Source organism: Eschrichtius robustus, chromosome 3 (genome assembly GCF_028021215.1).
Source record: "Eschrichtius robustus isolate mEscRob2 chromosome 3, mEscRob2.pri, whole genome shotgun sequence".
NCBI lineage: Eukaryota > Metazoa > Chordata > Mammalia > Artiodactyla > Eschrichtiidae > Eschrichtius > Eschrichtius robustus.
Window position 1 is genome coordinate 156,138,630 of NC_090826.1, and position 285,861 is coordinate 156,424,490.

Here is a 285,861-nt window from a genome sequence, read left to right on the forward strand (position 1 = left end):
CTGGGGGAGTGTTGGACGGGCTGGAAGTGCTGAACCTCTGGGTTCAAGCCTGGAACTGACAGTGGCAAGGATAGGGAGGGACAGGTGGAGAGGTGGCACCTGGCCCCCTTCCTGACACAGGGAGGTAGGTATGAGGCTGGAGTTGGGGCGGGGGAGGGAGTGCCATCTGTTTAAACACTACTCCCGCCACTCGCACCGGAACACCAAGCTTCTCAGCCTATATCCTCCCTGACGGGCCCTGGGCCCACTTCTCCCCTCTCTTCCCCCAACCCCCCGCCTGCTCCTTCGGTGCCAGCTGTGACTGTTGGGAAGGCAGGAACGGGGTGGTGGTGATCAACATTGAGGTTTAAGGGCATTTGGGAGCCCTCTATTTCCCGGGGAATAGAGCCCGCAGTGAGGCCGGGAGACCCTGAGCTTGCACCGGTCTTCGGACTCTGCACTGGCCCTAGAGGCAGACTCAGGTCATCGGCAGCCTGCCTCCTCCACCTCCCCACTCCCATCCAAGGGCAGCATTCCCAGGCCCTCGGCCACCCTGCACTCTCTGGGAGCATCACAGTCTCCGAGCTGGAAGAGACGCGAGAGAGCACCCATTTTACAGATGAGGACACTGAGGCACAGAGATGGCATGGGTCTTGAAGCCAGTTAGTGGAAGAGCCCCCAGCCGGGCTCTCTCCCTCAACCTTAGATCCCCACCTTCTGCTCTTAGTTTTCTGCAAAGCAGGTAGCAGGACAGAGAAGCAGAATATGCAGCAGGGTGATCTGGCTCCCAGTAGCCTGGGAGCCCAGTGACCCAGACTCAGTCTGGTAACCAAGAAGCAGGCCCCTGAGATTCCACACTCTCCCCGCCCCAAACTGGGCAAGACAGCCTGGAGATGGGGTGTAGGTGGAAGGCTGGACCTGCTCTCCCCCCAGGATGAGAACCCCCTCTCTCAGACTGATGGAGGGGGGCTCTGACTTGCTCTCAGTGTCCCCCAGGGAGCAGGTTCTCCAGGGCTCCAGGATTTAACCAAATCTCTGCTCATCTCGGCAAGAGGGAGGCTCCTCTAGGAGCTGCGTTAACTCTTTCAGCCCAGAAAGCCTGTCCAGGCCCTCTAGCCCATCTGGTTGGGAAGCCTTACTAAGGGGGCCAAGGTTATGGCTCCATCATGCACAGTACCTAAGTGCCTTACCTGGGGCCCAGGTGAGAGGGTGTGGACGAATCAGTGAAACTCCTCCTCACTGGTAGAAAAACAAGGCTGGTTCCCAGAGACTTGATGCAGCTCCCAGAGGGGCTTATTACCCCCCACCCAGGCAGCTGTGTGCGGGGCAGGGGAAAGCGGGCCCGATTCCTAGAAGATGTCACTAGTTCCCCAAACCCAGGCACGGGCCCTGCTCTCTTCTGGCCCTGCGCTGAGAGCTATTACCGGGTGAGCAGGCGGTGGCTGCTCGCCTCCCAATTAGTCACTGCTTTCACTCCCTGAGCAACACCCTGCTGGCTGCACGGGAGGTGGGGTGAGGGTACAGGGCAGAGCCAGACTCCCAGGGGGCCAGCAGGAGGCACTCGGCCCTGGGAAGAGCTCCTTGGTAATGGCCAAGCCCCTTCCCCTGGGGCCCTGGGGAGGGTGAGAGCAATTCCAGCCTCTCCCCAGGCTGAGGCAAAAGCATCGCCGACCCAGATGTGCCTGGAGCTGGGAGGGGCGCTCCTCAGCTGAGTCCTCCCCTGTCTTTCTGCCTCCCTAGGTCCTTCTCAGCCTCCAGCCAGACTCTCCCTGGGCAGGGCTGAGGCTCCTCTCCTCCGCTCCCCACTTCTGCCTGGCAACGCTCACCATGGGGACACCTACCAGGAGGAAATCACACTTGCTAATGCTGGCCGCTGTGGCCCTTGTCTCCACTCCAGGTAAGAGGGCTTGTCTGGACTCCAAAGCCTAGCAGGCATGATCATAGCTTTACATCATTGCTATTATGTTAGTGATGACTACAGAAATAATTGACTGCACTGCTGTGGCACTTCAGTTTGAGGCCATTTCCTTATAGAATTTTCCTGCTTGTGGATTTTACTTTCCCTTTGAGATTAGGAGGAGAGGGAATGAGTCTTTGTCGTATTGTAGATGAGAAAAGCATGACCCAGAGAGGGTGAGGGACTTGCCCTGGGACACACAGCAAGACTATGGCACAACCAGATCTCCATGACATCAGCCCAGAGTTGCAGCCTCTTAAGGCTGCAAGCTTAAATTTAAAATTAGTTGCTTAGTTGTACTAGCCCCATTTCAAGGCCTCATAGCCGTATCGGATAGCACAGATTATAGAATATTTCCATCATCACAGAAAGTACTATTGGATAGTACTGCTCTAGGGTCCCCTGACCACACAACTCTGGGAGGGTTCCTCAGGGCAACAATGAAGCCTGGCAAATGGACCAAATGTGGAACGGGATCTGGGAAGAGATGAGGCAGAGCAGGGCGTGGCCCAGGAAAAAGGCAAGAGGGACCCAAGCAAAAGTTCTCATGCCAGGGGTGCTTCAAGTGGGGAGAGGGGAGGAAGGCGGCTGACAGAAGGAAAAGGAGGGCACGGAAAACCGAGCAGTGCAGGCCAAGAGGCCCGGGCTGGCTGGATTCTGGAGAGTCTGCTAGGGAGGCGGTATGGGAGCCCCAGCCTGTCTGAGCTGGGGGAACTTTCCAACAGCCTGCTGCTGCTCGGAGGGGCCTGCTGGAACCGCTGCTTGGCCTCTCTGCCCTGACCCCCAGCCCAGATCAATAGACGTTTCTTTTTTCCTTAAAGATCTCCATGGGAGAAAGAGTACCCATCCTCTGGTGTCCTTCTGGAGTTCTAGCTACCTCAGGCTCCACCTCCCCATCCCACAGCCCCTGCAAGGCTGAAACCAGCACATTTTAAATTCTTCGTCTCACCAGGGAAGGACTCCACTGGCATAGTTTCAGATGTTCTCATTATGTCCTAACCACCTCCCAACCCAGCATCCAAGTCAGTGAGGCTGCTGGGAAATAGGGGAGCTTCCCAGGCCCCCAGCTCCAGGCCTAGTTCCCAGTGCCAGGGCCCCCCAGGTCTGGAGGAGCTGCTGGGGTGGGGAGCCCAGGCTGTAAGGAGCAGGAGACACCCACACCAGAGAGAGTGGAGGAGAGGTGCCTGGGCTCCTCCGCGTTCCCCACCCTCAGGGTCAGTCAGTGCTGGGACCCCATCATCTGAGGTAAGCAGTATATGCAGCCTCTGGGGTCCGTAGACCCCGAGAGGCAGGAAGGCCAAGGGAGACGGGACCTGGTCTGCCACCTCCAGCAACTGCAGAGGCAGGAGTGGAACATCCCATGGCTGTTCCCACCCCCTAGGAAGGGGCCTCAGCTCTTGGCTGTCTTTGCTCACCTACCCTGGGGATGCAGCTTTGGATTCCTGCACCCCAGTGCAAAGAAGGGCAGCGTGGCTTCCCCTCCACGGTCTCAGCTCCCTAATCTCCTTCCTCCACGAGGCCCTGATACCTGTGTTTGGGGGAGCAGAGTTGTCAGGATAGGGAATCAGGAGAGAATCAGAGAGGATGCCAAACGAGGACAGCACAGAGTGGGTGGCTCTCCCTGGGAGTGTGTGTGTGTGTGTGTGTGAGAAAGTGCATGTGTGGGTGCATGTGTGTGTAGCTTCAGAGGGAGGTGCGGGGTGAGTGAGGGTGTGTCTGTGGATGTTTGAGAGGGTGGAAATGTGAGTGAGTTATTGCATGGAGGGCATGCTACATTTGGGGGGATGATGAATGTGTATAGAAGGCCTTACACACAGTGCCATGGCTCTCAACTCTACCTGCTCTTCAGAATGCCCATGAGGCCCTTTTAAAATCTAGATTCCTGGGCCTCACTCCTAGAGATTCTGATTCAGTACCCCCAGGATGCAACAGTATCTCTGATGGTCCTGATGGGAAACTGAAGTCAAGAATTCTGAGCCCTGTGGTTAAGGACGCTGGCTATGGGGGGAGGCTGGCCAGGGTCCACATCCCTAGATCTGCTCCTTCTCGCTGTGTGACTTGGGGCAAGTTATTTAACCTTCTAAGTCTCAGTTTGCACATTAGCCAAACGAGAAAATGGCACTGCCTACCTTGTAAAGAGGTTATGAGAAAGAAATGTGGAGCATGGTATTTGGTAAAGAGTTAGCCCTCAATAAATAGCATCTATTTTGTTATTATGAATGCCTAGATGTAGATATAAATAAGTATATGTGGACATTTGTAGCCATATGTGCATGGGAACGAATGTGTGTATAAATGTGTATATCCGACTACTGGAGTAGCTTAGAGTCATGTATGTATATATGTGTGGTGTCTGTGTGCCTGTAAGGAAGTGTGTGTACGTGAGAGGTGGAAAGCATGTGTCTGTGGATATTGGGGTGAGGGTGTGTACATGGCTGAATGCCAGGGAGAATGCTTTTTCCGGAAGCTTAAATTATCAGTGTGCCCCAGGCCCACTCAGCCACCATCCCCCCCCCACCACCACCACCATCCAGACAGAGTTACTGGAAGCTGCTATTATGCAAGGTTGTTCCCAGCAGCCTGGCTGCCTCCGCTACCCCTCCTTTCCCTCCCCTCCCGGCAGTCCCAGCTGGGTCAGGGTCCCTACCCTCCACCACCATCATTAACTTAGGATTAAGCTGGGCTCTCCAGCCGAGAAGATGCGCCGCCATCTCCGAGGCCTGGGGCGGCAATGAGGGATAGTGATGGGTGGTGGGGAGGGGGGATGGGAGATGCCATTTCAGGGAGCCATGCCTCCTTCCTCATTCTGAGAGCTGCTTAACAGCTGCCATCACTCCCAGGGGTCCAAGGCTGGGCCTCAGCTGTGGCATGGGGCCCACCCCCACCCCTGGACTAAGGCTGACAGCTGGGTGCACCAGGAGAGCAGGCACTAATTGGTTAATGGGGATCCCCCCACGACCCACCAAGGAGGGCCTGAAATCAGCTTCATGGAGGGTTAGGAGCCAATTAGGGGTGGCCTGGCTCCTGCCTGACACCACAAAGGCAAAGAATGACCGGCCGCACTAGTCAGCAAACAGAGGCAGATGTGAAACACTGCCCTGTGCCTCTCAGACCCTGCCCCGGTGAGCCTGGACGAGGGGACGTGAAGAGCAAGGCATCTGCCCGGGAGGGGGCCAGGCAGGAAAATGCCATTTGCATGTAGGATATCCATCTGCCCAGCAAATGCAGGAACCCGAGGTCTAGAACTGCGCGTGCCACAGGCTTGCCCTGTGACCGTGGGCAAGTCGCTCCCTTTTCTGGGCCTCTCTTTCTTGAAATGTCACAGTGGAATTTTATAAAATGCCCCAAAGCAACCTGTACGTCGTCCACCCACCATTGAGACTTCCTCTTCCCCTGACCCCCCACCCGGCCCCCTCACTTGGGTCCAGGGGACAGAGGCTGAGTACACACCCTGTGTCAGGCTGAGCCCTGCTACAGACCCTGGGAGGGGGGTTCATCTTCTTTCCATTTCACAGATGGAGACGCTGAGGCTTAGAAGGGTCCTGTAACAGCTAATAGAGGCCCAGAGCCAGAGCACGTTCTCTCAGGACGCCCTCCCCAGAAGGGGCACTAGGCTCCAGGGCCACACCTCCTCTCTCCCCCTTTTCAGCCAGTGGCTTCCATGCATCTCTCAAGGCCCATCTCACACCCTGCAGGTCAGCTCTTCCATGAGTCCCCTGACTGCTTCCACTCCAAGGGTCCCTGCTCTTGAACCTAAACCACTATTACGGCTCTCGCCTACTGTCAGTTTTCTGTCTTCTTCCCTGGATCGCAAGCTCCTTGAGGAAGAGGGACTGTGTCTTACTCATTTTGCTACACAGTGCCTCGCCCAGTGCTAAGTATACAGCAGGTACTCAATATCTGAGTATAGGAGGGGTGACTGACTGAACTAATTGACTAGATGGGGTCTGCCCAACCTATTGAAATTCAAATTTTAATTAATTATAATTAAATAAAATTTAAAATCTGGTTCCTCAGCTGCACTAGCCATATTTCAGGGGCACAATGGCTAGTGGCAAATGGCTACTGTACCAGACAGGGTAGAAAATGGAACCTTTCCAACACTGCCGAAAGTTCTATTGGACAGCACTGCCCTGGAGGCCAGGCTCCAGCTGGCCCCTAGGCCCTGAGACCTCTGGTGGTGTCCCCCATCTGCAGCTTGGAGCTCAGCCTGGGGATCCCCGGCCACCTTTGGGCCTGTCTTTGAAGACCAGCCCCTCGGTCTGCTATTCCCAGAGGAGTCCACAGAGGAGAAGGTGACACTGGCATGCCGTGCCCGGGCCAGCCCTCCGGCCACCTACAGGTGAGACCCCCGCAGTGGTGCTGGGAGGCCCTGGGCAGTGGGCAATTTTTCGGCACATCAGCCGCTCTCCGCCCCCACTGCAGGTGGAAGATGAATGGCACCGAGATGAAGCTGGAGCCAGGCTCCCGCCACCAGCTGGTTGGGGGCAACCTGGTCATCATGAACCCCACCAAAGCCCAGGATGCCGGCGTCTACCAGTGCCTGGCCTCCAACCCAGTGGGCACCGTTGTCAGCAGGGAGGCTGTCCTCCGCTTTGGCTGTGAGCCCCACGGGGTGCCGGGACGCTTTGGGGGTAGAGAAGAAAGGTCTGGAAAAAGTGTCCAGAAAGGGCGGGTGACTACTTCCCCATGGAGCCTGAGCTGGGGAGGGTCCCCCAGGCTTGGAGGACAACGCCTGAGCACAGGGTCTCCACCTCCAGTCCTGCAGGAATTCTCCAAGGAGGAGCGAGACCCAGTGAAAACCCACGAAGGTTGGGGTGTGATGTTGCCCTGTAACCCACCCGCCCACTACCCAGGTGAGTCCGGCCCCTGGACCATGTTAGACGGAGGGCACAGGAGGGGCTTCTGGCCACTCAGCAGAAGAGGGATGGAATAAGAGGTGGTGAGTGACCCTTGGAAGCACTGATCCCTGGGTGCCAACTCTAAATGATTCTGTGCCCCACCCCCATCAGACTGGGAGGTCCCCAAGGGCAGGGGCTGTTTCCCCAGCAGACAGCACTCCCTGAGGGCAGAGATAAAGTCGCATCTTCCCTCTAGGTCTCCCCTCAGCCCCAGTTCAGAGCACAGGGGCTCTCAGGACAGGGTCTACAGATCCCCAGCAGCACGTTGAGGTCCTACCCAGAGTTGCTCCATTAGCCCAGCACCCCCGGTTTCCTCAAACTCCCCATTCCTAGGCTTGTCCTACCGCTGGCTCCTCAACGAGTTCCCCAACTTCATCCCTACGGACGGGCGTCACTTCGTGTCCCAGACCACAGGGAACCTGTACATTGCCCGGACCAATGCCTCAGACTTGGGCAACTACTCCTGCCTGGCCACAAGCCACATGGATTTCTCCACCAAGAGCGTCTTCAGCAAGTTTGCTCAGCTCAACCTGGCTGCAGAAGGTCAGGGTCAGCGGGCAAGGCGAGGAGGAGGGAGCTGAAGGGGTCAGGGGGCGTTCCCTTTGAAGTTGTGAAGAGCAGCTCAAAGGGCACGGGGTCTGGGCCTGGACCCCAGGGTCTTCCTGCTACATGGCCTCAGACCCTTGCTGCATGCCCCCAAGGGGAAAGGGAGTCAAGAAAGTGTGGGCTCTGAGTTGTGCTGAGATCCTAAGCACAGGAGCACCTGATCTGGATCAGCTACACCTGACATGTGAACCCTCTCTCCCCAGACACCAGGCTCTTTGCCCCCAGCATCAAGGCCCGGTTCCCAGCAGAGACCTATGCACTGGTGGGGCAGCAGGTCACCCTGGAGTGCTTCGCCTTCGGGAAGTGAGTGGTAGGGGAGGGAGGGGGCAGGCCAGGGCACAGCCTCTCAGAGCCCCTCAGGGAGAGGGCAGGCAGGGCCAGCTCTCAGCCATCTTGGTGCCTTCGCAGGGTCTAGCAGAGTGCCGGACCCACAGTGGGTAGCAACCGCCACTCACTGGGCACTAACTCTCTGGGTGAGGCATCTTCCCAGCAACGTGCATGATAGGCTCAGGCAGCTTATACAACACCCCAGGCTGGGGGCAGGTAGCATGGTGTGTGGACCCCAACCCAGCCTGCCTCGTTCAAATACTAGCTCTGTCACTTACTGGCTGGGAGACCTTGGGTAAACCACTTAACCTCTCTGTGCCTCGGTTTCCCTATTTGTACATGGTGATAATAATAGTACCTACCTCATGGGGTTGTTATGAGGATTGAATGAACTAATATATGTACAGTGCTTAGAATAGCATCTGGTATTTAGTTAGTATTCTATGGATGCTAACAGTTATCTCTTAAAATAGAAAATACATAATAGAACTCTTACTCTCTCAGAAAAAGGACTCACTGGAACAGGGCTAAGCAAATAGCAGGTACTCAATAAATGTTTGTAGAATGAATGAAAGAATGTGATTTGTGCATTGGTCCCCTCCTCCCTCACATATCTCCTGTGGTTACCCAAGATGCCCCCTGCTTTGTGGAAAGTTATTGGTCTTCCAGAAAATCCATATTTAAAACACATGAAGGGTAATACATTACCCTTTAAGACTCACTGATACCTCAGTCCATTTTCGTACACAGATTACTAACAACCAAATCCCCTTTGAAAAGTAGAGGCAAGGCCCTGTTGGGGAGAGGAGGAAGGGGACCCATAAAGAACCAGGTTGCAGGCCACTGCTGAGGAGGGCAGGCTCAGAAGAGGCCAGGGCAGGGTGGGGGCAGGCAGGGAGGGCAAGTCAGCTTCAGGGAACAGACCACCTATGCTCTGAGCCTCCCTGGGAGAGGCCCCTCCTCCTCTCCTGGCCGCCCTTCCTCTGTCTCTTCCCGGCCCTCCTCCCCGTCGTCCCCACCTGCCCAGCATCTCAGGGGGGCCTGGGTTGGGGGAGGAGTTGCAGGCACAAGGGAGTCTGCCTAGCTCAGCACACCCCCTCTGGCTTTGTCTCCCCTGCCAGCCCCGTCCCCAGGATCAAGTGGCGCAAAGTGGATGGTTCCTTGTCCCCACAGTGGGCCACAGCCGAGCCCACCCTGCAGATCCCCAGCGTAGGCTTTGAGGACGAAGGCACCTACGAGTGTGAGGCGGAGAACTCCAAGGGCCGCGACACCGTCCAGGGCCGCATCATCGTGCAGGGTACAGGGCCGGACACGCTCACCCCCTGCCTTCCCCTGTCCTTGAGGAAGCCGACCCAAAAGTCAGGGAGGAGATTAGGCAGCCCCTTGCTGAAACTTTCCTGCCCACGGGTTGCACTGGGTATGGGACCAGATGAGGCTGGTGCTGTGGTCAGCTCAGAGCTTCAGTCAGGGTTGCAGAAAGCACATGGAAAGGATTAGAATGGCTTAAGTCGCTAAAACAGTTACTGACACAGGCACGAAGTGCCAGTTGTCTTGAACCTGCTTCTCCCCACCCCCCCCCCCATCCCGGAATGCGGCTGGCGCCCTCTGCTGTCTGGCACAGGAGCTGCAGCCCTGCAAATCCAGTCCAGTTAATCCGCGGAGCTCCTCCCAGCTCCTCCCCAGCCCCTCCCCAGCCTTGCTCTCCCTTGCTCCCCGCAGCTCAGCCCGAGTGGCTCAAGGTGATCTCAGACATGGAGGCTGACATCGGTTCCAACCTGCACTGGGAATGCGCAGCCGCCGGCAAGCCCCGGCCCACAGTGCGCTGGCTTCGGGATGGGGATCCTCTGGCTTCCCAGGTAGGAGACCTGGGGCTTCCTTCCACACACCCAGCACACCGTCCTCTGCTCACCTGGTTCCCTCACCCTCCAGATCTCCTCCCCTTCCGCACACTGGCAACCCTTCTGGGCCAATTAGGGTGCCACAGGGTAGTTCTAGGTGCTTCTCTCCATCCCAGAGTCACATTGCCTCAGGCTGGTCAACTGGATAGAGTCTGGAGGGTCCAGGGACCTGAGTCCAGGCCCAGCTCAGCCACAAAAGCACTATGTGGTCCTGAGTGTGTCACTCGCCCCTCTGGCTTCCGTGTGCAGACGTGCGGGGAGGCCTGGGGAATCTCTGCGTCCTGGGATTCCAGGTGGCCCTGGATAGGACTGGGCATACAGGCGCTCCCTCCAGGCAGCCCATTCTCCACTGCATCCACCCCATAAGCCCCCACCCAGTGGTCCTGATCTTCTGCACAGGCCCGGGTAGAAGTGCTGGCCGGGGACTTGCGATTCTCCAAGCTGAGCCTAGAGGACTCAGGCATGTACCAGTGTGTGGCGGAGAACAAGCACGGCACCATCTACGCCAGTGCCGAGCTGGCCGTGCAAGGTAAGGGGCCCAGGGAGAGAGGACGTCCCCGGGGACACCCAGGTGGGGGGCGTTAGGGGTTGTGAGTTGCAGCATTTCTAAACGCACACACTCACCTGGCAATTTTCCTTAGTTTTCCAACAGCTTCTGAGTAGAACTCAGGGATTTAAGGCAGGAGATGAGACACTAGATGGAGCTCCCAGAGGACAGGGTCTCTGACTTGACCCGCGTCTGACGTGGACAAAGTAAATGTCTGCCGCCATGAAAAACAGGTGGCAAAAGTCCCTGAACACCAAATCAGCTAGATTTGGGTTTCATGCAGCCCCTTTGCCTGTGTGACCTTCAGCAAGTTATTAATCTCTTTGTGTTTCAGTTTCTTGAATAATAAAATGTGGGCAATAATAGCCCAGCCCTCATAAGCTGCTGTGGGGATTAAAGGAGATGATAGAGCTAAAGCACAAAGAACCTGCCCATCACATAACAGGTGCCCAGTAAATGTCAGCTAGTCCAGTATCCTTAGATGTGTGACTTAAGCTTGTAGTCTGTTTCCTCATCTGTAAAATGGACAGAACGGTACCTACCTCATCCAATTGTAGTGAGGCTTAACTAAGACTCATTCATTCATTCAACCAATATTTCTTCAAAACCTCCTAAGAAGTGAACACGAAAGATAAGGTCTCTGCCTTCAAGTATCTTACAATCCAGTGGAAAGAGGGGGACAAATAAACACAAAATCAAACAATTAAATAAGATAATTTCAGACAGCCATAAAAAATACAGTATAAAGAAACTCCCTCAGAGTGCTGGGGGTAAGGTGGGCCAGTTAGAGGGGATGGTCAGGGAAGACCTCTCTGAAGAAGTTGCATTTGGGATGTGAACCAACCATGTGAAGATCTGGGGGCTTTCCAAGCAAAATGTATAGTAAGTGCAAAGGTCCTGAGGCAGGAAAAATCATCGCATCTTCACGGAACCAAAAAAAGAAGAAGAAACAAATGGCCCAGGTGATAGAGCACAATGAGTGAGGGAAGGAATGGAGCAGGATGTAATCAGAGAGGTAGGGACTCCTTTGTGAGCCCTTGGGAGGCGTTGGACTTTTTCTGAGTGTCTGTTTTGTGTTCTTAAAATGATATTCCTGGCAGCTGGGTGGAGAAGAGATTGTAGAAAGAAAATGCAAAATCAGGAGGGCCAACCAGCGGAGATCTGGTGGCAGTGGGGGTGATGAGAAGGGGCTGGATTCTGCTGGATTCTTCCAAAGCTATTTTGGAAGCGGTGCTGCTAGGGGTCACTTGTGGATTGGCCATAGAGGGAACATAAAATGTTTAACATGTAGCCAGGTGACATCTGACTCCAGGCCAACGAGCACTGGTTTGATTCCCTGCATGACTGTGGGGCACTCCCCCTTCCTTCCAGCACTTGCCCCCGACTTTAGGCTGAATCCTGTAAGGCGTCTGATCCCCGCAGCCCGAGGGGGAGAGATCGTTATCCCCTGTCAGCCCAGGGCAGCTCCGAAGGCCGTGGTGCTCTGGAGCAAAGGCACTGAGATTTTGGTCAACAGCAGCAGGTACAAGCCCCACCCCACCTGAGAAATTCCTGCCCACCCTCACTCTCCTTGGAGGTGAGTCCCCTTCCCATGACTATAGTGTGTCACTGGGTTGGCCAGATCTGCTCTGTCCTTGCTGCAGAGTGACTGTAACTCCGGATGGCACCTTGATCATAAGAAACATCAGTCGGTCAGATGAAGGCAAATATACCTGCTTTGCTGAGAATTTCATGGGCAAAGCCAACAGCACGGGCATCCTGTCTGTGCGAGGTAAGGACCATGGTTTGGCTGAGGTTGGTGACTCAGCCACCACGGGGTGCCATCCCTCCTCGCCATTGGGCTCTTGTGTTCCCATGTTCCTCCTAGTTTGGTTTTGAGGCTACCCCAGGATTCGATTTCTCTTGGGACTGCCCCCAAACACCGCCATCCAGGATATGCTCCTGCCTCCCTCCCACGCACTCGTGGGGCTGCTGGGATGCAGCTGTTGGCCACGCTGCCTGTTCTCTTTCCTGGGGCTCAAGACAGAGCCTCTCACCCTGCCCTGCTGCCCCTGCCTGGGCCTACTTCCTCCCCTTCCACTCAGGGGCCCTTTGTCTTGGCAGATGCAACCAAGATCACTCTAGCCCCCTCGAGTGCCGACATCAACTCGGGAGATAACCTGACCCTGCAGTGCCACGCCTCCCACGACCCCACCATGGACCTCACCTTCATCTGGACCCTGGACGACTTCCCCATCGATTTCGACAAGCCTGGGGGTCACTACCGAAGGGCCAGTGTGGTAAGGCCTGAGGCCAGAGAACCCAGGGCTCCTCCCTCCTTCTGGGCAGACAGGGGACCCACGAGAGCCATCAACACCCCCAAAGCTTCTCCCCCTTCCCCCAGGAATGCCATGACGGCAAGCTCATCCCTGGGTTCATAAACACCCTCCCTTAGACGGGCAGTTCCCCGGATTCCACCCGACGTCTATGCATTTAGAAGAGGGTTAGGGTCAAACCTGGAATTCCAGACACCGAACAAGACTCACTCCCCTACTGTTGTTATCCTGCCCCCTAGCGCAGATGATATCATTAACTTGAACCATCACTGACTGTCTTCTGTAAAAAAATGTCGTTTAATCCCCAGTGGTACCAAGTAGAGAGTAGCCGATCCCTCCCATGGAGCAGAGAGGAAGAGCGAGGTGCAAGGGGCCTGGGGAAGTAGCAGAGCAGGGCACTCTGAGCCCTGCCTCCTGTGCCCTGACTCAGGCACTAGCCCAGGGCTGCTTCCTCTGACCTGCCCCGCTTCCTGTCCCCCGTGTGCAGAAGGAGACGGTTGGGGATCTGACCATCCTGAACGCCCAGCTGCGCCACGGTGGGAAGTACACATGCATGGCCCAGACGGTGGTGGACAGTGCATCTAAGGAGGCCACAGTCCTGGTCCGAGGTGATGGGGTTTCCCACCCTGCCCCCACCGTGACACCCTCAGGGGCCGGCTGGGCTATTCTGACCTTCGCTCCCTAACTCCCACCTCTCCCTGAAAGCTGTGGGAAGGGCTCCTAACAAGTCTGTTGAGCTGAACTCATCCCGTGGTTCTTGGCAGATCCTAAATGAATAAAATATTCTTCCTCCAAAGCTAAAATTGTAAAAAATCCACTCCTAACACATCCCAAGACTGGAGAACTTGCTGAGGCCAGAAGTTTCAAAGCCTCGTGCTGGGAAATCTATACACATCTCTGTGTGAGAGCCTCTGTGACCCCTCCAGCCTTGGACACATCCTTCCTCCACAAAACACCCCATGCGCCACTCACTACTGCCCCCATTCCTTGCCCTCCCAACCCGGTGTGTGTTTCCTGCGCCCTCTGCTGCTCCCTCTTGGTACTGCACCAGCCCAAGCGAGCCTGAAGGAGGTTGGCTCAAATTTGTTTCTCTGACCTCTTGGTGCAGGTCCGCCAGGTCCCCCAGGAGGCGTGGTTGTGAGAGACATCGGTGACACCACTGTCCAGCTCAGCTGGAGCCGTGGCTTTGACAACCACAGCCCCATTGCCAAGTACACCCTGCAAGCTCGCACTCTACCTGCAGGGAAGTGGAAGCAGGTTCGGACCAGTAAGTGTGAGGCCCCACCCAGGTCAGTACTGATTAGGCCTGGCTGTAGGGAGGGCGGGGAGGGCTGGGGGTCAGAGGCCAAGGCTGAGCCTGGATCTTCGAAGAGGGACAAGTGTAGACCCCCTGCCTGCAGGGAGCTCCCAGGACATTAGGGAAGATGGTCACACAGGCGGCAGAAGAATGGGGAGAGAGTTGGAGGGGGAGGCACTCAGTCTGCACCCTTGAAGCATTGGCAGAACTATTAATGGGGCAATGAAAACATTCATGTGGGTGTGGGGTGCACACAACATCTTACAAAGGCTCCAAGGCAGGGAGGTCTACGAGTTTCCCAATCATTCCTGGAAAAGGTATTGAACTCTTAATATAGCTGGTACCACCGTGAAAGCTGGGTATAAAAAAGTGATTCATACCTAGTCCCTGCCCCTTTCCATCCAGATCAGTAAATGAAGTGCAGAACACTGACTCCCTGGTGCCTTGCAGATCCCGCCAACATCGAGGGCAACGCCGAGACCGCCCAGGTGCTGGGCCTCACGCCCTGGATGGACTATGAGTTCCGGGTCTCAGCCAGCAACATCCTGGGCACTGGGGAGCCCAGTGGGCCCTCCAGCAAAATCCGGACCAAGGAAGCAGGTCAGAGCCCTGGGTGAGAAGTAATGTCAGGGCACACACCCTAGCCCTCCTTAAAGGGAGCCCCAAGCAAGCAGCAATTACATGGAGTTCCAACCCTGCTCACCAGGCTTCGGACTCTAACAAAACAGATGGGAAAGGAACACAAGTCAGAGTGAGGCCGCAACACTGCACAACGTACTGTGCCCTGGGCCACAGCCTGTCAGGGCTGGAAGCCAGCCAGTCCAAACCCCTCATTTAAAAAATAGGCCAACCTTACAACTGCATGTGAATCTACAATTGTCGCAAAGTAAAAAGTTTAATTTTTTTAAAAATGGAAAAACCAAAGGTTGGAGGAAGGAAGGGTCACACTGGCAGAGCCTGGACTTGAACCCAGGACCATGGGGTGATGGGCAGATATCCTCCCTGGAAGTGCACGAGCTGCAGGAATCAGTTAATGAGGAAGGGGTGTGTATGTGTGTGTGTTTGTGTGTGTGTGTGTGTGTGTGTTGTGCAGGGCACTAAGTAAGCAGCCGGTGCTCTAAGTCCTTCTTTAGATGGTTTCTTTGGGAGCAGGAGGAATGGACAATCTGCCCACAACCCTCCCTGAAAGGCAGGTAGGTGTCAGAACCTGAGTGGGGAAGGAAGGGAAGAAGTGAAGGTGAAGGCCCAGAACGAGAACCCTGGGATCCTGAGACCAGCAGCATGGAATCAGGACCTGCCTCCCCTCCACACCCACCCAGGCCTGCCCCGCTGGATGTGTAATGAGGGTCTGCCTTTTTGTGTCCATAAACATGGTTTCCTATGTGCCCCATGCTGACTCTCCAGGCTCTTTCTGGAATCATTCAATATTTTTAACTGGTACCTCTCCTGAGTAAAGAATTCCAGAAGGAGCACTTTCTTTGATTGAACTTCTTGGACAGTCAAAGGGTGAGGAGTGGTCTCCTTCACTGTAGTATCCAGGAGTTGAGCACAAAGACAGCTATGGTGCAGAAGAAAGATGATGAGATTGCAAATCAGAAGAGCTGAGTTCAAATTCAAACTGTGACATTTATTAGCTGTGTGACTTTAGGCAAGTCACTTAACTGCTCTGGGCCTCAATCTTTCCACTCTGAAAAGGGTAATATTAATGCCCACCTCACAGGATCAAATGGGTAATGTGTTTAAGTGCCCTTTGCAAATGAGAAGGCCCTAAAGTATCATCAGAACCAAGTGATAAGTCTCCAATTGCTGGATCATCTACAGAAATATTTTAACCCTCAGCCAAGTTACCCCCTGCCAAGCTTCACGATCTAATTAAATACATTCTTGTTTTAATATCAGCCTTTTGAATACTAGAGACAATTAGGAAATTAAGTCTGCCATGAAAATAAAAAATAATAATAATAAAACACCCTGTAACCCAAAAGAAATGTTTTTTGGGTTAACTGCAGTTCTGAATTATTTATTCCCCTTAATTTAAAGCAAATTGGAGTTGGTCTCTGCTACTTAGTTTAAACCAACAAGAGGGATGAGGATAATCATTTATGGAGTGTATACTGTATGTATATGCTAGCCACTGTCTTGTTTAATTTTATTCTTCTTACAGCCTTTGAGAGAAACATTATTATCCTTATCTTACGGAGAGGGGAATCAGAGGCTCAGAGAGGTTAAGTAACTCACCCAGAGAAACTCAGCTAGTAAGTGGCAGAGGTGGAATCTGATCTCAGGTCTGCTTGACTGCAAAGCCCACGTCCAGAGGGACTCTTGAAGGACAAAACCAGGGCCCACTGGAATAGTTTCAGAAGGATAGGTGTTAACTCTTCTCTAAATGTTTGGTAGAACTCACCTGTGAAGCCATCTGGTCCTGGACTTTGGTTTATTGAGAGTTTTTAAATTACTGATTCAATTTCAGTACTGGTAATCAATCTGTTCATATTTTCTATTTCTCCCTGGTTCTGGTTCAGTCTTGGGAGATTGTACTTTTCTAAGAATTTGTCCGTTTCTTCTAGGTTGTCCATTTTATTGGCGTATAGCCAGGGCCCATTGGAAGGGTGTCCTTGGCCTAGGATGCTTTTCGGTCTCAGACTCAGAGCTTTTGTTCCCTCACTGCCCATTAACTGCCTGTGTCCCTTGGCCCTGACAGCCCCTTCGGTGGCACCCTCAGGTCTCAGAGGAGGTGGTGGAGCCCCTGGAGAGCTCATTGTCAACTGGACGGTAAGCTGCAAGGACAGAGGCAGGACTATGCCTCCAGTTCTCTGGGGGGACAAGTTCTACCCCACCCTCACCCCCACCCGCACCTGGTGGGACTCGTCTCAGGAGTTGAGCGGCATGCAGAGAGGACCCAGACAGAGCCACTGCACGGTCCTGACTCCAGAGCAGACAAGGTCCCTCCCCTCCCCTGGTACCCACTGCAGGATGGAACCACCACAGTCCTGGGGCCACCCCTCTCGGTGAAGGCTGGGTGGGGCTGGAGGACGGGCAGGGAAACGCAGCCGCGGCCCCTCGCCCACGCCACGCTCTTGCCCCTCAGCCCATGTCCCGGGAGTACCAGAACGGAGACGGCTTCGGCTACCTGCTGTCCTTCCGCAGGCAGGGCAGCACTAGCTGGCAGACCGCGCGGGTGCCCGGCGCCGATGCCCAGTACTTCGTCTACAGCAACGAGAGCGTCCGGCCTTACACGCCCTTTGAGGTCAAGATCCGCAGCTACAACCACTGCGGGGATGGGCCTGAGAGCCTCACCGCGATCGTGTACTCGGCTGAGGAAGGTGGGCCACCCCGGGGCCAGTGCGGCGTCCCCACCCCAGCAGCTTGTCCACGGGGTGTAGGGTGGCGGAGTGCTCCTCACACCCCTGCTGGGTTCCATAGGTGGGGTGGAGAGGACACCTGGCTTCTAAGCCACTGGCTTCCTTCCCAGCCCTCGCTACCTCATCTCCCCTCAGGCCTAGCGGAGGGAGGCTCTCTGGAAAGAGAAGTGGGCCCCGGGAGATGCTCTGCACCCTGCACCCTGGGCTCTTTAAAATCCTAAGAGAGGGCAGTCCCAGTCGGCAGCTGCTCTGCAGGGCACAGGGAGTGCCTGGGAATCCAAACCCACATTCTGTGTCGGTCCCCAGAGCCCAGGGTGGCCCCTACCAAGGTCTGGGCCAAAGGGGTCTCATCCTCAGAGATGAACGTGACCTGGGAACCGGTGCGGCAGGACATGAATGGTATCCTCCTGGGGTACGAGGTGAGCACTGACCTGGGCTGGGAGAGGAAGGGGTCGGGGGGTCAAGGCGCGGGGGCACCTCATGGCTTGCTAGTCCTCCTCCTGGACTCACTCATCCACTAACCAGGCACACAGCACGCAGTCTATGCAGCACCGTGGACGCAACCTCAGCTAAGCCCCTCTGGCTGATGCCTGTGGACAGCCTTGACGTTACTGCTTGGCTCGAGCCGGCCCTGGACGCTGTGGGAGCCCAGGGGAGGAGGAGCGGTTTCTGGAAGGGGCACGGCCTGCCCGTTTCATGCCAGAGCCCAGTTAGCCTGGCATCCTCAGGGCTGCAGAGAACAGCATGGCCTCCTCTATGTACCAGCCGCTCATCCTGTCCCTGAGGAACTCGGGGCCCGGCAGCTTCTGACCCAAGACTTGGGCCCACTGGTGACTCCACCCTGGGGTACATGTGGGGGTGGATGGAGAGTGAGAGAAAGCGAGAGGAAGGGACAGAAGGACAAGCAGGAAATGTCATTGTCTAAGGGAGAATCATCACACTAGTGATGTTGTAAATTCCATTCAGGAGAGTCAGCTCTGGGCTCTAGCACGATGGGTTAGGCGAGCCCCACTGAGGAGATAGCTGCAAACTCTGCCATTGATTTGGAAGACTATCTAGAAGGCCTTGGTGTTACAAGGTCTATGACAATGGGTTTGCATTTACTAGGCAGCCCTCGTAAGCTTGCTGGAGTGGGGGCTGGGGGACTACTTTGCAAGTACAATATGCATTTCATAGCCTTTAAACAGAGTCCCCACGGGATTCCTTGAATTAATTAAACGGGGTTGGTTTCAGCAGGCCATCGCTAGGTTGAGTCTGTGCCCACACCCCCACTCCCTCGTTCAGCCCACGTATTAAGCTCTCTCGTTGAACTGGGCACTCTGCTGGGCACCAAGAAGGGAGCAGCAACTTACATCGACTTGTCCCTGCTCTCTTGGAGCTCATGATCTAGTGTCTGGGTTCTGAGACCTGAGACTGAGTTACAAGCGCCAGCGAGGAGCAGGATGCAGGTCCAGAGCCAGGGTCAGGGTAGCCCCGAGGTCCTGGGTTTGACGGCTGACCCTAGGGTACCCCTGCCCCCTTCAGATCCGCTACTGGAAAGCCGGGGACAAAGAAGCAGCTGCTGACCGAGTGAGGACAGCAGGGCTAGACACCAGTGCCCTAGTCACCGGCCTACACTACAACACCAAGTACCACGTGACTGTGCGGGCCTACAACCGGGCCGGCACTGGGCCGGCCAGCCCTTCCGCCAATGCCACGACCGTGAAGCCCCGTGAGTCCGTCAGCCTGGATGGGGGTGGAGGGGTGTATTTTGGAGGGGGTGCCTCTAGGATCACTCTTTCCCCGAAAGACAAATGCTCCAGCCCACAAGCCCTGGGCGGGACAGAAACGAGGCAGCACGTCTAATAATAATAAGGGAATGGAATTCATGGCCTCTGAAGTGCCTCCCTTTTCTCCAACCTTTGTTGGAGTTTGTTTCTCAGGCAGTGGTGACAGAATGTTCTGGGTACAACTGCTTTGGGCAGACGTCTAGAAAAAGGCTGGCTAAAAGCAAGGGGGTGAGTGGTGGGGAAACATTAGGAGGTCTCCCCGACTCTCTCCCTCCTCTGGCAGCTCCACGGCGACCCCCTGGCAACATCTCCTGGACTTTCTCGAGCTCCAGTCTTAGTATTAAGTGGGACCCTGTGGTCCCGCTCCGAAATGAGTCTGCAGTCACAGGCTATAAGGTAAGGAAGGGATCAACCAGGCATTGAACGCTGAGGAAGAGCTCACTTGTATTTCCGGCAAACACAAGGGAGCTGCGGTTTCTAGCCAGAAGGATCTGAGTTAGGTGTAAGCAAAGAGTTTGGGATTGTGAGTGGCGCGAAATTCACGAGCAGTTCTTCAGGGAGCATGTAGTAGAGACTAGAAGAAAATGGTATGACTGCGGAAAGGCAGGGTTCATTTCACGGGGGCAGCAATGGACTGGGTGAAGTCTGGGTCCTTCTGGTCTAAGGAGTCTGCAAAACCAGTTCAGCTGCTTGCAAGCTTTTCTCGTCCCAGTGAGAAGCTTGTTCAAGAGCCTGGACCTGGTCAACAGGAAACAGGAGGGGTGAGGAGGCAGGACCTCGAGGGCCCAGAACCGTATGGGGTCCTCCCATTCCTGGGCCTAGGGAAGAGGAGAATCAGTCCTGGTGTAAGGAAACTTGCCTGGCTAACCCCCTTCCCACAGATGCTGTACCAGAACGACTTACACCCGACTCCCACGCTCCACCTCACCAGCAAGAATTGGATAGAAATTGCAGTTCCTGAAGACATTGGCCATGCCCTGGTGCAGATTCGAACCACAGGGCCAGGGGGGGACGGGGTCCCGGCAGAAGTCCACATCGTGAGGAATGGAGGTGCTGTCTCTCCCCTTATCCCCCAGGAGTATCAGGGTCCATCCAGATGCCTGATGCAGGAATCATTCCCACCCAAGCCAGACCCCAACCCAGCCAGTCCCCAAGGGGGAAAAAAGCAGGCAGGCAGGAACCAAGTGCAAAGTAGCCCTGGAACTGCCCTTGCTGCCCCCTCCTTCCCACTCCCAAATATCCCTGAGGGCCGAGAGGTGAGTGCGCTCCTTTCACGGGAACAAAAGCAGAGGTCCTACAAAACACTGCAGAAGGAGGGCTGAGAACACCTCCCCGTCCTGGTCCTGAAGCCAGCCCGCTGTGAATCTCCTTAGGAAAGGTCTGGATTCTGTCCTGAGGGTGGGACAGGGATGTGCAAGGTCCCAGGCCCAGCTCACTCAGCCCATTTCCGCCTGCTGGTTTCAGGCACCAGCATGATGGTGGAGAACTCGGCAGGCTGTCCAGTCCCACATCCTGGCACCGTCCTTTGTCACTCCGTGGCGACGCTGATCCTCATAGGCTACCTGGAGCTCTGATCTCGGCACCCCTCCCTCTCTGCCACAGCTGGACACCCACCTCCGTTGGACACAGCCAGCTGGCCCCAGTCCCTTCCCAATGCCAAGGTGGCCCAACACTGTGCCTGAGAAGGACTGGTTTTAAATACCTACTTTAAACAGTGCCCTTTTCGTAGGAGGTAGGATATTTCATATTCTGCCACAGGATAGAACCCATGCGAGGATTTTTTTTCTTTAAATCAAGAGGCGCCAGACAGTAAGTTCCATGATGATACTGAACCCTATGCCTGGGCCCTCTAGGGTGCCTGGATGGAAGGAAGACCTACAGGAAGAAGGGGGTTTAAACATGTATCTGCGCATCAGCGGAGATAGCACTCTGGGGCCGCATATGGACTCTGCTCCAGGGAGCGGAGTCCTAAGCCCGGGAACACTGGACAGGAACGGGACAAAGCTTACACAGCAGCATCTCTCAGTCTAAGGAGAGGCCCAAACCTGGGGGCCAGGGACTCTCCTACTTTCTCCTCTTACAGGACAGCACGGCTGGACCCTGACATTGTCCTGGATAACTCCCTGGAGGCCCCTGCCACCTGCCTAGATGGCTGAGAACCAGTGCTCTGGTGTCTGAGGCCGGGAGCCTGAGCCCCTGCAGCTCTGGGGGGCGACGCTCCCGACTGCTGGGTGGGAGCTAAGAAGGGTTGAGAAGCTGAGACTCCTGGTGGAAAGGGGCACCAGACTTGGCCTGAGGCACAGTCACAATCCAGGTGACGTTGCCCTCTTAGCCAATACTGCCAACCCGACCCTGTCACCCCAGAGTGACAGAAGCCACTACAGGTGGCTGGGTGACTAAAGGGCTTGTCTTGGGCAGGTCCCCCACCGCACCAAGCCCCAGCCTGCACGGTCCCTCCCGGGTTTGGGTAGGAGGCAGGAGTGCCTCCACCGTCCTCCTCCAGCAGAATGCAGCTGTAATCCTGTGTGTCTGGAGTCAGGAGTCTTCTGAGAAGGGCAAAGGATAAATGCGGCCCTACCTGCTCGCAGGAATGCCCTGGGCCACCTGGCAACCCGTCCCCCAGGCTGCCTCGGATGCTCTTTTGCACTCCCCCAGAAGACAAAGGGGTAAATAAATGGGACATCTTAGCTTGCGCTCTGGGTGTATTACCAGTCACAGCACGTCAGAGCTGGAAGAGGCTTTAGACCTCACTGGGCCCAAGCCCCCACTCTACAGGTGAGGTAACGGAGTTGGAAGGGGCAGGGCCTTCCTCAGGTCACACAGCCTGTCAGTGATGGGGCTGGGATAGCACTCTTCCCCCACCTTCCTGTCCCAGGCTCTTTGTCTATCCAGAGGAAGGGGGCAGTGCTGAATGGCTATGACCTGGTTAAGAAGGTGGTTAAGAAGGGCAGTGGGCTATGAAAATTCTGCTTCAAGAGGTGCAGGTGGGTGATGGTGGGGTGATCAGCATGGCTGGGTCCCAACCCAAGGCGTATGCAGACTACAGGAGACCCAGTCTTTCTTTGCCTTCTGAGCCTAGCTTCTGCTGGGACCTCAATATGCAGTGCTGGCTTGAAGCCCCCTGCTCCCCTTGCCCTTGCTCCAAGAAAAGAGGCCAAAGCAAGGACAGGAATTCCCCAAATCCAGGCAGCAGTGGTGGCACAACCAGGAAATTCCAAAGCCTATGTTGTGACAGGTGGCCCTTCACATATAGGAGCAGCGGGACAGGCATCTTGTAGGGCACAGGCCCCCTGAGCCTGGTTTCTGTAGTTTACAGTTAGAGCTCTATTTTGTTATGGTTTTTAAATTTTTTAAGTCCTGCTCTATTTTCCTGGGCAGGTTTATGTTGGTGTTTACCCACTACAATTTTTTAAAAATGTACGCTCACATGCCTTCTCCCTGCCACCACTGAACCTACCACCCTGCCCCTGGCCCAGGACTGCCTCCTGGGAGCCCTCCAATCAAACCCTCCTCACCTGCTCCCATCCTTCACCCCCATGCGAGGTGCTGGGGGCTCAGCTGAGTGACCATTCTTCCATTGCAGGGACCCAAACTTGGTCTAGCATCCATCCTGGTCCCCCGTGGCTGTGATTTGGCCTGTACCCAGCTCTATCAGAAAGGGGATGCTGAAAGTAGAAAACCTTCTTCCAAAGTTTAGCTGATTCTTTCCTCACTGCCTTGGCTGCGGCAGGAGCAGCAGAGGGACAGGTGTCTAGATGCTGGGCCGAGAGGGCTGGGCTGGACGGGCACAGGAACTCACCTGTGCAGCTGGCGGCTGCAGCCCCTAAACTTGCTTGAGGCAAGAGAGAACGACTAAGAGTCTTAGTTCTGTGGAGGCAGACAGACCCTCTGGGAAACCCAGGAAGGGTTTTTCTAACTAGGAGAACTCAGCCTCAGGAAAACGTAAGCCCCGTGCAGGGAGAACTTGTTTGGGGGACACAGAGCTGGACTAAAATGGATGTTCCTGCAGGCCAAGACTCAGGCAGAGTGCTGATTTAAGACTGAATAAGACAGCAAGTGGCTTGAAGACACGCAGGCATGTAAAAGGGAACAGCCTGTTGGTGAGGTGACTGCACAGGAGCTGGTGTGGAGGCAGAAGAAGAGATCAGACAGCTTCTCAGAGTCCCTTCCTGCCCAAGAGGACTGACTGTCGCCTTCGCTGCCCGCATGGGTTGAGGCTCGCTCCTGCTGTGGTAACGACTCGATCCTGGATCTCTCCCCTCTCACACGCCAAGCCCCAGACAGGCAACCAAGGGGAAACAGCCACAAACCAGTACTTCACCCTACAGCTTAGTGGCCAGCAAGTGCCTGAGGACTAGGGACAGGCAGCGCTTCAGGGCTCGGGAGAGTCTCCTTTCTGCGTACGTTGGGGCTCAGCCTATAGCGCCCTTTGCCCCGGCCCTGGCTATTCGGCCCTGGTTGCTCCAACAGCCCAGATGTATACCTCACCCTTGGGGGGAGGGCAGCTCTCTTCAGGTGGAGCCTCAGGGCCCAGTGCGATTGGGTTACCTACTTTCATCCAGGGAATCAAATGATACAGGTGATCGCAGGGAACAGGAGGGCCATGGGCGGTGGGGGGGGGGGGGGCGCTCTTTTTGATAAAATGACAGGAGAGACGTCAGAAAAAAACGTCTGCAAGGAGACCCTGGACTGAGTAATTGAGAGGCTTCTTCCTTTTGTAGGGACCTTTGAGAAATTTTGACAGCTGTTTGTCTTGGGGTCTAGGGTAGGTGAAGACTGGAGGGGACGCTGCAAGTGTCCTTCAGGGCTGGGATTCTTGGAATCAAAATGTGCTCAGCACAGGAAGAGTCTTGGAGCTCCTACCTGCTGGGGCCCCTGCAGCATGCAGGGGGGAGTGACTGCAGTCACAGTCATTTACGCGGCAAGGCTCACCCCAGGCATTCTTTTCCCAGCACACACCGCTGCCTCTTGGCAGCCGCAGGAGCCAGGCTAGTCTACTCTGGGCAAGAGCCCGAGCTGGCTCTAGAATGTTTCACTCCCTTCATCTCTTCCCCAGCTAGAGGACTGTGTGCTTCCTGATCTCAGAATACGACCGCCTACTGGGCTCCTCTGTATCGGAGGGATAGCCGTATCCTCAAACCTGGGTTTGAGGCATAGGTGTAGCTATTTCCCTGGCTCAGACCTAACCTGGGCTTCATCCTGGAGATGAGCAAGGTTGCCAGAGAGGCTCCTGGAGTGGCATGAGGGATTAGATGGGCACTTTCAAGGAACTTCAAAGAGCTCCATGGAAAGAGGTGCCTGGTAGCTGTATATATGGTCATAGGCTTTGGGAAGGCGGGACAATAAAGGGAAACTGGAGAGGAAAAAACAAATGGGTCTGATAGCTTTCCCCAGAGCCCTAGGAAGCCTCATGCCCTCAGATGGGGTGCACCCTACTTTGGCCCCCAGACTCCAACTGACCCACCCCCTCCAGGGCCTGCATAGCTTAGAAAAGCTCACAGCTGGGCAAGGGTTGGGGCTTCATTGGACCACTGACTTAACTCAGTTTTTGTTAAAATGGACCCGCTCCCACTGACCTATTGTCTGTCTCTCTTACACTTCTTATAATGGTAGTTATTTATTGACTCTGGTAGCGGGCAGTTCTTAAATAAAGATGGTTTCTCAACCTGCTGAGGCAGCTGGCACCAGCTGTGGGTGTTTTTATCCTCAGACTAAAGAGTATCTCCTTGTCCTGTTCTCTAACCCTAGGCTTTTACCCAACACCTTCAGCCTTCACACAGTCACCTCTAAGGAAGTCACAACACACGGTCCACATTGCTTTATTCAGTCCTGGGAGGGGAGAAAAATTAGGCCAAGCAACTTTAAGGCAGGCCTCAGCAGAGCAGAGCAGGCATTCTCCTAGGCTGGCTGGCTTTACCTAACAGGATGGGCAGTAAACAGTGCTCATCTGATGGTACTGCTCCGAGCTTCCCTGATTTTTAAGACATTTGAGGTACAGGTTTCTCCCACTCCTCAAAAGTAGAGTGTTCCTATGAAATCTTTCTTAAGCTGAAATGGTGTAAAGCAAAGAAGCAATTACCTTTTTTTTGAAACAGTGAAAATCCTCTTCAGACTTCTTTTCAGTTAGCGAAAACAGGTACTAATGTAGGTTTCTCGTAAAACCAAAGTGGTGGAAAGTGAACTTTCAAAAAGCGGGGGATACCTGTATTGACTCAACAGTACCAAAGGGAAGTCTTCTCCCTGCGGAGACACAGTGACCTCCTCCTGGTGAGAAGGTGCCTCTAGCCTCTGTTCACAACAGCCAAAAGAATTTGAATTTCTAGTCACATTTTCCAGCTGCAACACTACCATGCATTCAACATTTATCACAACTTCTATTACACCTGAGATGTGTGATACACTTATGCAGGTGTGTAAGTGTTCAATTCTTTTGGTGCAAAGCAGGTAGGGCTCCGTGCTGACTGAGCCTGACAGCTTTTTTCAGGGAAGAGGGAAAGAAAGCAAGGCAAGCAGAGGCCCCACTACTTGGTGCTGAGCTGTGTGCCCAGGGCCTGTTCAGCACAAGAAGCCCAGGCTGACGAGCCCCTGAGGGGGCCACATAGATAGTGGTAGTTACCACAACACAGCCTCGTCGGGAGCGCTGGCCACTCTGGAGCCCAAATCTTAGTCCAGGCAGCATCTCCTTGATCCTCCAGAATTGACCCAGAGGCAGACCACATGCACAGAATTCAAAGAACTAAACTGGGCTTTGGTCTGCACTAACACATCTGAGGGGGGTTTGTTCTCTTCCCTGTTCAATCCCCTCACATCCTCAGAGTCAAAATTCAAGAACCCAATGCACAGAGGGCTGTAAACCTAGAGCTGTACAATATTCCATCCCCTGTTCGACTACCGGCTTACAACAGTATGCTGGAGAAGTTATTTAGCTATTCTTGGGCCTCAGTCTTTCCATCTGTAAAATGGGAAACACCATACCCCTCAACCCTCCTCAGCAATGTAATATTAATGTTTTCCAGTCCTCTCTCAAAGCAGAGCAAGATCTCTCCTGACTGCTTCAGCGAAGTGTCCAAGTCTAAAGTAATGAGCTTCATTAGTGACATTTCCCAACTCATGCATGTCTGGTCATTCACAGTTTACAGAGACGTTTTACTCACAGGATCTCATTTGATCCTCACAATCATGTGTTTCAAAGATAAGGCTCAGTTAGCTTGCTCCATTACACAGTCAATAGCAGGAACACAACAGGTCTTCTGAATAACATCCTATCTGAGGTAGAAAGAATGGGTGAAAGGGTGTGTGGAAATTTTAAGACCTTTTCAAAATAAGAGCAATAGTTAAAGACTCCCTATGCATGAGTCTAAGCCGGTGGTTTTCAACCTTCACTATATACGAGAATTATCTACAAAACTTCTGAAAAACAAAGATGTTTCTGAACTCATGATTTACATATATCTAGGACACTCAAACAGCCTAGAAGCAGTGACTCCCCAGTGGCAATGAGCACATCTAGCACCCAGACCATGGTTTCTAAATACTACTCCCCACACTAAAAGGAACAAGAGCCCCTTGGAGAAACAGAGTCCCTCGGAGAATCTCCCTTGGAGATTCAGGTTTGGAGAAAGGAAAGTCCAAATGTGCATCTGAGGCATCTTGCTATAGCAAGGACATGCTCAAAGTCAAGTGGGACCACACCAAAGAGGCAAAAGAGTTGGCTTGAAGGGACTTCTGGCCAAAACTGGGAACAATTTGAACATCAAAAATATGACAACAGTAATGGATTATATATAATTCACTGAATAAAAAAGAGAATTCATTGAAACATCAAAAGAATAAAAAGAATAGCATTTCTTTACAGAAAAATGCAGGGTAATAAATACAAAAATGAATTTAAAGAATCCATCATTTTGCAATCCCCAGCACGTAATAATAAGGCAAAGACCATGAATGGATTCTAAAACGCTTGTGAACGTTTTTCAGAAACCAGATAATCACAAAGCATCACCCCACAGATTACAAAAGGAAAACATACACAGATACACCACTGGAGAGATCTGGCAGTCACCACCTTAACCAAACGATCAAGCTTATCATCAACTATGGGTCACCCTGACATTGTGCCTCCCGAGGTCATGCAATAAGTACATATCATTTTCGTTGGGCTCTTGTCAAAAATGTTTAAGATTCATTCCTCAGGAATCTAATCATGAGGAAATAATTGTGGGACACTATGCAAGACAAATGGCCTCTTCGATATGAATGTCATGAAAAAAAAAAAAAGTAGGGGATCTATTGTAAAATAAGACTTAAGAGGAATAATAATCAAATGTAACACGTGAACCTTCATTTGATCCTAGATCAAACATTAAGTTAAAAGCTCTAAGATTTTAGAAATTGGGAGAAACGAAGTATCAACTATTTGTAAGATTAGGAAATTGTTAGTGTGATGAAGTCATTGTAGTTATACAGGTGAACGTCCTTATTAGGAGATGCATACATGATTTAGGGGTAAAAGGTCACAATGTCTGTGACTAGCTTTCAAGTGCTTCACATAAAATCAATATGTATTTAGAGAGGAAGAGAACTGGAGCAAAACGTTTGCAATCGGTGAATCCAGATAAAGGGTCTGTGGATGTCATCAAACCTTTCTTTCAACTTTTCTACGGGTTGGATTTTTTTTTTTTTTAATTTAAAACAGAACAAATAACAGAGATCCATTGGTCATAATTTAAATTGAATTAGCATCCTCAAGTTAGGGCTCAGGAATCTTATTTTTCAAAAGCTCATTCGGGTGATTCAGACACACGGCCAGAGAAGATAACCACTGGTCCAAGTCTTGTTTCTGCTACTTCCTCTGTGCTGAGAAAAAAGTGAGGGGAAGAAATGCTAATTCTCTCATATAGAATTAGCTCAGCTGGTGGCCCAAGAGCAATTTCCCTGATAGTTCCACAAGCCAAGCCAATTATCTCAGACACAGTCTGAATGGCCTCTGAAGGTCTTAAGATTGGATTTCCTGTTGAGGAAGGAAGGTACTAGTCCTCCGTTAGGGGGCCTTGGCTGCTGTAAGAAACCTCCAGCAACACAAGCTTCAGGGCACTCAAAGAGCTAGAAGGACAGGAGCACGGAGCAAGCCTAGGGACTGTTCAGGGGCAATCTACCAGCTGAAGAATCCAGTGTTTCACCAGGAATTCAACTTAGCACTGAGCACAAAGGCTTCACCTGGGAGGTATAAGGGGTGCAAATAATTTATTAACATTTAGTGACTGTCTCTTACATACCTGAGTCAGAAGTCATTACTAACACCCTCGGCTCTGCCACAAATGGGCATATGCCCCCTACAAAGCGATATGTTCAATGTCTATTCTAAAAACGCTGGTGTGAGTTTAACCCAAAACCAGACTGATTATGGGATAATTTAAACAACTGCAAGAAATTTTAAACTAAAGGGCAGAAAAGGTTAGGTCTCCATACAGCACCTGGGAATGGTTTTTATTGAAGAGGAAAAAAACACTTTCACTAGAAAAGCTATTATATCCTTCTACACGATTATACTGCTCAGAAGGGAGATCAAGGTAGGCAGGCATACAAGTTGTAAAGGGTAGAAAATAAATGTAAACTTGGAAGACAGAACTCTTCCCAGGAGCAGGGAGATACCTGCAGTCAGGTTCCCTGGGTACCTAGTGGGCAGGGAAGATCTGGAAGAGATCCATCTGGGACACAGAGTTAGAGAATATTGCCCACAGCTACCACGATGTTGCCCCGCATCACAACCCCCACTCACTCCTTTGGTAGTGGAAGCCTCCCTCTTAGTTAATCCACAATCAGGCAGCCAGAACACTCCCCTGAAAAGCTAGTTTGGCTTCCTGAGCAGCCAGCCCTTCGGCAGCAAGGTTCGTAAGGTCTCAAGGCTGGCACTGCTGTGGATCACCCTCAGCCCACCGCACAGGGCGATGCTCACCAACACACCACTGGCAATTCCTATTCCCACAGCTATGGTCACCTTCTTTTTCCACGGTGGGCGCTGAGGCCTGGAATAGTTGTCCAGATTCACTTCCAGGCCCTCATCTACTAACTTCTGATCCTCAGTAAGGGACTGATGGAAATTCAGGTTCACCAAGTTAGGAGGAAGGACCCTCAGCCCAAAATAGAGCCTCTTGACAAGTCTCAAGTTTTTTAACAGCTGCACGTCACACCGGTAGGTTCCAGAGTCATACTCCTGAGCGGACTGAAACTTTATGAAGTGGGAACTGGCTCGGAAGGGTTTGAAGACTTCATCATCAGTTGAGATGATACCCCGAGCAAGTCTCCAGGTGAATCGGAAAGCTTCCTGTCCAATCTCCAGGATGTCTGAACTCAGACAGCTCAGCTTAAATTCCTGCCCTATGAGAACGGTGAAATGGAGCATTCCACAGATCCAGTTGGTCAGACATTCCAAGCGCTGAGACTTACACTTCCTTCTCACTCCATCAGGGCCCACCTCACAGACGGTCTCCTCCTTATAGCCAAGGCCACAGGTGACAGAACAGGTTGTGGCATTGACAATAACTTTCCCCACAGCTTCTTGCAGTTTCTCAGGAATGGCCAGTGTTTTAGGTAAAGTCACCACCAAAGGTAGACAGAAGGCCAACACCAGGTTCCCAAGGATGAAACTAGTGGCCAAATTCTTCATGTCTTAGTAGGCATTTCACCACCCTCAGCCAACACCTGAGGTGTTCCAGCTAAATCCTCCACAACATAATTTAATTCCTTGGACATGAGATAGCCTTCAAAGTCAAAAGATATGATGCATGCATTGTCAATAAAACAATACAACTTAATAAAAGTCCAGCCCTTATTAACAGGTGAGGCCACAAGGCAGAAAAAATGTCACAAGGTTGCTGCTTTACTATCACTGCTTGTTAACCACCACCTTACCAGTCTTCATTCTTTTCCCATCCTTTTAATGAATTTAAATCCACCTCTTGGGAAACAAAGATGAAAAGACGTCAGAAGCTGAAGTGAATTTCCAAATTACCTCAATGCATAGTAAAGCTGTACCATTCCTCACCCTTTCCCCTCCGCTCCAAACTGTAGAATCTGAATTCAAAGGTTTCAAAATACCAGCTAAATCTGCCCAAATAAGAAATCAAATACCAAGTCCAAAAAAAAAAAAGAGAGGATTAACTTGAATTAAGTTATTACTAACTTAAAATGCTCCTAAACCTTCTATAAAAAGGATTAAGAACTCTGGACTGAGAGGCAAGTGATTTACCCTTCCTGAATTTGTTTCCTCCTTTGTAAATTAAGACCTCCTTGCCTATTTCAGGAAGGTCACTTTGAGCATCAAAAGTGACAAACTGTACATGAAAACACTTTGTAAAGTGTGTAAGGAATTTTAAATAGAAATGAAAATTCATGAAGGCAAGGGCCAAAAGGCCTTTTAGAATCAATGCTTAGCAGCAAGACAGGCGATGTTAAATGCAGCTCGTCTCCCACTTCTAGGCACTCTTCCTTCCCAAGGGTACCGAAGATATATTCTGGGGGAGAGGATACATAATTCTTCCTGCCTCTCAGCCCAGTCCCCCCACCCCACAGAACGAGGAAGGAGCTCATCATTCACTTGGGTCAAAGTTGCTATGAAACAGCTATGATGTCAAAAAGATTCTCAGTCACATAACAGGATTAATAAGTAGACACTCAGATTTGGAGATGATTAAAATCAAAGACTTAAATAGACTTTATGAAACATCTTATTCTTTAGGAGACAATAAGTATTCGATGGATTTCAAGGCTATTTAATCTAGGGAGAAAAAGTGCTAATGAAGAGGAATTTATCTGTACTTACACTTTAAGAAAGATCCCTGGAAGGCAGGACCCTCTTGGCAAGTGTTTTTGTAAGCTCCAGAATGTCTCCTAGCACTGCGGCCTCTACAGAGTAGTTACACACTTACTGAGCTAAGGAATTGGAAGAGAGGTCATTCCTACATGATCTTTTTTTCACTAACTTTTTGCTTGAATTGTTTATTTATAATCTTGTCCAAAGGCAGGTATCTGGACTACCTGGCCACCCCTTAGCCCTTCCAGCTCTGTTATTTCTACACGGAGAAGATCTAACATCAACAAAGTAAGCTGCTTTGTCTGTTGTACACAGTGAAGTGGCTGGTGACTCTCAGAAGTGACCAGTGTCTACAAACACACACCTACACCTGTTCTTTAATAAACATCAGATTTTATTTACAAAGCATTAAAGCTTCAGCAAGAAGTTCCCAAGGCTAAGTCTCATCTCGTACAAAACTACAGAACATTAGAAAACAGAACACTGGCGGGTGGGCAGATGACAAAAGGGAAAAAGAGAATATGCATATATTGTACAAATCGAGAAAATCAAACTGAAATAGACAGAAGGTTTTAGGAGCTGAAAAAAAATTCCAAAAGCATAAATAATTATTAGGAGCTGCTGACAGGGCTGAAGTTGATTTTCTCAGTAGCCAGTTTAGGAGATGGACAGAGCTTGAACATCCAAATGCTCAGGCAGAGGACACCCAGCTACTCTGCATGTGGAAATAAGGCAGAAACCTCTTGCATCACACAGTTTGCATACTACTGCACTGTACAGTACAAAGAGAAACAAAATGGAAATAATGTCTGCAAAACAAAAACATGTCTAGTGACCCACCTACCAATCTCAACCACTGGTCTAATATGAAATAGGAAATGAAATTCACAAAATGAGCATCTGAGGAAAAAGCAGTGGCATCTAAAAATATAGACATTTTGCCACTGACTCAGGGAGAGCTCTTGCTTCAACTACTGAATGTTTTGGTTCTAAAGACGGAATGGAAGAGGCTCTTGCTGATGTGTTCTACTTTGATTTCTATGCTAAAATCCAAAAGGTAATCACCTCGTTTGGCTACCTATCGGAGCAACCACCAACTGACAGAGATTTCCCAATAAGCACAGTGTTTAACTCTCCTTTGAAAATACTGTGAAAATTGATGACCCAGATTAAGCACTTCCAGTCAGCTCAAAGCTCTACTCAAGAGAGGCTGGGGAGGCCCCTCCACACCTGGTTTCTTCACTCTGGATTTTCAGAGAATTTCAAACACCTAGTGTACACATCCATCCAATCTGCTACTTTTTATACAAAGAACAGCAAAAGCAAAAATTAAAATTTTTTTAAAAAAGCTAAGCAACCTTTCACAGAAAGGAAGTGACTGGAAACACGTAGGAAGGAAAAGGGGTGTGGATACAAGGAGGGGAAATGCAATGACTGATGGGAAGGACAGATGTCCACGAGCAATGATAAAAAAAAAAAAGGTTCTTTGATTTTTTTATTTGAACTGTGTTGTCGCTGCTTTGATTTTGGACGGTTTTATTTTAGTCCTTGCATAGATTCCCCCACCCCCAGTAAAAAAGAAGCCTGCTGAGAGACACCTCGGTTTGTTTCTGGCTCTGGAAGCCAGTACAGGTAAAGCAATATAAACTACTGATGATTCTTTGCTGGAGACAAATGAACTAGCTATCTTCAAAAACCATGATTAATGAGAATGAACCAATACTGGAAACATGCAATGAAAAGAATACAAAGAAAAACCTGACCCTCTTATAGCTCAACTTCTTGAGCAAAATGTTATAGTATGTTAAAAAAGAGGGGGCCTTTCTTATCTTTCTTTCCTTTTGGAAAATCTGAAATCTTTCCAGCACTTTCTTTTCTGCCCATCTTTGTAACACAATATGGAAATATAGGAGGTATCTGGTGAGTGGGTAAGTTTAAAAATGGAAGAAAGAATGTGCAACAGAAGTTTTCCTAGGATACAGGCAGCAAAATTTCAGATAAGAACAAGTCACGCAAGGACGTGCACTGTGGAGGGAAGGCAAGTAGGAGATAGGAAATGACAGGCCGAAATGATGCTGGGTACAGTAAAGACAGACGAGCAAAACAGGAATCTCTTCTCCAGCAACATAACAAGCATTAAAGTTTAAATGAGTCAAAACTCCTGTTTGATGTCTTCACAAATCCTCATTCCTGAGAGCCTATTTGGACTTATGCTTGAAAGGGAAGGGACATATATTCTTCTTCCATAATTCACTTCTTCATTCAAACATAAAATTCACTCCTTCCACCTCCTGGGTGGAAGACAGAGGCCTTTGTTTTAAATTAAAGTCAATCTCAAATGACTGACCACAGTGTCCAGAGGCCACACGATGGCAAAGTAGGGAAGAACGAAGAACTTCAAGGGCCTTCATAACAGTTCTGAGATTGCTCCCCCTGCTAAAAAGATGAGAAATAAAAAGATTTCTTTTAGCATCAACTTAGACCAGTTACTTTCAAGAACACAAATGCAGATGCTGGATGATGCATTACAAGCACACATGGGCTAAGAACTTCCCCCCTTTAAGTTAAAACCAACTCCAACTCCCAATTACTTTTTACTGAAGCAACAAATAATCCAAACCCCACCCCCTCCCTCAGTACTTTTCTCAGCACTGCCCCAAAGGGAGAAAAAAAGGCAAAATGATCAGACTTCTACACATTTTCCAAGCTTCTAACCATTCTCCAAGGTGTTAACATATAATGCTTCATATTCCAAAAGGTGCAGTAAGTAGAGGAAAGGAAATTCTAGGGTACTGCCTCTTTCAATCTTTCATATACACTAGACTACTTCGCCACTAAATGATTAACGGTGAGCAACAAACCCTTTTCCAAACATCCTTCTTCCTTAAATGATACTCTCAGCTCCTCAGAATCCCAAATATGGTGAAATGTTAACGAAAACTACTGTCGGCATTTCTATGCGCCAACAACTGATCAATAAATAAAATCCTAAATAGTAAAATCAAATGAACACTTCCCTGATTACTCCACAGAAGCTGTTCAATCTCTGAGGGACATCCTTAAATGGGTTGTTGTGAAATATTAACTAGGAAGTGTAAAAAGAGAACAAGGTGAAGAAAGTCCTCCCAGTGTCATCTGGAATGGGGAAGAACATGCCACTTGAAGGTAAAATGGTTAAAAATAATTGCCCAAGTTGTAAAAAAAAAAAAAAAAAAAAAAAAGTACCCATTTATAAACCTTGCTTTTAACCTGATTTTAAATAAGTTCAAGCACAGATGAAAACTGGCAATAAAAATAAATTCCAATTTGCCTGAGAAGAGACTGAAATTATGAGATACAAACTCTCCTGGATGCTACATGTTAAAAATCAAATTTAAACTTTATATAGTTCAGTAAGATAAAAAGTATATTTAAGCATCAGTTTTTCAGATCTTTCAACATAAAACGTAATAATTAACCTCTTCAATTGATTGTTTTTAAAAATCATGAGATAAAAGAATCTACGCCAGAGGACTCAGTAACAGGCCTTTAACACTTTAAGGCTAGTTTCTCTGTTTCCACAGGTACTCTGACCAATCTAGTTTAACAGTTTAAAAATAGACAACATTGATATTTTAAGCCTAACTCATAAGAGGAAAAAGTGGCTTGCATTAATAATGGGCACTCAAGATGACTAATGAGCTACATTATTATACTGATTATCTGAGGTCAGTTAATGTTTTTTTCTTTATTGCTCTCTTCCCTGTGAACAGACCAAAAACAAAGCTTGTTGAGGCATCAGGCAACAAACCAATACCAGAGCAAGCAAGTCTGTGAGCAAGATAAGATACACAGAAACAGCAACAAAGCAGAAGATCTCCAGGCTACTTAAAAATCTGCCCCAAGTATTATTTAGCCGCAACATGACAGAAATCTCCAGTAATATAAAATCAAGAAAAATTCAGCTCATGGTAAACAGCTGTTATTGGTACCTCTCCAAAGCAGCCAAGCCAGGGTGGCCTAAGAAAACACTGGATATTAATTTTCAAACATTACCTTAGTCAGCTAATAAGACCACACAGAATGAGAATACCCAACTAGCCATCTAAAAATGTGATTTTAGCAGGAATTCATAAATTAGTCTTTGAGAAACTGATCATTTTTCAAAAAGGTGGGGGAGGAAGCCCCTACCAATCATTTAAAACAATCAGATTCAGCAAGTGAACAGAATATGGTTCAGAGGCCCAGGGTGGGGGGCCAGTACCAGGAGGGCAGTGGTGCAGCCAAAGGCAGGGAAATCAGCGCAGGGCCTGTCGGCCCCCAGAAGTGGCACCTCTGCTCAGTTTGGCCTTTGCCACCCTCAACAGACCCAGGTGCACACCATTCCCTTCATGCCCACCATCCCACAAGGCCTTTAGACCACATATGTGACAGACCACAACTTTGTCACACTTGCACACCATTCCCTTCATGCCCACCATCCCACAAGGCCTTTAGACCACATATGTGACAGACCACAACTTTGTCACACTTGCTACCGATGGTGTTTACTGCCAAGGAGCCCTACTTCTGGGGCAACCTTTGAGCGGTCACAGGGCAACCGGGACACTGGTGGTTCTGCTCACATCTCAAGTTTCGATCCTGAGGACTGCCCTCTGGAGAGTATCTAATGAGGTAACCAGGGGGAATCTGATAGATGGTGCTATGTCGATCTGGACTTTCTGAAAAGTCCCCAGCTCAGGGTTACCCTCAAGCTTCACTGATGGGTCCTCACTCATCACAGAAAGTGTGTCTTCGTGGATGTGGGTCCACTGGTACTGTTCAATACTGATGAGCTGTGTGACAGGGAAGAATTTTCTACAGCCCCAGATTCCAGATGGCTAGATTACTTCTATTGGCGGTCTATGTGTCTTCCAACTGTCACCTGAAATGCATAATCTCCTGTTGCAACATGCAACAGACTATAGCAGCTTTGTCAGGCCTATCGGGGCTTACTGAACAGTTTCTTCAGTAACTGATAAACTGCAGATATTAACAAACAGTTGGCATTTATCTAACTTGAGCAATAGCCTACACCTACAATCTGCCTTCAAACGATTTGGCTCTAGGCATTTGCGGGGAGGGGAGGTCCACAAAGCACTGAATCTACAAATATACCCATCGGACTGAATTAATCTTTGACGACGGTTCAGCCTCAGCCACTGAGGATCAGGATTCATTTCTTAATATCTGGTGGAAAATCCACAATGACAGCATGCTGCTTTTTACTGAAACTCTCCAAGGTGTGGAAGAACACGAGACATAAGAGTTTTTATTACCTCAGAGGCCTGGGGGAGCCATGTGAAAATGAACAGCATGTGTCAGCCAGCCTCCGCCTGCTCTGGGCCCTCCAAGCGGAAAATGGTATTGGATGAAGCGCCACCTTCGCCCAAAGAAACCCACACAAAAGATATGACAGGTTGTCCTGAAACTGAGACTTCTCATGGCGCATTCTATGATACTCAGTTTCAGCACTCTCCCCCAGATTCACAGCCTTCATAAAGATCCAAACCACACTGCAGCTAGTGGCTGAAAGCCCTTCTGAGGAAGTGTTAGGACTAGACCACGATGCCTTTTTCCAGATTTCTTAATGATCCTGCTCCTCGGCACACTCGGGAGTTTGATCTGGCCATTTCCATTCAGGAAAAGGCCAAGGAACCAAGGCAAGAGAAGGAGAAAATGGGAAGAAGGAAGTATAGACTACACGGGGAAGCAGGCGACGCAGACAATCATGAGAAGCTGGTAAAATGTCTGCAGTAATCTAGAGTTGTTTTGTCTGTGTGTTATCAGAAAGCGTATCATCACCCTGGCCTTGTTATGTAAAAGTCTCCTCTAGGCCTTTCAAAGGGTGAAGCCGTTAAAATAGCTGCCTCTATTTAAGGCTGACCAACTCAAGTCCCTGATAACAATAATGCAGAAAATAAAAATCCAGTCTGAAGCACCCTGCTGTTTCAAGACGCAAGTTCTAGCCTTTAATGAGGTCGGTACCTCTTTTAACCTTGTCAGCTGAGTGAGTGGGAATAAACTTCTAATAGGCCATTGATAATGATATCCAGTCTTGCTAGAAGGAGTTCTGAAATGCTGATATGTACAAACACTATGTATTTTACACACAGATCAACATTTCAAGGCAGTATTTTGAAAACTTTAGGGAATAAAAAGGCCCATTCCTGTACGGCTAAGTAAACTTTCTAACATCTCATTTAGATGTTTTTGAAGCATAGCTAAAAAAATACCACTGCTATTATACTCTAAGCTGTAAAATATAACAGTACTTCCTGGTACCTTTGACAAAAACCCAATTTGGGAAATGCCAAAAATATTTAGTAACTTTTAGTGACCATATCAACTATAATTAAAAGTTGAAATCACTGTATTATAGAGAGAAAATTTTAGTTTTTAAAAACTTCAAATGGTTTATTTGCCATATGCTTAGTATTAAACAGCAAATGATTAATTCCAGATAGATTCTGAAGATGCTGGGAAAGTATGTCTTAGAGTATTTCAATTAATTCAATATGTTTGCCTACATTTTAAATCACCCTGAAGCATTTCAGCTCTTGGGGCCAGGGAAATCTATTTGAACTTTAAATTGTTTCTTCTATAGTGGCATCTGCTTACGCAAGAAGTGGGTTATGGAAGGATGGTTTTTATTTACATTAGTCAATTACTGACATGCAATCTTTGTTGGCAATGCCCATGTAACTCTTCCAGGCTATTTTTAAAAATATACAGACATGGCCCTAAGTGGACTGAATGTGGAGGTGGTAACTGATTATCAGTGGAGTACCATAAATATTGTTGCTGGGGAAAAAAATGCTAGTGCTCCAATGGTATGGTGTTGTACTATGAAAAGTCTAAATCTAGTGAACTTGAGGGAGAATACGCAAAATGATGAGTAATTGAGTCTGTTTCAGCTTCTCTGTAGAAGAGAATTCATCTTCACAATGATTAACTGGCTTAAGGAATTCTGTTTTGCATATCATCACATTTGGATTAACACAATTAAAATTTTAAAGTGGGGGGAAAAAAAAACCTAAATACAAACACTGATATTTTGTTAGTCCTGCCTCTGAATCTACTGACCTAGCCACAGAAAACTGAGAGTAATGTATTAACTAAAGCAGTGCCTAAATATAAAACAAAACAAAAAGTTTCCAAAACCCAGCATTTGAGCAGAAATGAACTTGAGTTTGCTTACTATTTTCCAAACAAAAGACCATTTAGCCTAGATTCACAAGTATTTGACTGGAAATTGAAACTGCTCTCCATCCTCCAATAAAAATCCCTCAATCATATGTAAAAGTGAGAAAACAGTAAGTTTCAAGAGGCTTAGGTGTTAAGAAGCTACAAAGTTTGTCTTTTTGGTAATCTCCTGTTTGAAAAAACAAAACACCTCATCTTCTTCCTTAATGTGATAGTACTACTAACAACTCCATCATTGCTTCTAGACCACGGAAAGAGAGAAAAACACCACCTCTGGGATTTCAACAATTTGGAGAGAGAGAAAAAAGATGCTACAGTTAAATAGTCAGGGGCTGTATAGAGAAGCTCATATTTCTGGTTAATCTGTCTGGATCTTTCATTTGAGACAAAAACAAAAAACCTAGGAGCAAACACAGATTAAAAAATGAATTAAACCAGGGGTTCTTACCCTTTTTCAGGTCACAGATCCCTACAGGAATCCAGTGAAATATACAGGCATCTTCCCCCCAAAAACATTCACACAATATTTTGCATAAGACCAAGGGAACGGAGATCCCCTGGTTATAGACCCAAGGTTAAGAGCCACTGAATTAAGCCAAATCTGGTTTAGCCTGCCCTCGGCAGTAGCTTAAAACTCAGAGAATATCTGCCACTGGGGAAAAGGAGGGAACGAAGGAAACAATGCCGCAGTTAAACGGAGTCAGGGGCTGTACAAAGCAAGGCCACGAAGCAAGCCAGACAGTGCTCCCAATGTGTCCTTACCTGTCAAGGGCTGGCTGAGCTCCGCCTGCACTTTACCCTTCGCTGATCCTTCCAGAGGTAAACCTCTGTCCCCTTTGTAGAGTTTCGGTTTAAATGGAGAATCTTTCTCTTTACCTTTTGATCCTTTAGGCCGGCCTGCTTGCTTCTTCTTGGATTTGCCATCCCCCTTCACACCCAGTAGTGGATGGACTTCTGTAAAAGGACAGATAGGCACAGAAAGAAATCCACACGTCACCCCAACTGACCATGTGCCATGCCACCTATCCATGAGCAAAGAATTCTGCTCTTGTGTCTCAGGCCCACTAATACAAGAAGAAAAGTTTGTTTTGTTTATTAATTATAAACTATAGAAGAGTGGCCATTAAATGAGAAACAGTTCCTTGGCCACATGGCCTGTGTGATTCATACGAAGCCACAGCAGCTCTAAATGGAAAAGGTAGCTCAAAGACACACTGATACTTTATCACACAAGCCAGAACAGGAATGCACATGTGCACACTGGCACGTGAGAGCAGAAAGGGAATGGGCTTTGGTACGCGACAGACCAGGGTAAGAATCCAGACTCAACCATGTAATTAAAAAGGCTTCTAGAGTCAGACTGTAAAAGTAGGTAGGAAGAATTAAGGTTGTCCAAGTCTGACTAGTACTTTACTACCTAATGAGAATCTTGCGGGAGAGGTAGGGTATTTAAACAAACTGAGCCAGATGTCAGAAGAGTTAAAGTATGTCATCTTAGGCAAAGTACTGAGAGCAGAATCTCCCCATTTTAAAAGAGAAGTGAAAGCAGATGAAATTATTACAAAGTTGTAAAGCACTATAAAAAAGACTCATGGGAAAATTCCTTTAAGGGAAAATCACCCAAACAGGAAATTACCAGATTGTGCTGGAGAGTGGCGTCTGTCAGGTGAGGGAGAGAAAATGTGGCTCTTACCATCATTTGGTACTCCTTGCAGTTCAATATTGGTTGTTTTGGGTTTCTTCTTAGGTGGCTGGGACCCATCTGTTGAAGACTGCCTCTTCTTCTCTGAACTAGCCCCTTCGTCCATCAAGGAGGTTTGGACTGCATCCGGTGGGGGGCCATAAGGATTTTCTTCTGGGTCTTCTACCTCAGGGGCAATGGGTAAATATAATAGAGCCTTTGAATCTTCCAGCTCTTCATCACTATTTGGAACAGGATCAGAAAAGGGATAGGAAAAAAGAGGAGAAAGTTGCTTAAACCATGAACCCTTCCTCTAGGGCAGAATCATCTAACCATAAGCAACAGGTATGGATCTAAAATTTCAAGAAAGCCAAGACAAATAAAAAGAAATCAAACAGGGGCTTCCCTGGTGGCACAGTGGTTAAGAATCCGCCTACCCATGCAGGGGACACAGGTTCGAGCCCTGGTCCGGGAAGATCCCACATGCCACAGAGCAACTAAGCCCGTGCGCCGCAACTACTGAGCCTGCGCTCTAGAGCCCGCGAGCCACAACTACTGAAGCCCGCGCGCCTAGAGCCCCTGCTCCGCAACAAGAGAAGCCACTGCAATGAGAAGCCCGCACACCGCAAGGAAGAGTAGCCCCCGCTCGCCACCACTAGAGAAAGCCCACGCACAGCAACAAAGACCCAATGCAGCCATAAATAAATAAATAAATAAATTTTTTAAAAAGGAGATCAGATTAATAAAATCAGTAGTAAAATAAATGGCATAAACAAATTATTTCACTTTCTTAAGATTTTTCTATCAAGGGAGAAGGGAAGGGATTTCTTGCGCACCAGAGGAGTTATCTCTTTGAGGTAAAAGGCAGATGGGCCTGAAGGAAGAGCCGGGGAACTGAGCAGCACAACCAGAGACTGAGGAGGAGGAGCACCCCAGGCCCAGCCTTCGGCGGCAGCTCACCTGCTACAGAAGGCAGCAATAGGGTCCACACTGGTGACATCCACTTCCTCATCCTCTGCAGCATCAGCCCCTGCAGGACAAAAACACAGCAGAGGTGTGAGAAGAAGTAGAAAACTGCTTTTTACATATAGCTTATGGTTTTCATAAACTGAAATCCAGGAGAAACAAAGGAGGAAAACCGAACAGTTCGTTTTACTTAGTCGTTCTGCAAATATCTGCTGAATTTCCACCACACGCTAGGCACCGGGAATAGAGCAATCCCCCAGAAAGTTGGGAACGGTTCTTCAGTAAAAATTTTAGAAGTCTAATTGGGGAGACAGATACACACAGATAATTTCAGTTCCATACAGTAAGTGCTACAGTAAAGGTATGTGCAATGTGCCAAGGAGACGGGAAGGAGAAACAACTTCTGCGGAAGTTTGGGAAGGCTTCGTACAACACAGTCCAATAACACTGATACAATCCAGAATATACTGCAGCCCTGACGGTCTTCCTAAGACACAGGAGGCATGTAAGTTATCTAATATCACAGAAGTGAGGACCAGCACTTTCAAGCTGGAGAGAACTAATTTCAATCCCAATTCCCTGATTCCTGACACCATCAAGTGGCCCAGCAGTCAATGACCCGTGGCATTAATTACTCAAGCTGACAGTGCCAACTGGGCACATTAAGCATTCATACACACAAACCCCTGCCAGACGCAAAGCCCTGTGTTTAGACAACGATGGGGCTATAAAGTGAAATCTTTATTCTCAACTAACTTCCTATCTAGAAGTTCAGAAGCCAAGAGGTAAAAATAACAATGATCACGATCATAATCATAGTAGAAGAGAACATTTGAATGCTCATTATGGCCTAGACACTATAGTGAGCCCTTTACGTGAATTATCTCATTTATTCCCCACAACCCGAAAAGGCAGAAACAGAAAAGGAAGTTTAGGTTTACAGAATAAGTATTCTGCCCAAGGCAGTCTGACTCCAGAGCCCACGCTCTTTACCTTCACCTTACTGACAAAGGAGTGACAATACCCAAACAGCAGCTGAGCACCCAGCGTGTGGGTGGCTTTGTTAGGTGCCCCATGCAAATCCTCATTTAATCATCTGCAATTAGTCAGGAAATACAAAGTGAAACGTTAAGAGAGCTGCTTGAGTCCTAGTAATGCCCATGTAAGCCCTGAGTCAATGCCTTACCAATAAACATTCAAAAAACACTGTCAAAACTGTGTAAGCTTAGAAAAAAAAATTAGACTAAGTGCTGAAGTGAATTTTCAACACAAATTAAGAATGAGTACTGAGTGAAACAATCATTTTTCCTTTGGGAAATACTATCTGCAATTGAGAAATATTACCTGTCTGTTCAGGTTCACTCTTGTCTTCATCTTCAATATCAAACTCTGATTCCCTTTCTTCATATTCTACATTTTCATCCAATTCTTTGAAGTCTGGCGCAAATGCACTCCAATTTTCCTATGCCACAAACAAAATATACTACTTAACTGTATGAGAAAGCAGCGGTCTGTAACCTAGACATTAATGATATAAATTAAAGGATTGAGCATGAACGAGACTCAAAATTCTGAGATCAAATTTGGCAGATGATAAAAATTAGGTATCTACAGTTTTACTACCTTAAGGCATTTCCTATCTTAAACATTCCATGTTATTAACTGTGGTTCTTTCATAAATAACTGCCTTCTTTCATCTTTTTAAGATGTAATTCTGAGGCAAAATGTTACGTTTTCTTATGAGTACACTGATTACAAATATAATTAACGGTGTTCAAAATAAAACCAAGATGTAAAACAGAAGCTAACTGAGCTGAAAATAAGAAAAGCACAAGAAAACTCTATCTCAGATGAGCAACAGAAGAACGTACCAGGAAGTACACTAGATTTTCTCCCTGAAAGCAGAGCTGGTAAACTGACTTTGGACCAAGACCTTACCATTAAAATAAAGCAAAACTAGATGCACTGAACTATTTAATTAGAAGAATCATATGGAAAAGAAAGTATAAAAGGTAATTTTGGGCTTACTAGTGGTAAAGGTCTTTGATAAAAGGAAAGGGTATCTAGCTTCAAAGCGGTTAAACCAGAAAAATACTTACTACTTGATTTTGTGCCCAGATAGATACCACTCCACTAGAAATGGATGCTATGATGGGTCGAACAGGATGCCACTAAATTTTAATGAAGCAAAGAAAAATCAGTTCTAAGAATGAATCCAAGATTTTCTGTATTACATAAGTAACAACAGCAACCTCTCATCCTACTCACAGCTACATCCAAGAGGAGTTCTCCTCTTGTCCCATGGAGAATCTTCACCAGGTTGCCAATACTCTTCTCCCAGATGTACAGGGCATGCTGCCGGGCTGACCCTGCCACTATGTATTCCCCATCCCCAGAGAAACAACATTTCTTCCATGGGGTCCTAAAGGACAAAGAAAGTACCCAAGTAGAACCGGAACCCGACCCCAGGCCATGAATTACCACATATTCTTCTAGGTCGTGATACATACCTATTCACCAAGTCCTGCAATTTCTGCATGGGTTCAGGCTCTCCATCTCTTCCACAGGTTAAGATTTCTCTACCATCATAAACTCTGATTATTCGATCTGCTGTGTTAATTAAAAAGCAACTACAGAAAGGATAAAAATATCAACACCAGAGGTCAGAATCTGTTCCTGTTAACATTTTCCATAGCTACCAGTTACTTATAATAGTACCATAAGACAACTAACAAATCAGGGAGAGACTGAGTGAAAATCTAAGTAATAGACTAGACTATTTATGTATCTACCTGTTACCTTCCAAGCCAAAATATAACGTGAAGTGAGAAAACGCTTTACTTCCCTTCCTGTGTAATCCCTGAACCCTAGATGCACAAACTAATCAGCAGTATTTGACTAAAATCCAAAACCTCTAAATTGAAACCAGTGTCCCGAATTCAGAAGCTTACAGTTAAATATATATAAATACTTCATTCCTCTGGCCTGCTTTATATACAATATATTCTTAATGAGTTAACAAACTAAATATATCATTCTGGATTGTCCAATTTTTTACTGTGATAACACTGAGTGTTGGAAACCTGTCTAAAATACAAGTTATTTTACCACCTTCTTACAGACTTCACTAACTGTCTCTTGCTTCAAGAGAATTTGAACATGAATGTCCTCTAAGTATGTATGGTGGTTCCCATACAAAATAGGATGACTGTTACTTCTCTTACTGACACCTATTTCCTTCTTGTTTCTGTTGATACATAAATCTACTTCTAGCTGGGTAATCAAACATCAGAAAAACATCTGAAATTGAAAGGGTAAATAAATAGGTTTTATGTAAGTAAAGTGCAGTTACTACGTGAATTCTGTGACATCAATTCTGATTATAATATAGCAGCTCATCTTTACCCAGTGCTCACCACATGCCAGGCATTCTGGTTCTATGCACAGACCACTCAGACATCTTTTCTGTAAAGGAACTGCCTGTTAACCTCCCAGTAAGATGTGACTGCTGGCTCAAAGCAGTAAATCTTATCAACTTAACAACCAGATAGTGACAGTTTCTATAACTATTTTTTAAGTAAACTTTTAAAAAAATTAAGGATAATATACACAAAAACTGTGAATCTCAACGTATTTTTGCATTCTACTCACTTTTAAAACTGTCTCTAAAAAGACAGGTCTCACTTACCTGCCCTTCCGGGCAAACTCTATTGACTTAATGGCTGTGGTATTGCTTGTTCCAGTTGTTACTCTGAAGGAAGCAACAAGATCCTGAGAATCTGTTTTTAGGACCAAAATCTAAAGTTTAAAAGAGAAAAATAATAAGTATTCTGATAACTTACAGTAATTAGATTTGGCTTCTGTTTCTAAAACTGGGCAAAGACTGGGTGAAAATATTAATATGAATATCTCTATTCCCATGTATTCAACTTGATCAACTGCTATTGCCTTTTACCTCTTCAATTAAAGGACAGTGTCTTAACCTATTGTTAAAAGATAATGTTTAACATTATCCAGAGTCAAAAAGTAGAAGCAACCCAAGTATCCATCAACAGATAAACAAAATGTGACACATACATACAATGGAATACTATTCAGACTTGAAAAGAAAGGAAATTCTGACACATGCTACAACATGAATGAATCTTAAGGACATTATGCTAAGAGAAGTAAGCCCGTCACAAAAAAACCAAATACTGGATGAGTCCACTTATACAGGTACTAGAATAACCAAATTCATAGAGATAGAAAGTAGAATGATGGTTTCCAAGGGCTGAAAGGGAGTAGGAAATAGCAAGTTATTATTTAGTAAGTACAAGGTGAGTGAGTGCAAGATGAAAAGAGCTCTGGAGATAAACGATGGTGATGACTGCACGACAATGTGAATGTACTTTACACCACTGAACTGTACACTTAAGAATGGTTAAGACGGTAAATTTTGTTAAGTGCATTTTACCACAATAAAAAAAAAACTGCCACTCTCTAAAGTAGCCATGAAACTGTACTAGCCCATACGTCCCAGTCAAAAAAAAAAAAAAAAAAAAATCAAAGTGCAATGGAACTCAAACTCTAATAAGCTTGAAAAGGACCCTAAAGCTCACCTAACCCAACTTACTACACAAAACTATAGATTAAGCTAGCCTAAAGTGTACAATATTTGCAGACCAAGATATCAGACATTTTATCAGCAGTATTCCACTGATGATATGATTTTTAAATTTTATAATTTAGTAATGGCCTTTCATTACTAGCATCCAGTAAAAGCCCCCCATCCTTCTCTAGGTCAAATAACCTCTGACTGCTCTAAATCCAAAGAACAGAAATTATTAAGGCATGAGAGAAAAATAGGCTATATTTGCCACAGGCAGGAGGCATGCTTAGTCAAGGGATAAAAGAAATTTCAAAGAAAGGAGAACAAGCAAACATGAAATGAGCCAATGCACAGGATGACTGATGCGTATTTCACCAGCTTCTAAGCTTCTAGGCTTACCTTGCCTTTTGCATTTCCTGTATAGATATATTCTCCTCGCCTATCAAAAGACGCAACCACGTTCAAATCGGAGTCATCGTCTACGGGCAGAACAACATGTTTGGAATCTGAAAGGGTCAACATGACAGGAGCAGATTTCATGGGACACACGAGAACCTTGTTCCTGTTTAAAAATATGAATAGTACATTGGCTGTTGCTATGATATCAGAAGGCTGACTCTCTGCTCTTTTCTGTAATTCCTATTTACTACCTCATCAACTCTCCCAGCCCAAGCATATTTAAAATAGTGAAAAAGCCTAAACTCTAAATTCCTAATAATAGGGAAATGACTGAGTAAAGTTTTGAGATCTTACCTTGACAAGATAAAATGTAATTATTAAGAATAAATATGAAGATGTAGCAAACTGGTAAAATATGTATGAAATAAAGTGAAAGGCAAAATACCAATTAAAACTATGTAAAAATACATATTTGTGTACATCTAATAGACAAATGCTTTGTGAGCTAGTAAGTGCTTTGTGAGTTATGAAGCACTATACAATAAACTTTATACTTAAAGAGAACTTGACTAAAAGAAAACCTAGAGAAATGAAAATAGTTATATCTCAGTAATAGAATGATGGGTAGCTCTTTTTCTTAAATATAGTTTTCATAATGAACTGTTTCCCGTACTAAAGAAATTCAAATTGGAGGAAAACCCCAGGTAAAGAACAGTTATTACACTTATTTCTACCTTTGCCCATTTCTGAAGTCTTAATTAACATAGGCCAGTTTTTAATTATATACTACAACAGTCTCTTTAAAATCTATTCAGTAGATCCAGATAATCTGGAAAGATTATTTTATATAGAAGAGGTTTGAAGAGATGTGGGCTTTTGCATCCTAAAACCTTAAACTGAAATTGTCATGAGCCTGGAGATAGAATTAGACCCACCCCAGGAGAGAATAGCACAGATTAAACATACTGATCTCGCGGATGATACTGGACTTTTAAGATGGGTGAAGGGAATCGAAACCTCTGGTCGCAGTCGCCTGAAAGGACATCCCACTGTGACACTATGTTATCAGTGGAAGCACTCACGAGCTTATGACCATCTCGACTCCAGCTGAGAAGGAAAAAGGGTAACTTAGCACATATTCTAAGTTAAAGTATATCATACCACCCTTACAGATAAAAATGCATGAGTCTCACTTATTGCCCTAACTGCATGGGTCACCAACGTTTCTTCTTCTTCTTTATTTTTTAAACATATACTCAAATCCACAACAAGCTTTCCTAACTAAGCAATAAAAAAGAATGTTTTCATGACATCTTCATATCTAGTAATAGAAGCTCTTAACAGTTCAAGATAACAGTACAAGTGGCTCAGTGAAAAAAGGGAGACTCAAACATTTTAGAAAAGTATAAAATCAGCTGGCCCTTAAGTGTTGATTTAACAAAAAACAGGTTTTCTTCCCCTTGGGGGGAGGGGGAGGAGTAGTTGAGCTTTCTGAAGTTGTCCCAGAAGTAGCACTATCATAGTATAAACGAACCAGTACAGATAGGTATCTGTCATTTAAAATAATTAAGAAAAGAATTAAGGAAGGAATTAATTCCTCCTGCTAAGTACAGTTAAGCATCCTGAACATTATATAGAAAACAAACACAAAAAGGTAAAGAGAAGACAGACTGTCTAGGGACTACAGGATATGAGGAACGACACAGCAGTGAGGTCCTCAGATTTTCTTTTTGCCTCATACATCCTGGACCGGGTGACGGAGATGCCAACAACCCATTAGCATCAATGGGCACACACAAAAAGTCTCCAGAAGAGCCAAAGGACTAGGAAAGGACAATCAACAGATACTAACACACAGATGACACAGGTGTTAGTATTACCCGACAAGGATTTCAATGCAGCCATCATTAAAATGCTTCAACAAACAATTACAAACATGCTTGAAACAAATGGGAAAAAAAAAGTCTCAGCAAAGAAATAGAAATATAGAGAAAAGAATCAAATGGGAATTTTAGAACTGAAAAATATAAAAACTGAAATAAAAAACTCAAAAGATGGGTTCAGCAGCCAATGGAAAAGAGGAAGACAGAATAAAAAATTCCCAATCTGAACAATAGGAGAAAAAAATGGAATGAAAAAAATGAACAGAGCCTCAGGGACCTGTGGGACTATAACAAAAGATCTAATATCTAATATCCATGGCATCAGAGTCCTGGAAGGAGAGAAGAAAGAGAGTAAGGCTTAAAAGTATTTGAAGAAATAATGGTTGAGAGAGGATATGGGAATATATGTATACATATAGCTGATTCACTTTGTTGTACAGCAGAAACTAACACAACATTGTAAAGCAATTATACTCCAATAAACATGAAAAAAAAAGGAAATAATGTTTGAAAATTTCCCAAATTTGGCAAAAGATATAAAACACACAACCTCAAGAAGCTAAGCAAACTTCAAACAGGATGAGCTCAAAGAAATCCACTCCAAGACACAAACTTCTGAAAACTAAAGACAAAGAAAAAAATCTTGAAAGCAGAAAGAGGAATGACACATTACCTACGGGGAACAACAATTCACATGACAGCAGATTTCACACCAGAAACCATGAAGGTCCAAAGAAAGTGACAGTTTTTCAAGTGCTGAAGAAAAGAACTGTCATCCCCAATTCTACATCCAGAGAGACTAACTTTCAAGAACAAAGGGGCAATCAAGGCATTTGTCACCAGCAGATCTACCCTAAAAGAACAGCTCAAGGAAGTTCTCTAAGCAGAAAGGAAACAATAAAAGAAGGAATCTTAGAACATCAGGAAGAAAGAATAATGAAAAGGGTTTTAAAAAATTAAATACCTTTTTCTAGAGTTTTGATGTTTGAAGCAAAAATTATAACTTATATAGGTATCAATATACATAAAGGAAATGTTTAAGACAATTATACTATAAACAAGGGAGGGTAAAGGGATGTAAAGGGAAGGTTTCTATACTTCACTTAAACTAGTAAAATGTCAACACCAGTAGACTGTGATAAGTTATGTATATACCATAGCAACCACTGTAAAGCTATACAAAGAAATACACTAAAAAATACTACAGGGGCTTCCCTGGTGGAGCAGTGGTTGAGAGCCCGCCTGCCAATGCAGGGGACGTGGGTTCGAGCCCTGGTCTGGGAAGATCCCACATGCCACGGAGCAGCTGGGCCCGTGCGCCACAACTACTGAACCTGTGCTCTGGAGCCCTCGAGCCACAACTACTGAGCCTGCGTGCTACAACTACTGAAGCCCGCGCGCCTAGAGCCCGTGCTCCGCAACGAAGAGTAGCCCCCGCTCGCCGCAACTCGAGAAAGCCTGCGAGCAGCAACAAAGACCCAGTGCAGCCAAAAATAAATAAATTTTTTAAAAAAAGAGTAAAAAATACCACAGATAAATCAAAATGGAATTCTAAAAATAGTTCAAGTAACCCACAGGAAGGCAAAAAAGACAACAGAGAAATGAAAAACAGAAGAGACAAACAGAAAAAGAAACCCCAAATCAGTCTTTATTCAAATTTTGCAATGAAGAGGAGTTGCTACTGAGGAACTCAGAGGATGTAACACAGTTCCATGGTTAAGAACAGAGGCTCAAGTCAGATTTATGCTCAAGCCTAGACATTACAACCTTCTAGCTGTGTGGTCTTGGGCAAGTTATACAGCCTTTCTGAGCTTCAATTTTCTCACTTATAACATGGAAATAATAATAGTATCTACCTGCAGACTCTTGAGAGACTTAATACATATAAAACTCTCAGTACAATACAGTAAGTGCTCAAAAACCATTAATTATATTAGAGACAAGATAAATGTATTCCCAGACTTGTAACTCACAGCAGAGGAAGGCAGGAGTAAACTGAGGAAGTGAATGTGGAGGGACTAATCTCAAGTCTGAATACAAAGGACTCAGGTGCCTCTCTCCCACAACCTCTAGAACGCTCCCAGTCAATTACAAGATCTTTCTGGAGAATGTGAACCTAAAAAAGAAGATGACTACAGATACTGTAACTTGAGAGTTGATAACAAAAAAGCCAATGGTCCACCCAATTTCAGTAGATGATGGGAGGGTAAAAGGGTGAGATAAAACTCACATATACTGTAATAAAAAGTCACGGATAAGTTCTTGAAATTAACAAACTAAGAAGAAGTAATATGCATAAATACTTTAGAAATATGAAGACAAATATCAAGAGAAACAAACCAAATGAATGGAAGTACACTGGGAATGGGACATTATTGGAATATTGGGAAGAAACAAGGGACAGCTTCTGCTGCTGTTCCCCTAAGCATTTTAGCACAATCTGACTACAAAATAGAATGTTAGCTATAATTCCATTTTTCCTTTAAACCCTCTGCATTTTAATAACCTTTTCTTTCATAGCAGGCTTGTATTTCTGTTATAATAGAGGGAAATCTATTTTTAGAAATTAAATTATAATCAGAGGTGACACTAAGAGGGGTTTTCCCATTAAAACTAACAATATATTCTTCAATTCCAAATTCCGTAAATTCAAAAATTAGGGATTCTCATACATCCTCACATCTGACAATACTGTTTCTTTCCAAAAAACAGACAGGCCTTTACTAAGTCTAATATCTTGGAGTCTTAAACATCATTTCGTTCTACCTATGGCCCGTATCCAGTGACTGAATATCTTCTGTAGCATCCCTATGAAGAGACAGCATGATGAAGCAGGGCCAGTCCCACTGGTAAGTTCTTTCCTGGGCAGTCCATCCCATCCATAGGCACCTTTGCTTGGGAGCTCATCTCTATTCTAAGGTAACATTTGTTTCCCTATAAATCTCGTTCACTACCTACTAGTCCTGCTTCTTCTCCTTAGGTCAATTTTTCTGTCTTGCACATGTCAGTTCTTTAATAGTTGAAGACAGCTATCATGCCTACCCAAAACTTCTCTTTGGTGAAATTTTCTTAGTCCCTAACATGTTCAAATATTACACAACAATTAAAGTAATACATAGTTATATTCTAAATGAGGCTGAATCAAAGAAAAATGCAAAATGCACGTAACTACTGATCATAACTCTCATGTATACTTATATATACCAAAAATGAGGGAACAGTTAAATAATTATGATGCATACATACTAAGCAATACTATATATATCATATGTACACACACACACATATATCAACACAGAAAAACATCCACTATATACTAAGTGGAAGAGCAAGCTAAGAAACAAAATATATAGTATGTCTCCATTTCTTAAAAAACATACACATGTATATGTGTATGTTTATTTTTATACATGCTGAGAGAGATACAGATATATCTTACAGATGAAAGATATATTCCATATACTCTAATACTACTTATCTTAAGGAGTAGACAAAAGGCTTTCGTTTTTTACTCTATATACTCATATATTGTTTGACTGTTTTAAAGTTCTTAATAATCAAGTGTTGTGATAAAAAGTTTTAAAATGTTGGGGGGAGAGCGGGAAAATCTCTCATTGTTCAAACCGTATGACCTAGCAGTAACACACTTTTGGAAGCCTACACTAATGAAAACACATAGATCAAATGCCTATTGGGCATCTTCACTAAGATATCCCCACCCATCCAACAAGTACCTGCATGCCTACTACATACCAGGTATAATGCTACAGTAAAATGGCAGACAAGGTTCATGTATCACAGCACCTACCATGTTCCAGGGAAGATACTCACAAAACAACTACTTGCAATAAAATACAACAGGAGACACACGACCGTGATCTCAAATTCAGCATTGTCACCCTCAAATCTTACATTTAACATCTTCATCCAAGCAGGAAACCTGAGGATCATCTTAACTTCTCTACTTCACTTACACCCCTTATCTAATTAATACCTAAGACCTCTTATTTCGACCATTTCTCACATCTGTACCATTCAGCTCCATGCCTACTGCACCTATCCTCATCAGCTCCAGCCTAGGCCACTGCAATCCTAGCTTCATTCACTGTCCCCTTCAATCTCTTTCCCACATGCTGTTCTAGAGATCTTTCTAAAATAAAAAGCTCATCGTGTCACTTTCCTTCCTAAAATCTTCTAATGGCTTCACAGTACCTACAGGATAAAGCTCAAATTCATAGTGTGGCACACAATGTGCTCCATGAGGACCTGTTTACCTTGGCTGTTGCCATATCACATCTCTGATACCACAATCCAGCTAATCTGAACTACCTGCAGTTCCCCATCTTACCATGCTTGTTTCAAGGTGATGTGCTTTTGCCTGTACAGCACCTTCTGCTTGGAATACAACTGGCAAACACCTACTCATCTTACAAGTTTGAGGTTAGAAATTACCTCATCTTTGAAGGCTTTTCTGACCACACTTCTTCTCCAGTACAATTGATCATTTCTTCCTTTGCACTTTTGCCTCCACTAAATCTCAAATATAGTTCTTATGTAGGACCTACAAAGCTTTAGTACACGTAGCTGTATGCACATGTACCTCCCCCTACCAATCAAGAATTTCTCCTTACTTGTTTTTGTGTCCCCAAAACCCTAACCCTAACCCTAATCGTAAATGCCTAAAGCAGTATCTGGTATATAATTCATGTTCAATGTTTGCTGAAGAAATGATTGTATGAGAGAAAAACTTTATGTGCAAAGACTGAACATTATGTAGCAGAGAAACAAAAATGGTTAAGTAAATTATGGTTTATCTATCAGAAGATATTTAGCCGTTAAAAAAAAAGTTTTTAAAGGCTACACAAGCAGGAAAATGTCTGGTCACAGTGTTAGACAGGAAAAGAGCAAAATATAAAATAAAACATAGCACACTTACAAACTATGCTTTTTATTTAATTTTTAAAATTAATTTATTTATATTTTTTATTTTGGGCCGTGTTGGGTGTTGCTGCGCGCAGGCTCTCTCTAGTTGCACAAGCGGGGGCTACTCTTCGTTGCGGTGTGCAGGCTTCTCATTGTGGTGGCTTCTCTTGTTGAGGAGCACAGGCTCTAAGTGCACGGGCTTCAGTAGTTGTGGCACGTGGGCTCAGGAGTTCTGGCTCATGGGCTCTAGAGTGCAGGCTCAGTAACTGTGGCACACGGGCTTAGCTGCTCTGTGGCATGTGGGATCTTCCCGGACCAGGGCTCGAGCCCATGTCCCCTGCATTGGCAGGTGGATTCTTAACCACTGCGCCACCAGGGAAGTCCTATGCTTTTTAAAAATGATATACAGTAACAAATCAAAATACTTACAGTAGTAATATCAGAGTGGTAAGACTATGGGAGATAGTCTTCTATCTTCTACTTTGCTGTATTTTCCATAATTTTCTGAATTATTATTATTTTATAATAAAAATACATGTATATTTTTAGTGATAGGAGTTCTAAAATTAGATTGTGATGATCGTTGTACAACTCTGAATATATAAAAAACAATGAAATGTACATTTTAATTGGGTGGATTTTACAGCATGTGAATTATATGTTTCTTAATAAAGCTGATAAAAATGTATGTATCTACTTAAATCTTTATTGCAAGAGCACAACAATAAAAAAATAAATAAAATGCAAAGGAACTGGAAAGAACCTAAGAAATCATACAGGCCAGTTCTCTCATTTTGCATATTAGAGAAACGTTTTGGCCAAAGCCGCCAGTTCATTAGTGGCCAAACCTAGACTGGGATTCAGGCCTCCTCTCATTCCAGTGCTTTATAATACCACTGCTGCTTATATTTCGACAAAAGGAAATATGTTAGTTTAATAAATCTAGATCTGATTAGGTGTTTTTGGTCCCAAGTTCATTTAAAAGAAGTGCTGCCCCAAAATAAAATTTTCTGAAACAGACAGTCCCTGAGAATAAGAATGAAATCAATGGGATTTATATAATACCCGATTTCAGCTCAATATATTTGATGGAAAGCCTTAATAACTACAATTCAGTGAAGGAACAGGCATGTCTGTGATCACTAAAACTACTGTAATTCAAGAAGATGGGCAAGGCTGGACACTTTGACTTCCAAGCTGCCCTCCTAACCAAGATTTTTTTATTCTAAATGAAAGGTCAATATCACAAATATACTACAGCTGCAATCTGTAAATGTCTCATTTCAGTACTGAACTATCCTCAGACAGAGCCTGATACAGATCCATATTACAATGAATTTCTCCCCCCAAAGGTGCTGAAAGCAGCATGGATTCAAGGTCTCCATAAGCTATGAGAAATTATGTTAGTAATGGCTGTATATTTAAAACTCTAAATATTAAAATTTATCTAATGAGGGCTTCCCTGGTGGCGCAGTGGTTAAGAATCCGCCTGCCAATGCAGGGGACACAGGTTTAAGCCCTGGTCCGGGAAGATCCCACATGCCGCGGAGCAACTAAGCCCGTCGCCACAGCTACTGAGCCTGCACGCCTAGAGCCCGTGCTCCACAACGAGAGAAGTCACTGCGATGAGAAGCCCACATACCGCAATGAAGAGTAGCCCCCGCTCGTCACAACTAGAGAAAGCCCACGTGCAGCAATGAAGACCCAACACAACCATAAATAAATTAATAAATTAAAAAAATTTAAAAAAAGAAAAGTATCTAATGAGACTGGAAACTACACAGTCACCGTTCATCCCCCCAATTTAATTCATATTTAATACATTAACTTTAAAATTCCTTACCATAAGGAACAGACTGGATGAATGTGCGCACTAATTATTTTAGCAATGCCTCTTGTCAAGAAATCCCAGATGACAATTCGGCCATCATTACAGCCAACTGCAAGCAGTGTGCCCCACCTGTTAAAGGTGCAAGTCAGGGCCATGCTGATACAATCCAAAGTTCCATCAGCTTCCTAAAGATTAAAATGAACATAAGAATATAGACAATAACACCCAGGTATCCAAATTATTTCTTAAAGTTTCTCTAACATCTATGATAATTCTCTTGAATTTAAATTATGATGTATACCAAAATAATCTCTATGTGTGTTCTCATATCTATTAAACTAGCCAAAATGGAGAAATACTTATAAAAGCTAACAGAGAATTTTTAGAAACAGATGTGACCAATCCCTTACGTTACTACTATAACTTCGTACAAATTCTCCGGAAGGCAATTAGGCAAAATAAAACAGGATTCACTAAAAGAGTCATCTTATTGATCAAGTAATCATAGTTCTTGAAATTTATTCCAAGAAAAATAAAACAAAACCCCTGTGTAACATGAGGAAAGTCAAATAAGTTTATATTAATATCAAGCCATTTAAAATAATCATGACTACACTAAACACACTCGAAGTATTACAAAATATTTTTTACATGTAAAGCACACTTATAGCATACGTATTATTACTATGCAAAAACACTTATCAAAACTATAAAAGCACACAGAAAAAAAATTTACATGAAGGTGATAGTACTGTTTGTGAAAAATGCTTCAATCAAAAGTATTTTTTTAATTTAAAGGGAAATGAACTGTAAGATTTACAACATTATGTTGAAATTTCCAGCCAACATTGCCTATCTACTTCCACCCCTGCTCAAAATTAAACATTTAGTTCCCTTTTATAGCAAAGGATCATCGTATTTAATGCTTCTATTGTCAAGAAAAAAAATAAAAAAGATGAAAACGTAGTTTCCACTCAAACATAAAAGCTAGGGAGTTACCATTTTCTAAAATCACAATACAATACTCTTACCTCTGGATAATTCTGCCCAAAGGACTCTGCAACAAAGCAAAGAAAGAGAGTTGATGGAACATGTGCAACATACCAGGAATCCTACAGCTCACAACTACGGCTCACAAACAGTGTACAGTAGTGGCTTGCAAAGTGTGGATGAAGAACTGGCACCCTTTCAGGGACTCCATGAGGTCACACCTATTTTCATTATCACACCAAGATGGTATGTGCCTTTTTACTCTCATTATTCCACAAGTTTACAGATGAGTTCTCCTGAGGCTATACGAGCTGTGATACTGAAACAGTATGAACGCAGAATCCAGCCAACTTCTATTGATATTTAGGCAAACATTAAAGAGATTTGTAAAAATGCAAAACAATGCCACTCTTCTCACTATATAAGTTTTGTTTTAGAAAAGTTATTTTTCATAAAAATGTTATTAATGTAAACATGTAACGGGGTGTTTTTACGGTTATTTTTATGTAACAAACTTTAAAAACTCAAATCAGTCAACTTATCTTAAATCCCAACTACTCTCTTAAAACCTTTATTAAGAACAGCCAACCAACAGGGTTCCCTTCCTAATAATAGCACTTAGGCTGTAACATAATCTGGTAGTTGGTTAAACACACAATTCTCTGTATTAATTTCTTAAGCAAATAACATTTTGGTACAGACATCCCTGAATACTTTTCCTATATTAAATTTGGTATTTGTACATTAGTGATAAACATTTTGAGCTATAGCATGATACTGCCTGCTTGTCAGAAGTTTAATGTTTAGAAGTTTAATGCAGTAGCAACATCTTTATCAGTATTTACTTATGTTATTATCTAAACATTTTATTAGCATGATATTTAAACTATACTCTGAGAACTACAGATCCAAGGAAGCTGTTTTACATTTAGGACATCCAAATAAGATTTCATCTAAAAAATAAGTTCACTATTTTTAGTTTTTTACCATATGATCCAGCAATTCCACTCCTGAGTATATATTCGAAGAAAATGAAAATACTAACTCAAAAAGATACATGCACCTTAATGTTCATAGCAGCATTATTTACAAGAGCCAAGATATGGAAGCAACCTAAGTGTCTATCAACAGATGAACGGGTAAGGAAGATGCAGAGTATGTGTATATATATGAATATTTATATAGCTATGAATATTTATATAGATAATAAAATATTTCTCAGCCATAAAAAAGAATAAAATTTTGCCATTTGCAACAACATGGATCAATCTGGAGGGTATTATACTTAGTGAAATAAGTCAGAGAAAGACAAATATTATATGTCACCACTTACATGTGGAATCTAAAAAATAAAACAAATGAAAGAATATAACAAAACTGAAATAGGTTCACAGATATAGAGAACAAAATCATGGTTACCAGTGGAGAAAGGGGAGGGGGAGGGGCAATATAGGGATAGAGTATTAAGAGGTACAAACTACTATGTATAAAATAAGCTATAAGGATATACTGTACAGCATGGGGAATATAGCCAATACTTTATACTAACTTTAAATGGAGTATAATCTATAAAAATATTGAATCACTATGTCATACACCTGAAACTAACATAATATTGTAAATCAACTGTACTTCAATTTTTTTAAAAAAGACACTTGATTTAAAAAAAAAGTCTGAAAACCAGTTTTATTACATTTTGTGTTTTATAAAAATTAATAGAAATCAAAACAGTGAAAACATTAAAACTAATCAGAAGAAATACAGGCCCTAAAGTTAAGAAAACTAAAAGAAAGATGAAAATAAAGGTGAATAATTGCCCCCCGCAAAAGGCAATTATTTTGGTTTCTCTAATGTGCACCAGACTTCAGTGTCTGATTGCATTCAAATACTAAAGACAAGAATGAAATGAAAAGCTGAAACCAGATTAAGATAGGTTATTCTGAAAGAACCTTTTTAAAATTACTAAAGTAATACATGTAGGTAATACAGATATGTGTAATTAAAAAATGATAGTTTCCTCCCTGCAACCCACTCACTAAGGTAAAAGCTTCCATATATTTCTATATGCTTACACAAACATTAACATATTTAAGGTTTGTTTTTTAAATAAAATACTACACATATTATATGTATTATATGTAATATATGTATTATAATATGTATTAACAAAATATCTTATATATATTTCCAAAGCAATAATATAGATCTATATTCACATGATTGAGAGAAAAAAGGAGTATTCATTAAAAAATTTAAAAAAAACCACAACCTAAAAATATGAAGTACTCAGGAAGGAGCGGAGTATGACTTGCTGTGTTCAGAGATGGGAAAGCCATATTTAAAATTCTGAGAGGAATTCCCTGGCAGTCCAGTGGTTAGGACTCCGAGCTTCCACTGAAGAGGGCACAGGTTCAATCCCTGTTCAGGGAACTGAGATCCGGCATGCTGCGCAGTGTGGCCAAAAAAGCAACAACAACAAAAAGATTCTGAGAGAATCCAGAATCCTGGGACCATTTTAATGTATGATTACCCTTCAACACAGATTACCCCTGATTTTCTATTTTTCCTTTATGTTTTAGGTGTTGTTGGTTTTTTTCCCTTTTTGAGAGTCATCCTAGTTAACAGGATTATAATAAGGAGTTTAAAGGAACACAAAGAAAAAGTGTGTATAAAAAAGACTAAGCTCGTCTGAGCCACTTTGGTTGAAGAGCCTGAGCAAGAATGCTGTCAAGGAGGGTTATGGTAGCACAAGGCCACCTCCCCTAGATGCTCAAGGCCACTTTTATATTCTCTATCCTCCCACCATCTAACCACCCATCATCTAACATTTAACATTTTGTTACAATTAGATTCTTAGGCTTGTTTCTAAAGACCACGAAAGGGGGAAAAAAGATGCCCAAATGTAGCTGCCGAAGAGAAATAAACCCTGGTCAGATTTAACTTCATAATACACTTGATAATTCAAAAAACATGAATGACACATTTCCAAAACTGATTACAGAAGAAAATTCCTTGACTGGGTCAATGAGAAAAGAACACATTGAAAGGTTGTTAAAGACCTACCATTAAAATTTTTTTTAAATGTTTAATTATAAAAAAAAGGACAGCAGGCCCATATGGTTTTATGAGCAATTTCTCCTGAATCTCAAGGTACAGATAATTACTATGTTATTCAAGCTATTTCTGAGCAGAAAAAAATATGTATTAGTGTTTTATAAAGCCAACATAGCTGACACCAAAACCTGATAAGATGATACAAAAAGAAAACAAGAGCCTCTTTCACTTAAGAAAATAAATAGTGGGACTTCCCTAGTGGCACAGTGGTTAAGAATCTGCCTGCCAATGCAGGGGACACGGGTTCGATCCCTGGTGCAGGAAGATCCCACATGCCGTGGAGCAACTATGCCTGTGTGCCACAACTACTGAGCCTGCGCTCTAGAGCCCACGAGCCACAACTACTGAGCCCGTGTGGCACAACTACTGAAGCCTGCACGCCTGGAGCCCGTTCTCTGCAACAAGAGAAGCCACAGCAATGAGAAGCCCGCGCACCGCAACAAAGAGTAGTCCCCGCTCTCCGCAACTAGAGAAAGCCCCCGCGCAGCAACAAAGACCCAATGCAACCAAAAATAAATTAATTAATTAAATTCATTCTTTAAAAAAAAAAACAAACAAAACAAGAACATAAATAGTACAGGGTATTTCACCTCTAGATTCTGCAGAAATGAAAAGTAATTTCTAGCAGTGTATATAAGTATAACCAAATTCTAAACACAAAAAATCTGGAGTTTATTATTCTACCATTAAGAAAGCATAATGGAATAGCAAGGGGAAAAAAAAAACAGGCCTACTCCAAACTCGTTCCAAAGGAACAAACAATAGCACAATGCACTCTAATGTATTCAATATATCCTTGGACAAGAATGTTTAAGAGCCATACAATCCTACGAGTAGATGCTGAAAAAAAAAATTTGCTAAAACGCAATAGCTCATTCTAATAACAGCCACATCTAACAGAAGACTACAATAAATGATAAAAACTATTAACCAAAAACACAACATTATCATTCTAAAAGGTGAAATGTTAAAACCATTTCAATTAGTATCAGCAACTAGAAAGGGATATATCACCATTATTAGTTAATATTCCTCTTGGAGATTCCAGCCAATGGAATAAGAAAATGAAACAATTGGTTTAAACATTGACTATAAGACATAAAACTATTTCTTTTGCTGATAACATTGAATACCTAGAAAACACAGAAATTCTAATTTTAAAAACCACCCAAATTAATAAGAAAATAAGGCAAGGTGGTTTGATACAAGAAAAACATTCAAACATTAACAGCTTTTCTTTAGGTTAGCAATTAATACCCAGAAATGAAAATGAAGGGGAAAATTCCATTCACAATGGCTACAGACATAAATATTTAAGGAAAAAATGTAGTAAGAAAGACATGCCATGTATGAAGAAGAAAACTATAAAATCTTAGTTAAGGCTGTAAAATATGAATAAGTGAAAAGACAATCTACATTCTGGGGTGGGAAAGCTTAATGGCTTTCTCCAAAAACTAAGAAATTTTAAGCAATTCCAGACAGATTAAAGACAAACGTTTAAAAAAAAAATCTAAATGTACTGTAAGGTTTCTGATATATGATAAAGATGACATTTAAATTTAGTGGGAATTTACTTAATATACAGGGATGGACAACTGACTATCCATCTGAAAGAAAAAATAGTTACAATTCCTCTCTCATATCACATATAAAAATAAACTTCAGAATGGAGGAGGCAAGGGAAAAAAAGAACACTTTTTTTAAAAAAGCATTTATAGGGAATTCCCTGGCAGTCCAGTGGTTAAGACTCCGTGTTTCCAGGCAGAGGGCACAGGTTCAATCCCTGATCAGAGAACTAAGATCCCGCACGCTGCACGGCACAGCCAAAAAAAAAAAAAAAAAAAAAAAAAAGCATTTATAGTTAAGTTAAAATGTGATATCATGAGTGTGTATCTACATGAACGCATTAAAAATCATTAGTTCTATTATCTCCTAATGTGTAGGAATAGTGTCTCATAGCATTAAGTGAAGAAAGCAAGTTGCAAAAAATGTGTATAAAAAGTTCTATTTCTGTAAAAAAGCAAAAACAAAGCCCTTACAAATTGTATTTAATTATACTCATATGAGCAAGGAAAAGGTATAAAAGGATAAATTCCAGACAGCTACCATTTGGAAAGGAGGAAAAAGGTAATTTTTTCTGTATGCATATTTGTATTGTTTCCATTGTTGTGATAAATATGTACTGTATATGTTAATTTGAAAAGCATGAATTTAAAGAACTTTAGTGAGTTTTCTAGACTTAAACTCATGCTGGCTTGTCATTTCTTTGAAGTGCTCAAGCCTGCATTTATCATTAGCAGCTACCGCTTACTGAATGCTTATGTGTCAGACTCCGTACTAAGGTCTTCTACATACTGTCTCTTTGATCCTCTCAATTCACTATTGAGTACTATCATACACCATTTCACAGATAAAGAAAGTTAGGATTAAAGGTTATCCCCAAACTGACAGTTAAAAACTGGCAAACCTGGAACCTGACCAAGAAACCCTACTCTTAACTATAACTGCACTAAAAAGCCTCTATAATCTTGCCCAAATTTGACCTCAAGGTTACTAGTCTATGATTTGCAAAACACATCTGCCCTTTATTGAAAATAGTCAAAATTCTGCCCATCTTCTCTCTTTCAGCATGTCTTCTTTTCTCTCCCCAAATCTCAAAGATCACCGACATTATTTCACATGCAAGTTCCTTCAAGGCCAAGGAATATAATTCGACCAAGAGAAGTGAGCTAAGTGACCCACCTAAAATCCCTACCTATTGAGGACTCTTCTTGGCAATAACCAATGATCACTTTATTTGTTCAAAAACAAACAAACAAACAAAAATCCTTTTCCCCAGAGAAGGCAAAAGAAAAATAAGTTAAGCATTCCTCATGGAAGCAACCTAAATGCCCACTGACAGACAAACGGATAAAGAAGATGTGGTACATATATACAATGGAATATTACTCAGCCATAAAAAGGAATGAAATTGGGTCATTTGTAGAGACGTGAATGGACCTAGAGACTGTCATACAGAGTGAAGTAAGTCAGAAAGAGAAAAACAAATATTGTATATTAACGCATATATGTGGAACCTAGAAAAATGGTACAGATGAACCAGTTTGCAGGGCAGAAATAGAGACACAGATGTAGAGAACAGACGTATGGATACCAAGGGGGGAAAGTGGCGGGGGGGGGGGCGGGGGGGGGTGGTGTGATGAATTGGGAGATTGGGATTGACATGTATACACTAATATGTATAAAATGGACAACTATGGGATTGACATGTATACACTAATATGTATAAAATGGACAACTAATAAGAACCTGCTGTATAAAAAAATAAATAAAATAAAATTTTTAAAAAAAGAAGTTAAGCATTCCACTTCCCTTTTGCCTATAAACTATAAAAGCCCAGAGTAGGCACATGAAAGACATTTGTTGAGTGTTGAATGAATAATTTTGGTATTACACCATCCAGCCCAAACAAGCAGGAAACTTCTTTGCTCTTAGCGCTCCACATAATGTTAAAAACCCTTTCTAGTTGCCTCGTTTTTACAATCTTGGCCTTCAGTCACATTAGCTTTCCTGACACTATACTTAAAAGCTAGTGCCACCCTCATGTATTCACCTTCGGCAACGTGCCCTTCTTTTGTACATGCCTTTTTGGAATCTGAGTTTAGACTGCTTCCAGTGCAAGCACACCAGTTCCCTCAGGTGCCTCCTCCTTTTTTCCCAGTTAGGACTCTTTCTCCAAACTGCCTTTTAGCTTTCTAGGTCTTGGAATAATACCTATTCTCTAAATTGCTGAACATCCACCTCCTTAAAAACTTGGTTATCATGAACTCTAAAATTTCGTGGTCCTTTTCTCCCAGTGGAAGTATTTTCGACTTGCCAACCAATTCCTGCCTACCGTAATAGTTAGGTCCAGAGTAGCAGTTTCCATTCCACTTCCTCAATCTAACAGGTGATGACACAATCAGCAGCATTTCTTTTTAGAGAAACGCAACTTGCAGGTGGCTAAATAACTGATCTTACCACACCCCAATCTGATGCCATCGCTACCATAATTACTATATTTCCTTGGCTCCAGTCTGGCCTCCCTCATCAATCCTTAACAAAGCTGCTACAGCCAACTTTCTAAGCCCCAAATCTCATCATGTCACTTACCTGCTCAAAAATCTCCCTTGTTAAACAATATGCTGAACTCCTAAGTATAATTTTAAAAAGCAATAATCTGGCCCCAACCAGTATTTTCCATTTTATCTTTGACTAACTCCTCATTAGCACCTGGGACAGAACCTTGCATAATCCACCCTAAGCACCAGCTGTAAACTGCTAACCATTTCCAGAATATATATCACATGTTCATGCCTCAGAATGTTTACCCCTACTGTTCTCTGCACTGGTAATTACCTTCTCCATTTGTCCCTCTGGAAAAATCCTCCTCCATGTTTACTGTCTGCGTTAAATGGCACTTCCTCTATAAAGTCATCCCCAAATTCTACCGCCAACCCCAACAATGCAGAATTAATTGCTCTTTCAGCTGGATTCCCATAATATAGTGGATAATATAGTGGATTCCCACTATTTATTGTGGTTCCGTATCCTAGTTATTTGTTTATGCCCCTATCCTCCTAGTTTTATGTATTTATCCAGGGCAAAAGCTGTATCTCATTTCAGTGTTTATCAAACATTAGGAGCCAATCCACCACAAATGGATAAATCATTCAGTGAGCCATACCATACAAGTTTTTTAATAGATCAGAACAGAAGATATCAGAGGACACTGAGCATAACAACAATTAGTATCATTTTCAGAAACAGTTATGTGTGTGTATATATAACGGATTGTGATAGAAAATACATTTCTTACTATGAGCTGTAGTAAAAGTAAGTTTGAAAAACTCTTATTTAACTTTTACCTCCAGTGCCTACTGCCTAATACACAGCAAGGGCTCAGAAAGTGGTTGCAGAGGTAAAAGTATTTGAGTGTCCACATTAAGAACACATTATCATTCCTTTCCTTTATCTGGCCAGATATGGTTTAGTATGCTCCCACAATCACATCACTTCTGTTCCTTTCTCCTTTATATCTGCAATAATTAACTTTCTCGCTGTAAAACTCAAGTCATTCCCATAGAGATTTATATCTTTTGAATCCAGCCAGCCTTCTTTTAAATTGTCTAACCTTCCAATGCTAAATATTCCTTCCTAAGTTTTACCCACATGAATCTTCTGTATCATACAAGAAAAATCTTTCCCATCTGCTCTCTCTTTCAAGGTATGAGCCTATCTATCACCTTTTCTCCATAGTTAAGTTTTTAAAAATAAGGATCAACCCTTTGCCTCCAGTCCATCTCACACATCTTCCTAAAATCACTGTAACCCAGCTTCTGTTCAAGTTGCTAAGGAGCCCCAAGTTGCCCAAGAACTAAGTTGCCCACGAACTGAGTAGAGTAGCCCTTTCTCAGCTCTTAGCCTCAACTGCTCTACAACTGCTTCTATGGAAGACACCACACCAACCTGCATTCTCTTCTACATCTACATGAATAAACATATGAAAAGCACTTGAAAATAGGCCTAGCTCATAGTAAGTACTATGTAACTGTTAGTTGATACATTATCATTTATTCCTCCTCTTATTCCCTAAATATAGATGATTGTCCAAGATTCTGTCCTCAGCAGTTTTCTTTTCTTCCCCTCCCACTTTCTCCCTGGGTCTTATCGTCTCCTCACAAGGTTTTGACTAGCCCACCTGTAGGAGGGCTAGTCAAAACCTTGTGAGATGATAAATAAATCCTCCTCTCTCACAAATCCAAACCCATCTCCTGAACCACAGGCCCACACTCAACATACCCAATGCTAACTGTCTTTTCCAAATGTCCTTAAGTGTTTATGAATAGCACCACCATAGTTCCCATTTTTCACTTCACTCTCTTCCTCACCACCAGCACCACCACCAGCACCACTACCACCATGATATGTAGTCAATTTTCAAATTGTCAACTCTACCTTCTCAATGTCTTTTCTTTCCATTTTCTAGTTCAGACCTTCTTTATCCCTCATCTACTCTAGCCCTCCAAATTGGCAGACTCAACTACACACTGTTGTCAGATAAATCTTTTTTAAAAAAATCACAGCTCTGATTGAATTACTTACCAGGTCAAAACCCTTCAACGGATCTGCCCTACTTTCCTTAAAAAGCACAGCTTTTCAGCTGGGTATTCAAAAGCCTCCAAGGAGTAGATGGTACCAACCCCATCTCTTGGCCTTCTCCTTATTCACAGTACCCACAACCTCGCCAAGCTGGAAAATATCTTTAGGACTCATCTCATTGATGTCTTAGCTCAAACGTATTCTTAATAAACACTCCTCCCAATATCTTCATACTTCAGTCTGTCAATATTTTACCAAGCTTAAATATCCACTCAAAACTCCAAATCCTCCACAGGTTTGGTTTTTTTGTTTGTTTTTGTTCTTTCTTGATTACCTTTCTTCCCCTGCCCCAAAGATATTCACTCCCTCTTCCAAATGTCCTTAGCCCTTAGTAAAGACTCTTTAAGGCTGGCCATATATACACTAATATGTATAAAACAGATAACTAATAAGAACCTACTATATAAAAAGTAAATTTTTTAAAAAAGGGTGACCTACGTTCTGCAATATAGTATGGCTATTTACATAAACACCTTATTCTCCACACTTAACAAAAAGCTCCTTAAAAGCAAAGACCATTTCTTAAATAGCTTTACAGTCTTTAGGACTGCCACTATTATCTTCTGAATTTAACTTTTTTAAAGAGAAACACAACCACTGAAAATAGCAAGTCGCTTAGTTCTTGAAAACCTCAGACATCCTTAGGCTACGATGCTAAACATTCCCTAATGAAAACCCAGAAGAACCCACAGTTTATAAACAACTTGGGTAAAGGGTAAGGAGGAAATGAATCAGAGAGGGTGACAAAAGGAAACTGCCTTGTAGTTCACCCCTCAGTGTTTTACACACCGTCCCTGATAAAGACCTTAAATAGAAAGTCAAGGTAACTGGATTCCAGTGCCAACTATATGCCAACTATACCATTTACTTGCTTAGTGCCTTCAAGTCAGTACCCTCTGAGGCCTTTTTAATTTATTCAATGAGGGACTTGTACTAGAAGATAAACACGTTCCCCTCCTTAGGCACCCCATGTTTCTTCAAAACCCCATGTTTCACCCAAAACCCTGACAAGTGTTCAGAGCTTTACCTCAAGCCTCACTTCCTCAGATTCCTTCCCCAGTAACTCTGGTCCTGCCTGCTCTGGGCTACTTCAGCACCTGTAATCCTTGTAACCGAAACTAAGTCACAAACTATCTGTCCCTAACGCTTCACAAGTGAACTGCAAAGTGGCCTCGGGAAAAGCAATGCATTCCGCTCAGGCAGCAGCTAGCCTTCCTCTCCCTGTTGCTGCTCCATATCAAGGCGCCCAAAGATGCATCTGGAACTGTGTCCCTAATGTTGCAGCCTGAGTCCCCTCCGCCTGGGTTCCCTCCTTTCCAGGACCAAAAGGTTCTCTAAGAAGGAGCCACAGTCCTCCTCACCCAGTAACTCGAGGTTCATCCCTGAGGGCTCTGGCCGTCCGGTCTCAGCTCCAGCAACGACACCTTCTCTCCCGCCCGCTTCCAAAACCTGCGTCTGACTGGGGGGCGCCGCGAAGAGCCTGGCGCAAGCTCCGGAGACTTTCTGGTTTAGAAGACCCCACGGCTTCCGCTTTCTTCCCTCGCCTTCCTTGTTCGTTTCAAGTGGGCTGTCCATATATATGCCTAACCAAAAAGAAGGAAAAAACTCTCTCGGAATCACTTGACTATGATATTTTTTAATGGGTAAAAATGCTATCGTCATCAGGTTTTTTTAAAAGTGCAAGAATTTGGGGCTGTTTTCTCTCGGATCATGTAAGTGAGCTAGAGAGTTTAGGCACATAGTTAGACTACTAATCCTTCCCGTGTTGTGTGTTCAGCGGCGTTGTCCCGGCGGGCTGCCTCAGATGCCGCCGGAAGGGTTCCGGCCGAGTGTCTGAAGTAGCACAGCAGGAACAGTCGGCCGCAGAGCTCGGGTGTGGAGCGCCCCTGTATTCGACAAGGCGGTACTCGCCCTGTATGTAGGCTAGTTATCGTGTATCTGTCTCAGTCTTGTGAAAATTATTTCACATTTGTAAAGGTATGCCATCGATCCCACAGAAACGTCCGATAGAATTTATCTAAGGATTTACCGTGTACCCAGCGTTGACCAGGACCCTGGAAGTGAATTGGAATGGGAGGTGACTGAGTTCCCTGGAACTCAATCAGACAGAACTGTGATGAGATACCCAAAGCAACTAGAGGCCAGTTGATGTAACTAGCGAATGGGCAAATTCTGTATAAACAGGTTTTGACTATGAATGCTGTGGGCTATGACAAAAAGGAAAGATGGGCGTAGGTTGGCTGCAAAAAAAATAGGACTGGCGCTAGATCCTCTTATGTAGATTACGTGGCCTCTTATGTAGCCAGTAATCCCAGCTCTTCTCTTAGTACTAACTTCACCCCTTGGGCAGTAGTTTATCCTCTGTGTCTCAGTTTTCTTATATGTAAAATGGGGGTAGTGCTTACAGGGTTATTGTGAAGGTTAAATGAGTGAACACATATGAAATGCTTAGAACAGCAAGTGCCCAGTAAATGTTAGCTGTTACTACTTTCCCCTAAATTATCTCACTTCTAGACTTCCCTGGTGGTACAGTGGTTAAGAATCCGCCTGCCAATGCAGGGTACACGGGTTCAAGCCCGGGTCCGGGAAGATCCCACGTGCCGCAGAGCAACTAAGCCCGTGTGCCACAACTACTGAGCCTGCGTGCCACAACTACTGAAGCCCACGCACCTAGAGCCCATGCTCCGCAACAAGAGAAGCCACCGCAATGAGAAGCCCGCGCACCGCGAGGAAGAGTAGCCCCCGCTCGCTGCAACTAGAGAAAGCCCATGCGCAGCAACACAGACCCAATGCAGCCAAAGATAAATAAATAAATTTATTAAAAAAAGAAAAAAATTATCTCACTTCCTTGAGAACAACTGGCCCCATTTGACCAAGTGCAGTCATTGAGGCTCAGAGAAATTAGACATGTTAAAGAGAAAACCACAGGCCCAAAATGGCGTCACTTGTGCTAAAGCCCGTGATACCAGATCTAGATCTAATACCTGATCTAAATGCAGTTTCAACCTTCACCAGAAATGTAATCTTTATTTGCTAGTCTGGAATTTTCAGCACCAACGAGGTAATATGTCTCCTGGGCCCTCTCCACCTCTGCTTACCACCCAACACCCCCCAGAAGGGGCAATCTGCATGATAAAACCCTTGCCATTCCCTTCCTCCCAGAAAGAAGGTCTGTTGACCTAAAAATAATCCTTTCTTTTCTTTTGCTAATAGCTCCCTTACCCTACCCTTCTTCCTATAAAAAGCTTCCATTTTGTACATCCCTCAGAGTGCCCTTCTGTTTACAAGATGGAATGCTGCCCATCTAGTTTAATAATGCCAATTAGATCTTCAAACTTACTCGGTTGAATTTTGGTTTTTAACAGGCAGTTTGCATTCCTTCACATATCCAAAACATGGCCAAAATGCATCTAAAATATTGTACTACCAACGATGGTATGTAGGAGTATTTCTGCACACCTTTGTAATCATTCGTTATTATCAGTTCTCTCAAACACTGCCAACTGGGTGGGTGAAAAAATGTCATTGTTACATTTATTTCCTAATAAGGATGATCAGCTTTTCACATGTATAAGTGTGTATTTTTCTCTTCTGTGAGGTGACCGGTTCATATCCTCTATTTTTTGGATGGCGTATTCATCTTGTTTGATTTTTAAGCAAGGAATAATATGATCAGATTGATGCTTAAAGAAAGAAAACAAGGACAGTGTGGAGCAGGGCTTGATTAGAGGGGTGGAAAGCAGTTAGGAGATTACTATAGTAATCTTGTAGAGATGAGGAAGACCTAGGCAATGCATTCAAGAGAGAGATACCAGACAGAACTGACTGAATGGGAAAGACCTTTTGCATGTGGAAAGTATTAGAAGGTCAGGAGGCTGGTGTGACTCCCATGTTTCTAGTTTGGTGGTTCCATTTGCCAAAGTAGAGAATGCAGGAAAAGGAATAGCTTTGGCAATGTAGATGAAGAGTACCGCACTGGGACAAGTTGGGTTTAAGGAGCCTGTGAGAAATTCAAGTGATCCTACAAGCATGGAGTTCAAAGAAGAAGTCTAGTCTAAAGATCTACTGTATTTCATCAATTCTAATATGTACACTTTTCCACATTTAAAAATCTATGAAATAAGGATATATCTTACACTTGATTATATCTCATATTTAGCAGTGGGTTTGTTTCTTAGTGCTAAGAATCACTAAGATAAGATAATCATGTGTCTTATAACTTGTGGCATCTTTGATTTGATGATAAACAGTGTTATTGGTCGACTTTTGCTTTACAAAGTCTTTTTTTTTTTTTTTTTTTTTTTGGCTGCACCATGCGACATGCAGGATCCTAGCTCCCCATTCAGGGATCGAACCCATGCACCCTGCAGTGGAAGTGCGAAGTCCCAACCACTGGACCACCAGGGAATTCCCTACAAAGTCTTATTAATACTACCAACTACAAAGGAAGGTACCCATATTTGTGTGTTGAAGGGGAGAAAGGGAAATTTAATATTCTTCCTTCTCGCCCTGAAGCAACTTGTACCTGTCATTCAGATTCTATGTGAGAAAGAACTTTTTTTAGCTAGGCTGAACTTCTGTTTCATTAAAGACTTTTACAGATCCTCCTGAAATTAGGCCAGCAGGTATTTACCTCTTCTCCAGGTAAAAATCAGGAATTCTCTAGTGGAGCACCTCCCAATCAGCTAGGATACACTCCTGCAGCTGGCTCAAATCACAGGCAGTATGGTGAGGGCCAGGAGATTATTGTAGCATTTCAAAGATATAACCAGTGGTTCTCAACTTTAGCCACACGTTGGACTTTCTGGGGCGCTTCAAAATAATATAGGTGCCTGGGTCCCACACCCAGAGATCCTGCATTAATTGCAGAATCTACCTAGAGCATTCCTAGGCATGGTAATTTAAAAGCTCCTAGGTGATTCTAATGTTCAGACAAGGTTGAAAACCACTACTGTAGTACAAGGCTGGGGGTGCCACCCAAATTATTGGCTGAGACAGGGGGTGAAGGCTTTCTCAGAAAGTGTACACTTGACCACAGTCTGTGCTTATTGCCAGAGATTACAGACTTCAAAGGTAGAGCTAAGAAAGAAAACATTATATGGGCAGTAACATCAGCATAGCTCTTGGTTCCCTGGAGAAAAGAAGAATTGGAGGCGAAGAAAGATCTGTGCTATTCACTTGAATGTACACCTCCAACAATGGAAAAATACACATACACAGGTTATTCATTGCAGTACTGTTTGTAATTGCAAAATATTGGAAACAACCTAAGTGTTCATACATTTATGGTATATAATACAATGGCATACTCAGCAGCTATTTTAAAAAACAAGGAAGAACTCTGTGAATTGATATAAAGTGGTTGCCAAGACATACTGCTAAAAGAAAAATGCAAAGCACAAAAGATTTATCTAAGAAAGAAAGGAATATAAGAAAACATACTGCATTTGCCCATATGTGCAAAAGAAATACAGAAAAGATAAATCAGAAACTAAGGAGACTGGTTACCTATAGGAAGCAGGTGTGAAAAGAATGGAAAAAAGGGGGGGTAAACGAGAATGGGGTAACAGGGATGAGGAGGTAGTGATACTGTATATATTTTTTAACATCTTTATTGGAGTATAATTGCTTTACAATGTTGTGTTAGTTTCAGCTGTATAACAAAGTGAATCAGCTATATGCATACGTATATCCCCATATCCCCTTCTTGCGTCCCCCTCCCACCCTCCTTATCCCACCCCTCTAGGTGCTCACAAAGCACAAAGCTGATTACCCTATGCTACACAGCTGCTTCCCACTAGCTATCTATTTTACATTTGGTAGTGTATTTATGTCCATGCCACTCTCTCACTTTGTCCCAGTTTACCCTTCCCCCACCATGTGTCCACAAGTCCATTCTATATGTCTGTGTCTTTATTCATGTCCTGCCCCTAGGTTCATCAGAACCTTTTTTTTTTTTAGATTCCATAAATATGTTTAGCATACGGTATTTTTCTCTGTCTGACTTACTTCACTCTGTGTGACAGACTGTAGGTCCGTCCACCTCACTACAAATAACTCAGTTTCATTTCTTTTTATGGCTGAATAATATTCCATTGTATAAATGTGCCACATCTTCTTTATCCATTCATCTGTCGATGGACACTTAGGTTGCTTCCAGGTCCTGGCTACTGTAAATAGTGCTGCATTGAACACTGGGGTGCATGACTCTTTTTGAATTATGGTTTTCTCAGGGTATATGCCCAGTAGTGGGATTGCTGGGTCATATGGTAGTTCTATTTGTAGTTTTTTAAGGAACCTCCATACTGTTCTCCATAGTGGCTGTATCAGTTTACATTCCCACCAACAGTGCAAGAGGGTTCCCTTTTCTCCACACCCTCTCTAGCATTTATTGTTTGTAGATTTTTTGATGATGGCCATTCTGACTGGTGTGAGGTGATACCTCATTGTAGTTTTGATTTGCATTTCTGTAATGATTAGTGATGTTGAGCATCTTGTCATGCGTTTGTTGGCAATCTGTATATCTTCTTTGGAGAAATGTCTATTTAGGTCTTCTGCCCATTTTGGGATTGGGTTTTTTGTTTTTTTGATATTGAGCTGCATGAGCTGCTTGTATATTTTGGAGATTAATCCTGTGTCAGTTGCCTCGTTTGCAAATATTTTCTCCCATTCTGAGGGTTCTCTTTTTGTCTTTTTTATGGTTTCCTTTGCTGTGCAAAGGCTTTTAAGTTTCATTAGGTCCCATTTGTTCATTTTTGGTTTTATGTCCATTTCTCTAGGAGGTGGGTCAAAAAAGGATCTTGCTGTGATGTATGTCATAGAGTGTTCTGCCTACGTTTTCCTCTAAGAGTTTTATAGTGTCTGGCCTTACATTTAGGTCTTTAATTCATGTTGAGTTTATTTTTGTGTATGGTGTTAGGAAGTGTTCTAATTTCATTCTTTTACATGTAACTGTCCAGTTTTCCCAGCACCACTTATTGAAGAGGCTGTCTTTTCTCCACTGTGTATTCTTGCCTCCTTTATCAAAGATAAGGTGACCATTTGTGCGTGGATTTATCTCTGGGCTTTCTATCCTGTTCCATTGATCTATATTTCTGTTTTTGTGCCAGTACCATACTGTCTTGATTACTGTAGCTTTGTAGTATAGTCTGAAGTCAGGGAGCCTGATTCTTCCAGCTCCATTTTTCTTTCTCAATATTGCTTTGGCTATTCGGGTTCTTTTGTGTTTCCATACAAATTTTGACATTTTTTGTTCTAGTTCTGTGAAAAATGCCATTGGTAGTTTGGTAGGGTTTGCATTGAATCTGTAGATTGCTTTGGGTAGTATTTCAGAATCATCATTTTCACAATGTTGATTCTTCCAATCCAAGAATATGGTATATCTCTCCATCTGTTGGCATCATCTTTAATTTCTTTCATCAGTGTCTTACAGTTTTCTGCATACAGGTCTTTTGTCTCCTTAGGTAGGTTTATTCCTAGGTATTTTATTATTTTTGTTGCAGTGGTAAATGGGAGTGTTTCCTTAATTTCTCTTTCAGATTTTTCATCATTAGTGTATAGGAATGTAAGAGATTTCTGTGCATTAATTTTCTATCCTGCTACTCTACCAAATTTATTGATTAGCTCTAGTAGTTTTCTGGTAGCATCTTTAGGATTCTCTATGTATAGTATCATGTTATCTGAAAACAGTGGCAGTTTTACTTCTTCTTTTCTGATTTGGATTCCTTTTATTTCTTTTTCTTCTCTGATTGTTGTGGCTAAAACTTCCAAAACTATGTTGAATAATAGTGGTGAGTGTGGACATCCTTGTCTTGTTCCTGATCCTAGAGGAAATGCTTTCGGTTTTTCACCATTGAGAATGATGTTTGCTGTAGGTTTGTCATGTATGGCCTTTATTATGTTGAGGTAGGTTCCCTCTATGCCTGCTTTCTGGAGAGTTTTTATCATAAATGGGTGTTGAATTTTGTCAAAAGCTTTTTCTGCATATACTGAGATGATCATATGGTTTTTCTCCTTCAATTTGTTAATGTGGTGTATCACATTGATTGATTTGCATATATTGAAAAATCCTTGCATTCCTGGGATAAACCCCACTTGATCATGGTGTATGATCCTTTTAATGTGCTGTTGGATTCTGTTTGCTCGTATTTTGTTGAGGATTTTTGCATCTATGTTCTTCAGAGATATTGGCCTGTAGTTTTCTTTTTCGGTGACATCTTTGTCTTGTTTTGGTATCAGGGTGATGGTGGCCTCGTAGAATGAGTTTGGGAGTGTTCCTTCCTCTGCTATATTTTGGAAGAGTTTGAAAAGGATAGGTGTTAGCTCTTCTCTAAATGTTTGATAGAATTCGCCTGTGAAGACATCTGGTCCTGGACCTTTGCTTGTTGGAAGATTTTTAATCACAGTCTCAATTTCAGTGCTTGTGATTGGTCTGTTTATATTTTCTATTTCTTCCTGGTTCACTCTCAGAAGGTTGTGCTTTTCTAAGAATTTGTCCATTTCTTCCAGGTTGTCCATTTTATTGGCATATAGTTGCTTGTAGTAATCTCTCATGATCCTTTGTATTTCTGCAGTGTCAGTTGTTACTTCTCTTTTTTCATTTCTAATTCTGTTCATTTGAGTCTTCTCCCTTTTTTTCTTGGTGCATCTGGCTAATGGTTTATCAATTTTAATTATCTTCTCAAAGAACCAGCTTTTAGTTTTATTGATTTTTGCTATTGTTTCCTTCATTTCTTTTTCATTTATTTCTGATCTGATCTTTATGATTTCTTTCCTTCTGCTAACTTTGGGTTTTTTTGGTTCTTCTTTCTCTAATTGCTTTAGGTGTAAGGTTAGGTTGTTTATTTGAGATTTTTCTTGTTTCTTGAAGTAGGATTGTATTGCTATAAACTTCCCTCTTAGACCTGCTTTTGCTGCATCCGATAGGTTTTGGGTCGTTGTGTTTTCATTGTCATTTGTTTCTAGGTATTTTTTCATTTCCTCTTTGATTTCTTCAGTGATCTATAGGTTATTTAGTAGTGTATTGTTTAGCCTCCATGTGTTTGTATTTTTTACTGTAATTGATATCTAGTCTCATAGTGTTGTGGTCGGAAAAGATAAGTGATATGATTTCGATTTTCTTAAATTTACCAAGGCTTGATTTGTGACCCAAGATATGGTCTATCCTGGAGAATGTTCCATGAGCACTTGAGAAGAAAGTGTATTCTGTTGTTTTTGGATGGAATGTCCTATAAATATCAATTCAGTCCATCTTGTTTAATGTGTCATTTAAAGCTTGTGTTTTATTTTCATTTTGGATGATCTGTCCATTGGTGAAAGTGGAGTGTTAAAGTCCCCTACTATTATTGTGTTACTGTCAATTTCCCCTTTTATGGCTGTTAGCATTTGCCTTATGTGTTGAGGTGCTCCTATGTTGGGTGCATAAATATTTACAATTGTTATATCTTCTTCTTGGATTGATCCCTTGATCGTTATGTAGTGTCCTTCTTTGTCTCTTGTAATAGTCTTTATTTTAAAGTCTATTTTGTCTGATATGAGAATTGCTACTCCAGCTTTCTTTTGATTTCCATTTGCATGGAATATCTTTTTCCATCCCCTCACTTTCAGTCTGTATGTGTCCCTAGGTCTGAAGTGGGTCTCTTGTAGACAGCATATGTACGGGTCTTGTTTTTGTATCCATTCAACCTGTCTATGTCTTTTGGTTGGAGCATTTAATCCATTTACATTTAAGGTAATTATCAATATGTATGTTCCTATTACCATTTTCTTAATTGTTTTCAGTTTGTTTTTGTAGGTCTTTTCCTTCTCTCGTGTTTCCTGCCCAGAGAAGTTCCTTTAGCATTTGTTGTAAAGCTGGTTTGGTGGTGCTGAATTCTCTTAATTTTTGCTTATCTGTAAAGGTTTTAATTTCTCCATCAAATCTGAATGAGATCCTTGCTGGGTAGAGTAATCTTGGTTGTAGTTTTTTCCCTTTCATCACTTTAAATATGTCCTGCCACTCCCTTCTGGCTTGCAGAGTTTCTGCTGAAAAATCAGCTGTTAACCTTATGGGGATTCCCTTGTATGTTATTTGTTGCTTTTCCCTTGCTGCCTTTAATTTTTTTTTTTTTGTATTTAATTTTTGATAGTTTGATTAATATGTGTCTCGGCATGTTTCTCTTTGGGTTTATCCTGTATGGTACTCTCTGTGCTTCCTGGACTTGATTGACTATTTCCTTTTCCATGTTAGGGAAGTTTTTGACTATAATGTCTTCAAATATTTTCTCAGACCCTTTCTTTTTCTCTTCTTCTTCTGGACCGCTATAATTCGAATGTTGGGGCGTTTAATGTTGTCCCAGAGATCTCTGAGACTGTCCTCAATTCTTTTCATTCCTTTTTTGTTATTCTGCTCCCTGGCAGTTATTTCCACCATTTTATCTTCCAGGTCACTTATCCATTCTTCTGCCTCAGTTATTCTGCTATTGATTCTTTCTAGAGTATTTTTAATTTCAGTAATTGTGTTATTCATCATTGTTTGTTTGCTCTTTAGTTCTTCTAGATCCTTGTTAAATGTTTCTTGTATTTTCTCCATTCTGTTTCCAAGATCTTGGATCATCTTTACTATGATTACTCTGAATTCTTTTTCAGGTAGGTTGCCTATTTCCTCTTCATTTATTTAGTCTTGTAGGTTTTTACCTTGCTCCTTCATCTGTAACATATTTTTTTGTCGTTTCTTTTTTTTTTTTTTGATGGGTGGTGCTGTATTCCTATCTTACTGGTTGTTTGGCCTGTGGCGTCCAGCACTGGAGTTTGCAGGCAGTTGGATAGAGCTAGGTCCTGGTGCTGAGATGAGGACCTCTGGGAGGACTCGGAGCTCCCACCACAGGAGCTCGGGGCTGACCTTCCAGCCTGGGAACCAAGATCCCGCAAGCTTTGTAGCGCAGTAAAAAAAAAAGAAAAAAAAAAAAGAAAGAAAGAAAGAAAGAAAAAAAGCAGCCGTACAATATCAAAGAATAAAAAACAAAATTAGATTAGAAAGATAAAAAGTATATATTAGGAAAAATAAAACTATAATTGAAACAACTGGAACAAGGTAAAATAAAACCACAACAGAAAAAAGAAAAAAAGGGGGGTGGTGGAACAAGCCAAAAGGAGAGAACAGTAACAAAGTATAAAGAATAAAATAAAATTAGAAAAATATTTATTAGGAAAAATAAAAATATAAAAGAATCAACAACAATGAATCAACAAGGTAAAACAGAACCCCAATCTAAAAGAGGAAAAAAGGAAAAAAAAAGAAAAGCCTTGGCTATGGGGGCGGAGTTTAGGCGGGCGTGGAATTTAGGCAGGGGTGGGGTTTATGGTGGGGCAGGACCTAGGTGTGTGGGGGGTGACGTTTGAGCATGGGGCGGGGCCTAGGCCGGGCGACGTTCAAGCGTGGGGCGGTGCTTCTGCTTAGGACCTGTGGCGGGAGGGGAGAGGCAGCATGTCAAAAGGAGGGCGTCTGGAGTGAGGAGTTCTGGAGTTTGGAGGTAGGGCCTTGAGTGAGGGTGTGTTGGTGGGGTTTAGGCCCAGCACGTTGGGGTCTCCAAGTGTAGAGGTCTGGATGCGGGGTAGGGGCAGGGCTTGGGTTCTGAGCAGCAAGAGGGAGGCTCTGAGGGCAGGGGAATAGGCCTGGGAGCCCAACAGGCTCCCCAGTGCCTAAGTGGACAGGGAAAGTGCTGGCCGCGTTCCCTTCCATTCCTTCGTGCCTCTCCCCCACCATCTCCCCGAGGGCCTCCCCCCGTCGCCGCTGGACCCCTAACCATGGGGGCGGGTCCCACTTGGTGTCAGAACACCTCCCCATCCCCCAGCCACCCCTCAGGGGTGCTGGTCCTGGAGGTCCGGCCTTTACTTTTGCTCCCCCTTCCCCCCCTCCCACTCCCTCAAGACCCATGCATCTGGAGGGGGCCTTGGTGGGCAGAGGATCAGGCCTGGGATCTCAGCAGAGGTTCCTGGGGGCCCAAGTGGGCAGGGGAAACCTGACCATGCTCCCTGTTGATCCTCTGCCCTCCCAGTTGTTCCCCAGTTTTCCCCTTCGGGCGTGGGATCCCTTCCCCTCCCCCAGCTGCCCCTCAGGGGCGCCAGTCCCGTCCTGCCTCCACTTCTCCTCCCCCTTCACTCCCCTCACGCCCCACGTCCTACCTGGTGGCTGGGGGTTCCTCCTGTCCCCTTAGGTGTCCGTGGTCCCCCACTGGTGCCTGGTAGGTGCCCTAGTTGTGAAGAGACGCGAATTCTGCGTCCTCCTAGTACGCCATCTTGTGTATATTTTTGTATTGCTTTGACCCTTAGAACCATAGTGGTGTATCACATACCCCAAAAATAAACAAACAACTAAAACCAACTAGGATGTGGAGAGAACCCAAATGGAATAAAAATACTAACAAATGAACCTACTGTAAAGCAATAACATAACTACACTTAAAAGGATGGGAGGAAAAGAACTAAGATGAATTCTGGGAAACAGCATCTTGATGGGATACTATAAGCCTAAAGACAAAAAGAACTATAGAAAATATCACCATTAGGTAAACACTAGTAATTGTTGCAGACAAGTTCCTTTAATGAGTGCTAAAATTAGTGGGCAGAAGTTTGAGAAGAAACAGAGTTTGCGTAGTCTCAAAATATCTCCCACAAGATATTTATTAACTATAAAGGAAAAGATAGTAATTTTACAGTGAGAAACCCAGTATAAACCACCTTAAGTGATAAATGTCAATATCACCAGTAATAAGATACATAACATCATGAACCTGTGATATAATTCACTGAGGACACACATCATACCTGTAATATTCAGTCTAGCTATTCTAAAACATCAGACAAACTCAAATTGAGGGACATTTGACAGAATAACTGACCAGTACTCTTCAAAAAAGTCAGTCATGAAAGACAAGGAAAGACTAAGGAGCTTTTACAGACTGCACAAGACTAAGGAGAAATAACTAAATGCAATGTGGGATCCTGGAGAGGATCCTCGAAAAAGAAAAAGCCATTAGTAGAAAAACTGGTAAAATTCAAAACAGGCCTTTAGTTAGTAGTATTGCACCAATGTTAATTTTTTGGGTTCTGATAATTGTACTGTAGTTATGTAAGATGGTAACATTAGGGGAAGATGGAGGAGAGATATATGGAAACTCTTAAGCCTATCTTTGCAACTTTTCTGTAAGTCTAAAATTAATTCAAGATAAAAAGTTAAAAAGAAAAAGAACAGGGACTTCCCTGGCCGTCCAGTGGTTAAGACTCGCCCTTCCACTGCAGGGGGCACGGGTTTGATCCCTGGTCGGGGAACTAAGATCCCGCATGCTGGGCAGCACAGCCAAAGAAAGAAAAAGGACATTATCTTCTCCTTCAACTCTTCTCATGAAGGTGGTTAACCCGAATCAAATTTTGCACAACCTTCCAGAAGATCATTGCCTAACAATAAAAGGAAAGGACGAAAGACTTTTAAAAATACAACTAACTTACATTCAAGCAATTCCACATAAAGTTACTGGATCTGAAGAGGCGATAAGGAACTAGAAAGATGGTGGAAAACATAAGTCAATCTAAAGTTACGATTTCCAAAAAACAGGAAACACTGGTTCTAGTTCCAACATATGGAGTCTAGAAACTCCTTTTGGAGGCTCTTCCTCTAGGACCAGAGCGTGGAGCGGCTTCAGGGCATGAGACTTGTGCAGTCACATAGGACCCCACACTTAGAAGGGCCCCACACTTGGTTTAATGTCCTGCTGTTGCCATCTTGAAAGTCTTAATCTTTGAACAAGGGAGCCCTGCATTTTCATTTTGCACAGGGCCCCACAAATTACACAGCTAGCCTAGTTTGCCTCTACTCATCAACCACAAGTTTGCAGAAAGAGAACCCCATGCACGTGGTGCACCCTGTCTCCCCGCCACAGTCGATTGCTCTATGGGTAAGACCCTGATCCAAACTGAACCCAGTTAGACTCCTTTCCTAAGAATTTGAAGTAGGAACTAATTGGCCTCCATAGTCTGATACATCTATTTTTTTTTTTAATTTTTTTTTTTAAGATTTATTTATTGATTGCTATGTTGGGTCTTCGTTTCTGCGCGAGGGCTTTCTCTAGTTGCGGCAAGCGGGGGCCACTCTTCATCGCGGTGCGCGGGCCTCTCACTGTCGTGGCCTTTCTTGTTGCGGAGCACAGGCTCCAGACGCGCAGGCTCAGTAGTTGTGGCACACGGGCTTTGTTGCTCCGCGGCATGTGGGATCTTCCCAGACCAGGGCTCGAACCCGTGTCCCCTGCATTGGCAGGCAGATTCTCAACCACTGCGCCACCAGGGAAACCCCCTGATACATCTATTGACGAGAATAGATTTGTATTACAGGGCCGTTGGCTCCTAAACCATGGTAGTTGGCTGCAGATTGAATAATAAAGAAGAGGTTCAGAAACAAGTCAAAGATAATGCTCTCTGCATCCAACTTGTTTCCAGAACATGTTGCATTAAATTCCTCTCATTCTGTTAAATAGCCTTGGACCTTTATAAAAGACAACCTTTTTTTTTTTTGGCCACGTGGCATGTGGGATCTTAGTTCCCTGACCAGGGATCAAACCCGCGTCCCCTGCATTGGAAGCACAGAGTCTTAACCACTGGGCCACCAGGAAAGTCCCAAAGACAACCCTTTTGCTTGTGCTATCCCAAAACATTTCTGTTGATTACAAGGGTCCTAACTAATTCCACTCCTTAACAACAGAGAATGTTCAAACCCCATTTGTGTTGGAAGGGGTTAGGGAAGGAAGTATCATTTCAAACTGAAAAGACTTACAAAACGATTTCTAAAACCAAACCCAGCCATTCAAAATCACTTTGATAAAGAAAAGCCACAGTTGCTCCTCTTCAAAAACAGGAAAACATTGCATAAAGGAAAAAGCAACAAAGAAAAACCATATGAAAAGAACAGGTTGGTTTCTTCTCAATTCTCTGACTTTCCAATTCTAATTATTTTGATCATCTTTTGTGGACTGGATGCTAATATTCTTGATGAAGTTCAAATTAAAGCCCTTTAGGAACATTAGACAAAAACCTGATGGGATTTTCAATGCAGTTTTTTCCCTTACCCAGTTTTTTCTGTTTACCCTCTCTACCCCCTAGTCCAACAGGGCCTTTTTTTTTTTTTTTTAAGGAAAGTTAGATAACTTGTTAGAGAAGTCAGAGTTCAAGCTATGGGTGCTTCCAAAAAGAGAACAACTGTTCTGTTTGGCAATAAATCTTTATAGGAGGAAGAAGAAAAGTTTATTCCCCAATATCTCCACCCTCAGTGCTCTGTAAATGGAATCTGAAGTCCACCTCATGCCAGGCCAGAACCCAGTTTCTTTTTAAGTCAGAAGTGAATATCTTTATTAATTTTTAATACACTTTTTAAAAAGTGTATTAAAATTTTTTTAGGTGTTTTTAGGTTCACAGCAATATTGAACAAAAGGTACAGGAATTTCCCACACATCCCCCTGCCCCCACACAGGCATAGCCTCCTCCATTATCAACATCCCCACCAGAGCGGTACTTTTGTTACAATTGGTAAACATACAATGACACATCATTATCACTCAAAGTCCATAGTTTACCTTAGGGTTCACTCCTGTGTTGTATAGTCTATGGATTTTGACAAATATATAATGTCATGTATCCATCATTATAGTATCAGAATAGCTTCATTGCTTTAAAAATCCTCTGTGCTCCATTCATCCTGCCCTTCCCCCAACCCCTGGCAAACACTGATCTTTGCACTGTCTCCACTGTTTTGCCTTTTCCAGAATGTCATAAAGTTGGAATCATAACAGTGAGAAGTCTCTTCACGTTGGCTTCTTTTACCTAGTAATATGTGTTTAGGTTCCCTCCGTGTCTTTTCATGGCTTGATAGCTCATTTCATTTTAGCGCTAAATAGTATTCCATTGTTTGGATGTACCAGACAATGTTTATTTATCCACTCACCTACTAAAGGATGTCTTGGTTGCTTCCAAGTTTTGGCAATTGTCAATGAATCTTCTATAAACATCTGTGTGGAGGTTTTTGTGTGAACATAAGTTCTCAGTTCCTTTGGATAAATATCGAGGAGCATGATTACTGGTCTGTACCCTAAGAATATGTTTAGTTTTGTAAGAAACCACCAAACTGTCTTGCAAAGTGACTGGGACTGCACTGGGACTTCCCTGGTTGTCCAGTGGGTAAGACCTCACGCTCCCAATGTAGGGGGCCTGGGTTCAATCCCTGGTCGGGGAACTAGATTCCACACGCATGCTGCAGCTAAGAAGCCCACATGCCGCAACCAAAGATCCCACATGCCGCAACGAAGATCTGGCACAGCCTAAATAAATAAATAATAAATATTTTTAAAAAAACAAAAAACAAATGACTGTACCATTTTGCATTCCCACCAGCAATGGATAAGAGTTCCTGTTGCTTCATATCCTCATCAGCATTTGGTGTTGTCAATTTTCTGGTGTGTAGTGGTATCTCTTATTGTTTTAATTTGCACTTCCCTGATGACATATGATGTGGTGCATCTTTTCATATGCTTATCTGCCATCTGTATATCTTCTTTGGTGAGGTGTCTGTTCAGATCTTTTGCCCATTTTAAAAAATATTTATTTTTTATTTATTATTTTATTTTATTATTTATTTTGGCTGCACCGTGTCTTAGTTGCGGCACGCGGGATCTTCTTTTAGTTGCGGCACGCAGGCTTCTTAGTTGCGGCACGCGGGATCTTTTTTTAGTTGCGGCACGTGGGCTTCTTAGTAGTGGCATGAGTGTGGGATCTAGTTCCCTGACGAGGGATCGAACGTGGGCCCCTGCATTGGGAGCAGAGTCTTACCCACTGGACCACCAGGGAAATCCCTTCCCCATTTTTTAATCAGGTTGAGTTTTAAGAGTTCTTTTCTCTTTTTCATGGATCATGGCTTTGGTGTTGTATCTAAAAGTCATCACCATACCCAAGGTCATCTAAATTTTCTCCTAGGAAAATGTTATATTCCAGGAATTTTATAATTTTGCATTTTACATTTAGTTTCTGTGATCCATTTTGAGTTAACTTTTGTGCAGGTATAAGGTCTGAGTCTAAATTCATTTTTTTGCATGTGGATGTCCAGCTGTTCCAGTACCATTTGTTGAAAAGACTATCTTTTCTCCATTGTATTGCCTTTGCTCCTTTTCGGAGATCAGTTGACGATATTCATGTGGGTCTATTTATCTATTCTTTCACTAATATTACACTGTCCTGATTAGTGTACGTTTATAGTAAGTCTTGAAGTCAGGTAGTGTCAATCCTCTGACTTGGTTCTTTTCCTTCAGTATTGTGTTGGCTGTTCTGGGTCTTTTGCCTCTCCATATAAACTTTAGAATCAATTTGTCCATATCCACAAAATAACTTGCAGTTGATTGAATCCACAGATACAGAACCCGTGGATACAGAGGGTCAATTATGGGACTTGTGCAACCGAGGGTTTTTGTGCCCGTGGCAAGTCCTAGGACCAATACCCCATGGATACTGAAGGATGACTGCACATTAATTGATTTTCAAATGTTGAACCAGCCTTGAATATGTGGGATAAATCCCACTAAATCATGGTATAATTCTATAATTAATTAATTAATTAATTCTTTACAGACATTGTTGGTGCTAATATTTTGTTGACAATTTTTGCATCTATGTTCATGAGAAATATTGATCCGTTGTCTTCTTTTCTTGTAATGTCTTTGCCTGGTTTTGGTATTAGGGAAATGCCCTGGTAGAATAAGTTGGGAAGCAGTCCCTCTGCTTCTGTCTCCTGGAAAAGATTGTAGAAAAATGATATAATTTCTTCCTTAAATGTTTAGCAGAATTCACCAGTGAACCAGTATGAGCATGGTGCTTGCTATTTTGAAAGGTTATTAATTATTGATTCAATTTCTTTAATAGACACAGACCGATTCAGATTATCTGTTTCTTCTTGTGTGAGTTTTGGCAAAGTGTGTATTTCAAGGAATTGGTCCATTTCATCAAGGTTATCAGATTTGTGGGCATAGAGTTGTTCATAATATTCCTTTATTATCCTTTTAATGTCTATGTGATCTGTAGTCATGTCCCCTCTTTCATTTCTGCTATTAGTAATTTGTGTCTTCTCCCTTCTTTTCTTAGTTAGCCTAGCTAGAAGCTTATCAATTTTACTGATTTTTTCAAAGAACCAGCTTTTGGTTTTGTTGATTTCCTGTTTTCAATGTAATTTATTTCTGATTCTATATTTTTATTATTTCTTTCCTTATGCTTACTCTGGATTTAATTTCCTCTTCTTTTTCTAGCTTCTTAAGGTGGCTTAGATGACTGGTTTTAGATCCTTTTTCTTTTCTGATATATACATTCAATGCTATGAATTTTCCTCTAAGCACTGCTGTACTAGTCAGGGTTCTCCAGAAAAACAGAACATATATTTTTAGAGAGATTTATTATAGGAATTGGCTCACGTGATTATGGAGACCAAGAAGTCCCACAGTCTTCCATCTGCAAGCTAGAGAACCAGGAAAGCTGGTGGTATAATTCAGCCAGAGTCCAAAGGCCTGAGGACCAGGTAGGGGCCATGGCATAAGCCCTGGTCTGAGCCTGAAGGCCTAAGAACCAGGAGTTCCAATGTCTGAGGGCAGGAGAAGATGGATATCCCAGCTTAAACAGAGAATGAATTCACTCTTCTTCTGCCTTTTTGTTCTATTCAGGCCCTCAGTAGATTGGATGATACTCACCCACTTTGGGCAGGTCCATCTGCTTTACTCAGTTCACCAATTCAAATGCTAATCTATTCCAGAAACACCCTCACAGACACAGCCAGAAATAGTGTTTCACCAGCTCTCTGGGCATCCCTTAACCCAGTCAAGTTGACATATTATAAAATTAACCATGACAGTTGCTTTGCTGTATCCCACAAATTTTGATAAATCATATTTTTTCAGTTCAAAATATTTTAAAATTTCCCTTGAGGTTTCTTCTTTGACCCATGTGTTATTTAGAAGTGTGTTGTTTAATCTCTAAGTATTTGAGGATTTTCCTGCTACCTTTCTGTTATTGATTCCTAGTTTAAGTCTATCATGGTCTAAGAGCAAGCATATGATTTCTATTCTTTTCAATATGTTAAGGTGTGTTTTATGGCACAGAAAGTGGTCTATCTTGGCGAATGTTCCCTGTGAGCTTGAGAAGAATATGTATTCTGCTGTTGTTGGATGAAGTAGTCTACAGATGTCAATTATATCTAGTTGATTGATATGCTGTTGAGTTCAACTGTGTTCTTACTGATTTTCTGCCTGTTGGATCCGTCCATTTCTGATAGAGGGGTGTTGAAGTCTCCAACTATAATAGCAGATTCATCTATTTCTCCTTGCAGTTCTACCTGGTTTTGCCTTGTGTATTTTTACACTCTGTTGTTGGGCAGATACACATTAAAGATTATTATGTCTTCTTGGAGAATTGACCCTATTGTCATTATGGAATGCCCCTCTTTATATTTGATAACTTCCTTTGCTCTGAAATCTGCTCATCTGAAATTAAGATAGCTACTCTTGCTTTCTTTGATTAGTATTAGCATGGTATATCTTTGTCTATCCACTTACTTTAAACTATATGTGTCTTTGTACTTAAAGTGGGTTTCTTGTAGACAACATATAGTTGGGTTTTTTTTTTTTTTGATCCATTTTGACAATATCTGTCTTTTAATTGGTATATTTAGATCATTGATATTTAAGTGATTATGGGTATAGTTGGATTAGTATCTACCTAATTTGTTACAGTTTTCTATTGGTTGCCCTGTTCTTTGTTCCTATTTTTGTCTTCCACTCTTTTTCTGCCTTTTGTGGTTTTAAATGAACATTTTATATTATTCCATTTTCTTTCCTACACATGATCTTAGCCAAAAGGCCAAGAAGCGATTCCATTTTCTTTCCTTTTTTATCATATCAGTTATATTTCTTTAAAAAAAAGTTCTTTTAGTGGGTTTCCTAGAGTTTGCAATATATGTTTATAAATAATCTAAGTCTACCTTCAAGTAACACTATACAGTTGACCTTTGAACAACATGGGTTTGGACTACACGGGTCCATTTATATGTGGATTTTTTTCAATAAATACATACTACAGTACTACATGATCCACAGTAGTTGAATCCATGGATGCAGATCTGCATACATACGGAGGGCGGACTGTAAAGTTATATGCAGATTTTCAACTGCATGGAGGATCAGCACCCCTAACCCTTGGGTCAGCTGTACTGCTTCATGGGTAATACAAGTACCTTATAATAGCAAAATAATCCTTATTCCTTCCTCTCATTCCTTATATCATTGCTGTCATTTATTTCAATTATACGTAAACATATAAATTATATATACATATATTTATACATACATAAGAATATATAGTTGAATAAATGATTGCTATTATTATTTTGAAGAAACTGTTATTGTGAGATCAATTAAAAATGAGATAAATAAAACTTTTTATTTAACTTCACTATTCCTTCTCTGGTGCTCTTTTTTTTTTTCATACTATAAGTCTGAATGTCTGACCTATATCATTTTCCTTCTCTCTGAAGAACTTCTTTTTTAACATTTCTTGAAAGGCAGGTCTACTGGCAACAAATTCCCTCAATTTTTGTCTGATGAAGACATGATATACTGGGTAAAAGGAACTATGGTAAATAGGCCTTTAGTAGTGTGATGATGTGGTGTGGGGAGAGGAACTGTTCTGTAGTCCCGTGATTAGGTGTCAGTCTTTTAATGAGCCTGTGCCGCTGGACTGTGAAATTCGCATGTGCTTCTCAGTCCTCCCCTAGCCACCCCTTAGGTGGCACAGGATGGCTAGAGTGGGCTGGAGTTGGGTATTTCCCTTCCCCCAGGTTGGTTGGGCTCTAAAAAACAAACCCCAATAGTTTAAACTCTGGTAAAATAACTTCTCTTTAGGGCAAGCCTTGTTAAGAAGAACAGAATGTTCTGGCATAGCTCAAAATGGTTCCTTTTCCCCCACCCCTGCTGGAAGCAAGAGGGGATTTTTCTTCAATATTTACTGTGAGAGATGGCCAAGCTACTGGAGGTAAAACTCATAAAAGCGTGGGGGTCCCCTATGACTGGGTCCCCCTGGAGTTTCTAGCTCTCAGACTTGTCCACACTGAGCCTCCAGCAATTCGTCAGTTACAGTTCAGGTTTTCATACCCTGGCACTGGCTCCTGCAGGTTTCTGCTCTGTATTGGCCTATCTCTCTCTCCAATTTTAGGGGCAGTGGTTTGCTCTGTGACCTCACTTCTCTGATGGATCTGTTTATTTTTCAGTCTGTTCAGTGTTTTACTTGTTGTTAGGATGGAGTGGCAATTTCCAAGCTTCTTACAAACCAGAAGTCTTACAAACCAGACTGGAAACCGGAAGTCTTGAGTTCTTTGTCAAACTTGTTCCTTTCCCATCTCCCTCATCTCAGTAAATGGCACCATCAGGGACTCAGCTGCCCAAGCCAAAACCTAGGAATCATTCTCAATGCTCCCTTCCTCAGCACACCCATATCCAAATTACAAGCAAATTGTATTAACTCAGTCTCCAAAATCTAACCTGAATCCATCTATTCTGCTCCATCTCTGCTGTATCACTACAATTCTTCAGTACATCTCTCTGCTTCTTCTATGGCTCCTCTATGACCTATTGTCTACCCAGCAGGCAGTGACCTTTTCATAACATAAGTTAAATATATTATTCCTCTGCTCCAGTGTTTTCTCACTGCACTAATAATAAAATCTAAAATCCTTACCCTGGCCTTCACAGCCCATAAGCTGATCCTAACTTCTTTTCCTACCTCACCCTCAAACTCTCTCCCTTGCTTTCTGGGCTTCAGCCACCTTTACTCTCTTGTTTCATAAACATGCCAAGTTTGTTCCCATTTAGAGCTTTTGCTGCTCCTACTGCCTAGAACATCCAATCTCCCTTGCCCTCTCTGTAGCCCTCCAACTTTGTATAGTTCATTAAATTTTGTTATTCATTTTTCTGCTCAAATGTCACAGAGTTATTCCTCACAGAGTTATTTCCTTACCACCTAATTTAAAATGACACCTTTCATTTTATTGTCTTCCATCTTGTTTTCCATGCACTTACCTCTTTCTGGTATTAACTTATTCTCCTGTGTTTTTGTATGTTATTTTATATCAACTGCCATTGGAGAATAAGTTCTAAGACGGACTTTCTTTTTTAAAATATTTATTTATTTATTTACTTGGCTGTGCCAGGTCTTAGTTGCGGCACACAGGATCTTCGTTGCCGCTTGCGGAATCTTCATTGCGGCATGCCGAATCTTTTAGTTGCGGCATGCGGGATCTTTAGCTGTGGCATGTGGGATCTTTAGTTGTGGCATGTGGGGTCTTTAGTTGTGAGCTGCGAACTCTTAGTTGTGACATGTGGGATCTAGTTCCCTGACCAGGGATTGAACCCAGGCCCCCTGCACTGGGAGCGTGGAGTCTTAGCCACCAGACCACCAGGGAAGTCCCCAAGAGCAGGGGTCCCCAAACCCTGGGCCATGGACCAGGACTGGTCGGTGGCCTGTTAGGAACTGGGCCGCAAAGCAGGAGGTCAGTGGCAGGCAAGCGAGCAAAGCTTCACCTGCCACTCCCTATCGCTCGCCATCGCTCGCATTACCGCCTGAAACATCCCCCAGCCCCGTCCATGGAAAAATTGTCTTCCACGAAACCCGTCCCTGGTGCCAAAAAGTTTGGGGACTGCTGCCCAAGAGGGACTTTCTTGTTCTCCATTGTATCCCCAGCATCAAGAACAGGGCCTGGAATGTAGTAGTAACTCACTAATATGGGAGAAAAGAAGAAGGAAGGAAGGTAGGAAGGAAAGAAGGGAGGGATGGTTCAGGGGGATGGGGGTGGGATGGAGAGAGGGAAAGAGAGGGAAAGGGAGGGGGAAGGGAGGAGAGGTCACATTAAGACTTCAACTGTGAAGATGCTATAGAAACCTGGAAATCTGTTAATAAGATGATGTTAAGAAAACAAAAGCCACAAGACATAAATAAAATAAATGGAAAAGAATCCAAATTACAGATGAGCCCAATGTGGGCACAAATACTGAAAGGTACCACAGATACACTTTTGAACAAAGCTTCTAGCCTTCAGTGTCCCAGCCAATGTCCAGCTCAGTATCCAGCCTTGAGATGCCTCTTCACCTTCTCACCATTGTCTTTGAGCTGCTGTAGCTGCTTTAGCCTGCAGGCCTTTTCCAGCTGTTTCTACAGCTACAGCTCCCCTTCGGTTACCTCGAAGTGAGAAGATTTGCTCCAGGATCTCCACTCAGGATTGATGGGGCAACAGGATGTCTGTTTACACACCTCCCCCTCCATTCTGCCCTCGGCTCCCTCCTCCCTTCTCTTCTGCTGCCCTCAATGGCTTCCTCCAGCCCTGCTCACCTTTTTCAGATGTTCGTGTTCTCTGTGAAGCAGACATCAGATGGGGGGGAAGGGGAGAGCGGAGGAGGAGGCTCCTTTTCTCCCTCACGGGGACTTCTCTTTAGCCCGAAGAACTCACTGATAGCCCCAGCCTGCAGAATGAGGGACAGAGGCTTCCGCAGGAAGCCTGCCATCCCTCAACAGATATAGTCCTCAAATCTACCTGAATGGGGCCTGACAAAGATTCTTTGCTTGACCAAACATTAGTCAGGCCCCTGAACCTTCTCCTAGGGCCATCTGTGCACGTCCTTGTAAAATCTAGTTTTAGCAAGAACCCTGCTAAGTTAGTTTAACTAGAATCCCCGACCTCGATATCTGATCACCCTCGATATCTGATCAGTTTCCTCATCCTCCCCCATCCCCCAGGTGATGTCTGATCACCCTGGCCTTGTCTTCAGCAGGAATCCTGTTAGGTCAGCTTAGCCAGAATTCCTATTACCCCCTTGTTTCCTGTTAGTAATTTTCCATCCACTGACCCCCACTTAGCTCCTTGGCTGTAAATTCCCACTTGCCCATGCTGTATTTGGAGTTGAGCCTAATCTCTCTCCCCTGCTGTAAGAATCCCACTGCAGTGGTCCCTATGCCTATCACGATGGTCCAGGATAAAGTCTTGAACAAATGTCATTGAATAGTTTTTTCTTTAATAGGCCCACCATCATCACAGTGGCTTCTGCTCCTTGGAGCCAATCCCGCCTTGACTGTAGTCATCGAAATGCGCAGATTTTCAATCTATACCACCCTTCCTTCTCCTCCTTGTCATTTTTCTTCTCCTTCTACTTTGGCTTCTTAAGGATCAATTGAAGCAGAAGGAGTGAGAGAAGAGAACAGAGGGAAAAGAGTGAAGAAAGAAAAGATGAGGAGGGTAAAAAAGGTGAGCAGGGCCGGCAACAGGCTCACTTGATCTCTCTCCTGCTTTATCTTTCTCTCTCTATATATAAATATATTACACACACACACACACACACACACACACAAACAACTCTTCACATATTATATCACCAGTCCTCACAACCTCACAATAACTCTGCAAAACATAGCCACTGACATCACTATTTTCACATGAGGTGCTGAGGTTTTAAGAAGAAAAATGACCTGCGCCTGACACGTAGCCTGGCTAAGGGGCAGAGTCTGAATTTGAATTCAGCTGTGTCTGACCCCAAGGCGATGCTCTTCCTATAAATTAGAGACTAATAAGGCCTGCAGTTTACTCCACTGTGCCCCAAGCACTGTGGCGAACACTAGACCTCTTTCAGCTGAATCAGCACTTCACCCCAAGGAGATGGGTGTATTCTCCCAATTCTAGAATGTGGGTGGGCAGCCGGGGGCTCCTCACCAGGAACTGCACATTTCCTGAACACTAAGATACTTAAGGACAAGCTGGGGCACGTGGGCCACTAGGCCTGAGTGCAGCCCTCTTGCTCGAGCTCCTTGTTGTGTGTGGCCAGGGAGGGATAAGACACAGGGATGAGCATCTCTCAGAAAGCCTCCACCTTACTGTCCCACTGAGCCTGCTGAGAATGAGCGGCTTGAGCGCCCTGCTAGACACCACACCTTCCCTGCCCATCTGCCTACTCCTGCCCATGCTCTGTCACCCATGCTCTCGTCCTCCCACCGTGTTGGCAGTCTTCCCTTTCTGCCTACCAGGTTCACAGTCTAGGGAAGGGAAAGAGGTAATGACCACTCAGACTCACCACTTAATCACAGCAGGACACCAGTCACTCTCCCTCCCTCCACCTTGTCCTTGAGCATGAGGATCAGGGGCTCTTGTTTTCAAAGGACACAATGGTAGGTCCCACGGCCAGGCCCTGCAAGTCTGGACATAGTACAGGTTCAAGAGGGAGAGAAGGAAAGGCAGTCACGGGCTTGACCTGTAGGTTCACATCTACCCCGATCTCTTTCCCCTCCAGGGTTCCAGCATCAGGGAAAGCATCCACCTAACCTCTGCCACATTTTTCCTCTATCCAAATGCTGACATGAAAACCTTTGTCCCTCTCGTCCAGTGGCTTGGCCCATGGAACAGGCCTATGACTTACAGATTCTTCTGCATTACTCAGAAACATCTGTTAGGACCACACACACCAGAGACAGCACACAGAGCTCTCCTCAACACAAGCTCTCCTGAATACAAGCTCAAGAATTCCAGGACCTGCAGCCAACAGCTGACAATTGAAAGCCACGAATGGCACAAATCTTCCACCTCCTTGGGCCAGCCTGACCTTCTGAGATTGTCTCCAACCTCACTCAGCTCGCCAGGCCCACCAAAGACAGATACCTTCTCTAGCTGCCCAAAGCCCTCATTCTCTGCCAGGCCCTTCTCTTCCTGCTGCAGTTGGCTCTTCTGGATCCAGCTTGCAGTGTTGTCCAGCCAAAGGTCCTCCTCCCCTGTGTCTGGGGAGGGAAAATGTACCCCTCAGGGAAACCCTGGCCCAGCTGGTGCCCCATCCCCCAACCCTCACTTTGTGAGCACTTGGTAACATCCTCAGGCTGCCTCTCCCCTTACCTGCCCTGGCCGGCATCCCTCACCTTAGCTTCTGGTTCAGCAAGCTGTTCTTCTTGAGCTATTCTCACATCCTAGCATCCCAGGCCCATGGGATTGATGACATCAGCTGCCACAGACTCCTTTCTAGTGCCTGACATTGGATGGGGGTTCCATACATGAGGCTATGCCAGACCCCATGGCTGGAAGAGATGAAGGAGCCCATCTGCCAGCCTCCTTTCAGCTCAGAGGGCCAAAGGGAATAATTAAAAAAGCAAAACTGGCCTGGGGATCAGGGACATGGGTGTTAGTCTTGTCCTGGCCTCTAACTAGCTGTGTGGCCACCTTTCCTCTCTGGATCACAGTGTCCTCTGCTGAAAGAGAGGGGCTTAAACAGGGTGCTTTAAAAAGTCTTTCCAACTCCAAGTCTGTCTCTCTAAAAGCCTGAGCTGCTGCCCAGGGATCACCTCTCTTAGGAAAGAAAAGAGGAAACAGCAGAGATCTTTTTCCCAGCTTCTCATTCCACTTTCTAGGTCTTCATGGTGCTAAATGATGAAGCATGTCCAGAATTGGTTCTGGCACCAGAAGCTGAAGGAGAAAAAAGTGTAACTCTCTGCTGAAGAATGCAGGCTCCAAGGTCTGCCAGCTCCGGCTCCAGCCTTGGGGCCAAGGACATGGGCTGTGCCCTCTCCTGAGTACTGTGTGACATTTAAAGTGGCAGAGACCATGGACTTCTTCCCTGCAGTCTCAAGGTAGGACAGTTTTGTAGTATTCTTTTATTTATTTATTTATTTATTTATTTATTTATTTATTTATTTATGGCTGTATTGGGTCTTCGTTTCTGTGCGAGGGCTTTCTCTAGTTGCGGCAAGTGGGGGCCACTCTTCATCGCGGTGCGCGGGCCTCTCATTATCGCGGCCTCTCTTGTTGCGGAGCACAGGATCCAGATGCGCAGGCTCAGTAATTGTGGCTCACGGGCCTAGTTGCTCCGCGGCATGTGGGATCTTCCCAGACCAGGGCTCGAACCCATGTCCCCTGCATTAGCAGGCAGGTTCTCAACCACTGCACCACCAGGGAAGCCCTGTAGTATTCTTAAAGGTCCACAGCTCCCCATGGAACGGCTCGGGCCTCCTTTGCAGCTTCATTGCACTTCAGATTTCTCCTCTGCTTGTTCTCGCTTCCTTTGCGTCTCTAAGGTGTTGATCCTAAGTGGTCTAGAGATCTCCCCAATAACTTCCTGCATATAAATATCGATCTCAGAGTCTGTTTCTCAGGGAACTAGACCTATAGGACCATAACTCATGGCCTACAGGGTCCTTCATGATCTGGTCCCTGCCAGTCTTTCTAGTCTTATTTCTCTCCAGTGGCCCCTTGCACTCTACTCTGCAGCATCACTCAACTTGAGCATCACTCAAACACCAAGTTCTCTCTTGCTCTGTGCAAATTTGTGTGTGATGGTTTCATATAATTCATTCAACAAATATTCATTATGCTACTGTATCAATCATGATGCTATCAGAAAAGAGATGGCATACTCAAAAGGAGGAACTGAAGGAAGTTTAATGAAGGGACTATTTAAAAGATGTAAGCAGGGTTATGGGAAATCAGCAAAGCATCCTAAGACTAATAGCAGTGGGAAGCTCCTAGGCTTGATGGGGTAAAGGGAAGAGTGGTTAGTGGAAGCTACACTGCCAGAGCTGTAGCTACAGGCAAGACCCATCCGACAGGAGCTGTGACCTTCAGGAAGCAGGCAGCCATTGCCAATCCAGCCCAGCTGGAAGCGAGCTCGGGTGAAAAATACCCCAATCTCTCTCTCCCGCCACCCTCCAAACTCCCACTGGTATAGCTGAACCCAGCTGGAAACCCCAGAAGAAATGATGTGGTCCACAGAGCTGGGTGGAGAGGTAAAAGAGTAGATTTGGAGGGGCAAGGAGAAATCATTCAGCATAATCCCTGTTGTGTGCCAGACGCTGAACAACACAGAATAGCAGTGCCCTCGTCTTGTTTACAGTCTCAAAGGGGAAAATGGACTTCCATCAATGAATCATTAAAAAGTAATGAAAATACTGATTATTTTCATGTTCACATAAAACTCTTATTTAAAGTTCACCATGAGGCCCCGCCCCGCCTGCCGCCAAGTTCCGCGGAGTTGGCCGGACCCGTGCTCCTCGGTCCCCGCGCCGCGCGCTCCCTTCCGCGTTCCGCCGTCTACCCAACCTGCGCCCCGGCCCAGCCGCTGGGGCCCCGTGCCATGGCCCGAGCGTCCGGGGTGCGGCGCTGACGGCGGCCGGCGGAGCGCGCCATGCCCAGCAGGACCGGCCGCAAGATGGACGGGGGCGGAGGCCATGGCCGCCTGAAGGCGCACTACAGCGGGGACATTCTGATCACCGGCCTGGACTCCGCCACCACCTTTGACAAGCTCTGTGAGGAGGTGCGGGAGATGTGCCACCTCCACCAGGACCACCCGCTCACCCTCAAGTGGGTGGACAGTGAAGGTGACCCCTGCACTGTGTCCTCCCAGATGGAGCTGGAGGAGCCCTTCCGCCTGTCCTGTCAGCGCAAGGACGAAGGGCTCATCCTTCACGTTTTCCCCAGCATCCCCGAGGAGCCAGGCATGCCCTGTCCGGGAGAAGACAGTGAGTACCGCCTCTCCCATGACGTGTGTCACGGTGATGGGTTGACGTGTCTGCTCTGCAAGGCGGGGAAGGCTGGAGCTTGGTGGCCCGAGGCTTAGGTGCTCCTCGCGAAGAGTCTGAAAGCAGAGTGGGCAGCTGGTGTGGCCTCGTGTGGGGTTTTCACTGGTGTCCTCGCCCTTGGCTAGGGGTGTATCCACCATCAGACAGGGCACCGGCTTGGTCAGTGGTGCCATGAGGTAAAGCCCAGGAGAAGCCCTGATGTCCCCCGGCGGGAAGGGCCCTGGCTGGGATGGCTGGACACTGCTCCCGTGTGTCTGTCCCCGCTGCGGCCACCCCCAGACCTGGTCATCGGCCCCTCCCAGTCCATACTGAGCCCCCCAGGGAGGCATCCATTCCTCCTCCACGGCAGGTCTGTTGGTTGAAGATAGAGTCCCAGGGGCTGTGGGTCAGAGGAGAGCTTCTGACCGGGGGCCTCCGGGGCGTGGGCCCCCAACCCTGAAGAGTGTGCCCTGCCTAGTCTTTCAGGGCAGGGCCCCCACTGGATGGGGCATAGAGAAACTTTACACCAATCACCAGACCCTCCTTGGGACCTGGCCTGGTGCTGAGGGGCTCTGGACCACGGTGGCCTCTTGTTCAGTTAGGGGGACTTGGCTCAGCCTCCTGCCAGCAGGGGTCCCAGGGTGGGCTCCGGATCAGGTCCCTGGGCCCGGCCTCTGGGTGCCAGCAGCATCCTGTGTGGGGTGGGAGCAGATTTGAGCAGAGGCCAGACTCAGTCTGTGGTCTGTCAGACCCAGTGAAGCTGCTCAGTGGGCACTTGGGTGCGTGAGTCTTGCATTTCGGGGAGCAGTTGGGGCTGAAGAGAGATTTGGGAGCCCTTGTGGCCAGTGATGAGGGCCAGGCCCTGGGGTCTCCCAAAGAGAACAGGGGACCCTGGAGGAGCAGTCAGCAAGGCCATGGAGACATCCCGATCGTGGATTCCTGGCGGGAGTGGAGCAGGCAGTCTGAAGAGGCCAGAGCAGCCCAGGGGCCGGCGGGAGGTGCTGCCCCAGCAGGTGGATGTGGGGGCGGACGTGAGGGGCAGGTTTGGGAAGACTGGGGGGAGACTGAGGAGTCCCAGTGCGTCCTGGCTGGGAGGCAGATGTCCGATGGTGGTAGATAAAGCTAGAGGTGGGGGGCGAACCTGGAGCTTCTGAGGCCTGGAAGCCGCCCTGAGAAGGTGGGTGGGGGGAGTCAGTCCCACGGGTAAGACTTTCTGGCCGCCGCCCGCCCCGTCCAGGACAGCAGGCTCCTGTGCGCATGTGCGGTTTCGCTGTGAGCGGCCTTTGGACCTGCCAGGATGTGGGTCAAGGCAGGACATTGAGGGGTTGGGGAGTGCGGCCAGCTGGGAGCAGACCCCATGAGCAGAAGCCCACCCGCAGGAGCCCCAGGTGGCCAGAGAGGAGCTCGTCGGTGGGGGGCTCGGAGGCGGGTGGGCCTCCCAGGGGTCCTCATCCCCGCGGGGTGCCCCTCCCCGTGACCCCCCGCCCCGGGGTACCCACGTCTCACGGAAGGGGCACACTTTTGATAGTTCACGTTGTCTTTTCAGACACATAAAAGGATAAAATAAGGTAGACCTTCCTGCTGGAAGGAGGGTCCCCTCCACTGTGCTCTGTACCAGGCGTCCCCCAGCTCGTTCCTGTGCTCCCTTGATGGCTCTCAACCACAGTGACAGGCTGTCTCTCTGCCCAGAGCCGTCGCCAGCAGCCCGTGCTGGCCCGCGGCGCGGGGGTCGCCCAAGCATCTCTGCATCTCGGTCTCCGGCTGCCCGACCATCAGCTCAGGCCAGGGCCCTGGCAGTGCCGCCCCGAGGGGCTTGGGCCTGCCCGTTCTGTCCCCGACTCGGTGCCCTCCTGGCTTCATCCCCGCGTGGACGCCGCCCTGTCTGGGGCCTCACGTAGGGGATGGTGATGGGGGTCGGCACAGCCGATGTGGTGCCCTCCTGGGGTCGTGGGGGTCACGGGGTCTCTGCCGGAGGGTGACGTGGGGTGACGCGTGGGCAGGGGCTGCATCACCGCGGCGGAATGCGGAGAATGTGGGGCCATCCCCACTCGCAAGCAGGTCCTTGAGATGCTCACCAGGGGCGGCTCCGAGCTCCGGGCCACTCGCTTTTGTTGGAACATTCAGCAGCCTCTCGGCGGCCGGTGGGGGTTGGGGTGGACGGAGGGTGGGGGTGGCATCCCCTCCCGGGCTCTGCTCGTCTGGCTCAATCGTGACGATGACCTTGGCCAGTTAGGACGGCCCTGCGCTGGTCCCCCCATGGCCCGGGTGCAGGCGTGATCCTGGCACCTGCGTGGGCGTTGGTGTTCACTGCCAAGGCCGGGCGAGTGAGAAGGGTCAGGCTGGTGGGACAAATGGCACCCTTGACCCGGGTCAGGACCGCATGCAGATGCTGGCGGGTCTGACGGGCGGTAGCCAGACAGGGACACACGGCAGAGATGCAGCCTCGAGGTCATGCCTGGGCATGTCCGGCCGGGCCTGTGTTCGTGGCAGCAAAGCCCCTTCCAGCACCTTCTGTGCAGGTTGTCAGCCTGAATTTAATCGGTTCTATAGGGTTTTTTTTAAATGGTGTAAAGTACACCTAACATAAAATGTGCTATTTTAACCACTTTAAACTGAACAATTCAGTGGCATTTAGTAGGTTCACCACCTCTGCCGTTTCTGAAACACTTTCAGGAAGAAAACCTCGTGCCCACGAGCCGTCACAGCTCCTCCGCTCAGCGCCCGACAGCCACCAAACTGCGCCATCTCTGAGGAGTTACCTGGTGTAGACATTTCATGTAAATGGAATATATGATGTGTGGTCTTCTGTAACTGGCTTCTTAGTGTGATGTTTTTGAACTTCATGCATGTTGTAATGTGTATCAGAACTTCAATCCTTTTTTTTTACCAATTTTTTTATCACAGTGAAATACACATAAAATAAATTTATCATCTTAACCATTAAAAAAAAAAATTCACCATGAGCTAGTTCATAAAGCAAGTTCCCACAAATTTTTAAAAGCTGGCATCATACAGACCATGCTGTCTGCCCACAAAAACATAAAGGAATTTATCCTCACACTTAGAAATTTTAAAACATGCCTATGTAAAACTCAGGGTAAAGAAGAAATCACAATGGCAATGAGAAAACACTTAAAACTGAATAATAACAAAAAATGTTACATATTAAAATTTATGGGATGCAGCAGTAGTTGTATTTAAAGGGAAATTCTGAACGTAAATGTTTACATTAGAAAGATTGAAAGATTAGAAAGATTGAAAGGTTGAAAGATTGTAAAATGTTTACATTAGAAAGATTGAAAATCCATAAGCTAAGCATCCAACTCAAGAAATGGGGGGAGGGGCTTCCCTGGTGGCGCAGTGCTTAAAAATCCGCCTGCCAATGCAGGAGACACGGTTTGAGCCCTGGTCCGGGAAGATCCCACGTGCCGCGGAGCAACTAAGCCCGTGTGCCACAACTACTGAGCCTGAGCCCACGTGCCACAACTACTGAGGCCCGCACGCCTAGAGCCCGTGCTCCACAACAAGAGAAGCCACCACAATGAGAAGCCTGCGCACCACGACCCAAGGGAGCCAAAAATAAATAAATAAATAAATTTATTAAAAAAAAAAAAAAGAAGGTGCTGGGAAAATGGACAATGGAATAATCCTAAAAAGGAGAACAAAGAAGATAACTAAGACAAGAGCATAAATTAATGAAATAGAAAACAAGAGATACAATGGGAAAACAACCAAACCAAAAGTTGGTTCTCTGAGAAAAAGCAAATGGCTCAACTCCAGTACATGTGCACATTGGAATAATACACTGCAGTGAAGTGTATTGTACTACAGTGACAACAAATTAGCTTGGATAAAAATCAGAGACATGTGAGTGAAAATAAAGTTACAGAAGGTTAAATACAGGTGATGGCATTTTTGTAAAGCTCAAGAACATGCAAAACCAAATTATGTATTGTTTAGGGTACATGTGTATTTGGGGAAAAAAATTTTTTTTTAAGCAAGAGAATGATAAGCACAATAGTAACCTTGAGGTGGGGGAGAGAGGCAGGGGACTGGCATGTGGGAAGAGCACAGAGGGCCTTTGTGATTAATCTCATTGGGAAGCCATGCCAGGAAAACAAGGGAGGCGGAAGAAAGGAAACAAAAGCTAAGGGGGTCTTCTTACAATGAAAAAAAGTCCAGAGATTTAAAAATGAGGGCTTCCCTGGTGACGCAGTGGTTAAGAATCCGCCTGCCAATGCAAGGGACACGGGTTCGAGCCCTGGCTTGGGAAGATCCCACATGCCGCGGAGCAACTAAGCCTGTGCGCGACAACTACTGAGCCTGCGCTCTATAGCCCGTGAGCCACAACTACTGAGCCCACGTGCCACAACTACTGAAGCCTGCGCGCCTAGAGCCCGTGCTCCGCAACAAGAGAAGCCACGACAGTGAGAAGCCTGTGCACCGCAACAAGCAGTAGCCCCGGCTCACTGCAACTAGAGAAAGCCCGCACACAGCAACGAAGACCCAACACAGCCAAAAATAAATAAATAAATAAAAATTTTTTTAAAAAAAAATAAATAAATAAAATCCCACGTGCTGCAACTAAGAGTTTGAATGCCGCAACTAAAGTTCCTGCACGCGGCAACGAAGATCCCGCGTGCTGCAACTAAGACCCGACACAGCCAAGTTAATTAATTAATTAATTATTTTAAAAAAAGAAGAAAAAGAAAGGTCATTCTATACCATTCCAAAGAAAAGTCTGCATGCAGGAGTTTTGGAGCGAATATGAAGCAAACTTTAGTGTGATTTCAAGCAACAATGGGGTATAAGGAAAAGAATATTTTGTAGTATTAGGAATCATCTACAGGGGGCGCCAGAGGAAAGAGAAGGAATCAGAGCTCTGTCCTTGGCAGAGCAGTGAAAAATGTTTACAGGGACCTAATCATGTGAGAGGCGAGGGTATTAACAACTAATAGTATGGTGGTTTAAAAAGTTCAGGCGCTGGAGCCAGACACCCTGTCTAACTCCTAGTTTGGCCACTTCCAGCAGTAAAATGGTGGGCAGGATTCTTCATTTCTCTATTGGTTTTAAAATGGAGGTAGCAATGGTACTTATTCTATAAGCTTACTGGAAATATTAAACGAGTTTTAATACATATAAAATGCTTAAAACAATGCCTGGTAAGTAAGTAAGCACTATGGCTGTTTTTAAAATTATCATCTTGCAAATTAGGGGTTCAAGATATACTTTTTTTAAGTTGTTAAAAAGAAATAGAAATGTAAATTCAAAGGTAACCAAGAGAAGAAGCAAAACTAACATAGGGAAGAGGAAGGTTTAGTTTAAGAAAGCGATAGCCTCATGGTTTATGGTAAGGGGGCAGCAGAGATCTATACTGTATCGTAGGCTGAAATGTGCTAAGAGAGTGGATCTTAAGTGTTCTCGCCACACACACACACACACACACAAACAGTAACTGGTAACTCTGAGGTGATGGATGTGTGTATTACTTGACTGTGATAATCACTTTGTAATGTATACATATATTAAATCATCATGTGCACCTTAAGTCATGTGAAACCTAAATAAATACAATTTTTATTTGTCAATCATACCTTAAAAAAAAAATAAAAATAAATAAATAAATAAATAAATAAATAAATAAAATAAAATAAAAATAAAAATGAACTTACCAGAGACCCAGTTGTTTTCCCTCCATGCACAGGCTCCAATCTATAAATCTTCTTCCACGACCTTGCCTCCCAGTAGTGCCAGAAGAGTGGATATGGATGTCGAGCAGCCCAAGAGGTGAACTATAGTGGACATCTGTCAACCTGGAGCCTGTCCTGAATCTAGGTCCCTTTTCTAACTGTTCTTTGATTACCTTTCAGGAATTACTTCTCCATTGAATGCGGTTTTAGTGAGCAGGCAAATCCAGGCGCTTGCCTCCCACCATGGAATCTGGAGGGGAGAGAGCCTTCCAGTTCAGAACCAGTACAGGTAGGAGATAGGCCTGGGGCCTGTGCTGGGCCAGTTGAGAAAATCCTCCCTGGCTGTGGACGCATCAGGAGTGAAGATGGTTCTTCACAGCCACGATGAAGAGTTGCTCTGGTTCCAACACACTGATTCAATCTATGAGCCTGAACTTTTAGTTTCCTGTTGATTTTGTGAGCCCCTAAAGTCTTTCCAATACATATTTCCCTTCTCCTAAATTAGCCATTTCATTCATTTTCTTAAATTACAAAAAAAAATGATGTTCATAGCAGATAAACAATACAATAACAGAAATTCAATACACTAAAAGTTGGAAGTAACCGCTGTTATCATTTTGATATATATCCTTACAAACTTTTTTCTATGCATATATAGAGAGAGATGGACTAGATCTCCAGATAATTTGGGGTTATGGAAGAATGGAAGGGATTTTTACCAAAAAAGGGGTCATACTAAATATATTCTTATATAAATTATTTTTTTACCTGATGATATAGTATAAACATCTTTCCTTGTCAGTACAGAGAAATCTACACCATTCCTTTCAGTGGCTGTATAGCATTCCATGGTATGAGCACCAGAATTTAATCTTCCCGTGTTGTCAGACATTAACACTGCCTCCAACATTTTAGTATTACAAATAATGATGCAATAAACACCCTTGTACTTACATAGCTTTGCACACATGTGCAAATATTTCTGTAGGTAGGGACTCCCTGGAAGTCATTTCTGGGGCAAAGGATATATACATTAACATTTTTTGTAATATTTACTGCCAAATTGCCCTTTTGCGGCTGTATCCACTTCCCGACAACATAGGTATGCTCATCCTCCACACTTATGAATAGGTTTTTAATATTTATTTTTAGTAATTTGATAGATGAAATATCTTCTTGGTTTTCCCCGATTGTTAGTGTGGATGAACATCTTTTTTCAAATATTTATTAACCAATTTACCTTTAGATTTTTTTTGATTCATTTCTTCATATTATTAGGAGTATGAACTTTTTATCAGTTATATATTGCAATTCTTCTCTCTAAACTAGTGATTAGTCTTAAATTTGGTTTTGGTGTCTTTGGCTCTTATATATGTTCTTTATATAATTTCTATCACTTTTTTTCCTTATGGCTTCTGGGTTCCTGATCATATTCAAGAAAGTTCTTCCCGACCCCCCCAACTATAAGTGAACACAGTTACATACATTTTCTCCTAGAGGCAGCACAGTGCAGTGGTCCTCTGTAGAAGCAGAGGTTCTGGTGCCGGACTCCTTACTTTCACATCCCAGTTTTGGCACGTATCAGTTGCATGACCCTTAATCGCTCTGTGCCTTAATTTTCTCATCAGTAAAATGGGGTTGTGGTGAGGATTAAGTTAGTGAGTATAGGTAAAGCATTTAGAATAGTGCCGAGCACATGGTAAATAATATGTGTGCTCTTATCTAGTTCCTTTACAGCCTTTTTTTCACATTTAGATCTTTGGTATACATTTTTTTGCATGATGATTTGAGTCTATTTTTTTCTCAGATGGATAGCCAGTTTTGTTAAATAGTCTATTTTCCCACTGATTTGAAATGCTACCTTTATTTATTTATTTTTAACATCTTTATTGGAGTATAATTGCTTTACAGTGGGGTGTGTTAGTTTCTGCTTTATAACAAAGTGAATCAATTATACATATACCTATGTTCCCATATCTCTTCCCTCTTGCGTCTCCCTCCCTCCCACCCTCCCTATCCCACCCCTCTAGGTGGTCACAAACCACCGAGCTGATCTCCCTGTGCTATGCGGCTGCTTCCCACTAGCTATCTATTTTACATTTGGTAGTGTATATATGTCCATGCCACTCTCTCACTTTGTCACAGCTTACCCTTCCCCCTCCCCATATCCTCAAGTCCATTCTCTAGTAGGTCTGTGTCTTTATTCCTGTCTCACCCCTAGTTTCTTCATGACCTTTTTTTTTTTTCTTAGATTCCATATATATATGTTAGCATACGGTATTTGTTTTTCTCTTTCTGACTTACTTCACTCTGTATGACAGACTCTAGGTCCATCCACCTCACTACAAATAACTCAATTTCGTTTCTTTTTATGGCTGAGTAATATTCCATTGTATATATGTGCCACATCTTCTTTATCCATTCATCTGTTGATGGATACTTAGGTTGCTTCCATGTCCTGGCTATTGTAAATAGAGCTGCAATGAACATTTTGGTACATGACTCTTTTTGAATTATGGTTTTCTCAGGGTATATGCCCAGTAGTGGGATTGCTGGGTCATATGGTAGTTCTATTTGTAGTTTTTTAAGGAACCTCCATACTGTTCCTCATAGTGGCTGTATCAATTTACATTCCCACCAACAGTGCAAGAGTGTTGCCTTTTCTCCACACCCTCTCCAGCATTTATTGTTTGTAGATTTTTTGATGATGACCATTCTGACCGGTGTGAGATGATATCTCATTGTAGTTTTGATTTGCATTTCTCTAATGATTAATGATGTTGAGCATTCTTTCATGTGTCTGTAGGCCATCTGTATATCTTCTTTGTAGAAATGTCTATTTAGGTCTTCTGCCCATTTTTGGATTGGGTTGTTTTTTTGTTACTGAGCTGCATGAGCTGCTTGTATGGTCACCTTATCTTTGACAAAGGAGGCAAGAATATACAGTGGAGAAAAGACAGCCTCTTCAATAAGTGGTGCCGGGAAAACTGGACAGGTACATGTAAAAGTATGAAATTAGAACACTCCCTAACACCATACATAAAAATAAACTCAAAATGGATTAAAGACCTAAATGTAAGGCCAGACAATATCAAACTCTTAGAGGAAAACATAGGCAGAACACTCTATGACATAAATCACAGCAAGATCCTTTTTGACCCACCTCCTAGAGAAATGGAAATAAAAACAAAAATAAACAAATGGGACCTAATGAAACTTAAAAGCTTTTGCACAGCACAGGAAACCATAAACAAGACCAAAAGACAACCCTCAGAATGGGAGAAAATATTTGCAAATGAAGCAACTGACAAAGGATTAATCTCCAAAATTTACAAGCAGCTCATGCAGCTCAATAACGAAATGCTACCTTTAGAATATGCTAAGGAACAGGCCATCCCTAGAAGTGCCCTAAGAGGTCTCAGCCAGTACATGGCCACCTGTGATAACTACACTTGAAAGGAGGCTATTCAATTAGCACCTTGTGGACTCCTTGGGGACCTGTTAAAGACAGAAATTCGGAAGTTGAATTTAATTATGTTCAGAAACTAGGCCTCTCCCCTCTGAGCCCCACCCAAACAGGGGTTTGGAAGGCTAGGAAGGCCACCCCAGTCGCTCTGCTTAAAGAGCAAGGCTGCTGAGGACTGTGTTCTCGAAGAAGCATACCCAGGCTAAAAATGTGTACACCACAGACTGTTTTCTCCAAGATAATCATGATGAGGAAGAGAACTCAGTCATTCTGAACTTTATAGTAGGAGAATATACGGTATATGCATAAAGATGGGATATAGTTAGCTGTGAAGGATGGCTGGAGTTAGCGGAGAGTTTCACAAGTGTAACAGGCTTATCTACATTAGATGACTATTGTGTAGGGGAGGCTGAGAACCAGAGATTCAACTCTAGCTTTTCCTTTAAGACTTAATCACAAACACATCAACTGTTTAAGGTGTGCTGCCATCTCCTGGCCAAACTTGTGTTGCAGTCAGATCACAAGCCATTACAGCAAAAAGTGAAGCAGCCGTGAGTATGATGTGGTAATCCAAAACAAAACAAAGAGCGCACACCCCCTGGGAGAAGGCATGCTGCGTGCTGACTGACAGTCCCTGGTGGCTACAGATGGCGCTGCTCTGCTGGTAGAGGCCTATGATGGTGTCCATCAGGCACTGCCGAGCAAGCAAATCTGAAGAGCAGGCTGAGCCTAAGAAGAAAATTCAAATATTCCACATGCAGATAGGCCCATATATGGATTCCATGCCCAGATTCTCTCACAGTGTAATGAAGAGTAGATAGGCTTGTGCAGAAGTTCAGAATGTTGCAAGTTCATGCTGAAAAGAGGCTGGCGGAAAGGGTGTGAACCCAGGAGAGGCTCTGAAAAATAAATTGCTATCACTCCACTTTGCTCCCTTCTTCTTCGCTCTCCTACCTCCCATTCCCGGGCCCTACCCTCTGGTAGTGGTCATGTCAAGTGCCCAGAGACCGAGAGCAATCCATGGGGGAGAGTAACATGTTCCATCAATCTCCAAGGCAAACTGAAAGACCTCTAGGGTCCCAGTGGAAATGGAATGGAATAGAGAGCATTCTGCAGACACAGTGAGGTTAAGGGAAAACAAAAGCCAAACAGATATAAACCTAAAACGTTAATATGATCTTTATTATACAGCACATCTGGTGTTTGTGCACCCCAGAAGTATACACAATACTCTATAAAACCAAACCCAGCCATTCAAAATTACACTAAATGAAGACTTAACCCATAGCTGCATCTCTTAAAAATATACACAATTAACACTGTCCTGCTGTAACAATATCATGGAAAGAGACAGGTAGTACAAGGAGGGAGAGAGTGTAAGAACTGAAGTTTGTGCCAAAGTAATTTTCTCTTGTTATTGCACTTTTATTCTACACACTTAGTATATTACACTTTTATTTAACACTGTAATAATAAACATTAGTCCTTTGAAACAAACAAAAACATTCCATAAAGACAAAAGACAACAAGCTGTCCAGACCAATTTCCTTTTCAACCATCTGAGTAAGGTGTCCCCCCACTGTCAGATGTTCACACAGTCTCTTCAGTCAGCTCTGTGGACTGGATGTTAACAAAGCAGATAAAGTTAAAAATAAAACACTTTTCAGAACAGTAGTGTACTTAAAACCCCCAAGGGAGTTTGCCATACAGGTTTCTCAAGTTGACTCCCTCCTAACCCACTTAAACATCACACTAGCCCTGACCCACCCCACCCCCATATTTAGAAGGATAAACCCTCTTTTTTTTTCTTTTAAAGAAAAAGTGGGTTATTTTAGCCAGCAAATCCAAAAATCAAGCTTTGAAAACTCAAAGAAAGCAACTACTCTTTCGGCAACGGACTCTTCGAGGGCCATTTATTCCACTCTGATGCAGTATGAACTTAGGAGGTTCCCTGATTAGTCAGATGGAATACCACGCATGCCTTCTCTCCAAAGCAAGGCCAGAGGGAGTCTATTCCCCAAAGTGCTATTATAATCACCAATCCCTTTTGGCTTCTCAGTGCTAAATAATAAGCCAAAAAATAAAGTGTCATTCAGTGCAGTTATCACTTTGCAGCCCTGCTACCCCAAACCACTTTGCTGATCAGGAAAAAACTTTGTCAACACCTCTTTGGCAGCTCAAGTGAAAATGCAAAAAAATGCATTGGGGAGCTGACAGGTACTAGTTGAGAGTTCTACCAGTCCCCTGTTTCTATCCGTGGTAGTAATATATCCCTCCCTTCACTCTTTCCTTGAATTTTAGTGTTAAAAATTAGGAGAAGCTGCTGCCTAGGCTCTGTCCCCTTGAAACTGATGGAGTCACAAATGACTTCTTTGGTCTGGGAAGAACCAGCACAGTCCTCCTTCCCAGAGAAGTGAAAGGCTTTCACTCAATCAATGAGCCACTCTCTGCAGAGGATCCAGGGAACTAGGGCATGCCTGTGGAAACCTCACCCCGACGTGCATTCCTCAACGCCCCCAGACTGACCTTGCCACTGGCTCCCTAGGCACTAAGGCAGCTACTCTGGAGCCCCAGGCTCCACTGCGTCTTCTGATTGCTCTGCAGGAAGGTCCGTCACTCAATTCTGAAGCAACAGAAGCGACCAGACCTCAAGCACATTAAAAATGGCCAGGTAATCATTTTCAGGCTGGGGTAAATTGCCCTAATTAAGTTGGTAAGAAGGATGGAACACAGTAAGGGTAACTCTTTCATCCCATCCTTCTTCCTCCCCCTGCCACAATCTCACCTCACCACGTGGGAGCACAGACAACCAAAGCTAGGAGGTAAAATCTTCAGGACTTTGGCCTTGTTGAGCCCTCTACAGCCCAAGTGCTGCCAGGCCTCTTTGAATATCTAGTGTCTTCCCAAGTAATATACAATACAGTACATTTCATGGCATTGCATCACTTAAATAATGGATGCCAAGGAACAAAGAACCCCAAATTAGCAGACACTGTTATTCAACAAAAGCAAAGTATACACGCCTGTTATACATATGTATTCCTGTACTCAGCCTGCTGAGTGTTTAAATAACACTTCCAAATATCTACATGTGGACTCTGGCTGGCCTGCGCCTTTTCTCAGAAAAATGAACTGCAACCACTCATCTCCTTACTAAGCATCAGCCCCACCCCTGCTTCTCCCTGCTCAGGCAAAAAATGTGGGCAATCTGCTGGTGTCTGAGAGCAGACTAAGCCACGGGGGATAAACTGAAAAGGGACTCTGGGTGGAGAAAAACCTAACCTCCCAGGTGTAAATGGAGCTATGAACTAAGACTTCCAAAGAATGTTAGGAATGTGAGCTCCACAATGGGAGCACAGAGTCCTAATTACGGCTGGAGTTAAAAGACAGTCTGGAAAAGGGAACTATGTAAGACTTTTCTTGAAATTTCATACAGAAGAGATTTATACTGACTTTTTGGCTAAAGAAATAGCTTGGGCATCAGTGAACTGGATATGCTCACAGCCATCCAACTCTTCCCTATCCAGGAGTCATCTCTGCCTGGGAAGGTCTCAAGTTGCCCAGCAAGCATCAGTCCCCTTGGGAGCTCTCTGTAATGAATGTCAAATTCTTCCCATAGCCAAAAGGTGAGGGGAAGGAAAGAAATAAAGAGTGAAAGAGAAAGGTCTCTGCTTTCAAGTAGAATCATCGAGTCCTCTGTTTGGCCTCTCAGAATGTGACTTGCATAGCCGGTCCATGATGCCCTGGAGCATGGGCTGGACAATGCCCAAGAGAGGTCTCTGAGAGGGGTCACCATCCCAGCAGGCTTCCATCAATTGCCAGCACTCCTCATCAAACACAGGAAGGCGTTCTGGACGGGCCCCTAGAGAAAGGAGCATGGAAATAAGACCAGAGGCAGCGAGAAGGGAACCAACACAATGAAGAGGCATGATCAGCTCACAGGCTGATTACCCAGTTGGGGCTCAGGATGCTAAACAATGCAGTGAGCTTTGGCTTCAACTGCAAATATCTAGGTTAGAACCTAATAGTAACTGTGATGAAAAACTGGAATACACTGGCATAGGATGTTGAAGAATTAGAAATTTTAAAGATAAAAACCTTTCTGAGAGTTCAGAACCACGCTGCCTGGAAGCAAAGGTTTGACTTAAATGTCTTTTCTGGATTCCATGATGGTTTAAATGTGTATGAGGTCCTGCTGTGGAGTGGCCAGAGAGGAGGACGGGAGGCTGCTGCGGCAGTGCCTGGTCTCAGTCTGCTCTCTCCTGGGGAGTCAGGGCAAAGGCTCGTGGCTCTTACCTCTCCGCACATTGTTCCAGAGATGGTCTTTGCTGGCACACCTCTCAAATGCCTCAGGGAGCTTGACAGAGCCTGAGCAGATATACCAGAAAAGAATGCCAAAAGCGTAGACATCCACAGAATTATCATACTTCCCTACAGCAAGAAAGGGTGACAAGTAGTGAGCCAGGGAGGGAATCAGCAGCATCACCGCTAACTTGCATCTGCAGAGGTCTTCACACATTTTTTCCTAAAGCCTTTCATACCCATTATCTCTTATAACAACCCTGTTAGGCAGGACACATTTATAATGCCCATTTTATAATACGAAAAACTATGGCACTGGGAGGGCTAAAGATGAAAAGAGCCAAGACTAGAACTTGACAAAGGGGAAGGAAAACAGGCCTTTTATTTTATTTTATTTATTTTATATTTCACTGATATTCATTATATTTTGTATTTGATTATTGTTTGTGTGAAGTATTTTATTTTTTATATCAATTTATTTATTTATTTATTCATTCATTCATTCATTCATTCATTTTTGGCTGTGTTGGGTCCTGGTTGCTGCGCACGGGCCCTCTCCAGTTGCAGCAAGCAGGGGCCACTCTTCGCTGCGGTGCACGGGCTTCTCATTGCGGTGGTTCCTCCTACTGCGGAGCACCAGCTCCAGGCATGCGGGCTTCAGTAGTTGCAGCACTCGGGCTCAGTAGTTGTGGCTCACGGGCTCTAGAGCGCAGGCTCAGTAGTTGTGGCTCACGGGCTTAGCTGCTCTGCGGCATGTGGGATCTTCCTGGACCAGGGATTGAACCCGTGTCCCCTGCACTGGCAGGCGGATTCTTAACCACTGAGCCACCAGGGAAGTCCAGGCCTTTATTTTAATGGGACAGTCAAAAAGATTAATCCTGAAAGGTCATGTTAGGGAAATAAGGTTGGGAAATACAGGTGGGTAGATAGGTTGGAACCATAACATAAAGATTTTTAAAGTCGGACAGAAGAGTCTGGATTTGGTGGGCAGCAGGAGTCATTTATGCTTTAGAGCAGGAGGTCACATGAAGAAAATATTTTAGAAAGATTATTTTTACAGCAGTAGGATGAACTGCAGTAGAAATAATCAAATGAATTTAAATATGAAGTAGCCAAGATAAAATAATAAAAGTGGGAATAGAAATTTTTTTAAAAGTCAGGGAAAGAAAAATGATGACTGTCTACTTCTTTTCAATGTGCGTAGGACTACAGCTATCCAAGTAACTCCTAATCCTTATATGTATCACTCAATGAAGGGTTGGCGGAAGACTTGTGGCTAATGAGAGAAATCCAAATATTATAAATTGCTAATTTTCAGTCTTACCAATACTAACGAGTGACCTGCCGTTCCCTTTCCACCTTCCCTGGCAATGACGCAACCTTCCTCATCCGTTCAGGCTCAAAACCTGAGTCATCTTATAGTCATTCTTTTCTGTTCATCACCCATATCAAGTTAATTACAAAATCTTGCCCATCCTTCCTCTGAATTGATCTCAAATCTGTAACATTTTTTGTTTCAGCACTACTACCAACTTAATCCTAGGTCTGGTCTCCACCACTGGTCTCCCTACTTGGCTCTTGCCACTCAATCTGCCTTACCTACTGCTACTAAACATTTCCATGAACATCTCTTTTCATCCCTCACCTGTTCAAAAGCCCAGTAGCTCCTTACTTCTTCCACATCAAGCCTTCACTCCACTGCATGAATTTCAAGCTCAAATATATCTTATCTCCAACTTGTTTGCTATTACTTCCCGAACTGATTTCTTTCCTGTCATGCTTATTTCTAATCGGCAATTTTGCTCCGATTTCCTCTCCCCCAGCCTCCAGAATTTTCTCTCCTAACTAACATGGTTGGACTCTAGAGACAGAAGGACCTAAATTCCAATCCCAGCCTCATTACTTCTAGCTCAGTGTTTTGGGGTGGGTTTCTTCATCAATCTGGCCTCAACTTTATCCATGACATGGACATAAAAATGCATCAATATCACCACAGAATTGTCATGAGGATTAAATGGAACAAAATATATGACATAACATACCCACAGTGCCTAGCTCAAAGAATATATTAATAAATATAGAGTTCCCTTCCCACCTACCAAATTTTCCAGATCTCATTCAGTTTCTATCCAGAATTTCACCTCTACCACAAAACCATCTAACATTTCTTCTCTGAACACCAACATTACATTATGTAGCACTTAATCACATGTTATCTTATACTGCTTCTTAATTATTTTACCTCTCAATATATCTCCGTCAACTGTAAGTTCTTTAATGATAGAGGACAACTCTTATTATATAGGAGTTATTCAATCAATACTTTAGGATTAAATAATTGGTTGACTATGGCAATGATGGCACTAATAGCCCAGAGAGACATCCAGTAGAATAGTTGGTGACTCCCATTTACACTTTTCTTTCTTGCCCCTTTACCTCTTCACTTGTCCCCCTACTTGTCTTAGGTTTCCCCTGTTCTGGTTTCTCCCCTGCCTATGCCAGAACTGCCAGTAGTACTTGTGGATACTACTTAGCCCAAAGGGTAGCACTCGGTTAAAACACGGAGCCCTGCCCAAACCCACTCCCTGCCCTCCAGCTTACCTGTGAAAAGTTCAGGGGCCATATGAATTGGTGTCCCCACAATGCTGCCTGACATCATGGCCTCTGGCTTGCAGAATCCTAAGTCAGTGATCTTGGCACGGTTCTGCTTGTCCAACTGCCAACAAAGCAGGGTGAGAGTCATCCTATGCCTGGTCCTGCACATAGCGCTCAGCTGCATACCCAAGCTCAAAAGTAGGCATCTTCCTCACAGCAGTACTTAATCAACTCTGCCTCTATTCTCCCTGTCGCCAGATTCACTCCCATTACTGTCTCCTCCCCATACTGTAAACAACCTGATGGCAAGGACTGTCTTTTTCATCTTTGTATCCCCAGCACTTAGCATAGTGCCTAGCACATATCAGGAGCTTAGCAAATCTTGGAAGAATGAATAAATGAAGGACACTGAGGAAAGTATTATTAGTTCCTGATTATTCTCCTCTGACCTCCAGAACCCAGGGCAGAAAGTTGCTAAATAAGAAGGTTGAGGTCCTCTGGTCAGCTGAGGAGGGTTTTTTTAATTCCCTCTAGTTTCCTTTCCTGAGGTCCAAGACAATAAATCTGTCTCAGATGAATGGATAAAGATGATGTATATATACACAATGGAATACTACTCAGCCGTAAAAAAAAGAAGGAAATAGTACAGTAACATGGATGGAACTAGAGATTATCAAAAGAAGTGAAGTGAGTCAGACAGAAAAAGACAAATATCATATGGTATCATTTCTATGTGGAATCTAAAATATGATACAAATGAACTTATTTACAAAACAGAAGCAGACTCACAGATATAGAAAACAAACTTATGGTTACCAAAGGGGAAAGGGGGTAGGGGAGGGATAAATTAGGAGTTTGGGATTAGCATATACCAACTTCTATATATAAAACAGATAAGCAACAAGATCCTATTGTAGAGCACAGGGAACTACATTCAATATCTCGTAATAACATAAAATGGAAAAGAATACGAAAAGGAATATATATGTAGAACTGAATCATTTTGCTGTACACCAGAAACTAACACATTATAAATCAACTATACTTCAATAAAAATAAAAATTAAAAAAAAAATCTGTCTCATTTGGCTATTGACAAGCCTCTTAGGTTTCAGCCTATAATTTTAGGAAGATATTTCCCTCCCCCCAAAACTGCTATCATCCTTATATATCATTTTTTTAAAATAAATTTATTTATTTATTTATTTTTATTTTTTGGCTGTGTTGGGTCTTCATTGCTGCACGTGGGATTTCTCTAGTTGTGGCGAGCGGGGGCTACTCTTCGTTGTGGTGCGTGGGCTTCTCATTGTGGTGGCTTCTCTTGTTTCGGAGCACGGGCTCTAGGCACGCGGACTTCAGTAGTTGTGGCACGTGGGTCTCAGTAGCTGTGGCTCACGGGCTTAGTTGCTCCACGGCATGTGGGATCTTCCCAGACCAGGGCTCGAACCTGTGTCCCCTGCATTGGCAGGCGGATTCTCAACCACTGTGCCACCAGGGAAGCCCTCTTTATATATCATTTAAGTGTTGCCAGAGACACTTCAATGATAATCCAATATATTTTCAAAAGGAGTATGTCAAAAGATTCTTTATAATTAGATAACAGGACTGGCAGGTTCATGACTATCTTACCTTTTAAGGTGTGTTTACCCATCTCAGTCCTCATCCAGCATCTCAAACCCTAAGCAATAACAAGACCTGGAATCCTCAAAAATATCAATGTCACAAAAGCAAAAAAAGGCAGGACTATTCTAGATTAAGAGGCTAAAGAAACATGACAAAAGGCACTGTATGATCCTTGGATTGGATCCTGGGCCAAACAAACAAATAGACCATATTTGGGATAGTTGAACATATTTGGGACAACTGGAAAATGTTAATATAGACTGCGTATTAACTAATAATATTGTATCAATTTAAACTTCTTGGGTGTGAATAATGGCATTTTAATTAAGTGGAAGAATGTCCTTTTCCTTAGAAGATACAAGCTGAAGTATGTAGGAGTAAAGTTTTATCTGCAAGTTACTCTCATATAGTTCAGTAAAAAATGTGTGTGTGTGTGTGTATGTGTGTGTGTGAAGAAAGAGAGAGACAGAAACAAAGAGAGACTACACTAGGAAAGAGAATATGAATCTGGGTGAATAGTATGTGAATCTTCATTGTACCACTCTTTTAACTTTTCTGTAAGTTTAAATTTTCTCACCAGTGTTGGGAGAAAAAATCTTAAGCAATATAAGCTAGGCCTATGATGCAACTCCTCCCTAAGCTTCAAGTCCAAGAAACCATCCATCCACTCTGCTGTTAACTGGTCACAGTCTTTTCCTGTGACCAAATTTACATTTATGTGTACCTCCCTCCAAAGGTCACTTACACATAGAGACAGGGAGTTATCTTGGGGAAACAGCTCTTACTTACCAGCACATTTTTCAGTTTGATATCACGGTGGACAAGTCCCTGGCTGTGCAGGAAGCGGACTCCTTCCACCACATCTAGTGCTATCTGCAAACGGGTCTCCAGGGTCAGCCCAGCCTTGGGGAGACAAAAGGGTTTACTTGTCACTAAGAAGACAACTCCTCAATCCAACTTGCTTATACCAACTAAGAGTTCCTTCTGTGAGATACTGAAAGACTGACCACACTAGGGTACACAAGGACAGAAAAGTGGATGAGAATAAGGGAAGAAGAAGGTAGGAGAGGGAAATAAAGGAAAAGCAAGGAAGGGCAAGCTATAAAGGCCAGATCAAATCCCTTGGAGGCAGCACTTAGGCCAGGTGGATGATCCCCAAATGTGACTAGGAGAGCCACAACCAAACGCCTGAAGGCATGAGTGCATCTCTAATCCTGAACAAACTCTAGAACTGCCTTAGAGGCTCAAAGTGAGTATTTCTAGGACTCTCAGGCAGATTTACTTCCATTGCTTTGTAGGACTGGTTAGCCTTTGGTTTTATGGATTCAAATACCAAAGTCACTCATCTTACTTCTACCAAGCCTCCAATTTAGGGTCTCTTGAATTCTGGAGAATGTTATATCACTCATCCAAAAGCCCATATATGGTTCTCTAACCCACTTATGGAAAAGCATCACATGGTGCTGAGCTTAACTCCCCTGAAATGAAGAAGGAAAGCCACTTGCAGGGTCATTTTATTCACCGTATTGATTTCTCATGGCTCCTGCAAGCATTTCTAAGGATTCTTCTGTCTTATTCCATATAAACTGGTACAAGAGGCACCTGTGAGAAGGGACCTACCAGATACTCTGGGGTTAGCTTTTCCAGCTCCAATGTAGAGGACAAACAAAAGAAACCTCTCTATTTCCCTGCTGGTGGCTGTTTTAGATGAGGGGAACTCAACATCCAACTGAGGGTATTTCACCTTCATTCAAAATCTTTCGCTTCTCACTGTCTACGACGGAATTTGAATGCTATGGAACTCTTTACATTTTTGGTCTTCTATAACTTGTTCCCAACATTTCTTTGTATATTATCTCCCCTCTATTCCCCAAATGAACCAGCTGCTCCAAGACAGTCAGTGTCCTTCAAATGTTCTGGGCACTATGCTATTCCTTCCCCCTGCTATGAGCTCTTCTTTCCATCTGCCCAAATCTTACCCATCAGGGTTCACTTATCCAACTCAAATGCCACCTGTTCATGAAATATTCACTGACTACAATTATTTTATTTTATTTTTAAAAATATTTTTAAAATTTATTTTTGGCTGTGTTGGGTCTTCATTGCTACGTGCGGGCTTTCTCTAGTTGTGGTGAGCAGGGGCTACTCTTTGTTGCGGTGCGCGGGTTTCTCATTGCAGTGGCTTCTCTTGTTGCAGAGCACGGGCTCTAGGCGTGCGGGCTTCAGTAGTTGCAGTACACGGGCTCAGCAGTTGTGGCGTGGGGGCTTAGTTGCTCCGCGGCATGTGGGATCTTCCCAGACCAGGGCTCGAACCTGTGTCCCCTGCACTGGCAGGCGGATTCTTAACCACTGCGCCACCAGGGAAGTCCCTACAATTCTTTTAAAAGCCCCTGGCCAATTATACTTTTTGATATCCCCTTATGTTGCTTAATACAGGGCCTTGTACAAAGTAGTCACTAATAAATATTTGTTGACAACAAAAACTAGCTTAATTCACTGAGAACAAAAATGAGAAAGAATAGCAGAGTTATAGGAAGCTTTTCTGCTCTTCTGTGTAGTCTAGATCTTTACCACTACCACGAGAGGTAAAAGTGGTGAACTGCAGTATTCTGGATATAAACTGGGCAAAAAAACATGTTCTGAGACATTTTTAAGGTTTTTTGGAAATGAAGGTAATAAAGCTTGATTACTCCAACATTGTCTTATGAGAGCTAGGGGCTCTGAATAAAGAAGAAAGGAGGAAAGGCCAGAAAGGAACCTGTGGGTCTGGCTGCCAGCTGGACCTCACTCCCTCCTTGCCCTGCCTCACCTTCAGCCCACTGTAGAGGTCCCGGTGCAGCCGCTCCATAATGAGCAGCACAGCGATGCTGGAGCCACCACCATAGTTGTAGTCGATGACGGAACCGTGCAGATCCACCAATCGCTCATGCTTCGGCAGAGACCTGGTGAGGAGCGGAAAGGTCTGGGCTAGAGCTAACCTTGCATAGCATGTCACCACAGTGGAAGAAATAACCCTGAGACCATGCATAGTCCAGGCCCAGAGGTAATAGCCCTCAGTACAGAGAGAGGGCAAAGGGAATGGCCTCTCTAACGAGGACAGAGAATTATGGAATCTAAAAACTGACAGGCCTTAAGGACTAAGGAAGAAAGTCAAATGGAAGGATGGGTCTGAGAAATTTGGATGGTGGGGAAAGGGCAGGTAAAAGCAGGAAAGGCCTTGAAGAGAGCACATTTCTGGGCCAGACACTGACATACTGGTCTACAACATTCTGAGACATAGGAATGGAGAGACAAGGCATACTATAGCTCTTGGTACAAAATTTATACCAGGCTTCTAGCTTCTTCTCTGGATCGTTCCCCACAAAGATGAATGAGACCAGAACCTACCTCATGTAGTGGAACTCCAAAGCTAGGTCATTCCAGTGCTTCTCATCTGGAGGGACAACCGACTTGAGGGCACAAGGGAAGTGCCCCCCCCAATTGTCACACAGGTACACCACACCATACTGGCCCCGGCCCAGTTCCTGTCCCAGTTTAGGTTTACCTATAAGGTACAGAGACAGAGATAAGGCAGGAAGGATGGGAACTTGCTGGGCAACCTCCCTAAGATTCTTAGACGTGGACCTGCCTAGAAGCAGGAAGTCACAATTATGCCAGGGGAAGAAATCTGGATGTTTTCTAAACCAGTAGTAACCTAACTGGTTTAATTTAAATAAACTTTGGTTGTATTATTTGAACTATATAAATAGCAGGACCAAACAGACTTCATCAGAAGTTCAAAAATACATCAATGGGTGTTTAGGCAGCTTCGCAAGGAAGCAGCTTTAGACACTGGGATTCTCCAGGGTTGAACGTGAGGATGTCAGGTATCCAGAACCTTCCTCCTCCAATTTACTAGGGAAAAAAAATAAGGACTCACGATGCAGCAAGACGTCCTGTAAAGAACGGCTTTCCAGCGAAAGGCGGGCCAGGCGGGGAGCATGATCTTTCCGAACCTTCAGCCATAGATCTTCAGTTTTCTCCAACCGGCCTGAGTGGCCAGCTTCCAGCTGGGAAGGAAAAAGAAGAAAGAAATATGACTTATCAGGTCCCCAGCTTTGGCTTCCTCACCTATTATATAGGGATAATAATATCTACCTCATGAGGATACCTGTGGGAATTAAATAAGATATATGTAACATAGCTCAGAGATTGGCAGATAGTGAGCATTCATTAAGTAATAATTTTTCTTCCTGGATGCATAATCACATCTCCCTACCCTCCCCTCCACACACATGTACACATGCACACGCGCACACCCCAAAGGGATAAGCAGATGTCACATAACTGCAAACTACTACGGAAGTTGGAATGTCAGCCCTTTCTGTCACTCATTCTTAAAATACTATATAAACTCATATAAAATTCCTACCCCTCGATTTTCATTCCTCACTCAGTGAAGTGGGGAGAAATTGAGTTCCCTCCATTCTCTCTAGAGTTAGAAAAATATCCACATGAAAAATTTACTGATGAAACACCCTGTAACTTGGTATTATCCTTTAACAGAATAGAAAGGAAATATACTGATGATTTTTTTAAAATTATGTAGACAGCAGTAGACAAAACATTCCAAAGTGGATGAGGTTCCTCTCCGATTGATCCAGCTGTATGTCCTTTCCTATATACCCACCTGCCGCAATGAGGCTGCAAAGGCCTCATGAGAACTGTTGAGCCGAGTCCGGAATTGGCTGCAAATGCTCTTGGCCAACTTGGAGGCACTGAGGCTCTCGATGGCTTCCTGGGCCACCTTTCTCTTCCACTCTAGTGTGATGGCAGGTGGGCTCACCCATGTGATGCGCTGGATGATCTGTCAGGATGAGGACAGTGAGAACACTGAGGGATGGGAGACAGGAACCACCAGGAAGAACCAACACCCCTCCCTCTCTGGGTTACCCACTCGTTAGGCCAGGATCTTAAGATAAGAGCTGTATGAAGTCCAACACTCTCCAATTCCATCTACCTCAAAATCAGGGCTCAGCCCAACGGAAAGCATCAAAGAACACTAGGCCTAGTCTGCATGCTCACAAATCAATACATTACATTCAGTACTGGGGGTGCCTGATAAATCCCTTTCTAAATACAGCAAATAACTCTACGTAAGAGTCAGATGGAACATCAGAAAGGAAACCACACTCATGGCCTCTGGCAACAAAGCCTGGTTCTGAGAAAACACTTAGGTTGGGAAAAAGAAATATGAAGAAGGTAGTGAAGTAGGGTTTTATGGCTCCATAAAATATCATTTAGACACATCACTTTTAATAGTTAAAGGGGGCACTGTTAATAATTATTTCAGAACAGGCATAAACCAGGATTCTCCCAGGCAGGCAAACCAGGACAAAGGGCCACCTGCCCTGACAGACATCAGTTTGTTTAGGACAGACATCCTAGACATCAGTTTCTGTTGGAACGACCAAGATTCACCTAAGCCAACTAGGGGCTGAAAAACACTTCTCTAAACAACCTCTACCTGTTTGATTTGCTCCCACAGCATCCTTGTAACTGAGGACCCTGAGTGAAATGTGACTTCAACATGATAGGCAGCATTTAAGATCTGAAAGACAGTACACAAACGAAAGTCAATATTCCCTGAGTAGAGTGGCTAATTAAAAATGCAATAAATGATATTTATTTCAAGAACATGGTCCAGTTCCAAGGTTCCCAAATCTATCCCTCAGTATATGTGCAGAGTCAATGCAGGCTGATCATCTATTTGGTGACTATTTGGGCTCCTTTACTTCATCTTCATCTTCTTGCTCATTGACTTAACTGCAATTTGACAATTCACAAGCACCTCCCACAGGCAGTGGTCATGAGATAGGAAAACAAAATAAAATTCAAACTGGACTGGCAAAAAGTTGAAAGGGAAATTCTTTTTTTTTTTTTTTTTTAAATTAATTAATTAATTTATTTTTGGCTGTGTTGGGTCTTCGTTTCTGTGCGAGGGCTTTCTCTAGTTGCAGCAAGCGGGGGCCACTCTTCATCGCGGTGCGCGGGCCTCTCACTATCGCGGCATCTCTTGTTGCGGAGCACAGGCTCCAGACGCGCAGGCTCAGTAATTGTGGCTCACGGGCCCAGCTGCTCCGTGGCATGTAGGATCTTCCCAGACCAGGGCTCGAACCCGTGTGCCCTGCATTGCCAGGCGGATTCTCAACCACTGCGCCACCAGGGAAGCCCGAAAGGGAAATTCTTGACTAACTTGAAGCTGTGTTCGTGGGTGGATTCTGTTTCATGTGTTATCTGTGACACACTCTTTACTACCCTTTGAGTACCTGTTTGAGATAATTACTGGTGATGTGAACCGAGACATCCTGAGACTTCTCCAGGCTCTGCAGACACCGTTCTAGGGTTCCGACGAAGCTCTCACGTAGGTAATCCACAGAGCTGATCAGCTTGTTAGCCACTGCTTGATTAAGCCGGGAGATGATGAGTTCCTGGATCTGTCGGATGCAGCATTTGATCTCTCTGGTGCCCACTGGTTCTCCATTCTCAGGGACAATGACATCTATGGAGGCAGAGCAAAAAGCTAGTTGGCTGTGAGGGGAAGGGGCAGGCACACTGAATAAAGGCAGCTCCCAAGTCAGACCCAAGGAGCTACCATGAACAACAGCTACTAAAATGCATATGGTTGACAAACTGACTCTCAGGATGACCACGGGCCATGCAATCCTCAACTACTTAAGGCATCTAAGAATCGTGAGAAGGAGCAACTGTGTACAGAATGAACCTATTGATTTTGTCAGCTCTTATATCACATTTATAGAAGAGGAGGAACAACATTTATTGACTGCAGACTATTTGAAATGCACAGTAAGTATTTTTCATATGTAATCTAATTTAATCCCAACAACAACACTGTCAGGGGTATACTACTGGTTATATTTTATATGTCAGGAAAAAGCCTCAAAGAGAGAATAAAGTGGGCACTGGGAGGGGATGGTACAGTTAGGAAGTAATATAGCTAGCATTTGAACCCAAAGCTCATGGATTCCAAAACCTCTGATCTTTGTAATAACTCACACTTCCTAGCATATTAATGAGAAAAATCCAAGAGTCAAGAATTCAATTTTAATCAACTACTAGAGAAATAAAAAGTAAAACTGGAACGTTGTCCCCACTATGCTACTAGCTCTCAGGATTAGAAAAGTCTGTTTTGCAAACCAGAGGATAGAAGAACTTAAGAGAAGACAAATCACCTATAAAAATTCCACTCCTAAAAAGGCCCTCTCTAATGTTAGAAACTTATATTGGTACCACCTCTTTGGAAGAAATCTGGCAATATCTATCAAAAATTTAAGCTAACCAGCCAATTAACAAAAGAAATCTATACACCCTTTGACCCAACTATTGTTTCTGCTTCTAGGAATTACTTTTCTAGACATATACCCTTACAAGTCTCAAATATATGCATGCACAATGATGATCAATGCAGTATACTCTAAGAAAGAAAGAAAAAGAAAGAGAAAGAAAGAAAGAAAGAAAAAGAAAGAGAAAGAAGGAAGGAAGGAAGGAAAGAAGGAAAGAAAGGAGGGAGGGAGGGAGGAAAAGAAGGGAGGAAGGAAAGGAAGAAAGGAAGGAAGAAAGGGGCTTCCCTGGTGGTGCAGTGGATAAGAATCCGCCTGCCAATACAGGGAACCCAGGTTCGAGCCCTGCTCCGGGACCATCCCACATGGCTGTGAAGCAGCTGGGCCTGTGAGCCACAACTACTGAGCCTGCGCTGTGGAGCCCACGAGCCACAACTACTGAGCCCGCGTGCTACAACTGCTGAGGTCTGTGCGCCTGGAGCCCGTGCTCCGCAACAGGAGAGACCACTGCAATGAGAGGCCCGTGCACCACAACGAAGAGTGGCCCCCCTCGCCGCAACTAGAGAGAGCCCGCACGCAGCAACAAAGACCCAATGCAGCCAAAAATAAATAAATAAAATAAATAAATTTATTTAAAAAAAAAAAGAAACCAAGAAACAGCCTATATATCCAGCAGTAGAGGAACGGTTAAATAAATTAAGGTATATCCTTTAGAAGAAGATAAATTTCTCTGCACATCTATGGAGAGATCTCTAAGATATGGGATAAGTGAAAAAGCAAGGGCAGAAGAACATATAGAGGAAAACTAGATGACTAGGAGACAGTATCTTTTTATCTTTGAGTAAAGTACCATGTTTCTAGGTATTATCTTCTCAAAACATAAATAATTTATAAAGTATGTATGTCATGATACCTAGTGTGCATGCATTACCTTTATTTTAAAAGAAACAAAAATCAGTAATAAAAATCTGGCTCCATAGGATATGTGGCAGCTCTCTTCTAAATCTACTTGTCATTGCCTCAAGGATACCCAGAATGTATTAGAACAAGGTAAGAAGCAGCACGTAAGTCCTGTCTAAGATGTAGCCAACTAGGTAAGTAGAACCACAAGTCCACGATGTAGTTAACAGAGCCAGACATTTGATCTACTTGTTCCCAGTTACTCCACATCTGAGCTAACCACTGTGTCCCAGGTACCAAACATGGTATACCTGGTACATGATAGACAATCAAATGTTTCATTGACTGCTCCACCTACCTGCCCTGACAACCCTTTATCATGTCTACTCTGATGCTGGCATTGATGCTCCAGGGTCTTTTACTCAGGCACTGAATTAAATTAAACATTCAGAAGATTTCCTAGGATTTCCACTGCAAGTGAGCACTTCTCAGCAACTCCTCCCTACAATGGGAATTCGCCAAAGAGGTATCTTTGTTCATCTTTAGAAAGACCGATAAGAAATCAGGCATCCTATGCTTGCTAAAGTATATTTCCTTTGTATCTATAAGTGTGACAAACATATACCATCACTCACACACTCATTCATTTTCCAAAGATGTACTATACACAGACTCTGTTATTTGCTGCAAGGGATATAGTGATGAATAAAGACCCAGATCCTGTTCTTCATTTCTAGGATTTTAGAAAATAGAGGAACATAAATATAATAATAAGATAAAAAAGTGAAATACACCAGAAATTTCAGTTCCAGATGAAATTCTATGGGAGTCCAGATGAACTGCGATCATTATTAGCTAAGAAAATTAAAGACAACTTCATGAAAAATGTTGTTTGGAAGAGGCCTTGAAGGGTACGTAGGATTTGAAAATTCACAAACAAAAGACATTCAGGTTTAGGGCAGGGCATAAGCAAAAAAAAAAAAAAAAAGTAAAGGAAGCATGCAGAGGACAGGAAGCAGTTGAGACCAACCAAAAAAGAAATTACAGGAAGGTGCATAGTGGGAAACAAGACTGAGAAAGTTGGAAATGGCTAGGCTTTGGAAGATCTTGAATACTCGGCTAAGGAGTCTTAACTCAGTCTGTAGAAATAGAGCCAGTAAAGATGAACTGGAGAAAGGAGAGAAAGATGTCAGTGAGATCAGTCAGGTAACAATAGTTCAGTTAGACTAAAGAGGAAGGAATAGAGAAGCAAAGGTATATATGAAATAGGGAAGAAGACTCAGCAGGACTTGGCGACTGACTGGTTACGGGAACGGGAGAAAGAAAACAGTTAAAGACCATGCTGAGGTTTTTGTTTGTTTGTTTAAGACTTTTTTTTACTTTTAAAAATTTTTTTATTTTTATTTTTTTTATTTGGCCGAGCCACGCGGCACATGGGATCTTAGCTCCCTGACCAGGGATCAAACCCATGCCCCGTGCATTGGAAGCGTGGAGTCTTAACCACTGGACCACCAGGGAAGTCCCCATGCTGAGGTTTTGAAGCTGGTTCCCAGGAAGATGGTAGCATCGGTAACTGGGAACAGATTAGGAAGCAGTAAAGCATGGAAATTAAGAGTATGGGCTCAGGAATCAGACTGTCTAGATTCAAATTCTGCCTCTACTATTTAGTAGCTGTGTGACCTTGAGCAAACTACTTAACCTGTCTAAGCCTGAGTTTCCTCATCTAGAAAATGGTAATAAGCAGAATCCACCTAGGGAGGTTGTTTTAGAAAAAAACAAAAACAAAAAACTGATGCTAGGTCCCATGTCAGAAATGCTGATTAGTAGGTCTGGAGTGGTCTTTAATGGTCTCAAGCATCTACATTTTCAAAAAGCCTCCCAGGTTATTTGGATGCATAGCCATGACTGAGAACCTAAAGGGTAACTTGCAAACCACATACTTTAATTAATAGGTAGTAGAGCTAATGTTCATGCAGAAGTCAGTATACAAAGTCCGTAGCATCTAAACCTCAGACACCAAAAGACCAGGCTAAGCATTTGGCCCAGTTTTGTTAACAGTCATTCATGAAGAATGGGAACGTCAGAAAAGCTAAAACCGCTACTTTGGGAAATCCTTCTGAGTTAGGTCTCAGGAGCAGCCTGAAAAGAAAATGAGACCATGACACACAAAAAAGAACCGACGAAGAAGCATGGACCATGCCAAAGGAGCCAGGGTTAAAGCATGACTTAGTGACATTCTTCAAGCAGCTCCTCTCCAGTTTTATCAAGGTCAAGGGGATACAGATATAAACTGGAGACTAAAGAGCACTACTGGGATGAATTTACCAAAAGCTGGACTAACAGTCCTAGGAAGGAATGATGGTGGAATCTTCCAGGAAGGTCTCTCAGAACAAGAGAGGCCACCTTGGCTAAATGATTTAAGGTGGGCTCCTGCTAATGACAGTGGGGGTAGGTGAGATGATCCTGAGGTTCCTTTGGGCTTCAGAATTAATGTACTCAACTTCCAGCTGGAAAAGAGTTAGAGGATGCTGTAGTCCCCGCACCCCATCAAGTTCTCTAGGACCTACCTTTAAACTCCATGTCGGCAGCATCATCCAGAAGTTCCTCCTTCATGGTGTTAAGCGTCTCAACGATCATGTCCTTCATTTCCTCCTGCTTTCGGTTGGCAATATTCATCAGTGATTCGTACAACTCATTCTCCTTTTTTCGTGTATATTCTAGACGTTTGGGAGTAATCTGCAGGTCCCGCTGCATGTCAAAGGCCTGGTTAATAAAGATGTCGAGGCAGCGGCAGTGCACCAGGTTCAGGGCCTTGGCTGCGTCCACCAGGTGAGTCTGTAGCACCTGGTGAGAAAATGTGTTCAAGTGTCTCAGCTTCTCACTTTGCTCCACCAACATGCTCTGAGCTTTGGTGTCCTGGCTGGGGGTCCCACAGTTACAGTGACTGCTGCTCAGATAGCCCAGGTCAGTTAGCTGGCGATGGAGTGGTGATCTTTCATTCTCCATTCTTCTGGTGGAGGAGCTGATTATCTCCGAGCCCAGCTTCGGCACTTTGAAAAAGAATACGGGAAAGGAGAAATACTTTCGGATTTCCTGAAGCTCTTGCTCATCCCTTTCAGAGAGTTCATCTTTGTGGAGTGCATAGGTTATCACAGGCAAGAAATCATTCACCAAGTCACCCAGAACATCCACTGTGGGCCGGAGGCCTTGGCACGGTGCTACCACAATGTCCACTTCCTAGAAGGGGAAGGGGGTCATATCAGCACTTCAGGGTCAGAACCAATCCTTGCCTCCCCAAAGTCCCACACTGAGACCAAAATCCAGATCTATGATGGGGCAACTGAACTTCGGTATGCCCCAATCATTTGTCCACCTCCTTCCTTGGTTACCAAGACTCCCTGGTGCAGCCTACGCAGGCAGGCACTCGTCTAGAGAGAGTGAAAAAACAAATAAGTAGAAAGGATGGCAGTCCTTTTAGCCATTTTAGATAAAAAAGAATATTTAGTCCCTTTTGTTGCTTTGGAAACTCCCATTAATTCCCTCTGATGAAGAAATAAGACAAATAGTAGATGAAGAAAGAACTCTTAACAGACTGGGAGTGAATCTGCCTAGAACATTCCTCCCCCTCTTTCTAACCTGACTAACTCATCCCTATCTTTCTAACCTGGCTAATTCCCAAGGTCCTTTAAATCTCAATGTATACATCGTGTCATTCCCCTCGGGAGTCTTTCCTATTACACAATCCCGAGCACTTCTCTACTTCTCCTTTTCTTAATGTTCAACACATTTATAATTTATTTATTTAAAACCTAATTTTTTCCCATTAGCCTATAAACTCTTTGAGGACAGGGACCATGTCTATCTTGTTCACTACTATAACTCCAGTGCCTAGTACAGAGTAAGTCCTTAACCTTGTTGAATCAATCAATCAAGCAGCAAACTAAAGGCTATATCTGCCAAACATTACCGTCCTATTCTAGGAGTTGGCAGGCATCCCAAAGTCTTAGCCACCTAAGTCTTAGTAATACCTTTATGCTCATGCTCACTTGCTCTGGCAGACACTAAGGTTTGCCTATCCAATATTTAACCTCTGCATTATTCGGAAGGCAATGTCTTTTATAGACAGGGGTGGCCAATAACAGGTGGGGCAACAGGAAAGCTCTTTAATGGGTTGATTCTATTAGTAAGTACACCCTTTGGACTTGCCCTTCTTGCTTGGAGCACAGATGTGACAGACAGAGCAGCAGTGATCATCTTGCAGTCCTTGGGCAAACGTGAGAGTAGAAGCCAGCCCTGAGGATGATGAAGCAAAAAGAAATAGGGGGACTTCTCTGTGGCACAGTGGTTGGGAATCCACCTGCCAATGCAGGGGACATGGGTTCAAGCCCTGGTCCAGGAAGATCCCACATGCCGCAGAGCAACTAAGCCCATGCACCACAACTACTGAGCCTGCGTGCCACAGCTACTGATGTCTGCGCGCCTAGAGCCTGTGCTCCGCAACAAGAAAGGCCACTGCAATGAGAGGTCCATGCACCACAACGAGGAGTGGCCCCCGCTAGCCACAACTGGGGAAAGCCTGCGCGCAGCAACTAGGACCCAATGCAGCCAAAAATAAATAAATAAATAAATAAATTAATTAATTTTTTTAAAAAAGAAAGAAATAGGGAGCTTGGATCTCTGATGACTACAGAGCTGCCACACCAGCCCTCAACTGCCTAGCTTTAGACTTCATTTATATGAGGGAGAAAAAGTAACCTCTGTCTTGCTTAAGCAAGCCCCTATTTTTCTGATTGTTACATACGATGGAAACCAATCATAACTGATAAACCCAACGCCTAAAGTGAGTTTCAAGAATGATCTTTGGTTTAGAAACAACTTTCCACAGGTCCTTTCCCTAGCTAGTAGTTTCTTTTTATTGTTCTACTTCTTTCCTAAGGATCTTGAAGCACTTAAGAGCATGTATTTCCATCCATGCACAGGTTCCTCCAAATCTCTGAAATTGCCTACTTTGCCTGGCACTCCAGACCTAAGTGCTGACCTGGAGACTTGTGCCTATATCACCATTGCAGGCACACCAACTCCAAAGTCTGCAGACTCAAAATCAATCCTTTGCAGAATTCTAGTACATTTTAAAGAGTTATGAAAGAACTCAACACAAATCTGCTCAAGTCTGTGTTCTTAACAGTTATCAGATGTTGCAAATTTACTTTATTTGAAATCTAAGATCTGCAATTTGTTTATTTTCTTTCAGACTAATACTCTGTTTTTATTCCTTTTTTGAGCAAGAGGTATTATTGATGAAAGATTTTTAAAAATCAAAACCTGGGATCTTTTCCTTTTTGATCTCCTCCAGATAAGGAAGAAAGGGCTGGGAAATGCCAGCCTATTGTTTCTTGTAGTGTGTGGTTTGTGTGTGGGGTGTGTGTGTGTGTGTGTGTGTGTGTGTGTGTGTGTTGAAGGACAGAGAAAGAGAGAGAGAGAGAGACAGCGCTCTCCTATTTCCAGCAAAGTACAAAGGTCTCACCTTCTTCCTCAACAAAGAACTCATAAATTTTATTCTCAGGTAGGTCACAGAACTTTCATTTGGCTGGCCACTTTGAACTCCCTAAAGCTAAAAGTGCTTTTACCATCTCAGCATTTGTAATTTGAGCAAACACTGTATAAATCCACGTGCTTTCTACCCAAGCCTAGGCCAAGAAGAAATTTGCTGTTTCATGTGTGCCTCGAATTGCATGGAATGTTTTCTGATTGGAAGACTAATGTGACACTCACCCTGCTATTCAAAACAAGCCCCTTCACTACACTGAGTCACACTGCTGGAGTATCAGTCACTTCATGAGGCACATTCAAAAAGTGGGTAAGTAAGAACTTTTAGGGTTTAGAGTACAACATGCAATTGCCTAAATGCCAACACTTTAATTACATATAATAATTAGATAGGCTAGAAGAGAATCCCAAGAACTGAAAATTTATAACAAGACAATTATAGATGACAGTGGTTTTTAAAAATATTTTAAAAATTGCTTCTGTCTTAAGTATATATCTTTTTAAAGGTATAAATCAATCAAACTTATTATAGAAATATTAAGGGAAGAAAGCCTAAATATTCAAAACCAAAGTTAAGTGTTGTTTAGAAAGTTTTCAGGAAGAATTTTGTTTGCTTGTTTATTTGATGGATTTTCTTAAAATTCTAAAATAAACTTACAGGTTTTCCTCAAAGGACCATTTTGTGTGTGTAACACAACCATCAGCCAAAGCTGCCAAGTCCATTTGTAGAACCAATATCCTTTGTAAGGGACAGTTGACTTAATTTGCTCATAGTTGCAAATTCATTTTTAAAAAAATGGATTCAGTGGATAAAGAAGATATGGTATATATATATATATATATATATATATATATATATATATATATATATATATATATATATATATATATATATATATATATATATATATATATATATATATATATATATACACACACACAGTGGAATACTACTCAGCCATAAAAAGAATGAAATTTGGCCATTTGCAGTAACATGGATGGACTTGGAGAGCATTATGCTAAGTGAAATTAGTCAGATAGAGAAAGACAAATACTGTATGATATCACTTACATGTGCAATCTAAAAAATAAAACAAACTAGTGACTATAACAAAAAAGAAACAGACTCACAGATACAGAGAACAAACTAGTGGTTACCAGTGGGGAGAGGGAAGGAGCAAGGGGCAAGATAGGGGTTATGAGGTACAAACTACTATGTATAAAATAAATAAGCTACATGGATATATTGTACAATACAGGGAATATAGCCCATATTTTATAATAACTATAAAGGAATATAACCTTTAAAACTTATGAATCACTATGTTTTACACCTGTAACATATTATATATCAACTATACTTCAATTTTTAAAAATTCCCCAAAAATGAATTCTGATGGTAGGTACTGCCTGGTACATTGGCACCTAGAAAGAAGTTGTCTACTCCTAAATACATCTTGTACTAAACAAAAATGGATAGAAAACAAGTACCATGCTCTCTCTTCTCCGTTCCCCAGTTAATTAACTTGTGCAGTCGGTCTCACTGTTCTGACTATCAAGACTGTTGGAAGACAGGCAAAAAGAGCTGCTGGCTGAGACCCTGGCAGCAGTACAAATTAGACTGGAATGTGATATGTGATTCTGCAATACTCACGGCAAAGGGATGACTCATGCCTGACGGTTATAAACAAAAAGGGAAGCCAGCACTGTCTCCTGGAGACAGGGAGTGAAAAAAAATTCACAGAGAGGATGAGCCCTGTTCTGGGCCCTATTATGGCCACCTGAGAGGGAAGACTGACCTCAGACTGTTTCATGGAAGGCTGTATTCCTTCCTGGCACTTAGAACAGTGTCTGGCACTTAATGAGCATCCAATAAATAAATGTGCAATTGGACTTCCCTGGTAGTCCAGTGGTTAAGACTCTGTGCTTCCACTGCAGGGGGTGCGGGTTCGATCCCTGGTCGGGGAACTAAGATCCCACCTGCTGCTTGACGTGACCAAAAAAACAGTAATAGTAAATAAATAAATAAATGTGCAACTACTGGATGAATAAATGATGCCTTTACTACTTGCTCAAAACCACTTTCAATCATCATATATAAAATTTTCTATTTTTAACCCATATCCCACACATTTATCTGGAACTGCTATTTGCATCTACTCCAAGAATGAAGCAGTGAGTAAGCATTTTGCTCCTAACTCAATCAAGGAAGAAGAATCCCAGGGAATCATGAGAGTATGCCATAATTCCCATTTTGAGTCACAGCAAATTCCTAAAGAGATTTCTCTTTTAGAATACATCTGCACAAATCTGTCGAATCTACATAAGTTGATATATTACCATCAATTTTTCTGGCAAGACTAAGAGAATGTAATAGAAAGGAGATTGCTACTCTGCAAACACCAGAATTTACCTCTCTGGTTTTGTTTTTTATGTAAAAGTTTTTTATGTAAAATGACACTACCTTAAGTGCCAAGAAGAAATGGCTCAATCACTGAAGCCTGACCACTTCCTAAGAATATTGGCTCTTACTGGTGAGGACTCCTTACTCTATGGCTCATGGCACATTACCGAAACTCGATGATAGGTAAGGATGATTATCTTAACTGATGGTTCAAACAGAAGATGATCACATACTCAGGTAGGTCATAAATATCTTTGCTTTCTCTATAGCTCTGAAGCCTCATTACATCACACAGAAGAGAAGTACCTAACTATATAAGAGTCCTGCCCTTGCCCAGCAACTGACACAGACTCGACTCCAATCCCTGTCTCTGTATGCTACCTATCGTCACTATCAATTCTCCTCCCATGCCCACTCTCACAGGGCAATGGGAGGTTTTTCCCATCTGTTTTTACACAGGATTGATTTTTCCTCATTTTTATACAGTTCTCTGAACTATCACTCTTAAATGTCAATTACATATTAAGGCAAATACCTCCCTCTTCTTGTTACATTGTAGAAAATCCCTTTACTTTTGGTCCAAACACTCTCCACTGGGGAGCTGCGACTGACTGAGATGCTTTCTAGAATACAACAGGCCACAAGCAACTGTGTCAACCCAGAGCTTTACCCCAGCAGTCAGCATAGAACAAATATAAGCTCATCTCCCTACCTAGTAAAAAGTAGGGAGTGGTAACTCAGAGGCCATAACAAGACTTGGGAAAAACCATAATCCCAACCAAAGCCCTGAACTAGCCACAGAAAGCATGAGACCATCATGCTAAAAGTGGAAATATGTTTACAATCCCAAACAGCCCAAAGTGAAGGCTTTAGCTCTGTGTCTCAACTCATAAGCATGAAGCCCTTAAGGATCAGAACTATCTGATTTCATACTGTGATGAATGAGATAACAGACAAGTTGACAAGAATGTACTGAATAGCGTCTGTGCAGTCTATTGGGTTGGCCAAAAAGTTCGTTCGGTGAGGGAATACATTGTTTAATAAAATTCTTGGTGAAAATGAAAAACGTGTCTTTTATTTTTACTTAAAACCAAATGAACTTTTTTGACAACTCAATACCTTGTGGATATTCAAACATCCAGGTACCCACATATACAGATAAAAGTAGGAAAGTGAAGCTTTATTCTCTTATCACTTACTAGACCCATCAAGAGAGACAATAGTAGAATGCAGAAGAAGGAAGAAGGGGAAACTTTACCTTTTAACTTTAACTTTTGTATTTTTTACCTTTTTTATAACATCTCTCCTTTCATTTTATTACAAAAGCACTTCATAATAATTATGAAGAACTTTGCTTCTAACTAGAGCAGAATAACTCTAAGTAAGCTGGAACCAGAAGGACTTAAGTTTGACAAAAGGAAGGAGTTCCACCATGGATGGCTGTCAGAGAAGGGACAGGTGACTGAGAGAATAGGAAATCCTCTTCTCAAGGACACTGATTAATCATTCAAAGGGAGCCTTACTAAGTGCCTGACACTGTTCTAGATGCTTTACATCTAGTCTCTTATTTAAGCCTCACACCAGTCCTAAAAGATACAGATTACTACTTCTATTTTACAAATGCGGGACACCCCAGCACCATAGTCACACAGTTAAGTAACCAAGCCAGGATGTAAGTCCAGGCCCACCTAACTACAAAGACTGTGTTTAAACAGTAACTGAAGGTCCACTGTGTCAGGAACTGTCTGGGCTGGTGTTAGGAAAGTTCTGAAAGAAGAATAAAGGATGGACAAGATGATTTCAGGGACCCTAACAGTCCTACTGTCTATGTTAAAAAGTATACACTGGCTATAAGTAAAAGCCCTGCTCTGCTATGAAACAATGCTGCAAAAGAAGTCAAAAAGAAAATATTTTTAATTGCCCAAATAACAGAACTTCTGCCTGCTGACAGTACTTTCAACCTCTGCATCTCTGAATCAGGGAGGATTCCCTACGGCCACCATCCATTACCCAAAGGGAAACACAAACAGATCTTTGAGATAGTGAAAACAGAAAGAGACGCCATTTGGTGCAGGAAAGAGGTAGATAGGATCCTTAAAAAGGGAGAAAACAGAAGAGGAAGATTAAGACCATAATCTCTTGCCAGATTTTCCCCCAAAAAGCTAATCTTAGAAGGCCAAAAATGAATCAGTGGTGGTGAATTGAGAAAATATAGCCTCAGCTTTAAGCTGTTCTTTTTAAGAGGGATCAAGGCTACTATAGTGAGCATAGGGATTTTTAAAAGAATCTTGCCTCTAAACCACATATATCCTTAACAGGTACAATAAACCTATTAAGAGTATTACCAGGTTTCTTGGCAAAGAGCAATGTATTGGTTATATTTCACTATGTATGTTAGTGTGTGTTAGGGGAAAGGCAAGAGCGATGTTAAATTCAAAGAACATAGAATTACTGCCTGGAAGGAACTTATAATTTAGCATTTTCCTGAACTTCCCATATCCTTTTTTAACACATCACTTTAGTTCCCCTTTCTTTTTGCCCCATAAAATCAGGGTTTCTTTAATTATATTTCTAGAATAGCATTATTTCTCTTATACATATTACCCCAACTTTGTTTCTTTTCCCTTAGAAACGGCCATCTTTGACCTAATTCTATATACTCTCTCCTTACAAAAGTATCTGCTTACCTTGAAGATAGTCACCCAAGCTTCTTTCCAACTTTTTACCAGTCAACTATTATCTTTCAATCTAGATACATTCAAGAGAAGACATGGCATCTAACTAAAAGTAAGCAACACATAAATTTAGTTTCATAAGGCGCCAAAACAAATACCAAAAACAAGACAAAAATTGAGAAGCTAGTTTTCTAGCAACAAACAATGTTTAGTAAATTTGGGGGTTAAAATTTTGCATAAATTTGTGATTTTTAGTAAGATACTTTGATTTGGGGTTGTGAAAGTATTAACTGCTGATAAATTAAAACTAACAGTGTCTGTATGGATCAATGGAACAGAATAGAGAGCCCAGAAATAAACCCATACACCTACGGTCAATTAATCTCCGACAAAGGAGGCAAGAGTATACAATGGAGAAAAGACAGTCTCTTCAGCAAGCAGTGTTGGGAAAGCTGGTAGGTCAGTCTCCCAAGGCAATAGAAATAAAAGCAAAAATAAACAAATGGGACCTAATCAAACTTATAAGATTTTGCACAGCAAAGGAAAGCATAAACAAAATGAAAAGACAACCCTACAGACTGAGAGAAAATATTTGCAAATGATGTGACTGACAAGGGCTTAATTTCCAAAATATATAAACAGCTTGTATAACTCATAACAAAAAAACAAACAACCCAGTCAAAAAATGGGCAGAAAATCTAAATAGATATTTTTCCAAAGAAGACATACAGATGGCCAATAGGCACATGAAAAGATGCTCAACATCACTAATTATTAGAGAAATGCAAATCAAAACTATAAGGAGGCGACAGAGGAATAGATAAAGAAGATATGGTACATATATACAATGGAATATTACTCGGCCACAAAAAAAACCAAAATAATGCCATTTGCAGCAACATGGATGGTCCTAGAGATTGTCATACTGAGTGAAGTAAGTCAGACAGAGAAAGACAAATATCATATGATATCACTTATATGTGGAATCTAAAAAAATGATACAATTGAACTTATTTACAAAACAGAAATAGAGTCACAGATATAGAAAACAAACTTATAGTTACCAGAGGGGGAAGAAGGGGGGAGAGATAAATTGGGAGACTGGGATTGACATATACACACTACTATATATAAAATAGATAACTAATAAGGACCTACTGTATAGCACAGGGAACTCTACTCATTACTCTGTAATGACCTATATGGGAAAAGAATCTAAAAAAGAGTGGAGATATATATGTATAACTGATTCACTTTGCTGTACACCTGAAACTAACACAACATTGTAAATCAACTATACTCCAATAAAAATTTTAAAAAATAAATGAATAAAATAGATCACAACAGCAAAACAAAACTGTAATGAGGTACCACCTCATACCAGTCAGAATGGCCATCATTAAAAAGTCTACAAATAACAAATGCTGGAGAGAGTGTGGAAAAAAGAGAACCCTCCTACACTGTTGGTGGGAATGTAAATTAGTACAGCCACTATGGAGAACAGTATGGAGGTTCCTTAAAAAACTAAAAAGAGAGTTGCCATATGATCCAGCAATCCCACTCCTGGGCATATATCCAAAGAAAACTATAATTTGAAAAGATACATGCACCCCAATGTTCATAGCAGCACTATCTACAATAGCCAAGACATGGAAGCAACCTAAGTGTCCATCGACAGATGAATAGATAAAGAAGATGTGGTACATATACACAATGGACTACTACTCAGCCATAAAAAAGAACTAAATAATGCCATTTGCAGCAACATAGATGGACCTAGAGATTATCATACTAAGTGAAGTAAGTCAGAAAGATAAATACCACATGATATCACTTACATGTGGAATCTAAAATATGACACAGATGAACTTATTTATGAAACATAAACAGACTCACAGACAAAGAAAACAAATTTCTGGTCACCAAGGGGGAAAGAGGGTGGGGGAGGGATAAATTAGGAGTTTGGGATTAGCAGATACAAACAACTATATATAACACAGATAAATAACAAGCTCCTACTGTATAGCACAGAGAACTATATTCAATATCCTGTAGTAAACCATAATGGAAAAGAATTTGAAAAAATATACATATATGACTGAATCACTTTGCTGTACAACACTGTAAGTCAACTAAAAAATTATAAATCAAATTTAAAACTTTTAATTTTTAAAAATTAAAAAATAAAAATATCAATGTCTGTATGAAATTACAAACAGATTATTTCCATTGATGGCTACTGATTGAGGGTTATAAAGAGAAAATTTTACTACTCCAAATGGTTAAGAGCTCAAGGTAGTAAAAAAAAAAAAAAGTTTATTTGCAAGTTCATTAGACCTTTCCTGGAAACATTAGTCTACTTTAGTTCCCTGAACTATACCCTACCAGACATCACCATGAGCCAGTAACCATGACAGTGTGTGGCAGCCTGGCTGCCAGGTGACATGTACGTTTGTCCAATGGGCCAGAAAACACCTGGTAGGGATAAACAGGCTATTGATTAGAGCAGAAAACTGAGAGCTATGAAACTGCCACAGAAAATGAAATGCCACTGCTAGGCTGCAGGAATCCCATCTTAGGCTGAAGAAGTTTAGTCATCTCTGCTTCTTTTATTCCTTTTCTTACAGGTGTTCATAGGGAAAAACATATACACACTCACACATCAGACTGAGGCAACTCTAAGGCAGACAGCTGTGTTCCACTAGACTTGTAAAAGGAACAAAAAAGAAAAGGAGGTGATGTATGTACCAGAAAGGGGGTGAAGGTTAGGAAGGGGAAGTATGTAAATGAAGACAGAACTAGTCCACACGCAGCAACAAAGACACGATGCCGCCAAAAATAAATTAAAAAAAAAAAAAGACAGAACTAGTGAATATGGTGAATGGTAAAATGTGTTGCCAGCTGGAAAATGACTATGTTTTAACACTAAATGAGGTTTCAGAAACTAACAGCTTGATAGTATTCCTCTATTATTGAATTATGAACTGAGAATCTCAGGGGACCCAGAGCTAAAAAGCTGGGAATACTGTGGTATTCCATGAGGGTACCATGTGAGTTGGCCTATTCCAGAACAAATTGAAAATGGCTAATTTATGAGGCCTTTAAAGTAACGTATTAGAAGAATGACCATTGTATAAGAGGGTAAGGGGAAATTCTGTTTTAATAATTTGACAGTTAAAAATGAACATCTCACTTCCCCTATTTCAATCTTGGTTTCCTTTAGCTAAATGTTTCCTTTCTTTACCACTCCCTTTACAAACCAAATGGAAGGGCTGTTTAGAGCTAACTCCCCGGTCCTAAATATAACTGGAGCTAAACAAAAAAAGATCTTTCTCACTGGCACAGAGAATCTTCAAGGTAGTTAGGAAATGCTCCCAGCAGTAAGCTGAGCATCCCTGAAACACTAAATGGAGACAGGAGCCTGACTATAGTGACAGAGCAGGGCCTGAGCGCCCCAAAGGCTGCTAAGGCCCCTCTGAGGCTCAGCATCAAGGGATTCTAAAGTTAGAAATGCTGTTTCCACATCACAACCACTGGAGTATAAAGCAGATCCGGAGAAACACTGGCTAAGGAAGCCTCACAAACCACATGAGACAGAACATGAGAGGCTGGAGAATTCCACAAGAAAAGAGAAGAATATTTCTCAAGAAAGAGAATATATATTTCAACTGTGCAGAGAGAAAGTTGATTAGGTATCTCAACTTTCCTCCCAGCCAAGTAGCCTCCTTAACTGTTAACTCAGTCTGAATGCTTACTACATACACCTGGAGCAGAGCTGGGAACTCTCACCAGTAAGATACGTGCTCAGGTATGCACTTGGGAAATGACTCTCACTTTCTTTTCTGTGACTTTATTTTATCGCCTCAATTCATGGGACAAAAGTAAATGAGCATTAAAAATTAAAACCAATAAAATGAAGGGACACAGAAAAATCAATCAAATAATGTGCCTGTCCTGCAGATGGCTTTGTTCACATTCCAAGACTGTTTATAAAAGGCAAGAACAGGAAAAATCACCACCCAACTAATAGCAGTCATTTCAGCTACTTAACAGTGTTTTTTAAGTTGCAGGTCACAACACATTAAGTCAGATAATCAATTTAGTGGGTTGCTACCATCATTTTTTAAAAAAAGGAAGTCAAATAGAAGAGAGAAGAAAATATCAGTGTGTTTTGCAAGAAGTAAAAGTATTGTCTCATGAAACTTTATTTCAAATGTATGCATGTATATATGTACTGGGTCCTGATAATAAAATGTTATTTCTTAGAGTGAATTAAAATCTAAAAAAGTTTGAAAACCACCAAGCTATTGGAAACTGAAGGAACTAGACCAGAACAGAATACTATAGAGATTGTGTATGGATCAAATACTTATGAATTGTGAAGAAGTTTGTGGGTCAACTGAGCAGGCTCAGTCAATAAACAAAGATCACTGTCAGAGCTACTGTCAGAGTTATCCAAGAACTCTAACATCGTCCTGGAGCTAAGCAGTGCACGCTCCCAGTCTGAACACAGAGGAAAGCCACCACTGAAACTGAGCTGAGAGGAAATGCTGGCTGGTATACGTAGCCCCCTCTAGCATTTATCGAGATAAAAGAAATCTGGACTCTGGAAGGAAATGAGATGACAGTTTCTACTTCTAGAGGATCACAGGCCGAGGCCACAACCAAAGCACTCACTCACTGACTGAGAGATCAAGCCTTCTAGAACAGGGGTAGGTGAAGAGAAGAAGAAACCATTCTCCGAGTCCTGCCAAACTAGCCCTTCCTTCCTGGCACAGCTAACCATGGTGATGGACTCTCTGTTTTGAGCATGTCTGCATTCTTTTATTCCTACCAGCTCCTGACCCCCGACATAGTCACGTCCTCTGCTCATCCCCATTTGGCCTAATCAAACAGCCCAGTCCTAGCTATACAGTAGCAAGGGAAGCCCTGCACAAGAGACAAGTCCTTCCTAAATGGAGATCTGAATACCAGATAGACAATATGATCTTTTAGGAGATGCCGCAAGACCTGTGTTCTGTTTGGGAGTTGGAAGAATATCTTTGAGAAAAGCAAAGGCATTCTTCAGATGACAGGATCTCCATATCTCCTTACATTGAGCCAGACCTGTCCTCAAGTTCTGAAGTCCCTTAGAAAGTAGGAGACATGATCTGTCCCACTTAGCAAATAATGGCAGGTCTAAGGAAAACTTCAAAAGTCCTTCACTTGTTCTCAACTCAAATAAGAACATTAATCATCTTACTTGCACCTTTTAGAAAGGGATGGCCAGAGACAATTCTAGCAACACCTTCCTGCTAAGAAATGAAAAAAGGATTTCTAACCCTGATCCTAATTCTGTCAAAGCACATTGAGATGCAAGTACCACAGTCCTTCAGTTTTAGGCAGGGATTCAGCAAATTGCCCAGGGCCTTGCAGCATGGTAGTAGGGGCAGGGATGGGCACTGCTACAGCCTTGTCTGGTTTTCAGCTTCCTAGACCATGTTCCTTTGACTCTATCAGCTGATGCTCAGAGCCCAGAGTACATATTGCCAAATTACGTTCTGAGAAAGCTCAAATACAGGGAAAGCTGGTACATATCTGGGCAACTATATACGTATGAGTTTGGTACCTGCAAGAGAGCATGGTGCATCGTCACCTCCAGTTCGGCTAAGACATGGGCAGCATCCTCACTGTCCTCTTGGACCTCCAGGTCCTCCTCAGGGATGGTCTCCCAGTTGCCCTGGTGAGCAACCAGCGTGTGCACTAGTTCATACTGGCCAGGGAGTGCCAGGCTGACCCGAGTCTGAGTCCCATAGGTGAAGCGGAGGCGCCGAAGCTTACAGTTCTCCTCACTGCCCAGCTTGGTGGTGGGAAGCACCTGCAGCCCCAAGAGCAGGTTCAACAGCTGGCACTTGACATTACAGTCCTGGCCGAGGATCAAGATGCAGGGGAGGCAGTCCACAATCTGCTGGAGGTACTTCTCTTCCTTAGGTGGGAAGGAAATGCAGCTCAGCTGGCCTGGTTGGGGAAGGGGAGGGTGGAGAAGGAGAAAGGAGTACAGAGAGAAGAGTGAGGAGGGGTAGGGAAAGACTGCCAGGGAGATCCCATTAGGATGTCAGGCTCCTAGAAAAGAAATTTCTAGGAAGCTCTTGGCTGAAGGAGATACCAGGAAAACATCCCAGTCAGAAAAGGTTCCTCAAATATCAAACAGGATTCCCGTCTCTGGCTCATTCCCAGAACAGTTGTTTCTATCCAGAAAGGTGGCAGTGACCTGATCTACCCTCCCCTCTCGTTTTTCAACCAGTGGAGGGACAGCCTAAGGAGTTTACAAGGACTCAGGTACAAGATCATTAAATTGACAAAGCCAGAAAAGACCACACTAACTGGGATGTGAATCCAAGACCCGAATATATCAAAATGAAAACCTTCCTTGTGACACAAGACCTAATACTTGAACATATAAAGGCCCTTTAAAATGACTCTACCACATGCAGTTTTAGCTTATTTTCCTCATTTATAACATATTTTATAACTAAATGTATGAGCCAGTCTTTCAATACGCATGTATTGAAATAAAATGTTATTCAAGTGTGCATAAGCTCTAGAATCTTTTCTGGTTCATTTCACTGATGGCTGGTGACAGCATCCCAGCTGCCAAGTCATCTGTTTTCTTAAAACACTGGGTGCTCACTTAAGATCAATATCTCCTAATCAAATCACATTCTTTCAGTTTATGGAGGACAAGACCCTGAATAAGACAAAGGGAAAGAACTACCTGTTAGGATAAAATCCAGGCAAATCGAGGAAGAGGTGTGATCCATCTCAGAAATATCCTTTCAGGACACCACACTCATCTAAACAGATCAAATAATACTCAAGAGAAAACAAGGGACTTCCCTGGTGGCACAGTGATTAAGAATCTGCCTGCCAATGCAGGTGACATGAGTTCGAGCCCTGGTCCAGGAAGATCCCACATCCCTCGGAGCAACTAACCCTGTGTGCCACAACTACTGAGCCTGTGCTCTAGAGCCCGTGAGCCACAACTACTGAGCCTGCGTGCCACAACTACTGAAGCCTGCGTGCGTAGAGCCCGTGCTCCGCAACAAGAGAAGCCACCACAATGAGAAGCCCGTGCACCGCAATGAAGAGTAGCCCCCGCTCACTGCAACTAGAGAAAGCCCGCGTGCAGCAACGAAGACCCAATGCAGCCAAAAATAAATAAATAAAAATAAAAAATAAATTAAAATTTTTTTTAAAAAGAGAGAAAACAAAAGTCTTCCTAAAGTATGAGAACATCTATTTGGGAAAAAGAACCAGAAATTAGTTGACTAGAATGCTCATATTCTGAACTCGATCACTCCCCAGCTTGTTCAGTGGCAGTGCCTGCCCAAGTCTAAGATTCAGGCAACTTTGTGTTTGTCCAGAAAGGCACAGACACACGGTTCTTAGGCTGTTAGAAGTCCAATCTCGGAGCCAAATACATACATCTTAATTGAAATTTAGGGTGGCACCAAGTGAAACAGTATTTGCTTTAGTCACTTAACCATGAGCTGTTCATTTTGTTTATGTAATTGAAGCAAGAGAGGCCTGATTCATTTAGGAGGTTGTCCTACTTCAGACTCTACCTATCCTGCTTCAAACTCAGTATTTCAAATCCTCAAATCTTTTTCTCTCCCACAAATGGCACCACCAAAAGATTTAAGGAAGTTGGCTTTCACCCAGCCCCCTTTATGAATTTCATTAAGCCCTTCCTTTCATGTCGGCCTATAAGTACATCACCTGGCCAGCACATGTAAACCAGTGATATGAGACACTGAAACAGGAAATCTATTCTCTTGGGACAGAGATGAGAAAGCAAAGTGTTAACTGAGTGCCCAATTGTGTGCAAGGTATTTACTAAGCGCGAGAGTAAAACACCAGACAACTGGTCTAATTTTTGACCCACTGATACAATCTAAAAGCAAGGGGACACAGCCAATTGCTGTGCGACCACTTAGCAAGTAGTGAGTCCTGAGTCCCTTCATATCTTATTGACAACTAAACAACACTTACCACAGTTGTCAGGGAGGAAAAACAATTTTCCTCTACCCTTTTAGTTTCCTCTGGCTGGGTCTAAGAATTAAATTGACATGAGACAGATTACCAGGAGAAAATGAAATTTAATTAGGTACACATGGGGAATCTGAACATGAGATCCAAAGACGGGTTAAATGAGATACATATGTCATCCTGGACTAAGGAGAGGGGGTAGGGGGCTGGGTCTTCAAAGGGAAACAAGGCAATTCACAGTAAGAATGAAGAGTGAATGTTTGGTAAACAAATGTTTGCTGGGCCATCCAGAAACAATGGGACATAGAGAGGACTTTGACCAAACAGGCCTTGCTAGGTTCCTCCCCTGACTACTACACCTGGTTCATATTACACTGTAGCTAACCCTGGTGATAGCTCTCTTTCTGGGATAGGCCCTCTATCTAAATTCTTTTAGGCAGTTAAGGCAGAGGAGATAAGAGCTCTTCCTGAGCCTTTTGTTTCTTTAAAACAACCAAGCCTAAAGTAATCTTCATACCACAGAGACACATTTTGGGATGGTAAATTTTGCTCCCCTATACAGACTATTCTAGTTGTATGTTTATAATTACCAAAAGCAGGAAGAACCATATTTCCCTCTGTATCCTCAACACCCAACACGATGACTAAAAAATAGTTAATGCTTTGTTATACACTTGCTTTGTTATACACTTTGTTATACGCTTGCTTGCTCTGTGTAAGAATCCATTTACCATGGAGAATTGTCTACAGAAAGCCATAAGTGGTTCTACTAAGTACTGAGAAAAGTCCGGTAGCATGATGAACAGTCTGGTACCATGAATAGTATAGGAGCAACTGTCATTCCTAAAAACCTCCTTCATCTCAACATGGAGAGTAGAGGTGGACAACAGAATAGTACCTCCCCATTCACCTGCAGACCACAGTCTCAGCCTGAGCAGTGAGAAGTCCAGTTAGATTCGCTCTTATCTACCCTTCCTGTTCTTTCTCTTTTCCCAGTCTTCCTCAGATCTCAGACAGGTGTCCAAACTCCTATAACAAAAGTTATAAAAATAAGCCATAATAAAAATAAGCTTAAATGAGTTTTGTGACTGCTGCTGCTTGGAGAGCAGGTAACAGAGAACAAAAACCAAGTAACCATTTTTCAGAACCAGAGGGAGAGATCTCAACACCTCTGAGACCTCAGGGTCAACTATAGGAAAGCCAGTAAACCATGCTGCACTGGCCAAAACCACAGCGGACATACCCCATTACTCATCTGGTCCAAATTATCACACCCCCATCTCTGTAGTGACAAAAATAGTCACTATAAATAAACCCGCTAGAGTCAAACAACCATAGGCCAGTGCAATGGGAGAGTGGGCTGACAGCGAAACCAGTTCTAATTTTCGTTTCCACGCACTCTGCTAGGGTTCTGCGTGCAACCCACTGGACTGAGAAAAGGTCTTCAAAATGGATATCGCCATCTGTTTTTCAAAACGTCATTATCCAAGGCCTTTGCTTCTCCCACTAATCTTGAGCTTTTTCATTGCTCTTCAACGTGTCTACAAGATTTGAACAAGAGCATGGAGAGAAATGAAGCTGAAACGAGATCGTTTCACTCCTTGCTCCTCTCGGCAAATGCGTCGGTGAGGGAGTGGGCAGAGCACCAGCCGAGGGCACACGCTCCCATCCCGGGCTTCACCACTGACTGGCAACCTACTTGTTTCTCTCAGCCTTGGATTTCTCATCTGTGCACTAAGGGACTTGGATTAGATCATCTTTAACATCCCTTCCAGTTCTGAAATTCCAGGATTCCATCAGGTTTTAACTGTTGAAAGAAAAATAACTGAGGGGGATGGGCAGTTGGTCTGATAGTTTTTATTTTAAACTGTACCTGAATTTAATTACTCGAGCTCCCCCTGGACTACTATAACGCCAGATCAAAAGCTGACTGAACTAGCCAGGGGCTCTGAGGACCTACCAGGCAGTTTCAACAGTTTTCTAAAGAAGAGATTAAAAACTGTAGACTGACGGTAGGAGGGAGGAAGAAAATCTATTTCAGAGCTAGAGCAGCTGCCTCACTGACAGTTAAAGGACTTCGAGTTAATCAGGTTTTCTTTTGTAATTAATATAACAGCATCTGCATATGGGGCTGCCGGAAGGTAACAGCACGGCCTCTCAGCTGGAGCACATTAACCCTGCCAACTCTGGCTGCAGGAAAATTCAAATCAAATTGTCTTAAATGCAAGGCAAGACTTTTTTTTTCTTGATGATTCTTAAAAACAGATTATCTTGATTTGCGTTACTTCTAAACAAACGTTTCAAACTACAAGGAGAAGAGCAGCTAAAGTAGCAACGCATTTTGTTTCTCTGTTTTTAGATAATGAAGGGGAACGAAATATATCATCCCAAAATATGCGTCTTTGACATATTATTTTGAGCAGGTTATTTTTAAGAAACAGCAGACACAGGTGAAGCTCTGGAAACTGAGAAGTTACCCTTTCGTACAAGACATATTTAAAAGGGAAATCTCCATTTGTAAGGGTGTCTTCCTCCAGTACCAGGAAGAGGAGGGCTCAAAATCTCTAGAAACTCTTATCAATGCAGAAGGCAACCACTTAAAACTGCATAACAACCTTACCCTTGTTTACTGCGCTTTTCCTGATAACCACCCATAAATGACTCCCCCCACCTCACCCCACCCGAGTGTTTTATCTTTAGCTGGAAATCGTATTTAAGGTAGTGGCTTGGGCCATTTTGGAGTCACGCAGTTTTTCCAGGGTATCTCCCATGTGTACAGGAGGTACACATGTTATTAAATTTCTGGTTGTTTTTCTCCCATTAATCTTTTTATAACAGGAGTGTCTCAGCCAAGAACCTAGAAGGGTAGAGGGAAATTATTTTTCCTTCCCTACAATAATATTTACTGAGCCCTTTCTAAGTACATCACTTTATTTGCCCCATTTCATTTAATGCTCACAATTCTACCAGACATAAACTATTATTATCCCCATTTGTAGATGAGGAAGCAGTAGCTTAAAAGGCAAAACAGAACAAAAAAGAAGCCATGTTTCTCCATGTCTCTAAGCAGATAAAAAGTGGAACACAGGGCAGAGCAGGAACTGTTCTTAGGTCTCAGGGGGCCAGGTGAATACTTAATGGTAAACAATGTCCCTGAAGGGTGGCAGAATATGCCATCCCCCAAAATGTCACTTTGGCATAAGGATTATTTTGAGCTAAAGGCACTCGACAAACAGCAGGTATAAGAAGGGCGCTCTGACCTCCGCTTTATCTTCCTGAAAGCAAGAGATAAAACCCCATTGGGAAGATGTCCTCCCTATAACAGAAGGAAAGCAACATTCTTATCACCAGAGACTGGGAGTCGAGATCAAGAAAAATCTGTACAAATAAGCCTTGTTAAACTAACCAGTACCTTCCTAGTTACTTTCCCACCGTTAACTGCCCTAGCCCAAGGCCCTTTGTCTTGTCAGGCTTTCATAACTTACTTCTTTGTCCAGTTCAACTCTGTTTCTTTGGGTCTTCATTCTTTTGTGAGGACCCCCATGTACATGTAAAATTTAACAAAGTGCTTATGCTTTTCTCCTGTTTATCTGTCTTATGTCAGTTTAATTCTTAGGCCCAGCTGGAAATAATAAGAAGACAGAGGAGAAATTCGTCCTCCTCTATCCGCCCTACCACACTTTCTCCCAATGTAGGGCCAAACACAACTCAGTAGTTGTAGAACCCCAATTTAAAGCAGACTGACAGAGTCCTTACGGAAACCGCCCAAGACGATGAGGCCTGGGAGAAAAAGACAGCATTAACACTAGCTGGTGAACACTTTTAAAAAATGTTATTCTGGGCTTCCCTGGTGGCTCAGTGGTTGAGAATCTGCCTGCCAATGCAGGGGACACGGGTTCGAGCCCTGGTCTGGGAAAATCCCACATGCCGCGGAGCAACTAAGCCCGTGCGCCACAACTACTGAGCCTGCGCGTCTGGAGCCTGTGCTCCGCAACAAGAGAGGCCGCGATAGTGAGAGGCCCACGCACCGCGATGAAGAGTGGCGCCCGCTTGCCGCAACTAGAGAAAGCCCTCGCACAGAAACGAAGACCCAACACAGCCAAAAATAAATAAATAAATAAATTAATTAAAAAAAAAAAAATGTTATTCTTATTCTACCTAAGAGCTCTAGAGTCCATTTTCTAAAAGAAACAGTAGGTACTTTTCAGAGAAACCTTTAATGTTCCTCTCATCAGTTAGTGTGTATTACCCTTTGGGTTGAGGTTAAGATTATTCTAAAAAGGGAGAATTGGTGGGAAGTAATGTTAATGACTTTTTTAAATTAATTAATTATTTTAATTCTTGAATTTTATTTTTTTATACAGCAGATTCTTATTAGTCACCAATTTTATACACATCAGTGTATACATGTCAATCCCAATTTCCCAATTCATCCCACCACCACCACCACCCCCGCCGCTTTCCACCCTTGGTGTCCATACGTTTGTTCTCTACATCTGTGTCTCAATTTCTGCCCTGCAAACCGGTTCATCTGTACGATATTCCTAGGTTCCACATATATGCATTAATATACGATATTTGTTTTTCTCTTTCTGACTTACTTCACTCTGTATGACAGTCTCTAGATCCATCCACGTCTCTACAAATGACCCAATTTCGTTCCTTTTTATGGCTGAGTAATATTCCATTGTATATATGTACCACAACTTCTTTATCCATTCGTCTCTCGATGGGCATTTAGGTTGCTTCCATGACCTGGCTATTGTAAATAGTGCTGCAATGAACATTGGGGTGCATGTGTCTTTTTGAATTATGGTTTTCTCTGAGTATATGCCCAGTAGCGGGATTGCTGGATCATATGGTAATTCTATTTTTAGTTTTTTAAGGAACCTCCATACTGTTCTCCATAGTGGCTGTATCAATTTACATTACCACCAACAATGCAGGAGGGTTTGCTTTTCTCCACACCCTCTCCAGCATTTGTTGTTTGTAGATTTTCTGATGATGCCCATTCTAACTGGTGTGAGGTGATAACTCATTGTAGTTTTGATTTGCATTTCTCTAATAATTAGTGATATTGAGCAGCTTTTCATGTGCTTCTTGGCCATCTGTATGTCTTCTTTGGAGAAATGTCTATTTAGGTCTTCTGCCCATTTTTGGATTGGGTTGTTTGTTTTTTTAATATTGAGCTGCAAGAGCTGTTTATATACCTTAGGGATTAATCCTTTGTCCGTTGATTCGTTTGCAAATGTTTTCTCCCATTCTGAAGGCTGTCTTTTCATCTTGTTTATGGTTTCCTTTGCTGTGCAAAATCTTTGAAGTTTCATTAGGTCCCATTTGTTTATTTTTGTTTTTATTTCCATTATTCTAGGAGGTGGATCAAAAAAGATCTTGCATGATTTATGTCAAAGAGTGTTCTTCCTATGTTTTCCTCTAAGAGTTTTATAGTGTCCGGTCTTACATTTAGGTCTCTAATCGATTTTGGTTTATTTTTGTGTATGGTGTTAGGGAGTGTTCTAATTTCATTCTTTTACATGTAGCTGTCCAGTTTTCACAGCACCACTTATTGAAAAGACTGTCACCATGTTCTTGGATTGGAAGAATCAACATTGTGAAAATGACTCTACTACCCAAAGCAATCTACAGATTCAATGCAATCCCTATCAAACTACCACTGGCATTTTTCACAGAACTAGAACAAAAAATTTCACAATTTGTATGGAAACACAAAAGACCCCGAATAGCCAAAGCAATCTTGAGAACGAAAAATGGAGCTGGAGGAATCAGGCTCTCTGACTTCAGACTATATTACAAAGCTACAGTAATCAAGACAGTTTGGTACTGGCACAAAAACAGAAATATAGATCAATGGAACAGGATAGAAAGCCCAGAGATAAACCCACGCACGTATGGTCACCTTATCTTTGATAAAGGAGGCAAGCATATACAGTGGAGAAAAGACAGCCTCTTCAATAAGTGGTGCTGGGAAAATTGGATAGGTACATGTAGAAGTATGAAATTAGAACACTCCCTGACACCATACACAAAAATAAACTCAAAATGGATTAAAGACCTAAGTGTAAAGCCAGACACTATCAAACTCTTAGAGGAAAACATAGGCAGAACACTCTATGACATAAATCACAGCAAGATCCTTTTTGACCCAGCTCCTAGAGAAATGGAAATAAAAACACAAATAAACAAATGGGACCTAATGAAACTTAAAAGCTTTTGCACAGCAAAGGAAACCATAAACAAGACCAAAAGACAACCCTCAGAATGGGAGAAAATATTTTCAAATGAAGCAACTGACAAAGGATTAATCTCCAAGATTTACAAGCAGCTCATGCAGCTCAATAACAAAAAAACGAACAACCCAATCCAAAAATGGGCAGAAGACCTAAATAGACATTTCTCCAAAGAAGACATACAGATGGCCAACAGACACACGAAAGAATGCTCAACATCATTAATCATTAGAGAAATGCAAATCAAAACTACAATGAGGTATCATCTCACACCGGTCAGAATGGCCATCATCAAAAAATCTACAAACAATAAATGCTGGAGAGGGTGGGGAGAAAAGGGAACACTCTTGCACTGTTGGTGGGAATGTAAATTGATACAGCCACTATGGAGAATAGTATGGAGGTTCCTTAAAAAACTAAAAACAGAACTACCATAGGACCCAGCAATCCCACTACTGGGCATATACCCTGAGAAAAACCATAATTCAAAAAGAGTCATGTACCAAAATGTTCATTGCAGCTCTATTTACAATAGCCAGGACATGGAAGCAACCTAAGTGTCCATCATCGGATGAATGGATAAAGAAGATGTGGCACATATATACAATGGAATATTACTCAGCCATAAAAAGAAATGAAATGGAGGTATTTGTAATGAGGTGGATGGAGTTAGAGTCTGTCATACAGAGTGAAGTAAGTCAGAAAGAGAAAAACAAATACAGTATGCTAACACATATATATGGAATCTAAGGGAAAAAAAAAAAAAAGGTCATGAAGAACCTAGTGGCAAGATGGGAATAAAGACACAGACCTACTAAAGAATGGACTTGAGGATATGGGGAGGGGGAGGGGTGAGACGTGACAGGGTGAGAGAGTGTCATGGACATATATACACTACCAATGTAAAATAGATAGCTAGTGGGAACCAGCCGCATAGCACAGGGAGATCAGCTCGGTGCTTTGTGACAGCCTGGGGGGGTGGGATGGGGAGGATGGGAGGGAGGGAGATGCGGGAGGGAGGAGATATGGGAACGTGTGTATATGCGTAGCTGATTCACTTTGTTATAAAGCAGAAACTAACACACCACTGTGAAGCAATTATACTTCAATAAAGATGTTTAAAAAAAAAGAAAAAAAGAAAAGACTGTCTTTTCTCCATTGTATATCCTTGCCTCCTTTGTCATAGATTAGTTGACCATAGGTGCATGGGTTTATCTCTGGGTTTTCTGTCTTGTTCCATTGATCTATATTTCTGTTTTTGTGCCAGTACCATATTGTCTTGATTACTGTAGCTTTGTAGTATAGTCTGAAGTCAGGGAGTCTGATTCCTCCAGCTCCGCTTTTTTCCCTCAAGACTGCTTTGTCTATTCGGGGTCTTTTGTGTCTCCATACAAATTTTAAGATTTTTTTGTTGTAGTTCTGTAAAAAAAATGCCATTGGTAATTTGATAGGGTTTGCATTGAATCTGTAGATTGCTTTGGGTAGTATAGTCATTTTCACAATGTTGATTCTTCCAATCCAAGAATATGGTAGATCTCTCCATCTGTTGGTATCATCTTTAATTTCTTTCATCAGTGTCTTATAGTTTTCTGCATACAGGTCTTCTGTCTCCCTAGGTAGGTTTATTCCTAGGTATTTTATTCTTTTTGTTGCAATGGTAAATGGAAGTGTTTCCTTAATTTCTGTTTCAGATTTTTCATCATTAGTGTATAGGAATGTAAGCGATTTCTGTGCATAAATTTTGTATCCTGCAACTTTACCAAATTCATTGATTAGCTCTAGTAGTTTTCTGGTGGCATCTTTAGGATTCTCTATGTATAGTATCATGTCATCTGCAAACAGTGACAGTTTTACTTCTTCTTTTCCAATTTGTATTCCTTTTATTTCTTTTTCTTCTCTGATTGCCATGGCTAGGACTTCCAAAACTATGTTGAATAATAATGGTGAGAGTGGACATCCTTGTCTCATTCCTGATCTTAGAGGAAATGCTTTCAGTTTTTCACCATTGAGAATGATGTTTCCTGTGGGTTTGTTGTATATGGCCTTTATTATGTTGAGGTAGGTTCCCTCTATGCCCACTTTCTGGAGAGTTTTTATCATAAATGGGTGTTGAATTTTGTCAAAAGCTTTCTCTGCATCTATTGAGATGATCATATTGGCTTTTATTCTTCAATTTGCTAATATGCTGTATCACACTGATTGATTTGCATATATTGAAGAATGCTTGCATCCCTGGGATAAATCTCACTTGATCATGGTATATGATCCTTTTAATGTGTTGTTGGATTCTGTTTGCTAGTATTTTGTTGAGGATTTTTGCATCTATATTCATCAGTGATATTGGTGTGTAATTTTCTTTTCTTGTAGTATCTTTGTCTGGGTTTTGGTATCAGGTTGATGGTGGCCTCACAGTATGAGATTGGGAGGGTTCCTTCCTCTGCAATTTTTTGGAAGAGTTTGAGAGGGATGGGTGTTAGCTCTTCTCTAAATGTTTGATAGAATTCACCTGTGAAGGCACCTGGTCCTGGACTTTTGTTTGTTGGAAGATTCTTAATCACAGTTTCAATTTCATTACTTGTGACTGGTCTGTTCATATTTTCTATTTCTCCTGGTTCAGTCTTGGAAGCTTATACCTTTCTAAGAATTTGTCCATTTCTTCCAGGTTGTCCATTTTATTGGCATAGAGTTGCCTGTAGTAGTCTCTTAGGATGCTTTGTATTTCTGTGGTGTCTGCTGTAATTTCTCCTTTTTCATTTCTAATTTTATTGATTTGAGTCCTCTCCCTCTTTTTCTTGATGAGTCTGGCTAATGGTTTATCAATTTTGTTTATCTTCTCAAAGAACCACCTTTTAGTTTTATTGATTTTTGTTATTGTTTTCTTTGTTTCTATTTCATTTATTTCTGCTCTGATCTTTATGATTTCTTTCCTTCTGCTAACTTTGGGTTTTGCTTGTTCTTCTTTCTCTAGTTCCTTTAGGTGTAACGTTAGATTGTTTATTTGAGATTTTTCTTGTTTCTTGAGGTAGGCTTGTATAGCTATAAACTTCCCTCTTAGAACTGCTTTTGCTGCATCCCATAGGTTTTGGATCGTCGTGTTTTCATTGTCATTTGTCTCTAGGTATTTTTTGATTGCCTCTTTGATTTCTTCAGTGATCTCTTGGTTATTTAGTAACATATTGTTTAGCCTCCATGTGTTTGTGTTTTCTACATATTTTTCCCTGTAATTCATTTCTAATCTCATAATGTTGTGGTCAGAAAACATGCTTGATTTCAATTTTCTTAAATTTTGAGGCTTGATTTGTGACCCAAGATGTGATATATCCTGGAGAGTGTTCCATGCGCACTTGAGAAGAAAGTGTAATCTGCTGTTTTTGGATGGAATGTCCTATAAATACCAATTAAATCTATCTGGTCTATTGTGTCATTTAAAGCTTGTGTTTCCTTATTAATTTTCTGTTTGGATTATCTGTCCATTGGTGTGAGGTGTTAAAGTCCCACACTATTATTGTGTTACTGTCGATTTCCACTTTTATAGCTGTTAGCGGTTGCCTTATGTATTGAGGTGTTCCTATGTTGCGTGCATATATAATTGTTATATCTTCTTCTTGGATTGATCCTTTGATCATTATGTAGTGTCCTTCCTTGTCTCTTTTAACATTCTTTATTTTAAAGTCTATTTTATCTGATATGAGTATTGCTACTCCAGCTTTCTTTTGATTTCCATTTGCATGGAATATCTTTTTCCATCCCCTCACTTTCAGTCTGTATGTGTCCCTAGGTCTGAAGTGGGTCTCTTGTAGACAGCATATATATGGGTCTTGTTTTTGTATCCATTCAAAGCCTGTGTCTTTTGGTTGGAGCATTTAATCCATTCACGTTTAAGGTAATTATCGATATGTATGTTCCTATGACCATTTTCTGAATTGTTTTGGGATTGTTTTTGTAGGTCCTTTTCTTCTCTTGTGTTTCCCACTTAGAGAAGTTCCCTTAGCATTTGCTGTAGAGCTGGTTTGGTGGTGCTGAATTCTCTTAGCTTTTGCTTGTCTGTAAAGCTTTTGATTTCTCTATCGAAGCTGAATGAGATCCTTGCCCGGGAGAGTAATCTTAGTTGTAGGCTTTTCCCTTTCATCACTTTAAGTATATCATGCCACTCCCTTCTGGCTTGTAGAGTTTCTGCTGAGAAATCAGCTGTTAACCTTATGGGAGTTCCCTTGTATGTTATTTGTCTTTTTTCCCTTGCTGCTTTCGATAATTTTTCTCTGTCTTTAATTTTTGCCAGTTTGATCACTATGTGTCTCAGTGTGTTTCTCCTTGGGTTTATCCTCTATGGGACTCTCTGTGTTTCCTGGACTTGGGTGGCTATTTCCTTCCCCATGTTAGGGAAGTTTTCGACTATAATCTCTTCAAATATTTTCTTGGGTCCTTTCTCTCTCTCTTCTCCTTCTGGGACCCCTATAATGCGAATGTTGTTGTGTTTAATGTTGTCCCAGAGGTCTCTTAGGCTGTCTTCATTTCTTTCCATTCTTTTTTCTTTATTCTGTTCTGCAGCAGTGAATTCCACCATTCTGTCTTCCAGGTCACTTATCCATTCTTCTGCCTCAGTTATTCTGCTATTGATTCCTTCTAGTGTACTTTTCATTTCAGTTATTGTATTGGTCATCTCTGTTTGTTCTTTAATTCTTCTAGGTCTTTGTTAAACATTTCTTGCATCTTCTCGATCTTTGCCTCCATTCTTTTTCCGAGGTCCTGAATCATCTTCACTATCATTATTCTGAATTGTTTTTTTGAAAGGCTGCCTATCTCCACTTCATTTAGTTGTTTTTCTGGGGTTTTACCTTGTTCCTTCATCTGGTACATAGCCCTCTGCCTTTTCATCTTGTCTTTCTTTCTGTGAATGGGGTTTCTGTTCCACAGGCTGCAGGATTGTAGTTCTTCTTGCTTCTGCTGTCTGCCCTCTGGTGGATGAGGCTATCCAAGAGGCTTGTGCAAGTTTCCTGATGGGAGGGACTGGTGGTGGGTAGAGCTGGCTATTGCTCTGGTGGGCAGAGCTCAGTAAAACTTTAATCCACTTGACTGCTGATGGGTGGGGCTGGGTTCCCTCCCTGTTGGTTGTTTGGCCTGAGGCAACCCAACACTGGAGCCTACCCGGGCTCTTTGGTGGGGCTAATGGCAGACTCTGGGAGGGCTCACGCCAAGGAGTACTTCCCAGAACTTCTGCTGCCAGTGTCCATGTCCTCACGGTGAGACAGAGCCACACCCTGCCTCTGCAGGAGACCCTCCAACACTAGCAGGTAGGTCTGGTTCAGTCTCCCCTGGGGTCACTGCTCCTTCCCCTGGGTCCCGATGCGCACACTACTTTGTGTGTGCCCTCCAAGAGTGGAGTCTCTGTTTCACCTAGTCCTGTCGAAGTCCTGCAATCAAATCCCACTAGGCTTCAAAGTCTGATTCTCTAGGAATTCCTCCTCCCATTGCTGGACCCCCAGGTTCGGAAGCCTGACGTGGGGCTCAGAACCTTCACTCCCGTGGGTGGACTTCTGTGGTATAAGTGTTCTCCAGTTTGTGAGTCACCCACCCAGCAGTTATGGGATTTGATTTTATTGTGATTGTGCCCCTCCTACCGTCTCATTGTGGCTTCTCCTTTGTCTTTGGATGTGGGGTATCTTTTTTGGTGAGTTCCAGTGTCTTCCTGTCGATGATTGTTCAGCAGTTAGTTGTGATTCTGGTGATCTCGCAAGAGGGAGTGAGAGCACGTCCTTCTACTCCGTCGTCTTGAACCAATCTCTCATTAATGAACTTTTGATGTCTCTAGTGACCCATTAGGTTAGATACGTTGTTTAAATTGTTTTTGGAGTAATGGATTTATATCATCACACTCTCCTTCTTGCCTGTTTTCCATCCCAGTCAATAATATGAGTGAAGGCCAGGGTAAGGTATAGTCCATGGCCAAGGAGGGAAGGCACTATATGGAATAAGTGAAGTGGAACTCTATCTTTGCCTTATCCTATTCTTGAAACTCATAAGGTTGATGGGGCTTCAGAGTCAATTCAGGTCTCAACAGAGTTACTACTGCAATACTTGTTCCTGATACCCAAGGATTTCCCTCCTTTGGTAAAATTTTTTACCTCACCTTTAGCACTGAACTTGAAGTCCTCTCTGAAAGTGACTGAAATACAAAGGATTTTATAAGTCACTGAAGTAATCAGTGACACAAATATGCATTTCCACAAATAAGTAGTAATGTTTTATTTCTTATTAACTACATGTGCCAAGAGTAAAGGACAAATCCTAAATTGAGAAATGAACATTATACAGTCTTTCTACTACAATCAATTCTACTACAAGCTTCACAGTATTGAGCTACAAAAACCCCAGGAGCTGAGAGAGAAACAATTCTGCCAAAAAGCATTTATTTATCATTCCCAAACAAGCTCTCTGACCTTCAGCTAAATTTAAAGGATTCTGAATTTTAGAGGAGGCATCCCCATTTAAGGAAAACATATGCTTAGGGAGTCTGGGTTTCAGAATCTTCAGGACCAAATAATACAAGGTATTTTGGTTGAAGGGGATGGTTTTTGGAGATTAGAGATGGAAATGTACTCAAGCAGCTAAACCTCTTGTTGGAAGCTGAAAGTCAATCTGGCAGAAATGTCACTAAAGTTATCCTACCTGGTGGTCATGTTAAGATCTTGAACAGCTTTTGAAAAGCAGACTGTACTGGTACCTGGGAAGAGGGACATAACCTCCCCCCAACCCTTTCCCTGCCCATCCCCCGCCAAGGCTTATATCTCCTGGGAGCCATGTGACATGAAGAGACCATACTCAGCAGCCTGCTGACAAGTTCCCTTCTGGGAGAAACTGCTCCTGAGGCTGGTCGAGCTGCAGGGGGAATAGAAAGGCAGCTGGCAGCTGAAGCTGTAATTTATGGGATGCAGAGATGGAAGCAGTTTTTCGAGGAAGCCGACCCCATGCTTCACTCAGGGCTTAGTTCCTGTCATTTGGAAGGCAGCTTCTTTCAGCTAGTTACCATTAAGAATGACCCAATGGGGCTTCCCTGGTGGCGCAGTGGTTGAGAATCTGCCTGCCAATGAAGGGGACACGGGTTCGAGCCCTGGTCTGGGAAGATCCCACATGCCGCAGAGCAACTAGGCCCGTGAGCCACAATTGCTGAGCCTGCGCGTCTGGAGCCTGTGCTCCGCAACAGAGGCCGCAATAGTGAGAGGCCCGCGCACCGCGATGAGGAGCGGCTCCCACTTGCCGCAACAAGAGAAGGCCCTCGCACAGAAACGAGGACCCAACGCAGCCATAAATAAATAAATAAATAAAAATTAAAAGAAAAAAAAGAAAAATATCCCCCAGGAATCTGAAAACAAAGACTAGATTCCAGAATAATTACTGTGAATGTACAGGGAGCATATCTCTTTAAAAAAAAAAAAAAAAAAAAAAAGAATGACCCAATGGTGGGAATGTGTTAAAAAGACACAGGAACCACCTCAAAGGGGGGCTAACTCACCGGACTGGGGACAATTTAAGCAAAAAAAATTTTTTTAATGATAATAAGAAATTATAATCCATTGAAAAAATTCAGAAGTCCCACACTGATATAAATAAATAATAAACAAACAATGGAAAAGGAATGCTCTAACTTTGCAAATACCAACTAAGAAATATAGAAGAAATAGTGGATAGAAAAACCACCACTGAGGCAGGTGGGCATTGTCAATGGACGCTAGGTCTAGTGGAGGGAGGCATTTTCAGGAACAAGATCATCAGTGAAATCTTAGAATACCTTCCCACAAAAGACTAATCAATTGCAAAAGGAAAAACTGTGACTTTAAGGTAGAGAAATCTAACGGACACCAACATGACCAGAGATCAAGCTTAACATCTCCAAGGGTGGGTGGGCCGACAACATGTACCTCTGATGTGACTGCACATCACGTCATTTCTGTGCCTAGTCCTGCTGAGAGCTCATGACCTGAGTCTAGTCATGAGGAAGCAGCTAGATCCAGGCTGAGGGTCATCCCATAGAATGTAAAGCCTGCTCTTTAAACTTGCCAAAGATATAAATGTCAGGGAAAGGCCGAGAGACTGTCCACATTCAGGGAGTCTGAAGACACATGATGACTAAATGCAACATGTGCTCCTGGACAGGATCCTGGATCAAAAGAAAAAGACATTACTGGGACAGTTGGCAAAACTTAAATGGGGTCCGTAGACTGGATGGTAATACTGACTCAATGTTGATTTCCTGATTTGGGAAGTTGCATGCTGATAGCATGTCCTTGTTTGGGAGAAATGCACACTGGAAGTGTTCAGAAGAGATAAGACAACCTATCTAGAGCTCACTTTCACAAGGCTCTGAAAAATATATACATATAATAGAAAGAGAGAGATTAGGTGATGGGGCAAATGCAATAAAATCTTAATAAATGGAGAACCTGCATGGAGTGGGTATGAGAACTCTCTGTACTGTTCTGGTGACATTTACATAAATTTGAAATTATTTCAAAATAATTTTTAAAATATTGGCCAAAAAGGTAACTAGCAAAATGTATCCAGGTCTGGATCTCAGAGAAAAGAGATTAAGAGATAGAATTCTACTCATCAAAAAAACCCAGCAGGTAAAAAACACATCATATACAGTAATAATACAATTTAAACAATAAGTTTCTTCACTGTCCCCACTTCTGCCCTGCACATTACCTTCTTTCTCCTCAATCTTCCTGTGATCGTTTTCTGATGCCAGTTCTGAGTCTGGGGAGTCCAAGGCACTCATCTAAACAAGCAGTTCAGGATCAGATTTAGAACCCAAGTCCTCAAGACTAAGCAGTATAGACAAACACCCACTCCAGGACAGGACACTTTGATGAAAGTTACCTATAACTATCCAGTTCATTGAACAAGAAGCCACCAGAAGAAGCTTGACCTTGTACTGCCTGCAGCAGCCTCCTGATGACTCAGCAGTAGGGAACACACCTCCACCTCTTCTGCAGCTCAGGCCTCTTTATCACATGCCAACTAACTACTTTTATCCTCGACTAACCAACCACATTTCCAAGTTGCAACAGCAGAACTTCTCCACTTCTCTCCATGGAATATAAGCCAGCAGAGCAGGCCAATTGTTCAATCAGGAGAAACTGAGATAGGTTTCGCCAGGGGGCTTCTTATATGCCAAAAGAATAAAAATGACTTTTCTCCTACTAGCTGTTTTCCCCCAAGTTCTTCGTTCCTTCTTGCTCCTACATATCTCCATAATATTAAAAGTTAAGGCTACAGTATATTGCACAGAATATTCCTAAAAAGTAAGCTCCATATTGGTTCAGTCACTGTCCCTCTAATTTGAATAAAAACAGAGCTTTTATTCAAATTAGTCTTGTTATCCAGTTGCTTTTATGATACGGCCTTACTTAGTCTTTAGTCTGGAAAGTTTGGCTTAACCAAAAAAATCCTGGGAAATGTAATTCTCTCCCATTATATAAACTAGAAAGGGTAAAATCTGTCTGGCATAAATAACACACTGAAGTCTTAATCTGATGAAGCTAAAATTAGACCTTTTTTTATATCTGAGTAAAATAAAAGTGATAAAAGCATTTTTTTTAAAAGAAGTATGAGGGTTTTTTTTTTTTTAAAATAATCAAAGGCTTTTATGAATACATAAGCTATTACTATTCTTTGGGATAGTTTTGATGTCTTATTAAACAAGTGAAAAGCAAAACAATCCTCAAGTTCTACTTCCCATCTTCCTGCCCAGAGAACACCACCCCAGGGAACGGAAGCACATTATAAAGCCCAACTCCAAAGACTTGCAGTCAAAAGGTTCCCGCAGCCACATGGCACCCCACAGGCTGGGGATACGTCCAAGCCACTCACATTGCACGCTGCCTACTAAATACGACAGAAGAAGGCACCGCGTGTGATGGGCAATTCAACCAGGGGCCCACAGGGGATTCTGATGAGTCCCCATGCTCTGACCAACTTTCCTTCAGAGAGTTTTAGTTTGGACTTTGGAGGAATACTATCTATAAGGAGACCTTCTCAGAGAGGCTGATTTATAGCTTTAAGCAAGGGGGCACATAACCACTGCTACATCTGTTCTCCTCTGTTAAAGTGTCAAGTTCCAGGATCCCCAAGATTACCAGACTCCCCGTTTGGCAAAGAATGGAATCAATTTTCAAGCATGGGGTGGCCTATACTTAGACTGAAAATCCTACAGGGGACTCCAGTCAGACCTCTGAGAGTCACGAAAGAAAAGCTGCATCTTTCACAGGGACTCTACGCTCTTGTTATGAATGACACCATTCAGATTCCCTGGACCACGTAGGAAGCAAAACCCACTATCCCTAGAGGTGAACTATTTTCCTACAAAAAGTAAAGAGCAAATTCACCTTAGGTCTTAAAACTGTTAGGGAACAAACCACATCCACCCACACTCCTCGTACGCTTCACATTGGCATCCCTGTGAGTAACCTCTGATGAAGATAAAAGATACTCTTAACAACAATCTTCATGAATGCATTCTGCTTTTGAATCATGCAAACAAGACAATTATCGTCATTCCATCCCAGAGATAGACTGGGGCTAGTTTTCCTTTACTGTCAGAAAGTTAGTAAAGCATCTCAACTCCTGTTTTTATCAATGCCATTTAATCTTAGAATTTCTCATATGCCTTATCCTCCTGTCCTCAAAGACTAATGGTTAAGCAGGAAACCAATGTGTAGGAAATCCTCTAGAGGGAACGTGATGAAACACTAATCCTTCTTTCTTTCATAACATCAGCTTAGAATTAAAAATATCAATTAGTTGGACAATGTTTCACCATTGTGTGTCCTGTACCCAGTACAAAGTTAGGCATTAATAAAGATTTGTTGAGTGAATGAATATTTACTTCCCATATCGTGGTGAAGCTCCGGTATTGCATGCAACTCATTCTTTGGGATGTGAAAATCATTCTTTGGGATACTGGCAGCTCCAGCCTAATTAGTCATCTATCAAATGCTTATCATTGTTCTGTTTTAGGGGCGCAGACAGGAAAATGTGGGCAAAGATACAAAATCCCATATCTTTCATGGGGGAAAAATTGCCCTTCTGAAGTGGAAAAAAACATCATTCCAATATCTACCAGATATGTAAACGATCTAACAGATACTTACTTGACTGTTATGTACAAAGCACTATGGTAGGCATTGCAGGGGATACAAAGATGAGTAAAACAGTCTTTACCCTTAGGAGTTCACGATCTAGTAAGCGAGATAAGACAAATATATCCATAGCTATCACATGAATAAATAAATAAAAACATGATCTGTATGTCCAGAGCCTATAGGAATTGAGCAATAGGTTTAAGGTGAAATTCATATTTCCCTTTACTTCAGTAACATATTTTTTGAGGTTTTATTTTCAAAAGATTGCTTTTGAGAAGGACATTTATTGCAGGAAGATTCTTTGTTGACTTAACATAGTGAGACAGAGAAGCATGGAGAAATAAATGCTGATGCTTGGAAAGTGGACAGAGCAAAACAAAATCTAAAGACCAGATGGATTTTTATTTAAATCCATGCTTTCTTTAAATGCTACTTGCAAGGCTGAAGAACTAACCGTATTGAAATCAGTAATGCCTTTTAAGACTAAACTAAACATATTGCAAATGATAATAATCTTAAAGGTAATAATGTCTTTTCTTTCAAGAGCAGGAAGAATTATCCAAGCCTTTTTAGTAGTGCGCTGCCCCATGCCATGGGAAACAGATTATCCTAGCAAAGGAAGATTAGGAAGGGGAAAGGAAAGGGACTGGAAATTGAAATAAAAGGCTTGAGTAGGTAGTGTCACATTATACTCACTCAATCAGATAAAATCTCCCACTGAAGTAGATTATGGTCCCATGTCAAGCTATGGAGCCTGGGTTATGACTCACTTGTAACGTAATCTCTCCACTGCCAGGGTGCATTTTCTATTCCCATGGCCAGATCAGGAAAGAACAAGGGAGGAGTCACAGAAGCAGAATGGGACTGGGAGCTTAGAGACCTGGGCCTAAATCTGGCTTCAGCTCAAAACTGTTCTGTCCCTCATTCCATTCGTCACTCCTCTTATTCTTCCCCCGACCCCCCTGTTCCAGCCTCCTAATCTAATGTTCACCAAGTACATACACACATACACACACACACTCAAATGTCACATATGTTTAGTACTAACTATATGCCTGTGCTAAGTGCTTTAATGTATATTATCTCTAAATATCACAACAACTTTGTGAGGTAGACATTATCACTCCCATTCTATTTATTTATTTAGATATAATTCACATATCAGAAAACTCACACTTTTAAACCACACAATGTAGTGGTTTCTAGCATATTCACAAAGTTGTACAACCATGACCACTATCTAATTCTAGAACATTTTTATTCCCCAGGAAGAAATCCCATACCCATTAGCAGTTATTCCTCATTTTCCTCTCCCCCCATCCCCCCGCAATCACTAATCTACTTTCTGTCTGTATGAATTTGCCTGTTCTGGACATTTCAAATAGATGGACTCATACAATATGTGGCATTCTATATCACTCCCATTTTACATATGAAGAAACCAAGACTCCAATAGGTTAAGTAACTTGCCCCAAGTCCCACGGTTAATAAAAGGCTGAACTAGAAGAGGAACTCAGGTCTGATTCAAGTGCTTGTGCTTGCTTTTGACTACTTTTTATTTTCCACTTGTTACACCAAAAAACAATGGTGGTTAAAACTTTTGACTACTATATGCTGCTTCCATACAGGAAGAAAATTGAGAGAAAGTGAAAGTTTTAGATATAATTGGGGAAATGGGGTTTTGTTCATCTAAGGTAATAAAAGTAATAAATAAGAATCACAATTATAGCACCATCTCTGCTAAGCTTCTGTTGAAATGCTGAGGCAGCTCTTCTAAACAGACCATGGCAAATTACTAGAAAGCACACCCATCCCAGTCTCTGGCTGTTTTACCCCACAACCAACTTCCCTCCACCCCTCAGCCCTAGTTGAAGATGGCAACTATAAGAAACCAGGCTGTAAAGAATATCCTCTTTCCCAACTTTCCATCCCTTGCCCAGATGTCACTCTGCCACTTAAAGTGTATTATCCATACAAATTTCTGTCTAACAAGTCCAAGAAAAATGTGCACTAGGGCTTTTCTGAAATAAATAAGTACATTAGTGTTTTTCTTCTCCCTTTTAATTCTGGCAACCAAAAGAGGGTGAAGGATGTTGGAGAAACGAAGTTGTTACCAAACCAATGGCAAAGAGCTATAAAAACCTAAGAACTGTAACTCACACAAAACGCCTATAATCTACCTTTAGCTTTTTGCAGTTTTTCTACTTTATATGTTGCATATGCATATGGCTGAGATTAGATTATCCCTTTCTAGAGGGCCAGGTTCAGATCTTCCTAGTCCTTTTCCTCCCTCATCCAACATAAACAAACAGGTGCACTGTAATGATAATTATAATTTTTTTTCTTTCTTAGGAGAAAAGTATAGAAGGGGAAGACTGATCTCCACTAACCCAAGGCCAAGACCAATGTTTTTATTTGACTCTTTAACCCTATTACCAGGTGCTCAAATGTTTATTGACTAGTAATAGCTAATACTTACACAGCACCTTACCAGGCACTGTTCTAAACACATATATTAACTCCCAACAACCCTAGAGGCAACTACTATTATTATAATCCTCATTTCCAGATGAGAAAACTGTGGCACAGCGCCATTGTGATCTGCCCATGGTCACTCAGTTAGTAAGGAGCGGAACCAGGAAGAAAGGAATGTAGCACAGATTAAAGCATTCCAACTAAATACATTTGAGTCATTCCAATTTCTTAAAATTGAGAGGTTTATGATACACTGCAACAGCTTGGAACTCTGATAGATCATAAAACAAGAAAAATACTTCTCCCTCTGCTACTTTGTAATACTCCACTCTGCCTGTCTTCAGAAGTGCTCAAAGCCTTTATCTCATTACTTCTGAACCCTCTGACAGAGGAAAATCAACAGATAGAGGGGCTGTCATTCCCTATAGTTAAGTGAAAAGAAGGCCAATGCTTTGGGAAGAAAAGGAGGACCTGAATCAAGGCAATTTCACTTATAATTCAGTTTTCCCTGTACAGGTCGAGCTACTCTCATTTTAGATTCCACCCACTTTTTAACTTCTAAAACATCATGTACCTTATATACTCACTACACTGCCCTCAGTGAATTCAAAACTGTGAAAATTAAGAAGGAAGCATTATTTGGGGGGGTCCTTCCCATCTCTTTTGTGGTTAAAAGTGAAATAATAAAAATTTACAGTTAATCCATGATCTTCAATTGCTCAAATACCATACTACATCCAACCTAGAAGATACTTCCATTCTGAAACGATGATTAAAACCTTCAAAAGAGGGCTTCCCTGGTGGTGCAGTGGTTGAGAATCTGCCTGCCAATGCAGGGGACACAGGTTCGAGCCCTGGACTGGGAACATCCCACATGCCGCGGAGCAACTAGGCCCGTGAGCCACAGCTACTGAGCCTGCGCGTCTGGAGCCTGTGCCTCGCAACAAGAGAGGCCGCGATAGTGAGAGGCCCGCGCACCACGATGAAGAGCGGCCCCCGCACCACGATGAAGAGCGGCCCCCGCTTGCCGCAACTAGAGAAAGCCCTCGCACAGAAACGAAGACCAAACACAGCCATAAATAAATAAATAAATAAATAAATAAATAAATAAAAAACCTTCAAAAGAGGTTTTAAGAATTGAGGTTAAGAATTGAGTGTTCCTTCGCTTAACATTTCAAGTTCCTATTAATCAGAAACCAACATTCACAGAAGAAAGTTGAGACAGTCTCTGAATGAACTTCACCTTGTAAAGATAGTCTGTAAAGGGAGAGAACAAGAGCTAGTTGTCTTTTAAGGAATGGTTTCTACTTTCTAACACAATCACCCAAACAGCTGGGAAAATGGCATCCCCAAAATATACATAGTAAGTGCCACCTCACTAATTTCTCCTGATGTTCCTTTTCACCTCCAAAAATAAAACTCTCCACACTAAAGGAATGGAAGCATTTTATGGAACAAAATCAAATGGCTCCCAGTCCTGTCATCTGTACCCTCCCCTGGTTTTTATTTCAGATGGACAGACTCCAGAGGGTGAAGAGAGTTAAATACGAAAAGATTAGTTCATGATGCAGTCAACTAGAAAAGCCAATGAGGCAAAATACAAAGGTGCATTTGTATTTCTTAAGTTGGCTTTTAAAGAATAAAAAGAAGAGCCAGCCAAGGTGCCTTGAAAACCTCCATCTCTCTGAGGTGAATCTACTCTCTGATTTTTTATCAGTAGTAATTCTAAAATAGTTGTTATAAAATTACAGCAATAGAGGGTTTTTTAAGATAAGCTATAAGAAAAACTTGTGAGCAGGGAAAGCCGCTGGAAAGCATTGCTGAGGGAGAGGGTGAAAGTACACATTCTGGGGCTCATCCCTGAAAACATCTGCCCTTCTCACCAATTGTTTTTGATAGCCTCACAGAAATTAGTCCCCTTTATGGGTCCATTTTAAGCATAACAAATCTCTGGGCAGAAGATGGCAAAACCACAACTTCAGAAAAGCTAGTCATCCCCCCTCATCCCACTTATTCCATGAGGTAAAATAAAAGCTTTTTTATTTACATCCAGGCCAACTAAGTGGAATATCATCAATCAGAATCTTATTTTTATCACCATTTCTGGAGTCTCAGACAAATTTAGGATATTAAACATGCAACTTTGGAAATATAGGGCCCAACACACAAACTCTGAAGAGTTTAAGAATTCACTGCATTCTACGCCTCATGTTCAAATTTGCTGTCAGCATCTAAATTAGTGTTTCTGAAAGTGTGCTTGCTGGCCCACTTGCATCAGAATCCCTAGCCATGGCTTGCGTTTAGATTCTTAGGACCCACCCACTAGACATAATCAATCTGTAGGATAGAGCCTGAGATATTTTCAACATTAATCTTAATACACACTTTAGTTAGAGAATCACTCAATGAAACCCACTGACTGCTATACTGTCCCAAGGTATCTCTGTCTGCATGGGATGCCAGTCCCTTCTTCCATCCAACCTGTTATTTCCTAATTAGACCAAGTAGTTATCAAACCCTCCAGTTCCCCATCAACAGCAGTTTAAGAGGAAGTAAGAAATTAGGAAAGGTCAAAGACGCTGCACGATTTTAAATGCTTTAGGGCCTCTAACACATCCCAGAGGGAATCAAGTTTCAGGACCAAAAAACGATCCTTTCCCTGTCTAACTTCTTCACCCTAAACGCAATCCGCATCTCTGGCAATTCCCTGGCACCCATGAGACATCCTTTCCTTTAGCGACCCCAGCCCCATTCTCCAGTACATTCCTTTCACAGAGTTGCCACATGATTGATGTAAGCGTATTTCACATACATAATCAAACACACAGACGCGCGCGCGCGCACACACACACACACACACACACACACAACGGACACACACAAAATCCACTACAGTCCCCTGGCCTCCTAGGGCTCCCTGCCTACCGCCCGTCCTCCATCCCTCCATTCCACCATCCCTAACTGGGACTCTGACCACAACTGCTCATCCCCGAACTCAGAGCAACTTTCCTCACTCCGAGGCTTAACCTCCTCCCTGTCAAACTGGGGCCCTCCGCGCTCCCGCCCGTGCACAGCCCGGCCCCCTGGATCCTGCTCCTGGAACTCCTGCCTTCGGGCGCCCCTTGCCCCCTGGTCCCCGCGGCCGAGTCCCTGGAGCCCCTCCCCTCCCCCACCCCGAGAGATGCCGTCCCACGGCATCTCGGATCCCGCCAGCTCAGGCCCGGTAGCCCCGCCACGCGGCCCTTCTTCCACTTTCCGCCTCTTCCCGGGGTTTTGCAGGGGCAGGGGTGCGGCCCACCCTCAGTTTGCCTCTCCAGCCCTGTCTTCCTCACGGCTACCCTTCTTACCCGCCTGCAGCCCGATCTCGGCGACATCGCCGGCAGGGCCGCGCTCGGCCCCGCCGCCTTCCGTGGGGGAGGAGGGACAGCTGTGATTGTGGGAGCCTTTGATGTCGCGGAAGAACTTCTGCGTTTCGCGCAGGTTCTGCCTCAGCCGTCCCAGGTAGCGGCGGTAGCGGCCAAAGCCCCGGCACAGCTCGCGGATCATTCCGCCGCCTCCCGGGCCAGGACCCGAGACCGACTCGCTCCCCCACGGCACCCCGTCGCCCTCCATCGCCTCAGCCTGCTCTGCCTTCGCGGCTTGGTGCCCGGCCCTCTGGTCCGGCTCCCCTCCTCCCGCCCCCCAGTGCTTAGGGCAGGAGGAATCCGCCTCCTGACGCCCCCGCCTGCAGTCGGCCGGGTTCCCAACCTCCGTCACCGCCGTTGAAAACAAACCAAACCGCAGTGCGCCGCGCACGGAACCTTTATCTCCACTATCCAGAGGAGTGAGGGAACGATCACCGGAGCACCCCGTCACTGCGGGGTCTCCTGGGACTTGTAGTCTGGGCCGGGGCCGAGCTCCAAAACCTGGAGACTGTGGATGCGACCGACCGCCCTTTGGTATACATCTCCCCCGTTCTCACACAGAGCTCACACGCTCTTCCCGATTTAAAAACATGTTCCTACTCCCTACAGAAGTGTCCCTGAGGAGAGAGAGCACCTGCAGAACCCGGACTCCGGCAGAAGTAGGGGTGCCTTACTGAAATCAGAGCGAAAGATTTTAATAGCAAAGAAAAGTAAGGAAACAAGACTGAGGCTAGTACTGTCTCCATGGCTACCCTAAATGGCTCTCACTTTCCAATACAGTACATACTGGGGAAGCAGCTGAAAATACCTCGGAAATAGGGAAACCCCTCATGTTTGCATTGCATCCTCCTTTTCAGACTTTCCTTCTCCAGGTGTGGAAGGGGGGTTGTAGAAGGGTCGTTAAAGAGCTGTAAGCCGAAGTTTAGTTGGTTTCTTGAAGTAGAGAGACCAAGCTGGGTAAGGGGAAGTTGAGGTTAGTAGCCTTCCAAACCAGTTCTGATTATCTTAATTTGGCTTCTGCTAATATGGAAGACTTCTAGTGACATGTACTGTGACGGAGCCCGGGACACAATTAGGAAGAAAACAAAACTTGACAACCACTTCTTTTTCATTTCCTGCTTTCTTTCTCCTCTTCTCCAGGCACAGAGCCCTCCTGTCTTTCTTGCTATGGAAAGACCCCATCTTCTACCCAGGCCAGATGTCTTTTCCCACAGGCTGGATAGTGTAGTTCCCCAACTGAATTTAAGAGGAGACCTGAGTTGGAGTCTGAACTTCCCCAATGCCTTGCCTTGAGACCTGTGAAGTAAGGGTTTGGGCTAGTTGATCTTTATGCCCTCTAAAATTTTGTGAGTTTTGCTTCAAAAATGTTTGCTTTGGTCTTCCAACCTCTCATTCCTGGAGTGCAAGTGCTCTTAGCTAATTGATGTTGTGACAATTGGGTTAATTCCGTGCAAAATGGGAAGGTTTTACCTATCCAGGGGCTTTTAGTATTGTATAAAAAGGGGTCACTGGCTTACATGAATCTCTACTTGGTAAATGCGTGTGAAGTCTGCCCCTAAGGAGGAACTTCAAATTCCTTCTCATGTTCTCCTTCCCTTTTACTTGCTCACGTATTCTCCATTTGTCATTCTTTATCTTTGAAGACCCCTTCAAAGACCATTGCAACCCCTAAAAGGCTCAGTGAAACAAATGAAAATACAAAATGAAAAGTTTAATGCAAGATGGTTTATACTACTTTTTAGAAGTGCTGTAACAAAGCAATGTGTGATGATTTGCCACACACAGTAATTTCTAGCAAAGGAGATCAGATGAGAGAGTAGTTGAGCTGGAGTTGTCCAAAAAAGGAATTGAGAATTAACATCTTGAAGAAGGGGTGAAACATGGCTAGGTGGAAGTAATCAGGGAGAGCATTCTGTAAGGTAAAGTTCATGGAGCTCACCCTTTTAAAAACTATTCATTTGTTCTTTATTTCTAAAGTAAGTACAGTAAGTCCCCTACATACCAACGAGTTCCGTTCCAAGAGCACGTTCGTTAAGTCCAATTTGTTCGCAAGTCCAACAAAGTTAGCCTAGGTACCCAACTAACACAATTGGCTATATAGTACTGTACTGTAATAGGTTTATAGTACTTTTCACACAAATAATACATACAAAACAAACAAAAAATAAAACATTTTTAATCGTACAGTACAGTACCTTGAAAAGTACACTAGTACAGTTCAACATCTGGCATACAGGGGCTGGCATCGAGTGAACAGGCAAGAAGAATTATTGACTGGAGGAGGGAGAGGAGGTGGGAGGTGGAAGATGGTAGAGCTGAAAGATCATCAGCAATAGGAGACGGAGGGCAAGCTGCAATTTCACTCACGCCTGACATTGATGGAATGTCACATTCGCATCTTTGAAAGTTCGCAACTTGAAGGTTCGTATGTAGGGGACTTACTGTAATATAGGACTATGGTATAAAATTCAAATGGTGCAAAAGGTATGCAAAGGAAAACGAAGTCTTCCTATTACTCCCTGTCTCCCAGTCACTTAGTTCCCCTCCCAGGAGGTACCTACTGTTGCAGATATAGATATATATAAATATATTTTTTAAAACACAAATCTAGCATACTATACTTACTCCATTCTGCCCTTACAGACTCTTCCACAGCAGAACATAAAGATCTGCCTCATCCTTTTTGACTGTATATTATACTACCATATGAATTGGGATGTTTCAATTCACAGGTCCTCTGTTGATGGACCATTAGGTTTTGTGCAGTCTTCTGGTATTATGAACAATGCTGCAGTAACTAACCTTTTACATACATAATTTTTAATATGTGTATGTCTCATCTACATTTTTGATCTGCTGGGGAAAGTGATCAATTTTTTCCTGCTATTTAAAACTTTAAAGGGTGTGAATGACAGTGAACTCTTCCTAAATTACAATCACCTACAAGTAAAAATACATATTTTATTGCAATATCTAACTCTAAGGACAAATGTGGGAGAATAAGGGTTTGAATGATAACGAGAGAGGATTTAAGTTAGTATAGGAAAGTGTTTCCTGCAGGTGATGAGTGTTAAACACTTAAACGCACAGAACTACTTTTGTTCCCTCCTAGGACACCAGTAAAATGACTGTAATGGCATTTTTTTAAAAGCATAAGCCCCCAGTAATGAGAGGAGCCAGTAGCAAAAACAAAGTAGAAGCTGGAAAGCAAATGGACAAGCGTTAACTAAGTTACTAGCCTGGAAAAACCTGAATCCAAAACCCAAAGTGGGAAAAGCTGAGACCCAACCTGATGTACACTGCAGAATCCCTCAAGTCTCAGGAATTGGTAACAGTAGTTTCCCCCCTAGCTACTGTTTATAGGACAACAGGGCTGCCATGTACAGCTTGTATCATGGGCAGGCATTAAAACAAGGATTTTGAAAGCTGTTTAAGAGCAGTTAGATCTCCAAGTCACCTTCCCCTTCTTCAACTGTCCCCCTGACCCCACTCCTCCAAAAGAAGACTGAAGTATTTTTTCTCCAGAGAGGGCTGAATCAGAGGTCCCTGTATAAAATGGGAGATTAAATGAACTAATGGATACTGAATGTGAAGATTCCCAACCCTCCTCCTCCATTCAATTCCTAGATCTCTAGCTACAAGATGTTTACCCTCCAGAGAGGAAACTTGCAGTGTCTTCTTTAAGGAATCTGACCAGCCCAAGAGGAAAGGCCCAAAGACACTGACATCAGAACCAAGATTTTGGGTTTTATTAAGGTATAATTAGCATACATTACATTAGTTTCAGGTATACAACATAATGATTTGATATTTGTACATATTGCAAAATGATCACGACAGTAAGTCTAATTAACATACATCACCATCCATAGTTAAAAAAATTTATTTCTTGTGATGAGAACTTTTAAGATTTACTCTCTTGGCAACTTTCAAATGTGCAGTACAGTATTATTAACTCTAGTAGCCATGCTGTACATTACATCCCAGGACTTATTTATTTTATAACTGGAAGTTTGTACATTTTGACTCCATCCGTTTTTCCCCTGACCCTCATCTTCACCCTCACCCCAGCTTCTGGCAACCGCCAATCCAGAAGAGAAATTTTTGTCTGGCTTGTTCATTGCTGTGTCTTCAGCACCTAAAAGAGTGCCTGTCATTTAGTAAGTGTTCATTAGATATTTGTTGGATGTTCACTGTAGATATTTTTGAATATTTAGAAAAACACAAAGGAGAACATGGTTTAAAAACCACTCGTGGGGCTTCCCTGGTGGCGCAATGGTTGAGAGTCCGCCTGCCAATGCAGGGGACACGGGTTCGAGCCCTGGTCTGGGAAGATCCCACATGCCGCGGAGCAAGGAGGCACGTGAGCCACAACTACTGAGCCTGTGCGTCTGGAGCCCCTGCTCCTCAACAAGAGAGGCCGCAACGGTGAGAGGCCCGCCCACCGCGATGAAGAGTGGTCCCCGCTTGCCGCAACTAGAGAAAGCCCTCGCACGGAAACGAAGACCCAACACAGCCAAAAATAAATAAATAAATTAATTAATTAATTAAAGAAAAAAAACCACTCGTATTTCTATTCGGAAAAAAACAGTAGGTTATATTTGTATCTATTAATGTTGATCCTCTTTGAAGGAAGAGGAATAGGTGAGAAATACGTTACTCTTTCTAACTTTACTTTTCTATGGCAAGTTCCTCTAGGTTAGATGATTTCTAGAGAGATTCTGAAGACTTGATCCTCATGTTCATATAGGTGAGAATCAGGTGCTTTTTGTGGAACACCAAAAGACATTAACATTGAATTCTGTAATGTGAGTTAGGAACAAGTTTATTATGAGAAAATATGACTATTCTCTGTTATGCACCATAAAATCACAATCACAAGTCCAAGAATTAAAAAACCCACAAATTAAAGAGAAAAATACAACAAACAATTAAACAACATTTCTGAGCTTTCCATAGGTATTTCTTTACTACTGTTCAATTGTCATCGTCTAAACTTACTAACAGGCAAGTGATATCAACTCCAAAGAGGAGAGGAAATTATGGAAGATGAGAAAATATAATCCATTAACTTAATTTTATTTACGAATTGGAAAAGATCACCATTATCGAGTTGAGCAGCAGAACATACCTCTTTCCAGCTCAAAACTGATTTCCAAGGGAACTTGTTTGAGAAGCCCTATTCTAGACAATCTCGCTCCCTTCTCTGCTTATTCTGTATATTGCTGGTGTGTTGCAGAGCAGTGCCTCTCAAACTTTAATGTGCACAAGACTCATGTGGGCATCTTGTTAAAATACACATCTGATTCAGTAGGTGTGGGGTAGGGCTTGGGATTCCACATTTATGACAAGCTCTCAGGTGATGCCAATGCTGCTGGTCTGTGGACCACACTTTGGGTAGAAAAGGTGTACAGAGACAGAACAGGAATCAGCAAAGCCTGAGGATTAAGGAAATAGGATTGGAGTCAAAGAGACCTGCGTTCAAATCCTAGTTCTACCCCTTCCCATTTGTATGCCCTTGGAGACATTACTTATTATCTATAAGTCTTAGTTCCTCATCTGTAAGATGGGAATAATAGTACCTTCTTCATAGGGTTATTGTGAGCATTTAAAAAAACAATGCCGGGACTTCCCTGGTGGGCCAGTGGGTAAGACTCCACGCTTCCAATACAGGGGGCCTGGGTTCGATCCCTGGTCGGGGAACTAGATCCTGCACGCATGCCGCAACTAAGAGTCCAGACCCGGCGCAGCCTTAAATAAATAAATAAATAAATATTTAAAAAAATCAACGCCAATCATAAATCTCAAAGTATTTAGAAATAAAAAGTCTTTTTAAGAAGCAGTATCTGCCACATGATGTGTTTAATAAATGACAACTGCTTTTATCAATTGTGGTATCATTTTTACAAACCCGAGTTCCAGTCCTGACTTGCTACTGGGCAAGTCATTGGCCCCTCGGAGTCTTGGTTTTCTCATCCATCAAATGGGATAATAATTATGACCACCTCATAAGGTTATCATGAGAATTGAAACAGGGAAAAAAGTATTAAAAATGCTTAGTACAGAGGCTTGCACATAGAAAGCATTCAATAAATGATAACTGAGATGCTGATGATTGCTACAAGCTTAGGTTCTTATCCTGGCTCTGTGACTTGCTAAAAGGGAGAATTCTGTGACTGTGTTTAATCTCACTGTGTTTTGGGGAGGATGGAATGAGCCATAGGAAGAGAAAGTGCTTTGGAAATGAAATCCTGTAAAAACTTAGGAAAAAGCACGGGAGTCAGAATCTGACCAAGTTCTGGTCTGAGCTGTGATGCTACTTACTTTGTGATCCTGGGCAAATCACTTAACTTTTTGGAGCCTCAGTTACTTCATCTGTATAGTGAAGCTAATGTCTACCTCACAGGGTTGGGGAGACTAAATGACATAATGTGTAAAGCAGTTAGTAACTTTCCTGGCACATAAGAGTGCTTAATAAATGTTTTCTTTCCTTCCTGTAGTAAATATATTCAGGATTATGTATTTTTCCAAGGAAATTATGTATTTCCAAGAATGTTTTGGTTTTGTTTATGAGATTCTCTACATGTAGGTTTATTAACTTGAAGATTAAAGGTCTATAAAACAGAATTGCTAAATGTATTCTATTTAATTATACATCAAGTATCATTCCAATGCTGAATATTTCATCAGTGGCATCCCTGGCTGTTAGGATGCAGAGCATGGGAAGGAAAAACAATCAAAAGAAATTTAGTATAACCCCAAATAGAGGTAATCTTTGTTTTACTGCCAAGAGAAAGAACAAGTAGAAGAAGAAAGTAGAAGAACAAAGTTTCCAGAAATTTTTTAGAGTAACTGACCCAAAGCTTTCCAGAAGAAGTGCTGAACATTGCTTTGCTTTCATTTCTCATCAGTAAGATTGGAAGACTGGTAATGCTTTTCCAAGTCTAAATGTTTCTGATCCTTTTTCCACTATGTTGCCTGGCATTTTGGTGGAACTCGTTTTTGGTTAATTTCTTTACCTGCCCAGCATAAGACCTTGTAACACATGTTTTTATCTTTCTGGGCTGATCCTGGAAGGAGAAAGATGGATAGCTGAAAACCTATCAACACCCTTTTCTTTGTCTATGTTATCTTTTTATTTTTATTTTTTAAAATTTATTTTTTAAAGGATTTTTTAAAAATTATTTATTTATTTATTTATTTTGGGCTGCTTTGGGTCTTTGTCACTCTGCGCGGGCTTTCTCTAGTGGCGGCGAGCGGGGCTACTCTTCGCTGTGGTGTGCGGGCTTCTCAATGCGGTGGCTTCTCTTGTTGCAGAGCACAGGCTCTAAGTGCGTGGCCTTCAGTAGTTGTGGCACACAGGCTCAGTAGTTGTGGCTTGCGGGCTCTAGAGTGCAGGCTCAGTAGTGGTGGCGCACGGGCTTAGTTGCTCTGCTGCATGTGGGATCTTCCCGGACCAGGGATGGAACCCGTGGCCCCTGAATTGGCAGGCAGATTCTTAAACCACTGCGCCACCAGGGAAGTCCCTGTCTACATTATCTTGGTAGAGGTTTTCTGGAAAATTCTGAAACCTGAGTTCCAAAACATTTTCCAACTGGCTTAGTATGTATCTATCCACATGTGCCAAACACAATACCTGACACAAAGAGTATGCTCAATATATTTTAGCCAAAAGAAAATATTTCATATCATCCTCCTGTCTATCCCCTTTCTCAGGAATCAAGCTCTGCAAGGTGGAGGTTTAATGCAGGTGAGGGTTAGGATTCTGAAGCAAAGGTGGATGGAAGGCATTCTGGTCATGAGAACATTCCCCATCCCCAAACTGTAGAGGAGAGAGGGAGCGCTACCCAACAAGCTTCACATAAATCTCTAAGTGCGAAAAGGGAACCCTCTTGCACTGTTGGTGGGAATGTTAATTGATACAGCCACTATGGAGAACAGTATGGAGGTTCCTTAAAAAACTAAAAATAGAACTACCATACGACCCAGCAATCCCACTACTGGGCATATACCCTGAGAAAACCATAATTCAAAAAGAGTCATGTACCAAAATGTTCATTGCAGCTCTATTTACAATAGCCAGGACATGGAAGCAACCTAAGTGTCCATCAACAGATGAATGGATAAAGAAGATGTGGCACATATACACAATGGAATATTACTCAGCCATAAAAAGGAACGAAACTGAGTTATTTGTAGTGAGGTGGATGGACCTAGAGACTGTCATACAGAGTGAAGTAAGTCAGAAAGAGAAAAACAAATACCGTATGCTGAAACATATATATGGAATCTAAAAAAAAAAAAAAAAGGTCATGAAGAACCTAGGGGCAAGACGGGAATAAAGATGCAGACCTACTAGAGAATGGACACTTGAGGATACGGGAGGGGGAAGGGTAAGCTGGGACAAAGTGAGAGAGTGGCATGGACATATATATTACTACCAAACGTAAAATAGATAGCTAGTGGGAAGCAGCCGCATAGCACAGGGAGATCAGCTTGGTGCTTTGTGACCACCTAGAGGGGTGGGATAGGGAGGGTTGGGAAGGAGGGAGATGCAAGAGGGACGAGATACGGGGACATATGTATATGTATAACTGATTCACTTTGTTATAAAGCAGAAACTAACACACCATTGTAAAGCAATTATACTCCAAAAAAGAGGTTAAAAAAAAAAAAAATCTCTAAGTGCCTGAAAAGCAGGCCCTGAACCTAGCTGAGTGACCTTCCTGTGTGTCAGTGTTTAGGGTTCCTGTCATTTTTCTGGAGCTGATTTCAGAAGCACTGATCTAGAACTTTCTCAAAATAGGGCTTAGTGATCCATAAGCAGGTTTCCAGATGACATGCACACACATTTCCTGCACAGGGAGTATGACCTTTTTTTAAGGGTGAGGAGGAATAAAGGAAAAAAAAAATAGTATTAAATTAAAAATATCGTAAAAATAATTCATTTCAAATAAAATTTTCAATAGTCCCGTATGTTGGCTTAAAACTTATGATTATTTCTTAGCACTCCCCTCCCATCTTTATCCAGGCTTTATCCAAAATTTTATCATTTCGTTTATATCATCTTTAATTCTTACAACAACACTGGAAAGATATATATTTCTATCCCTATTTTATAGATGAGGAAATTGAGACTCAGGTTAAGTGACTTGTCTAAGTTCATCCAGCTAATAACACAGGTTCATCCAACCCCAAAGCCCTCATTCTAGCTCAACACAATTTTGCCTTCTAATGCTTTCCTTTCATATTATTTAAAGAAGGCTTTTCGTGTCTCTAAATACTCTCCATGTTTCTCTCTTTTAACAGCAGCTTGATATTCCATTACACTGCTATGCCACTGTTAAGTCATTCACTCCCTATTCTTGGGCATTTAGGTCGCTTCAGGTTTTTCACTGTTATAAACATTTTTTGGTGTGTTGTTGCCTGTTTTCTTCTTTTGAATTATTTCCCAGGATAATTCCCAGGAGGGTTTTACTGGGTGAAAGGGTACAGACATTTATATGGCTCTAGCTATATATTACTGAATTGTGCTATGTCATTGTATCTTGAAAGAGAGTATTGTCTTCTTTCACCAGCACCCTGTGAGAGGTTTAAGGCACGTCTGGAAGATTCACCAATGAAAACAGCCCTTTGTCCCTCTATCTGCTTGGATATACCCCAAGGCCATATGAGACTCCCTGAAAATGATTTATAACACAAGCATGCATGCTCCAGAATAAGATCTCACATGGGATACTGTGATTCCCCCTTCCCAGGAAAGGTTTCCTTGATTAAGTTGTCTTTTTCTCTTTGCAGTCACAAGATCAGCAGAAGGTTTTTCAAGCAACTGACATTTCCCTCTTGATTCAGACAGACTGTAGCTCTCCATTCCTGTGTCGGGAAGAGGTGTGGTAGCTATTAAAAACGAAGCATAGACTTCAACTTATGGTTTGCTATTCCGAACTAGGTGCAAAGGGTCAGGATAAATAACAACAAGGAAAGGAAGCCCCAATAGTCAGAGCTGCAAAAGGTTTTAGGAACTGTCAGGAGGAAGTAAAATTGAGGAAAAGTCATACTAGAATAACAAGCTTTGTTCCAACTGGTGGAAGGTAATTTTGAGATATATATTAATATCTCTGAATCTTAGTTATCTTACATGGCAAGAGTACCATTGGAGGGTACTGAAAGGATTAGACTGAAATTATATGACATATAATAGGCACTCAATCCCAAAGTAACAGTGCAGTAGGCATTGTGGGAAAAGTATAGACATTGAAGTCAAACAAAACTGGTTTGGCTAGCTCTTTCTAGCCAGGTGACATGGGGCAAATTTTTAATCCTCTTTGAGCCTCAGTTTCCTTTACTGTAAAATGGAGATTATGATACTTATCTACAAAGTTTGTTTTACAGACTAAGTGGGAGTGTGTGCCAAACATATAGTAAGTGCTTGATAAAAAAGGAGCTATTACTAATTCACAAATCTATCAATAAATGTGATCAACCAAGTGTTCCCCTACATCTGTGGTTCTCAAACTTAGTGAGCATAAGAACCACCTAGGGGACTTCCCTGGTGGCACAGTGGTTAAGAATCCACCTGCCAATGCGGGGGACATGGGTTTGATCCCTGGTCTGGGAAGATCCCACATGCTGCGGAGCAACTGGGCCCGTGTGCCACAACTACTGAGCCTGCGCTCTAGAGCCCACAAGCCACAACTACTGAACCCACGTGCCACAACTACTGAAGCCCGCACACCTAGAGCCTGTGCTCCACAACAAGAGAAGCCACCGCAATGAGAAGCCCGTGCAGCAGCAAAGACCTGATGCAGCCAAAAATTAAAAAAAAAAAAAAAAAAAAAAAAAAAAAAGTAACCACCTAGGATACTTATTTCAAGTGCAGATTTTCAAGCTCCACCCCTGGAAATTCTGTTTCCATTAGTTTGGGGTGGGGCCCAGGAATCCGCATGTGTAACTAAATTCCAAGGTGATTTGTGTTGCTGATAGTCCATGAACCATACTTTGAGAAACACTGCTCTATGGTCTCAGGGAATAAAAAGAAAAAAGAAGTTTTTCCCATCACTAATGTGCCATAAAAATTCTATAACATGCAGATGTAAAATTAAAGAGATTCAAATATTGAGTGATTCTATATTCAAGATGATTTATATAGTTCTTTCCTACTTAAAGGCTTCAGAATCATTCTAAAGTGACATTTTATCCTTTTAACACTCGTGATATGGATGAATGTGCATGACACTCTTCCTTGGAGTCATCTTAATCCCTCATAGAGATCTCTCTCTCTCTGGACTGTGGTACTTATCTCCCCCTTGGAGTATTGACAGTCATTACCACTTCAATCTTATGCTGTTGTTTTACATTTCATTTGTGTCTCATTTCCCCAACTGCACTTTAAGTCCAAAGGCAGGGACCAATGTCTTTTTTTGTTCTCTATCTTCCACAAGCATCTTGTAAAGCCTTTGTAAATGATATTTATTTCATAAATATATTTGAATGAATGGAGATACATCTAACTGTAGTCTAATACTCATTGATAAATTCTTTACCACAAGAGTGGCTCAAAATTACAGTTGTGAAAGGACTATTAGGCTTTTAGTTTTAGAGTCAGACAGAGCAGAGTGTAGCTCTCAGGCCTATGAAAGTGCTATAATCTCTCTGAGCCTGTTTTCTCATTTGTAGAGTGAATAACTCTTACCTTGCAGATCTGACATGGGGATTAAGAGAGAGTTCACAAGGTTCCTAGCAAAATGCCTAACACCTATGGTTCTCTTTAAACACCTATAGTTCTCTGTGCTTACTCTTATTATTATATTTAAAAGTACCACATAGAATAATAGATGGAACTGCCATAGATATTTATCTTCAGATGAAAAATAATAAACAACTGATTCTCTCTGAGCAAAGCTGATATTTTCTCTTCTTTTTTTCTGACTTTTTAAGGTCTAGCATTTTCAGCTTTAAGTAAGACTGTCCAGAGGTTTGTATGGATTCCCTATGGAGATGGGAAAGGACACAAAGCAGCCATTTTACCAGTCCCAGGCTCTCACAGAGAGCAGTACAATCAGGGTTTAAGTTTATGCTTCACAAACCTCCTCTGTTCATGGCCATGATGCTTGTGACTTTTCTCCCATTACTAAGAAGCAACAAGCACCCAGAATGAAGAATATGCATCCTACCTGAAATGAGAAGCAGGAACTTCCCCTTTTTTGTATTACAGATGGGAGATTCACTGCTCCAAGGAAAGAGTCAAACTTTGGATCTCCCATGCAAGTCTTAGGAAAGCTGCTAGAAAAATGTTTACAAAATTGGCAATCTGGGTTTGTTTACGCCTTTATAGCATTGCTAGTTAGGTAACAGAGAGCCTACGCTATGGAGGAAATAATATATATTATTTCTCAATAAAAATAGTAACTACCGTTTTATACCTGAAGGCAAAAAATTGAAACAAATAGCTAAGAATAAAGTGGATAGTGGTTAAATAAACCATGATACATTCACTTGATAGCATGGTAAACAATCATTTACAATGTTTACCAAAACATATGGAAATATGTCTAAGTAACAGCATATGGAATAACATGGAAAAATAGAATAACATATTGGAAAATGCTTCTGAGTACATTTTAAGTAAAAAACAGGGAAAATTTAGTTTAGACTCAAGAGCTTTCTCCAACTCACGAGTGATGCAGAGCCTTCCCAGTCCTGCCTGCCTCTTACAATAGCCAATAAAAAGCCTGTGCTTAGGTGGTGGGATTGTGACATCAGCAACAATCCAGCCAATCTCCCTGACGATTATTTGCGTAGTTTACACCTCCTAATGCAACGGAACCCAGTTTCTTTTAGGGAGAGCATTGAGTGGAAGTGGAAATCTCCAAAAGAAAGGGAAGAAAATTACATTAACAGAGGAATACTTGTAATGATATTGGTATCAAAATACAGGGATCAAAATTATTATATCTGGTTTCTCAAGAGAGTACTTTTACCTTCTAAGCAAAGCACTCTAGTTAGTATGTTAAATCTTAAAATAGCTCTCTGACAACCCATTTGATGTTTAAATTTTTTTTAAAGAATTCCTGCAGAATAGGATAATTAATTATCCTTGGATAATCTACAAGCCTCTTGCTATTGGAAAAAGAGAAGCCTTTTATTTCTTAGAGTTAATTGCTCTTACAAAAAGAAAAAAAAAATCTACTTTATGCTTACCTGTTGATCTTGGCACCTTATCTTCTACAATTAAAGCTGCATCAGTTTTTCAAGGTAAATGCAGTGGCTGTCGACAAGGATAACAGGATTCCATAACCCTAATCTTTATCCTCCTTGATTATACACTTACTGGTTTAGCAAATTTGATATTAACAGGATTGCCCCCTTCCATTAGCCTAACTGGGATTTCCTTTCACAAAAAGCATTAAACTTAGTGGGATAATCCTGCCTTTCTCATGTGGCAGACAGTGGGCTTGGACAAGTTTGTTCATTATTTTTGTTTCATTCAGGTTTACTGAGCACATACCATGTGTCAAATATTTTCACATGCATTGTCTAATTTAATCCTTAAAATAACCATGTGAGGATAGATATTATTAGCCCCTGTTTACAGATGAGAAACCCAAGGATGAGAGAGGTTAAGTGATTTGGTTGCCCAAGAACACACAGGGGGTAACAGAACCAGAATTCTTACATGTATTTTCTAACACCAAGACCAGTGTCCTTCCCACTACACCATGTTACTTATTTATTTATAATTAACCAGTGGTACCAAAGCAAAATGGAAAATGCTACTCCTACATACTGAATATAATCTCTTGTATCGTAAACCTGTAAATTTTTGTCTTATCTTGAACGTCAAAATATAGTATGTGCCTATATTTTCCCAAGAAACCTAGAATGATAGAATGATTTAATCCTTTAAACAAAATTTCAGTCAAAGTATTTTCAAGTTCTCTTTATTTTAGGTACTCAAGAATCGAAAATTTGTCATCAGTTTCAAACTGGTGGTTGCAGGTCACACAGCTCTCTACACAACTTCTCACCCAAACTTCTTTGGCAGTAGCATATTTGTTCCATAATATGACACTCAGTGAAAGTCAGAAATGGGTGAGACACATTTGAACTCCCACGGATAGAACCACTGGAGTGGAATGTTCAACTTTCTGAAGCTGGATGACATCTCTGTTTAAAGCCATGGCCCTCACTCTGTGCCAGGCAATGTCTAAGTGCTTTACATATATTACCCAACACCCTATAAGGTTGGTATCCCCACTTCTGAAAGAGGAAACCGGGGCTTAAAGAGGTTAGACAACTTGCCTCCAATCACATGGTCAGTGGAGAGCAGAGCCAGGATTTGTCCCCAAGCAGTCTGGCCACAGAGTCTGAGCTCTTAACCTCTGCACAACGCTGCTTCTCCAAAATGGAATGTAAAGTATTGGCTGATTTCATGAAACCCACCACTTTTTTGTTGACCTGCTAAATATGGCCACAAACAGGAAATCTGTCCATCATGCTATGGGTACATGAAAATATTATAAACATCAAACTGAAGGTCAACTTCAACCTAGTATGGAAATGAGACATAATTCAAAATGATTATGGTCTCTGCTCCCTTAAAGCTTCACACCGACTGCCTTCACTTTTCTTCAGCCTAGAGTCAGGTCACGAACATGTGTCCACATGTGCTCACTATTTGCCACCCAGGGTCTGTAGGGCCCCTACACTTCACTGGGGCGAGTCAGGCAGGGGGCAGTAGACTCTGTCTGACATCTTGCACTGAGGTCATCTGCCCCCACTGGTTCTGTCTACTCCTGCCACCGACTTCAAAGGCACATTCTTCCTTTCCCTCACCATTGAAAATGCTAAAGGCTTGTGGCCTTGTGTTTCCACATTGTGCCTGATACTGTCTAGTGGAGGTGGGGGTGGTTCTACATTTCCAGCCCATCCTAAATTCCTGTTTTCTAGAAATGGAGCTGCCTTGTTTAGAAAGTAGCTGCTAGACTGAAGTAAATTCTTAACAACTTAGGCTCTTCTAGGACACACATTAAAATGAGTGGTTGGAATGGGAAAAAGACAGAACAGAGTCAGGAGACTCGCAGACTAGTAGGACTGAAGTGAGGCCAGAATGGTATGATGGGTGTGAAAGAGACTGGGAAACTGTGAAACACTTTAGAGATCACTGTGACTCACTGACTGAGTGGCCCCTTCACTACAGTCTAGGCCAGTGCTTCTCAAATGTTAGCTTGCATCAGAATTACCTGGAGGACTTGTTAAAACTGATTTTGGGGCCCACTATTTTTGATTCAGTAGGTCTGGATGGTGTCCAATAATTTGCATTTCTATCAAGTTTTCCAGGTGATGCTGCTGCTGCTGGTCCCAGGACCCTACGTTGAGAACTGTCCGTCTAGGCTGCTGGGTGGACAAAAACCATGGTATCCACAGTAAGCACAGGGTAGGCCCTCATATGGGGTTGTTATTATTACTAGGCTGCGTATTTTGGTAACCCCAGTATTTGCTCTCTTGTGCCTCCAGATTAGTCAGCACACTTTGGCTGAGATTTATGGGAAAAAGAGATTGCATTCCTTTCCTCTCTTCCATGTCTCAACCTCCTGCCATAAATACCCCTTCTTATTTCAAAGCTGCTTCACAGTTTGCAAAAAACTGTCACATACATTATTGTGTTCAAAAATGAAATACTTTCTCATTTCTGAGCATAAAGCTGAGACTCATGAGATAGTTTACTTAAAGTGGGGGGAAGGGAAGGGGCGATGGGGCAGAACACCCGCTTTCTTCTCCTTGCATTTGCAGCTCTGAATGTAGGCACTGGTAGGTGTTTCAGGTCAAGTGTCAGAGGGGATCCGCGTCTTCCTCATTGAAGAGGTGTTATAATGTGCAAAGTTAGAGCAAAAAAGCAGCGATGATAAGCATCCCTATTCGTCTCCTCCCCGCCAAATAAAATGAGTGGGTGGGGGGAACCCCGACAGAGTCTTTCCTGGAAGACTCACGCATCTGAGTGAGTTTTAGCAGATTCTCACGCATCTGCTAAAACCGCGTTCCATTGGCCAGCCGCCCCCAGTCTCTACTCCGCAGCCCGCTCCCTGCAACGCTAAAACGCAGTAGCCTCACCCTCCAGACCTCTCCTGGGGGATCGCACGATGCAACCAACCCTAAAAACGTGGCCGCGCGACGCCCCCTCAGCCCTCCGGGCTTCCCATTGGCCCGTTGCCGTTGTCACTCCCTCCTTGCCTCGCCTTCCCCCTCCCGGGCCGAGGCACTGGGCGGGGTAGGTTGCGCGCTCGCCGCTGGCTCTGGCGGCGGTCGAGGCTTTGCAGCAGGCGGCGCGGAGGGCGGGGAGCGGGTCTCGCGCGCGCGCGCGCGCGCGCGGGGGAGGGGCGGGGCGCGGCGAGCTGCGGGCTCCGTGGCCGTCCAGTGTGGGGCGGGGGCCCGCGGCAGGGCTGGGGGCCGCAGTCGGCGCCGAGGGCTGCCGACGAGGACCTGCCCGGCCGGCCGCGCCATGCCTGCCGCGCCCAGCAGCCCGGCCCGCCGGGGGGGATGCGCTGTGCCGCCCAGCTCCGCTCCGCCCGGCCCTTGCCCTGAAGCAGAAAGTTTGGGGGCTGGGGGCTATCTCCTCCCTTTCCAATGACTGCCCAAGGACTCCTGCTGCCCAGCCTCGATTGTGACCTGTCTCCGCTCCCCAGGTCGTAATGAACTATTGCAAGCTGTAACCAAGGCTCCCCTTCCTCTCCCCTCTCTCACCCTCCTTTAAAAAGGTTTATTTTTTTAATTCAAGAAATTGTGATCCGCCGACTCCCCTCCTCGTTAATAATTTAGACCCCAAGCCTCGTTTCTGAGTGTAAGAGGGGGTGCGGTCTCCCCCAAGAAGGCGCGCTGGAAGGACAGATTCCCCTTGCCGACCCACATACACCATGAAGAGGTGCAAATCGGACGAGCTGCAGCAACAACAGGGTGAGGAGGATGGAGCTGGGCTGGAAGATGCAGCTTGCCACCTGCCGGGCGCGGACCTCCGGCCTGGGGAGGCCACGGGTGCTAACTCTGCTGGCGGGCCAACTTCGGATGCGGGCGCTGCCGCGGCGCCCAACCCGGGTCCCCGAAGCAAGCCTCCCGATTTAAAGGTGAGCGCAGACCCTCCCCTTACGAGTCCAACCGGCGACTTAGCTTTCCCCGCCCCACGCAGAAGTGCTTTAACAGAATAAAAGTGATGGGGAAGCCAGACAAAGGTCAGAGAGAATGAGCAGATGTTGGGCCAGACCCTGTGCTGGACGTCAGGTACCATTTGTGCCTCTGTCTTTCAGCTCGTTTCGGGCCTCTGTGTTTGTTCCTCATTATTCAGCAGACGTTCTAGTGACTTACGCATCCGAGATTGTTTGAATAATGTGTGTGAAGTGCTATTCGCAGACAAAGGGCTGGAGAAATCCAAGATGCTAACTAAAAAGTTGACATCACTTTCCCTCCTGTAAAATGGCAGGGGAAGAAAATTACAGCGTGGGAGCCCAAGCAAAAGACCGTTAGTTTCTTTGCTGAATTAGTTTCCTCCTTTTGGGACCTTCCTGGAGTGAAGCTCAGTTTGTCCATCTGTGAAAGGGGAGTGTGGGTTTCTTGCCGTTAGGTGGAGCCAGAGGTTAAGCTAGTGCTTGGAGATCCCTGCCCGCTTGCTAAACCAACCCCAGGGTGGAGAACTGACAGGTGGCCGCTTAGTGCTTAGGCTGGTTTGGGGCCTCGGTTCAAGTTGCACACACGCAGAGCCGGCATTTAGAACCAGGATCCGAAAGAGGCGATTGCATGCAGCTGGGAGTCCTTTATTTTCCAGCCTGAGGTCGCTGAGACAATTATTGAGCTGTATTGGATGTCTCTATATTAATTAAAACAGCAGCTGTGATAAATAATGCACCTTTGCTGGAGCTGCCACAGGGACTGCAGGCTCAGGCTTCTCAAGCCAGCTCACCACAGGGCTGAGAGAGATGTCAGCCCAAGGAAGGAACTTTGGTGCATCGGAGATTGATGCCTGGGGGACATTTTCTCCAGAGGGGGTGCAAGGTCTTAGCTAGGGGAGCAAAAGGACTCCCTTATGTTAAATAAAGCCTGTATCCTATGGCAGCAGCCACTAAGGAGCTCACCAGAATAAACCAATGACATTCCTCGTTCGACCTGAGCGGCACAGAGTCAGGAAGTTAGAGCGCAGGTGAGTGTGCTCTTACCTGTGTGTTACCTGTCTGTGTTTCTTGGGGAGGGCTGAGAAGGTGACTGCTACCTCCATGTGTGTACTTTAAAAATTTGTGGTAGTTATTCGAATGTGACCTCTGGTTTTGCTGCTGTCCTTTTCAGAGTTTTGGGGCTAGCCTTATGTCTAAGATGAGCTCCACTGGGTAGGCTGTGCGCATTAAGTCCTTGGTACCTGGCACACCTGCCACTTCTGAGCCCACCCTGTGTGGTCAGGAGGTGTGGTTCCTATTTTAAATGAGATGGTGAAGGAAAAGAGCTGCTCTTAAGGCTGATGTGGGGAGGGGGCCAGCCTTCTGCTGCAGACTTCATCTTCATTCTGGGCCGATCCAGATGGGTCTGGCCAGCAAACCCTGATTCCTTGACCAGGTGGGATTCTCACGCTGAGTCCATGAGCAGCAGCCTTGGAAACTCCCGGACTCTTCAGCTCAGGCAGCAGTGGAAACGACCAGCTCCATTCATTCCCCCAGCTGCCTTCATGAGGGAAGGTGGACTGGTTGTGGTGTGGGGCTGCAGTGTCTTTGTAGATAAAGCTGCTTAAAGAAGCTCGTTCATGTCCACCCTCTTATACTCCCTCTCTCTCTCTCTTTTTTTTTTTTTTTTTTTTTGTGACACTCATTCTGGTTGGGGCAGACATAGCAACAACTCTACACTTGATGTTAAATGCTGACTTTCCCCGAACCAAAATTGAGATCGGGTGTGAGAAAAGACGTTGTCCTTCCAAGTTATCCTCCACCCCCACCAGAAAGCATATCACCGAGGTAACCACCGCCATGTGGACCCAGGCTGGCAGCCCAGAGAAAACCTAGCTGCTGCCTGCTCAGGGGGAGCACGGGGAGACAATCAGGGCCTTTTCCTGTTTATCTCTGTCTGCTTTATCACGTGTTTACAGCGTAGGGACTTCAGAACCAGGCATGAACTTGGGGGCTATCGCAATTTGATTTGCTCTGTGATCTCAGGCACATCACTCAACTTTTCTGAGCCTTTTTCTGGGGGAAAGGGACCAGGAATATTGAAGTGTGTCCAAACTTGTTTACCAGTGCTGGCACAGTTTTCCAATGATGGAAAAATTCCATCTTTGGCTCTAGCACTGGGTAGAAGCTAACTTGTTTTAGATTTGATGGTGGTACCAGAACGGGGTAAGTTTGATTTTTAACACCCCCCTGCCTCATACCTGTGTTTGGCCTGGAGCAAGCCGCAGTTCTGGCTTGCTGTTGTTTTCATTTTAAACTTTGGAGATAGGAACTTTTGGTCCTTTAGTCCCACTTCTGTTTTCTTGTGACAGCTCCAGGCATTGTGATGGATTAGGTGCAATGGAGGAAATCATCTTGAGAAAGGGGGAAAAAAAAAAAAGGCTTTGTGTGAAGCACCTCCGTGGAAGTTTTGCGGAGGGAGAGGAGAGAATTTTGGTCTGAATGTGCCCTAGCTAGTGGCAGCCAGAGCTTTCAGGGACTCCCGTGGTCTCCCTCCATGGTCCTTCAGTGTTGTGGAGAACTGCACTGTAAATTTCTCCTATGGTGGCCCGGGATCCGTGATTATGGGGTGGGGAGGACCAGTGAAAAGAAGGAAAAATAATTAAGCAGCAGTCTTAAAGGAGCAATCATAAAACTGTAACTGAAAAATAGCCTGAAAATGGACATTGCCCCACAGGCAGCTTATGCAGGTACTTTGGGGGCCTTCTCAGCTACTCCACACATTTGATGTGACCTTCAGGGGCGATCTCAGCAGACGCTCCTGCAACAGGAGCCCAACAATTCAGAGTCACATCCCCTGCCCCCTATGGCTTGGATTCCTGTTGAACCACTTGAGTTCATGTCTTGGTTCATTTGTGATCATTATCCAGTCCTTTGCTGCTGCCAGGTTCCTTGCTAGTTGGGAGGAGATGCTAGATTGCTGGTCACAGAGAGTGTCGGCTGACCAAAAGTACATCAAGATTTTCCGGCAAGTAAATGCAGTGCCAGTGAGAGTGGGAGTGGGAGGAGCTCAGGGGAAAACTGCAGAAAGGGATGGAGCACACATTCCTGTTAAAAATACAGCATGTGGTAGATGTTGCTGAGGCCTGGGATGAGTGGCTAAGCACGAGAGTCAGCTGGCTCTGTCCTGATGCCTTTTAGAAGCCTGAGGGCAGGGGAGGAAATCGCAGACCTCTCCACCTCTCCCCAGCCTTTCCTGAAAGGAAGGCTCTGGGTTTGCTGGCTGGAGGCCTTCCCCTAGACTTCCCCTGAGGTTCTCTATCCCCTCACAAAAGCCCCTGCAAATAATTTCTCCAGGGATTTCTGAACAGGACTAATATTTTTTCCTGGAAGAAGAAGGGGGTACTCTGAATTGCACCATTCCAGTCCTGGTTCGAAGTGCTTTTTTTTTAAAATTTTATGTATTTATTTATTTTTGGCTGCACCGGGTCTTTGTTGCTGCGCGTGGGCTTTCTCTATTTGCGTTGAGCGGGGGCTACTCTTCATTGCGGTGTGTAGGCTTCTCATTGTGGTGGCCTCTCTTGTTGCAGAGCATGGGCTCTAGTCACGTGGGCTTCAGTAGTTGTGGCACACAGGCTCAGTAGTTGTGGCTCTGGGGCTCTAGAACGCAGGCTCAGTAGTTGTGGCGCACGGGCTTAGTTGCTCTGCGGCATGTGGGATCTTCCCGGACCAGGGTTCGAACCTCTGTTACCTGCATTGGCAGGCGGATTCTTAACCACTGCGCCACCAGGGAAGCCCCTCGAAGTGCTTTTGACTCAGGACTCATTTGGGTTCTTTCATCCACACCATTCACTGGTCTTCCTGTCTGCTCAGAGTGAAGAGCGATTAGAAACCAAAGATCTGAGGGAAAGTCACAACTGAATCCTATATGATTCTCCTTGCTGGCTCGCAGCCTGTGCTGATCACAGGTGCGTCACCTGCGCCCGATGCCCCTTGTTCGTTCAGCGGTCCAGTAGAGAGCCTGCTGGCAAAGGGTTCATGGGTTAACAGATACTGATGGCTTCAGCGGGGAAGGCGTGTTTTAAATTGTGAAACACGATGTGCATATAAAAGTGTCTGAAAACATATGTACCCCTTAAATAACAACAGCAAAACAGACACCCCGTCTACCTACCACCCAAGTTAAGAGAGAGAACATTGACATTCCCAAGAAGCCCCTGCTTATTTTTCTCTTCTTTTATTTATTTATTTTTAAGGCCCAGGGTTTTAGTAAAATTAATGGGCCTCAGTTTCTCCACTTTTTCAATGGAGAAGACAGGCGACTTCATGGGAATGCGGACGGGATGGAGGGTTGTGTGTGCTCTGGGACCCTGGGGAAGGGTTCTGATGGTAGGGCAGGGCTCTTTGTGGCCTTGCTGCGTCATGAGGCCCCCAGCTCTCCTTTAGAAGTGATGTGTTCAGGTGTGAAGACTCCCACAGTCTCAGGTGGGAGCAGGACCCCTGGGAGATGTTTCATCAGGGGAGGTAGGATTGTGGTAGACCTAAGCACAAGGAAATGGGAAATCAGTTCTTCGGCAGCAGGCACTGCCTCTGCCTCCAGGCAAACAGAGTGAAACACTTGCAAGAAAGTCATCTGTCGAAGCATGTGTAAGTTTGAGGGTGCTTCCAGCATCACTGATGGAATCAGAAACATATGGGATTCATCAGAAGAGGTGCACTTAGAGAAAGTTTTAAAGGGTGGAAACGTTAATTACCAAAGAAGAGGAGGGCACTTTCTAAGTGGGGGAAGTGAAAGGGCAAGTGCCAGGTCCCTTGTAAGGCCAGTGCCCTTTTTTGACTGGACAGCAGTTCCCCAGCCCTGTAAATAGTCAGGGACAGTGGAGGGTGGTGAAGAATGCGGAGGGTGCCTGTATTTGTCCCACCTGGACCTAATGTGAGGAGGGCAGAGGGTCCTGAGACCTGGGGTTGCCCCTCTCCTACCCCCTCTGCCATCAGGAATTTTCAGAGCAGCCCTGGATATGGGCTTGGGAGGAATTGGTGGCCAACAGGAAAGCATGTGGTGAATGAAGCTGTCTGTTCTCCTGCCACATACTGGGTTCTAGATGAATTCCCAGCTGCCCTTGTTCCAGTGGGAACTGTCGTGCAGGCTCGGCATTTACAGAATGTGCTACTTTTCGTGTATTTAATTGTCTTAACTGCCAATCCCATTAACAAGAATCTCTCCGTCAACAAGGAATTGAAACATTTGATAGGACCTGAATTTGGGGTTGAAGTTTTAAAAAAGTGTGGGTGTCAGGAGCTGGGGAAAAAATATCTCAGGTGGCTTCTCAGTGGTGGTCTTGGAGGCCAACTCTAAATTCATGCCTATTTTCATCTCTCCTCTAAGAAAGACGTCTCGCTTTGAAATGCTCATGGATGAGGAGGGTGCATTCTTAGAATGAGGCCATACTGGACAGGGTCCCCCTTTATCAGCCAAACACTTAAGCCTCTCTCCGTGTTGAAAAGTTAAAACAAAGCTGTTGAGGGATCGCAGTTATGTTTTGTGATTGGGTGAGAAAGACAGTATTTGACTTTTCAAACCAAATGGCTAAAGGCTTCCTTATTCCAGCCAAGCTGGCTGAATGATGTCCACCTGGAAAACAAAGCTGGCTGTGAGAACATTAAGTCTTGACCTGAGCCATTTGTGAGGACAGGAAACACATTTGGGCCCCTGGGTCTGTGTTCATCCTTTTCCAGGCAATTACTAAGATGATAGACTGAGACGAGGTTTTAACTGCAGCAGGAGGGATCTGGGTTAGACACAAAAAACTGTGCGAATGAGCATTTTAAATCTCTGGAAAAGATAGTTGTCTAAGGATTAAATCGCCTTTTGAAGATGGTCTTGTAGATGCGCAGAGTTTCCACTCAGAAAATAATTAAGTAGCATTGGCCATGTTTGTGTTAAGGTCTCTCCCCCTACTACTGGGGGCACAAAGATAATAGATGATACAGCTCCTGCCCTCCATTTGCTCATGGAGGATTCCATCCAGAAGCAGGTGAAAAGTTGGATAACCGTTTGACAGAGCCGTGTCACAAGGCAGAACATGATTAATTGCAAGATGAGTGGTGTAGATGACGAGCGCTCTGGAGTTCAGAGCAGGGTGGTGAGGTCACTTTAGACCGGCGTAGTCAGACAGGGCTGTATGGAGCAGGGGGCAGTGAACGGGGTGTAGGATAAGAGGCAGAGAGAGGGCACACCGTGAAGATAACTTTAATCAGAATCTTTTGGGACTTCCCTGACGGTCCAGTGGTTAAGACTTCACCTTCCAGTGCGGGGGGTGTGGGTTCAGTCCCTGGTCGGGGAGCTAAGATCCCACGTGCCTCGCGGCCAAAAAACCGAAACATAAAACGGAAGCAATACTGTAACAAATTCAATAAAGACTTTAAAAATGGTCCACATCAAAAAAAAAAAAAATCATTAAAAAAGAAAAAGAATCTTTTATGCTGATAAATGTTGAGCTGATTCTGCCTTAAGATCCGCTGCATGAGGTCACCTTGCCTGACTTGCATTGGCTCAGGCAGAATTCTCTGAGCAATAAAGGAATGAGGAATTAAACTAAAATTGAGAATGGGGAAATCACTTGCCCCTGAGTTGAGATCTGTTTGTTTAATGTCAGCTGGGATGCTGGGGAAGAAAAAAATGCTTCCAAAAATCTTTCTTCACTGTGTTTCTAAGAGAAACAGTTGCAGCCGCTCACTCTTCATCATTGTGGCCGTCAGCGCCAAACCTGGGGTGGCAGTTCCTCTCCCGCTCCAACCCCAGGCTCCCCACCCAAGGCCTCTTAAGGGCAATTGAAGACTTCTGCAATCCACTTTGTATTTCAAGAGTAGGACTCTGTGGGTTTTTTACAGCGATTAGCTCTCTAATGCTGGCCCTGTTTCCATAGAGACCCTATAAATAGAGGAACGTTGGCGACCTAGGCTTGCTAAGGCTCACGGTGACCCAATCACCCCCTGAACCCTCCCAGCTGGACCTGTGGTGGGGCAGAGGGAGTTTCAAACCCAGGCAGGAGGAGGGGATGTGTAGTCAGCTATGCAGTCAGCTGCCAGGTGGGATAATTAACTATAGGTAGTGTCACTTTTACAGATCCTTTCAGCTCTAATGGGAGTTGTTAAGAACACAGGGACCTGGAGGAATTAGAAGCTGCTTTTGGCTATTTTTAACCAGATGGTGCCAAAGTCACTGCACCCCGAAGCATTTTACTTTTGACCTCATGCAGCTGTGTTTGCAGCTTTTGGAGCAGACTTCCCCTTTGGGGGACCCACACCCAGGGAGGAAAGGAGATGAAGCCTAACTGTTCAGAGACCACAGCCTTCTCAGGAAGGATCTTTCGGAAACCATCTAGTCTACCCTTTCTTCCTGAGACGATGATGGCACTCCAAGGAGACGGCACCCTTTCTGCCCTTAAAGATAGTTCAGGGAAAGACAGCAAACTTCTTTCATTTACCTCCCCAGGTACAGGTACCTGGCCCCAGGATGCTCTCCTTTCTGCCTTGCTTCTGGCCTCTGGGCAGTTCTGGGACGGTCCTTGCTCGTTCTCATGGATCAAGAGAGCTGTTTGTGTCCCATCTCTAACTCTGAAACATCTCAGCTCTCTTTTCCTAATAAATACACGGCTTCGTTTGGCCACCAAAATGGTTTCTGGCAGCTGGGGAAAAGCAATAGTCAGTGTGGAGAAGCAAGTGACATTTAGTAGCTGGAACCTGTTAGTCAGAGCAGGTGGTGCTTTCTGCCGCGTTGGTGGCTGAGTTCCCTCAAGCTAGTCACCATGGTTTTCCTCATTTCCAAAACTTGTGGCTGGTTATGTGTATGTGCTGGTTTCTTTTTTTTTTTTTTTTTGAACACTTACCGTGTTATGTCAAAACTCCTTAACTCTCTCCTCCCTGACACCCACATGCAGAAACAGCCCAGCCCATGTGTTACCCTGCTTTCTTGCCTTGCACCTTATAAGTGAGGAAAAACCCCTGCATTTGGAGCCATCTCCCTCCCCCCATTATTCTTTGTCTTCTTTTTTGTTCTTTTCCTTCATCTCTACCATAGACTTTAGCAGACTCCTCAGCGCTGCTGGGGCAAAGGTCCTGGGGTCACCCTGGCTTTCCTTTACCTGCAGAACAGATGGGAAGGTGGGAAAGGAAGACCCACACTGGTTACAGGTCTCGCCCCAGTCCTACGGTGTGGCACGGGAAGATTCACCACTGCAGTTCAGGGGGGCGGAACCCCCCGTGGCCCAGGCATTTTTGTTTTGTTTTGATCCTGCCTGTGATACTGTTCTGGGACACACGTAAATACTGTATCTGCTTTAGTCTCGGAATCAGTGTGTGAGCCAGTGAAGGTAACTTAGACTAGAAGTTGGAGGTTCTTCTTTGTGACTGGGATGAGCCCCTTAACTGTGCTGTGCTTCAGTTTCTTCATCTGCAAAATGGAGACACTGATGCTCTGTGACATCCTGCCGCCTGGGGTTAGGCTAGCGTCAGGTTAGAGTGACAGCATACATTGGAAAGCACTTTGAAAAATGCTGTTGTATGATATTAAAAGTAATTTGACCAAGGATTTTAGGATTCAGTGCAGTATAGCAGACAGTGGTGGCTGCTGTCCCCAGTGTCTACCCCCTTCTCCTGGGGCTCAGGGAGAGGAAATGCCTTGGGACCGTGGTGCCGTCTTGAAGGGAACCCTGTATCTGAGTGGATGTGGAAGAGGGGCCTCAGTGTTGGAGAAGCTAGGTTAGGAGTGGTGGGGAGAGGAGAAAGAGGCTTGGAATAGAATGCTAGAAAGACAATTTGTAATATGTAATGTGACCATTTGGCAGAAGTTGCTGGACAAACGCCAGAGCCAGCTGGCCCCATCTACGATGCCTGGAGGATGGTCTGCTGTCAGCTTGGGCCCGACGTGGAGGGGGGGTGTCCTGGCCTGTTCCTGGTCCAGAGGCTGCAGGATCTGGCCATTGCCAAGTCTGGCGGAGTGCACTCCTCAGTCTGGCCTGCCTTGGACGTGGTGGTTTTACCCTGAGCAGACTCTGCCTCAGGCTGGCCCTGAGGAGATGGTAGCTCCCATCGGGAGACCTGGCACTGTGAAACCTAGCGTCTGCGGGGCTGCCCCAGGATTAAATTCTTGAGAAGGAGTAACGGTCACCTTAATTTCCTCACCTAAAAATGGAAATGTTGCTGCTGTTGCTTTTATTAGTTTCTGGGAAAATCAAGTGAGAGAATGCAGGAGAAAGAGCATATCGAAAACTGTAAACCGTTAGTTCACGGTGAGCTGTGATGATATAACTTATCTGGCCTGTAAAATGGGTTTTACAGGGGCCCCACCTACTTTGAGGATTGTGGGGCTACTCAAACGAGGTGAAAAATGAAAATCCTGCACTTTGACGTAATCCACAGTAGTGTGCGTTGTTACTGACATCAGATGTAAGTGCGGCTTACATCTTACAGTAGTGTCTGCACAAAGCACGCTGAGGTGTAAAGTTAACAGTGAGAGTGGGGTCAGCTAATTCAGAAGATCTGAAGCTGGTTTTCTCCTTGGTGTCTGCATGGTTCAAGTTTTCTGCTCTGTAAGTTTGTTTCTAGAAAAAAAAGAAAAGCCAGTACTTGGAATTCTTTGCAAGGTTTCCTAGATGACCGAGGCTGCCTCCTGAGGTGATGAGTTTTACAGATGAAGACGTTGAACCCCATGTGGCTGGGCTCTGAGTTTCCCTCTCAGGAGTTACAGAGTGGGCGTTCTCACCTGGTCCTCAAAGTCCCACCCCTCCTGCTGTTGGCTCTGAAGCTTTCTGCCGAGGGTTCAGCTCCACCACGTGAGCCGACCCCCTGACAGAAGCAGCTGTCTGGAGTTATCCCACACGTTGCCTCGCCCTGGCCGGGTGGTGGGGCTGCCTCTCGCTGAGCAGTGCTGCCTGGGGAGCAGGTGGAGCATCTCAGCGGCAGAGCTAAGAGGGAAGCCGGGGCCAGTGCAGCACTGGGCTCCAGAGCCCCTTTGGTTTGTTCCAGTCTGAGTGGAAAGACACTAAGACTGTATTCTAAAGAAGTGGTCACATTACTGACCGCACTACAAGGAATGCCCATTGAGGTAGTTTATTTACTTTTTTAACATTTACCAGTTTATTGTACAGGGTACAGATGAACAGCCAGATGAAGAGGCACGTACGGTGAGGTTTGGAAGGTCTTGAGTACAGGAGCTTCTGTGGCCCTGGGACTGGGATGTGCCACCCTCCTGGCATGTGGAAGTATTCACCAACTCGGAAGCTTCAGTAAAATTTATTTTATTGCTGTGTCAGGAATGAGATTGGCTATAAATAAGAGGAAATTATTCTAGAGTTGTATAGATAAAGATAGACTTGTTTATTTCATGAACCAAGAATCCCAGGGTAGGCATTCACAGCTGGGTTGGTGATTCCATAGGGCCATCAAGTTCCCAGGCCTGTTGTTGGGGGCTTTACCATCTGTGTGTAGGTCTTCATCATCATGCCAGTTACTTGCAGTTGCAAGGTGGCTGCTGCATCTCCAGGCATTACCTCCACATTCCAGATGGGAAGAAGTAAAAAGGGCTAGTACCTTTATTAGGTAAGCAAAAATTTCCCCAGAAACGCTCACCTTGCTTTTCATTGGCCCAAACTATGTCACGTGTCTACTCCTAGCTGCAAGGGGGTCTGATGAAGCAAGAATTTTTAGCATGGCACAATAAGGCCGTGCAATTTGGTAAGAAAGAAAGGAGAATAGTTATTGGGTAGGTCATTAGCAATATCTGCTACAATTGTATAACCTGATTGTATGACCCTGATTTTCCCAGGGAGTGTTGCAATGAGGCGTCTTTGGAAATGGATGCTTGGTGGGCCAAAAGAGCATCTGGAGGAAGGACCTAATTGGAAGGAGAAAGGGACTAGGGGATGGAGGGAGAATCAGTCCAGAGGGATAAACCTCATGAGCCAAGTGCTGCCCGCATGTGCCACTGAGCCCCAGACTATAGCCACAAGGATATCATGACCAGTAATCCTGAACCATGTGTGGATTTGGAATGTCCTGTGGGAAGCCATACGGGTACATTTCTTTGTGAATGAGAGGAATTGGTCTGGTTGCCACCTTTCTGCAAGGTGACCTTTAAGGCATGACAGGACATTCATGGGGATCGTCCAGATTCAGATGGCTGTAGGAGCTACACTCATATCCCAGGAATGGACCCCTCACCTCTGCCCGCAACCGACTAGGCATTCGAGAGCTTTCCACTCACCAGATTCTTCATCTTTCCTCCTTAAGAAAATCCAGCAGCTCTCAGAGGGCTCCATGTTTGGCCACGGCTTCAAGCACCTGTTCCACGGCCGCCGCCGGTCACGGGAGAGGGAGCATCAGACGTCTCAGGATTCCCAGCAGCAGCATCAGCAGGGCATGTCCGACCATGACTCCCCGGACGAGAAGGAGCGCTCCCCGGAGATGCACCGCGTCTCCTACGCCATGTCCCTGCACGACCTGCCCGCCAGGCCCACTGCCTTCAACCGCGTGCTGCAGCAGATCCGCTCCCGGCCCTCCATCAAGCGGGGTGCTAGCCTGCACAGCAGCAGTGGGAGTGGCGGCAGCGGGGGCAGTAGCCGGCGCACCAAGAGCAGCTCCCTGGAGCCTCAGCGTGGCAGCCCCCACCTGCTGCGCAAGACACCCCAGGACAGCAGCCTGGCCGCCATCCTGCACCAGCACCAGTGCCGCCCCCGGTCTTCTTCCACCACTGACACGGCCCTGCTGCTGGCTGACGGTGGCAACCTCTTGGCCGAGGAGGCGGAGGGTCTCAGCGACAAGGTGAGGCGGGGCAAGAGGAGGGCCTTCTGGGTCGGGGCTACTCAGAGGCAGGAGCCACCTGCGCAGGGGCCTGTGGCCTTGAGGACCTGAGCTGGGGCCTGGCCTGGTGGGTGTGGACACGCTGCCGCCTGCAGAGTTGTGTGTCCGATGGAAGGAGCCAGAGATAGGACAAGCCAAAAGCAAGAGATGATCCCCAAAAGGCTGATTTTTGTTTGTTTGGGGATTTGTTTTTTAAAATTATCTTTTGCTCAGGCTGATAGTAGTTTTGGTTTGTTTTCCTTAAACATGCTCTCAAGAGGCAATACATGCAGTGGTTGAGAGCACAGACTAGCATCAACCCTGGTTCTGCCACTTACTGCCTGAGTCACTTAATTTTTTTGTACTTCAGTTTTCTCAATTGAAGATGGGGATAATAATAGTAGAATTGCTCTAGGATTAAATGGGTTCATGTATGTCAAATACTTGGAATGGAGCCTGGCACAGTATGGTTTTTATTATTGTTACCAACCAAAGAAGATAGAGGAGGAGTCCATGAAGGGCTGTTGGGTAAGGAGAAAATCTAGTTTGGTACTTCCTGAATTTCTATATTCATTCTGTTATTCATATAATAAGTATTGATATTTCTTGCATACTTGTTATGTGCTATAAGAATGAATAAGCCGGAGGTACTGTCCTCACTGAATAGAGGGGAGACAGGCTGGTGAATGGACAAGATAGGGTGATGAGGCTGTGATAGAGGATATGGGAGCTTGTTGGCAAAGACCTTCTAGAGGAAGCCATTGAGCTGAATCTTGAAGAAGGAGTATAATTTAGCCAGAGAATTGGGAGGAAGGGTGGGGGGAGGAACGGTATAGTGTGTACAAAGGCAAGCGAGCTGATGCCAGGGACTGCCCGGGGTTCATTGTCGTTGGAGCGTCCAGTACTTTTGGGGGCTGACAGGTAGGCAGAGGTTAGATCACAAAAGGCCTTGCCATGTTGAGTCCAGGGTAGTGTGAAGCTATCAAAGGGTGTTAGGCAGGAAAATGGCAGGAGGAGGTCCCTTTGGGTCTTAGTGTAGACAGTAGATTAGGAAGCGGGACAGGAGTGGAGTCAAAGAAACCATTATTGGAGCTATTGCCGGAGTCTAGGCTGCAGCAGTGAGGATGGAAAGGCAGAGATAAATTCAGAAGACCTTTGGCAGTTCTCATCGATAGTATAGGCGAGAAAGTGGACATGGAAGACGAAGGAAGAGGAGTAGAGGAGGACTCTAGTTTTCTGGCTTAGCAACTTTAGGAATGGGGCATTCTTTAGTTGAGGAAACACAGGAGCATGTTTTTTTGTTTTTTTTAATATTTATTTATTTATTTATGGCTGTGTTGGGTCTTCGTTTCTGTGCTAGGGCTTTTTCTAGTTGCGGCGAGCGGGGGCCACTCTTCGTCGCGGTGCGCGGGCCCTCTCACTATCGCGGCCTCTCTTGTGGCGGAGCACAGGCTCCAGATGCGCAGGCTCAGTAGTTGTGGCTCACGGGCCTACTTGCTCCGCGGCATGTGGGATGTTCCCAGACCAGGGCTCGAACCCGTATCCCCTGCATTGGCAGGCAGATTCTCAACCACTGCGCCACCAGGGAAGCCCAAGGAGCATGTTTTGGGAGCCAAGTGATGCGTTCACTTTTGGACATGTTGAATTGCAGGTGCCTTTGGGAGCTGTCCATCTAAAGAGCACCAACTGGCAATGGGGTTCTTGGGGGAGAGGTCTGGGCTGGGGCGAGCACTCTGGGAGCCAGTACTGAGCTTGAAATCCTGGGTGCGGATGAGACGGTCGAAGGGCATGTGTCGAGGGTGCTGAGACCAAGGACAGAGACGACGTATAAGGGGCAGAGCAGCCAGGTCTGCAGGAGTGAACCTGGAGAGAAATGATGCCGAAGTATAAGGAGAAAGGAGTTTAAAGAGGGAGGAAGTAAGTATTCAACGGAGTGAAATGCAGCAGGAGTGACAGGTCAGATCTGGATTTGGAAATGTACATAGATAGTATCAAGCAGTGGGGGGTCATTGATAACCGTGGCAAGTAGCCAGTTTTAGTAGATTGAGCAGATGCTGGAAGTGGAGGGTCAGCTCTTCCGGGGAGGAGAAAGGAGGCCAATACTGGTTGAGGCAGTCTGGTTTTTGTTAGTTTTTAAAAGATGCGCAGGGAGGGCTACAGATCACTAGTAGGCCAGGAAAAGGGCTTTTGACTTTTTTCTCTAGTGAGATGAGAAGTCATTAGGTTTTGTACAGATGAGTGACACCCTTGAAGAAGACCGCTTGGGCTGCTCTGTGGAGACTAGGCTATGAGCCACAGCGTGAGCAGGGAGTCTGGCTAGGAAGCTGTTGGAAGCCTCCAGGGGTGAGCTGACAGTGGCTTGCTGCAGGGTGAGAGTGGGAGAAGTGGCTGGATTCTGGATTCGCTTCAGAGATCAAGCTACAAAGGTTCCTGATGGATTTGGGGCACGACAGAAGGGGAGCAGGCAGAGATGGCTCACAGGTTTTTGGCCTGGCAGCTGGAAAGAAGACATTGCCGTTAACTGAGTTGGGAAAGACAGCACACGGACCAGATATCTGGAGGGGCTATGGGGCAGCAATAAGAGCTAGTCTTTGGACACGTTACGTTTGAGATGGTTGTTAAACGTCCACATGGAGAGACCAAATAAGCAGTCAGATGTTGGAGTCTGGAGTCTTGGGAAGAAACCCAGGCTGGAGGCAGACACTTGGGGGTTGTCAGCATATAGAGAGTATTTAAAACGATGGCACTGGACCATCTGCAAGCTTAGTTTCAACTACAGAGAAAGTCTGTGCCAAGAGTGAGATCTGGATGTGTCGGCTGAAAGGGAAATGTGGCCTTGTGGAGGGAAGGGAGACCCAGAGGGACCCACAGGATGAACCAGCTGTTCAGCCCTTAATGAGCAAGTATTTTTTTTTTTTTTTTTTTTTGGCCACATAGCGTGGCTTGTGGGATCTTAGTTCCCCGACCAGGGATTGAATCCGGGCCACGGCAGTGGTGCCGAGGTGCCGAGCCCTAACCACTGGACCGCAGGGAATTCTCAGTGAGCAAGTATTTTGCCTGCAGCAGCTGCCAAGTCCGCCTCTCACTGCCGAGTCAGCGGATGCATTTTAAAAGTCAAATTAGTACAGTCCTGTCAAGCCAGGGTCTCTGGTCCTAGAGCTGTTTAGCGAGGAGGGAGAGTGGGAACCTTGTAGTCCTGAGGCTGTGTGAGTGGGTGCGCGGTGGGCACTTTCTCGGAGGCTGGTGAGGGTTTGTTGATGTTTGCTGATTGGGAATGCAGTGGGGAGGGGGTGGGGAGCCCATCAGCTGGGGAGCTTCTCCGCAGGCTCCTGTTTGGTCTTTACACTGTCCCCATGGTATCCAGGAGGCAGGCAGGGTTCTCTTCTTGCTGCTGGTGGAAGACAGGCCAGGAGACTCTTGGGTGAGCTCACTGGGGGAGGGGTCCCTGGGTTCAGGGTGGGAATGGGGAAAATGGTTATTCCTATGACCTAATAAGGACCTTTATATCCTTATTTAGAAATTTCATCTTTCCAAAGCTTTGTCATACATATACTCCCTGGTTACTCCTAATAACATCCCTGTGAAGTTGTCAGAGCAGGTACTGTTATTTCCATTTTACACATGAGCAGACTGAGGCCTACAGGAATCAGGAGGCTGCTTGCCTAAGGGTACCCAGCCAGTTCATGGCAGAGAGGAGACTAGACCCCATGTTTCTAGCATGTCCACAAGACCAGACTGAGATCTGAAGTCACTAAAACCACCAGGGACCATTTTATGCAATTTCCATTATGAGCGGGTTGCCTCAGCCCAAGGACGGTGGCTTTGTCTCTTGGTTGCAATTTCCCCTTCAGTTATACATCCTTTCTGATCTGGCACTGTCCCCCCAGGGATGGGCGTGGCCCTGGGGGATGCTGAGAAGAGGGGGTGCCTCTATGTCCTGAGGAAGGGGGTCTTCCAGCCATCAGTAAACCCTGCATGGTCAGCTGACTCCCCCAAACCCAGAGGCCGTTGGCTGGTGTGATAAGCTGGTGGTGGTTCCACCCTGGTCTCTGGGCATGAATAGAAGGGATTCTTCTCTCTCTAGTAAACATAGCTCCACATGCTCTCTGCAAGCTCCCTGGTGATTACTAGCATCTATTTTTAATTCATAAGCCTCCCCCACTACCCACACCCCTTGCCATTGTTTAGAACTTAGCAGCTGACTTTCAGACCAGAGCCGGCCCTATCAGGGGTTGAATTACTGAAACACCCTGGAGGCAGCTAAAGTTCCTTAGCTGTCCTGTGAGGCTCACCCTGGCCCCTCCCTAAGAAAGTAGGGGACCTGGAGCCCCAGGGAGAGCAAGGGTGCAGCAGAGGCACAGAGAAGGGTTCACAGTCCCAGGAAGCAGCTCAGTCTTAGTGATGTTGTTCGCCTGTCATTTGTTCCCTCCAGATCTACTTGGTTGTCTTCAAGGTTGTTTCTTAAATGATTCCCCTTTCAAAACAAAAACAGATTGTCATCTCAACCTCGCCATTCTGCTTTCTACTATTTGTGTGACACTGAGCAAGATAACCACTCTCTGTCTTATGTCTATAAAGTGGAAAAATTAAGCCATCATTATTGGTGCACTGGGGCATTGGCAGGTAAATAGAGAATGCAGGTGACATCTGGGTTCCCCATCTGTGTGTGGCCGTAACCTCTGGAAATCTGGGCCCTGGAGTTTTCAGCAGGAACCACTGGTTATATGTGCAGTGGCAATGGAATTGGACCTCCTGGTTCCTCAGCAGATAAGTCTCACTCCACTTCCCGGTCTCTCTTTTGCTGAGCAGCAGTCCCTAGAAAACATAGTGTACGCTCAGAAAAATCTAGCAACTCTTCTGTCCTGCCTTGATAACCTGCTCCCAGACTTTCAGAGAGTGGATTAGCCCCTGCAGGGGTCAGAGGCTTGTTTTCCCTTTCTCCCACGTTTGGCTTGGTCATTGATTGCCTCTCGGCCTTGTTCAAAAGCTCTCTTCAGCTGTCGCCGCATTCAGAAGGCTTGCGCAAGGTGCTCCAGCTGGAGAGTCTTGGGAGAGGAAGAGTGCAGGAGTGCTGAGTTCACAGCCAGCTCTACCAGCCTGGCCCCTGACCTTGCCCTGGTCATCCTTCCCCATCTGTGCAGCGTGGCTGGTCCCCAGAGGATGAGGAGCAGCATGGGTTGGGGTGGTGGGAGCCTGAGGCTCACAGAGGATGTCCAGAGCCTTAGGAGACCAGCACGGAGTGCTCAGTGGCAGGAGGACTTTACCGACAGGCCAGCCTGCTGCCCCCTGGCTTCGAGGGCAGGCAGGGCGGGAGAGAGGACCAGGTGCTGAGAGGTGAGGGGGAGAGTGTGGAGATGATGCCACGATGGACGCTTCCCCGTGGCCTCATGGAGGTGTTATCTCCAGGCCCCAGACGGGGAGACCAGGGACGTTCCGCCCATCACGTAAACCAGAGCAGACTCTGGGCAGCCTGTCCTGTACACTCCCCCGCCGGATTTATCCAACAACAAGATTTCTCCTCTGCCCTAATAAATAAGGGGCATAAATAAGCACCCCTGTTTACTCTGAGGAATGGCAAGTGAGGGGCTGCTCTTAGCCCTAGGCTTTTGCCAAGAAGACAGATCTTGGCAGGTGTCGAGGAGCCTGGTTTTTTTATGTCTGGAAGCCTACCGGTTCAGAGGTGGGTGGGGCCAGCTCTGCTGAGAGAGGTTTCCGAACAGGTTCCCTCGGCAGCTGGGGGAGGCTGGACCGTTCATCTGTGAGGCCTCCTGATGTGTCTGAGCTTGTCGCCCAGGTTCCGTGGGAGGCCGACGGGGCCCTGTCCGGCTGGCCCATTGGCCTGTCCACACAGACGCATCCACCTTTAGAGCTGCGTTACACCCTTTCCGTTCAGTCGCTCGTGTACATGCGCCGGTCTGTGCCAACCTGGACCCACATCCAGTGGCTGGGGAGGACAGCTGCCTTCTCTGTTCCCCTCTTCCACCATCTCTCATCCCCTCTTCCCTTCTCTCTTCCTCTGTGTGGAAAGGCTCCTTAGGCAGAGGGGCAGCCAGCCCAGCGGCCTCAGGAGGGCCTCCCAAGGCAGTGCCCACGCTGCCAGCCACCCGCCAGGCCACGGCAGGGCAGCTCTGTGCTTCGCCATGAACCGCTGCTCCCTGTCTCGGTGATTAAAAGCCCCTGTTGCCCAGTATATCTGAGGTACCTGGTGAGTTAAGTTCTTCCTTTAGTCCGATTTGAGTTCCTCATGTTCAGGTGAAGCCCCCTTGCTTTTTAGGGGTCCTGTCCAATCAGGAGAGGGGCCGAAAAAATGACTCTGCCCCTTACCTAAAGCTCTGACACCGGAGATCATAGGCAGCAGCAGCCTCTTGACTTTAGAGCAGGGTTTTGGACTCAGTTGCCCCAGCAGGCAGCTGGCCTCTGGAACTAGCCTCTATTCGTCTTTTCCCTACTGACATCCATGACTTTCTTTCTAGATAGAAAGTACCCAGTGCTCTCCAGATTAGCTCTGGCTTCTGGGAGTACAAAATTCCCCTAGGTACAGGGGGTGAAGTTAGATAACGTCCAAGTTACCTAGCAAGACCTGATGTCATGCCTTCTCTACCCACCTGACTCTAAGCACAGCCCCAGGGGTGGGGGGTGAGATGCTGCCAGCCCAGACACGGGTGGGAGACAGCAGTCAGGCCCCCAGCCTTACCCCCAGGAGCCTCAGCCCCCTCAGACACGCCCCAGTGGAAGGTGTGCTCAAGGTTTGGGTGATAACAGAGCTGATAACAGCAGCAAGAGCAGCTCTCTGTCAGCGGTTCCAGATGATGACGAGCCAGCGCTGGTGATGTGGGCATGGGTCCTGGCAGCTAGCACAGGTCTCCCCAGCCACCGGGCACATTCCTCTCTGGATGCACCACATCCCTGAGATGCGAAACGTGACCCTGGTCTCTTCTGGTGCCAGATGAGGCAATGGAAATACAGTATCACTTACCTGATCCCTGCTCTGCTTCTTCTTTCTTTTCATAGGCACAGTTTGGGCTTTCTCTGTGCGCCACAGGGCAGAGGACTCTGAAACAGGAGCAGTGATGTGTGCACACACCCCATTGCATTCCTTCTAGGCTCCCAGGGAACCGAGGGCTCCCCTGAACTGCAGTGGGGGCTGGAGGCAGTGAGCAAAGTTCCTGGGAACAGAAGCCTTCTCTGACTTCCCTTCTCTCTCCAGTGGCAGGCGCTGTGGTGTTGCAGGCAGCTTGTCTGACTGTTCTTTGCCTCCAGCCCTCCCGCCGCCCCAGCTCCTGCACCCACATCCTCCGCATCCTGAGTCTGATGCCCCTGATTCTTTTGTCCCTCTGACCTTCCTCCAAGTCTGGATTTGGGGAGTGTGCTCACTTCAGGTACCCCACCACCGGGACCCCAGAGCTGGGCCAGTATCCATAGCTAATGAATAATTCAGCATGATCCGCAGAAGCTAAATCAGATCCTAAGTGATACTGTGACCAGGAGGCCTCCTTTGGGTGGCCGGAAAGGCGAACCCTGCCCTGGAAAGAAAAGTACTCTGTAATATTAACTTCATTATATAAGGTTTCTTTGCTGCCTGAGAAGGCAGCTTCAGACCCAAATATTATCTGGGTGCCATGCCTGTCAACTGGCTCCTCAAGGGTTCAGGGCATTGTGGGCACCCCCAGGCCATGCCAACCATGGCCTTTGACGTGTCCCTTTGAGCCCACTGGGCAGCATGCTGCAGTTTGCAGACTGCCTTGCTTTCACATACATTTCTCGTTGAATCACGTCAGCTCATGGTAAGCTCTGAGCCCTTGAGTCAGCAGGACGCCCCAAGAGTTCTGTGTTTCAGTCCTCTGCTTTTAGAAGGGAGTCGTCCTAAATTATTCTTGGCAAATAGGGTGGGGTGGAGGGCGCTTTGCTACCTAAAAACTGCCCAAAAAGGAGACACTGCTTCCTCTCTGGGTCACTTTCTCCCAGTCCTGTTCCCAATGTCGCCTCCCCCAGGGAAATAGAGTGGCTATAGAAGGCATGGAAATCGTCCCTCTTTCCTACCCAGCTGGCACCAGTTTTGATTTTCCTAAAAGGGACCTAGGTGTGTGGTCCTCTCCACTGCCCGGCGTCTGGCTCATGACATGAACTCTGTAACAGGAGTGTCCATGTCATTAGACAGGCCGAGGACCCATGGGCGAAAGAGATGGCCTCCTCCCTCCCTGGAAGCAGCTGCAAGGTGGTGTGGTGTGTGCACGCCCCACAGCGCTCTCTACTCTGGCCTTTCCTGTCTGCTTTGCCAGCTCATGTGGCCAAGCCTCTCCACATGCTCCTAGGAAATGCGCCCACCTTAGTTGCTCTAGTTCATCCTGAAGAAGATGGCCCTTCCTCCTCTGTGTCCCCAGAGGGAAGTAGGGCTCTTTGGTGACATGAGTTTCTAAGAAAATGGACCAACTGGCTGACTCTAAGAGTGGGTGTTAGGGGAGGGACCTTTGGGTACTGACCAGTTCCCAAACCCCCATTTCCAAGAGGTGAGCATTGGAGCAGCTGCCAGCCTTTCATGGAGGAATTCTAACCGGGAGATTTTCACAGCACATTTGGAGCCTGAAATTTTTTGAAGACCTCACCTTGTATTTGAAGCTACTAAATTTAGCTGCTCTTCAGCATTAGTCTTTGCTCTTGAAGCCTATGACTTCTCAAGTTTCCCACCCTTCAGAATGTGTGTGTGGTTTGTGCTTTTTTTTTTTTTTCCCCCAGGAGAAAGAAAAATAAGAAGGAAGATTTTTTTAAAGAATGTGTGTTGGGGGGGCGGGTGTGGGGACCTGAAGAGTAATAACAATGGCAAAGGAAGAGACAAGAAAAAACTTAATATTTAAGAGTATTAAAGAAAGAAGGGGCACTGCATGAAAACGAGGGGAAGAGGAAGAAAAAACTAAAGGGGAACCCAGGGAAAGTGAGGGCTGAAACCTGCTGGGCGTGCAGAGGAGAGCCTGGCGTACAGGACCTGGGCTTCCTTCAGGGTCCAGGCTTCCTCCAGGGGTCCCCTTCCAGGATGACGGGAACCTGTCTGTCGCCCTGGACTCAGGCTAACTTGCGAGAGCGGAAAGAGTGTGGCCAGAGACACCTGCCTTGGCTCAGCTGCCTGAGCCTGCAAAGGGCCAGCAACTGCCCTGTCCCCTGCTCAGATGGAGCCTGTCTCTGCCGGGCCAAAGAGGAGGTGGCAGGGTAGCCAGGACTTGCCAGGAAGCACACTTGGTGGCAGTTACCCAGCAGCACTTCTCTTTCCACAAGGACAGTTGCTTGGTGGCTAATGTCTTTCCATAGCCTGTCGCTTTAGTGCAGCTGCAGTTCTTCCTGTGTCCGCCTGCCACTCTCAACTTTGCTCCATATGTAGCTACTTTTTGGCTTTTTCTGTCCCAGGCGGAGTCTTCCAGGCACCTCCTAGAATAACTGTGGGGTGTGTGTGTGTGTGTATACATACGCATGTGAAGGAGCCTCAGGACTAGACATTTCTTTCTTTTTTTTTTTAACATCTTTGTTGGAGTATAATTGCTCTACAATGGTGTGTTAGTTTCTGCCATATAACAAAGTGAATCAGCCACACATATACATATATCCCCATATCTCCTCCCTCTTGCGTCTCCCTCCCACCCTCCCTATCCCATCCCTCTAGGTTGTCACAAAGCACTGAGCTGATCTCCCTGTGCTATGTGGCTGCTTCCCACTAGCTATCTATTTTGCATTTGGTAGTGTATATATATGTCCATGCCACTCTCTTACCTCGTCCCAGCTTACCCTTCCCCCTCCCCGTGTCCTCAAGTCCATTCTCTACGTCTGTGTCTTTATTCCTGTCCTGCCCCTAGGTTCTTCAGAACCATTTCTTTTTTTTAGATTCCATATATATGTGTTAGCATACGGTATTTGTTTTTCTCTTTCTGACTTACTTCACTCTGTATGACAGACTCTAGGTCCATCCACCTCACTACAAATAACTCACTTGCGTTTCTTTTCATGGCTGAGTAATACTCCATTGTATATATGTGCCACATCTTCTTTATCCATTCATCTGTCGATGGACACTTAGGTTGCTTCCATGTCCTGGCTATTGTAAATAGAGCTGCAATGAACATTGGGGTGCATGTGTCTTTTTGAATTATAGTTTTCTCAGGGTGGATGGTAGTGGGATTGCTGGGTCGTTAGTCATTTATTTCAGTAAAACCTATGATGTGTCAGGCGTTTTTACTCATGTTCCCATTTGATCCTCCCCTCCCTACAGCCCTGGGAGATAAGGATCATATGTACGATTTCGCAGCTGAGCTGCAGAGAATCTCCAGGGCTCAGCTCACCCACCCTCTCCTCCAGCTCCTGATGCCACCGGTCTCATCCCTGAGGCCTTTTTCTCCAGTCTTCTGTTTTGTGGGTGCTGCCGCCTCCTCTTGCAGTTGTGAAGAGGCGTGTACAGGGCCTGTGGAGGCCGCATTGCTAGCGAGTGGTGGGGTGAGGAGTCACAGCAGGCCTCCTGACCCGAGCCCTCTGCCGTGGGCTGAAAGGTGTAACCTGCCCCCAGGGAGCGAGGTGTCTTCCTGCAGCACTCTCATCTCCTGCCAGGGCTTTCCAAGCCCCCCTCCCTTCACACACCCCTCCCAGTGCAGTGGTAGACACTGAGTCTCAGAGCCTGTGCTCACTCCACCAAGCTCCCATAGCAGGTATGGAGCTGAGACCCAGACCCTGGGCATCACCTTTTCCACCACGTCATGGCACCTTGGGCTCCTGCTTCCCACCCCCAGAGCAGGAAGCTCTACATCCTTGGCAGATTTGGGAACGTTTCAGACATGTTAAGACAAGAACATACTCTAGAGGAAAAGGGACCTCTCTCCTGCTGGTTTGCCTGGCAGACATCCCCCTGGTTCCTGTTTGTCCCTTTTCTCTTAGCAGACTAATGGTTCACCCTGAGCTCCACCCCCCTTTTTCCTGTCCTTCAGTTACTGTGCTGATGGGTGAGTTGTCCCTGGAGGGGAGCTGAACCCTCCCATTAGGGAGATGCCAGATACCACCTCAGGGTCTTCTTGGTGGTGCAATGAGGCCTCGAAGGAACCTCTTTCTGGTGCTTCTGAGCCTTCATGATCCTGGGCAGCTGGGGAGTGAGACCTTGTGAGGTGTCATGAGAGCCCCAGGACTCGGCTTACTCAGCCCCCTCCTCGCCTCTGGGCTTCTGCTGCTACTGCCTTCTCCTTTTTCTCCTCCCCCTGTTTTGCTTGTAAGAAAAGGTTACAAATGTTAGCTTGGCGGAGCCTGGAGAGGAGGGGGGCAGAGGAGGGATGTCTTGAGTGTGAGAAGACCAGGCTGCCTCCGTGGCTACCTAGGACAGACTGCAGTAGATGGACTGCTTTCCATCTCAGCTCAATGGGATAGATCAGGCAGTCATCTACAGACGTTAATACTAGGGAGGGTCAGTCTTATGCTAGACGCAGTGAAGGGCCCGGATATAGTTAAGATCTGATCCCTGCCTTCCTGGGAGCATTAAGACCTAAGACTTGTTTATGCAATAGGAACAGTGCACATGCCCAAAGCATAAAGAAAAAACTCAAGTACCATAGGTGGGAGGTCATTTACAGATGTGGGAAGCTGCCAGAAGTGTCCCTGACCCCACATGTCCCTGACTGCTTATGCTTGAGCCGGCCCCAGGACTTGGGACCTGAGCGTTGTGCCCTTGCTAGGCCCCTGTCCTCACAAACCCCAAGTCATTGCCACCACAAATGTTTGTAAGGGTTCCACGAGCCTAGGGTGTGGTGACTTCTGCTTTTGGTGTTCTGGCTGAGGGCCCTGGCATTGGGCCCTAGAGATAGCACTGGGCCCTTATCTCTGTGCACCTTCTTGAATTTGGACCGCCCCGTCAGCGTGATCCATGCCGATCCTTAATATTTAAGCCCTGAGTCTCTCACCAGGCTCAAGCGGGTGCAGAATCTGCGTCGTCTTTGGTGATTCTGCTGTGGGAAGCTGCCCTTAGAGAGACCCAGCAGACACCTGAGCTCTGCTGGCCACCCCGGCACCCTCCTCACAGCTTGCTCTCCGCAACTGTGGGCCTCTGGCCCCCTCTGCTGGCCGCTCACGGGATTTCTTGCTGGGACTGTCAAGATGAAGTCCAAGGAGGAAGAGACGGCTGTGAGTTTACCATCCATGTTTTATCTTGGGTGTTTTTGCTGGGTGTTGGCGGGGGGGGGCGAGGTGGAGGGGGGGGGGTGACGAATGGGAAGCAGAAGCTAGCGGGGAAGTAGCTTCAGCGGTGTCCAGAGCAGAAAGTCGATTTCTAGGATCTCAGAGAAGAGGAAATCCCCTGGTGAGGCTGGCTGCTGTCTGCTTCCTCCAGGCAGTTATTAGAGTAGGGAGGAAGCCTTGGGAGTGATGGTGCCTTCAGCCTATGGACAGGGCAGCAGGGAAAGAGGCAGAAGACTGCAGGCTGAGCTGGCTGTGTTAGCATCTGCCAAGGAGTCCCCTCCAGGCTCCAGCCTTTTTGGCTTTGAAGAGCTCACTTCCATCCTGGAAGCCTGGCTAGGAGGTCCACTTCTGTTCTGAGGCTGAAGAAGGGAGTTCATGGGACTGTGCCTGTTTGTGAGAGGGGCTTCTGACAGTGAGAGGCATTTGTGTACGTGCATGAGAGGAGGGGAGGGGAGAGGAGGGGAGGGGAAGGCAGGGGCGGAGCATCCATCCAGCTGTGTGAAAGAGGCAGGTGCACGTGTTGCCATGTGTTTCCCCGACCTGCCCCCCAGGCAGGAGTTGCTGTCTGTCACACCTGGATGTCCTCATGAACACTGGACTCATAGTGGCAACAGCTGGACTTGGGGATGGGCAGGGTGGAGGAGGGCACCCACTTGATGATCCTCCCTTCCTCCTCCCAGATGGGAAGGAGCAGCCATGAGCCCCAGGGAGGGGGAAATCTCCCAGCGCAATCCACCCGTAATCCCCAGGCTGGGCCTCAGACTGGAGATGGCGGCTGCAGAGCCTGGGAGCTCCGGCACACCTGCTCGCAGACCCCGGCTTTCCTTGGCAAGCCCCGTGCTGCCCAGGGACTGTGATCCCGGGGGCCTGGCACAGCCTGCAGAAAGCTGGGGCCTCAGGGCCCCTGGTACCCCATCACCAGCACGGCTTTGGGAAACGGTACCCACACAGGTGAGGCCCTGGTAGGGATGGCGGTGGGGTTGGGGGATGGAAGAAAGCCATTTCTGCAGTTCGTCAGGCGGGCTGTGCTCCCCTCCAGTCTCTTGGGTTGTGGCCCCCTCTCCTCTTCTCTCTCCATTATAGAGATGGGAGAAGGGAGGAGGGGTAAACACCAGGCCTCCAGGGTTAGGCTGACCGGTGCTGGCAGGGCCCTTGGGGTTGGGTGAGGGAGCCCTGGCACAGAAACCTACAGAAACCAGTGGCCAGATGTCACTCCGCGTGGGGCCAGAGGAGCTGACATGAAATTAAGCGGAAGAGGTGTTCCTGGTTGTGGTTGCCTCTGTCTACGGAGAAACAGTGACCGGGAGGGAGGAATGTGGAGGGCCAGTGAGCACGATCCCAGTAGGAGGGTCCGGAAGGAGCAAAGTGCTGGGTAGTTAGAGCTTTGGGAGAATTTGGAGGGTTGAGAACAAAGGAGGCGCCAAGGTGGGAGGGCAGCCCCGGGGTTCCAGCCAGGGTGTGGGTATGAGGAGGCAGAGGGGACCGCACAGCAGGACATTTGTGTGGACAAAAGGGCATTGTTCTCAGCAGGGCAGGGAATGAGGCGGCTGAGCCGAGGGTGTAGTTTTGACTAGAGCCAAGGGGTGGACCTATCAGAAAGGACTGGAATCCGAGGGCTAGATGAGAGGAGTGTGGCTCTGCCAGGAAGAGTCACCCTTAGGATCAGGGTGGGAGGAAGCACTTGCTGGCTGCAGGTGAGGCTGATTGAAGCCTCCACCCAGTGCACGGCTGCCTGGAGGTTGTAGGTGCTGCATGAAAGGATGCGAGAGTGAGTTTCCTCATCTGTATGGACTCTGCACCCTGCAGTCCCTTGTAGCAGCGTAAAATTCCTTGTAAAGCCGCTGAGGGCACTCATGCAACGAGGAAGGGGCACTGCAGGAAGAGCCAGGTCCCTCACGCACCTGCCCTTGAATCCCTCGTGTGGCGGCTGGGGTCTCACTGCAGGAGTTTTTCATCTTACTCTTCCCCAGGGAACAGACCCAGGTGTATATATATAATATATACTCCTCCACGTGTACCCCTTTATCTAAGCATTTGCCTCTCTGTCCTCTGGAGAAAAGCCACTTGGGCTCCCAGGCACCAATGGAACCACTGGATCAGCTGGTGCCTTCCCCTCCCCACCCCCCCTGCCTGTTCCTGCCCCTCCCCGCCCCTCCCCCACCTGGCTTGGGTTAGCTGTGATAATGCCTCCAGAGCCGGGGTTGAGCAGCTTCCTGCAGTATCTGGGAGAATGGGGGCAACCCCTGGCTAAGGACCAAGGGTTGGCATAATCTTCCCAGTCTGCTCTGGTTGGAACATCAGGTTGGTGTGGGAGATGTCAGGTTGCCTCCCTCCCAGCTTCATTGTAGGGTCACACTGCCTCTTTGGGCAGGGGGCGGGGTGTTAGCTGGCCATGGCTGTTCCTCTCCATCCTGGCCTGGCTTACCTCCCTTTTCCTCGGGGAACTAGTAGAAGAGGGGAATCTGTGTGTTCTCCATCCTGAGAAGGGTGCTCAAATCAGAGTCACAGGGCCAGAAGTCAGCAGATGGAAGCATCTCTGCTGAGTCACCCGGGCCTGACAGGCCTGTCACACTCACCCGCGGGGCTCTTAGTCACTGCAGCCCAGGAGCAGCACCCTGCATGGACCTCGGCCCATCTGGTCAGACCCACAGACAGCAGGGTTGACACCTGACTCCATTGCTCTCCGCCCTGGGAGGCGACACACAGGCCACCTGTCCCGGGATGACAGGGCCACCCTGCTCTCCTAAAGGGAAGCATAGGAGCCCCAAAGCTCTTTTCTTTCCTCTTTTTTTTTTCCCAAGAGTGACCTTAGTGTTGGCTTTCCAACCCCTGAGCAGGTAGCTAGGACAGGAATCATCTTCTGTGTCGGCTTGCTCTGGGGACCCTGACAGGAGCACTTTGTAAATGTAGGAAGGGGCTGCCTGTCCCTGGGGGAGGGGAGTCACAGGCTGGGAGCCATCTGCGGTCTCCTGGGAACCTGGGAGTGCAGGTGTGGAGTACGCATTCCTTGCAAGTGTGATCGTTGATATGGTCCATCTTGAAGCATGTTTATAATGTGTTTGTACTGTTGCTGGAGCAATAGACCCATGATTCACATCTCACAGCTTACATGGCTAGCGTCCTTCCCCTTTGCACTGAGTAGCTTCATGTAAGCCTGGATGCTTCTGTCCCAACAGTGTCTGCCTCAGGGGCCCAGGCTGCCGGGCCAGTGTGTGAGAGGAAGACCCACGTCCCGTGTCTGGCCGGGTTAACATGGAGATGTGAGCTCAGGCCCCGGAGGAGGTGGGAGCCCTGTAATCTGGCAGAGCGCCTAATCCGGCTTTGCTCAGCTCTGCTGGAAGCGGGCAGGGAGAAGAGTCTGAGGGGCTGTGAAGCCTCGTGGAGGGGGTGCTCCCAGGGGTGTGTCTCGCCAGAGCAGGGAGACGAATAGGGAAAGTTGTGCCCTGGACACTTCTGACAACGTCCCAGCTCTGGCTCTTCCGGAACATTCATCAGCACTTCTCGGACATCACTGTCTGTGTAGAACAGTGTCAGTGACCTCAGCCCTGGCTGGTGGGCACCCTGAGCAGGGAGTGTGACCCGGCCTCCGGGTTGCCTTGTGTGGATGAGGGTCGTGGAAGAAGCATGGGCCACTCTCCACGTTTCTCCTCTTCTTAGAACTTGCCCCCCTGTGCACAGGGATTCCTCCTGGGGTCAGGTGCCTGCGGAGTGTCCGGCCCCTCTCAGGCAGGAGAGTAGGGTAAGGAGGCCATGGTGCTGGTGGCTGGGCATGGACAGAGGGCTGGGTGGCCTGGACCGTGTGAGGCTCTGTGTCAGTTTCGAGAGAGGAACAGCAGTGCCTGTGTAGCCCACCCACTGCCGTGCTCCAGGCTGGGGGACCCTGGGTGTTTTCACCTGCTAGTGACCGGGAGTTCAGTGATCTGTATTGCTCCTCTTTTTAGTGAGTGAGTTAGAGCTGCTTCTTCCTTTTTTTTGGCTGTGCTGAGCAGCATGTGGGATCTTAGTTCCCCGATCAGGGATCGAACCTGTGCCTCACGCCTGCAGTGGATGGAAGCACAGAGTCTTAACCACTGGACCGCCAGGGAAGTCCCAGCTAGAGCTTCTGCTGTGTTAAAAATGTGCCCATAAGATGAAGGACCCAGATACCCTCCCACAGACCCACTCTGTAACAGGACATGGGCTGGCCCTGCAACCTAGGCCAGCAGATTGAGGGCCCTGGCCTTCCACACCCAGGTTGTGCAACCATCACCTCTATCTAGTTCCAGAACATTTTCATTATCCCTAAAGGAAACCTGTACCCATTAAGCGATCACTCCCCATTTCTCCCTTCCCCAGCCCCTGGCAACCACTAGTCTGCCTTCTGTCTCTATGAATTTAACTATTCTGGACATTTCATAGAAATAGAATTGTACAATATGTGGCCTTTAGTATCTGTTTTCTTTTACTTAGTGTAGTGCTCTTGAGATTCATCCACGTTGTAGCCTATAGTTGTAGCCTGTAGTACTTCATTTTATAATCAAATAAGAGTCCATTGTGTGACTCTACCAATTTTGCTTACCCATTATCCAACGATCAGTGGACATTTGAGTTGTGTCCACCCTTTGGCTATTGTAAATAGTGTTGCTGTGAACATATGTGTACAAGTACTTATTTAATACCTGCTTTCAATTCCTTGGGGCTGCACCTAGGAGTGAAATTGCTGGGTCATAAAGCAAATCCATGTTTAATTTTTTAAGGAACCTCCAAACTGTTTTCCACAGCAGCTGTGCCATCTTACATTCCCGCCAGCAAAGGTGTGAAGGGTCTGATTTCCCCACATCCTCGCCAACACTTGTTATTTTCCTTTTTCAATTATAGCCGTCCTAGTGGATGTGAAGTGTCAGTTGATTGTGATTTGTTTCTGAGCACCTGCTGTGTGCCCTGAGATTGTACTGTGATCATTGCCTTCACGGTCTCATTTTATCCTCCTGACAATCCGTTGAGGTGGGTAGAAATACCCCCTTTTTCTAGATGAGAAAGCTGAGTCCCAGAAAAGTTAATGACATATCTAAGGGCACACAGCTGGTAAGTGACAGAGCCAGGATTCTAAACCGGTGTTTGCTTCCACACTTAGTGCCCTTTCCATTGCCCTGCATGGGCCTTGTATCCTGTCCCATTGCGATTCTTCTTCTTTTATTTTTTTGTGAGCAAATCTCATTCTCCTCATGCTCTGCTTGATTCATCCCTCTTAACAGCTTCCTCATCTTTTTTCTTCTAATGCTCTAATTTTCCTTCCTTTGTTAAAGCATAATCTCTCTTTGTACCTCTGCCTGTCTGTCTGCAGCCTCCTTGGCTCTTCTTCCCTGGTCACCCTGTCTCCCTTTCGTCCTGAAAGTGCGCTGCAGCCTTGGGGGGGTGAGCTTGGGGAGGGGAGGGAGTGGAGAACTCCCTGGGGGCAGGGACAAAGAGGGATGTTCTGTGACTGGAGCCAGCCAGAGGCTCCAGGCATTGTAGACCCAGTGGAGGGGCAGGAAGGAGCTGGGGTACTGCCGCAGAAACCCCAGGCTTGAGTCTGGGCCCCAGGGCAGAGAAGAGGGGCGGGCGGTGGGGAAACGGGTGGGACCCCAGCCCACTTCAGCTCACCACCAGGCCCTGCTGATTTTCCCGGAGTGTCTGTTCTCTCATTCATGGGGATTTCACAGCCAGCTTCAACTCTGCTTTTCTATTTGTAAGCCAGACAGCCACCAAATTGAAGGGTAAAAGGCTCTAAGCTGCCAGACTGGAGCCAAGACAGGCAGGGAATTTGCTCTTTTACACTCCCTCGTAGTCCAAAGCACTTTTGCATTTCACAGCGAGTCCGTGTCTCATTAGGTCCTCCCACACTCCTCCAAGTAGGTGGGACCGACACTCTCCTCTTTATAAAGATGAGCCCACAACCTAGCTGAGCATCGGGCAGTGAGGCAGCCAGATCCCAACTCATTTTCTGGATATTCTTTCTCCCACAAAGAGAGTGGAAGAGAGGGAAAGTGTTGACTCTCTTTGGAAAGCACAGCGGCCTTATAAAGGGGTCAAGTTCTTTAATATTAAAAGCTTTGTGTTGCATAAAGAATTAAATTTTGTCTCATAGTATCAATGTTGAGCAAATTTTTTAGTATAATCTTTTAAATAAACTTCATTTCCTCTGCCACACACAAAAAACATTGTGCTGCCAGATCCAGACAGCACCGATGAGTGCCTCTGTCTGCCTGTGCCTTGCCGAGTGCTTGCTAGACATCATCTTGTGTAACCCTCACCAAAGGCCTGAGAGTAGATATGATTATCCCCATTTTACAGGGGGGAATACTGAGGGTCAGGAAAATCGAGAGATGGGGTGTTTGCCGTCACTGCAGGGAACAGCACAGGAAGAAGGGGTTTCACTGCATGATGCAGTTTGAAGTCAGATTGCTGCAACGAGTAGACCTTGGGACAGGTCATTAAGGGAGACTGTGGAATTGGCTCCTCTGATAGACAAGGTCCTGAAGGTATCAGCACCTGGCAGAGGGCAAAGGGACATGCGGGGAGACCCAAAACACATGTCAGAGGAAAGTCCTGACTTCAGGAGGTATGGGAAGGGATGGGTTTTGTACCCAGCATCCCCAGTGGAACTGGGACCTGAAAAGGCTGAAGAGGAAGCCCACAGAGGAGACACCCTCCCCTGGCTCCTGAGTTTGGCAGGGCTGTTGTTTTTAACAGTGTTTGCCAATAATTTTGCACCTCGGCAGAAATGGAGCCCAGTGACTTCTGCCTGCAATTGGCACGGGCTGCTTCCGGTGCGTGAGCTGTGAGCTGGGGCCACTTTCTTTGTGTTTAACCCCTTCCCCCATGTGTACCTCACCCTGCCCCCACCCCCGCATACACAAAAAGAGCGAATATCTGACCCGGCCAGGGGTGTGCTGTGTGTAAAAATACATGGGGTTGAGCCATTTCCTGCTGCTTCCGTTGTTGCATGGCGATAAGACACTGGGACTCGGCTGTGGACAGTGGTCCTCCAACAGGCTGAGGCGGGTCTGGCCCTGGGAGAGTGGGGCTCCAGGCCCGCCTGCTTTCATCCGACCTTGCTTCCCATCTTTCCTATCTTCTGTGACCTTTCCTTCCCCTCTCTCCCTGCCCCCTATCCTTTCTCAGTCTCTCTGCTCCTTTCTTTGTGCCACCCTGATGCACTCAGGAAGCCTGCCTGCCTGCCTGCCTGCCTGCGAGGAAAAGGCGCTGTCCTCTCCCTCCTGCACATTCACCTCCTTCCACGCTGGATGGCTGGTACCCCCAGGCCCCCAGCCTGGGCCCTGCTTCCCTCGGCCTGTGGGTTACTTCTGGGACTCGAGCCCTTGGGGACCCAGCCAGCAGGCAGGTGGGGGTGTGCTCCTCTCCCTGTCCTGGGAGACCGGGCAGGGCTGGGTGCTCCTGCCATCATGAAGCGGAAGAGGTTGCTAACGGCTCCAGGGAGCTGGAAGGTAAGGGCAGGGCTGGGAGAGGTGTCCGCTGAGGCAGGTGGCCCGCTGAGCTGCACTGGGGAAGCCCAGGTGGGGAGGGTGCAGGGGAGTGCTTCCTGTGCCTGCATGGGGCCCGAGTGTAGGCTCTGGTCAGCTCTGAGGGAGAGGCCTGCTCCAGGCAGGAGCCTTATGGAGGGCTGAGTCCAGAGGGACAGTGTGTCTCATCCCTGAGAAATAACCCCGTGACTGCAGTGAAGCCTCAGACCTGCTTGGTCCATGTGATGGGGCAAAAAGAGTTCTGGGCTGCCAGTTCTGTCTTCCTGAAGCTGTTTGTCCCTGAGCAACGTGCTTGAACTCTCTGGGCCAAAGGAGGAGCAGGTCTGCCTAGACTGCATTTTAGGCTTGTTGTGGGGATTGGGTAAATAGCAGATGTGCAAGCCCTTCCTAAATGGCAGCTGTGAGGGAATACTGTTGTCATTGCCGTTATTCTTTCGGACCCTTAAAGTTTCCTGTTCATCCTGCATCCGTTTTCCAGGCAGTGAAACCAAGTCCAGAGTTGTCCAGGGACACACAAGAGACTCCTGTGGGCCCCCTCCCTTGGTTTCCTGATTGACTTACGCTTCTTCTGCTTGCCTTCTTCCCCAGGTCGACAAGGGGGACCTCGTGGCCCTGAGCCTCCCTGGCGGCCCTGGCCATGGTGACACCGATGGCCCCATCAGCCTGGACGTGCCGGACGGGGCCCCGGACCCCCAGCGGACCAAGGCCGCCATCGACCACCTGCACCAGAAGATCCTGAAGATCACAGAGCAGATCAAGATCGAGCAGGAGGCGCGGGACGACAATGTGGCGGAGTACCTGAAGCTCGCCAACAACGCCGACAAGCAGCAGGTGTCCCGCATCAAGCAGGTGTTCGAGAAGAAGAACCAGAAGTCGGCCCAGACCATCGCCCAGCTGCACAAGAAGCTGGAGCACTACCGCCGGCGCCTGAAGGAGATCGAGCAGAATGGGCCTTCGCGGCAGCCCAAGGATGTGCTGCGGGACATGCAGCAGGGCCTGAAGGACGTGGGCGCCAACATGCGCGCCGGCATCAGCGGCTTTGGGGGTGGCGTGGTGGAGGGCGTGAAGGGCAGCCTCTCGGGCCTCTCACAGGCCACCCACACCGCCGTGGTGTCCAAGCCCCGGGAGTTCGCCAGCCTCATCCGGAACAAGTTTGGCAGCGCTGACAACATCGCCCACCTGAAGGACCCTCTGGACGACGGGCCCCCTGAGGAGGCGGCCCGGGCGCTGAGCGGCAGTGCCACGCTCGTGTCCAGCCCCAAGTACGGCAGCGACGATGAGTGCTCCAGCGCCAGCGCCAGCTCGGCCGGGGCGGGCAGCAACTCGGGGGCCGGGCCCGCTGCGGCGCTGGGGAGCCCCAAGTCAAACATGCTGTACGGAGCCCCCGGAAACCTGGATGCTGTGCTGGAAGAGCTGCGGGAGATCAAGGAGGGCCAGTCCCACCTGGAGGACTCGATGGAGGACCTGAAGGCTCAGCTGCAGAGGGACTACACCTACATGACCCAGTGCCTGCAGGAGGAGCGCTACAGGTGTGTGCCGCCCGGCCCACCCCTGGGGAGAGGGGCCGAGCACCGGCTTTCACACTTGGTGGTAGCAGCAGACGGGGGAGCATCTAGAAGGGTCCTGGGCTGCTGGAAGGGGCCAGGAAGAGGCTCCGAGGACCCTTCCACCAGCTTCCAGGGCAGCTGGAAGTTAGGATTATGGGGCCTGTGGAAGGAAGGCTCTGCCTGTCTCAGGAGCTTTGAGCATCCCTACTTGATGATTACATGGTTGTTGTACAAAAGGGGAAACCGAGGCAGGAGCCAGCTACATGGCCTCTTATCTGGAGAGACTCTGGCTAAGAGCACTGACTCTGGAGCCAGGTTACCTGGGTTCAGATCCCAGCTCTACTATTTACTCTTCACCTTGAACAAAGTTCTTAATACTCTCCGTACCCGGTGTCCTCATCTGTGAAGTGGGAATAACGTGAATCCCTGTTCATAGGGTTTGTGAGGATTGAGTCCAAACCTGTAAAGTCACTGTATGTAGGTGTCTGGCATGGTCCATGTGAACATCCAGCCGAGGGTCCTGAGTCAGCCTGTCCCCTCCTTTCCTTCTGTCTGCTCTGCTTTTGCTCTGCGCCTCTCGTGTGGCATTTGGCACTTGCTCCTCGGGATTCTTAGGGACCTTTTCTTTAGTTAGCACTTTTTCTTCTTCATATATGTGAAGAAGGTTTGGAAAATTGAGGGGGAAACCTGCCTGAAAACTAACTACCCCCCCGCCCCCACATAGTAGTCCTCTTCTGATATTTTGTGCCTTCAGAGCAGGGATTGTGTCTCTATATCCCTGTGTCCCTGGTACCCAGGAGAGCCTATTAGCCCAGGGCTTAAGGGCCGAGGTTGTTGACGTCAGTCAGTCCCTGACTCCTCCATTCATGAGCTCTGTGATCTCAGGCAAGTTCCTCAACCTCTCTATGCCTCAGTCTTCTCATCTGTAAAATGGGGATGACACTAGTACTTATCTTGAAGGTTTGTGGGGAGGATCCTATGAGATAATGTGGCTAAAGTGCCTAGCCCAGAGCCTGCATATAAGAAGTGCTGTGTACGTAGTAGCTTTCATTATTGTTGCTGTTAAAATTGGACAGGGCTGGACACCTGGGGTGGGTTGAGTCATTGTTGAGAATGAGTGAAATTGATCCTGGGGGGAGACAAGAGGCTTGGGGAGCTGGGACTGGTGTCATACCTTCTCCCTCTGCCAGGTATGAGCGGCTGGAGGAGCAGCTCAACGACCTGACCGAGCTTCACCAGAATGAGATGACCAACCTGAAGCAGGAGCTGGCCAGCATGGAGGAGAAGGTGGCCTACCAGTCCTACGAAAGGGCCCGGGACATCCAGGTACAGCAGCCTCAAGAGGAATCTGGGAGTGGGCTGGTTCCGCCCCTTCCCCTTAATCAAGACTTCCACTTCCCACCAGCCTCCCCAAATAGTCATCATTAAAGAACTCGGGCCCCTAGCTGCAGCTGATCACCCTCTACCCTGCCTGGCCTTCGGAGGGGGCACAGCATTGTCACCTCCTCTGAGGGGCAGGTAGGGTTTAGGCTGGGGGTCTGCCCGCCCTGACCTCCAATGCACCCACCCCTGTGTCCCTGCAGGAGGCTGTGGAGTCTTGCCTGACCCGGGTCACCAAGCTGGAGCTGCAGCAGCAACAGCAACAGGTGGTGCAGCTGGAGGGTGTGGAGAACGCCAACGCACGGGCGCTGCTGGGCAAGTTCATCAACGTGATCCTGGCGCTCATGGCCGTGCTGCTGGTGTTCGTGTCCACTCTCGCCAACTTCATCACACCCCTCATGAAGACCCGCCTGCGCATCACCAGCACCGCCCTCCTGGTCCTCGTCCTCTTCCTCCTCTGGAAGCACTGGGACTCCCTCACCTACCTCCTGCAGCACGTGCTACTGCCCAGCTGAGCGGCCGGCCTGTCCCGACCCCGTGCTCTCCCCAGCCCCCCGCTGGCCATGCTTCTCCGGGGGAACCCTGGGACTCCCAAGTCCTCGGACTTCTTCATGTGTCCAGTTTGGCTTCCTGCCCAAACTGTCCATTCCAGCAACTTCTGCCCCCTTCTCTGTCCTTGCTTCTTCTGTCCAGTGCCTCCTCCCTGTTGGCCTGAAGGGAGCCGTAAGTGTAGCCCTGGCTGGAGGTGGTGGGGGCGTCGGTGGCCAAATGGAGCAGAGGACACCCGGATGGACTGTTTTGATTATTTACAGTCACACAAGGGCTCCTCCCAGCTGATGCAGATGCCATGGGTGAGGAAGGCCAATGAGAAGAGGGGCAGGAGAGGGCCATGCCTTGGCTTTCCTAGGGAACAGCCCATGCTGGAGGCAGCTCCGGCTTCCTCTTTGTGGAGATGGTCAGGATGAAGGCAAGAGTTTCCACTGGCCCTGGGGAAGCTCCCCAGCTCACCCCTCCCTCCTCCAGAGCTGGGTTGAGGCTGGGTTCTGGGTTGGGCCCTTCTGGGATCTGAAGGATGCAGGCTCTGGAGGCCAGTTGGGTGTGGCTTTGGATTTGTGTGTTCCCTGTTATTCTTTCTGCCTGTCCCTGGATCTGCTCTTTTCAGGGAAAGAGGCCCCAGGGGTCCCGAGCCTCAGCCCAAACTCTTAGGGTTCTGTTTATTTATTTATTTATTTGTTCCTTTGTCCCTTATCCCCCTGAGCTCCAGGGAGAGGTTCCCCCCCCGCCCCACCTCTCTCCCCGGTCCTCTCTCTGAAGCCAGGGCTGCTGCTTGGCTGTCAGGCACTTCCATGCCATTTAGATCTGGAGACTCCTGGCTGGGGGAAGTGGGGCAGAGCCGCCCAGCCCCACTCTCCCAAGCAGAGCCTCAGCCTCTTTTTATACGTCTGTTTATTCTGTATGTGTGTATTTGTGTGGGGGAGGTTGTCTGTCGCTTTCCTTTTTTTAAGGCTCTGGAGTGTTGTGTATGGTTTCTCTTCACATCCCAGCCTCCCCAAGCGCACTTCCAAGAAAAGAGGGGATTTCTCGGAAAAGGAGAGAAATCCCCTGGAACAGGGGAGGGCAGTGCCTGCCAGCTGTTGTGGACCTTCCCGAGAAATAAATATCCTCTAAGTTTTCAAACCATCCCGTCTAGCGTTGGTTGATTAGGCTGTTTCCATGGAAACCACCGAGTCTCTCCCAACACTCAAGCATTCTGGGTAACACAGACTGGACCTCACCTGTTGGCCTGCGGCCTTCATCCTCCAGGATCTGACATTGAACAAAGCATCATCCACCCTTCCCATTTGCTTTTCACAGCCAAAGCTCTGGCCTGGGTGATACGGAGGTGAGATGATGTCCACCCCATCCAGCCCCGCTGGAGTGCTTTCTAGGAGGAGGGGAATTGGGAGAGATTTCCTTAGTTTGGAGAACATAAGCAGCTGGAGGCCTCGATGACAGCAGTCATGCCCAGGTATGGCCACAGGAGGGCAGCAGAGTCCTTATTCAGCACTTTCTTAGGGTTCAGCTCCAAAGACGAGCATCTGTTGGCGTTAGCTTGGCCTTTCAATTCTGTCCAGCCAGAGCAGAGATCACCTGCCTTGAGCATAGAGGCCAGGCCCTCAGTGTCTGCTCTGGTCCTGTATTTCCCACCCCTGACAGTTGAGGGCACCCACAGAAGGCACTGGATTCCCAGCAGGAACCCTGTGGGAGCTCAGTGGGCCCACCTGAGTCTCCCTACTGCGAGAAGGAGATGCCCCCAGTTCATGAAGGCAGGAGGGCTGTAGGGAAAGCACCTACCCCAGACCCCTGGCCCATAATTAGTGCACCTGTGGTCAATTCCCATCTCTCTGGGCCTCAGTTTCTACATCTGTAATATGGATGGATGCAGTAGCTGCTAATTTCAAAGGGCTCTGACATTCTGTGGTTCTGTAGGTCTGAGAAGTCAAGTTACAGGTGTATCCATGACCTTGGGCTTTAGGGGACTTTAGGAGTCAGGGACTGTGCCCTTAACTGGATCAGAGAAGGTGCTGTGCTGGCGCTGGCAGGAGGGCAGCATTGATGGTTCATCTTCACCCTCTATAACCGGGTAGGAGTTTCACCAGGTGACCTTACAGGGCCTTCCAACAATGTCACTCCTGGGCCCTGCACCCCCCATTTCTTTCAACCACACGCACACCTCCCTTGGGGGCCACGGGCTCTGGGCCAGGAGCCCACATTCCTGGGCCCCAGGTGGGGGGTGGCTGCTCCAGGCTGCAGACATTTCCCACATTCCTCCCCAAGGTCAGGTGCCTTCCCTGCATTGGTTCTTAAATGTCACTGCCAGCCACAGTCCACACTGAAAGGGAGGAGGGAAGAGGGAGGCTGGGGGATGACATTCTCAGCTGATCCTGAGGCTGCAAAGTAAACGAACAGCCCTAGGAGAGGGGAACATCAGCCCCGGCTACAGAGCCATCTTCTGCAAAAAAGGATGGAACAGGCAGACCCTATATTTGCCTCTTTGTGACAAGGGGCTTCTCGCTAAGCCCAGGCCCCGACTAGGAGTTGCGTTTCATTCCTCTGACAGTCACTGCCATTCCTTGTTTATGTCTGAGCCTCTCTCCACTCTGTAAAAAGGGGACAAATTGCTCCAATCTGGACCTGCCTGCCCCTCCCACCAGGGGTCACAGGGTGAGACACTGAGTCAGGGTGGCCTCTGCAGGGGACCACCCTCCTTCAGACTGCAGGACCAACGGGCAGGCTTTCTCCCAGGGGGTCCGTCCTGCAGGTCCCAGCCCCACACCTGGGGTTCAGAGGGCCCAGCCAGGCCAGCACACTCCCGCAGCCTCAGTGGCCCTGGCTGGGGGCAGCTGAGAACTCATCTCTGCTTGGTGCGGTAGTGCTCCAGCAGCACTTGGCGGGCAGCTGGCTGGCCTGGAGCCGGCGTATTTGCTGTGCCATGTTTGCTGTGCCCGTGCAGAGCTGGTGCTCCCTGCCAGCCTCGTGGAAACGGTGGCGCTGCAGCAGGTGCAGCCTGGGCCCACACCAAAGCCTTCAGATGGCACGGGGCAGAGGGCAGTGACCTGACCCCCGCACCTCCAGGTGACTCAAGGGTGATTCTGGGGAGATGGGGAGGCAAAGGAGGAAAGACCTGGGGCCACAGGGTGGGAGAGGAGGGGAGCTTTAGCCGGGACGCCTGGATGGATCCACGTGGCAGGCCCCCGTCAGTGACAGGGCCCTTAAGTGAGGTCTGGTTTCCAATGTAAGAGCCTGGGCTTTGGAGCCTGCAGCGCTGGGCTCCAGTCCCAGCGCTGCCACTCACCTCAGACAAGGTTCCAGTCTCAGATTAGCCTCCTCCTCTGCCCATAGGAAAGCAAATAGCATCTGGCTCACAGGTTTGGGGTGCAGGAGAGAGGACATTCTGCGTGTCACACCTTAGCCTGGTGCCTAGAATGTAATAAGGGACTAACCAAGGCAAGTTATGACTCCTCCTCCTTCCTGAAGCCAAGGGGATGTTCAAGTGCAGAACTGCTCAGAGACGTCTAAGGCAGACCCTACAGAAACGAGCAAGGCTGAGGGTGACTGAGGAGGTCTTGGCCTCCAACTCCTGAAGGCTCAGTAGAGGCCCTCACAGCTCCCCTTCCCTGTGAGCTGAGAGCCTGCTTATTCCAGACACCTTTCCTCTAGGACTTGCAGACAAAGCCGGTCCAGTCCCAGGGAGTCAGGCCCCAGCTTGAGACAGGACTGGATGAGGCCTGCCTGGCCCAGGCCGGCTGCCTCCACCCGGGTCCTGTGAGTATATCAGTGCTTGGGGCCCAGCCTCCTCCAGACCACGGGCCCAGGTGTGTGCTCAGGGATCAGCATCAGCAGGCCCAGGTTCGAGTGGAGGCTCAGCCACTCAGCGCTGGCTGTGAGGTTGCAGGCTTCCATCTCCTCGTCGAAATAAGGATGCCTGGGCTGCCCAAGTGGCAGGGCATTCGTGAGGCTCGGAAGAGATGTCAAATATGGGTGCCTGCACCCCAGGTTCCCAGATCTCTCTCCCTAAGGGAGACAACTGTCAGGATGCTGCGGGGCCATCTGGGGTCCCCACAGAGGGCTCTGACCTGCTCGGGGCCAGGCCTGGGGCAGGGCTTGAGAAAGTGGCTGGCAGTGGCCCCTCAGGCTGAAGGCTTGTAGCCAACCCCCCAGTGGAGCTGGAAGGAGGAGGCTCGGCCTCCACCACGCGTGCGGGGACAGAGGTGGAGAGGGAGGGAAGGCTGGGACTTGTCCCAGCACATCCAGACCTGCCAGCAGGACCTGAGTCACCCAGCTAGCTAGAAGGACAGTCTAGGTCGGTGACGGCGGCACTGCTTCCCACACTCGGGTCCTCGCAGAAGAGCCCTCCCTCCCCGGTAGCCGATCCCTGTCTTTGGTTCCTCCGCCCTCCAAAGTCTAACTGTCAAGATGAGGGGCCCAGTGGTGCTCAATAGACCACCTCGGCCATGCCCCTGCCCCCAGGCAGCCACCCACCAAGTTGGCTCTGCTTCCAAAAGCACCCGGAGGAGATTCCACAAGCTCTGGGTGCCTGGACCCTGCTGCCGGCCAACCTCCCAGCCTAAAGGTCCTTTAATTGCCTTACTCTGGTTATTCTTGTAGCGATTTCAGCTCACTGAAGAGAAGACTAAAGTAAATCCTTTAGAAAGATCTGGGTCTCCAGCTGGTTTGGGCGCTCTGATCTCTGGGCTCCTACAGGAAGGCTGAGTTCTCTCTGTACCACTCTCTTGGGTCCCTTTGTTCTTTTTCTACCTGAGCCCAGCCCCAAGCACCCAGAGTTGAGGTGGAGGTGAGGAGGAGAAGATTTTCCACGAAATTGGGCATTAAATAAACTCATGCAAGAGACAAGTCACCAGCACAGACCTGTTATATGTCTCTGGCTGGTCCCCTCCTCATCTTCTCAGCCAGGCAGGGCCAAGCCAGGCCAAGGATGGGAAGACCTGAGCGATGGCAGCGTGGATGCTGAGGAGGAAGGGGCTGACCAGGGGTCCCATTCCTTCCTCTGCATTTCCTTCTCTGCTGGTCTTGGAGCTGTCATCAGAGATGGGCAGCCTGTAGTCCAGGTAGCCTGTAACCCAAACCACTAGCTTTAGGTTCAATGAAATTCAAGAAATGCAGTTTTGAACACCTGCTCTGTGCCAGGCACTCAGACACAAAGAAAAGTAAGACATGGTCCATGCCCTCATGGAGCTCACAGCCTAGTGGGGACACACATACACACACACACACGGGGACACACACACACACACACACACACACACACACAGCCCTCTAACACAGAGGCAGGAAGAGATAAATGCTGCAGCAGGGGATGGGGTGGGAAGTCCAGGGAGGGAGAGCTCCACTCTGATAGGGACCTTTGGGGAGGTTTCTCAGAGCACTGAAGGATGGGCAAGAGGCAAGAAGGGAGAGTGTCCCAAGCAGATAGTTTTGGTCAGGTTCTGGGCTTGCAGGTGAGACAGAGGCATCGTTACATGGTTTGAAGGGATATGCGGTGTTTCAGGCATCAGTACTGCCCAGCCTACACCCCAGAGGGCAGGATACCTGGGGAAGGGGCTTCTAAGGCCACTCCAGTGAGAGGGAGAGGGAAGAGGGGAAGGGAACCCCCACTCCAGAACTTATGGGACTTGGGGGTTTCAGAGGGGTGTTGGTGCTTGAAAGAGAAAGGGAAGGTGAGGGGAGTTTGGGGAGAGAAGGGAAAGGGTGAGCATTCTCCTCAGGAAGATCTGGGACCATCCGGAAGTCTAGGGACTTGGGGGCTAACACTCAACTATGCTGTGTGATACTGAGACGGTCATGCAACCTCTCTGGGCTTTAGGGTCCCCACCTCCACACAAATGGAGAATTTAGGATGGAGAGATTGACAAAGCTAGTGAGTTTCTGGGAAATCCAGGAAGTATCTCTGTGAAGCAGACTCAAGGGCAGGCTCCCGGTGTGGTGGAGAGGAGGCTTGGTTTGGGTGAGGTCTGTGAGCAGGAATGCACGCAGACAGAGGAGTCGGGACCGGTGTTCTAACCGTGGGGAGTCCTCACTGCTGGACGCCCAGGTTGTGGGGAGGGCATCTGGAGGTGAGTCGGAGAGCAAGTTTGGCTCCAAAGGGTCTCCTGGCCTCCCTCTCACCTTTCCCTGGGAGCAGGGCAAAAGATGAGAGAATGCCAGGGTTCTCTTCTCCACTTGGCAGCTGTGAGATTAAAAGGGAGGTGACTTCTACGCACAGCCGTGGTCTGCTCAGGTATGATTTTGAGGGTGTGGGGAGACCCCTCCCCCACCCCGGCCCAAAGTCATCGCAACATCAATCCCTTTTCCTATCCAAGGCCTCACAGCTAACAATGCTTTTTGTGTACATGGATTCATTTTATCTCCACCATAACCCTAGTGGGTAGCTAGAGAGGTGACATGAGACTCCACTTACGGATAGCAAACCGAGTCTCAGAAAGATGAGGGGAACTTACTCATGGACACAGCAGGTGAATGGCTGCCCCAGGACAAACGCAGGCTTGCTGACAACGCCACCGCAGCTGTAGCTGAAGCCTGACACCCACAGGTAGGCTAAGCGTTGCTTGTTACATGTACAAACGCAGGTGCCCCTACGAGGGGTAAACCTTGAGCCATTCACACCTTAGTATGAATTCGTTTATCCCACTGAACACTTTCTTTACTCTGCCAGAGAAAGACAAGGTTAGGGTTTGAGAGGTTGAAGAAAAAACATTTTCAAGGAGGCAGAAAGGGAAAAAAAATTTTCTACAAATTCCATTGACTTTCTATTTTTTCCCAAGGCTATGTCTTTTGAGCCACAGAGCTTAATGCCAACCCCAGAGGGAAAAGCCTAGGGAGGATCCAAAGGAACAATTTATTCATCTGTTCATCAAACCTACATGAACATGTTTTATGTAAGAGATGGAGGATACTGAGGTGAACTAGACAAACTCTTTCTCTTCAAACATCTCAAAATCTATCCAGGAAGACAGAGGTAAAAAAATGACAACGGAGGGCTTCCCTGGTGGCTCAGTGGTTGAGAGTCTGCCTGCCAATGCAGGGGACACGGGTTCGAGCCCTGGTCTGGGAGGATCCCACATGCCGCGGAGCAACAAAGCCCATGCGCCACGGCTACCGAGCCTGTGCTCTAGAGCCCGCGAGACACAACTACTGAGCCCGAGTGCCACAACTGCTGAAGCCCGCGTGCCTAGAGCCCGTGCTCCGCAACAAGAGAGGCCACCGCAATGAGAAGCCCGCGCCCTGCAGCAGGGTGTGGCCCCCGCTCACCGCAACTAGAGAAAAGCCCGCGGGCAGCAACGAAGACACAATGCAGCCGAAAATAAATAAAAAAAAAAAAAAAAAAAAAAAAAAAGACAACGGAGCTTGGTAACTGCTAAAACGAAGTTATGATCTAAGAAAGAGCAGCTAGCTGCTGGAGGGGAGCTGGATTAGCAAAGTTCTCTTCCCTCGATGACACATCTTTCATCACACATTTTTCGCCCATCCCAGCACCTCATAAGCCTTCCAGCCAGACAGTCCTTTCTGTCACCTCAAGTCTCTCTTGCTCAGCAGTGCCCAGTACCCCTGGCCATGCCCAGTGATCCCAGCCTGTGACCTCAGCAGCTAGGTGAAGGGCCATGAGGCCTTTATGGAATCTCTGGCCAAGACTCCCATTATACATATGAGGAAAGTGAGGCCCAGATAGAGGTGGTGACTTGCTTGAGATTGCCACAGTGAGGCGGTGCTGAGCCTGGGCTCTCACCTGCAGCTGTGCACATCACGGCAAGCACACCTGGAGGGGTTTGGCCGAGGAACCCCTGTGCTCTGTACAGGGTCGGAGAAGGAAGGTAAGGTGGCTGAGGGGGAGGCAGTAGAGGAAGGTAGAGGAAGCTCTGAAGCCGAGGAGGAAAGAGAGGGCAGGGAAGAGGGCACTCATCAGGAAGGGCTCAGATGGTGACAGGGCAGCAAACTTTCTTCTAGAGGTCAGCATCAGGAGTTCCCTGGTGGCCTAGTGGTTAGGATTCCAGGCTTTCACTGCCGCAGCCCAGGTTCAGTCAATCCCTAGTCGGGGAACTGAGATCCCGAAAGCCGCGTGGCGCGGCCAAAATAAATAAATAAAGCCCGGCATCATCATCCACAGTCTGTCTTATTGAACCCTCAAAGGCCAGGCCTACTTAAAATTAAATGTAAGTTAATTAAAATTCAATAAAATTAAAAATTCATTTCCTCGGCTGCACTAGCTACATTTCAAGTGCTCAGGAGCTACGTGTGGCTGGTGTCTGCCGTACTGGACAGCACAGATGGAACGCATTTCCATCATGGCAGAAGTGCTGTTCCAGACACTTGACATGTATAATCTCATTTAAATAATATTTCCTGAGAATGATTAATACATGTTTGTCGTAGAAAATTTGAGGGAACTTCAGTCACAGATGATGCCCTCCACCCACTATTAGCATTTGACATACATCTTTCTAGCCCTTATTTTTCCTTTAAAAGAAAATTCAAATAATGCACAGTCGGTGTAAAAAATGCAAACAATATGGGGGCTGGAGAGTAAAAATGTTGTCCCTCCGCAGGGGAAAGCCCTGTCAGCAGCTTGGCACGTGTTCCTCCTGAGTCTGCCTTTCCCTCAGCCCCACGGTCTCAGCAACACTGAGGGGCTGCTTTAACCACAGAATCTCTATTTCACTGGCTCTGCCCTCATCCACCTTCGAGAAGACTTCCGGTCCCTCCCCTTCCACTAACCTGAAGTGCCACAGGCCCGGGACCCTCGCAGTGGCCTCTGCTTTGGACCCAGAAGCCCCTCTCTCCTCTTCCCTCACCCAGCCCTGCTCCCTGCGACACCTCATCAGGTCCTGGGGAAGGGGCGCTATATCTTGTTACCTCACCCCAGTTATTTCTCCCAGCCATCCTCGGAGGCCATGGCAGAATAGCAGAGTGGTCCAGAGCGCAGAGTCACAGGTTATGTCCCAGCTCTACCACTCATCAGGATTCCCGAGATCCTGCACGATGTATCTGAGCCTCAGTTTTCTCATCTGAAGGTTGGAGATAATATCTACCTCAAACTGTTTGCTGTGAGAGTTAAATGAGATAATAGATGTAACACATTCTGCATTTCGAGATAGTAATTATTATCATTTTGCAGATGAGAAAACTGAGGCTCAGCGAGACCTAGGTACTTCTCGAGGTCCTGCTGGCAGGAGGTGGCAGGAACCAGGGTTCTAACCTATGTCTGTCTGGCTCCAAAGCCCACGCTTCTGACCCCACAGGGCCATCCCTTTCTTAACCTTGCTCCTACCCTCCAGAACACCTTTATATGGGTCCAAAAAAGCAAAGAAGCAAGGGAGGCAGCAGGAGAACTGTCAGGTGGCTCTAAACCTCAGACTTTTCCCAAGTCAGAGGCCTGCCGGAGCCAGGAGGGCAGCAGTCCCCTGTCACGCGGTCCCCCAGCTTCCCACTGCAGACTGGGTGTCCTGCTGCTTGTGTCTGCTCTCTGCAGACCTCAGTTTCTCCATATATATAACAACCCTGACAGTCTGTCATTTTGCACTTCTGTGACCTCCAACCCCAGAAGTCATCAGGGACCCAGACTCGACTGGAGGCAGGAGGCCAGCCCTGCGCCTCAGACCAGACCAGGCCCTGGTGAGGGGCTGACCCGCAGTTACCTCACTCTCCCTAGGCTCCCCTGGGGCCCTGAGGTGGGGCGCGGTGCTCGACAGGCCTGCTGGGTGAGGGCAGGTTTGGAAGGAGATTTAGGAAGGGTGTGGCAGGGAGGGTGTGCCTGGCAGGCTCAGGTGAGGTCACTAGAGAGGGGGCACGCCTGCCAGATTCCTCGGCTGTGCCAGACAGGGCCCGGCAGCTTCCCCTGCAGACCACGTCTCTGGGCTCCTCTGTGGGAACCCCATCCTTCGTGAAGGGTGAGCGGGGTTGGACGAACTCCCCTCAACATCCATCCAAGGCCAACTCACAGGCCCTCCCCTGCTGGGTGGTGGGCCAGGAGGGCCCCAAGAGCTGTGAGGACAGGAGTGGGAAACCTGTCCTCATCGGCCCAGCTGGCCAGAGGTTTGTCTCCCCCAGCAACCCTCCCCAGAGGGAGCAGGAGCAGACAGTGGCCATGGGTGATTCACCAGTGAGCCATCTTCCCATCCCCACCCCTCTGGCCTGCCTAGGACAGCCCATCCTGTCTTTCAAGGGGGCTGGAGACCAGCCTTTCTGGCCATCAGCTTCCTCTCTCCTCACCCAGCCCTCCCCCCCGCTGTGTGCAAGACAGCAGGGTCCATGGAGGAAGGGATTCGACCACAGATGATCCAGGCAGTCAGAGAAGACTCCTTTGTGAAAGCAGGCAGAGGCCACAGGGGCCCAGATCTGGCTTGCTGTTCCCTGCCCTGCCCCTTCTCCCCTCTACAAGGCAACACCCATTCTCCCTGAGTCCCACGGGAGGAATGGTCATTGTCTCTTCTTCCTCCTCTTCTGGGATAGAGCTTAGACCCTGTAATTTATTCCCTTCCAAAAGACCAAATATGTGGGGTAGTGGGGAGTTCCAGTCCAACCACCCCATGAAGCTCGCTGTTAGAAAATATTTCCTTTTACTGAGTTACTATCTGCCTCCCTATAGAATCCACTAGACAGCACTTCAAGAATTTAATGTCCACTCGCAGTCTCCATCTACTCTGTAATTCTTTGCTCTGAGCCAAATACCCTCAGTTCTTTTAGTCATTCCTCCTAAGACTGGTTTCAAGACATTTTGACAGCTTGGCCTGTGTCCCCTGGAAATATTTCCATTTATCTGCACTCTTATAGTAACATGGTATCTAGAATGGGACTTGGCATTCCAGTCAAAATCAGGCCAACATAGAGAACAGTACAGAACAATCACCTCCTAGACTTTGGCATGATATAGATCCCGTGAGCTCTATTGTCTTGCTGGCCTGCATTGAACTTGGGCTCAGCAAACACCTCCTTGGCGATTTTGGACTCATGTGGCTGTTTAGACATGTCCTTGTTGAGTGGGTACACATAGGTCACTCAGCCTGCGTGACTGTTGCCTCCAACGATTCGGAGGCCCCTCGGCCTTCCTGGGTCGGGGTTCCCTGGCAGATGACCCCCAGGGATGAAGCCCAAGGCTCAGGCAGTGGCTCTCAACAGGTCTTCACTTGTCCACTCTCTTGAGGGTCTGATGAAAAGCTCTGCATCACCTTCCCAGAAAACGTACCTTCTCAAAAAACCTACAAATGCCACCAGGACTCCCTGCAGAACATCGGGACCCCAGGTTAGGAATCCCCATCTGGAAGATGATGCCTGAAAAGTAAACTCTGAGACAGCCTCCCTGTTCTAAGCATGAGTGCTCAGGACTCCCACAAAGTAACAGCCTTTCACACCAGTGCTGTGCTTTACAGCTCACAAAGTGTGTTCACACATATTGCCTCGGACAGACCTTAGAGTACAGATTATACTTGAACAAATAGGAGGTCAACGTCCACTGACTTGACCAAGGTCACACAGCCAATCTGGGCAGAGCCAACACTCTCCTTCTCACATGGGGCCTCAGAGGAGCCAACACAGTCTGTCCGACCGTGGGGAAGACACAACAGAGAAATGGCTGCCCTTGGCCTCAGGGGAGATTGGTCCTGACCGTTCCTGACCGTGCCCAGCGGGCTCCTGCTGCTGCTCCAGAGAGACACACCCAACCTGCCCCCGTGCTGAGCTGTGCTTCTAACAGCCTCCCTCGTGGCACAGCAGTGAGGGGCCAAGCTACCAGGCTGCAGCTTGTGAGAGAGGAGAGACAAGGGCAGAAACCAGGCCTGGAGCCTGAACCCCAGGAACCCGGGGGACAGAAAAAGAGCCCCTGGACCCTGCCTCTCCCTCGACAGCAGACACCTTACTTGGCAGGGGCATATCCGAGGATAAAATGGGGCTGGAGAGGGGGTGGCAGTCAGGATATTGGAGCACATCTGAGTGAATGAGGTTTACGTACAGGCACCAGACTTGACTGTTTGAGGTCAGTGTTTAAGTCTGCAAGGAATTCTTTCTCCTTAAAAACCCCTCTACTTGACTCAGAAAACTCCTCAGCCTGCAACACTCAGCTCACTCCCTCCATGAAGCTTTCCCCAATGTCCTGTGTAATGACGGTTGCCCCTAGCAGGCTGGAGCTCTGGACTCAACATCCCACCCTGGTCCCTGGCAATAGGGGCTCAATCTATGTTTGTTCAGTAAGCTCTAGACACCAGAAATGACTGACTGTCTTTTGTCTCTACTTGTTCTGTGACTTCGAACTGGGTCCCAAACCTCCATGGTCAACGAAAGCCAGCCCGCCTCAATACACACACTCACCCACTTTAACTGGAAGCCAATAATGGCCTTTAGAAACCCTCTCAAGAAGCATCTAACAGGTTTTCCCAGGCTGGGATGTGGCGAGGGAGAAGGATCAAGAAAGAATACTGTCATTTTTATGTCTTTCCCCAAACCGGGTTATTTTCCTTTGCTCCAAACAGTTGGCAGAGATGTGTGGGCAGAGAAAGGGTCTGGAACTTGGCGTGTTGCTCTGCAGGCATCTGGGTGGTTCTCCACCCTCAGCTGGTTTGCAGCCCGGGCTGGGGCTGGGGGTTGCTAAAGGGAGGGGCCTGGTGTGCAGTGGGTGGGTTGCTGCTCGGGCCTTTGATCATTAACTCTTATCAAAAAGGGTTCATAAATTTGTGTTGGTTTTATGCATCTTTCTCCTCCACCGGACTCTGGAGGGTGGGAACCACATTTATTCAATTCAGAATCCTCAGGGCTGGGTACAATGCCAAGTATAGAGTAATGCTAAATACATGTTGAAGGCAAAAAAATAAAATAATTTTTTAAAAAAGCACCAAAACCTCCCTCCTAGTCTCATTTCTGGGGCACCCCTGCCTCTCTTAAAGGAAAGAGCTTCTTAGAGCTTCCCTATGCTGATGGGAGGAGGGACCTGTCATTGGCCTCCATTCTAGCTGGAGGTGTGGGCCCTTCTCCCCTGGGCTGCTCCTAAGACTAGTTCTTTGTCTCTGTTGTTTCTAGCCCCAAACGTGTGTCTTAGGTTTCCTGCCACCTGGCCTGACGGCCCAACCGCCCCAGCTATATCTCTGCACAGCCCCAACCAGACATGGAGATTCACCCCTGGCTTCCTGACAGCTCTCACCCCTATGGCAACCACAACTATTTTTAGCAGAGGTCAGGGGGGCCGAATGACCTCACTGCCTCATGTTTTTGACATCCTCTGGAGACCTCAGTCCTCCCAACGTTGGGTCTCACTTTCCACTGCTTTTGCTCATCCTCCAGCTGCCTGGGTTTCTTGGAGTGAGTCTCGGGCCCAGCTCAGGGAAGACCCTTTGTCCCCGCGCCCCCTCCTGGCTGTAACCCCCAGCCCTCAGCATTTAGGGCCCGCAGACCCATTCGTTTTTCTCAAAGTTGTCAGAAATTCTCCATCCTTTCCTGGGTCAGAATCCCAACATCTGACTCAAGTTCTCAGTCTAACCTAAATCTTTCCCGCTGTCAGGGTTGCCAGATTTAGCAAATAAAAATACAGAATACCCATTTAAATTTGAATTTCACATAAACAACAAATAATTTTTTAGTTCAGCATGTTTTAGGTAATATTACACTAAAAAATTATTCGTTGTTTATGTGAAATTCAAATTTAACTGGGAATCCTGTATTTTATCTGGCAACCCTACCTGCTGTATTCCTTCTCAGTAGAGCAGCAGTTATTAAATGTTTTGGTCTCAGGATCCCTTTATACTCTAAAAACTTATTGAGGACACTCAAAGAGCATTTATATGGGTAAACTGATGTTTATCATATTAGAAATTAAAACATAAATTAAAAAATATTTATTAATTTATTTTAAAATAAGTTTAAAAAAGTGACAGTAATAACTCATTACACATTTACATACACAAAACATTTTTTACAAAAACTTGCTATATTTTCCAAAACAAAAAAAATAGTGAGAAGAGTGGCATTGTTCTACATTTTTTGCAAATGTTTTTAATGTTTGGCTTAATGAAAAAGAGACAGATTCTTTTCTTTAAAATTAAAAAATTTAATTGTGGTAACAAAATACATAACATAAAATTTACCATCCGAACTGTTTTAAGTGTGTAGTTTGATTGTATTAAGTATGTTCACATTGCTGTGCAGAGTTGGATTCTTATGTCTCCTTCAGCATCCGGTCTGTTATAATATCACACACCATGAAGCTTCTGGAAAATTCCACTGTGCACTCATGAGAGAATGAAAGTAAAAAGGCAAATGATGTTTTCATATTATGATGAAAACAGTTTTGACCTTGTTTTCCTCTGAAAGGACTTGGGGAACCCCCAGGGGTCCCTGACCACACTTTGAGAGCTGGTGCACTAGAGCAACACCAGAGACTTCAGTGGCGATCAGTAGCAGCAACCTTGCCCCTGACATTGATTTGGGGTGGGTATGACACACTGCACACATAATTTAATGTGATTCCAAGCTGGTTCTTATTTCTGAGATAGGTAGTCGGGGTGGGAGGTGGCTGAGGCCGGATCTTGCCTAGTGCCTTAGCAGGGATGAAAAAAAATGGGTCTAGAAAGACTCGGACCCAAGGGACCTAGGGGTGGCACACAAGTTATGAAGTGGACCAAGCTGAGTCAGAGAGAGAGTTACAATTCTGCCTCATCTTGAGGCTCTGAGAGGCTCTAAAGAAGGTAAACTCCTCCAAGCAGGGAGAAAATAATGGATGGGCTCCTGGGGACAGGGTCAAAGAACCAATGTCCTCGCTGCCCCAACCGGCCCCAACCATGGCTGGCAAGGAGGGAGCTGACCACCTTACTCCCCCGTCCCTCCCTGGTGTTCATCTGCTCATTCTGACCCTCTCTCTCATTTCCTGCCACGGCTAGTGGTTGTGAGGAAGGACGGCTGGGCCCTCACATTTCAACTGAATGGACTCAAGTGAGACCCTGCCTTGGGGCCTAGACACCTAGAGACTTTATTTAGTGGGGGGCTTATTCCTTTACTGACCAATCTAGTGACAAAAGAGTGGGGACCCAAAACAGCCAGTGGTCCATCCCTCGTCCACACAAGTGGTCCCATTACAACCCAGTCCAATGGAACATGAGTGTCCTACACATTTTTTGTACCAGACATACACCCTTGGCACACTCACCTCTGGGCTGTTCACAATCATCCTGTAGGTGTTATTTTATAGCTTCAACTTTATTATATACAAATTCCTTGAGGGGGGGAACCATGCCTTTATTGCTTCTGTATTTTCCACAGCACCTAGAACAAAGTAAGGTCTCAATACACATGGATGGGTTTATTAGGGGATGGCTTTTCACTGATTCAACTTTCAGAGTCCCATTTCTAAGGGGCTGGGGCCGGGAGAGCAGGTGGAGGCCCTTTGTTAAACATTTATTGAGTACCTTCTCCCACTCCTTAGTTTCTTTGGGGAGGCGTTGCTTACAAAGCACATTCATGAGTCATCCAGTTTAATCCTTGGGGCAACAGGACTGGTGTGAGTGTGCTGTGAAAGGGGCTCTCTAAGTGACTGCACTGTGTTCTGCCTAAAGGAGGAACGTGCTAAGCCAGGAGCTTGTCTCTGGGGCAACAAATACATGTGTGGGATGTCCTCCAGAGCTGTACTGGGGAAGCGCGTCCTGAACACGGCCACCTGGTGCGGCCTGGCTGAGAGGCTGGTACTCCACGAAGACCGTTCATGGTCACAGCGTTCCCTGCCCAGCTCCCGTGCTCCCCGAGTAACCTTCCCACTGAATCTCGGCTTCCCCTCGTGTGAAATGGCCAACAGACAGCGAATGTGCTCATCAGCAAACCCGAGTGTCTGGTTGGTTTCGCAGCAGTTATATTTTTCATTATAAATCAACAATTGACATTCTGGCTGGGTCTGTTCATCTCCTGGAGCTTTGTGAGTCTGCCCCCTAGTCTCCTGGGCCTGTTGCAAGCAAGGTTTCTGAGCAGCCACGTGAGGCCCAGACCCTGAATTGTGAAAGGGTCTCAAGGGAGACCTGGCCACTGTGTGAGGCTCTGAGGAGGAGACAGCCAGCTCTCCCCAGGTGCCACCTGGCCAACGGCTTTTCCGTTCACAGAGAACTGGGCACTGGGCTGGGAGGCAGAGCAAGCCAGGGGTCCCTTAGCAGAGGGGGGCTCCATGCCAGCGGCTGGCCTGCTACCAACCAGGGGCCCACCTGCTTGATGGGCACAGCCAAGGATCAGGAAGACACTGCAGGCCAGGCTGGAGGGTGATTCAGAATCCAGCCGGGGAAATTTAAAAGGTCACTGCACCCTTTCCCCGGGGTCTGGGTGAGGCATGTGGTCAGCCCTGCTGGGATAGCTGAGTGCCTGTGCTGTCCAGAGCCCAGGTCAGCGCCGCCTGGAGCTGCATTCTCCTAGGAGGGGAAAGCAGTGAGGAGTAGGGAGGCGGTGGTGCTGGCTGGGCCCTCGTTTCCACCCGGAAATGGGATTTTGGCCTCTTGGGCTGGGAAAATCCTGGCCGGCACTGTCTGTTTATCAGGGAAGCTGAGTCAGTCTCCTATCTCCTAAAAAACTGCTGTTTCTAAAATTTCATTGGTCAACACGTCTCCCAACGCCTTCCTTTTCTCTGGGGAATTCCTTTGGGGGGGGGGACAGTGGGGGAGAAATTGGCTCTTTCCTAGAGACTGAGACCTGAAATCAGAGTTTTTGCCCGTTTATGGACTTAAAGCCCCCTCCCCAACCCTAGGATGACTCATTCCCCCAACTTGACCTAAATGCCCCCAGAGGGGAAAAGGTGAAATTGAGAAGGTGGGATTAGCTGGGGGAGAGGACTGGTGGCTGGAGTGAGGAGGGAAGAGCCTGAAAAGCAATGGGGAATTCTTCTGAGAAACAATCAGCGAGGGGAGGATTTTAGAGCCAAAAGGAGGCAGAATAAGAGTGAGAGAGGGAGAAAGAGAGGTTTGTATCCCAGAGAGAAGCTGTGTGCCCAGTGGCATAAAATTCCTCTAAAGGCAGCAGCTCTGTAGAGGTAAGTTAAGGCTCTCACCTGGAGTCAGTTCTCAAACTTTGGTGTCATCAGAGCCACTCACCAGGCTTGTCAAAAATGCAGATTCCCAGGCCCCTGTGGGCTGCGCTCAAGCTCCCCAGTGATCTGAAGCAGGAAGCTCTGAAACACAGGAAGAGAACTGGGAATCCGGGAGCTGGCTTGTTCTTTGGGGCCTGGGTTGTACAAGGCAACTCCCATCCCCTCTGCCAGTGTCAGAGGCAGAGCCCTGGCCCAAGGGTGACATTTCCAATGTTCTTGTAAAATCTGTAAAAGCCTTAGAAGATGCACAGTCGTAAAGTTTCAGAGCGGGAGGGTCTTGAGAAGTCTTTTAGTACAGCCCTCTCGCACAGGAAGACTCGGTTCTACAATGGACTGTTCCCCCCCCCCCACCCTGCCCCCCAGCCTTCTTCCAAGGATGGGAGAAGCCCCGTTGTCTTCCTCAGGAGAGGAAGTTGTCTTCCAAACAGACAGAACTGCCTTCCCAACTCAGCAACACCCACCTCCCCCGCTGTCAAGCTTTCACAAACAACTGATCGGCTATACAAATAACTGCTTTCCTATTCAATAAAACCCTAGAACCTTTAGAACTCAGAGACTTCAGAGATCAACTAAGGTGATTTTCCACCCAAAGCAGAAATTCTTTCCTAGCAACAACTCCTAAATCTCTATCTCCAACTCACATCTCTTTCCCAAATTCCAGACTCCTTATACCTCTTATCGCCCCTGGAGGTCGAAGCACTCCCTGGCTTCCCCCACCCCCCTCCACCTGCAACCTTCCTTTCCCCCTCTCGAATAGTGGACACGCCATCCCTCAAGTCCTTCAGGCCACCCCCACCCCCTGGCTATTCTCAACAAGCAGCCAGAGGAATTAACAAAAAAAATCCTTAGTCAGATTACGCCATTCCTTTTGCTCTAAACTTCCCACTGGCTCCCCATTTCACTCAGAAAAAAACCATAACCTGTGTAATGGCTCACAAGGCCCTAGGTGCTCTACTCCCCGACCCCTGCTGCCTATCTTGACCCTCTCTCTGCTACTTTCTCCTTCACTCACTCTGTTCCAGCCTCAATGGCTGTTTTTGTTTTTGTTTTTTTTTAAAGTGCCACACAAAGGCAATTTTAATTTGCTAAAACAAACAAACAAAAAAAACCAAACAGAACGAACTTTTTCTTACTGCTACATCTACCATCTTAAAAAAGCGACACCCAGAATTTAAATAACCTATTTTCAGGTGTTACTTAAACAAAAGCATTTGTGTAAGTATTCTTGTAAGAAAAACCAGTGGCAAACAAACAACACCAGAGCCCAGACGCATTAATTCTGGCTACGAATTTTAAATTAGGTTTTATTTTTCTGTCCTGAAAATTCTGTCTACTAAAACTTCATAGTATAATAGAAACAGACACATAAATCCACTGAGCCTCTGCATAAACAAACATTTTCAGATTTTACTCCTGATGCATTCTTCAAATTACCCACAAAAAACTAACTGCTTATAAAGAATGTTTTAGGCTATGCTGATGATTTAAAAACAAGCACACAACCAACATAAAAACAAAGAATCTTCCTCTTTTTCAGGAGAAACGTCTTATGTGAAGTTATCCTCTCGAAACATGTTTGGTGTCAATTCTGGGTGAACCAGGATGGCCGCTTCCGTTCTCTCTCAATGATCCTCTTGCCCTGATCTTGCTTGGAGGGTGTCTCCCCCAAGTACAGCACCATGGTCTCCACGGTAGGAGCCTTGAAAGGGCCTCCCTCTTGCTTCTCTATCTGTCGTCTGATTTCCGCTGTCTCTTTACACACCTTCTCATAGCAATAGCCACAGAGGACGTGTTTCTGTTTCAGGTGACCACATTCAGGAGAAATGTCTCTATTGTTCTTAACTTTAACAAGCTTATGAGGGTTTCTTCTCCTACACCTGTTAACTTCAATGCTGCGTCTGTTTTGGGGAGCTGCCATCCAAAAGATGCTCTCCAAGAAGCTGGAAATCTCCTTACTTCCATTGGTATCATTTGCTGGTTCTGTAAGTATAGCTGGACCTTGGACCGCTAATGCTGGTCCCCATTGAAGACCGGGAAAGCCTGGCCGGCTCTGCCGAAGTTTCCGCTGCAGCTGCTCCCAACATTTCCGGAGGAGTCCCTGGGCTGCGGGCCACGGCAGAACCATCACCACCGGCATGGCAGGCGCCGCGTTGCTCGCCCGAAAACCACAATGGCTGTTTTAGAACTTGCCTGACCTGCTCCCACCTTAAGGCATTTCTATTGTCTCTTCCCTCCACCTGGAACACTGTTCCCCCAAATATCTATGTGGTTAGCACCTCCCTCCTTCAGGTCTTTGCACAAATGCCACCTTCTCGATGAGTCCTTCTCTGATCACCCCAATTTAAAACGTTATTCCCTGTCCCCTTCCCATTCTCCTCATGCTTATGACCTGTTAAGATACTATATAATTCACCTATTTATTATATCTATTGCTTTGTCTATCTTCCTCCACTAGAATGGAAACCCCATAAGGGTAGAGATTTTTGTCCGTTTTGTGTACAACTGTATCCCCCCAACCCCAGTCTCCTCTTAAAAATGCCCAGGCTCCTCAGCTAGCCCTTTGTCCTGGGTTCATCGCAGTCCAGACATGCTCTGGCTGTCAGTGAGTCTCTGGATTCTGACTTGCAGAGCTGAGCAGAAGCTCTAGTGGGATGTGGGCGCTGTGTCATGAGGGGGACTGTTGAAGTGACATTTCCCCTTCCCACCAGCCCATCAGAAGGTCCAAGGCAGCCTGACTGGATGGGGTCTGGGGAGAAGGGAAGGGCTCCTCCTGACATGCCTGCCGTGGGGGTCTCCCCGCTCTGCGCAGAGGAGCCTCGGTACTACCCAGTGAGGGGGTTTCCACTCAGGGACAGCCTGGATGGACTTGCCCCAGGAAAGGGCTGAGGGTAAGGTGAGAATTCTGACCAAGACTTTCTTGTCTTGGTTTCTGAAGGCCCTTTCCTGTCTCCCAAAGTTGCCCCCGGTGGTTGTCTGGGTTATTCACATTCCAGAAGCACTGATGTGGCACTAAATATTCCTAGGGCTCCAGCCTTCCACCCCTGGGGCCCAGAGTCATCTCTTTGAGCCTGCTTTCTGGAATGTTTTTGGTATGAAGCATCCTGGCAAGTGAGGGGAAGCTCCGTGCAAATGGAATCCCTGAGCCTGGGTCTCTAGGGGCTGGAGTAATAGACATTCTCTTCCCACCCAGAGTCTCTTTCCCCAGCGGGCTTCCGCCACATCCATGCCCTCTCCTGCCCACCCCTCCCAGCCCCTGGCTTGGAAGAGGTTAAGCAAACAGACCTCAAAGAGGACAAAGATCTCAGGACCAAGTACCTTTGCATCCCCTCCTCTTCCTAGAAATCCACCCCGCCAGCAGTGCTAGTAGGATGGGCTGCAGGGGCTTGGCGTCCCTTCTCTCCTCCCGTCCTGTCTCCCCACTCTAGCTTCTCCGTGTTCTCACTCACCCTTTATTTCCCAGCTCCCTTTTGGGGCTTTGGAGGTAAGGGGAAGGCATTTGGGGCAGAAGGAATTGCCATACTCCTTGTGCCTGGACAAGAGTGTGGCAGGTAATAGTGTCTCAATAAGTATTTGTAGTTCCATTCACTGATATTCTCCCAACTCTCCAAACCCAATCTAGTTTAAACGAGCCCCCCATCGCCCACTCCGCTAAGATTTGGCATCCCTCAGACCTGGATTTGAGTTGAGTTTTCCCACCTGCTAACTAGGCAAGTTACTTTATGTTTTTGAGTCTCAATTTCTTCCTCTGTGACCCAAGAATGATAAAAATTGTACCGAACTAACAAGGCTTTCCTGGGCATTACATAACATATCAAGTGTTTGATACGTAAGCACTTAATAAATGGTAGCCCTGTTATCTCCTAAGTTGCAATTCTTCTTTCTCATCATCCCAACTCCCCTTCAACATTCTCTGAACTAAAAATTTTTCTGTTGAATTTTACTTATTTTTATGCATGCTGGCTTGCTGTTCAGTCTGCAACCTCTCTGAGGTTAGGATCTTATGCGTTGCGCCAGAAACAGAGCAATTACCTCTGTCTTCCACGGAGCTGAGCACAAAATAGGGCTTGATTCCTGAGTCAATGAATAAATGAACACAGTTAACTCCACGTCTGAACTCTATGCTTCTTGGGTAAAGACCCCCCTCCCTTATATTTTTCCTGTGTCTACCCACAGTCTAGCCCAGAGCTCCAGCACTCAGTTGGACCTGCCTTGTTTTCAAGTGGTGGAGCCTCGGGGCTGCAAGAGCTTTGAAAAGTCTCCATGAAAAGGCTGGAGGTGGGAACCCCATCACCAGGAGACATGGAGCCTTTTCAAAATTATCAGACTGAAATACCCCATTTGTAGCCTAAACGGTTTCTTGTTTACTCTCCCATCCTGATCCCATAGTTGCCTGGCCTCCCCACTTCTTCCCCAGACTCAGCAACTTTGCCAGCTCCCCAGATGCAGGGACGGGGAGGGCAGTGCAGATGCTCCACACCGGCAGGCACCGAAGGCTGGCGGGAGGGCAGGTGTACGGAGAGCAGACTGTTTGGGGGCCTGCTAACGCCAGAGCCGGGTGAGGTATGGGGGAGGGAGCCTGCTTGAAGCTGGAGCCAGCCGGCTGCCTGCCTGCACTTTGTCCTTATCCTCCCTTTCATCCTAGCCCTCAGAGCCTGGGAGTTTCTCAATGGAGCGGGCGTCCGGGGAATGCTCTGCAGGGGGTGGAGAGGGACAGCCAACGAGGGGGGCATTCCACGCATTCTTTACTTCCTCTAAGAGTCAGGCGGTTGGGGGGCGGAGTGGGGAGCAGCTGCCTGCATTGGAGGGAAAGGGATTTCTTTGGAGGGAGAGAATAAAGGCGGTGGAGGTGCCTACAAGCAGCAGGGGACGGAGCTAGATGGGGGAGGAATGGGAGAGGAGGGGGAAGGGTGGGGGCAGGGCTGTATAATCTGCCAAACCCAGTTCCTTAGTGCTAAAGGCAGGAGGAGCAAATTGGGACCCTCAGCCCAGGGCACCCTCCCTGCTGTGTGTTTACAAGGGCAGAACCGCTGATGGAGGTATAACAGGGAGTCCTTTGGAGCTAAGAGCTCGGTTTTTGGTGTGTGTTTTGTTTTTATTAAGCAGGTTCTCTTTTTTCCACCTGTGAGAGCCCAAGGGAGTGTGTGTTAAGAGAAAACTCGAAGACCTGTGCCCCACTTCCCCAAATAGAACCACAGAAGCTATTTTCCAATCATCGTTCTGGTTTTTAATGGGGTGGCTCTTTCTAGCCACCACAGAAGGGAAGAGGGACCATCAGGTAGATAGAATCAGGGCGTGGAGTGAGGGAGCCAGAGACCCCTTCCAGATAGTGCGATGGGACATGTAGATTTATAAAAGGCCCCCGGCTTCCCCTTGATCAGTAGGGAATCATTGCAAAAATATCTCCCTGTACACAAAACTTAGATGTCATAGTGCGTTTCCCCAGAACATAGTATTCACATTATTGAAAACAGTAAGATTCACTATTTTAAAAATGCAGAGCTGAAAACATAAAAATAAATAAGAACATTCTAGGCCCTGAAAGCCCAGAGAAACAGATACATCCATTCTCAGTAGCAGGAGCAGCTTGGAGGCTAGAGAAGTTCAGAGTCTTTGAGGTCCAAGGTGGGGTCCAGGGGAATCTGGGCCCCTTGAGATGATGTCCAATAGCAGCCTGAGCCTTTTCAAGTCTTTTAGATTCATAGCAGCGACTCCAGGAAGCTTGGGCCAGGTTTGGAGGATGTGAAAGGGGAGAGAACCTTTGAGGAAACAGAGGCTGTGTTCTTTTACTGCTCAGATAAATAAGGAAGGGCACACTCTAGAAGACCATTCCCAGGGCACCCCAGGCACATTAGGGGGTGCCACACTCCAGTTTGAGTGGTCGGCGGAGATGGGAATGTGTATGTGAATAAAGAGTTTCCATCCCCACCTTGGCAGGAAGGTACCAGGCACAAAACTTACCCTTTATAGGAGCTGGGCGCTGAGAGCGCTCTTTCCAGCTCTCTGTGGCCCTACTATGTGTACAAGAAACAGGCAACCTGGACTCAGCCTTGGGCCTTCCTCTCTACTTCTCTACTCATTTCCCTTCTACTACCTTCTTGGATCCATGGGGCTGAAGACATTGAACCTTCAGTGCACTTCACTTGCCCACTTCCCACATCCAGCCCTCCCCAGGGCTCAATTGCAAACCATCTCAGCCTTCTGGGCTGGGATGCTGGTCCTGGGAGGCAGGGAAGAAGGCAGTTTCCCCTCAGGGTGCAGCCAGCTGCATCTTAGAGCTAGCCGGGATGGGGCAGTGCCCCCCACCTTCAGCTGAGCTTTGAGCAGAGCCCCAGTGCCTGCTGGTAGGCCTCTGTCACCTCCGGGCAGTCCATCAGGGAAAAACAGCTATCCCCCAGGGGGTCCTGCCGCCAGCACCTCAGGCCCCTGCTCCCAGGGCCCTCTGAGGGGGGCTCCTCAAGCCCCATGAGGTTGTCCACAGACACACAGCCCCGCAGTGGGGGCTCAGGGAACCGTTCGGGCAAGTCTAGCTGGTCAAAGGACTCAGAGGACAGGATGCTGTCCTCACTCACTGCCCCCGAGGGGCGGCTGGCCCGGGCTGGAGGGTGAGGTGAGGCCAGTTCATCCAAAGAACCGAAGGTGGTGTGGGTTGTGAGCTCCAGGGCCGCGTGGGAGAACCTGCCGTTGTGTTTGAGGATGCCCTTGCGATGGCGCAGCAGCCCTGAGGCTTGGAGGGGCGTGTGCTCCACGGCGTCCGCACTGACAAACACGTCCCCTGCATCCAAGAGCTCCCCAGACTCACTGGGTTCAGGAGAGGAGTAGTAGCCGGATTCCCGCTGGCGAGACTTCTTGAGGATGCCCTTCTTGGGGAGCAGGGGGGCAGCCTGTCCTGGGCTCACAGGGACGGGGCCAAGCTCAGGGCCCTCCCTTGCCCCTTCCGAGGAGGTTGATGCCTTCTTCTTGAGAATGCTTTTCGGCAGCTTGAGGTTGCCCTTGCCAGGGCGAGGGGAGGTGTCAGCGGCTGGGTCCCCCTGGAGAGTCTGGGCCATGTCATTCTCTTTGCGGGACTTCTTGAGCGAATGCTGGCGCTCCAGGCCAGGGGCGAGACTCCCGCCTCCAGGCGCATGCTGCTTGAAGAAGCTGCAGACCTTGGCCCCGTTCTCCAGGAGGGGGCGGGAGGACCGCCGGAGCCAGTCAGCCACGGAGGCCCGGCCAGAGTCGCTGCCGGTGTGCCTTCCCTCGTGCAGACCTTCCTGCTCCCCGACACGGGTGGCATAGCCCCAGTTGACCCACCAGTGACTGGCCACATCCTCCAGGGTGGCCCGGCGGGTAGGGTTCACCATTAATAGCCACCGGATCAGGCCACTGGCATCTAAAAGAAGAAGAAGGGTTTCAGATCCATAGCCATGAGCATGGGCACCCACAGTCCCCCTCACTGGCTTACCCCCATTTGTGCTAAGACACTGCTCACTCCTGTGTCAGATATGCCACTCCCACCTATGGCTCCATACACGCCGCAGCCCGGGCCGGCTCCCCAGTCTCCAGTTTTCCTGGATTGACTGTCAATTTCCTCTTCCATCCCACCACCCCTCAGGACCACAGCCATGTTTATGTGTTAGTGTGTATCCCCCTTTGCTCCACTGACATGCAACCCTCTGAGAGTAGGGACTGCTCAAGAGTAAACCAAGGTCCTCACACCTTTCTTCTCGCCTTATACAGCGTACGTGAAAGGACAAAAAGATTTCTAAGGACAAGGACAAAAGCAGTAGGAAATGAGACAATTGTAGCAAAGAGGATCTAAGTTAGACCTTAGGAAGCACTTTCCAAATATGATAAAGCTTGCCCATAAAGGAAGGAAGGAGCTGTCCCTTCCTTCCTCGGAGGTCACAGACATAGGAGGCAAAGAGATGACAGCAGGAGTTGAGGTGGAAGGTACACTCCATCTACAGTGGGCTGCCCTCTTCACTTTACTGTCACTGTTTAATTCGTGCCTCAGGAATTAGCAAAGGACACCCAGCACCTAGATGAGAACACCTACACCTCTCACTCACCAGAGGGTTTAGGCGGCTGCCGGTAGGCCCCACTGCTGATCTGTTTCACCAGCGTCTTATGGTCCTGCCCATCAAAGGGCATGGAGCCATGCACCAGGATGTACAGGAGAACACCCAGGGACCAGCTGTCCACCTGAGGGAGAGAGAGGATCAGCCAGGACTTCCTCATGCCACAGGCTAGAGGGCTTCCAGCCTCACCTTCAATACCGTGGGGAAAAGGGAGCCCATGCTGGAGAACTCAGAGCCCAGTGTATCTGAGGACCACCTCCTTCTAGTACCAGGGGCAGAGAGGGTGACACTGCAGAAGGCACTGAGGTTCATGGGGAGAGCTGTTGTCATTTGCCTCCCCCTGGGAGAAGCAGCCACAAACACAAGATCAGTGACGAGGTCATCCCTTCTGGGCCAGGAGTGGTGGCTATGACAGATGCCATCCCTCCAGGGAGGCTGGCTGGGGCTGGGAAAGGTAATGGGAATGTGGAAGGTGAGGGGCCCAGAACCAGACTGGGGGTCAGAAGACTTAAGCTCTTGTTCCAGTTTTGCCACTCCCACTAGAGACCCGGCCACACACTACTTTGGTGGGGAAGTGAGTTCTGTGATCTGAGAAAGGGAATAACTAGAAAACTAGCGCATCCCTCTCTCAGGATCTAAGCTGAGGCAGGCTGGCAGAGGAGTCCAGACACTCACCTCTGGGCCCGTGTAGGGCTTCCCATTGACGATTTCGGGCGAGGCATAGAGGGGGCTCCCACAGAATGTCTGCAGGAACTTGCCTTGGTGGTAGAGGTTGGAGAGGCCAAAGTCAGCGATCTGCAGAATTGGGTCAAACACAGGCAGGGGTCACACCAAGGCCTGTGTTGTTCTATAGCTCCTGGTCTGCCCCCCGCCAGACCCCGGGGAAACCCAGGCCCTAGCAGGAGGAAAGGGTGCCCATGACCCCTACCCCATACCAGGCACCACCAACACAGCTCAGGCCCTGGAAGAAAGAGCCCTTTGGAAGTTGTGTCAATGAGGAGAGCCTGGGCAGAGGTGTGCGGGAGCTCCAGGGTCCTCACTGTTCCCCAGGCCCCTTTGCTCACGCTGTACTCTACTCCAGGGATGCTCTCTCTGCCTACACACATCCTCCTGACCCAGCAAGCCCACCTCCTCCAGGAAGCCTTCCATTGCCCTGAGATCTCCTCCTCCCAAGAAGCCCTACAATTTCCAGTGGCTCATGGTAGCCCCTGCTTGTCAGTTCCGTCTCCTCTTACTGCCACATCAATATGCTCCCCATGCCGACCTCCTGCCCCCACCCCTCCTGCAACTCCTAGCACAGCTGTGACTCATGGGTGGGACTAATGGCCACTTATTGACTGAAGGAAGGGTCTACCAGTTGGAGGGGGACAGACAATGTCTCATGCCAATGCCATGAACCTCAGAAGCAGGCTACCCCATGACTTGGGCTTGGGCTGCCCTTCCCATCAAAGAATACATCTCTCTGCCCACACCCGGACAGGAACATGGTGGCGGGACTGGGGTCAGCCCAGTAAAGCTGAGAAGCAGTACTGAAGGAAGAACAAAGATTACGGCCATGGTTATAGCCCAGGAGAAGGGATCTTCTTACAGGACTTCCTGAGCCCTCTGATATTGAGGGTTTGAGGGGCCCCAAGCCCATCTTCTCATTCCTCAGAAAGACCCTTCCGCCAGCTATCCTCAGACAAAGGCTGAGGCCAATGCCCTTTTGCTCCCAACCTCTTCATCCCCAGCAGAGGGTCATGTGTGCCCAGGGTGGGGAGAAGTTGTTTATGAACTTTGGCTCCTTCATTTATGGGTTTTATTGCCCTCCTATCAAGCAGTTATCAGTTGAAGCCTATAATGAGGCAGATGATTGGTACAGATGGGAAAGTTCGTGCCTGCCTGGGTTGTGTGGATTTATTGGCTCTGGCTTCCCCCTCCCTGGTCAACATCAAAGAGAGCCCCACCTACTCCGGGAATTGGTAAGGAAAATGAACTCAAGTGCCAGGGCGCCTCAGGGCACAGGTCAGGGGTCACTGGGGAAAGGACTATGATCTGGGTTCGGGAAGATTCTGAGGAGGGTCCGACTGCAGAGTCAGAGCCCTTCCAGGTATCTGCAGGGGCCAGCCCTTGCCATTTCCCCTTCCAGCCCTGAGACCTGAGTTTATCACATCAACCTGAACTTCTCAGGCCTAAATTTAACTACTTAGACACGGGAATTCAGCAGCTGCAGAAAGCAGGAAGCTGGCTCTGGAGTGCTTGCTGTGGTGAAAGGTGCTAAAGGGCTACCTAACTGCGGCAGATTAAAGTGCGCATGCGTGCGTGTATGTGCATGCATGCAGGTGGGGAGAACTCAGGCCATGGCCTCTCTATGCCAGTCCCAAGGCCGTGAGCAGAAGCCAACCTTAGATCTAGACTACTTCAGCCTTGTGACGTCAAGAGCACTGGTCAGGGAGTCAGAAGACTTTGGTTCTAGCTGAGGCTCAGCAACTCGCTAGCCATGGGACCTTATGCAAATCACTGCTTATCGTAAGGCCTCAGCTTTCAATCCATAGAATGAGGTACTGAAATGGATGATGGCTAAGGTCCTTATCAGTACCCATACAAGAGTCTGAGCTTTGCTCAACTCCTTCTGGAACCCCCTAGGGGCTTAGAGATGCTTGGCAAGGGACAGTGCAGACAGGCTGGGGAGGGGGAGAGAAGTAGCTTTAAACAAGAAGTGAGGCTCACCTTGATATTTCCATTGGCATCTAAGAGGATGTTCTCCAGCTTGAGATCCCGGTGGACAACCCTGTTCTGAAAGAGGGAGGGATGAGGGTCAGGGGAAGGCCACCAGGGAGGGAAGGACATGAGGACCTGGTCTCGACAGTGAGGGAAACACAAAGGGGGCCGAGTGGGGGTGAGCACAGGTAGGCTGGGAGGCCCATCTTTACTGGTACATACTACAACAAATCATGGTCCTTCCAACCCCAGCCAAGAGACTTGAAGCCAGAGACACCAACGTTCCCTAGGCTGAGTCCAGAATTGAGTCTTGCCTCTTTCGATCTTCCTCTGTGATCCTGGACCAGTCATGAAATCTCTCTGGTGAAACCAGCCCCCGAGCCCCAGGGACCACCCGCTCAGCACAGGGCTGAGGCAGGTGCCGCTCACCTGGTGGCAGTAGTGCACGGCGGAGACAATCTGCCGGAAGAAATGCCTGGCTTCGCGCTCGCTGAGCCGCTGCCGCTCACTGATGTAGTCATATAGGTCGCCCCGGCTGGCGTACTCCATGACGATCACGATCTTGCTGCTGTTCTCAAACACTGGGGCAGAGCAAGGCAGGAATGTCAGGCCCCTCCAGAGTGCACTGCTCCCCACTAGGGAACACGTATCACTCCCAGGCCCCCAAACCAGACAGGACCTCCCACCAGAGACATCTGCTAATGAGGCAGGACAGTGCCCTTTGATGCTCCCAACACCTTCCAGTAGCAACGAATTAAGGCCAAGGGAACTGGCTCACCCTCCCTTTCCTTGGAAGTTCAGGCTTCTGAGGATTCTTAACACTACCCTGCAAATTCTGAGACATCACTGGATGAGAATGAAAAATTAGGCTCTCTGGTTCAGAATTCAGTACTTTTTTGCCTCGTGACCTTGGGCAAATCTCTTCTAGATACATCAGTAAGAATGTAGGTTTGGGATTTGAATTCTGGCCCCATCATTTACTAGCTGGGTGACCATGGCAAGTTATTCAATCAGTGTGCCTCAGTTTCCTGATTTGAAGAGGGATAATGATAGCAACGTCACAGAGCTGGGGCGAGAAATAGATAAAAGTTAGTCACAGCTCTCAGGCTGGCTGAGCACGCTGGTGTGGGCTCTGACATACAAGCAAGCACTCAATAGACTGTACCTACTGTTATATTTATTATCAGCATCCTCATGCATAAACTTGAAAAATAATGCCCATAATAATGTCTGACTCGAGGCTCAGAAGAGGGATAAAAGTATATGAAAGTGCTTTGTAAACTGTAAAGCACCATGGAGAGCTGAGATATTTATCACCCTTAACATCTTTGACTTCCCGTCCAGAATATCCAGGCTGGGGCTTTGTACATAGAAACGATCAATAAATATTTGGTAATTAATTGACTGGCTGGGCTCCTGGCAGTCAGCCTACTCCAGCCGGCTCATCTCCATGTGAGGGAGGGGTCCTATGGCCACCTCAGGCCTTGTCTTGCCTCCTGGAAAAGTAGAGAGTGGCTGGTTCACCAAACTGGCCCTTCAGCAGGGTGTGTGTCAAAACATGTATGTCTGTGACATTGCATCTTTGTGTCAAACGAGTCCTATGAGTTTGGCTTGCTCAGCCAGCCCCAGAGAGATTACTGTCTAGGCTGTGAGAAGGAGCTAAGAGAGGAGGCTTCTCCCAAGAAGAGTCCCAGCTCCCAGGCAGTTGGATACACGGCCAGGAGGACTGTGCTTTTTCCTAGGGGAGCACAGTGGCCCAGACTGCTGGGGGGTGCCTAGCTGAGGCTCCACCCCTGTGGTTCTCCGCATCTCTGCAGGATGTGTGCAAGCTTTGTGCCATAAAATTGGGGGTCAGGAGCCAGCCAGGGCACATTTTGGAGAGCAGCTATGTTAGAAGTCAGTTCCTAGGACTGCAGCCTTCCCCCCAGTCCATATCTCTTAAAGTCTGTGGATGGGGATGGATCTGGGGGAGCTCTACCAGATACACAGTAACTATGACACCCCAACATCTGCTGAATCTGAAGGTGCAGTAAGTAGCAGCTACAGCCTAAGCTTCAGAGCTCAGTTCCCACACCTAGCTGTAGATATGGGTGGGGGGAAGAATTCACACACACACACACACACACACACACACACACACACACACACACACACACAGCCCAATCACCAAGCTTAGCCTGGCTTAACCAATACTCTGTCATCTGCCCACTCCTCCCTGGGGGAAATAAACAGAGAAACAATTAGCCTTCCAGCCACCTGCCGGGGCTCCTCATGGGACAGGCTCAGGCCACAGGGCCATGTCAGTGGCTCTGCCCTTAGTCTTCCCCTAAAGAGAACTTGAGAGAGGAGACCTCTCTTCCTTCCTACCAGGAACATTCAGACCGAGGGCAAAGCCACAGGCTCCCTTCCCTCCGTCCTGCTGCTCCTGCCATTCCTCGCTTCCTGTCCAACTGATATTATGTAAAGGCTGGAAGCAGACAGGTGTGTGTGGGAGGCTGCTCCCCCTCTTTCCCTCATCACCCTCTCTTGCTCACTTTGTTGTCTGGGTCACAGGGAACAGGGCAGCTGTAGTGGAAAGCCAGCACTGATGTCAGAGCAAGAGGAGGCTTCAAGAGACGAGAAGTAGGAGCCAGCCCCATGGCAGGAATGATTCAGAGGACAGGAGGCCTGGCTCTTGGATGTATGAAGAAAAACAGCACCCACACACCTGAGACAGGTGCAGGTCCCTGTATGTTCCAGCCTCCCCCAGATTGCTAAGGATCTCATTGGTCTGGGGAGACAGTATTCCAGTACAGAAAACCTAAGAACAAAAATGCCTACAATCGGGAATTCCCTGGCAGTCCGGTGGTTAAGACTCCACGCTCTCAATGCTGAGGGCCTGGGTTCAATCCCTGGTTGGGGAACTAAGATCCCACAAGCTGCACAGCGCAGTCAAAAAAAAAAAAAAGGCAAAAAAAAAAAAAAAAAAAAAGTGCCTACAATCTGTGGAGTTCCTCCCATGAGCGGAGCACTTGGTGACATTTAATTTGAATTCTTTTTTCGGCAGTGCCACAGGGCATGCGGGATCTTAGTTCCCTGGCCAGGGATCAAACCCGTGCCCTCTGAGGTGGAAGCACAGAGTCCTAACCACTGGACCACCAGGGAATTCCCTGGTGACATTTAATTTGATCTTTGCAACAACCCTGTGATGTAGGTGGGATTATCCCATTTTACAAAGGAGGAACTGAGGCCCAGAGACTAAATTAAATTAGTTGCCCAAAGTCACATAGCTGGGTTTCAAATCCAGCTTTTGCCCAAGCCTAAAGCCTGTGTCTTTTTTACCTCTGTGTCATTTGTTCCGACTGGACACACACAAACACACACACACACAGCTTCAAATGCTCCGCCTCTGTACCTTCGTGGATGGCAATGACGTGGGGGTGGTTGAGTGATGACATGATCTCAATCTCTCGCCGAATGTGCATCAGATCTTGCTCATCTTTGATTTTGTCTTTCTGGATCAACTTGATGGCCACCTGGGAGCAGAGAATGCAGGAGAGTGAGGAGAAAGGTCTGGCAGGTAAAGGTGTCCCTGAGGACACTCTGGGAGCCCTGACCCTGGTGATCTGCCTACAGCTGCTACAAAGGCCACAGCGTGCACCCAGAGAAGCCTCTCCATCCTTCACTGGGGCGGGCAGCAGAGAGGCTGGAGGGAACCTTTTATGTTATATATGTTTTACCACACACACACAAAAATCACCCAAAAACATTATGAAAAAAATGCTAGTCTCTTCGGTCTAAGTTAGTAATGTCTCTCCCCCAGCAACAAACAAACAACTAGACAGTTAAACAGAGTCCTCTGGGCTTTGCTAGCTTGTCCATAAAGGTGAAAATGCCATTTAAGGATTAAACTCTCTGGCTGGTACATGTGGTGGGTTCAGGAAGGGTGGAGGGAGGCAAGAGGAAGTGGAGAATGAACTGCCAAGAAGCAGTTTAAGCAAAGCTCTTAGAGGCTGAGGCAGCTCGCCCCCTTCTCTGTTCTACTTCACTGAGCAGCGATGGTGACAGAGTACCAACAGCGCATGCAGTGTGGGGAAGACACCGCGTGGTGAGTCAGGGGACCTGGGCCCTCCAGGCTCTGTTGCTGTGCTCACGGGCAAGGCCCATGCCCTCCCCCAGCCTCGTTTTCTGTGAAATAAACAGGCTGGACTAAGATGTCTGGGGTGCTTTCCTGCTTTGACTCTGTGAAATGACCATATAAATGCCCCAGGGCCCTCGGAGGCTACAACGCTGGCAGCAGGTGCTGGGCGGGTATGGGGTGGGGGTGTCACAGGGCTGGTCAGTTCCCAACAAGTCCTGTCCAAGGACACAAATGGTAAATATAAGACTTCCCCTTCATAGGAGCCGGGCAAGTTATGAGAAATCCCAAGGCACAGGCTGAGGAAAACAGTTTCTCGTTCATTTCCCAGGAGGGTTCGCCTCCCCTCAAGGTTCAAAAGGAGGCAGAAAAAAGGGAACCCAGAGCCCAAGGGGCGGGGCCGCTAATCCCCCTTTCACAGGGCTCTGGAGGCAGACAAAGGCTTCCGGCTCCGCTCCGGACCGCGGGCCTCGGGCCTTCGTCCCCCTCAGACAAGAATGCGGAACAGCCGTAATCCTCTAAGAGGAGCAGCTCACAATGCCCTGGGCCTGGTCACCCCAGCAACGGGCCAGGGATGGCGTGCCCTCCACCCCGCTCCTCTCCTGGAGCTGCATCCATGAAAGAGCGGAGGCCCGGCTCTCTCGCCCTCCCAGAGCAGGGCAGGCAGGACAATGGCAGCAGGAGGGACGGTCACCATGGAGTCTCCTGCCCAAGCCCCTGGAGGGGCCCACGCTGCAGCTGCAGGGGCCGGGCTGCGCCTCAGGCGCTCTCTTCACGCCCCCCACCCCTTCTGCTCCAAACCACCCCAATGAGCTAAGCAGAAAAATCCCTGGCTTAGAATTGACCAGGGGGTGGGGATGGGGGGAAGGGGCTTAAATCCTCCTCCAACCAGCCTGGAGCTTGGTTCCTGAACACCTCTCCATACCCTTTTTCTCTCCCTGAAGGGGAGATTCTATGGACTAGTTCTTTTCTCTCTGAATTCTTTGTTTTAAAAATCAGACAATACAGTGAAGCTTCAAGACAACTCCTGTTGCTCCTAATTCCAACCCACTAGAGCCATTAAAGTCTCTCCTACATAGAAGCTCCAGAGCTGCAACTGTCTTGATATATCAGATAATGTTCTAATAATTTTTCAGTTATGAATTATCACTGCAGAAAAGAAGTATGGCCTTATAACTGCAAAAAATGAACTCTAGGTACAAATGAAAGAGAGTTGTCATTTGTACATGAGGACACACCAATCCAGTGGCAACTGAACATGTTTGCCAAGACTTTAAAGGCTATGATGATAATAAATATGAACATAAATGCCTGCACTGAAACGTAATTGCATTACTTGGTGGTGGGGCTCAGGGCAGGCTACCCCAAACTGTCACTTTGGCATGTGGATGATTTCGAGCTGAAGACAATGAAGGCTCAGCAGACTCAAGAAGAGCTTTTTATCCCTCGCTGAACTGCATTAAAGAATTTAGATAGGAGGCTTGTACCAGAGAGAGAGCTATTAGCAGAGATAACTTTTTTCATCAGGAAGACTTATCTGCATGGCCCAGCAAACATTTATCTACCAAGCATTTGCTCTTCCCTTCTTTCTGTGAATTGCCTTCCTCCCCTTTCAAGTGCCAGACCCCTACCCCCTTCTCCTTAGCTCAGGATGGCACGTAAGCCTCAACTGCCAGACTGTTGGGGAGCCACATATTTGGGGGGGCTCCTGTACATGTGAAATTAAATTTGTTTTTCTCCTGTTAAAAAAAAAAATCAGACAATAGATAAAATGCCATGAGCTCTTCAGATAAAGGCCCATGAAACTGAATTAATAGATAGTAAAAAAAAAAAAAAAATCACATGTAAATCACATACCTAGATAATGAAACAAATATCTGAGAGCTTAAGATACACACATATGCAAAACCTAGGCATATCTTGGATGTACAATTGTACACACACAAACATATACAATGAGATAAATCATCGTGGGCTAGGGAGCAGAGCTCTAAAGAAGACAAGGCCTAAAAGAAATGAGGTTTCAAAAAAATAAAGGGCTCTGAGGGGTGCTAGAAGGAGTCCCTGCATGGGTAGAGGGTGTACAAGTTAGATCCTGAGATCCGTTTCTTTCAACTCTGGAAGCCTACGGTTTAAAATCAGAATTGTTCATCCTCAGTGGACAGTTCCATCCTCCTGCAAGCTCATGCTCTGGCCTCAGGGGGTGAGGTCAAGGACCGCCCCCCCCCCATTGTCTATATTAGGTCTTAGGAGACCACAGCTTGGCTGGCACTTCCCAGGAAAGAAGCAAGTTATGTCATCAGGCCTCCACCAGTCCCCAAGCAGGTGACAGACAAGAAGAGCCATGTATCACTGCCCTGGTGGGGCTGGGCCACTGTTCCCCCACCTATCCTAGTCCCACTGGACAGACCTCAACTGTTTACTGGTGAACACAAATCACAAATAAATATTTATTGGTTAAGTCATTGGGCTGATCCCTGACTGATGGGACCAGTGCCCAGATAAGACTTTCTGCCCTTTTTCCAAGGCATGGGTGGAGAGTCAACCATGTTTATGAGAACTCATTTTGAGGGACCTTTGTTCTCATCTGCAAGATAGTTGAGCAACCATTCTTTAGAATTAAAATATAGTGACTAGAGGAAAGGAAGAGAAAAACAATCGCTGAATGGATCACCCAGAGGTAGGAAGGCCACCTCCCTGGGGACAATCCTGGGTCATCCCGTAGAATTATTAATAGTGCCCCCTTTTACTCCACAAAGTATTCAAGTTGAGACGTTATATTATACGGCCACCCTACTCAGAGGGGGCAGGAAACCGAGGCACAACAATGAGAATATAAATGTGAACACCAGATCAGTGGAGGGGTGTCAAGAGCCCAGGTATCTAGTCTTTATTTGCCCCTTTGGAGCTACGTAACTCAAGACAAGTCACTTAAATGATCCGGTTAACTGGCCTGGCTAGTTTTAATGTCCTCATGTGAAAAATAAAAGGACATTTATTCTCCAAACATTTGCTGAATGCCTACTACGTGCCTGGCGCTATGGTAGGTGTTGGGGATTCAGACAAAAATTGGATAGTCCCCGCGCCAAGGCCCTTGGTCCAGTCTAGTGTGATGAACATGACGGTTGAGATCCCTGCATGCCCAGGGGCTCCAGGAGCACTGGAGAGCTTCCTTTGCCTGGAGGAGCAGGGCAAATCACCCCTGGGAGAAAACTCTGTTTTAGATCTTGAAGGAAGAGTGGGGTTTGCCAAGCCGAGGCGGGCAGGCCTTTGAGGGGGGCAGTGCAACAAGGGCATTTCAGGCAGAGAGAAAGGTTTGAGCACAGGCCAGAAAGAAAGGAAAGGAACTATACACGAATTTGCACATTAGGATCTCTAAGCTCCCTTCCAAACTCTAGCATTCTCTGCTGAGCTTCTTCAGAAATGGGTCACGTGCTACTATGCCAGGAAGGTGCTAGCCAAGGATTGTTATAATAGGTTTATTCAGAGGCCCCATGCTATATCTATGTTTACCTGCCTGAGCAAAATTCCTACTGATACCAGCCCAGTGATTTTCTTGCCCCTGTGGCCCTGCATGCTGGAAAGGCAGCAGGGCTAACTCCTTATCCCATTTTGCAAATGGCAAACACTAAAGTCCAGAAAGGTGACTCTTCCGAGGTTCCTCAACATATCAAGGCTGTCAGGACCCAAGATGGAGGGGTGCTGCCTGGAGAAGCCACCACCTCAGAAGACAAAAGTTCCTTGCAGATGCTCTGCCCTGCCTCCAGCTCCCTGCTTCCTACCCCTGGAGAAGGGAATGCCCCACACCCTGCCATGGGCCAGGCTGTGCAGTACCACCAGCCACCCTCATCCCACTTACAGATATACAAAGACGTTGGAGAGATGGGTGCTGGGGCTCAATTGGTTAAACACTACCTTCTCTCCTCCCAGTCCCCACAGGAACTCAGATCAAGAATAATCTGGGTTCAGGAGAGGATGGCAGAAAGGTCTTAGAAAAAGAAGATCTAGAGGTACTGGTTTCAGGTGCCGGGAGAGAGGGTACAAGCTGGGCATCTCTGGTCATAGCTATCACCCAGAGTTGGAGCCAAGATCCTTGACTCCTTTTTGGCCTTTCACGGAGCAGCTGCCTCTGGGAGGTGGGGCAAGGAGCTGGAGGATGACCCATTTAGATAATGGAGGAGAGGTTGGGCTGGGCTGGCCAGGGCTGGCAGAGTGGGGATGGCTCACCATCCCACCAAGCCTGCCAGAGAACCAGGCTGGGAGCAGGAATGGGCTCCGAGGGGAGGCTGAGCTGCTTCCCCTGAACCCCATGCTGTGCCCACCCTTTCTTTGCCCACTCTGCCAGGCTGCCAGGCAAGGTGCTTCCCTGCCCAGCCCTCTTGTGTGGTTTGGCCAGAGCCCAAGGACAAGAGTCACCTGCAGCTGGAGTCTCCCTCCCTGCTGCTGAGCAGGCAGGTGCAGGAGGAGCTGGGAGGCCAGCATCACACAGAAGAGGCCTCTGGCAGCTGGCCAGGCGGAAGCCCGTCTCTGGATCAGGGGCTAAAGGAGAGACTGGAACTTTGAACAAAGTAGAGACCAAAGGGCTTAGGAAAGCTGAGCACAAGCCATTCTCTTGCTCAGGGCAGGACAGACCCAGGGTGGGGGGACTCTCCCTCCCCCAGGAGAGGGAGGGTAGGACCTCAACAAAGCCAGCCTTGCTGGGATAATAACACTGTGTGTGTCAGCTACTGTGCTGAGCACTTTACATATATTATCTTATTTAATCCTATGAGGACCACACGAGGTAGGAATTATTATAATCCCCACTTTACAGATGAGGAAACTGAGATACACAGAGGTCACACGGCTGGTAAGCAGTGGAGCCAGGATTTTGAATGCTTGCACTCTGATGCCGAGCTGAGCAGTCTTCCTCACAAAGTAAAAGCCTTGAATGTAGTGTAGCTCACCTACTCGGGATCTCTGGACGCTGTCAGTATGTATGGGGGTGGGGGTTGTTCCCAGTGACTCCTCCCACCCTCAGCGTGCCTGGAGCTCTGGGAAAGGCAGTCGGAGCTAGCTGTTGGAATGACAAAGCACACTGAGGCAAGCCTGGGCTCAGCCCAAAGCCAACTCCCAGTCCAAGACTCAGTATTGGTCATCTAGCGCCTGGGGTGGTCAAGTCAGGAGCCTATGTTGCAGGCATGCCACTAACCAGCCACAGGACATGTCACCTTCCCTCTCTGGGCCTCAGTGTCCCCATCTGTCAATGAAGGAATCAGACCATCTCAGTCACTTTCAAACATTTTGAAATCCCACGCAACAATCCAATATATGAGACAGAAGTACCCCTGCCCCAGATCACTGTCCCCTTGGACTCCCCTGTGCTCCCCATGGAGTACAAATTCCATGCAGATCAACCTAAAGGCTTTGGGGGACGCCACCGTTCCAGGGACCCTAGCAGGTGTTTTTCTCTTTAGGGGAGGGGTGGTCAGGAGAGCCGCGAGAGTCAAAGGAGGAAATGCCATGTGGATACCAGGAGTGTAGTCAGAGCTAGAAGATCCAGAGCAAATATTGGTTTTTCCTTTAATGCCCTCCTGGAGGAGCCATTAGTCCTGCCCACCTGCCCCTCCCTCCGGACAATCCCATCTGGCCCCTGAGACTCCTATCCAGGCAGGGTGGGAATGCGAAATGTGGTGGAGAGAAATTGAGATGGAAGTCACCCAGCGGGCTTTCCTCTGAACCCTCAGTTCACTTTGAGGGGAGGTTGTGGGCACCAGGTTGGTCTCTCTTCAGGGAGGACAGTGAAGAGACAGGAATGGGGGTGCGGTGGGGGGAGGATTCCTCTCCAGAATTTTGAGAAACCATTAGCAGCGCGTAGAGCTGCTCTCCAAGGAGGAGGGAGACCCTGAGCAAGCTCCCAGCAGAAGTACAGGGTGGTCTATGGATCAGGGAGCTTTAGGGCAGGTCCCACTCCTCCTGATCTTGGCTCCCTGCATACAACAAGAGACATGAAGCCAGGGAGCACCTTCTGAATTCTCTCTGTTCTGATGTAATAAGAGCTGGAATCTCTGCCTACAGCCACTGAGGTTTGAAAACTGAAAGCTGGTTTATCTCACTCCAGAATCAACGATCTCTCCTTTTCTCTCTTTCACACACACACAGAGACACACATGAGGTGACCCAGGTCAAGAGCTTAATTGGATTTCTGAACTTCAGTCTCAGTTTCCAGGCCACCCCAGTCCCCCCAATCCAGTCTGCCCCCCAAAAGAGGCAAGAGCCACAAGCAGCTATTTTCCAGCTGAGCCCCTGACAAAGCCTGGGCCCAGCTGTCTCCAGCCTGGAGCCTCACCGGGCCCTCACACTTTATAGAAAGAGAAAGAAAAGGAAAGCCAGGAAGTACATGATTGCCCAATAGCTGTAACCTGGCAGCAGGCAACTGGGGACCGTGCCAGGTGTTAGCAGGAAAAACATACTCGGTCCTATTGATGAGGCCATAATCCACTCCCTTTCCCCAGCATCCACTCTCCTTCACCAATGAAATGACTTCTTGAATTTCAAACCAGCTACTGGCTGCAAAAGCAAACAATCTGGGGAGGTAACTGCTGCCATAGCTGATAGGGCAAACCATGGCCACCCACGCAGGCACACACACATACATGCACATCTCATAACCAGCACCCAACTGGATTTGGCAAAACAGTCCCTAAACCACCTGCCCTAAAAGGCTTGTTAAAATACAGAGAGTATTTAGGGCCTTCCCTGGCGGTCCAGTGATTAAGGTTCTGCGATTCCACTGCAGGGGGCACAGGTTTGATCTGCATCCTGATCCCGCATGCCAAGCCTGCAGGGCGCAGCCGTCCCCCCAAATACAGGTTATTTGGCCCCATCCTACACCTTCAGAATAAAATCCTCTGGGTGTGGAACTAGAGGAGAAGTATTTTAAACAAGCACCCAGGTGATTCCTAGGCACATTAAACTCAAGTTTGGGGACCATTGTTAACTTTTGGCAAAACTGCTATCCCTTCGGAGCTGGCCTTTTCAAATATAAATACCAGTTCTCATTGCGGGTTCTATTGTCAGCAACAATTTAAATTCATATTTGTATCTCATTCAATCCTCATAGCAGCTGTGAGGGAGGCTGTGTTTTCTTCATTTTTGCAGAAGGGAAACAGAGTACAGAGATAAAGTAAATTACACAAGGTACCACAGATTACTACTACTATACACACACACACACACATCCCAAATTAACAGGACACATACCTGAAAAGGCCCCAAACCCAAAGGTATCTTGGGGCACAGTGGATCTTTCACCAGAGCCTGGTTTCACATTTACCAGAATTAAAAACCCATCATAATGAAACTCTGACGCAATCTTAGACCTGGAAAGGACCTAAATGTCAAACCCACCCGCGCCCCCCGGTAGGGGGTGATATCTCCACAGTATGCTGGGCTGCCAGACTATTAGAACTGAATTGAGGAACTGGACACTTCATTCCCTTTTTCATTCAACTACACACATTTACTAACCCCTTGCTAAGATCAGGTGCCTTCTACTTCCTCTTCCCATCCCACTCTATAGGATAGTCTGTTACAAGCAAAATCCACTTAAGTCTCATCGTCTTTAGGAAGCCTTCTCATCTCAGGACACTTTTCGTCCTCTATGCACCCCGCCTCACTTATTTGGCAATCATCACTTGCTAACCGGAGTTGGTGAGGTTCTCAGGTCCACGACCATTGTCCCTACAACCATGGACAGACAAATCTACAGTGAACACTACCAGCACCCCATACACATACGCAACCTCAGCGCGGTAAAGACTGAATGCGGGCAACTCCACCGAGCAAGGCACTAGCTCCCGGCCCACCCTCCATCACCCGCCTCCTGGGGCTAAGTCCCGAGCCCGGCCGGCTGGCGCCGCGAGAGGGAGCCGCACTCACCAGGCGCCCCGAGCTCTCCCGCGCCTTCTTCACCTTCCCGTAGGTCCCCTTGCCCAGGGTCTCCAGGAACTCGTAGCGGTGTCGCAGGTTGTGCTTGTGGTGGTGCCGCTTCACTGCCTGCTTCTTCATGAGGGGCTTGGGCGACTTGAGGAGCCCGTCGGTCAAAGGCCGAACGAGCTCCGCGGCCAGGGCAGCGGTGGCCGCGGGAGCCGGGCCGAGGCGCCGGGGAAAAGCCAAGGACTCCATGGCGAGCAGGTGAGCGAGGGCGGAGGGGGAATCGGCTGCGCGGAGAGAGCTAGAGCTCGGGGCGCCTGCCCACCCCCGGCGCGAGAATCCACAGCCGCACCAAAGCGCGCAACCAGGCGCCGAATTCCAAGTTGTTACAAACGCCGAGAAGTAGAGGCTCTGGCCACACCCCCCGGCGCCCATTGGCCTGATCGCCGGCGGCGCGTGACCAGGGCCGCCAGCGTTGGCTTGCCGGGTCCCCGGCTCCGCCTCCTCCCGGAGCGGCTGGGAAAGGTGTCAATGGAGCCCCGCCCACCTGGGCCCCTGAGGGGCAGGCAAGGGGAATACCTTACGCCAGGGGCGGCTACGCGGGGCGGGGCGGAGATGTTGGGGGGGGTGTTGAGGGGGGGTTGGGTGAGTGGCGGCGGGGGTTGATACCACTGGGGTCCCGAAATTTTGAGGGGCCCTGGAACAGCTCTTGCCCCTGAGAGGCTCTTGGTCCTGGTTAGAGGCACCTGTTGTCTTTCCATTGTGCTGTTTTCAGTTAGCAAGGGGCAATCTGACAGTACTAGAGGTCACCAAAGTATTTCCCCATCCTGAGTAATTTGCTTCTCCCAAGTCAAAATCTGTAAAGTCAGTTGACCACTTCTTTAAGACCATAAGGAGGAAGGAGGGATGGAATGGGATGGAGGCAGACTGTCAAGTTGGAGGGCTAGGGGAGAGCTGTTTCAGGGTTCTGTATTCAGCTGTCTTCATCAGTTGGATCAACCTTAATTGTATCCCAGAAATGCAGTTCTGGAAAGTTCTTACTTCTTCAGCAAATAAGGCTCTAAGTTTGAGTGGGTCCCTCAAGATGTGGTGGAATTTACGAAGCATTGGGAGGAGGTGGAGAGAAACAAAGGGAAACATTCATTCACTAAAAAATATAGGGCTTCCCTGGTGGCGCAGTGGTTGAGAATCTGCCTGCCAATGCAGGGGACACGGGTTCGAGCCCTGGTCTGGGAAGATCCCACATGCCGCGGAGCGGCTGGGCCCGTGAGCCACAATTGCTGAGCCTGCGCGTCTGGAGCCTGTGCTCCACAACAGGAGAGGCTGCGATAGTGTAGAGGCCCGCGCACTGCGATGAAGAGTGGTCCCCACTTGCCACAACTAGGGAGAGCCCTCGCACAGAAACGAAGACCCAACACAGCCATAAATAAATAAATGAATATTAAAAATATATATATATATTACACTCCCACTATTTAACTTGTGTCCCTAAACCTGTAAATAGCTGCCCACTCAAGTTTTCCTTTCTGTGATTTTGGAGCCAGGTAGGTCATGACATATGGCTTGGTTTTTAAGGCCTGGAGCAGAATCCCCAGGTCCAGAATCCCCATACTGAGTGTCATTTAGAGTGAAATGAGAATATCTACAGGCTCTCCTCCATCTAGATGTGGAGTGTAATGGGGAGAAAGGAACATCTCCCCTTGAGTCTTCCTGGTAGCTCAATCCTGTGCCCAAGGCCACACAACTGGTGAGAAACTGGCAGAGCTGGGATTCAGAGGCTTCGGGAGGATGGTGCCTCCAGCTGTGTATTCAGGACAAGCTGAAGATCAAGAAGGACTAGATCCCCAGTGACTGAAATTTATATTTAGTGTCTGCCCGCTTTCCCACTTCCACTGATCCTTTCTATTGAGAGTTAGGGAGGGAGAATGGGGCCGTTGGCTTCCTTTATAGCTGGAGATGATCCACTTATGCAGGAAACCAACCCTGCTTCCCCAAATCTGGAGGACCACAGGAGGTGGTAGCCAGTTTGGCATTCTTCTCTCTGCCGGCCTCCCCTGGGTTATCTGTGAAAATAGAATGAGGCCCAGGTGAAAGTTCCCCCGACGTGCTGTTTCCTTTCCCCAATGAGATCTGCATCCATTCCTGGGGCCCAGGTAGCTGGGGCCATCTAGATAGATTAGGGCTCTCAAGAGGAAGCATGGGTAATATAAGAGCAAGCACAGGGCTGAGTGTTAGGAGCCCTGAGTTCTAGTTCTGACTGACACCAACCATGTCTGTGGCCTTTTACCCCATCACTTAGTCATTCTACAAATACTGGTGCCCACTAGGTGCTGGCCTATGGATATGATGGTGCCAGGGTGGACATGGTCTCTGAGAGTTCTCAGTCTAGTGAGAAATAAGCAAATCCTAGACAGAGGAAGATGTGTCCACAATGGGGGAAGAACAGAATGCCCTTGGGGTATATAACAGGAGGGAGCCCCTAGCCCAGAGAGGAGGAGGTTGGTCTGGGGCAGTTTCCTGCAGACAGAGCCTTTTAAGCTGAGACCTGAAGGATGTGAGACAGTTAGCCAAATGAATCAATATTTTCTCATAAGTAAGATGAAAGAATCATACAGATGAGCCTAAAATTCCCTTTCAAGCTTAATCAAGACTTCTATGAAATCTAGATTAATCTAGACCTTATCTAGATTCCAGGTATCCCTAACACTTAGCCCACTGCTAGGCACAAAAAAGGCACTCAATAGATGCTTATGAACTAAAGGAATGCATGTGCAGTGGAATTCAAAGGCTAAAGTGATTTCCCTCTGTTGCCAGCTAAACTGACTATTGCAGGGGTGGGGGGGGGTGGGGAGTTGGGGGTAGATCTCCCGTACCTCTTGGACGTTCCCCGCCCTCACTTCAGCTTCCTTTGATCAGAATGTGAATCCCCATTTAGGGGGCAAGCCATGATAGCCAAAGTCTGCAGAGAAAAAAGATCTCAGTTCCAGTCAAGATGCAGCCTGCCGGCCTCTAAGGAACTACAAGAGAGGGCTTTAGTGATGAATGGACGTGGCTGCTGTCTGCCTACAGCAGACAGGCCAGGGAGGCAGACAAACAGACACAGAGCCGGAACAGCATACAACTCGGAAATGATCTTAACTGCTGAAACTCAATGCTCAGATTCCTTAAAGGGAGACCTGGTCTGTCTCAGAGTGAGAATGCCTGACAGAGAATCTGATTACGTCAGGGGACTTGGCTGCCGGCAGATATTGGGGAATTCCTGGGTCATGTGCTCGGATGTGCCCAGGAATCTGGGCTGAGCTGAGCCATCTCAATCCTGCCCGCCCCACCAGCCAGTTGCGGGGCGCTGGGGGCAAGCCTACTATTGGTGATCACTGTGTGAGGGGCTCTGGGATTAACCATTTATTGAGCCTACTAGGTGCTTCGCTGGGGAGAGTTAGGAACAAACATCTGTGCCAGTCCTTGCACACTTCACAATCTGTGTGTGTCTGTGTGTGTCCAGACCAGCAGAAGAGGATGTTAATGTGGCTCAGGGTAAGGACTGCTGTGATGTGTGAAGTGCAGGGTGCTCGTGGGAGGGCAGGTGAGGGTACCAAGGCCACGCTTTGGGGTATTTCTACTGAAAAAGAAATACATCTAAGATGACTCTTGAGGGGCAACTAAGAATTAGCTCCCTGCTCTCAGGAAGTTTACAGTTTAGTAAGGGAAATAAGATAAATAAAGTACCATCTAATCCAAAGCAGAAAGTGGGAAGGCTCTCAAGACACGTACATAACACAACACTGTAAGTCAACTATACTCCAATAAAAATTTTTAAAAAGTAAAATAAAAGCTAAGAAGAAGGTTAGATAGGTGGTTTGGTCAGTAGCACAAATTTAGGGCACAAGAGAGGCACTTAAATGCTTGAAGGAACTTCCCTGGTGGCGCAGTGGTTAAGAATCTGCCTGCCAATGTAAGGGACACAGGTTTGAGCCCTGGTCCGGGAAGATCCCACATGTCGTGGAGCAACTAAGCCCGTGCACCACAACTACTGAGCCTGCGCTCTAGAGCCCGCGAGCCACAACTACTGAAGCCCGCGCAATGAGAAGCCCGCGCACCTCAACGAAGAGCAGCTCCCCCCCACCCCGGCTCGCCGCAACTAGAGAAAGCCCGTGCACAGCAACGAAGACCCAATACAGCCAAAATTAAATAAATAAATTTATTTTTTAAAATGCTTGAAGAATATATGAGGGAAAAAGTTTTATGAGTGTTAACCAAAAAATAAGCAACTTCTTGCAACTACCCTATGTCTGGTCTCATACCATAAATTTCACATCCCCACATCTACACTGTTAATTCAGTCATTCCCTTGGAGAGATGAAAATTATAATAAATTTAAACTATGTATGTATTAAAAAAAAAAAGGCAGGTACAAAATGCCATGTGGGGCTGAAAGGATGGGTCTTATTCTGGCTCAGGGGTTTGAGGGAGGGCCTCACAGGAGGCCAGCTGGACCTTGAAGGGAGGGTAAACTGTGATGAAAGACCTTCAGGGATGGGGTGGGGCTGGGGTAGGAGTGAGGGGAGATGCTGAGAGAGTAGTGGGGGCAGGAAAGTAGAGGGCCAGCTAAGCACTTTCTGGATCTGATGATCTGCAGGGGAGCTCCCAGGCCCTAGAGCATCTCCTGCCTTGGGATTTATCTCAGTATAGATGCCTGGGCCCCTCTTTCCTTCTCTCTGGAAAAAGGGCTGCAGCAGGCTAAAGGGCTCAGCTTACCACCTCTTTGCCTGAGACCTCAACCATTATATTTCCCTTCCTCAGAGCTCTGAGCTACAGCCCTCTGTAACTGACACTCTCAGGTGGTGGACAATATGGCCTTGAAGGTGCTGACCTTTCTTTCTCAGGGACTGGTGGAACTGCTTGGTTAGGAACCTGCACGTTAGAAGTGGCCCTCCAAGATTGGGAGTTGGGCATCCGAAAACAGGATTGTGAATTCTGCAAGTCTCTGGCAATTTGAGATGCTTGAATCAATGCTGCCCTCTGCTGACCGAACTAAGCCTAGCAACTTTTATGGGATGCCCGATGCTGTGACTCCAAGTGGAGGTCCGCTTAGGCAATTTGTTCATTTAATGAGCAATTTGTTCATTTAATTAATTCATTCATTCATTCAACAAATATATACTGAGCAACTACAATAATAGGTATAATGTTATCTGACATTTATTGAGCCAGCCCTGGTTCTAAGCATCTTAGATATAGTGTCATGTCCAAGACCACTCAGTCCTAGCTACGAGTAACACAGCTGGGAGGCAAACCCTGTCAGTCTTACATCACAACTCAAGTCCCTAAGAATCACATTGTCTTGTGGTGCCCACATGGGCTTCGGAAACACAAGATGGAACTGGTGAGCCGCTTACAATATAAATTTAGTAAGCCTTACCAGGAGTCTGGGGAATTTTGTGCTGCAAACACTGAAAACAGTCCCCAAGCTCTCAATTACAATGGGAAATTGAATGTTATTCACAGGCCAGGCCTGGGAGGGATGTGACCAAGGAGAAGCTAGCTCTGCTCCCCAAGCCAGAGAGTTTGCACTGTCTCCCACCTGGAGCAGCAGGGAAATTACACACAGACGGACAGGAGTCACGAGTCCTTGATTCCAGGGAATTCCCTGGTGGTCCAATGGTTAAGACTCCTCGCTTTCACTGCCGAGGGCCCGGGTTCAATCCCTGGTCGGGGAACCCCGCAAGTTGTGCGGTACAGCCAAAAAAAAAAAAAAGGAGTCCTGGGTTCCAGCTCCTCTTTTACCACTACCCACATTGTGGTCATGGCCAAGGACTTTCTCTTTGGGGGGCAGTTTCCTCATCTATAGAAAGGGATTTGGATAAATCAACTCTGAGTTCCATTTCAACTCTGCTGTAACTTCTCTGCAATGTTTAAGTAGGGACAAATTAGAAATCTCAGTCATACCTGTTCTTTTGCCCACCTGGCAACTGATTCCCTCACTACAGGACACTCAGGACCCCCATTCCCGTTCCCACCCCTGGCATGATGTTTTGGCTCAGGAGTCTGACACCCTGGGCTCCAGGCTCTGCTCTGCCACTAACTGACTATGACTATCCCTTATCTCTCGGCAACTCTCTGGATAAGAATTATCTTTTGCACAGCTAATACACTTACTGTGTGCTAGTCACTGTATGAATGAATTCAGTCCTCACCACAATTCTATGAAATAGGTTCTAACATATGATTATCCCCATTGCACAGATGAGGAAACTGAGACACAGAGAAATTAAATACCTGCCCACATGGGGTTACAGAGCTGGCAAGTGGTGGAACCAGATTGGAGCCCACGCAATCTGGCTCCAGAAATAGCATTCTCAACCATCATACTTTGGCTTGGAGAGGATTCTTGATTTACCCAAGTCTCAAGTAGACTAAGCTCTCTAAGTCATAGTTCACTCAACCTGAAACGTGCCTCAGGACCCCTCGTGGGCTTGCTGTGGGATGAAACAAGATGTGAAGCTGTCAGACTGATGGTTTCCTCTCAGTCTGCTTGGGGTTTTGCTGGGCTCTGGTCCTCCCAAGTCCGCTCCCCCCAACCCCCATTCTGGCTGAGACCCAAGTGTGTGTTTGTGTGGATGGGAGCTATGACAGCAAGGGGCTGTCCCCCTGAGCTACAGCTGATCTGATCTGGGACAAAGGACTGTTAAGATAAGTTCAGCGTTCAGCGCTAGGAAGTGGTCATTGAAACTGCCCAAGGCTGGAGCTCTGTGCTGGGGGAGGGAGGGAGCAGTCTCACTTGGTGGGAGAAAAGGAAGGGCCTTTGAATTACTCTCACTGCTTGTTTTTTAATGCCAGACAAGGGTTCTTGTTGAGAGTTGGGAGGTGGGGTGGGTGGATATTTGTGTAGCTCTAAAGTCTAGGGCTTCTAGTCAGTACTTTGGAAAGGGGTCTCCTTACCCCATTGTTAACGGCAAAACAAAAAGAGCTCCTTTTCTGCCCCTCACGTCTATGTTCTTTTCTCAATCTCTGAGGTTGTGTAATTCCCATTGCTGTGGGGTTGGGAGGTAGAGGGGGGCACCTATGCTTATGACTGGGACAAAAGCTTTCATGGGACTCCTCCACTGGGTACCCAGTCACCAAGTACTTTCCACCAACTAACCCTGGTGTGTTGTTGCCATTAGTCATCTGAGATCCTTGATGGAATGAGATGGAGAATAAGTAAATAAAAATAAACCCCTGTCATTACAGGGGTCAATACTTTCATACTCACTGATCCTTCACTGACCCTGTGAAGTCAGGGCCTTGGGTTAGATTCTGGGGTACAGAGGCTGTTGATATAGATGAAGAAGGGGGTACATGAGCCTCAGAATGGCAGTCAGAGAATGGGTTTCCATACCGAGCTCTGCCCCTTGCTGGCCACATGACCTAGGGCGGGTGACTCAGTCCCTTCAAGCCTCAGTTCCTATTAGCCAAAGGAGATCCTGAACGTGGAGCCTCTTTGTAAACTGGAAAAGGCTCCCCAGCAGCTGGGGATTTATGGCTGTGGGTACTGTGGCTTAGAACTCAGTACTTTATACTCCATTTAAATGCTGCTCCCTTGAGGGGGCTGAGTGTCTTCCTCCTCCTGGCCCTGCCTCCACAGCTGCCACCATGCACTCAGGGAGGTCCAAAGAGGTCCAGGCAGGACCAGACAGGGCAGGGCATGGGAGGTATGCCCAGGAGGGACGAGGGAGGAAGGTCTGCCCGGTGCCGCCTCCCTGCCCATGCTTGGCTCCCACTGGCAACCTAAGCCCTTTGCCTCCCAAACTGATCCTGGAATGTAAACCCCTAGCCAAGCACATTCTTTAGCCAGGTCACCAGCTCCTGGCCCTTGGGAAGGGAAGGCGGGAGCTAGCATTTCTCTTGGCCCTGAATGACACTAGCACAATCTGGTGCTGGGGCTGCTACCACCAGCCTGGATTAATAGGCTGGCTGTCACCCACAGCTTATGAAAAGCCCAATTCTGACCTATCACTCCTGTCAGAGCCCGGGGAGAAGGGGAGAGAGAACCCACCCCATAAGCAGGGGGATTTGAAATACTGCTGATTTCCTGGCTCTGGTTCCTCATACCAGCCAGATGTGCTCAGAGGAAGGGGGGCTTTGTAAAGGTTACTCTCAAAGCTGGTGCTCTCTGGGCCCTTGGTTGTCTGACTTTCATTCTGTTTGGTCGTTTGCTACACATTTATTCCATTCAGTCACTTGTTACACATTTAGGCTCTGGTGCCCAGCGCGGTGATGCTCTGGGCCCACGAGGGTTAACAATCTCACCGTGTCCTGAGGAGCCCTGTGTGTATGGGTGTGAGGTGGGGGTACACAAGGAGGGGGTATTCTGCATTCTGCGGGGAGGGATGGGCTGGGGCAGGGTTGGGAGGGGAACAGCAGGGACAGTTTAGGGAACTGCCTGCTCCCAGTGGTCTCCCACAAGCCACACTTGGCAGAGGTAAGGAGGGGAGGCTGGAAGGGCAGGACTTTTGTGAAGGGTCTTAGAAGTCAAGACGGAGGCTGGGAATCACCTGGAGGACCAGGGGCAGCTGAGGGTGGGTGTTTCAGCTGTGATGGTGCAGGCAGGTTTGCAGATGAGAACGGTTACTGAAAGGGCAGAGGAATTCAGCTGCCATGTGGAGGGGGTTGGAGGCGAGGGATGAGATGGTCATTTTCCACCCAGGGTTGAGCTGGCTTCCCCGAGGTGCTGGGACCTGAGGTCTGAGGCAGAGTAAGACCAGTTTGGAAGGGCAGCTCCAATCTAGTCCCTTCTCCTACAGATGGGGACGCTAGATCTGGAGTGGGGAGCCTGGGAAAGGGGTTTGTAAATTATTATTGCCTTATAAACGTTTGTTTTTAAGAATGTGAATTGCTAAACTGAGATTAGGACCAAGGCCCGTTGTCTGTTGAATGGGAGGCCGGTCACCCCAAAGTCCTCCTTCTGGTCCTCCAGATAAGGCAGGCAAGGTGGGCCACCTTCTGGCGACAGTGAATGGGGCCTCAGGAGTCCCTCACCTCCTGGCACATCCACACCCTCCCTTCCGAGGCTGACCGAGGCTGGAGCCACCAACCGCAAGCCCGGAGTTCCTCGCCCGCCCCGTCTCCACACTGCAGCAATGTGGAGGGTGTGGGGAGGGGGAGGCGGACCCCACGAGCCTGGGGGAGACAGAGTTCTCCCTGAACCACCTAGAAAAGCCACCACTTCTAAAGTGTCACCTCAGGCATCAAGTCTTCAGACACTTCCGGGCCTCCAGCCCCTCACCCCATTGACCTTCTGAGTCATCTGCCAGATATTTCCTCTTCAAAGGAGGTAGGCGGCTGGGAGGTTTTGCATGAAAAAAAGAAAAGTCTCAAGAATTCAGTCTGGCTAAATTAGGAATTGGACTGGGGCACCAGGACCTTTCCCCGTTCTTTCCCTTCACCCATTCACCGTCTCGGTCCAGGTTTATCAAGTGCTGGCTGCGTGCCGGGCACGGACCAGGTGCTGAGCACGTGAAGGTAAGCAGGGAAGCCACAAACGGTTCCCCCCGCCCGCCCCGCCCTGCCCCGTTTACGGAACTTGTGACAACTTGGGGAAGCCACAGGACTCCTTTGGGTCTCAGTTTCCTCCCCTGTAAAATAGATGGATCCCAGTCTTTCCTAAGGTCCTAGGGAATTGAGGGTGCAAAGGTCCCCCTGGCTGTTACAGCAAACTGTGCACGAGGTTCTGGAGGGGCCAGCAGTGTGGATGTCAAAGCAGTGGATGCTCCAGAGCTGGCAACTCACCGTCCACACTGAAGGGGTGCTGAGCCCGGGCGCCTGCTCCCAGTGTGTGTACCAGAGTGTAAGTGTGAGGGGCATATGTGTGAGTGCAAGGCGTGTGTAAGAGCATAAACATGTGCGTGAACGGGTGTGCACATGCGTGTGAGGTGCATGCAGATGTGTAAAAGTGTGGGGTGTATTTGAAGTGTGTAGGTGTAAGAGTTTAAGGCATGTGTGAGTGTGAGCTATATTGTAAGGGCGTGAGGCAAGTGTGAAGCATAAAAGTGAGGTGTGTGAGTTGTGTATGCGAGCATGAGTGATTACGTGAGTGTAAATCTGCGAGTGTACATGTAAGGTCTGTGTAAGACTGAGGGGTATGTGGGTGTGTGATGTGGGTGTGTGAGGTGTGTGTGAGCATGAAAGAGAGAGGGGAGGGGAAAGGGAGAGAGGTGTGTGTGTGTATGTTTGTGAGTGTGCGCATGTGCAGGGCTCAGGCTGGCCCAGAGCATGCTGGGTGGAGTCGCAGGAAGTTTGTCTGGTATGAAATACCAACTGCACATAATCTGTAAAGGGGTCCATTACTCTTGGAAAGAGGGACACTTTGGCCTCTGGGCTGCGGACGGTGGTTTCTTGGTGCTCTGCTTCATGCCATCAGGAACACGTGGGCTCTGGGGGTTCTTTGAACCAGGCACACACCTGCCTGGGGAGCTCAAATGAACTGGATATTTGGGAAAACACCCCACAGTTTAAATTATTAAAGGGTCACATCCTGAGGGAGAATGCAGACTCTACAAGAACGTAACACAGGGCACTCTAGAGACACTGTGCCCTTGCAGCCAGCTGGCTCGCCACCCTTTCCCAGAGATGGGCTCCTCCCCCCTACTCCCCACCCCCACCCCCGTCACTCCTGGCACCGCCGATGGAGAGGGGTGTGCTTGGAGAGGCGGCCACAACCATCATATCACACTGATGCCGACCTTCCTCAAACCCTTCTTCTCGAGGCATCGACCCACTATTCAAGGTCGGCACAGGCTCCAGCTTGCCTTCTAATCTTTTTTCACATCACTCCCCACTCCTGTGTGCACTTTGGCACCCAAGTCTCCCTTCCCTTGAGGCCCAGTTATAACAGCAGTCTCCTCCAGGAAGCCTTCCCAGATCAGCTCAGTCCTCAGAGCCAGGAAGAGGCAAGGAAGGTTCCCCCTCCCTCTTGATTTCAGACTTCTAGAATTGTGAGGCAATACATTTCTGTTGTTTTTGAAGCCACCAGTCTGCAGTATTTTGTTATGGCAGCCCTAGGAAACTAATAAAATGGAAACTTATCTGCCCAACCTGTCTGGGTCCTTTTATGTGCCCGTCTCTTCAGCTCTTGCTTGTGCTCTGCCTCATGCCTTCACTTCTGCAGTTGTCTAATGCCAACAAGAAGCGCCTGCCCACGCAACTCTTTGATCTCACCAAGCCTGGCCTGAGGCTTTGGTCCTGTTCTGCCGCCACCCAGGGGCGAGGATGCCATCTCTTACTGCAGAGCTCAGAATGGTGGGCGGTGGGGGTATGCACTCCCCTCCACCCTGGCAGCTGGATTAGAATCTCCGTTCCATCACTTGTTGGTTGTGCCACTTGGGTTAGTCATAGGGTTCCCGGTTCTGTTTCTTCTTCTACAAGATGGGGGTTGGAAAAGGCCGATGGCACCCCACCTCCTGTTCAGGGTATCTGTGGGCCAGAAAGCTCAAAGCAAATGCAAGAGATCATTAGAAATTCTGGAGAAGAAGCCATGGAAGGGAGGGACTTGTCCACTTTCTGTGGTTCTAAACCCTCCTGGCACTTTAATTGCCCAGCAGACGGACCTTCCTCCAGAGGAGGCCTGACAAGCTCGGCCCACGTGTTTTTCTGAGGATACCAACCCCAACTGGGGTTCTTTCTTTTTAAAAAAAAAAAAAATTTGTTTATTTATTTATTATTTTTTTGGCTGTGTTGGGTCTTCATCGTTGCATGCGGGCTTTCTCTAGTTGCCGTGAGCGGGGGCTACTCTTTGTTGTGGCGCGCGGGCTTCTCATTGCGGTGGCTTCCCTTGTTGCGGAGCGTGGGCTCTGGGCGCACAGGCTTAATTGCTCCGCCGCATGTGGGATCTTCTTGGACCCGGGTCCCCTGCATTGGCAGGTGGATTCTTAACCACTACCCCACCAGGGAAGTCCCTGGGGTTCTTTCTGATCTTAGATGGTGCCTTGGTGATTTTACGTACTTCGTTTTCCTCAGAAGAGGAACTTGGCTTATCCTATGTTCCAATGGCACAAATCTGATCATGATGCTTCTCCACTTAAAATCCTTAATTTGCTCCCAGTTTCCCATACGGATAAAGTCCAGACTCCTTAGCAAGGCACGTAAGGCCTCTTGATCTGCCCTGCCTGTACTTCCAGCCCATCTCCCTAGATTCTCTGCAATGTGCATGTTGTCCCTCAGTGGACTTGAGAACACCTCTGTCTCTCCCTCAACAACAAAAAATAATAATGCAGCTACTCACCTTATATATGCAAATCATTTTGTGTATAGCAGGTAGCTCTTAACCTCAGTGAGGCCTTATTTTGTTCATTTTACAAATAAGGAAACTGAGATTCAGGGGTTAACAACGTACCCAAGATCAATCCGCACATGACAATTATGATTTGAACCTGTATTTCTTGCTTCAAAGCCTGGGGTCATCCTCCTCTGCCTGGCTGTCCTCCCTCTTCTTTCAAAGTGCAGTTTGAGATTTGTTTTCTGGAAACCTCTCTGATCCCCTCAGTTCCTCTCAGTTCTCTGTAACCAGTAAGGATGGGGCACCTCTGGGTTGCACTAGCAAAGGCTGACACTTGTCTCATCAAATACTAACTGCAGATTTAGTCCCCGTCTCCCTCCCAAGACTGCAATGACTGGAGGGCAGGAATCCCAAGTCCAGCACCATGCCAGACACATAACTGGAGTTCAGTGTCAAACAATGCTTTGGAATAGCTGACACCGTCACAGAGCCAGAAGGGAACTTTCCTGGGATGTAAATTTAGGAATATTCTATGCTCATTTCACGTTAGGGAGCCCTTCCCAATCTTTCCTTGCTAATCCTCATACTCATTCCTTGGGAAACAAAAGGAATGTTTGGAGCCCTCCATCTTTCCAGGTTTGACATTCTGAACCCTTACATAGTACAGAGCAGCTGATTTTCTTCCCTTTCCTACGTGCTATTCCATTTGAGGCAATGCAGTACTGTGGTCACAGGTTTTAGAATCAGACTTGGTTCGGTCACTTACTAGCTTGTGACCTTGGACAAGTTATATAACCTCTTGGAGGCTTAGTTGTTTCATGTGCAAGACACGAGGATACTGCCTTCTCCACAGAGTTGATCTGAGGATCGAAGCTGGTGCTTTGCCAACTTGTGAGATGGCATTGTCATTGCTTTTGTTTTCCACATTGGGAAATGAAGACAAGAGAGGGGAGGGAACTTCCCAGAGAGGGACGGGGATGAGAAGGCCTATGGCGGGGAGGGAAGTGAGGCCCAGAGCCAGGCCATTGGACCCCAGATCCTGAGCGGCCTCTGCAGCACCATGAGGTACAGCCATGAGGTGTGCCGCTGACACCCCCTATTTCCCTCGCTCCTCGGTGAGCCACACCCAAAGTCTTCCCAGCATGGACCTCCAAGAGGTGAGTCCTCAGCAGATACCAGCTTGAGCCCTGAGTGGCCCTCACAGGTTGCAGCGGTCAGTCCCCCATTCTCATAATGGGAAGAACCTTTAGGGCTGGCTACAGCCATAAGGTACCCCAACTATTTAAAATGCCTCAGTCCCATCCACAGGTCTGGTGCCATTTTGTGTGCTTGGAAAGCCTCCTACACACAAGGCTAGGCTTCCTGTTAGAAGGGGTGGAGGGACCCCATTTGTAAATGCCTTTCTTGGGGAGGGGTTGGGGAGGGCGGGAGCAGGCAGTGCAGAGACTGAAGTGCAATGGAGGGCTGGGCTTTGCAATGCTTCCCCTAACCTGCTCCCCCAGCCCCTCTTTCTAACAGTCACTTCAGGGGGCTCAATGGAAATGGGCTGGGGGTGGGGGTCTGGAAGCAGTAGGGAAGGCCTCTCTGCAGTCTGCTCCGCAGGGGGCACCCGTGGCCACAGGATGCCAAGGTGGGAGGGAAAGGCTGGGCCAGCAGGTGGCAGTGTCCTTCCAGTGCCCAAGTAAAGAAAAAGATCAGGTACGAGAGAAAGGGAGGCAAAACGACTGTCCCATAAGGACCCTGGTTCCGCTTGTCTGTGAAGGTTCAGTGGAGGTGTTACCTCCTCCAGGAGTCTCCCCCTGACCCCTCAGACGGGTGTTCCTGCTTCAGGAGAAATAATCATACCAGCGGGTGGTGAGTGCTCTCTGACCCCCCCACCACCCCTCCAGGGCACGTATTTTTTTCATCTTTGTATCCCCCGTGTTAGCACAGCTTTTAAAAATAACTTGGAATCAGAAAGCGGCTATACCAGCTAAAAGGAGGCATGTCCTTCACGTTTTTACATCAGTGAGCAATTACCTTTCTACTGTGGGCAAGACAGAAATGAGCTCGAGCTGAATGAACTGAGGCCAGTCATAGGAGTAACCCAACGAAGAAGTCAGTTAATGAGTGCAGCCTTTTCCCAACACGCCTGTGGGCATCAACGCTCAGGAGAGGAAAGTGTGCTGTTTTCCTAGGAGTGAGGTGACTGGTCGGGGCAGGGTGGTTTGAAGGTGGAACCTCCTCAGAGGGAACAGCCAAGAACAAGTGGTCCCTTGGGGCCCCATTTAGCCTGAGAATGTCAGAGGGACTGTTTCATGCGGTCCCCTCCGCATATCAAGACACCGTCCACCCCGCCCCTGCATCAGGGTGCCAGAGAAGATAGGAATATAGATTTTAATCATTGTGCTGCTGCTGCTAACCAGAGTGCAATTAATCCATCCTTTGTGGATTTTGATGCCACAGTGTAAATAAGGTTTCACACAGAAACACTCTGGGGCTGTCAGTGACAAAGGGGAGGGGTGCCTCTGGTGCCTCTGGTGGGGAGGGGTGACCGAAGGAGAAATGAAGTGAGGAGAAGAGTGGGGAGCAGACCCTGGGCTGGGAGTCTGCTCCAGTCCCATCATTACATTCCCATCAGGACCCCGAGAGGCATGGGTCCTTCCTGGCCAGGGCTTCTGACCTGGACCAGTGCACGTGAACCCGACTTCCCTTCCAAGTCAGCCGCCTCCAGCTTCAGGGCCAATTCTTGCCGAGTAGATGAGGTCCAGGGCAGGCCCACAGTTGGTCACCAAAGGGGGAAGGGATGTAGACCAATGGAGAGAAGAGGGGTTGGGACCCCTGCAACCCTTCTCCATCTTCCATCCCAAGAGACCTTCAGACTAGCGCAGATCCAGGGAAAGGACAGCTACAAGTAGCTATCCTCTGGGTCAGAACTGCCCTGCCTACCCCCTATCCTGGAGATGGGAGAGGTAAACCCACAGGAAGGGAGGTAGCATATACTCCTGCTACCTACCTTTCTCTGCTTGAGCAGTAAGTGAGGACTCTCCCCAGAGGTCACCTGAGCTCCAACAGGGGAAGGGGGATGGCAGAGTCATCGAGACTTCTTACAGTTTTCTCGGATTGGTAGGGTTTGGAGGTGGAGAGGTCATTTAGAGCCCTAGGGCCTAACCCCACTGGCTGCTGACAGGAGCTGGCATCCGGGGAAGCAGCCCAAACTACTTTGATGAGATCATTCCTCTTGTCCAGAGTGGGGTGATCCGGTCCAGGACACGGTGGCTGGGCCCAGAGCCAGCTAGGAGTCAGAGACACACAGGGCTTCCACCGCATCGCTCAGACCCTGGTTGACACCCCCCACGGCCAGGAGGCAGTTCTTGACAACGATGCTGGAGCAGGCACAGCGGGGCGTGGGCATGGCGGGGAGGACCTCCCACTTGTTTTTCCCCGGGTGGAACGCCTCTGCCGTCTCCAGGACAGTGGGTTGGTTCCCTGAAAGTGCCAAGGGAACCGGACCTTACAAAGGAGTCCAGTCACCTATCTGCCCCGGGGAAGTCCCCCCATCTGGCTCCCCGCCTCTGGAAGCACAAGCAGAAGCCAATCAACCTCAACTTCCTTGGCTACAGAATTGCTCCTTCCCCACCCTTTTGTCAAACAGCTGCTTTGTTCTTCCTGCCTTCTCTGTCTTTTCATCTCAAGAGTAACTTTCTTTCCCCACCGCCTGCTTTTACCAGAAGTTTCTAGACACTACTGCCTCTCTTCTGCCCTTTACTAAGAAAGCTGCTCACATGGTCTAGCTTACATCAAGCTGCTTTCCTGTGTGGGTAAATAGGGTGTCTGTCCACACTGAGTAAACTCTGGGTTCCTGGAAGCTCCGCTGCCCATCTGTCTCTCCCCTGTTGATGTTGGGGTCCCGCCTTCACAATACCCTAATCTCTGGGAGGTCTTATACAGCAAATCCTGAATTCATTAGAATAACTGATTTGATCAGACTGCTTTTCTACTCTGTGACAGAGCTGGGTATCCAGGGAGAAGAGAAAGAGGACCAAGGCCAATCCCTGCCACACTTTCACCTCCAGTCATTCCTGGATAGGGCCCCAGGGACCTGTGCTTGGCAAGCCTGTGTCACATGGTTATCAGTATGCCCCTTATGCTCTCTGGGCCTCAGTTTCTCCTGTGTAAGAGGACAGATAGACAGCAACTGAGGCCCGTCCATGGAGACATGACATCTAGGCTGGGAGGAGGGGAGTGCTTTGAAATTCTTTGGAGTAAAGCAGTAGGCAGGCGGTGTGCAAGGAGCCAGCACCCTCTCCTGCTCATGCAGAGTGCCTAGAATCCAAGCACCAGAACCACAGTGCCAGCCCGGAAGATCTATCCTTACCAAGTCCTCCAGCCACTATGACCCGTCCACTCAGAGAGCCGGCCACAAAGTCTGCCCGCCGCTTCTTAAGGAAGAATGAGCGCTCCATCTTCAGCCATCCCCCTACAGGCCATGCATGATGGCAGGAGATACACAGAGAGAATCAGATGCTGACCACCTGCCCCTCCAAATACACGTGAGTCCCAAACTGCTCTCACCCAAGGCAGCATCTCCACTCCATCTACCCTGTGTGCTCAGTGCACATACAATGTCTCCTGCTGTTTGAAATGACACTCTACCCTCTCCCATGCTTGCTGCAATCCAAGGAACCATAATCTCTTATGACAAATCACCTTGTTCTACCTCTGTTCTCATGGGCTTTAAGCTGGAAAGGAGGCTGACTAGAGGCAGAGAGCGTCAGAGTCAGGATCCTTCTGTTTTTCCACGAGTGAAAAACAGGAAAAAGCCCTTCCTCACCTGACTATGGCTGGATGTTGTAAGAATGGACAATAGGTGGAAAAGGCTTTGATAAAAACAACCAACCAACCAATCAAAGGGAACCCGGTACAGATGAAAGAATTTGATCCCAAGAGTAGCCTTGAATGGAGAAGGGTGTTCAGACTCTGAAAGGCTCACCCAGCTGGGTAAGTGAGCCTGGGTGGATGGATGGGATGGGGGTAAGGTGGGGGATTCAGCCAGAAGGGAGGTGCGCAGCCGGGGACTGGTGCCCAGCTTACCCTGTTCCATGTCGAACACGTCCATTGTCCGGAGGAACTTGGGCTGCTGGTAGAGCCGACCCTGCCGCAGGCCACCCAGGCTGTACAAGCGGTCATCTAGGGTCACAAAGCTGGAGAAGGCCCGCTTGCAGGGAATGCTGGGGAACTTGGTCCAGGAGCGAGTCTCGATGTCAAAGACCTCGAAGGCGTTGACCGCGTACTTGGACTGTCGTCCCCCTGGAGGCCAGAGTAGGGCGAAGGTTGGGCAGAAGAGTAAGTCCCTGAGGACTGGGGCTGGGTTTCCCCTTCTGACTGTTATCAGATCATATAGGAAGCTCCCTGAGGGGTGGGGCAGCATGATTAACCCCCAGTGCCCAGGAGATGCTCAGCACACAGGCACTGCTTCCAACCGGAACTGACCCGGGGGAGGGAAGAAGGGCCAGACGTGGGCCAGACAACCTGTCCTTACCCAGCACATAGATCTTGGAACCTCGCAAGAATGAGGTGGCAGCATATCTCGGGGTGGGCATGGGTGCTAGAGACACCCACATGTCCTTGAGCATGTCATAGTGTTGGAGGTGGTTGTGTGGACGGAGGTCCAGGCCCATCCCGCCTGCCGCGTACACTCGGTAATCTAAGGAGAAAGGCCATACAACAGACACTATGAGACAGGCCCATTGTACTCAGCTCCTACCATGGCCAGGCTCTGTTAACCCCTGGAACACAAGCACTGAAGCCCGGCCAGGTCCCAACCACCGCTCTGCCCGAGAATGGGTTGGTGGCACCATTAAAAGTTCCTGCCACAGTCAAGCCTGGGTCTTCTTGAAGCCATGTCAGGCCTACATGCCTTAGCCTCCCTTGGTGTCTGGCCCTTGGTTAAACCCGAAATACTTGCACAGAGGTAGACTGCAGTGGAGTCTAGACCTGGACAACACTTTGCAGGTCTTATCCCCTCCATTCTCCGCCTTCCTGGGCAGCCAGAGGGATGCCAAAGAGGAGGGGTATTCCTCTGATACCCTCCAATAGTGGCCTCTTCCCCAGGCACTCCCAGATCAGAACTCTCTAGACCTAGCAGGAGCCTTTGGAAATGAGGTCAGCCCTGCTGTTATTGGCCTTGTGGGACACTGGCCTGCTGCCGTCTCTTTCTTTGTCCGGATAGGAGAAGGCTAGCCTCCTTCATGCACAGGAAAGCTCTGGGCTCCAGGAGGCACCCTGCACTGAATGGGCTAGGGGTGAATGAGGGAGAGGCTTTGGAGGAGAGAAAACTGGCCCCTATAAGAAGCCCTGCCCAGAGAAGTGAGTTCCCCCCCCACTCTCTACTGCTCTTGGCTGCAGGTGACACAGCGTAGCAGAGAGGATAGGCAACGCCTCCATGTTTCCCTGGGCCTCACCCCAGTACCTCACGCAGCCTGTTAAGGACACAGCCCTACCCCCAGGGCCCTCTTTTTACCCAGGGACTCACCCCTACCCGGGATTCTGTCTCCTAGTAGCCAGTCCTCCCTGCTTCTGGCTCTATGAGACTTTCATTCTTCAAGGGGATTGCAGGGATGAGTACTACTTCTTTCTACTTTCCAATCTTACTAAAGAGAGGGAAGAAAATCCCAACCCTAGCCTGTGGCTGGGAGATGGGGCCTGCTAATGAGAAATTTACCTTACACAAACTCCGCCTCTTCTATTCCTGTTTTCACCCGGACACCTCCAGCTGGGAACCCTCACATCCAGACCACATTACCATTCCTGCACCCAATTCTTACTCATCCTTTCAGAGTCACCTGGGTGTCCCTGAACTGCAAGGCTGGGCGGAGAGCGGCGGCTCAGGACCTCCTGTGGCACCTGCATCACCCTACTTGCCACACGTTACTGAAATAACCTTTGTATGTTTCTTCTTTCAATAGATTGTTAGGTTCTTGAGATTTGTTAATCTGTGGCCCCAGCATCTGCTAGAAAGCATGGCACACAGGCATGTAAATTCTTAGTAAACTAACTATTGAACCCATTCAATGCCATAGTTAAGAGCACAGACTCGACCATCACCTGCTAGCTGCGTAACCTTGGGCAAGTTACTTAACCTCTCTGGGCCTCACATTGCTTCTCTCTAAAATGAGGATAATAATAGCACTTACCTCATCAGACAGGTTGTGAGGGTCAAAGGGGTTAATACCTATAAGGCACCTATGGTAAGGACTCAATAAATGTTGGTTCTTAATCATTCAGCCCCACTTATTGAGATCTGCAGATAAAGGACTACCCTTTCCCTCTCTATTTCCCCATGGGCCTCCGTGCCTTCCATCTTTCTTACTGGGAATTCAGGAGGCCCCATTGGCTACTCTGCCCTCAGGGATTTTGAGTTAAGAGTTTCTCTCTCTGACCTTCATTGGTAAGACCCGGGCTCCTAAAGGCAGGGATCAGATCTTCTGCCTCTTTCCTTCCTCCCTGGGACCTAGAACTGTGCCAGGGACAGAGCAGGTGCTCAAGAAATACTGGTTTCTGATCTACAGTAGACCTGACAGGCAGCTGAAATGGTTTTGCAAGAGAAGAAGGGAAGGTTGCATCCCACTAAGCCTGTCTGATCTGAACTTGGGGTCTCCTAACTCCTGCTGGGCCATTTTCCATAAAACCCTGTGTGTTTTAGCAAAAGAGCTTTCAGAGCCCCCTCTGTGCTCTGGGCTGTACCAGGCCTGAAAAGAAAGAAATGATGGGCTTGGAAAAAGCAAAATGAGAATCAAAGCTATGTGATCAGCACATGCATGCCCTGAGAACCTAGTGAACCTGGGCAAGATGCCACAGAAGCACGACCCTCAGGAACATTCTGGTGTCCACTCATCAGTGTCTCTGAGATTAGGAGGCAGATGGTGGGGAGAAGGTCCTGGAATCAGGTCCCAAAGCCCTCCCAGTGGGGCCTGGTGATGGTACGAGGATGGCATGAACATCCCCAGGGCCCCAAATAATTGTCTGGAGGTGGTGGCGCTTGCAAGGAAGATTTCAGGGGATTTGGTGCTGTGGGTGGAAGGCCCAATCATTCTGCTGAATGAAGGGATGTACAGGGACATTGCACTAACCCCCTTTGGCTCTCCCCTCTGGCCCGGCCTGCCCAGCTTGCTGGGAGGAACCTGGTGGGGTGGAGTGGAGCTCTGGCATCATATGGATTTACTAGACGCTTCACTTGCTGAGTCTCAATTTTCCCATCTGTAAAATAAGGCCAGCGGGTCTCTAGTTTTAGTGTCCATTGTAAAGATCAACTGGGGATCAGGAGTGTGATAGTGGCCTCCAACTCAGTGTTGGCTTCCATCCCTTTCCCCGTGGCCCCCCGCTCCCTTCTCTCTGCCCGCCCTCAGCCCTGGCCCCACTCGCCTTTGGCCGTGACAGAAATGCCCATGGCGGCCTCGCGCAGCATGCTCCTCTTCTTCCACTTGCCCTCATCGATGTTGTACATCTCCACGACCTTCAGAGGCAGCTGACTGGTGCCCACACCCCCGATCACCATGATCCGCTTCCCCAGGGCGGTGACAGCCACCCCGGCCCGGGCTGTGGGCAGGGGGCGCAGGTCGGTCCACTGGTCGGCCTCGGGGGAGTAGACCTCAAAGCAGTCCACGGGGACGCCGTTGTCGTCACATCCCCCGATGGCATAGACCTGTCCCCCGGTTTCCAGCAGGGAGCAGTAGACCCGGCGGCTGGGCAGTGGCGCCAGGCGCTTCCACTGGAAGTCCTTGACGTTGGGCACCTCCATGGCAGCCCCGGGGGCCCCGCCCGCCGCGCCCCCGCGGTGTGCGGGGGGAGGTGCGAGCCAGGGGTCCGCCGGCTACTCCGCGCCCCCTCTCGCCGCCTCCATCTCGCTCCTGTTCGCCGGCTCCCGCCCGACCCCCGGCAAGGGCCCCGACGCCGGCCAGCGCTTCACTGTCCCTCAAGACTCAGCGGTCCGGCGGCGTCCGAGCCTGGCCCTGCGGGAGGAATGGGGCGAATCAAGGGCAGCCGGGCCCGGCGCCCGGGCCTCCTGGCGTGGGCGGGCGAGCGGGCTCCCAACCCCCCGCCAACTTTCAAGGGAAGACGCGGCGGCGAGGGCGCCACCCCGCGGCGGCATCAAACCCGCACCGCTTTGTCCCCCGCCGCTCCCAGCCAGCTGGTCGGAAACCCGTGGAACGCGTGGGACGCGTCCGGGGCCGGGGGCGTTCCGGGGTTCAGGGTGCCAGGCTGCCTCCCGGCGAAGCAAGGAGTTAACACCTTTCGGCGCCGCCGCCTGCCTCCCCCGGCTCTTCCTCCCCGCCAACTCCCGTCCCTGCCCCCGCGTCACTTACACAGCCAGGCCAGAGGAGTGCGGCGGCGAGGCGCAAGCAGCGCATTACCCGAGGGCGACGCGGGGAGCAGGGGAGAGGGCGCTCTGTCCTTCCCCGGTCCGCACACCGCTGTCACACGCAGAAGAGGAGACTAAATGAGCAGCAGGAAGGAGAAGCGGAGCCGCCGCCGGAGGGCGGGGTGCGGGGAGGCCGGCGAGCCTGCTCCACGCACATCCCCACCATCAGCCGCCACACCTGTGCAGGAACCCGCGTGCGCCCGCGGCGAAGCGAGCCCTGACCTCTTTACAGAAGCCCTGGCGGCGCCCGGCCTGCGGGGGAGGGAAAGGGCCCGGCGGGAGACGCTCACCTTGCCTACTGTTCAGGGAAAGCGGGGCACTAGAGCCAAGTACCCAGATGACGGGGACTAGACTCCCTCCAGGGTGGGGGTGGGCGGTTTGTGAGTGTTTGTTTTGGATGAGGAGGCGGAGAGTCCAATTACCCAGTTTATCTACAGTACACAGACCCAGTTCGTGACAGCCTGGCTCAATAGTCGGCTTTGCTTTGGGGGAGGTATTATCAAATGGTTTAACCTAATAGAAGCAAGTTATGTGGGTGTGACGCACGCAGACCTGACACGGGTGCATCCGAACAATGTACACACCGACCTGCGTACAGATGCATAATTTACACATCACCTCACCCTCCACCCGGAAATGGTCATATCCACGGAGGAACTGACCGAAAGTGCACAGTTATGTGGACACACAGCCAGAGACAAAAGTGGAAACGCGAACACGTGAGTGGTCCCTCCCACATCACACCTTAGGAAGGCAGAACCTGGTTATCAAATCTTGGCCCTCAGCACCAACCCACAGGTCTTGCCAAATAATTCTTTCAAGCCATTCTGTAATGGCCTTATCAGGACAGTAGTCCCCAGTAAAAAAATTGCCCAGGACACCAGTGAGCCACCTGGTGTGATGAACTGCAGGCTTGTGGGGTCCTCCCAAATGGTTCCCTTGAATAGAGCCAAGTGTTGAAATGCTCAGGCTTGGGAGTCTGACAGACCTGGGTTTGAATTCTGGCTCTGAAATTATTTAACTACTCCGAGGCTCAGTTTCCTTATTTTATTTAGATTAAACTTTGTATTTTGAGATAAATTGTGGATTCACATGCAGTTGTAAGAAATAACACCTTTTACCCAATTTCTCTCAATGGTAACATCTTGCAAAACATATAGTACAATAATATCATAGCCAGGATATGGAAATTGATCAGGCAAGATTCAGAATATTTCCATCACCACAAGAACCCTTCACGTTGCCTTTTTTTTTTTTTAATTGAAGTATAGTTGATTTACAACACTGTGTTAGTTTCAGGTGTACATTTTGCCTTTTTATACCCATACCTTCTTCCCTCTCACCCCTCTCTCTCCAACCCCTGGCAACCACTAATCTGTTCTCCATTTCCATAATTTTGTCATTTCAAGAATGTTATATAAACAGAAACTTACAGTATGTAACCTTTGGGTATTGGTTTTTTTTGCTCCCAGCATTATTCTGTGGAGATTCATCCAAGTTGTTGCATGTATCACTAGTTCATTCCTTTTTATTTCTGAGTAGCATTCCATGGTATAGATATATCCTTGTAGATTTTTGTGAAGATTAAATGAGATGATATTTTTGGGACTTCCCTGATGGTGCAGCGGTTAAGAATCTGCCTGCCAATGCAGGGGACACGGGTTCAAGTCCTGGTCCGGGAAGATCCCACATGCCGCGGAGCAACTAAGCCCGTGCGCCACAACTACTGAGCCTGCGCTCTAGAACCTGCGAGCCACAACTACTGAAGCCTGTGCACCTAGAGCCCGTGCTCGGCAGCAAGAGAAGCCACCGCAGTGAGAAGCCCATGCACCCCCGCTCACCGCAACTAGAGAAAGCCCGCGCGCAGCAACGAAGACCCAGCGCTGCCAGAAATAAAATAAATAAAAATAAATAAATTTATTTAAAAAAAAAAAAGAATCTGCCTGCCAATGCAAGGGACACTGGTTCGAGCCCTGGTCCAGGAAGATCCCACATGCTGTGGAGCAACTAAACCCGTGCGCCACAACTACTGAGCCTGCTCTCTAGAGCCCGTGAGCCACAACTACGGGAGCCCGCACGCCTAGAGCCCGAGCACCACAACGAAGAGTAGCCCCCGCTCGTCGCAACTAGAGGAAGCCCACGCACAGCAATGGAGACCCAACACAGCCAAAAATAAATAAATAAATAAATAAATAAATTTATTTTTTAAAAAAATGAGATGATATTTGTAAAGTGTTCAGTTCAGCTTCTGACACACAGCAAGGGGCTGGTAAATCACTATGAATACCATTACTACTACAACTACTGTCAACAAAACCAAGAAAAAGAAAAACTGAGAACAAGCGCAAACATTTTGCCCCTCACTTAGAAATGACTTCCTGTGAGAAACAGAGGTCACAGTACCTCTTAACAGCTCATAGGCCCATCTTAACATCTTGAGTTCTTGGCTTAGAAATTCCACTGCTTTTTAGTTCGAATTCTCTGTACTTACATAGTAAGTACCTCTAAGAACCTTCACAGAGGACAGTTGTGTTGGGGCTCAGAGCAGGCCACCCCAAGGTATACCACAATGGCATATTGATTATTTTAAGTTAAAGTTACTTGAGAAACAGCCGGTGGGAAAAAACATTTGATATTAAAAACACACTCTGTACCCCTTCTTTCCCCCAAAAGTGGGGAATAAATCTCCCATGTGAAAGTATCCTCCTCATACCAGGAGAGAGAAAGCATCCTTACTTATCAGCAGAGTTAGGGAATTCAAGGCTAAGAAAACTGTATAAACAGATTTTGTTACTTCATTAGTCTGTACCCCAAGCGCAAGCCCCTTTGGTACGTCTTCACAAATAATTGTTTGTCTAAAAATGATATATAAACAGCCTGCTTTGGCACTTCGGGGGTCCCATTTCTATGGGACCTCTGTGCATGTGAATTAAATTGGGGTTTTTTCCCCTCCTGATAATCTTGTCAATTTAATTATTAGACCAGCCAAAAGAACTCAAGAGGAGTAAGGGGGGAAATTTCCCCCTCCCCGAAATTTGTGTTCTGTTTATTCAATAAGATCACAAATTCCAAAAAATGTGGTTTGAATTAATGAAGTTTCACAGGAAACATCAAACATTTCTCTTCTTCCTGGAGATCACAATCTGCCCGGAGGAATAGGGAACAAACCCTCAACCATCAATTTAAACTGTCTTCACAAAATCACGACAGGGTGATCAAGAGGATTGAAAGCCATACGCATTCCTCAGAGGGGCTTGTTGAGGGTCCACCTTCAGCCTCTCTTGCCCGTGGAGCCTTTTCCCAAAGCAGTGAGGCAAGGCTTCTTGTGCCTCCACCCACCCCAGCTGGGACAGCTCAGTGAGCAGGTATATAAAGTTCATACTACTTTATGTTTGCATAACTCAAGCTAAACTAAGCCCTCGCACACCCACTTTCTCGTAATCTTAAAAACCCTAGGAAAGGTTGTCAGGCAGGTATTAGCAATTTTTTACAGATGAGGACTCTGAGACTTAGTGAAATGAAGTAACTGACTTATGACCATGTGAGCCGTTCAGGGTGGGTCTAGTTTGTGAATTCCAAATCCAGTGCTCTTTCACTTTATCAGAATTAAATCACAAATGAAAGAATTGTGCATTATTAAGGACATCAAACTTCACTACTCTCACGTGGCTTTCTGTCCAATTACAGTGAAGGAAGGAGCCCAGACCGCAAAGGTTTCAGTGACTGTCCTCTCCCCATTGCCATACTGTCTGTGCCAGGCAGCATAGCTGGGAAAGGACTAGAATCCAGCCCCAGAATAGGCCCCATTCTAACTCACTGTTCATGTCCTGCAAGCAACACCCTCTGTGAGGACTGTGGGACTCAGACCCTTGGAAAAGTACTAAGAACAGGATGCCTTCCAGGCCATGGCCTAATTCCTTGTTTTGGAAGTCCTGGCTTTTCTCCATCTCCCCCACTCCTTCCCCCATAGCTCTTCCTCCCAGCCAGGTGACATCCTTTAGTCCTTACACTGAATGCACGTTGAGGAAGCTTGTAACCTAGCAACCGCCACTTAAGATTCCCTGAGTCACCTGCGGTTTCCATGCCTGGGCTGAGTGCACCAAGCTGGGGACTTGTGGAGTGCCAAGCAGAGGTGGGGAGTCCAGTGACCCCCTTTAATTCTTCACCAGCTCATTCCAGTGGGTAACCACTTTCCCCGTCAGGAAGTTCTTCCTCATGTCAGCCTAAATCATTCTGCTTTAAGACCTTGTGTTGCATCGGGTCTGGGTTTCTCTTCTCTCTTAGAAAACGTTTGAGTTTTTGCCTTGGTTACAAGGTGGTACTGGGAAGGTAGGAAAGTGGGGAGAGGAAAGTTCATGAAAGCCTCTAAAGATGAAGGCTTTGGTACTTTGGAGTCTTAATTATTGTGATAACGCATCAGTCAAATTGGTTGAAGGGGTGCTCAGCCCCAGAAATACTTAGTAAGTATTTTTTTTTTAAAGTCTCAATTTGGGTTTATTAAGGCTTAATTTATATACATGAAAATGCACAGTCTGACTCAGCATCGATTGAGTTTATTAGCTATTCAGGGGCCGGCCTTCACTGAACTCTGTGGTAGGTTTTGGGGAAGCTGAGGGTGTGGTGAGGTGACAGTCTCTTCCCAGTAAACTAGGCAGATTCCCAGTGTGGCAGACTATGGATGGAGTATCTGTGTGTAGGGCCTCAAGGGACTGGTGGGATTCCAAGTGTAGAGCACACTGGGGTGGGGGTGGGGAAAGAGGGGTTGTTTAGCTATTAAATTCTACAGTAGCTCCTTTCTCCCTCCTCAGAAATACAGTTTACCCTCCTGTCAGTGGATACCATGGAACTCCCTCTGTGGGTACCACGCTGGGCGAGGGGTGCACCCGGAGCCCCCTGAGGCTGGGTCACCTCCCCTGTGTAGCTCTCTCTCTGCAGTGCCCCACAGTCGCAGGGCAGTGGGAAGGTGTGTGGACTCTGGAATCAGACAGACGCCTGAATCCTGGCTCAGCCGCCCCCTGGCTGTGTGACCATTAATAAATCACTTACATCCTGAATCTCAGTTCCTCATCTGTGAAAAAGGGAAGAAGAAAATCTACTTTCTAGCATTATGGGGGGAATGAGATGCCCGGCATGGCTCCTGGGCAGGCATAGGTCCTCTATAAAGAGTAGAGCTTTCCTCCCTTTGTGACGGCAGGTTTCCATACCTCTGACTTTCTGTATACTCCAGGCAGTGTGTCGAATAGCACGTGCCAATCTCACGTGGTAGGCACCTTACCGGGGCCCACACCCTCCTGTATCCAACCATTTCTGGGCCTATGTCTTGGACAGGATATTTCCTCCTAGCTAACTGGAATTCCTTCCACTGCAGCCTAAACAGCATAGTGATCTGGAGAACAGCTGGTGCCCCTCCTTTAGATAATCACATTCTTATTCCTCACCAGAAGCTTGGGCTTCTGGTATTCAGGGACTGGGGAGGGAAGGTGACTCATCCAATTAGGACTGAGGCTGCCAGCAGACCAAGGCAAGGGTAGATTCCTCCCCCAACATGGAACAGCCTCATTAGAGCCCCCCCTGCCCAGTCCTGACATCAGCCCAGAGGAAGGATTTAGGCCTCAAGTGGACTTGATTGGAGCTGGTGCAACACAGGTGCCAACAGTCACAACCATAATCTGCATCTGTTCATATGGCACTGCCACCCTTAGGGTGTCAGTCTGAGGTCCCACAGGATGGCCTCAGACAACAGGGCTTCCCCTCCTGACCATGCAGCCTTGATTAGAGAGTTGAGTTAGCCACACTCCTTCCAGTACCCACCTTGCTCCTTCCTCCTACTCCAGAGTATAGCATAGAGCACATAGCACATAGCATAGTACATAGTACATAGCACAGAGCACACAGCATAGACCCTGGAGCCTAGAGGGACTTAATGGGTATCAGTTTTAAATGCATCTGTCCACCTGCGAGCAACTTCTGCCTATTTAGGTAAAATTGGGACATTTTACCTAAGTGTAAAATGGATCACAGGTAAGGGATTGGCAGGGCGGGGAGGGGGGGTGGTCATCTTGATTTTCAGACTCACAAAATGCACGATTTAGAAGAAAGAATTGGGAAGTGCATACTCTTCTGTTTAATGCATAAGATGACAATGACAGCAGGAAGAGAAACCTTCTCTGAAAGACCTTGGCAACTTCCCTGTGTTTATTGAGGAAATTGTAAGAGGAAATGGGGCTTATAATAAAGCCTGAGGATCTGGGTTATAAAAAAGGAAGAATTTCCTGCCCAGGAGCATCAGAAAATTAAAACACCAGCAGGAGGTGAGGTGAGAGACCATGGTGTCACCTCCCCTGGGAGGTACTGGAAACAGGAAAGACACAGGACTGTGAGTCAGGAAACCTTTGTTCCAGCCCATTGTCTTGTCATAACCAGGCTGTGCACCTCTGGGCGAGTCATATCCATTCCGGCGTCTGTAAAATTAGAAAGAAGAGGAAGAAGACGGCAGCCTGAGGTCTCTCCCAGCTGGAGTGTTCTTCCACAGAGGGCGTGCAGGGTGGCAAGCCCTAGAGAAAGAATCGTTTAACCATAGTGACAAAGCAGCAGTTTCCAGAATGGACATCCTCACATTCTTCCAAGCGGTGCAAACACACAGAGGTCTGGCCTCACCGGCTGTCGTAGGCACTGCCCACTACCCAAGGTTCTGTCACCGGAAGGGACTTTACTGGGGGCCTTCCCCTGGCGCTGTTGTTGCCACCACCTGCATTTTCCCCCAGCTCAGCCGGGGACACAGGGACCTGTGATAGAGCCTGTGATAGCTGCAGCTATGGCTAATGGGCTGCCTTCTTGAAGACCCTGGGCACCCACCTGGAAGCCTAATCATGCTTCCTGCTGGGCCCTGACATTTCCGGGGTGCCTGTTGCCCTCCCACAAGCTGCAAGAACAGGAGGCAGAGGACTCAGGGCTCAAGTCATCCCGGTTCTGGCCCTTCCTCTAAAAGCAAAAATGGGCCCGTTTGTCCCAGGTCACCAGGCCAGGGCCTGGCTGGGGACTGGGGGTGCTTATCGTCTACCGCTTCTAATGTAGAGGATAGCAGAGCCTTCACGGGGGTCCGGGTGGCTCTGCAGAGGAGCAAGAGGCTGTAGGCTAGGGAAGGCAGCAGCAGGGCTCTCAAACACAGCTCTTTAAATGCCCATTAGTAAGTTAATACCGCCATCTCCAGAGCCAGCATCACCCTCCATTTTTCTTAATTAAAAAGAGCTCCATGTCCTGGCAGAGCTGAGAGAGGGCTCTGAATGATTTACACACCAGCCTCGCTGCTCCAGCTGGGAAATCGGCAAGGAAGATTGATTGGCAGATGGGCCAGCCTGCCTGTCATGGGTGGTGCCTGCGTGTGTGCACTTAGGGGGCAAGGTCGGGGGGCTGGCTCTCCTGCTGACAGGCTCTGAGTGAGCAGGGCGGTGGACACACAGCCCAGTCCACAGAGCTCTGAGGCCCAGGAATAAGGCCTGCCTCAAACAGAAGCCTCACCTGCTCACCTCCTGCATGGGCCCCCACTTCCCAGCAAAGCTGTCTCATCCGGAGGACAAAAGCTCAGGCTGCAAGGCTGCTGTCTCCTCTTTGTCCTGGCACACTCCCTGGAGAGTCCCCTTGTTTCCAGGTGGGTATTGCTCACCTGGTAAATCACACTTACTAGTTTTCTATTGATCATCACTGCTTACATTAGGAGGAGGGCTTCTCATGGCTTGACTCTCCTTCCCTGCCTCCCTGTTAGCACCAGATTTTGGCTGAACCTGACGTGCAGTGGGATCCAAGGCTCCAGGCCCTTTTACGGGGCTGGGAGGAGGAGGAGGGGGACCCGCAAGTTGGACTGGTGTGAGATGACACTCAGTCTGGGGCCTCTAGAGAGCCAGGAACTGAGAGCAGTTACCCTCAGAGGTCCCAGCCCTCTTTGCCTCTCTCCTCCTGCCAGGCCTCAGGCAGCTTCTAACAGAGCAGCCTCATTCTCCAGCCCGTGGCTCTGCTCACCTCCACCTCCGGGAGCCCACGATCCTCCATGAGTGCCAGAGAAGCATGTCTGGCTCACCCTCCAGCTGGAAAGAGGTGCCTGTCCACCCTGGTTGGGACATTTATAGAGGTACAGGGTGGTTTTCCCTCTGGCACTGTCTCTCCTCTCCTCTTCCCCTTGTCCTCTGGTGCATCACATCTCACACAGACACATACACACACACACACACACACAGACACAGACACACACACGCCCTCTTCCCCTGGGGTTCTGGAGAAGGGACCAGGCAGAGGCACATTAAAGAGGAAGGGGTGGGGACTGCGGAGCTGGCATCATCCATTCCCCTGATTTAACCCTTCCTCCCATGGGAGACCGGCAGTCTGCCTCAGCAGCAAAGTTGCCATCTGGTGTAGTGACCTGTGTTCTCTCTGTGCTAAAGACAGAGAGAAGGGGGAGAGGCATGACAGGCTGGCTGCAAGTAGGCTTTGTGTGTGTTTAAGAATAGATGTAAGAGAGCCCAGGAAAGGGGAGAAACAGGCGGAGCCTTGGGTGAATCAGAGGGCCGGCCTGTCCTCAGCAGGTGTGCCCCTGGGAGGTCTGAGGAGCCCAAGGAGCTTGCACTGCTTTCCCAGTTGAGGATACAGCCCTTGAGCACCCATCCCTAGCCTGTCACCAGGAGATGGCTGCCTGCTCAGCGCCCACGAGCCCTCAGTCCTTCCTGGACATCACTAGGCAAGAAGTAGAATGACACCTCTATTCATGCCTTGACCCAATGGCTGGCTCCCCAGCAGAGACCATCACCAGGGCTCCTGTGCATCCTTTAGTCCTTGGAAGTCCTGGCCCAAAGGGCTATTTCCTTCCTTGGATGACATCCCTCCCCTGTGGTCCCAGCCTCAGGAGTTATGTTCTGAGAGGTTCCTTGGTGCAGAGTCTCCCAAATCTTAGGTGAAGGCCTCTTGTAATACTTTAGGGCAGGGATGAGCAAACATGACTCATGGGCCAAATCCAGCCCTCCACCTGTTTTTGTATGGCATGTGATCTAAGAACGGTTTTTATATTTTTAATCGTTGGAAAAAAATCCAAAGAAAAATATTTTGTGATATGTGAAAATTATGCGAAATTCACATTTCATCATCTATAAATAAGGTTATATTGGAACACAGCCATGCTCATTCACTCATTCGTTTATGTGTTGTCTGTGGCTGCTTTCCCACTACAATGGTGGAGTGGAATAGTTGCAACAGAGAGTGTATGGCCCGAAAAGTGTGAAATATTTACTACCTGGCCCTTTACAGAAAAAGTTTGTGCCCCCCCCCACTTACGCTACTTTAAAGGGAAATAGAGCTATACCACCTTTTTCTTGACAGCCTGCTTCTCGCTTACCTTGACGTGTTAAGTTGGCATAGCAATATCTGATGACAATGGAAGGAAACTAACATTTGCTGGACACCTACTGTATACTTGGCACATTTTCTCTGTTTATCACATAATCTTTACAGCAATCTTGAGAGGAACAAGCACTAACAGCTGCTTACATTATGAAGGCATGGAGGCTCAGAGGAATTCGGAAACTCGCCCAAGCTCTTACGGCTAATTGGAAGAGGATTCTGGATTCAAACCCAGTTCTGTCTGAAAATATCTTCTTCCAAAGCCAATATCTTCTCCAGGCCACCATGAGGCTAAGATGACTTCCAGCAGCCTGCTGATTTGGGCATCCCCACAAACAGTGGACTTGAGACTCAGGCTCCAGGGACCCAAACCCCACCTCAGGCTCCCTCAGCCTCAGGGCCTGGTCTATGGGTGTGGGGAGTGTGGGCCGCAGGCAGCAGGTCAACAACACAACGGTGACAACTCCACATCAGCACCACCTCCCTCCTCCTGCTTCCTCATCTCTTGCTATCTACTTTCATCACTTATTAGCTTTCCTTCGGGAAGATTCAATTTGCATTTAAATAGAAAACCTCCGGAATGGCTCAGATATAACAGTTAAGGTGCTAATTACAAATTCATTCCTCTTTAAAGATTAAAGCATTTCAGTTCATCTCAGGGGTGATGGAAGGCAGCAGGAATGCGTGGTATTTATAAGTAATGAACATTGAGCTGTTTATTGCAAAGCCCTTACAATTCCCCACCAGCAGAGGGCAGAGAGAAGGTGTTCTCAAGACCCACGGAGGGGTGTGTGTCTTAGGAGCCTAAAATCAATGAAAAAGAAAAGTCTTGGGGCTTCTCTTGTGGCGCAGTGGTTAAGAATCTGCCTGGCAATGCAGGAGACATGGGTTCGAGCCCAGATCTGGAAAGATCTCATATGCTGCAGAGAAACTAAGCCCATGCTCCCCAACTACTAAGCCTGCACTCTAAAGCCTGCAAGCCACAACTACTGAAGCCCGCGCACCCTAGAGCCCGTGCTCTGCAACAAGAGAAACCACTGCAATGAGAAGACTGCGCACCACAATGAAAAGTAGACCCTGCTCACTGCGACTAGAGAAAGCCCCTGCGCAGCAACGAAGACCCAATGCAGCCAAAAATAAATTAAATAAATTAGTTTTTTAAAAAAAGAACACTGATTTAAAAATAAATAAAATAAATGTCCAATAGCAATAATCCTTGAAAGAAACTAGAAGATGGCCAGCAGGATGGAAGCTGCTAGTATGGGGCAGAGGGACATCCTCAGGTTGCCAGTTCCCTGAATTGCTTATAAGGGTCTCGGGGCAGGGTCTGTACCTCTCTTATATACCACTCCCTCCCATCACCAAGCCTAAAGTCTGGCATGCAGTGGAGACTCCAGGAATACTTGTTGAGTTAATGAATGAATAAGTTAACCAATCAGTCAGTTATGGGAGAGATCATTCATTCAACTACTGTTATGAGTCAGGTGTTATGCTAGATGATTTTCATGTCTCCTTGTTAAATGATTTATTCCTCTGCATTTCCCCCAGAGCTGTGCAGATGATATACTAATTCTTCTTTATCTTGAAGAATAGTACTTGCATTTTACATATTGATTTATACTTTCACATTCATATGCCATGGTTAATAATTATAACAAAATTGAGAGGTGTACCAAGTTTTATTATTCCCATTTCACAGGTGAGAAAACAAACCGAGAGGAGGAGAAGACATGAACCTCAGAGCACCCAGTTCAACTGGAAGCTCACCCAGGACCTGAACCTTGGTCTTGGGGTTCCCAGCCTGGATCTCTTTCAAGTGTCA

General features: G+C 46.5%; 7 protein-coding genes and 2 pseudogenes across 16 annotated transcripts; 3 read left to right on the forward strand and 6 right to left on the reverse strand.

Annotated features, from left to right (window-relative positions):
• The first annotated feature begins 1,806 nt into the window (after window positions 1-1,806).
• CNTN2 (contactin 2) lies at window positions 1,807-20,532 on the forward strand. The gene is made up of 22 exons (XM_068538470.1): window positions 1,807-1,876; window positions 6,134-6,278; window positions 6,362-6,537; window positions 6,697-6,792; window positions 7,171-7,380; window positions 7,647-7,746; window positions 8,892-9,067; window positions 9,490-9,626; window positions 10,068-10,197; window positions 11,587-11,737; window positions 11,859-11,986; window positions 12,319-12,494; window positions 13,018-13,138; window positions 13,639-13,797; window positions 14,278-14,427; window positions 16,529-16,599; window positions 16,916-17,150; window positions 17,496-17,608; window positions 18,714-18,900; window positions 19,242-19,354; window positions 19,840-20,008; window positions 20,423-20,532. The coding sequence occupies exons 1-22, from the start codon at window positions 1,807-1,809 to the stop codon at window positions 20,530-20,532; spliced, it is 3,123 nt and encodes a 1,040-aa protein (XP_068394571.1).
• Window positions 20,533-28,805: 8,273 nt separating this feature from the next.
• On the reverse strand, window positions 28,806-29,624 carry TMEM81 (transmembrane protein 81). Its single transcript, XM_068541570.1, has one exon. It carries the CDS (start codon window positions 29,622-29,624, stop codon window positions 28,806-28,808), a length of 819 nt encoding a protein of 272 aa, XP_068397671.1.
• A 1,529-nt stretch (window positions 29,625-31,153) lies between these two features.
• RBBP5 (RB binding protein 5, histone lysine methyltransferase complex subunit) lies at window positions 31,154-66,087 on the reverse strand. Of its 4 annotated transcripts, none has more exons than XM_068541567.1 (15): window positions 65,935-66,087; window positions 55,300-55,325; window positions 54,281-54,453; window positions 46,598-46,738; window positions 45,632-45,794; window positions 44,330-44,439; window positions 43,152-43,271; window positions 42,910-43,063; window positions 42,741-42,812; window positions 41,986-42,103; window positions 40,636-40,705; window positions 39,688-39,917; window positions 38,871-38,948; window positions 36,068-36,171; window positions 31,154-33,206 (listed from the first exon to the last, which is right to left on the reverse strand). In XM_068541567.1, exons 1-14 carry the CDS (start codon window positions 65,951-65,953, stop codon window positions 36,110-36,112), a joined length of 1,536 nt encoding a protein of 511 aa, XP_068397668.1. In that variant the 5' UTR covers window positions 65,954-66,087; the 3' UTR covers window positions 31,154-33,206; window positions 36,068-36,109. The 4 variants fall into 4 exon arrangements, with proteins under 4 accessions (XP_068397668.1, XP_068397666.1, XP_068397669.1 ...); XM_068541565.1 differs by having other exon boundaries at window positions 38,757-38,948; XM_068541568.1 differs by lacking the exon at window positions 36,068-36,171.
• LOC137761737 (glycogenin-2 pseudogene) lies at window positions 34,673-36,054 on the forward strand (annotated as a pseudogene).
• A 37,445-nt stretch (window positions 66,088-103,532) lies between the features above and the next one.
• Window positions 103,533-161,375, reverse strand: DSTYK (dual serine/threonine and tyrosine protein kinase). 3 transcript variants are annotated; one of them, XM_068541572.1, is made up of 13 exons: window positions 160,974-161,375; window positions 135,343-135,731; window positions 121,676-122,345; window positions 117,177-117,409; window positions 116,375-116,458; window positions 115,538-115,714; window positions 114,788-114,917; window positions 114,256-114,412; window positions 113,678-113,810; window positions 111,658-111,771; window positions 109,253-109,367; window positions 106,646-106,717; window positions 103,533-106,211 (listed from the first exon to the last, which is right to left on the reverse strand). In XM_068541572.1, the coding sequence occupies exons 1-13, from the start codon at window positions 161,236-161,238 to the stop codon at window positions 106,024-106,026; spliced, it is 2,727 nt and encodes a 908-aa protein (XP_068397673.1). In that variant the 5' UTR covers window positions 161,239-161,375; the 3' UTR covers window positions 103,533-106,023. The 3 variants fall into 3 exon arrangements, with proteins under 3 accessions (XP_068397673.1, XP_068397672.1, XP_068397674.1); XM_068541571.1 differs by having other exon boundaries at window positions 106,646-106,780; XM_068541573.1 differs by lacking the exons at window positions 103,533-106,211; window positions 106,646-106,717 and adding an exon at window positions 106,798-107,495.
• Window positions 161,376-177,458: 16,083 nt separating this feature from the next.
• Window positions 177,459-213,233, forward strand: TMCC2 (transmembrane and coiled-coil domain family 2). Of its 3 annotated transcripts, XM_068541574.1 has the most exons (5): window positions 177,459-178,147; window positions 189,455-189,985; window positions 210,286-211,226; window positions 212,435-212,570; window positions 212,828-213,233. In XM_068541574.1, the coding sequence occupies exons 1-5, from the start codon at window positions 177,941-177,943 to the stop codon at window positions 213,137-213,139; spliced, it is 2,127 nt and encodes a 708-aa protein (XP_068397675.1). In that variant the 5' UTR covers window positions 177,459-177,940; the 3' UTR covers window positions 213,140-213,233. The 3 variants fall into 3 exon arrangements, with proteins under 3 accessions (XP_068397675.1, XP_068397676.1, XP_068397677.1); XM_068541575.1 differs by lacking the exon at window positions 189,455-189,985; XM_068541576.1 differs by lacking the exons at window positions 177,459-178,147; window positions 189,455-189,985 and adding an exon at window positions 202,030-202,141.
• An 18,563-nt stretch (window positions 213,234-231,796) lies between these two features.
• Window positions 231,797-232,351, reverse strand: LOC137761545 (large ribosomal subunit protein bL32m pseudogene; annotated as a pseudogene).
• Window positions 232,352-235,672: 3,321 nt separating this feature from the next.
• NUAK2 (NUAK family kinase 2) lies at window positions 235,673-253,365 on the reverse strand. The gene is made up of 7 exons (XM_068541577.1): window positions 253,009-253,365; window positions 244,366-244,486; window positions 241,401-241,552; window positions 240,981-241,046; window positions 238,947-239,066; window positions 238,263-238,395; window positions 235,673-237,583 (listed from the first exon to the last, which is right to left on the reverse strand). The coding sequence occupies exons 1-7, from the start codon at window positions 253,252-253,254 to the stop codon at window positions 236,520-236,522; spliced, it is 1,902 nt and encodes a 633-aa protein (XP_068397678.1). The 5' UTR covers window positions 253,255-253,365; the 3' UTR covers window positions 235,673-236,519.
• A 14,252-nt stretch (window positions 253,366-267,617) lies between these two features.
• Window positions 267,618-274,753, reverse strand: KLHDC8A (kelch domain containing 8A). Of its 3 annotated transcripts, XM_068538472.1 has the most exons (6): window positions 274,600-274,753; window positions 273,659-274,245; window positions 270,777-270,941; window positions 270,329-270,544; window positions 269,613-269,714; window positions 267,618-268,723 (listed from the first exon to the last, which is right to left on the reverse strand). In XM_068538472.1, the coding sequence occupies exons 2-6, from the start codon at window positions 274,032-274,034 to the stop codon at window positions 268,530-268,532; spliced, it is 1,053 nt and encodes a 350-aa protein (XP_068394573.1). In that variant the 5' UTR covers window positions 274,035-274,245; window positions 274,600-274,753; the 3' UTR covers window positions 267,618-268,529. The 3 variants fall into 3 exon arrangements, with proteins under 3 accessions (XP_068394573.1, XP_068394572.1, XP_068394574.1); XM_068538471.1 differs by lacking the exon at window positions 274,600-274,753 and having other exon boundaries at window positions 273,659-274,317; XM_068538473.1 differs by lacking the exons at window positions 270,777-270,941; window positions 274,600-274,753 and having other exon boundaries at window positions 273,659-274,320.
• Between the last annotated feature and the right edge of the window lie 11,108 nt (window positions 274,754-285,861).

Coding starts and splice junctions, on each gene's coding strand:
- TMEM81 (XM_068541570.1), bottom strand. CDS start 29,624: ATGAAGAATTTGGCCACTAGTTTCATCCTTGGGAACCTGGTGTTGGCC.
- KLHDC8A (XM_068538472.1), bottom strand. CDS start 274,034: ATGGAGGTGCCCAACGTCAAGGACTTCCAGTGGAAGCGCCTGGCGCCA. Junction 270,942..273,658: donor CATTTCTGTCACGGCCAAAG/GCGAGTGGGGCC, acceptor CTTTCTCCTTAG/ATTACCGAGTGTACGCGGCA. Junction 268,724..269,612: donor CATAGTGGCTGGAGGACTTG/GTAAGGATAGAT, acceptor TGGCACTTTCAG/GGAACCAACCCACTGTCCTG.
- RBBP5 (XM_068541565.1), bottom strand. Junction 46,739..54,280: donor CATCCAGTCTGTTCCTTATG/GTAAGGAATTTT, acceptor TTTCCTTCTCAG/CTGGAGTCGAGATGGTCATA. Junction 43,064..43,151: donor TTGCAGGACTTGGTGAATAG/GTATGTATCACG, acceptor TTTGTCCTTTAG/GACCCCATGGAAGAAATGTT.
- DSTYK (XM_068541571.1), bottom strand. CDS start 161,238: ATGGAGGGCGACGGGGTGCCGTGGGGGAGCGAGTCGGTCTCGGGTCCT. Junction 116,459..117,176: donor CCAGTAATTATCTCAAACAG/GTACTCAAAGGG, acceptor ACTGTCTTTCAG/ATCTTAAATGCTGCCTATCA. Junction 106,212..106,645: donor CTGGAACAATGTGCGGAGAG/GTAAGAGCCACG, acceptor TCCTTTCTCTAG/GGGCCCGTCCAGAACGCCTT.
- NUAK2 (XM_068541577.1), bottom strand. CDS start 253,254: ATGGAGTCCTTGGCTTTTCCCCGGCGCCTCGGCCCGGCTCCCGCGGCC. Junction 244,487..253,008: donor GGGAGAGCTCGGGGCGCCTG/GTGAGTGCGGCT, acceptor CTCTGCTCCCAG/GTGGCCATCAAGTTGATCCA. Junction 241,047..241,400: donor CCGTGCACTACTGCCACCAG/GTGAGCGGCACC, acceptor TCCCTCTTTCAG/AACAGGGTTGTCCACCGGGA.
- TMCC2 (XM_068541574.1), top strand. CDS start 177,941: ATGAAGAGGTGCAAATCGGACGAGCTGCAGCAACAACAGGGTGAGGAG. Junction 178,148..189,454: donor GCAAGCCTCCCGATTTAAAG/GTGAGCGCAGAC, acceptor TTCCTCCTTAAG/AAAATCCAGCAGCTCTCAGA. Junction 212,571..212,827: donor AAAGGGCCCGGGACATCCAG/GTACAGCAGCCT, acceptor GTGTCCCTGCAG/GAGGCTGTGGAGTCTTGCCT.
- CNTN2 (XM_068538470.1), top strand. CDS start 1,807: ATGGGGACACCTACCAGGAGGAAATCACACTTGCTAATGCTGGCCGCT. Junction 7,381..7,646: donor GCTCAACCTGGCTGCAGAAG/GTCAGGGTCAGC, acceptor CTCTCTCCCCAG/ACACCAGGCTCTTTGCCCCC. Junction 12,495..13,017: donor ACTACCGAAGGGCCAGTGTG/GTAAGGCCTGAG, acceptor CCCCGTGTGCAG/AAGGAGACGGTTGGGGATCT.